This window comes from Motacilla alba, chromosome 4A (genome assembly GCF_015832195.1).
Source record: "Motacilla alba alba isolate MOTALB_02 chromosome 4A, Motacilla_alba_V1.0_pri, whole genome shotgun sequence".
Taxonomy (NCBI): Eukaryota; Metazoa; Chordata; class Aves; order Passeriformes; family Motacillidae; genus Motacilla; species Motacilla alba.
Window position 1 is genome coordinate 19,071,785 of NC_052045.1, and position 288,358 is coordinate 19,360,142.

Here is a 288,358-nt window from a genome sequence, read left to right on the forward strand (position 1 = left end):
AGTACAGAGGAAATGTGTTGTTGCACTCTCACATGAGGTGATAACTGCTACGAGATAATTTCTTAAATGTCTGGGATTCTTCATGTGAAATTGAGGCTCACTTACACTTGACAGAGCAGCTTTTTATGGCACAAAGCTGTTGAAAATTGCACTGTCTAAACCCATGCTAATAAGAATATCAATGGTCATGATAAAGGCTGTAATTCTAATTCTAGGCAGGTAATTCACAGGATTGTTTAAATATTCATTATGCATAAGCTTAAAATGTCAGTACAAAATCTTAAAATTCCACTGCTTGGGCTTTCAAGGTCCTAGTTAAAACAACCAAATAATGATATCTTCTCTTCCTGTATTTAGCATATTCCTACACTATATTTGCAGTAAGTTGTTTCAGGCTCTAAGAAAGGTGAAACACTCTTTTTGTTTCCTGACAGCATTTTGTAAAACCTGTGCTGTTACTGAATGAGGAATATGTAGCAGTGGCAACTTGCTTTTTTCCTTGGGCATGTTATGCATTTCCTTCAGTAATTTGTTATTGTTATTAACTTTTAAAGGCACCTTAACTTGGAAGAGAAGCACTACATTTAACTTTTGCTTGAAAAATTATCAAAGAAGGAAGAGAAAAAAACAATATTTTTTTACTGTTAGCTGTGTATTCTCTCACCATTGATGCAGAATGAGACTGGGATGGCAAAAACAGTACATACACAAATGAAGCATCTTATCCTTGCTAGGCAGGGTTTAGGGCTTTGTAGCATCACAAACGACCGTCACTGTCCCGACAAAAATTTGAAGATTTTCCTCTGGGATGACTGCATTTAAAAATGAACTCAAAGCATTGTAGACTTCAAAAAGAGCCTCAGAGACTCTGTCTATGACAGAGCAAGTCCCATTTGGCAGTCACAAACAACGTTTGTGGGATTTGAGGACCTGCCATGCCATCCTAAAGGAGTAGTAAAGTTTCCAGGGAATGGTGCAGGAAAGGAGGCTGAGGTAACCTGTGAAGGACAGCACTGCCATGCTAAAAATCTATTTCAGAAAAACAAACAAACAAAATTGCCTGAAAATATTCTTTTAAACTTTTTGAAAATATTTGTCTTTTAATTACCTCAGACTTTATTATCTCAGCTAGTCTGTCAGCCAGGCAGCTCCCAGGCTGTTTTGGAGCAGTGTGGCACTGTGCAGCTCTTCCTCCCTTCCTCCCTTGGCTCTGGGGAGCCGCCCCAGGATGGGGCCCCACGTGCAGTCCTGGGCTAATGCAGCTGTGGGGGTCAGGCTGTTCTCCTCATGGGCTGCACCCTGCTGCAATCAGAGCTGGCAGCTTGCTTGGGTGTCTCTGTCTCAGTGGGATTCCCATATCCTCACATGCTGGATGCTTCTGTGGTCCTAGCCAGAGCTGTGAGTCTGTGTGGGGATGAATTAGTATAATCTGTAGTAAACCACAGCCTTTTTCTATCTAGTAAACAAATGCGTATTTCTGGGCTTGGACCTCCAGATACTTTCAAAGAGTAGCCAGATATATTTGGTTTTTTTTTTTTTTTCTTTTTTTAATACTTAGGATGAGAACTGAACTAGGATTTTGAGCCATCTGAAAGCTGTTTAATGCCTATCATCTCAAACCACTACTGCTCCTTGCTGAACCCATACAGCAGAGCATCTGCTGCATTTGCACCCCTCCAGCAGATACAAATTTGGTCCTGAGAAGAAAGAGAGCAGAGGGGTATGATTTCCTACAGAATGTCTACAAGCAGTTACACTGTGGTGGAGTTCTTTGTCTGTGATGATTTTCTGTGATTTTCTGTGCCATGCTTGCGTGCAATTCCCAACCCCTCCTGCTGCATTCCCTCTTTGCTGTACTCCTCACCTAATGGGGGGGCTCCCAGGTCTGTGGGCAGAGGTGACACCTCAGCTTCTGTGATTTGGTTTGTAGAGCACAGCACACATTGCAGCACCTGTTTAATAGTCCATCTATGACTTCAGGCAACAGAAAAAAGTATTTTGTAGCTTAAAAAGGGCAATTCTGGAGCAAGATAAGCATTAGGAATCTAACTCTATGGCTGCTGCAGTACGCTGCAAAGTTCCATCAGGCAGCAGTACTGGTCCCTGGTGCTGGGAGGGTTGTTAATAGAAATGTGCAATTCTTCTAAGAGCTGTTACAACCTGGCAAAAATAATTCTTGCTATTTGAGAGATAAAATACAAATTTAGAGTTCATCATGATGCTTCTGGGGATTTTTTCCCTCACACTTATTTTGCCGTAAGTTCTTCATTGTTATGTCCAACAGTGAACTTTGATACTGTTTAAAGTTTCAGTCAGATAACAGCAATGTAAAGTTGGCTTTTAATGAAAAATACTCATGAAACCTGTGGGAAGCACATTGCTAATAAAGTGACATTTTATACAGCTGATGATTAGCAAAACAACCCCAAACAGCTTGGGAAGGATTAACTGCCCACTCATATCCCCTGGGAAATAATTTCTGAACCTGTAAAGTAACAGCAATTTAACATTTTTGTGCCCTTTTCTTTAACCACCCTCATTTTATTGTCTAGAGGATGCCTTTGTTTTCTGTGCCCCAGCCTCAGCAGTCCCAGTGACTGTAGGTGTGGTTATGCCCTCATAATCTGTCCATTATAAGCATTATTAGATAGAAATCCAGACACACGACAGAGCCTGTGTGATCAGTAGAGCTAATGGCAGAAGTAATGCAGGTCACTGATCAGAGTGTTCTGTGATTTCTTGCTGAAAGATTAATTCAGTTTTAGGAGTCAGCATACACTTCTACCACAACAATTTAGCCATCAGTGGGGGGGTGATTCCACCAGTCTGATTCCACTCCCAGTAAATAATGAGAAAAAAGGGCCAGATGTGAATCTGTGAGGTCAGGACCACACAGCTTCCATATTTAACTGTGGAGAGATCCATCATGCCTCACTTTGGTTGAGGAAAACCAAACACGAGTAATGAGGAGGGATAATTGAAAAGTCAGGAAAAGTCATCATAAATTCTATACCAGTCAGTATTCCCAGAAGTCAGCATGGTCACGAAGAGGAAATGTGCCTTTGAGAAGGTGAATTAGTCTCTGTATCAGTGCTGCTACTTGTCCACCAAGGGAGATGGCAACTGAATGTGAAAGAGGTGAGTAATAAATGTAGTAGTTGTTAATATAAAGATTTGTGTAAGTACATGTTTTAAGAAGCCATTTTGGTTAAAATTATTGCTATTGCCTGTGGTATTCACATTCTCTGAACAGAGAGAGACATTATTCTCTCTCCCAGGATTTTTCCTGGGGAAGGCAGTGAGAAATTCAGAGAAGAAGAGAAAGCAATTCTTACCTCTACTTGCTGCCCCTGTTTGGCACATGTGGAATGTGTTATGGAGATGGTTTACCCAAGAAGATTGTTGTTTGGATTGACTGGCCAATTGGCCAAAGCTGTGTCCTGACTGTCTCAGTCACAGGCTTTTCTTTTGTTAGTGTAGTATCTCTTTAGTCAAGTTATAGCATAGTATTAGTGTAGTATAGAATAGCTTAATAAAGCATTTGTTCAGCCTCTTGAATCATGAAGTCAGAGCACATTATTCAGCGCACAGGGGTCATCCAGCATTCGATAATTGCCAGTTGTCATTTGGATGCTGATGGAAGCCTTCCTGTGAGGGTGAGATTTCCCCCTGCTGCCCAAGGAGTTTTGCTGTCAGAGCAGGCCCTGGGTGCCAGTTTCTGAACAAGTCCCCCTAAAAATGGGCTGAATCAATCCTGCTGTGATGTGAGCAACAGGGCATGAGCTGGAGTGTCTCTTCCCGGGTGAGACCAAAAGAGGAAAGAAACCCTATTTTTCCTCTTTTTTCTGAGGATGGCAGGTGGAGATATTTGTCTGAGTGACAGATGAGCACAAGCCAGGTTCCTCACCTGTCTACTCTCTGAGTAACAGAACTGCTTGACACTTAGTGATGTCTGATTTATTAACTGGGTTTGACCTGCGTTTATTGAGTTAGCACAAGCAAAATAACATCTGCCAGCTTCTGCCACTGTCAATGAAAGTTAATGTTTTAATGTGGTTACCTGAACCATAAACATCCTAAATCTTTCAATTTCAAGACTTGCCCATCCCTGAAAATTAAAATATTCCTTATTATACTTGGACTGTTTTGCCATATTTATTTAAATATATTTATGTATAAATGTGGTATCTAGTTCTATTTATAGTGGCTTTAAATATATATATATATGCAGCCTGGTACAGAATTGCAAAGCTGTTGATAGCAAGCAGTACAAATATTTACAATCCAAATGAGCAGGAAAAACATGTGCTGTTATGCTAACTTACCATTGGAAGCATGTCATGCATGGCTAAACAACTCAGCTTTAAAAGCTGAAAAAATGCTAAATGGTGCTGATTAAAAAAAACCAACAAAAACGCAAAGGTCCCTATAGGCCAAGAACTCAAACAGATTTATTCCATGGAAAATGCAATCTGTTTTGAGACTGTTGTACAACAGCAGCCTTAATCTGTTGATCAGTAAGACTTAAATAATTATTTTTAACAGCAGCCTAAATGTTTTAGCTGTGTTCAGCCATATGGAAGCATAATGATCAGAGCCATCAGTCACTTCATGCACTGCACATGGGAGAAGGACAGGTCACAGAGCACCAGCCAAACACAGGCCAGGGACAGGAGTGGTGGTGTGCACCACACGTGAAGCTAAATCAACAGAGTCAGTTCTGGGAAAGGCACTGGACTGTCAGACAACATTTCTGGCTTTCATTCCCTTCTCCTAGCAATATGACTAAGTTCTTTGATTTTTTGCAGTTTTCTTTCTTCCTAGTCTCTCTCTATTTTGCAAAGAGGGGTTTTTCCTGTAGCAAAGTCTGTTTGACACTGGGTGTGTGTGAACTTTTCCAAGCCAAACTGAAACCAGATTCCCAGCAGGACTGTTGGTGCCACTGCACTTCTGTGTTACAGAAATTATCTTCTGCTGAAATACCACCGTCCTACAGTTCCCAGACCTAATGAAAACTCTGAAAATTGGTGTTCAGTGTGTACTACTTGTAATAAAAATGAAAAATTAGTTTAGTTTGGAGTACCGCTAGTAAAACTAATTATTAATGGCATCCCGTAGGGACACTGAAATGAAGAAAAGTTTTTTGTAAATATTCCCAAATTAAGCTGGCATATCTGCAAATCACAGCTGGTAATAGGTAGCTGAGATTTTCATAGTTGTCCTGGATAAATAGTACAAGTCTTCTCTATGTGTTTATTCTGTATTCCTAAACTGGACTGCAAATCCTTACCCACTGCAGCAGAAAAGGGTGCATCTTAAAAGCCAATAAAATTTCTCTTCATATGATTAGCAAATGAAGGTGAGAAGTAGCTGGGACCATTGCTTATTTCATAGGTTAAAAATATACAAATATACTCAGTAAGAGGTTTTGACCTCTTAAGCAAGGGATGGCATTTGTGGGTCCTTTCCCTCAATAATAAAAATCTTCTCTAGAGCCATGAAACAACACTGAAATAAATTATGTATTCTATTATAATGTCATGTATTGTAATATAGGAACATTTAAAACATCTTTCTTTTGGTTTGGCAGAGTTTGCTAGAGATATAACAAACTGAAAAGCATTTACTTGAAGACCAATCTCCTTTCTGAGCTCTAGATAGGTTGGGTTTTTTTGTGTGCTTGACTGAAAAGAGAACTTGTCATATTTCGGTATTGAAAAATCAAATCCAATTCTCATTCTCTACTCCATAACAGATGATTAATATATTGTTGCATAGTACCATGATGCTCAGCTTTCATGTTAGAACACCATTACTTTTCCTCTATTGCCACATACCAAGAAGTTGTAGTTCTCTCTCTGAATGTAGGTGAGGCTTTCTGGCATCTACTGTCATGTTTTTTGTGTGAGAAATCTACCATTTTTACAGAGAGCCAGAGTAAGGTTTCTATATCTCATTTCAAATGTTTAAATTTTTTATTTAAACTCAAACCTACAAGGTAAAGAGGAAAAATTCAGGGATGGTGTGAGCTGAAGTGCTGCTGAGCTAAATAAAAACCATGAGGAAAGCAGCGCTCGGAAAGGTTAAGGTAAAGGTCAGTAAGACATTACATATGCTTTTCTTGTGTACCATAATTATTCCTTTAACTGGAAAAAAACTATGAGTATGCTCAAAGCAAATCCCTTGGGAAAATGCAGAGTTCAAATCATAAGGGATGGGCATTATCATGAGCTGGCATTCTGTAATAAAAACTAAGGTGATTTTTATTTCATTATTCTTTCTCAACTAAAAAATGTCAGACTCATGAATGTTCCCTGCTCTGACATCAGGAAGTCACCACCCAAGTACTGCAAATGGCCACAGAGAAAAATCAGAACTGGCCAAGATCTCTAAAACCACCTCTGCTTCTTTGAGTGAGCCATGGTGCCAATGCAGTGACAAAAAGTTCTCACAAAGGCCCTTACTTTTCAGAATGTCTCCTTACAGAGAAAGCTATAGTTTCACTTTTTTTTTAATAGTGTAAGGGAAAGTTGTGGGGTTTTTTTCTGTTTTGGTTTTTTGTTAGGTTTTTGTTTGTTTGTGGTTTTTTTGTGGTTTTTTTTTTTTTTTTTTTTTTTTTTTTTTTCCTGTGTCGAACAAATAGGTGTTTTCTGTTTATGTGACTTAAAAGATTTAATTAGTGATGGGCTCCACATTTGGAAGTGTGTTGCATATTCCAGCTAGTGTCACTGAACTCCAAATCTATTGCTATTGTGTTTATGACTACTAATCGGTTATGGTTTAATTAGCAATCACTTGTCATCTGCAGAGTTTATAGGTGTGATGTGCCTGACTTTCTGTGAAAAAGCACTGAGGTCAGTGCTGGATAAAGTAATTTCAAGTTCCATACTTTGGTCGGGGTAGATATGTTGTGTTATCAAGTTGTCAGAACTGCTAGATGGTTTCATTTATTTTCTTTGTTGTATCTGAAAGTCATGCCAGCGTCTGCTGTTATGGCTTCGTTTCTGCATAGCTCTTTAATTTGTAGAGGTCTCATTGACAGGAAGAAAAATTAATACTGGAGCCGGTGGAATACATAATGCCTGCCTGCAAAATGGTGTCTCATCACATCTAAACAAAGTTGGGAAGGTGAGGGGAGGCTTTATGACCCCCCAGGATGACTGGATTGGAGAACACAAATGTTCATGGTTAAAATAAGAGCAGTGGTACCCTCAGTGCTACAATAAGATTTCACATAAACTTTGTGTTAAAACTGTGCTCATAGGAGGAATTTGGATATATTTAGGGCATTATGCATCTGAGGTCTGTTTGATTGAGATTTAAATGTGTATGTGAGAACCTGATTAATGTGAGTCTCATGTGACTGGAGGGAGTGAAGGACAGTGTAAAAAGTAAGAAAGCAAAATAGATAAATACTGAAATGAATAATGCAGTACCTTGAAAAAGCCAAGAAAGTGATAAAAAAATATATGAAATGTCTCTCAAAAGAGAATGGTGTTGTCCTATTTCTTTCAAGGTAGGGAAAAACAGGGTTTGAAATTACAGCAATGGTATTCAGCAAGTGTTTGTTGGAATATTAAAATATTTGTATGAAACTAGATTTGGTTGATTAAAAAGATATTTTCAACAAAGTCTTAAATAAAGCTCTCGATGACCTGTTTGAATGGATGGGGAAACAGTCACAGAGTAGGAAATTTGCCCATGACCCCTGAAAAGATAAGAGAAAGTGCAGAGAGCCCAGGTACCATTGCTTGCCTTGGCCTTTGCCTTTGAGAGTGCACATCCCTGCTTGCTAGGGATCCTGAAGTTCTAGTTGTATCTTTGACAAAATTGGGGTTCTTTTACTTTCTTCTGGGGCATATAGTGATGGCTTCTGTTGCCAGCATACTAGAATAATTGGAAAAAGAAGGTGAACCACTATACTTATTCTCATTTTCCATTGAATAAATATTTCTAAAGCCTGCCCAAGGCATTGCTCCATCTGGTTCCACCTGGCATTTTGAAACACATTTCATTTAATGTGTTAAGTATAGATTTACAAACATAAAGCCAAAAGCAGAAGTGAGGCTAAACAGGTAAATAATTCATACCTCTTTCTGCCATGTAGGCTGTGCCCTTCAGCACAGAATTGATTTCAGTGTGGAGAATCTGAACTGTGCTCGATGTGTGACAGCACACTGGGAAACCCGAAAGTTGCTTGAAAATGCGCACATATCAAAATAATCTGGAAGATAAGTAAACACTGATATATTGAATTATTTTAAATTTTAAATTTGTGCTTATTTATTTATTTATTTTAAAAAGCAATGTAACTCACTGTAGTTTTCCTCAAAGCCTTCATTTGGGAATAATATATTTCTAAATAAAAAAATAGAATGATTTAATTATTTCATGGCTATTCCACTTGGTTTATTTGCTCAAAGAAAAAAAAAATCATTTTCTTCTGAGCTCCAAGAGTTTTAACTGGACTCCATGGCCTATCTCCCTCTAGTACTAAATTACAGCTGCATATATATAATAAAATTATTTATCAGTGTTTGCATAGCACTTCTCATTTAGAAGGATCCAGAAGTACTCAATAACCTTGAAAAATTATAATACGAACTACACCAAGGCATACTTTCCCCATCATTGAAATGCAGGCAGGATGCTGCTCTTGACAGAACAATCTTCTGCTCTGATATGGTGCATCCTGCATTCCTGTGTTATTGTGGGCTGCTCTGGGGAGGGCATGCACAGAATGGCAAATGAAGCATTGTACTTTGTATGTTATTTTTTATTTGGGGTTGTTAAATATAAATATTGCAAAGCTATTTCTGTCATAAGCTTTCTATACTGTGATCATTTCCTCTGCTCGACTGGAATATTAAGTGTTTGGCTGGAAGTACTGTAGGTCATTTGCAGTGGCTGTTCAGTTAGATACAGACCTGACCTTCATCTGGTTAATTCCCTCCTTCAGGCACAAGCAAACACTTGTGGAGATTAATGAGAATTGTCTGTCACCTTCCTCTGAAGTACTAAAAAGTTGGTGTATAAATTGAAATTGTTTGTATCTTGCATTTGGTACCTTTAGATGAAGCATCTTCTAATGTTAGTGATTCCTAGAATTAGGAGTTCAGTATGAACTTGAAATGTTCATATGAGTGGACCAATGAGACAGTGAATGTCATGTGGTAACTCCTGAGCAGGTTCAGTGTGGGAGTTTGTCCATTGTTCTCAGAAGGTAACAATCCAAACAGGCTGGACACTGAGGTAAATAAGTCAGCATTTAGGTAGGTTACATTCAGATAATATTTTTATGCTTATGATGGGTTTATTTTTTTTTATCACTTCCTCCTCCTGTGTTTCCATAATCTCTATGCAATTGCAGAGTGAACTTTTCCTATGCTCACTCCAAGGAAAAGCAATGTAGGACAAATAATACAGGCATCAATGACAGAAAGTGTCAGCTCCTTCTTTCAGACATCAGTCATCCCTTCCAAGTACCTCAGAGACAGCAGGCTTTGGGTGAGCAGTAGCACTTCATTATTTTCTTCACTTTCCATGGAGTTTTCCCTGGTTAAACAAGTCCAAGCAGAAATCACAGAGTCCAAATGGACATTTGCACCCTTCCTTAGGGTTTGACCTGCCTCCTTGGTGAGCAGCCTCTCTTTGGTAAGCTGAGCCCTGAGGGTTTATACATGGAAATACACAAATGTAAAAATGAATGCAAGCTGTGTCTGTGCTCTGAGGCACTTTGCAATTACCTGGGGGCTACAAGACCATGAGAACCATGTTCTATTGCAATTGCTCCCTGTGGGAGTTTTTCAGAAAGGTGCTGTGTATTTGGAATTCTCAGCATGTCCAGGTCTCACCAAACTGTCTGAGGCTTCATTTAGGCAAAGGCATTTCAGAATTCAGTTTTATGTATCTCACTAATGGTGTTGGAAATGCCTTTGGACCACGCCGTGGAAATGGCATGGGACTCACAGTTTTTGATTCAGTTCTTTACTTTGTTGAATCACCCTGTCTGACCCAGAGCAAATCTAAAAACCTTTCTGGTCTGGATTTATCCCACCTAAATTCTGATATTTAATGAGACACAAGGTAGTCATGCTGCTGCCTCAGGCTTCCTGAATAGTTAATGGACAAATGTGTGGCATTGCTATATTGCTGTACATAGCTTTTCCCCTTGAATAAAGAAAAAGCTTCAAGCTTCTGTTTTCTCAGCTAAGGTGTTTCAGTTAGTTTGTCTATGCTGGTGTGGGATGAAACCACTGAATTTTTTGCTTTTGCTCCTATCCAGAAAATGTAGAGTGCTTGCTATTTCTCCTCTTTTCTCATCCTAGTTATTCTCGCAGACAAGTATTGTCTGCAACAATACAGATCTGTTCAAATGCAACCTTGATTTCCATTTTATAAATTCAGTATTCGTGCCCTTTCTTTTCTGTGATAATACAAATAATAACAGAAGCTCTCCCTGTTTCTGCTTTGCATCAGTCTGATTTCATTTCCTCTGCCAAACTATGGGGCTATCCAATTTACATTAACACAGGGGCAGCCGTTAATGATTTTGGAATGAAATGTAGCACCTTATTTCCAGATTAAAATTAATGTATACCCCTGGCAGGACTCTTGAGTGATAGGAATCTGTCCAGGAGGATGATTGGCATGTGCATTCCATGGAAATGGTCCTTTTCTATAGATGTTGCTTCCCTCCCTGTTAAGCAGCCTTCAGTCACTGTTCAAACTAAGCCTCTATTGCTGCTGCATTTTAATTCTTGTTACTGGGTGCTGAGCATTCAGGGCTTGAAGAAATTCCTAAAAGCATATTGCCTGCCTGTATATGCTTTGCTCTCATGGATATACATCAAATGAATGAAGCAGGCTAAGTGTTGAGTTCAGAAGTACACATAACCCCCCTGCCCCCCAATTCTAGCTAGAGTTAATTAGTGCTTTGTTTTTAAGAGTTCTGATTTTGAAACTTCCTGATTTATTTTTTCATTAACTCAGTTTTATTAGATTTTTCTCTATCAATTTAGGTACAAGAGTCTCCACAACTTGCCCACACTCTTATCATGCCTGAAAGCTCAAAAACCCAATAGGAATTTTCTGGTAACACAACGAAAGATTTCCTTTTTAAATGTCACCTTCCCTCAACAAGTTGATCCAAAATATGTGATTCTGAAAGTTTTGTTATTGCCACCTTGTGCTGGTTTTTTCCCCCAGTTTTTACAAGGAGACTGCATTGCCATGGCTCTCTGAGGATGCAGAATGCAGAAAATGACCACGGTACCTGCAGTGTTTGTCTTCAGACCAGGCTGACTTCTAGATAGTGTTGTCAGGAATAAATAATAGAGTGACATTTTTGTAGACTGAGCCAAAAAAGATTCCCTTATTTTAGGACAAAGGAGAATGACAGCTACTGCTCTCAGAAGAAAAGCTTAATCAAAGCTTAATTCCCTCTTATAATTAAGTCTTCAAAATTGATACATGACACATTCAAGCATGACATTTTTAATTTAATTAATTTTCTAAGGAATAAAAAACTAGCTCTGATTAAAAAGTACAGTATGCCAAGCAAAACTTGCAGAACCATACCAAGAATTCTTTGCCTGTGATGCTGCAAGAGCCAAACACGCCCAGGGAGTTACAGCAACACTACAGTAGGAAAAAAATGAGACCTTATGAATACCAGGCTGGTTCCTCTCCCTGCATTTCCTTGAGACCTTGGACACAGGGGTTAAGGTTACACAAAGGAGGACAGGAATGAGACCTGGAATCATTGCATTATCTTTAATTATCTCTATTTAAAAAGAGGTTTCCACTATTGTTTTATTGTATCTTCCTTGTGTAAGATGGACTGGATCTCAGTGAAAATAGCTCCCAGGGACGAATTTTGTTTACTCCTATGTTTCTGATGCTTGTTGCCTTTATCCTTACCATCCTTTCAAACAATATATTGAGTACCAAGTAAAAAAATCGAAGTTACAAATCATACGTTCACATGCCTTGCTCAGATGGGTTATGTCTGGGTGTTTGTCTCCAGAAGTTCTCCACCTGCTCTCAAGGATTTTCCATCCTGTCCCACAGCTTGGTTGGGTATTTTGATGCTTGTCACCTCATGAAGACAGTACAAGGAGTGATGGAGAGAGTGCATTAAACCAGACTGTGATTTTGCATTTCTTCTGAGGAGCTTTATAAAAGCAACTCCTTGTAAGCCAGTCTTTTGAATTGGAGAATGCTGTATGGGGTCACAGTGAAACTGTTCACATCAGGAGGAGTCATTTGGAAGCACCTTTATCTCACTTTTCCTCAGTTTTAGAGTCTTGTGCCTCTCCAGCAGGTGTCTCTGTCTGGTAATTCCCAAAACAGGAAAGGACCAGATGTTGGTGTTGCTGCACTGCATTCAACAGAGCTAATGCAGGCTTGCCATACATGAAGTGTAGGGTCAAACTGTTAGGGGTCTTGTTGTCACCAGTTCTCTTTGTGTTATCGTATGAAATAAATTATTTCATTTAGAAATTTGAGAGAACAGGCAGCAGCTGGGTGAGTGAATTCCTTTGTCCTAGATTCTGGAAAATTTCAAATATAGTTGTCTTTTGAGAATGTTTGCAATATGTGGTGTTTCCTTGAACTGTAAGGTAGCTTTTCTTATATTTTTTAGATGTAGAGATTTTGATTCACATAGTGATGTAATATTTATATATGTTTTCATAATACATTCCAGGAAAGGAATGTACTGTGCCTAGAGCTCACTAAGAATAATCATTCTTTGATGAACAGATATTAAGTGCATATTCTCACTGGAATTGCTTCAGGAGTGTCTTTGGTATATCCTGCACATTGATTTGAAAAGTTTCTGCTGAAGAACTAGCCTATGAAGGTGGGTGACAGTGCTGAAATGAACTGGAATGCTTTCCTGAAGTTTTCTCTAAGTTGATTCCTGCAGCTAGAGGTACAGTTTGTTCTTATATAAAAGGTAAACAAGAGTATTTGGGTCTCAATTTATTGGAAAGAGCAGAAGAATTAGAAATCCAGCACAAGGCATGGATTGTTCTTTAGAAACCCCCACATCTTTGAACACTTGTCTTGCTTTTTTGATGCTTGTACTTCCATTTCTTGAGTTACAGACAATTGAGCATTTCTGCCAGCTGCCTCCAGAAGAGGTAATTTGTGTTTTGGTGCTACACCCTCTGAACAACAGCAGATTCTGTTAAATTGCTGCAAAAACATCTTTTGACTGAGTGATATTTTCCAGTTCTAGTTCTCCCTTTTGATTTAAGCTTTCCTTCATATGTTCAGGATGTCTGTGATGTGATAGCTCCTGAGTAAATCTATGTGTATTTGTGTTCTTGGAAATGTTAGAGTCCATTTCAGATGATAATCAGAGGAGAAAGTTTTGCAGAAAGGAATAAAACCACTCTGTCTTAAATCATATTTGCATGTGACTGCCCTCAGATTGAGGGCAAATGGAGATTTTATGGTTGCAGTGTACAACCCTGTGTGTACCTGGCCTGATTCCTTGGAAGTTGGTATAAACTGATGGGCAGAATTAGACATTTTTGTCATTTCCAGCATGGATGTTGGGTTGTGTTTTAAGGTTCTGCTGTTGATTTGTATGTCAGGGTACCTCTTATTTCTATGCAGGCACCTCTTCCTAATCAATTAGCTCCTTTCACTGTAAGTATCTTAGAAGATTATTTTTTTGAGGTATCTGAGACCAATTTTTAAAAAAATCTGAAGCAGAGACTTACTGTAATTATTTGATATTTAAAAACTGAATGCTAGCTTGGCATCTTTTACTTGGTTTTGTTCAGCTGAATGATGAGTAGCTCATAAGCTGTGTTGATGCTACTGAGAAACACAACTGGAGCAATGCTTAGATTCTGAATCCCTGGTGCTAAACCTGGTCTGTATTTTCAGATCTGCAGTGTCACAACACAAGTGCCAGCAGATTTACTTTCTTTTGTCACACCTGGGCCTGGGATCCTTTATTCACAGGGAAATTGGCAGGTAAATACTTGCTATACAATTTTTTATTCTAATTTTCTCAGAGTTATCAATATTGTTTAAAGTTATCATATTGAATAGAGGTTGCCCCACTCCATCTCCCCAAGTGACATCTCTGCAAAGGGGTATCTTGTACTTTTCCATGCTGAAGTAATTGTGATTCTTGCTGACAGGATGCATTCTCTTCCTCCTGGCCCAGCAGCCCTGGGCCCCATCAGTTCACAGCTGCATGGACCTTGCAGGCTCTGCTGAGAGCCAGGGAACGCTCCACGGAGCAGAAAACAAATCCACTCTGGATCTAATATCCATCCCACCAGTACAGAGCAGCATTCAAGTGTTTTTAAATCATTCTGAGCTCATCATAAAGACGTGGTATAAATGCAGAATGCATTTAAATGCCATTACCTCTCAGTAATAGTAGTTTCATTACATGACACATGGATCCCTCATAATTTGGTTCTGACCTGCACAAAAAAGGTCTTTTGCAGAGGTCCAGAGGAATGATCTCCAAGGGGCTTTTATTTGGAAGCAGCTTGAAAGGAGTGAAGAAAGAAATTCTTTTTTAAATATACTTTTGAAATGTGGCACCTTTCAATAGCTGAAAAAATTACACTAGAACAATTAATAGAGGTTAAAATGAGGTGCTCTAACATGAAAGTAAAGCTCCATCAAAGAGAACATAAAATATTAGCTAATTTGCTGGGATTTGCTATGACAAAATGTATTTGGACAACAAAGATCATGAATGGCTTCTGGCATTTATAGAAATTACAATGAATGAATCGCTGCTAATCCAGAGCTTGAGGCACTCTGGTTGTACAGATGACATTTTGAATAACTGACAGTCATGTTTAAGCCACATGGACTGCAGTGAATTTCCTATGGAACCTTTTTCCAAATATTTTGCTCACCTTGCTGTAATCCACTGTCATTTCAAATATATTTCCATTTCACTGGGTCCCAGACAACTGAAACATTGATAAAACACTTCTAAGTTATTATTTCTAAGCATTTCTGATGACTGTGAGAGTGTGAAATAAAAGCCTCTGAAACTGTATTTATGTACTCCACTGAGTTCTAATAATGCTGGGCAGCTCTGCCTTTTTAAATGTATCACTACTGCTATTTGAAAGACTATTGCACTTGAACATGTAGGAGGTCAAGAGAGGAGAAGATGAAATCATTCCATAACAGAAATATCAATTGAAATAATAGACTTTTTTTTTGGAAGTTTATATAAGTACCAGTTTAACAGTAGCTGCCCTTTCAGTTCATCTCAGATATGACCTGCTAAATAAAATGCTGTCTGAATAGTGTAGAGATGATTTAATTTCTTCCAGTGGGAGTTGGGGATATATATTTTTTTTGAAGAGGAACCTACATAGATCGAGTTCAAATCTCATGAGCAAAAATTTTCATTTCAAATTTCCAAGTTTCTGGCAAATAAATTGAAGTAATTTTTTATGATTTATTTAGGAAAAAATAAAGAGGCAAACAATACCTTTATTGTTAATTAAAATATTTTTCAGAAATAATTTTTGTGTAGAAATTATTTTGTCTGCCAAAAAGGGAACAAATTGAGGGCTTGGCAATTTGTGCCCAGTTTTAATTCTGATATTTACTGTACGTCTCAGAAAGTAAATAATGAGATTTCAGTTATTAATTCATGGGTTTGCCTTTGTACATGATCATAGTGAATTTGGTGGAAAATCTACCAATGAAAACAAGACCTCACCCTGCATTTTGTCCAGGGAGGGAAAGGAGCTGCTGCTGGGAGTGAGCATGTCTGGGTCTTCTGGTCATTTTGGTCATCATTTTGGTCATAGAATGTCTCTGTGGAAGTTCTCTTACTGTCTGATGAGCTTAGATAGTAATATTTTCTGGGAAAATAATCTTGTCATTAATTATTAATAATATTTCACAGTGATAGTATCTCTTTCACACATCTTTTATTAGTATTTTTGGAATTATATTGTTCTTTGCTAAACCCATTTTTTTAAAAACTTTTGGAATCACAGTTAAAAATTAAAAGAATAAAAAAGTTTGCCTGAAATTGTTAGGGTTATATAACAGGTTTCCAATCTTTAGAACTTCTGAAACAGTTCAATGAGAAAACTTTGAAGTAGGCTTGAAATATGTTTTAAATTAAAAGTCTCTAAGTCAAAATGAGGTCAGTTGTGTGCTTATTGAACAGGATTTTTATGGATAAAAGACTAAGAAATCAAGGAAGATGCACACTCTCTTTTGTAAATAATGAATTCTTTCATATTCCTAAATTACTGTGTCTCCATTTTTTATATCTGAAAGACTGCATTTGTTTACATTGACAAAATAAATGTAATACAATCAGATTCTAAAAATTACATGAAATATGGGCTATTTATTAATTTTTAGTGTTACTCGAATGATCTGAATATTTTGTCTGGTTTTAGATTAAACATATTTTGCTTGCTTATCAGTTTTGTTTCATACAAATGCAGATTAAAAATTTAAGTTCTGCACTCCCCCCATAGACTGCAGAACAGACTTTGCTTTTACACTTCCAGTGCTCGGAAAGGCTCATTCCCCATTTATAAAAAAAGCTGCCAGGCTTTTGTGGTTCTAACTTGGCTAAATACTACATCAAACAGCAGAGCTTATAAACAATGCATATGAACAAAGCGCTGTCTGCAAATTCTCTCTTAGCTGGCTGGGCAGGAGCTTTTCATTTCCATCATTCAAAACTTGCTGTAGTGATTCCACCCAGGAGTCTTGAAACAGTCAATGGGAAAGAAAAACTTCCTTTGGGGTTGGGATAGTTTCCCCCCTCTTTTGTCTGTGCAGTGTAAGAACTCAGTTGTTTGTTGTGTGCCTCCGCCTAGAAAACACTGAATTTGCTGGAAATCAGGGACATTTTGGCAGGGGTACAACATTAACCCCACTGACTCTTCCCTGTGTTCTGCTGTGTCCCTCACTTGCTGAACCACAGCACTTTGTATCTCAGCTGTACTGAAAATTCCATTTAGCAGTTTATGGACTGTATTTTAATTTTGGTAATGTAAATAAGTTATGAACGAGCAGCTGGATATCTGTCTTACTGCAGAAAGGATATACAGCATTAGGAATGCCAGGGAACATTATTAATAGAGTTCTTAAAACCCAGATCTATGAAAATACTGTTTACAGTGGTAGTAAAGCAGGATTTTGCTGGATGTAGAGAAATATCAAATTCCTTAAAGTTAGAATTTAAAAGTCAGTGATTCAGAATTTGACCTAAATCACATCAGCATAAAAGTAGAATTATTTCATTGAAGCTGATGGGATTTTCTAGAATTAAAGTACTGTAAATAAATTCAGTATTTCTAGGTAAGCAGTTAACTTGGAGCCATCTTCTTAAAAAGACAAAAAATACCAAAAGGAGTCTGAATCTTAATTTTGTACAGCAGTGCTACCTTTTTTCTTTCCAAAGCCTAGTGTAAAGTGGCACTAACTTTATACTTCAGGACTGGACAGTAAAGCAATCACATATGCCTCACTATCAAAGCTTCCTATTCTGCAGGACAACGTCATCTTTATGGCTCTATTGTTCTGCAATTTTATTAATGTCTGTATCTGCTCATCTCTCAAAAAAAAAATAGAAATAATTCGCACCATTTACAGATGCATTTTGTTAAATCCTGTCTTTGTGTACAGATTTGTTAGGCTTGCCTGTGTGGAACACAGGAAAAGCCAGGCCTAGGGTGCTCAGTCTTTGTGTGCTGCAGAAATTCACCACAATTTAAAAAAAAAGATTGCCATAGAATTTATGAATTTATTTTGGCAAGTTATTTTACAGCAGTTAATTATTTATATAAATGAGGCAAAACTATTGTGAAAAATCCAATAAAAAGTTCAATTAAAACCTAAATTATAAGTTTAATCAGAATCTTCAGCAGCATAAAACCTGATTTGCATATAGTGTCACTGAAAAATGCTTTCTGTAAGATGAATATTGCACTTTTGTGCAGTCTCAGCTCTATTAGTTATTTCTGCTGCATAAATGATCATACATCATTTTATCAATGGCAATTTTCTCTGCAGCTGCAGTTCCTGTAAAAAAAGAAATCAGTAGCTCTCCACCTTTATACTGAGAATTCAGGAGGTTCCTCTTTTTTGTGTATGAGCAGTATGTGAATCAACACAAATTAGAAAATCCAGAGTGTTCCAAGGGAAAGGTGTCCCTATCCATCCATTTCCTGTTTGGTTATACTGAATTCCTTGCCTGCCATCATAAAAATCACATTACTGCAGTAATAGTGAGTTTCAGAAAAGCTTTCTCATTATGAGTAAAAGCCCATAAATCTCAGAGTATCAACCATAAGAGAGTCCAAGAGGGGAGGTTGATGTGCTCAGGGTCACAAGGGAGACCTCAGGGGAGCTGATGCCATTGACTGTGGAGGGAAACTGCACTGGGAAACTCCACCTCACTTGATGCCACTTTGAAAAGAGAAACAAGGTCATGCAAGAGAGAATTCAAACCCCACATCGTGGAATGGCACTGGCTAAGCTCTACAAGAAAACTGCTTTTAGCACCACAGAATAGTGAGGACAGGACGTGAATACAACCTGCTCCTCTGATAGAATATATTCTGCAGAGTCACATCTTCAGATTTTGATGTGGTTTCATTTTTCAGTTCTTTTTAATTTTCCTTCTCATGTAGTACACTCAGGCTTAGTGTTTAGGTCTCAGTTATGTGAGTGTATATTTATTGAGACTGAGAATAGTGAGTCAATGGAGACCTTGTTCCACAGATACCTGTACATGATTCTTTGGTAGTACTTGTGATAGGAAAGTGATCTGTTTAAGAAAAGTATTTGACTAACAATGATTTGTGAAAAAAATAAGCATAATGCAATAAGTGAAAAGTACATCTGTATATTCATACTTATGTGAGAGGTTTCTTACTTCAGGATGAGAAATTGCTGTACAGTGGTTGTGGTTTTCCATAGCAGAACTCCCTGCATTCATTCTCCAAGGAGGAATCAAGGAACAGTGATCACTACCGCCTCCATTTTTTTGTACAGCCCTATGTTCCATCATTTAAATAACTCCACAGCTCCCATAGCTGCTGGGTAGGCGAGGGAGTATCATTCTCATCTCCTTTCATCTGGCAGCAATGCAGCAGGTTTGCTTGATCAACGTCTGTAATGAGGGCTGTAAGAGAGCACAGATATTTGGATCAAAGGGTAATCTCTCTCTTTTATGTAACTGCAGAGCCTCACATATCACTAGATTATTCTCTGCACTTGCTGTAAATAATTCTCCCCATCAGAGCTAAGCACTTTGCAACCATTGCCTCTAAATTATAAAATGATCTACACCACCTCCACCTCTGTGCAGTTCCCTGACCTAAGGTTGCTTATTTTCACTCAGCTCCAGCTGCAAATTTATGATCACAGGATTACATTTTCTCTCAAGGGGACATTTTTCTTATCAAACAGAATTTGTTATTTATTCAACATTTCATCATCACCTATTTTTATTACTATACTTTGGAAAATGTGGTGTAAATATGAATTTATCTCTGTTTATTCAATGAGTAGCTAAGAGCTGTAGCATGGGTGGGAGCAGGTGTACTCCAGAGTACTCCAGAGCAGTTTCCTCTCGAGGGGTTTCAAAGAGACCCATCCTGTCCAGGTTGTCTGTGTGCTCAGTTGCTGCTTTAGGTGACTTCTGGCACATCAGGAGGAGAAAGAACACTCAGCCCCAAAATCTTTCTTTACAGCTGTATCCATAAAGACACCTGAATGCTGTGATATAGAATGTATAGCCATTCAACACCTTGGTATTTAAAATAGTACTGAAGGTTGTGCATTACCATGTGATCCTGACTTAGAGCCCACCCCTGTGGCTGTGCAGCTGTGGGGGCTGAAATGAGCACAGTGCTGTAGCTTTCCATCATGCTGATGCTACCCTGCAATGTCTAGAAAAATGCATAGGACAAAGGAATCTGGTAAAGGAGGATTTGTGAAGGCCAATGGAGTGGTTTCAGAAAATCTGGAATTCTGTTTTAGCCTACTCATATGGCAGGATTACAATCCCTCAGAAAAAGAATGAACTCCATTAGGAAAAATCAGGCACAAAGCAGCTGTAGGTGTATGGGCAGTGCATGGAACAGAAATAACTCTTATCTGTCTGAAAACTGAGACACAGCAGGCCTCCTGGGCTACTGTGCCTATTCCAGGTTCAGCATGCCTCAGGGGTGGATAAGGTACTCTTCATAGCTGAGCTTTCACTTTGCTCATTCCATAGAAGCAGATACCCAGGAGAAGACAGTTTTACAAAGTGCCTTTCCTTGGGAAGGGTTGGAGGGGGAATTACCACAGCAGCAGTGAGTCCTGTGCCTGCCTTTCCTTTGGTTCTATTCTGTTCTGTTCTGTTTGGCTCTGGTTCTGTTCTTTTCACACCTCACACAAGTGGTATCACTCACCCTGGGCTGTCAGCCTCTGCCATGTCCCTGGACATCAGGCCAATTTTCAGCCAGGTTCATTGTAATTTTCACCTGCTACAGTGAATTGTCTCCAAATCCACCTTTGTGTCAGGCTTTGCTGCTCAGTTTCAGATGTTACTACCCCCTTGTGATAGTCACTGTGATAATGAGACAGATAAAGGGCAGAGCAGGAATTCAAAGGCTAATGAAAGGAGTGAAATACAGGGCATACACCTCACAAAAGGAGCAAGGCAGTCAGTTGTGACAGGAGGAATACACTGACAGGCCAAATAGAGATGAACCTCTCAATGCTTCAGCTCTAGTGGAGCTGAGTGATCATGATTGCTAGTGGGCTCTTAACTCTCCTCTTACTGAAAACTGATGCACTTGGTACTCCTACTTGTGTCTATTCACACAAGGGTCAGTGTGCATGAAGAGGAGAATTCTGAAAAAATGCATACCCAGAAAGGGTGCAGAGTCACTTTTACAATTATCTGGGAGACAGAATACAGCAGGGACAAATTTGTCACAAAGATACTGAGGCAAAAATATTTGTGACAAAATTTCGAAAGAGGAATAAACTCAGGAGATGCATAAAGAATTGCAACCTATTTAAATTGAAACCAAAGAAACATTTGCTGAGTTGCAAAGAAACACAGAATTTGCTCAATGAGCAGAAGTTTAGCTGAGGTGAAACTAGAGATGCTCTTCTCATAGAATTGTTTAAGGATGTGGAAGAAATAAACCTTAAAACTTACTCCACAATGTGCTACTTATCACCAATGATGATGGGAGGGAAAAAAAAATCTATGAAGAGAAACATAATGCTTATTTTGGGCATCTCATTGAGTGTTTAAAATCGCACTCCCTGGATGGAATATGAGCTTTTTACTGAGGTCCATGGAATCCTAAATTGTATGTCTCAAGTAGACTAACAAATACCAGGCACACAGATTAAAAAATTTAGCTGGTTAAAACCATAAAGGTCTGGTAAGACAGACATAGCTTTTGAAGTTAAGTAAAGTTGACAACATACATTTACAGAGTTCAAATGGCAAATGAAAAACATCTACAGTGAAGCAAAAGGAAGAGACCCATCTTTCACATATAATTGAAATACCTGAAGGTGCAATGCTCAGACAAGAGGAAATAAAACAAAATGTCAAATGTAAGAGATATTACTTTTGACTTTACACCACCAGATAAAGAACTAATATGAACAGGAGGGAAAACAAAGTCATGAACAAATAGAGTTCAATATTTCCACATGTATAAATAGTGCTGAATTTTGCTGATTGAGGTGTTGATGCCATAATTATTTTTTCATTGTTCCATTTGACATATTGTTGATTGTGACTTTGTGCCACAATGTGTGTCTGTTAAGCTTTGAGCTGGCAGAGCACTCACATGCAGTGGCAGGCAGGCTTCACATCTTACTGAGGAATGACAGCTGTAAGTGACTGCAGAGCAGTACCTTAATTTCTGAGATTGGGGCTTTTTATTCCAGCACCCTTAGCATTTCCCAGCCTGTCCAAACTTTGTAACAAAGCCTGTGAGGTTTCCTTTCTTAAAACTTTTTGTTCTTTCCAGCCAGCAAGGTCTGTTCTGTGGTGTTTGCAGGGTCCCCAGGACGAGGGAAGAGATGAGGAATCTGACTCCAAGTTCTCAGAAGGCTGATTTATTATTATATTATATTATATTATATTAAAAGAAATGCCAAACTAAAGCTATACAAAAGAAATAGAGAAAAGGATGATAATAAAAACCCGTGACTGACTCAGAGTCTGACACATCTGGCTTTGATTGGTCATTAAGTTAAAACAATTCACATGGAACCAATCAAACATGCGCCTGTTGGTAAACAATGTCCAGACCACATTTCAAATCAATAATTATTGTTTTCATTCTTTTCTGAGGCTTCTCAGCTTCTCCAGAGAAAAATCCTGGGCAAAGAGGATTTTTCAGAAAATATCATGGTGACTCTGTTCTTTCAAAAGAATACCCTGTAGTTTTCATGTCCTCATTTTCAAGTGGTTGATTTTGGACCTGCCACAATTGGGGGGCACAGCAGCACAGATTTCTCCTTCTGGGGGGAACTTGGACTAAACCTGCACAATCCAGAGCAGTGGAGGAGAGCAGAAAGGTGCAAATGATCTTCCCCCAGTGCTCTCCAAGTGTGTGCTGGCTGGATCCCTCTGCTGAGTACTGGGGACAATGGGATTTGCACCACCAAGGGCTCTCATGGGCTGAGCAGCATTGCACAAGCTGTTTTGTAAGGGTCTCTCCACATGGCTGTAATTGGGAATTTAGACAGAAAACTCAGCTCCTGTTTCACTGCACATTGCATATCCTGTCAGCTTTTCATGGAAGCATAAAGGGAACTGTTCAGTGTCTGCCTAACAAGTGCATTTCTGGGACTGCTTGTGCTGTTACTGGTGCCCAGTGGATGATGCCACCTGGTTCAAAGCACCTGAAAGGTTTAAATGATACAGCAACTGCAAGAGCAAAATGTTGGACAAGACAGGCTCTCTAATTAAAGTCGTAAATATAATTTTTAAAAATGTTAACAAAGAGTGGAAAGGGAATGGATAAAAGGAGAAAGGAAACATTCAGTCTGGATAAAACTCACCCCAGAACAGGTGAAAAAACACAGTGCCCATGAGCTATTTGAGCTATCAAAACAGGAGAGAGGCCAGCTGCCTCTTGAGATGAGAGTCTTACACGTTGCCAGTTGAAAGGAAAGGAGATTGGTTTTTTTCCACATTCAGAATCCATCCAAACATGATGGTCTAGCTGGTGGAGGGGAGAGGGGTGTGTAAGTTCTGCCTCAATTTCATCATTCTTTTCAGCACAGAATCAGGTTTGACAACTTAAAAGGTTTATCTTCATTTAGCTAACACAATGAAATTTAATGTCATACAAGTTACTCCTTGAGCTTAGACGTACTTTACTTACAAGCAGACTGATTTTATCTGTCAGTCAGAAATCCATTATAATTGGTAGTTTGTTCATATATTTTAGCAAATATCAAGTAGAATCAGAAGTTCTTCCCTTCAGAGATTAGTTCAATATATCTTTGATATTTCTGATTGTAGAACTTGGTGTTGTTAGTTAGTATGCAAATTCACATTTCAGCCCTCTGTATCCTGCCACTGAATTTTAATAGAGTCCAACTAAAGTACTGGAGTAATGGAGTCATGATAAAGTAATAAAAAAATAAAGACACACAAGTAGAGAGAAAAAAATTTCATAAACTTGCCTGGATATTTCTTAGCCTGCATCCTGGTGTGAATTGTACAGGGTGGAGTGGCTGGTTTACTGTCCCTTGTGCCATAGAGTGAGAGGAGGAGACTCCCGTGATTTCACAGGTCAGCAATCAGAGAATACCAGGGCAGCCATGAACTGCAGACTTCCTCCCAGAAAAACACTGTGCCCATCAGCTTGGATGCTGATGTTGCAACCAGCAAAACCAGACACTGCTGGCCTGCCTGAGTGCTTGTTCAAGACTGGATTATTACAAATGCTTGAGGAGCAGCATGGCTCACATGTATGTGGTCTGCCAGAAATATTCAGTAATTTCCATCCTGATGAGAAGGGCAGAGGTTTATCCTTACAGAGGAGATTGAGTAATGTATAAATCTGTCAGGAGGACATGTAGAAATATATTTTATATATTTTGGTTTAATTTTCATGATCTCAAACCAGATTTCAGACACCACAGAACTATTACATGTAGGTGTCCATTTCACAAGCCAAAAGTGATCCATGCTCATATATATTAATTTCTGGAGATTTGGTGGGTAGGGACTGCAAAAATTGCACACTAAACTTTAGGCAAGATAACACTGAGCTTGAAGGTCTTCATAGTATTTTCTAATGGTAAGGGAGAGACTGTGTAAGGAAAATTTCAGTTGATTGCAAATAAAATATGGAAATAATTAAAGGGCTAAATTCAGCCCTAGCTTTTAGAAAACTGACAATAAATGAAGCCCAACCTCGTTTGTGGTGTCTTACAAGGTTATATTTTGTTACAATTGTCAGTAATGAGAAGCAAAATGAAGTTCATCTTACCAAGTGCTTTCTCTCCTTAAGTTCTGTGCAAAAACCTTAACTATTCTTAACTGAGAAGATGCTAAGAATCTTCAGAAATTTTCTCTCATTCTGAGAAGAGGAAGTCTTCAGGCTTCTTCCTCTGGCAGTTCCAGATTTGACAATAAGTTGAACTCAGATTCTTAAGGGTAAAATCATTGTGAGTATATTATTCTACTGTTAACTTCTGTCTCTCACAATTTATGAGAGTTTCAAATGTTGTGTTTTGAACCTGAGTGGATTAGAGGAAAGGTGTTTGAACAGTCAGGATTTAAGTTTTCAAACACTGTCTTACAAGAATTCAGCATTTTTCTCTTAAAAGAAAGTAATTTTTTTTTCCCACAGTCCTTATGAGCCTCAAAAATAAATTTTTTCATGAGGAAAAAACAGCATGTTTTGAAGATTTGCAATAAAATGTTGGCTGTATACTTGTAGTGTTCTGTACAATGGGCTTATGACTGGAACCATGCCATCCTTTTTCTCCCAAAGATATAAAGACAGAATGTTCATGTTTTCCAGATACTGTTTTCCTCTTTTCCTACCTGCCTGTCTCTTTCTATATATGTGTATTTTAAGAACGGACTTTCAAGGGGGAAGGAGTGGAGAAGGGCAAGGAAGAATTATCTGGAAGATATGATCTCCATTTTAGAATTAAGAGTTACAATCACAGCAATGAAAATAAGGAAGAAACAACTGCTAGTGTTTGCTGCTCTTCTGCACTCAACCAGATGTGTTTAAACAAACCCACTGCTTGGGCTTATTTAAACAGGGAGGATAATCTGTCTTGATCAGCAAAAGATCCAGTGCCATTTCAGCATCCCCTGCCTGTGGTGATTTCCAGCTCCTCTCCAGAGCTCCTGGGCTCGGACACGGGGCTGGGCTGACAGGGAGGCATCACCTCCAACATCCATGCAAATTTATTTAACAGCATCTCTTCACATCCTCTCTATAAGCATCTCTATAACAGCAATAGTGTGCTGCACAGGTGTAGAGCCCAGCAGATAATATGTGCTTTTAACGAACCAGCAGACATGGGAAGGGGGAGAAAATCCCTTCTGTCTGCACTGGCTCTAAAAATTCTACTCTGCACTTCTTAAAATACCAAATGACTTCTGAGAGCTCAGGAATTGCTTTATAAAATTGGCTTTTTGGTGTGAAAAATAAGCTAGCAGATAAAAAATCTTTTTGTTGTTGTTGACAAAATCTGTTATAAAGCTGTGGTATACATTGAGAGAAAACAAAACAAAAAAAGGACTCCCTGATTTGTTTTGGTCAGAAGTCTATGTCATTACTATACTCTCAGGGTCATTTGGAGGTGTGAGCAGAAAGTAAATTCCTGTAACATAATAAAAATTCTGATACTACCTTTCCCTGCAGCATTTACTGTCTCCCCTAATGGGAAGTCACAGTTTACATGTATATTAAAAAAAATGTATTTATCTCAACTTATCTCAGAAGTTTCTGCGTAACAAGGAACTACTCTGAAAGCAGTGTTTAAAAATACCTTACTCTGGAACTTTGCAGGAAACTTACAGTATTATAGAATATATTTTATCAATTGGAAGAGTTTTTTCTGCTTCCTTTATATTTTTGTCAGGATCAAGCAGATAAATTGGATTATTTTTGCAGCAATAACCAGCTAATTTGGATTAACCAGATGAACTGATAAAATCCCTTCACATTGCCACAATGCCCAGGGATTTCTTCCTGACATCTCTATTTCTATTAACATCTTCTTCCTCCTCATTGTTTGAGATGCTGAAATGTTTTTCAAATTGTGTTGTGATGTGACAGCATATGGTAATTTGGGTGGTATATGATCAAAAAGCTTGATGACTCTCCCTCTAGGATATGGGAAAAGGTAAGGGTCTGTTTCCTTTGGAACTCAATGTCTCCCACCTACCATAGTCTTCCTTAAAGAATGCCATCCTTAAAGAATGCCAGTCAGCTCCTCCCTCTTTACCCCTCGCTGTCCACCCTCCTCTCACCACACAACAGGACTTTTCCACTTCTGACAGATCCTGGAACCCTAAAATTCCCTCTGCTCAAGATCTGGCAACATGTCCTCTTGCTGTTCTCACTCCTGTTTAAGGAAACTCGTTACAATTCAGCGAGACTGATTCTGTTTTCTCTTGAAGTTTCACATTCCTAGCCAGGGTGAGAAGGTTTCAAACCATTTGATGGTAATATTTAGAGTGTACCAAGTGCCTTGGGAACACACTCAGGTGACAAACCAGAGCTGCACTCTGCTCCCAGGGAGAAGCACCATTAAGTCAGTGGGCAGCTACAGCAGGCACTGAAGTTTTAACACTCTGCTTGTTTAGGCCACCAGTAAGAGCTCCAATACACTCAGTGGTGCACACCTCTCTGAAGTGTCTTTAGGAGCTGTTCCTGGGAAAGGCATGGAAAACAATCCTGTCCTGGGTTTATTTGGTTGTACCTGCAGTGACGTGATTTGAGAGGTAGAAAAGAACTGGGAATGATAGATAGGACTACACAGAAGTATAGTTTTTTCCTGCTTTCATTTGAAATACTGTACAAATCTCAAAGACACTATTTACAGAATATTAGCCCTTTTTGTTCATTGTTTGCTGTCTCAAAGGCATTTCTATTATCCATTCACCTTTGTCTTCACCCTCTATTTCACAGTTTTTTCTGCAAGGATGGGGCTTTTTACAAAAAGACCTTTTTCACAATTCACTCATATAACACAAGGTGAAAACTGATTTTCACAAATTCATATTCAACTCATGCCTGCTTTGAATTAAAACTACAGAAGGACAGTGAATGCATTTTAATGTTTGTCTCCATTCATAGCAGTCTAATGGGATCCATGAAAGTGTTTGAGGTGTGAAACCCGTAACAGGTTATTGAATTAAATATGCATTGCTCCTATGCATTGTCTCAGCTTCATGCTTTGACTTTCGCTTGTTTGGAGACTACAGTTTTTATCTGTGCTCTGTGATGTACTCATTATATTATTATATTATATATAATATATATAATCATTATATTATGTTATTTTTCTTTAATGTTGAGAATTTTAATGTAATTAAAACTTGGTTCACATTTTGAGCTACTTAATCATCTTTGTTACTGAATTCTGGGCTCAGAGTGAGGAACGTTTAATGTTGCCTGTAGCTGACATATAATTTTTTTATACGTCAAACCCTTAAGAAGCAAAAAGCTTTTCTAGCAGAGTTTCAGTGAAAGCTGTTTGGCCAGAGGGATTTTTTCACTGCCACATGTTACGTCCTTCTGTAGAAGTACAATGCTGCCATTTCAATTTGTCCCATGTGTATCTGTGTGTCTCCTGTAAGTGTGCAGGCTTGTCTCTTGAATCTGCTGTCACTAAGTGCTAGTCTGGAACAAAACCTGGTTCCACAAACATGCTGTACAGAGGAAGACTAGGTAATAAGTAGTAGAGGTAGGAAGTGGCACAGGTATTCAGGTTAATTTTCACCAGACTAATCTACCCCCCAGTCTACACAGCCCAGTTTTTATTCAGTTATTGAAGGCCTCTATTGGTTCTCCCTTCCGTATTCTCTTTCCTTTGTTCTTTACACTTTTTTTTATCCTCTTGTTTCTTGTCCTTTGACATCACCTCTTGTCATAGTTTAGTTGGAGACAATACAAAATAACACACTTAATTTTCAGAAGGCTTCAAACCCTATTTTTATTCTAGCAGGCATGCTTTTTATACATTCTTAAAAAACTCAGTATAGTTTACACTTTACTCATTGGTCATGAAAGAAACAAAGTGCTTATTGGAACAGGCAGTTGCAGGTTTCTCTTATTTATCCTTCTTTCTTTCTTGGTTTCTATGTCAATGACCTTAGTAGGAAATTCTTTCTGGGGTAAACATGGATCCTCTTATCAAACTTCTCAATGGCTCACAGTAAAACCTCTTCCACTACCTCTCACTCTGAGGTGCCCACAGATCCCCAGCTCCTCTGTGCCTCTGTGCTTTGAAGTCAGCAATCATTTCTTTAATGTCACTGACACAGAGCTGGAAGGAACCCCAAGTTTGACAAGACTGAATTGGGAGGAGCTGCCAACTCCCTCGAGGGCACAGAGGCCTGAGACCACCAGCTGGGCAAGGTCTGACAAGAGCAAGTGCCGGGTTCTGCAGCTGGGACAGGGCAGCCCTGCTGGTGTTTGTAACTGGGGAAGGCTCTCAGGCACAGGAGGGATTGCTGGGCTTGTCCCAGCAATGATCCTGATGGGTCCCTTCAGGAGGCCCAGCATATTCTATGGTTCTGTGATTTCCTCCCAAGACAGGGCTGGGGGAAGGGGAAAGCACATTTGGCTTTAAGACCAACTTGTAGAAGAATGGGTTGAGAAGCCAAATCTAGACAGATTTGGACAAGACTGGAAAGCTACTGGGTGCTTTCCTTCTACACTGATCCAGTTGAGTAGTTGTTACTAGTTAGAGGCACTTTACCCTTCTAACCTGCCTCTCTTTAAAATCCTAAATTTTAAATTGTTTGTTGAAATGCAAGCTACAAAGTTAGAAATTGGAGGATTCATGTCATTATGCTTAAGTTGCCTTAAAGCTGGGTATTTTGTCTCTGCCAGCTGTCTCCAGCCACTTGTTTTTCTGTGAATATCCCATCCTTAGATTGGTTCCCAGGGAAATGAAAGGGGATGTTCCTGCAACCAAGCTTTGATGTGAACAAAATAAGACTTAAACATACCTGCTAGGATTATATTTCCCATACTCTGAGACATGAGTTAGTGCTTTCCTCCCAAGCTTGCTGACTCAAATCCAGTTTGATATCTATTTCTGTGCATTGCATTGTTTACACTATTTGCTGGCAGGTAATGGGATTATTTAGATAAAACAATCAAATGTTTTTATGCAAGTTTCCTGTCAGTATGGCCATGTACATATAACAGGTACTAGACACATGATTTTCTTTGGTTGAGATGAAAGGAAAAGCTGTGCAAACAGTTTCTCTCACCAAGAAAAAGTGCAAAGCAAAATAGTGAATTGCAGTATTTTAGAAACATGTAGGAAATGTACTCTCAGAATGTTGTGGATTTGTCAATTTTTGCTGGAGATAACTGACTTTGCTTTTGCTGAAACAGCACAGGTGCCAGAGATGAAAATCCAGGTTTTTTTTTTCCATTTGGTCCTGCATGTTTTCATAGACCAAATGTTAGATGGAAGGTCAAGCCTGGGAGGGAACAAGTAGATACCCAGAATTTAAAAAGAGAGAGATCTAGCTGGCAATTTAAGAGATGTTGTTTGAGAAAGCAGTGACAAAGCTATCAGAGGCTGAGAATCCATTGTTGTCTTTACTTGCTAGTAACTTTGTTTCATCTATTGCTTTATTAAGATGGAAATATGGAAGAAAGAAATGGGATAGGGAGTAATATGGGGGTTATACTGCAAGATTTTTGAGAGGAAGGGGACACATAGTGATGGTTTGGTTTACATGAGCTGCTTAAGAAAATATGGGTCTGAAAAATCTGTGATTGGTGAAATGAAGAAGGGGGGTTGAAAGTTTAATTATGCAGGGGGGTTTATGTTCATTTTTTATTACGGAAAAAGTAATCTCAGGAAAATGAATGATTCCATTAAAGAGGGACAAAATAGGGGAAAAGAAATATGATGGCAAAGCAACATGCTTTTGCAGTACCTACTGCAGCTGAATTGCTGTGAGGGAAGCTCAGGCAGGACCTGAAGGCACTGAGAGAGCACAAGCAGAAGAGATACAGGAGAGAAGCAGCTGAGTGTTCAGAGAGGTGGTGCCTAATTCTGATATCATTCACACCATTTAATGGCAGAAACTGCTCCACAGGAGCCAGAGGAATTTCACAGCTTGAAACTGGTGGGGGGTTTAGGACTTTTGACTCCGTGTTGAAAAGACATGTCCTGCCTGAAATCTGAACCCCTGGAATTGAATTTAAAGAGGAATGATGACTCACATTTGGAAATAGTACTATGGATGCCTCAGGACTGACCATACAATATTCTTTTCCTGATTATTGTGATGATGACCTGAAACCTGCACAAAGCCATTATGCAGCATTGGTAATTAATGAGAGGTTATGTTTTAAGAGTTGAGCTGGTTTAACTGAGATTAGTTTGTGATATGTGACAAAGCAGCAGCTGGGTCAGGGAGCCTCTCTGTAGAGCTGGAGCTGCTGTTTTCTGATATTCTTGGGGCTGAAAGGATAGCTGCTAGGGCACTTGGATACAGCAAAAGGGGGAATTATCCCAGACAAATCTGTTGGTTACAGGACAACAGTCCACCTGGGAATCGCAGACATTCATGTTCTCTAATGCCATCATTATTACAGTGCTATCCTAGGTAATTTTTGTTGGAAGAAGTAGTAGCAATTCTCATTCTTAGGCTGCCTGCCACTTCATATTATAGAGGGTTCTTGTAACCTTTATCTGAATGTTTTCAGCACCTCATCTGCTTGCAAAAGGCTTTTGAAATTCAGTGGAGTGGAAGCCTTCAGGGCAATAAATGTTCACAAGTAGAATCACCTGGGAATGTTCTGTAAAAGATGTAGAGGTTTTCTGTTTGAAAATTGCTGAATCCCCTAAACTGAATCTTTCCTGATCCCAGACTTTGGACTGATGTGGAATGGAAGACCTGGTCAAAATGAGCGTTAGAAAAAGACATTCACAAAATGGCCATTATCAACAAAGAAAAGGAGACAGAAAATTGTCTACCTGACAACAGCCAGGCACCCACCACTTATAATACTTAGAATTCCTCATATGGGAGGCTCACATTTTAATTACTGCTCCAGATTAATAGCCTGAACCTGTACTTTTAATGTGCAAGATGAATGCCTGAGCTCTGATGTGTCTGAGCTCTGGGGTTTGTAGTTATTCCTTCCCTCCTTCATTGGAAATGAGAATTTTATCTTTGACACACATGATTTTGTTAACAGCATGGAAACTCCTCGGCATCTGCAGGTCTCTTTGCAGGTACAAAAACACAGGCAGAGCTGAAAGAGGAAGCTGGACCACACCTGCAGAAAAGTGGCCTCACCAAAAATGCACTGGATTACATAGACCTGAGACATGTCATCTCAGCCAAAACAATTTAAAATCAGTGTGATTCTAAAGCTGGAGTTACTGCAGGACTAGATGAGCCACAATTTGTAATGCATGTGGCACACACAGCCCAGACTGGGTGGTCTATTTTCAGCACAGATAGAATAGCTCTTTCTGTGACAAGATGTTTTCAAAACAATTCATCTGAAAGATGAAGCTATTCTGTAACTCAAATTACCAGTGGGGAAAAGTCAGTTCATAAAAGGTATAACTTCTAAACTCCGAATTATATGGCTCTTAAGGTGACTGAGTCTATTCCTTATTGATTCCCAAGTGTCCTCCTCTACAAATACTTGGATATTTACACTTTAGTGGTGTATCTCCAATAAAAAAATGAGATGGACATTTCTGCAATTGCTCTTGCAGCAGGTAAAGTCATTAATCACCTTCAGTACTCTCCCACTGCAGCAGGCCTGGGGATAATAAACACCCATTAGAAACCAACAGCAACAGACTGTTCTCTTCTGAGCTGTATGGTTCCCTGTAATGAAAATGTTATTCTATAGAGGAGATTTTACCCCATTGAAATTCTTTTCTATTTGAGATGTGAATGTAATGGCAATGGAAAATGTTCAGGTGATGGTTCTATAAACTCACATGCTCTGTTATTTCACTGTAGTCACACAAAAGTATTTTTGCTACTTCTACACTGTTGGACTAACTTCATAAGTAAATGTTTCATGCAGCTCCCACATCTTGTCTGTCCTCAGAAAAAAACAAAGGAATATTTCTGTGACGAGAGGGGACTCTTGTCCATGGGGCAGAGAATTCATTCTTTCAAATTATTCACCAACAAGAAAGGAAGCTGAAAACAAACTAACCATGATATTTATTTTTATAATTTAGTTTAATGTGGGAGTTACAGGTTCAAGTAAGTACTCCAGAGTGATGTTGATGTATCCAAGTAATCTTCCCATGTTGTTGGTTTTTTTTTTCTCTCTATAAGATGGGGAAAATGGCATTGCCTTACTTTAAAAAGACTGAAAAAGTAATTATAACAGGGAAACACTTCAGGAACTTGAGGCTGAAGAGGAGCATATTTCTTCCATTATGAAAACTACTTGCCCCAAGTTTATTCAATTTAATCTCACTCTTTGTTTATTAGATTTTATTATTATCATTACAGTTTGCACAAACTTACATGGAAAGCCCCCTTAAATCCTCTCCAAATCAGATCCTGCATCCTCTGAACTGTACTCAGCAAAACAAAGGTCCAAGAGCAAACTAAATGAGGAAAACCTTGGCAAAATGTGACTAAAAACATTTTCAAACCAACTCATATCTGCAATATGATGCTGATGGTTGCAAGGTAAGTGAAACAGATATTCACAGCAATTAAAAAATGTTGGTAATTGACAAAGGGTTTGCATGTTACCAGTGCACATGCCTGTATTTAGCTCACATTCTGTGGCAAAGAAAACTCTTCAGACAAATGTTAACACATTCTGCTTTACACCAGGGCATGGGGAGGCACAGCCAATTACACCTTTAAATTGTAAAGAGTTCCTCGACCGAGTTGTTTTCCCCTGTCTGTAGCCTCCAAGTGTTGCTTGTTTTCTGGAACCCACAAAGCTACGAGGGAGAGTCTCCACATATAAACACTCTTTGTACCAACTGCTAAGTGATTTTCTCATTATCTTCTCAGTAAAGCTTCCTCTTGCTGTTGTTATTTAAATGGTTCGCTGCAGACACATTTTAATGTTTCAAATAATTTTCTTTCCTTCTTTGTTTCTATTAGAGGGCAGTGTTTTCCCTCTTTTCAGACAATAATAACAGTACAGCTTTGTTGACACATCAAGTTGCCTTTCAAAGCCAGAATTTTGATGAAAGTTGGTGAATTCTTTTTTGCAGTAGGAGTAAGTGTAGCTAAAGGAATTATAAAAAAAAAAAGAAAAAAGAGTCATAAAGAAAAAATATTAAAATACAGAAATGAAGCAATACACTTTTCCTGCTGTAGTAATGGGGTAATAAAAGCTAATTCCCTAAGTGAGCTTAGCTAACAAAAACTGGATCTGGGCATCAGGTACCAAAGAAATCTTAGATGTTTGCAATTCTGGTATTTGCCACTTAAACTTGGGGGCACTGAAAATTCCCAGCACCTGTGTTTGATGTGTGCCTATGGATTCACTTTGGGACAGCAGTGTTGATCAGGGACTGCGCAGCACTGGACACTTTCTATGTTTTTTACATGAGAAAAAGGTCTCAGAAACATACTAAATACCTCTTATTTTCTCCTTCCTTCACAGATTTAAGAATATGAATTTGCTCATTAAACTCTCTGTGTTTATAATTTTGTAGCAAAAAATTCTGAGGCCTTAAAAGGCCGTATGTGAAAAGTTTGCTTAGAGAAATTTATCTTTGCAATTTGTTCACCTTTTTGTAGATTCACTGCCATAAATCAAGTGAACTATTTATTTGTAATTGCTGGTTGATTTTAAAAAAATCATAATAATGGTACTTTTGTTAGGAAATTCTGAAGGCCCAGGACTAAATTACAGTTTTCAATGCTCTTTACTTTGAAAAACTGATTCAGAGAATACTTTACAGTGGTCTGTGATTTGCTTTTCCTTTCATCTAATAACTTTTAACATACTTGCTCAGAAAATGGAAAACATTAGACATACAGTATCAAGATTGCATCTCAGGCAGAACTAATAACTTCTAAAAACTTTCATTTTACTATAGATATATTTCCGATGAAAACTATTACATTCTTCTACCAAAATTATGTGTCCAGGTTCTCCCTTCTATTTTCTTTTGGCCTTTCTTTTTCACCCAGGAACAAAATGAGATTCAGATTAAACTTATAGTGGAAAATAATATTTTCTTCTGCTTCGAAATTCACTTAACTATGGTGCAGAATATTAGCAAATTCCTTTCATTGCCTGTGTTTATCAGACCAGATTGTATTGGTTAGAACCTTTATTTTTGTCAGATTTTATTTCCTTTTAAAGATATTCTGTCTCTAGATGAAAAACCTCCAGTATAGCAAAGTACTGAAATTGTTTTGGGAGCTAAAATGTGAACTACAGGCAGATTTCAGCTGCTATAAATCTTTTTTAGCTGCACCAAAAGTGAAAGGTTAGGTTATTTCAATGAGGTAGCAGGCTAGGAATATTTTATATGAGCAAAAGAAAGATGAATTGTTGCCAGCACATAATTCTGTATGTACAAGTTATTTGTCTAGGAGCTGTCCATCCTAACCCATTAGCTCATAAGCAGGTTACTCTGTTAAAGGATCAATAAGGTTTGCTAGCAGTGTAAAGCTGTGCAGGGAATGTTCAGACAGGATCAAAAGGATCAAAGCGCCACTTTTTAAGATCCTGCTTTTTAAGCACCTTTGGGAAGGTGCTGGCAGCTCCTTGAGCTCCTGGCTGCAGGAGCAGCTCCTGTTTTTCATGGAGTACAGACACCTGAGGAGCCCCTGATGTGAGTGCCACGGCACCAGGGTGTGTGTGCATGGAACAGGAACATCTTCCCAGGCAGAAACCATCCTCACCCTCTCCCAAAGGTTCCTGCTAAGATGGAGCTGACACCATTTGCTGGTGCCACCATTCGCTAGTTCAGTGTCAGGACAATACTGGAGGCATAACCAACACCAATAAAGGCTTCAAACATCTGCAGCCCTTTATTGTCCTACCGTACAACCTTTTATACTCTTCATCTTACATGCACTGCACCTGTGTGCCCTCTGTTCCCTCTGCTGGTTCTCAGCACCCCTGGGCACTCCATGGCTCGCTGCTGTCAGTGCTGCTCACCTGCTTTTCACTGCTGTGCCCACGGGGGATGAGGCTGGGCCAGCCCCATCCCAGCAACCCCAAACCGTGTGCCTACAACAGTGCAGGACACTGGACACTGCTCTCTGCAGGAGTGTTTTTCCAGGGCCCTGAGTACATTGCCCTGCTGTCTGGAGCAGCCTCACCTGGGTTCACCAATCACACCCCCTCTGCTTTTCTTATTTTCAGGAGGTGGAGTTGTGCTTCCTACTCCTTCCCTGAGCTACCTGATAGCTAGATAGCTAGCCCTGTTTCCTCCTGTCCCAGCTTGCCAAATGGGGTTTCAGGATTTACCTTGGACTTGTTTAGTTATTGCATCTTGTCAGAGGATCACTGGATGGCCACCTGAGCATCCACAGCCCAGCTCTGCCCAGATGCTGTGGCTCTGCACCTGACAGGTAAGATTGGTTTAGTCAGCCTCAGCTCCTGGTCTGTCCTTCCCTATGGAACAACTGTTTCTGCTGCTCCCTGATATGTCCATTAGCTGTTTCCCAATTGCATTTCCAGTGAGAAAAAGATAAAGTCTCACAACCCTTGTGGAGCATGAAGTGTTATCTTTGAACTGCAAAGTGCATATCAGGTGCAAGTGGGTCTGTCACACTTGTGTTAGGGCACTGGTTGAGTCTCTTTGCTGATTTATTACTCAAAATGAGCTTTCCATTGCTAGAGGATGCTTTGCTACTAAGCTTTAGGTTATTGAGCAGTTTTGTTGCCTCTGGAAAGTACAGGCTGCTCCATTGACTTTGTTTCTGTTTGTTTGGAGTAAAACTAGATTGTTTTCATCCACCCCACGTGAGTGGAAAGAATGGACCTTTGGGGAGTGCAGCAGAGGGTGGTGCTGAGGAATCCATTCTGTGCAGGTGGCTGGGGAGCAGCTGCAGGTGAGCCTGAGACAAGAGGCTGTGAATTGCTGACCCTTTGGGTTACCAAGGGCACCTGTGGCTCAGCCAGGTGAAGGCACTCAGGGACAGGCAGGAGCTGAAACCACAGATTTTCTTGTACTTGGGCTGTGAGGGGATAAAAGCCCAGGATTTGCACTGTTTGGGGTCCTCCTCAGAGGCACCAGGTTGGGCTGTTTCTGTGTTACTGCACCAGAAATAAATTGCTTCACGGAACAAGATAACTGTGAGTCAGCTATGGGAAACCTGGAGTGTACCTGGTAAGGAAACCTGGTGTGAGTGTGGGATTTGGGGCGACACACAGGGAGCTGTCAGGCCCCTAAAGCAGTGACAGTCTGGAGTGGTGTGAGTGTGGCTGCTAGTCTTGTGAATGGTCAGACTGGCAAGTTTCCCTAACAGGAAATTCCAAAATCTAATTACCAGAATAGAGGGGAAAAGAAGGTTTTCTGTGTAAATATATTGAAGTTGGGAGGGACTAAATGAGGGAGAGAGATGGAGAGCAAATCCTACAACTACAGCCCACAAATGTCTGCAAAGAGACGACTGAGCAGCAGGAGGAAAGGGTTGTTGAAATGGCAGTGTTGGAGTGGGAACAAACTGGATTATCATGAGGAGTTGCTGGACAATTGGTTAATGAAATGTGATAATTCTTTGAGCTGGAAACAGAGACTCAAAAAGTGTCCTATTCTAGGAACTGTTGTACAAAATTGGCCATTTAACCTTAGTTTCACTAACTCAGAATCTTACACTAAATTTATATTTTCTCTGCTTCAATAGAAAGGGTGTAAATTCATCTAACTTAGTTTTTGATGTAGGATATCTAGGAGAGTGGGAAATACGGACTTAAAGAAGCTTTAGAAATCATCAAATATCTTTAAAAGGAGCCACAGGCACAAGTGAAAAGCTTAGTGAGTTGAGTCCTGGGTTCTCATGGAACTCTCAAGGAACTTCAGCATTGTGTTCTTGCACACAGATGTTAAACCTGCTGTGTCACTTTGAGCAACTGGACTGATAATCATTGACCTTTGTCGTTAATCTGGCATTTAGAAAACTCAGAATTTTAATACATGCCTCAATATTAAAATGCCTTAATTTACATATTTCATTTCTATGTCTTGGTTGTGAAGCTGTTACATTTAATGAGCTATTGAAAATTAGAAGAAAATTCAGATGCATGCAAATCTGGCCTCAATTGTCAGTGAACCCATGGTTGTTTCTTTTCTTCTTGGAGGATGATATAAACAGTAGGCAAAATTGTTATTGATAGCAGATGTTTGCAAGACTGCAGGATAGGAGTTGGTTGCCTTGTTAGGTCCTGGCTGAGAAAATGTTGCTATTCATAAAATTGTTGGCTTTCAGTAGGAGCTAGAATTGTCGGTGATTGATCTTCAGATTGCTTTCATTATGGGGCTTCCACATAGAAAGAACACTGTGCTGGGTTTCCTTTTTTGCCTTTTTGCCCAGGAAGGACATTTATAATGTTAGCTCATGAATAATGGCCAAAATAGATTGTGAAGCTCTCTGAGCTTCATCCTCAAAGTGTTTTAAGCTCAGGGCACACTGTTACATCAGGTAACTTTGCTATGCAGTTCTTCTAGACTATTTACCTGTCTCTCTTAATTTTACTTTTCCCCAGCATTAAATCTCTCTGTCAGGACCTCTCCCATAAAACAGTATCACGCTCTAGAAGAAAACACATTTATTATCTGGATAAATATTTAGCATATTTCAAAAGAAGGATAATCTTTTCTCTGTGTGCTGGGAAAATGGCCATTTCCCTCTCTTTGATCTCTTTTAACTGAACAATTGCTACATTGTTTCACAATTTCTTAAGTATTAATACTTAGGTTTTTGAGTAGGTTTCATGGTATTTCACTGAATTTTTAATGTTTAGTTGAAATACAGCTTTGTAAATTCTTCCTAGTCCATATATTTTATTACAGTAATTTTTTCTGTTGATTAGAGAGAGTTCAATACAAATTATTGTGGTAGTATCCAGCTGAGTTAATTTCCCAGTGGATTTATCAAGAGGTGTAGATCATATCAAAATTAATTTCAAAGTCTTCTATAGCTTATTTAGCAGAGTCTATGCTTATTTGCAAATAACAATTGAGGTACTACCAATAATAGGAGAACCTGAAGTCATTGAGCCAAACTAATTAAAAATTTGTTTACACTTAGTAACAGCAGTTCAGATCAGAATTGCCTTCCCAAGTGATAATTCACTGTCAGTTTTTTTCATTCATATGTTAGCTAAGGCAGGTAATGAATGATTCAGGCTAATTCAAACTGCTTTTGAAATTCACCAGCAGCTGTAACCAGGGTAACCTGTAATTCTAATCTTAGTTCACTTGAAAGTCTTAAGCTGTTTTTATCAGATCTTGTGGTAAGCTCTTCCTTTATGTATCAAACATTCATTTAATGTGAATCTTCTGTCCAAGGAACTGTCAGGTTACTGCAACACTTTGTGGGTGCTGTCTCTAGATTGTAATTGTTGAAGCTTTTGAAACATGAGTGTTGTTTCTAGTTAGTTTTTCATTATGTGCAAGCAAAGAATTTCAATATATTAGTTTGGTAATTGACTGAAAACATATATTTTCCAATTGTCCAAGTATGAGAAGGTGAATGCCACAAGTTATAATATTAGATGGGAAACTGAAGCACAATAACTGATACATTCAGAAATGCAAATGTTTCCGCTGCTCCTTTTTCCTGGTAGTGTGCTGAGCCCTGTGGGTGGTGGCTCAGGTAAATGGCATGGGCAAAGCCATGTGGGTGATTCCTTGTGCCAGCTGGGCTGGGGGATGGCTGTGGCACAGCAGGAGCACACCTTTGTGTGGGGCAGCACTGAGAGCTGCAGCTGCTGGGCTGATCAGCCGGAAATGTTCCCCTGTGAGCCATCCTGCCCCGACTGCTGCAGGCACAAGTGCTGGTGTGCACAGGCAGGGACAGTACCAGAATGGTACAGCTAACATGGCCAATGGGGTAAGAGTGGAACAGACAGGAGTTATTTCCATCAGGAAAGCTTTCACAGACACAGAGAACCTCTCCAAAAGAGCCCTTCCTACTTGGTCATTTGGAGTAGCAGCAGTCTTCTGCTTCTGTCCTTACTGGGGAGACCTGCCCATGAGCATCTTCATAGTTAGGTGAATGTCAGTATGATTTAAGATGGAAAGAACATTTTTTTTTCCACAGTATAGTTGATTAACTTCTGTTTTCAGTATTTATTTTTAGCTAAACGAAAAAAGCAGTAGTGATTACCCCAAGTTGTTGCATTGCTCATGCATGATGTATATGCAACCTAGAACACAGTTAATTTTCCTTCTAACTGCATATTGCACTTCCTGCAGTGTCAGTTATATTGAATGATAAAGTTAAAACTGCTCTGGGATTTAATCTTTTTTATTAAAATTGTCAGCCATCTGAAACGGGAACCATCAGCATCAATGGAACCTGTACTGGCCCCAGCTGCTTGTTACTTATGTTCTCCTCTGGTGTATCACATATATTGCTGAGCAGGCTCTCCATACAGTCACACATTCCTGAAATACAAAGAGAGACTCCTCCTGCCAGGGATCTAACTGAGTTTTACATGCTAGTCATCTAAACAGAAGAGGAAGAGATCAGCAGTTATTCTAGCATTTACACAGAATGCATACTGTGTTATCTCTCTTTCCTTATTTCTAATCAGCTGTTCTGGTTTGTTTTAACTCATAGTACTCTTTTTTTTTTTTTTTAAATGTAAAACAGAGCACAACTGCTTTCTCTGCTGATGTAGCCTGCAGTATAGGTAAGATTTGGTAAACCAGTTTTAAGTCTGTGCATGTGAAAGATTTCATTGTTGATAGGGCTGAAAAATTGAAGAATGCAGCCCTCTGTGGGCTAATGTGTAAGACTGGGATAACTGAGTTTTTTCTTTTTCTAAGTTCTGGGTTTCTGGGTCTGGAATGTCCAGTTATGACCCTTCTAGGAAGACTGAAATGCTGATTCAAAGTCAGTCTTTTTATTCTGGAGCATAATGGAAACTTTGGAGACCAACACTCATCCAAGAGTGACTCCTCTGCAGGGACAACTAAATATATACACACAGCCAAATGATGGCCTCACTTCTTGGGTGATGATTGCTTAATCTCTTTCTTAGGTGAGGAACTTTCATGCTGTTCACAAACATTTGAATCCCTTCCTGCAGCAGAATCCATCTACCATTGTGCAAATATTCTGTATTAATTCTAGACCACACACAGATCTGAGTGACATCAGAGTAACACTGCAGTAACCCAAATTAATTTTAGGAGGCTTATTCCAGGTTTATCCTACTCAGAGATAAAAATGTGTGTATTTATCTTTGAATTGCATGGTACAGACTATTATAATGAGGTGCATTGAGCTCCATTCTCAGCATAAATTAATTTGGGGCAGTCAGTTGAAAAATATTGTTGCACACCAGATTGACAAGCTAGATGGTCCCTTATCATTTCACTTAAGGAAAATATGAATGTTAATGAATCCATTTTGTTCTATCATACTTCTGAAAAGAAAATTCTAACACCTATGGGGTTTTGGTGGTTTTATGGTGGGCTTTTTTTATTGATTAGTGAGCACTGAGGATACTGGCATTTGTAGGAAAAAAAAATTAAATTCTAACTGGTTGGGCAGCTTTTTTGTTGATAAGAGTTGGATCCTTTCAACCGTACAGTTTGACATTCCTTAAAAGAAGTCTTTTAAAATAATAATTTTATTGGTCTTCATCTATAAATTTTTGGCAAGTAAAGGTCAGTGGTGAAGTCTGGTTCATCCTCCTGCATTCAGATGTGAGGCAGATCTTTCACCTGTGCTCTGTAAGGCTTTACCTCTGCAGAGGCAATGACATCCAGCTGTGGTGGAAGGACACACTTCTCTAGGAAGCCCTGTTGTGATACACATTGACATAACTTCTGAAATAAAAATACATTTCATAGAGGAAATGGTCAGAGTTTAGGTGAAAACACAGTAATTTCCTTTTCTTTGCATCTCTGTGTTCTCATGGCAATTGAAAGGGACCTGGATAATTTCTTTCTCCATGGTGCTCCCCATGCTCTTCTTGTGTCATGGGAACAGCTTGGCAGCCTCACTTGGGTGACAAATCTCATTGCATGGGAAGGATTCACTTCCCATGGAGCACCATGATCCTCCGCAGTGCACTGCTCTGCCTACTGGGTATGTCCTGCTTGGCCCTGTCTTTTCTATTCAGTCAGGAAAACATATTTTATAATGAAGGAAACAACCACAAAAAAAACCCTTGCAGTTTATGAAGGCAAATATCACAGCCTCATTTACTGTGCTGGGAGGCTTTTATATGAATGCTGATAGAACTGTGATTTTGGTCATTCACTTTATTTTTTTTTCCTAATTTTTTTTTTATATTTTCACCTATATTTTATGTTGAATTTCATCATGTTTCATTACTTGAATTTAAGTTGTGGAATGGGTGCCTGTTCTGTTTTAGGCTTGGTAAAGTACTGCACAAAGTTACGAAGCTATTAGAACTGTGTATTGTCTCATTTTAATAATAATATAGCCTTTGGTTCAGGTAATTTTATTATTTCAATAAATGCATTATATGGAGTTGGTGCCTTTTTGTCTGTGGATGCTATTTTATGACCACTGAATAACCATCAGTTTTAGGAAAGGGAATGAAAACTGCAATGCAGTACAGTATTCATCTTCAGCTCTCTTTTTCATCACTTTGCTTATTTAATGATTGTAAATCCAATTGATGGTCAGGTATTTCTTCTAAAACCTTCTTTGTTGTTCAGAGAAATTTAAGAAAGGATAGCATTTGACATTTTAATAAAGAAATTTGGCTTTATGCTGCAGTAAGTATGCTTGTCTAGAAAACAACCAGCCATAAAGGGAAAATAAAGATGATATTTTTAATGTCTTTTACCTTGAATCCAGTAATCAGAAGAATGATGTAGTTCAAAAGACCTAATTTGAATACAAATTTGTAATTATGTTACTGAAAGCTTTAGTAGTTTTCTATTTAAATCCCTAGGGCCCAATCTGCGCTCAAAATGATGTCATTGCTCTACTATGCCTGAGTATTTCCAGTGCTGGAACAAATCTCGACTTACGACCATTGAAGGAGGAAAATACAAAACCCAAAACACCACTTTGTTGCATTTATTGTAGTCTGACCATGTCCATTACTCCAGATATTTTAATTTTTCAATTACAGAAGGAGATAGGCTTTAAAGCCTGGGACATTCAACAAATAGGTTTTTCTCAGTGAATATACTCTGGATCACAATAAGAAAACTCAGTTTTAAGACAAACTCAGTGATATTTAGTAAAGTTGACAAATTATGAAACAAAGCACTTAACATCTGTTCCACCAAAAAGCATATTCCCATACATCAGGATGTCAGTTCTTTCAATTATGTAGATGATTTGCATAGGCTCAAAAAGCTTCATGACAACATAGAAAATTTGCAGTAAGAGAGTCCTTTTAATGTGTTTTCATCTGATTTTTTTTTTTTTAAGAGAAGCTGTTTAGAGAATTTTCACTCAACATCTGTGTGGCTCACACTGGTAATATTTTGGGTGTTGAACACATGTAGGTCCTAAAACTTAGATGATGTAAATCTCAAGGGAGGTGAGAGGGAACCTGCTGCACTCAATATTTGCATGTGTTTTGTAAAACATCATTTTAAAATGTGGGATTATGTTCAGCAAGCTTGAGATTTCATGTGTTTTGTCTGGTACTGCAGAGAGACAGGAGAAAGGGAGAATTGCTGTTTTGTGTCTAAACTAATTGGCCTGATTTAAATAGTTACTTGAATGACCTTAATAGTTAAGTATAGATCTTGTCTTTTGGCCTCAATGAGTTCAATATTTTCATAAGTTCCATGAATTTTCATTAGGGATTTTTGAGTTTGCTTGTTTATTACAAAGAAGCCTAATATTTTATTTGCTACAGATTGGTTTTAATGCCTTTTCTTTGGAGGCAGGGGGAATTACTGTAATTTTCACTGCCAGTCCTTAAAAGCCTTGCTGATGCTTGGTGTGCCTTGACAATCAGCTCTAGCTCTGTGCTAGCAAGAGCCCTTACCTAGATTAGAGCTTGGGAAATTAAAAAAAAAAATTATTGAATTTATGCTTGAAAATGAAACAAAGACTATGCATTCCATGAGTGTCAGACTAATCCAGTTCACAATGGAGTTTTTTTCTGCACCTAGTAGCACACTGTAGTAACCCTGAGGTTATTCTTCATTGCATCTTTGGAAATGTTGCCAGTGAGCATAAGCTTGTGTCAGACTTGTGACAAAGGCAGCAAAACACAGTGAATTACATTTGGCAATTAATTCTTGACTTTGAATGCTCTTCAAGTTGCAGTTTTACTGCGTTTTTGTTGTTTTGGTGAAATATTACAAAAGCACTACTCTTGAGGTTTTGTTGGTTTTTGGTTTGTTTTACAAAACAGAATTTCTAGGTTGGAAGAGACCTTTAAGATCATTGAGTCCAACCCATGTTCTAACACCTCAACTAGATCATGGCACCAAGTGCCACGTCCAGTCTTTTTTTAAACACATCCAGGGATGGTGACTCCACCACCTCCCTGGGCAGATGATTCCAGTATTTGACCACTCTTTCTGTGAAAAACTTCCTCCTTAATTCCAGCCTGGATCTCCCTTGGCGCAGCTTGAGACTGTGTCCTCTTGTTCTGTCTGTTGTTGCCCGGAGAAAGAGACTGACCCCAGCTCACCACAGCCACCCTTCAGGAAGCTGAAGAGAGTGATAAGGTCACCTTTGAGTCTCTTTTTCTCCAGGCTAAACAACCCCAGCTCCCTCAGCCGTTCTTCACACAGCTTGTGTTCCAAGCCCCTCAGCAGCCTCGTTGCTCTCCTTTGGACATGCTGGAGCATCTCAACGTCCCTCCTAAACTGAGGGGCCCAGAACTGGACGCAGCACTCAAGGTGTGGCCTCACCAGCGCTGAGTACAGGGGAAGAATGACCTCCCTGCTCCTGCTGGCCACACCATTCCTGATACTGGCCAGGATGCCCTTGGCCTTCTTGGCCACCTGGGCACACTGCTGGCTCATGTTCAACTGGCTGTCGACCAGCACCCGCAGGTCCCTCTCTGCCTGAACACTGTCCCTAGCCTATGACGTTGCAGGGGGTTATTGTGGCCAAAGTGCAGGACTCGGCACTTGGATTTATTGAACTTCATCCCATTGGATTCTGCCCATCCATCCAACCATTCCAAGTCCCTTTGCAAAGCCCTCCATCCCTCTAACAGATTGACACACGCTCCCCGCTTAGTGTCATCTGCAAATTTACTAATGAAGGACTCTAAACCCTCATCCGTGTCATCAATAAAAATATTAAACAGAACTAGTCCCAGCACAGAGCCCTGAGGGACACCACTGGTGACTGGCCGCCAGCTGGATGCAGCACCGCTCACCACCACTCTCTGGGCCTGGCCATGCAGCCAGTTCCTAACCCAGCACAGAGTGCTCCTGTCCCAGCCACGGGCTGCCAGCTTCTCCAGGAGTATGCTGTGGGAGACAGTGTCAAAGGCCTTGCTGAAATCCAAATAGACAACATCTACAGCCTTCCCTGCATGCACTAGGCGGGTTACCTGGTCATAAAAGGTGACCAGGTTGGTTAAACATGACCTACCCCTCCTAAACCCATGCTGACTGGGTCTGATACCCTGGCCATCCTGTAAATTCTGTGTAATGGCACTTAATGAACTGTTCCATTATTTTGCCTGGTACTGAGGTCAGGCTGACTGGTCTATAATTACCAGGATCCTCCTTTGCACCCTTTTTGTGAATGGGTGTCACAATGGCCAGCTTCCAGTCATCCGGAACCTCTCCAGTGAGCCAGGACTGTTGGTAAATGATGGAGAGTGGCTTTGCAAGCTCATCTGCCAGCTCTCCCATTACCCTGGAGTGGATCCCATCTGGTCCCATAGATTTATGAACATCCAAGCATTTCAGTAGTTCTTTGACTGCCTCCTCTTGGATAATGGGGGGACCATTCTGCTTCCTGACACCATCAACCAGCCCAGGTGGGCGGGTGTCTTGAAGGCAAGTCATCTTCCCACTAAAAACTGAGGCAAAGTAGGCATTAAGCACTTCTGCCTTCTCCTCATCTGTAGATACTAAGTTCCCTCCTTTGTCCAATAAAGAACAAAGGCTGTTCTTACCCTTCCTTCTAGCATTAATGTATTTGTAAAAACATTTTTTATTATCCTTTACAGAAGTTGCCATTCTAAGTTCAAACTGAGCTTTGGCCTCCCTAATTTTTTTACCTGCATTCTCTAGCAGCCCTCTTGAATACTTCCTTAGAGACCTGACCCTACTTCCAAAGCTGATATGTCCTCTTTTTATTCCTGTGTTCCTCTAAAACCTGACTCCTTGCCCAGCCAGGCTGGATGTTTACTCTGCTGACTTATCTTTCAGCACACAGGGACAGTCTGTTCCTGTGCCCTCAAGATCTCTGCTTTGAGGCATGCCCATCTTTCCTGAACTCCTTTGTTTTTAAGGGCTGCTTCCCAAGGGATGCTCTGAATAAGTCTCCTAAACAGGCCAAAGTCTGCCCTCCAGAAGTCCAATACAAGAGTCTTACTGGTGCTCCTCCTGACTTCACCAAATATTGAGAACTCTATTATTTCATGATCGCTTTGCCCCAAGCGACCTCCTGCCGTGCTGTGTCCATGAAATGCTCTACTCCCAGTCCTGGGAGGAGACTTGTGCCAGGTGGGAGCCAACACACAACCCAAGTGGCAGGGAGGAGCACTGCCTGGGTTAGCTTCGGGCAAAGCGACCCTAGGCTCCAAGCAGCACTTTGCAGGAGTCAGGCGACGGCAGAAGGGAAGGCAAGGTGGTGAAAAGAAGATCTTAAGTCGGGGCGCAGTCCAGAGAGTTTATTCCCCAGAGAGACCAACCGAACAAAAGACCAAAGTCACAAAAGGCAGCAGCTTATATCGGGGGTGGAGAAAAGGAAGGTTACATCAAATGAACCAATAAGGGCAAGCTAAAAGGAAGGTGCCATTGTAACAGGCAGCCTGGCTCTCAAATGAATAATAGAGTAGGGAGGGGTATTCTCCTTTGGTCCAATCACCTAGTGAACTTGAAGGAACAATCTAGAACAAGGGGCAGAGTCATCAGGTGATGGACAAAGTCTTAGGGAGGGATTAACAGGATAACTGAGCACAAAACAACAGTAACAGGGGTGGAGGAATATAACTGACAGTTTCGTTTTGAGGAATAGGGAACCAATCAGGAACATGGCAGGAAAACTGGGGCTGAACCATCACTTAGTTATTGGGGAGGAGGCTGGGAGAAACCATTTGAACTGAACTGTTTTAATTGTTGCACCACAACAACCTCCAACCACCACATCTCCCACCAGCCCATCTCTATTTGCAAACAGCAGATCTAACACAGTCCCTCCCCTGGTGGGTTTACCCACCAGCTGCAACAAAAAGTTGTCCTCCATACACTCTAAGAATTTCCTGGACTGCCTCTTTTCTGCTGTATTAAGTTCCCAGCAGATGTCTGGTAGGTTGAAGTCACCCACAAGAACAAGGGCTGATGATCCTGAAACATTACCTAGCTGCTTATAGAATAAGTCATCTACCTCTTCTTCCTGGTTGGGTGGGCGATAACAGACTCCCAGTAGGGTGTCAGCCTTGTTGGCCTTCCCCTTAATTCTTACCCATAGACATTCAACTCCATCTTCCTTAGTTTCAATTTCTATGGCATCAAAAGTCTGCTTAATATAAAGGGCCACCCCTCCACCTCTTCTTCCTTTCCTGTCTCTTCTGAAGAGCTTGTAGCCATCCAGTTCAGTACTCCAGCTATGTGAGTCGTCCCACCATGTTTCCATGATGGCAACTGCATCATAGCTCTGCAGTTGCACCATGGCCTCCAGCTCTTCTTGTTTGTTGCCCAAGCTGCGTGCATTGGTATACACGCACCTCAGCTGGGCTACTGACTTCACCCCTAGCTCAGCCTTGCAACCCTTGGGCCTGCTTCCGGATAGCTCAGCTGCATCCCCTTCCCCCTTCAAACCTAGTTTAAAGCCCTCTCAATGAGGTCTGCCAGTTCATGAGCTAAAAACCTTTTGCCCTTAACAGAGAGATGTATCCCATCTGGTTCCAGCAGAGCAGATGCTGTAGAAGTTTCCCCATGATCAAAGAATCCAAAATTTTGCCGATGACACCAACCCTTAAGCCACTTGTTGATGATGCGGATTCTCCTGTTTCTTTCATCATTTTCCTCCTCCACCAAAGGGACTGAGCAGAACACTACCTGTGCTCCTGCCCTATCAACTACCTGACCCAGTACCCTAAAAAGTCCTTTCTAATTGCCTTGACACTTCTCTTTTCAATCTCATCACTGCCAACCTGGAGTATCAGCAGTGGGTAATAATCAGAGGGCTGAATCAGCCCAGGAAGTCTCTCAGTGATATTTTGTACCCGTGCCCCAGGGAGGCAACAGACCTCTCTGTGGGGTGGGTCTGGTCGACATATGGGGCCCTCAATTCCCTTCAGAAGGGAATCACCTACTATGATTACCCTTCTTTTCTTCTTGATGTTAGAGGTAATGATCCATCTTACAGATGAGTCATAATTGGGGGGCTCACTGGGCAGACAATTTTCTTCTAAATCATCTAGTTGGGTCTCTAGATCCAGGACCTCATACCTATTCTGAAGTGGTACCTGGCTGGATGATGGAGATGGGGAGGAGTTTTTGTTATTACCTCCCCAAATGGGGACCCATTTCCACTCTTCTTCATCTACCAGGTGCCCTCCTATTGCCTGAGAGCAGGAGGCATATAAGTCCTCAGAGTCGGTCAGAGGCCTCCTTTAAAGACGGAAGGACTGAACTCCACCAGTCTATTTCTCTTTCACTTTCCCTGATACTCCTTAACCTTTCAACTTCCTCCCTAAGCTCAGCCACCAGTGAAAGGAGGTCGTTCACCTGTTCACACCGCAGGCAGGTCTCCTCCACAACACTCCCTGAAGCCACCGATAAGCTCAAACACTCTGGGCACAGATGGGCCTCTACAGACACATCCTTTTTTGGAGGGCTCGACTTGGTCACTTACACTTATACCAGCCACGGTTTTTGACCGTGTAGAAACCATTACTAGCAAACACCTCAAACACGACCAGGCAGCGGAAGAACCTCAAATAACACGGAGGACTCCTTACTAGCAAGACAGCTGGTGACCCTGCCTGTTTGCCCTGCCTGCGCGAGCTGCCGCGCAAACTGCCTTGTACACACCCCAAAGACTCACCACACCCCTGTTTGCCTACTCCTGTTCGCTGTGCTCCCTAGAGACCTCTTATAATCAGCCACTCAGCAGCAACACAGGTAGCTCCACCCCTTGCTCCTCACTGAGTCACTGAGTTTGTTTGTTTGGGCTTTTTTTCCCTAGATGAGCAGATCTGTGAGCTTGATATGATACTTTTTTTGAAACAGGAGTTTTGTCACACAGTTTTTTTTGAAGAAGAGAAGGTGATGCTTAAGTCTTTTTCAATAATCTTTCAAATTAATGAGAAAATGTTTCCAATTAAAATCAGCATTTGATTAATTAGTAGTTGACTTATTAGGGAAGAGACAAGAAAGTCAGGAGTGTTAGGATGCATTCAATGCAAATCAGGAGAGGAGAGTGTTACAGGAAAGAAACCATCAGTCCCTCAGAGGACGCTGGTTGTTTTTCTGTAGGACATCCTCCAGCAGCCTTCTCAATTGGATTTGAACAAATAATAAAGAAAACAGCTATAATTTGTCAGCACTTTGAGGCCAATCAGACCACCCATCCTTCAGCCTGAGCATTATGTGTGACTGAGTATAATATTGTGCAATGGCAGATTATCATGCCAAAATAAATGTCAAGGACATGTGCACATCCTCATACAATGTTTGAATAACAAATAATATTTGTTCAGTTTTATTATTTTAAAATATATATTTTCATAATCTGTTTTGGTACAGCAGGGACATCAAACATATCAGGTTTGAAAGTGGCTCAGACAAAGAAGTAGCGCTTAGTTTTAGAAATTCTGTGTCCTGGAGACACTCTTATAAATGCGCACAATATTGCTTTTCTTTTTTGGTCTTCATGTGGAAGTCATAGAATTCAAAAGAGAGTACAATATTCAGCAGGGTGAAATTCATCTTTCACAACATGTAAGTAAAATTGGCCCCACAGTACATTCATTCTTGCAGATGAATTGCATTTTTTGGTACCTTGTTTCTTGATCTAGAATCATAGAATATCCTGAATTGGAAAGGATGCACAGGAGCATTGAAGTTCAGGTCCAGGCCCTGCACAGGACACCCCAAAGTCCCCCCCTGTGCCCGAGAGCACTGTCCAAAGGCTCCGTGGGCTCTGTCAGGCTGCTGCTGTGAGCGCTGCCCTGGGGAGCCTGCTCCAGTGCCCCAGCACCCGCTGGGGGAAGAGCCTGTCCCTAATACACAACTAAACCTCCCCTGGCACAACTGCAGCCGTTCCCTCGGGTCCTGTCACGGGTCAGCACAGAGAGGGATCAGCGTCTGCCCCTCCTCTGCCCCTCATGAGGAAGCTGCAGACCCAATGAGGTCTCCTCTCTGTCTCCTCTTCAGCTGAAGAAGCCAAGTGACCCAAGTGACCCTGCTTCTCATCTGGAGGAGTAAAATGGAGGCTTTCAAATAGCTTTATAGCCTTCTGATACTGTGGTGCCCAAAGCTGTTGGGTAGCAGCAGAACCATTCAAACACCTTCCATGGTTTCATTTCCATGGTATCATTTGCTTGTTTACATTTGCTATATCATCACAGTATAAATGTTATTAATAACATGCATAACACAATGCAGCTTGGTGGTTTCTATTCCATCTGAAATATCAATGCAAAATAGCCTCAGCTGTAAGGGAAGCCAGTGATTGACGGCTTGGTTCCAGTTATTTAAATTAAAAATTTGAAGTAGAAGTAGCAAAGATTGTGATATATTATCCAGAATTCAGAGGAAATCAATACAAGCCTTAATGGCCTTCCCCCACTGCTCTGTAGCTGCATTAGTCACATCTTGAGAGAGCACTTTGGACATCAATCAAAGCAAAAAATAATTTTATTTTCATATTGTGAACTTCATGGCAGCTTGTGTGTGATCTTGGCAAGCTATTTCTGAAATTCTGCAAGAAAAATGCAAGAGGAAAAAGTTTCTGAAAGGATGGTAGGCTTTAAAGCATATCCAAGCAGTAATTCAGACACAAGATAAACTTAAGATAACCATCTTTTACTGTTTTTGATAGTGGAATGATCTGGATAAGTGACTATGCATGCTTTTGTGTTGAACCAGGGCACCAGAGACGAGCTGTGCACTAACAGCCATACAAGATTAAACCAAGTAGCAGCTGCCCAATCTCAGAGATCCCTGTAGGATGCCATATAAATAAAAGACTTCTAACAATAAAGAGGATTGATTTTAAATGAAACCTCTGCTCTAATTCATGCTTTACTATTCTTCTCTCTGGGGTAAAGACTTGGTTGGTTCTGATGGCACTGATGTATCTATCTATGGATTGGACAAGAAATATCTACCAAAACCTTGTTTCATTTCTGAAAATGAGAGGAGCCTGTGCCAGGTAATGAGGTGAGACAGAAAATTCCTGGAGGACCTGTATCTGGCACATGAACTCTTGAACTGTGCTCTCAAGTGGACAGTATTTTCCCTAGTCCAGCAGAGATGGAAAACCAAATAGGCTGTGACCCAGTGAGGGGATCTGACTTTCATATCAGTGTCTTTCCAAAATTACCCAGGAAAGCTTGGCAACATGTGATAACTTTTATTCTAAAGTTATCTGTAAGAAAACCTCACTTAAAAGTTCTACTGATCTGCGCCTGTTTATGTGAGCTAATTGTGGACTTAGGTTTTCAACGAGAAAAGCACCTGAAATAATTATGTCTATTTGCCAAGAATCAAGTTTTTTTCAGAAGGCTGAGGGATTAGGTTTAGGTAGAGAATACTTAGTGATTTAAATGCAGCTTGAAAAGCAGTTCAGTAGAATTAAGCTACTGTATGTACAAAAGTATTTCAGTCTCATGTCCATCAAACAAAAGAGGAAATGACTCGGCCTGAGTGACTCTTTCAAATATGGAACAAGGAGAGAAGTCTTTTTCAATGGCCTCTTAGCAATCCCACCATGTCCAGACAGGTCTAGCAAAGATAACAATTGCTTCAAGAAGTACTTAACCGATTAATGTGAGTCTTGCAGATTGTTCCTCATGCCTACAAGATGGTAGAGATACCACAAAGGTTAAGAGGATACAAACTGTATTTAGACTGTAAATTCCACTTGGAGAATGGATTTCTTTATGTGCAGCTTCTCTGTAATCCTTGGTATAGTGGATAAATCTTGATATTTATCTTGGATATTAATGTAAGAAAAATAAGCATGTATAATAGAAGACAAAGCTGTGTCTCCCATTTTACTTCTCATCCCTCACAGTGGGAAAATGATTGTAAACTGCTTACTCTGGAAATGAGTCTGACCCTCAGAAATTGAGCCCTGTCCTAAATATAACATGAAAAAAAGTGCAGTTGGACAAATACCTTCTAAACACCACCTGGAATATAAATAATTAGGAGTTAATGTGTTAATGATTTGTCCTGCACTTTAACACAGTACTATTTAGTACTTTTTGCACTAAAATCTAAATGTGCAGGAAATAGAGTTGTTAACAAATTAAAGTCAGTGTAATTTAATAATAGTAATACCACATCCCAAAACACAACAAAGCAGTGATTTTTGCAAATTAAGTATCCTCTCAACATTGCATTATGGCAGAGTGATACTAATCTGGCCTGCAATTGGAGAGGAATTAATTTAATTATCTCTTTAAATCCAGCATTTGTTTTGGCCATAAATAGTAAGCTGAGGTTAGTGTCAAAATAACAAAGTTGCATTTATTTGGTTTGCTGTCCAGCCAAATAAACACTGCATAGTTGGGTTCCTCTGCCCCTTTCACTGCAGTGAATAAATTCGTCTTTTTCCTCTCTGATGGAAGGGTGACAAGCCAGCCAGTAACTCTGGGATCAAATTAGAGATCTTATCTGTTCCTGAGGGACAGGTGACATAAGTTTCACTGCATAAAATCTTCAGTTTCTAATAAGAATGATGCTTTACAGTCCAATTTCAGACTTTGGATTTGACTGGGTGACTATTTTTATCTTTTTACCAGTGCAGGTCTCTTCTGCAACTGCAATGATACTTTTCATAGCTGTTTTAACAAAAGAAGAAAAGATATGTTAGAGTAGTATTTTTTTCTCTTTGAGATTTCTCCTGTGTTCTAGTCTGTCTCTGGTGTTTTTTCATCCTTTTTTGTTGTCAAAGCTGTTAGGAATCTGATGGATAAAGCATTGCTTATGGTCAAACCCCAAAAAGTTGTTAGCGACAAATGTCTCACTCTGGTCATCAGTGTTCCAGATCACACAACAATGAGTACCCCAACCTTCCCTGCATCTTTACTGTACTGCTACTAAATGCTTTAGCCTGTTTTACAACACAACTGAACTCTCACAACTGAACTCATGAATTGCTATAATGTCTCTGTACCACAGTAGGTGCCTTTCATAGCATTTAGTGCACTCAGCATAAATTCTTTGGGGTCTTTTTTGTGGTGTCTGAAGAGTATTTCATGCTGTGTTCTCCTGATACTGCTGCAAAAGAAATAAGGTATTATCTATTTTTTCTGGCATAATGAAACTTCATTGGGCTCAGTTTATTATATCCCATATTGCAGTTAAAGATCTATATAATTCATTTTCTCTTCAACTTTGTTCCAGCACAGGCTTTTAAGGTGGTGTAGGGAAGGAAGGTTTCCCTGTCTTATCCAGAGATACAGGTGAAATTCATAGCTTCCAAAGAAATTTTGTACTGGTGCAATGATTAATGGCTACACATTTGCAGTTCCTATTTGCTCCAATGACCTTCACGCATAATCTCTTTAACTTGAAGTGTATAATACCATCATCTCACTTCTCCATTTTTAAAACATGCTAAAATGTTTCCATTTTTGAAATGTATTTTTAAATTCAACAGATGAAAAAAAAATGCAAAATCTGAGCCTCTGCTATTGTTACAATGGGGATGGATGCCACACCAACACTCTAATTGTGTATATTTTCACTGTAGGCTCTAGTTGGATTATTTTGTGGTCGTGGAGTTTAATTCTAAAAGAGCTGAAACGCAGATATTTAGAAGCTTTCCTTTTTTTTCCTTTTTTTTTTTTTTTTTTTGACATTCTTTACCTTGTCATTTCACCTGCAGGAAGACTGCTTTTGAAAGGCAATTATTTCTGTTGTGATTTCTGAAACTCATGAATTGCCTTAAAAAGCACAAAGCAGTTCAATTATACATGTCTTTCATGACTGAGAGTTGTATCCCCTGTATGTGGTTGCTTGGCACAAATAGTCCAAAGAAAACAATCTCATGTGATCTTACCTTCAACTTCAGAAATAATGCCACTTCTCTCCATTCTTTTGCCACTTGTTATAGTTAAACTGTGTACTCCTGAGTGCTGCAAGTAAAAGGTTTATTGATTAGTACCAGTAAAATTTATGTATAAGCAACAAAACCAACGATATTTCATTCCCTTCCCACTCACCCAGCAGAGGCCAGTGAAAGTTTATTTGTTCAATGTTGAGAGATAAGTAAAATCACGTCATGAGACAGATCTCCCTGGGGTTATGATAGACCTAAAAGATGGGTGAACCAGAGAGATTCTGTCTCAAGGCAGCTCAGAGCAGGGACTGAATGAAAGATGATAGCAAATGATGACAAAAATGTTCATGGATTTTTGTCCCAGTGATCTGGCCTATATGATTTCCTCCTTACTCACTCTTCTGGCTTGCTAGGAGCACCTGACAGCTTGTACTCCTGTAAAAGTCTGTGGTGCTGACAAGCTGGGCTCCTTGAGCATGTTACTATGGAGGGTAGATTTCATTTATTTCTGAGAAGTCATGATCAAGTTGATACTTGTAATATACATGGGGGGGAAAGTGTGATCACTCTTTTCTCATCCTTGGTATGACATTTCAAGGAAATGAATATTTCACAAGAATCTGAGTAAAATGTTAGTCATTTTTCTCATTTGCATGATGGTCTATAATTTGGAAGTGGAACCTTTCCAAGCTACATGCTGTATAGGGTTCTGTGAAGTAGGTAGATTTTTTCCAACTAAATTACCTTGATAAATTTGAAATAATTTGGAAGTTAGATCATAAAAGTTGTGTTGACAGAAAGCAGAGCGAGGCTTTTCTGTGTTTGGCCTTGTAAAGCAGAGATGACAGAGGATCCATTTGTGCTCAGCATGTGTGTCATATTTCAGGATTAAGCAAATAATAATGGGAAGCCAAACTTAATTGATTATGATTTAATGTCTGTGGTGTGATGTGATATTCTTACATTCAATTCCTTGCCCTCTGACTCATGAGTCAGATTTGACAGTGTTCTTCTGGAAGTGCTTGCAGTCCTCACTAGCAGCCAGCATGATGGCTCCAAACAGCTGGGGAAGAGGTGAGGTTCCTGGGCCAGAGGAATATTGCTGCATACTACAGAGGGTTTGGTGCTGGTTGCCTCCTCAGGGTTTCTGGTCTTAATGTCCTACTGATGAAGTGAAGCATTTCTGATAGAGAGTTTTCAGCAAGCCTCAGTTTGTGTTTCTGGCCATCTCTTCTGCCTGCTACAGACAATACTTTTTGTTCTTTTGCATGCTATTAAAAGACTGACCTTTTCATGACTCCCATTAAGGGGAGAAAAACCAAAACAATTCAGAAAACAGGTTCAGTCAATTTCTTAACATCTCTGCATCCTGGTGGAACATTCCTCCCTGTTCACAGCTCTACAGAACAGATTTATTTAGCCTGAGTTTAGTGCTTTGACCTGATGGATAACAATTTATAAGTATATTACAAATGAATAGTATTTGCGCTCTCTTTTTAAGCATCATTTGGTATACCAGTATAAGAAACATCTAGAGAAACAGATCATTAAGCTCAGTTTCCCGTGTCCAGACATTGAGTTAACTGAGTGAGGGCCGAAGTAGCATGTGAGCTTCTCAAATGACCTTAATTTGAACTCTAAATGCATGGCAGGTCCAGAACATTTCAGGATAAGCCAGTCGACCAGGACTGTTCTTCTCCAGTGGAAGTGAATAGTCTGCAGATTTTAAAAGTATATCAAGCAGTCCACTACTAATTCAGGAAGTCAAGTTGAGAGCAATTCTACTTTTGAACTGGCTGAGGCAGGAGATAAGCATTTTGTACAGCTGTAATTGAAATACTAAACTTTAAGAGGGCAGTCATTGAGAGCTTCTACCATGAATCAAGATTATTTCACAGACTTAAATCCTTTTTGAGTTTTTACCACAAGTGAATCTTGTGAGTTCATCTTCACATCAAAGCATTCCACTCTTGCTCAGAAGAATCCGTGTCCCTGTAAGTTACAGAGCAAATTCAGGGACCTAAACAAAGTCTCATTAGAAGTGCCCCAGCTCCAGTGGAAGTGTGAGTTTGATTGTTGGTTTCTCTGTGAACTGGCTCAGGCTCTGTCATGTGCTGGTATGACTTTAGTTGTCAGCTTTGACAGCTGTTCTACATAACATGTGCACACCTCCCATGGAGCTATCATGGAAAAAGTGCAAACAGTGGCACTGTGGTTCCTTCCAGAATCACAGCTTTCTATGAATGCTGGAAAATTCGTTGACTTTTCCCATTGACCTCAAATGACTCTGAATTAAATGCAGACAGTTATGCCTCTTATAAAGACATGCAGTGGTCTGCTTATGAGTCCCTGTAGTGATACCTTGATAGTGATTTTCTTCCATTCAGTATTTATATCCTTTCCTTCCCACCTAGCTTAGTCATTCTAGAAGAAAAGAATTTTCTCCTGGATTCTGTAACTGTCTTTCTCCTTTCTCATTGCTCTTTTCTGGGGTGACAAACAGCAAAAATGTAAGTCACCTTTACTATCAAAGAATTAAGTGTCTTTTCATGGTTACCTGGGCCATGTATTTCTGTAATATGAGTGCAGGCATTTGATATTCACACAAAAAAAAGCACATTGATGTACTTAGGGGGGGATCAAGTGTTGTCTCATTAGCATTAAACAGCTATAATGGGAGTAAGATGAAAATAACTGCAGAAACATGAGGAACAACAAAGATGAAAAGGAAGATGTGCGAATGGTATAAAAACATGGTTCCTTATTTGTAGGGTAAACTTGAAAGGTACCCTTCTCGACCTGCCTGCCTTATAATGTGTTCAGAAATGGAAATTAATCAGCAGTTGTTTATAGCTGTGCAAATCTGGCTCAGGGATTGGATGCAATAGTTAGCAAGAAACCTGCAGATTTTAAGAGTAAGCTGCAGCTCTTCCACAGAGCTGCCTTTTCCCATTAATTCTTCTCCATAGCCTCAGTATCTGAACTTTTTTGCCCTTTGATGTATGAACATATTCCTCACTCTGGCTGCTCAGAGTCTAAGATATTATTGCTTTATATTTAGATCCGTTAAAATTTTTTACACTTTATGTGAATTTCTTTATTGCAAAATTTTATTGATAATTTCTGATATTTTCTGAAACATAATAATCTAAGTTTAGAACCAGAAAGATTCAAAGGAAAAATGGTCTAATAAAAGTCCAATTCAGTCAATTAGATATGGTTTATTGCAATTGTTTTTCAGTTAGTTTGTGTGTATCTTTAACTTGTTTCACCTTCAGTTTGGTCGTGTTTTTTCCCAGAAACTTTCTTAATATTGGTACCAGTCAATGTGATCCCATGCTCTCAAACATCCTAACAGCTAGACTAAAACACACAGGCTCTTTACCACTTCCAAAGTCTTGTAGATGGAAATGAATTATGATATCACTTCCAGACTGGAGTTAATCTAAAAGATGTGAAAACAGAAGGATCGGTTATTGTTGTTCCATCCACTTATAGCAATACCATTTGAGTTTTTTCAGTGGAGGCATTTGTCTCTTCAGATTAGCATTAGATTAGATTTTTTTAAATCCTTAATTCTGGAGAGTCAGTGCAAACAGATCTACTGCTCATTCCTTGTGGTTATTAATTTGCAGAATGGTGACAGAGATATAATCCAGTGGGGTTATTTAGAAGTTTCCACTGGAGCTGTTGCCATTTTGCTTTGACTCTGCCTGGCCTCAGCCAAATTCTGAGGTGCAGCTTCACTGAGATGAGAGAAAACACAAGGGATGTAAATCAAGGGGACACTGCCCAGCTGCTGTGCCACTGGGATGTTACACAGCAAAGATATGCTCTCTCTCTCTCTAAAACCAGGCATGTATGGCAGGGTATTTTCTTTATTAGCCTCTGCCACTCTGATCCAACTGTCATTAAGAGCATTGCCAATCCTTCCTCTGACATTCAGAAGCTTTGGGCCAGAACTCAGAGTATCTTCATAATTCCCTGCATTTGAGCACATTATTTTTATGACAACTAATAATTTAAATTGCTAGTTTACATTGGTGCATATGTTATCTTAGGTAAAGATAATTGTGTGCTCCACTGTGAAGAACTCTGTTCAGTTCTAACTCCTTCAGTTTAGTTAATTGGAGGGGACTACCAGAGTGGTAGAAAATGCATTTCTCATTGCTGTATTGAATGGTTCAGTAAATGACATTCTTGGCAGAAGTTTTTAAGCCCTCAACACTTCCATAACTATTGATCTGTTATTGAAGCATGGAAATTCTGCTCTGGTGATGTAATGCACACAAAAACTTGTGTCATGATCTCTAAGCCATTACTTTGTTTTACTTAGTTTGTATAAATGCCATTTTCAGCCATTCATGAAATTTTCCTCAGACAATATTGAGTGATTAAACAAATTTCAGGATTGTAAAGAAACATTGTCAAAGAAAAATAAGATAAATAATCACAGATAAATTTATTTGTACAGTATTACATCTGACTTCTCATGCTCATTTTCTTGAACTCATTTACTGTGATTCTGCCGGAGGTCTTAATCAGTCATGTTTCACCTATGATTTTCCTTTTAATAAAAGAACATTACTGATTTACATGCATGCTTGATATGCAGAGCTGAATGAAGCAGCGTGTTGTTTGCTTGGAGGACACACATCAAACATAGTGCTCTTGATCAGTGTCATGTTCCCTCCCAAGAACACAAGCTTTGGACCCACAAAGCAGGCCTTAGCAAAGGATTTATTTTCCTCCCTGATTGTTCTGTCTCATTACTCTTTCGTTCATTCAGCTAAAAAAAATACTTCAAACACATGTCTGGGTGTATGCAGTAGCTCATGCTGGTCTCACAGACTGTTCAGCTGTAGTATTGTGCACTTGAAGAATAACCGCAATGCCAGGAATTGGGGGTCGTTTAAAATGTGAATGGGTAATGATGAAATGGCTTAGAAAAGCATCTCAAATTCATAATGGTCATTCACATAAATAGTACTTTACCATTTCCTATCTGTCAACCACTGTGAAGATTTGTGGCACCTTTTGATCAGATGATTCGTCCTTGAAGTACAGTTAGAATTCCAGAGTGAAATACCAACTGCTCTGCTGACAGAATGAGTTCAGCCAGCAAGCATCAAACACTCACCATGGGAAACCAGGACAAAAGAGTTTCAGCCCTGGGGCACAGCAACCTGCAGCCTGGGTTGTGTGAGGGTCATGAAAGATTTTAATGTTTAGCAATTGATTCTGGTGGTGCTAATATTAGTTAGGCACTAATATTATTTATTTATGAAGCAATACAATGACCTGTGCTTACCTGATAGTCTTGCCAAAGTTGTCATCTCATTCTTTAGGAAGTTCCTTTATTCCCCCTCCCCACTTAAGTTTTATTGAAGTATTTTTTACAAGTAACTTCTGATGTTGGTTCTAAATGTATTGTTCTTCCCAACTTTACACCTTTATGTAGATAGGCCTATGTTATAAAAGGAAAAGCTGACTAATAATGCTGGCCATTAGTGTGAGAAATGACTTGAAATGAAACAATAATAATGTAACAATTATATCCCAATTGATAGAATATATAAATTAGCCAGGTGGTATGTGTTCAGCTTTTAGAATTATTATTTTTGATGACCTAATAGTTGAAGGGAATTAATATCTATTCCTCAGTCATCAGTCAAGGAATATGCCTATAGAAATTATGTAGCCCTACCATGTGTGTTTAAATTTGTTTGAATTTACTGATTTCATGTTGAATAGTCATCATCCATATTCATGTAGGCCCTGATTATCCTATGGAGCAGTTGAACTCTGCAAACTACTTCATACCTTTCATGCTTTCATCATTCACAAGTTCTCTCTGGCTCAAATACCTGAGTTGCTTTTGTATGAAAATCAAGCTTGATAAAGTACAACAAAATAAACTACACAGTGTACTCCTGATTTTTCCTTTCCCCATGGAAACAAAAGTAGCTTCAGATAACATTTGGATCCAGGAGCCACTTCCTTTACCTACAGTGCAGCCTGATCCTTAAAGCTTGTTCTGTCACTTTAATTTTTCTGAAAGAGAAAGATTTTAGATGTGACAAAGGTGACCAAGGGGCTGACCTTGAAGAAACTCATGCTGCTGCTTGTATGGAACAGGGAATACTTGGAACATAAATAATTTGAGTACTTGAATGCAAAGTAAGGATTACTGTAATTTAAGTAGAGAATGCTCGTCCTGAAATGGAGTCAGAACACTTTTATATATACCCTTTCCATAGTTATTTAAAAATGGAGATTTCTCGACCACATGAAATGGATGAAGATCTGTCAAAGCACAAACACTTCAGCCAGGGCTATGCTTTAGACTGAATGCAAGATTCAGATTTTATTCTTCCATCACTGTTCAATCAAACATAAAATGAGAAACAATCATCACAATACTGAAATAATTATTCTGTTACATGCAGTGCACTTTTGCTTTGATATTAGCTCCAGTTTTGCTTTTGCATGGTGAAGAAATAAAAATTGAGTAATGACTTTATGAATAGGCTCTTATAAATTAAAAGAAGAACAAATGCATGTAGATCAAATATACTCTTCAGTTTATTCATTCAATAAAACTTGTCATGCTGATACAGATACATACTCTACAGGGTCTAAATATCTGAGGATATACTTCTTTTCTGTAAAGTATGACATAGATTTGGGTATTATGAACATGTTAAATCCCTCAATCTTATGTTCAGGTAGTGAATAGGTCATGGATGGGCTTCATGATCTATTTTGCCACAAGCAAACAGATCCCTTTCTTAGAAAAAAGATTTTTTTTCTAAATAATCTGTTTTTATGATGGGGTTATAAACTTCCTTGAACAAAATAACATAGTAATATATTGATTTTATGCATTGTAAGTCTAGTCTTTTCATAGACTGAGGAAAGTGCTCCTGCTCAGAGTGCTGGAGCTCCTCTCCTACACAGATGGATGAGAGAGTTGTTTAGCCTGGAGAAGAGAAAGCTCTAGGGAGACCTTACAGGACCTTCCAGCTCATAAAGGGGTCATGAAAAAAACAGAGGGTGACCTTTTACATAGGCAAGTAGTGACAGGGCAAGGAGGAATGGTTTTAAACCAAAACCAGGAGATTTATATTAGATGTTAGAAATTCTTCCCTGTGAGGGTGGGCAGGCCTTGGCACAGGGTGCCCAGAGCAGCTGGGGCTGCCCCTGGATCCCTGGCAGTGCCCAAGGCCAGGCTGGACAGGGCTTGGAGCAGCCTGGGACAGTGGAAGGCGTCCCTGCCATGGCAGGGGTGGAACAGGATGAGCTTCAAGGTCCTTTCCAACCCAAACCAGATAGAGATCAGACAGTTTCCCACGGGAGTTCAATGCCTGCTTTCATAACAGGTCCTTCCCCAAAGGGATGCACTAACTATGCTCACCCCTGTGATGCTAATCACGGCTATTATCCCCTCTTTGAAAGGAGGGAGCAGGGCTTAAAGCCTGTGTCAATCCTCACTCACGTACAATAGTTGCAAAATTAACAATGGGTAAAAATTATTTTCTTGAATCATAACATTTATTATTCATGTTAGTCTTCAGAGTAACTTGGACTCAAGTGACAATCTCTCAGAATAATTTTCTGTGAGGACAAGATGTAATTTTGGCCACTTTTTACAGGACAATTTATTTCTTTAGTAATCATTGACAGTTGAATTGCTGAAACTTCAGTTTTTAACAGTCTGAAACAGTCCACATTTGGGAAAATTTTCAGGGTAAAAGCAAGACTTCTGTTTGATAGGTAATTTTAAACATGACTGAGGGACAACAAAAGGTTGTTTTTTCTCTCATTTTAGGAGCTAGTTTCATCACATTGATTTGATTATCCTAATGCTGTTAATATTTAATAACTGTTAAGTGTTCTAGGAATTCAGAGCCTGGCGTATATCTTATTTTAGCTAGATTTCATAGACATAGGCCTGTCTTCTTACTACCACAAATGAAATAATATGGGTCTGATTCTGCATTCATGCAGTCAAAGATGCTACTGCCTTAGTGGTATGGGTTCAGACTCTTTGTAGGGTGTCAAACTCTTTGCCTGGTTTTCCAGTCAAAAGCTACATTAAATTCTCCTGATGCAACTCAAGCTCACAAAAGGATGGAAATTCTCAGTATTAAGCTTCTAAGACCTCTGCAAAAGTGTGACTTGAAGTTGGGTTACAGTGGTTCCCTGTTGTGCCTTGATCCTGCTCACAAATGTCCGGTTTTCTGTTGGTGCAGACAAAAGTGAAAGTGAAGTATTTTTAAAAGTTAGGAGGGATAAAAGAATCCCCAAGCACTTCTGGAGATATTAAAGCATAAAGGTCTTCAGTGACTGAAGTTTTGAGAATCAGAAAATTTCCTTTGTGTGTCACTCTGGAAGTGGTAAATGGAGCTGAACAAGGGTAGCTCTGTCTTGAGGACACAAGAGCATTATGAAATATAAGTGTTGTCACCCCATGAAGAGCCACATACCCTGAGTGTCTGTGTTGCTTTTTATAACAGCTCAGAGAGCCTCCATGGTAAAATGATCATTTGATCATTCTACACTATCTCATTATTTTATTAGGCCTAATAATTTACAGAATTCAATTTGACTCTACAGAAGGTTTTCTATTACCTTAAAATTATGCCTTTTCAAACACACTTTTCTTAGGGAGGGTATCGTGGTTTGAAAGGAAGTGAGTTTTTTGGAAGGTGGTGGTCAAACCAATAGGTGCTCAGATGTGAATATTGGCACCTGGTTTGGCCACTGAGGATATGGATATGCCTCTGAGAACACAGGGGTTAAAAGCAAGGAACTCCCAGGAGAACTCTCTCTTGGTTCCGGTGGATGGAGAGGTCAGACCTGCCCTGCCCAGCTGCGGGCTGGGCGGGAGAGGGGAAGCCACGAGGCCGGAGGGAGGTAGGCCGGAGCCTTGAGCAGAGAAGGGAGGTGAAGGCCCCTGGCCCAGGCAGGACAAGAGTGAGTTCCCCACAGAGGTGGAAGGGTGGAAGAACACTGTGAGGCATCGGGCAGCCCCCCTTTCCCAGGAGGGGGAGAGAGAAAGAGAGAGAGAGAGAGAGAGAGAGAGAGAGAGAGAGAGGTGCCAGTGCTACCTTGAAATTTGATAGCACTGATAGCACTGGCCTGGCCGAGAAGGAGAAGGGGGGGCGGCGAGAAGAGTGCCCGGCAGGGCCAGGGTGAGAGTTCTGGACAAGCAGAGACTGTGATTTTAACCCTTCTATGGGATGATGGAAACCTTGCAAATGCTGATCCTCCGAGAGCTGAAGGAGAAGAGAGATAGGGATGAAATAGGAGGAAATGCGCAAGTGTGGTGCAAGTTGTGCAAGTGGAGAAGGACCGAGAGACGTTGAAAAGAATCCTGGTGGGAGGAGATGATGGAGTGGCTTTTGGCCGGACTTTTCTTGTATGGCCATGGACAGAACCATTTTTCCTGTAATACAGAGACTGCATTTTAGGGGGAGGCAATGGCTTGGTGCCAAATGGAGAGGAAGAGTTTTGCTCTTGAGACCTCTCGGCCCCAGGGGGTGAAATTTGGGGGGGACTAGTGTCCCAAAAAGGTGAGAGACTGTCATTTTTCTCCTGGAACTGGGCAAAGCATCCTTGAAAAGAGAACCCTAAAAGTAGCTCTGGTCCATGTGCAGTGGTGAGAGCACTGGACATGGAAGGAAGAAGTCACGAAGGTGGTGCTGAGTGACGTGGAAACACAAGAGGACTCGCTGTGTTTCCAGGGGAAGCCTGTGGCGCAAGAGGGACTCTTCTCTCCTTGATGAAATGAGAGGTGATTGTCGGAAGGGTGGAGAAGGACTGAGAGTTGATTATTTCTGGAGATGGACTGAGAGTTGATTATTTGAAGGGTGATGGACTGGGTAAAGATCTAAGGTTTTGTTTTATGCTGTGGGAAATTGAGTGGGGGGAGGAGAAATGTTTTGAAAGGTTTCCATTTTGCTCTGTGTGTTCATTTTATTATAGTTCTAATATATTAAAGTTTTTTTTTCCTTTGTTCTCAAGTAGAGGCCTGCTTTGCTCTCTGATCGCATCTCACAGCAGATACCAGGGAGTATATGTTTTCATGGGGGCACTGGCATTGCGCCAGCGCTAAACCATGACAGAAGGGTGGAGAGAGAAATATTTATCCTGTAAGGTAATGAGTCAGGGCACTGTGTCAGAGTCTGCTGTGCAAATTAGGAGAGAGATGGATCAAGGCAAGTGAAAATGTAAGAATTCATGTTGCACAGGCTTGGTAGCTACAATATTAGTGTGATGGAAAGAGGAAGTTCCTCCTTTTGCATAAAGCACAACTTGTGTGTATGTGAACTTTGCAATGCTTTGCTTGAAGGCCTCTGTGAAATCCTGGGTAGTAGATCAAGCAGGTGATGCAGATAAATTGCAGGACTCTTCCCCTCAGGGATGGAATAACTTCAGCAGTCACTTAAGCACTGAGGCAGCAGTATGTTGTTCCTAGGGTCATCCTATAAATATTTATAATTTCATAATTAGTTCAGAGGCAGTTGCTGTGGAGCCAATCAGTAGAAACTGATAAAGAGAAGAATTTTTAATACGACCTATTTAAGTGCAGCTCCTCCACCCCTACCACACTGAGGGGGAAGAATTTATAATTTAGATATATTTTAGCAGTTTGAAATAGTTATGCTGCTAAGGCCACATTAGGAGTTCAGTGGGGTATCTAACCTAACAAAAAATGATTCAGTACATGTAGAATATATTAGACTACAGTAGAAAATAATACTGTAAGATACCTCACAGTTGCTGATTCAAAGTCATCCTAACATTCAAAGTTAGAACTTAACTTTATTTTTACCTTTTCTTCCCATTTTTCTTTTGAGAACATATACTGTGAGCTTACAATTGTGTAAATGAAATGCACATTGACAACCCATGAGTCAAACTAAGGGGATGCTTATTACATTGCACATGAAAAAACATTCTTAATAGATTGTTCATCAAGAAAGCAAAGTGACAACTGTGACTCAATCTTAAAAGTAGAAACAGGTAATAAAAGGGAAAAACAACTAATGACAAGTGTAAGATGCTCTTTCATGCTGCTGAAAATTCCATTTACCCCTTTTTACACTGGCCTATCTGTTGAAATAGAATTTTGAGTATTCAGCTCCTTAGCTGATGCTTCTTTTCACATAGAAACAATCCATTGACTGCATTAATTTAAATTAGATTAATTAATTGTTTTGATATAGATTATTTTCACATCCCAAAAGGGATTTCCATTGGCTTCTTTATCTAGAAGAATTTGTTTTAGTGTCATTTCATCCAGTTGACTTAAATTGCCTAGGGTGACTTGATGTATGACCTCCTACAATTATTTTAGTTATCTGATAAAATTATTTTCTAATTTATAGTTGGGAAAAAAATTAGAGAATAGATTATGATATCTGGGAAATGCTTTGGAGTCCCAGTGTGCTCAACCTATTGCATGGAAATTGCAGACAATTACAAGTGACCTTGACTGTGTCTTGCAAACTGCAAAAGGTGACTAATTAGGCCCTATATTTTGTTTTCTTCTTCAATAAAATCCAAGGAATGAATTCATAACTTTGTTGTGCATTAGCTTATTGAATATGACCCTAAAATCACTGTTTGTGTGCAAAGACAACCATAGTGAACCTTCTGTTCTCTTCAGTAAAGCGATGAGGAGCCTGGATTCAGCTCTGGTGCATCAGTAACCTCAACCATCATGAGATCCTTTTATGCACAACACTGCAGAAATCTCTCTAACTGAGCTGGAAAACAGCTGCTGTGGTGTTCATTGTTGCTGCTGTTCAAATCTGATTGAGTCTTCCAAATCCTAAGTGTATAAACCATGTGTATTACTGGAGTAATTAGGGAATCCACCATTTTCCCATGGTTACTCCTAGTATTGAACTACCGCCAAAGTTTGCACTGAGTTAATATATAGTAACAAGTAATGCTGCTTTATATTTTAAACTATACAAATGCATCCAAACCAAACTTAAGAAAATCATACCATGCATTTATTTACCACTGTGATGTTGCAAAATAAAGATGAAAATGTAATATCCTAAAAGATTTAATTGGCCAGTACTTGTCAAATATCAGGATAATGCATCAGTTTTGATGGACCTTTAAAACATATTTTTCCTTTTGCATATTTTTCCTTTGATGGAAACGAAGCCTTCTTGTAGTACATAATGAATTTACTTTGTGTTTGAAGAGAAATACAGTTTTTGAAGGATCTGTCCAAGGTACTTTCCTAATCCACAAGTTTCACTTGAAAAATCCTGAGGACTTAGACATATTAATTGAAGTTCTTCAGAATGAAACAGCATGGTTGAATGCTTTAATAAAAAGATCACTAAGTTATAAGAAAAATACTGTCAGTATATCCTTTTATGAAAGTACTTTTTAGAGTGAGGCAAAGCTCACCTGCTGGCAATGTCTGGAAGTCCTCTACAGGATCAGAAAAGAAGAAATTTGACTTGTCTATTCATTTTTCCACCTTCTTGTGGTTAAGGGACAGATCTTGCTAGTCCTTATGCAAGTAGTTTTCATTCATAGAAAAATTCCTTTGTGAGCCATTTGAGTTACTAATTTTAAGAGAGGCTATTTTGTCTTTAATATCAAAGGTTTTTCATAGCTGAAATATATTTGGAAGTGGGACAGGTTGAAAAATACTTTTCTCTCATAGCAAAAATGGAGAGAAAAAATGAAAGGTTCTGGCCTGGTGGCTGAGTGCAGGAATAATGGCATTAAGAGTTCCAAGCATAAAGTGTCCTACCTGGACATACTCCTGGGAATGATGAAATTGAAAGTCAGAGTCTGCACAGATTAATGTGCATAACCTGTGATTTGGCTACAGAGAACTAGATAAACAAAGTTTGTGAAATTATTTAGGTAATTTATAAATTGATAAGTTAAAAAATGTAAATACCTTGATGACTTTGTAAGCCTTCTGTTTGTTGTGTATTAAGGTTAACTTACATGTATTGGCATCAAGAATGAAAAGAAGATTGGCAAATGTAAATATCACATGCCTAATGAGACCCTCACAAATCTTTCATTGTCTAATAACCAATCCAGAGAGAGATATTTAGGTAGGGATCACAGCAAAAATTGTGGACAGATCTCTTACCTGCTCATTGACAATTCTCTGTAAGAAAATAATTATACTATGTAAGCATGGAATGCAATACAAACACAGCTCAGTGTATTTGTAGCTGTACCTTTATCCTTAACATAAGGAAGAGGAACAGAAATTAACATGTCTGTCTCCAAAGTTCCTGATAAATATCTACAAAACCTGGAATTAAAAGAAATGTATATGGTGGAGGAAGATGGAGGCAAGAGAAGACAGAAAGGAAAAAAGAAAAAATTGGTATGGATGCAAACTTTGCTGTAATAAGGCTCTGTACCATGATATATTGAAAGGTCTTTGGTTTATATTTCTGTAGACACTTCAGAAGTCAAGTTCCACTGCCCTCATTTCAAACAACCTGGATTAAAGACCTGGATTAGAGACAATATTTTGAGATCCAGTTTTGATCAAAGTGTATCATCCTAAATCAGAAAAGACAAAATTGGTTTTTTCCTGTAATTGTAGTTTTTAGCTCTGATGCTTTTCTTGGTCTCCCTAGATAAAACAGAGGGAACTTTTAATTTTTTTTAAAGCAAGCTTGAAAGTTGGCTGCCAATGTCCTTCTTTGTCTGGAAAAACGAGGTGTCCTTGAATGCACTTTTATTGGTGCTTTAATTTCTTTCTCCTTTATGCACTTGAGCCAGCTAACACCTTACCAAGTTCTGCTCCCAGCAGGGATTAGAATGGCTCCCAGATCCCAAATCTTCACTGCAACCCTCCTGCAACTGTAATATTTGCAGCACATTTCCCAGACACACTTCATAATCAGCTGTGAGTGACCCAGGAAAGTGAAGAGTGAGCCAGATTCAGAGAGTTTTACTGCACTCAGCTTCCACCAGATGCCTTCGGAGAGGGTTTTGTGATGTGGTCAGATGCTGGCATTCCTCTTCCCAACTCCTTTAGTCTTTCTGAGCAGCAGTGAGCAAGTGCTCATGGAGAAATGGCATCTTGAAATTTTATTTGGCTTGGCTTTTTAAAAGCCATTCTCCTCATTACTGACTTGATTCATCCATTATTATTATTTCTGAAATGGCACAGTTTGGCACCTAAGTAAAAAATATTTTTCAATATTCATTTGTTCATTAATGAACCAATTAAACAGTTTCCCTCTCCTTAGTGAAACACAGGAGCATTGAGCTATCTCTGTCTTTGTTGGGAACTGCCCCAGATATGTTCATAATGTTTTATCTGTAACTATTTTACAGCTGATAGTGCAATGAGACATTGCTACATTTTGCTTTATTAGCACACTGATCTGGCAGTTCCTAAGCATGATTCACACCATTTCCCCTGGCTGGTTGGTAGATGTGTGTAGCAGCAAGACTTCATTTGCTTTTCTCAAATCTGCCACATCACATATGTACTATGGAGCCAGCTACCCAACTAACTCAGATTTTGTGCCTTATCCCTCTGATTTTTTATTAAATGTTGGAGTTCTCTGGGTTTAACTTTGTGTTTTATAATCTGTCTAGTAAACAGGATTCCACAAACATCCATAAGCATCCTTAGGGCAGTGAAATGCCCCTCAGAAGAGGGATCTCACTGAAGATGGGTTGGGTCTGCCAACCTGCAGCCAGGCCAGCAGCACAAAAACTCATTCAGCTCTGCTAACAAGGATCCTGACCTCCAACTCTTTATTGCTCTTGGGACATATAACCTTTCCAACTCAGTTAATTGAAGACGAGGACGAATTAGGATGAAAACCGGTAGTGGCCAAGGGGTACTGGGTGTCTGGTGATCCTGTCACAAAGGGAGTCACAACATAAGTATTCTTTCTTACTTCTCTGTAATAATGATGATAATAGAGCTGCTCTCTTCTATGATTTTAGGTCTCTTATCTAAGAAATCTATCTGTGAAATAGTCTGTTCTTTACCAGACAGAAATCTCTTTTGATCAATTTATATTTTTATCAAAGATAGTTATTCTGGGGTAGGCTGTCTGTCTTTTAATTAGCTGAAGAAACATCAAAGGTTTTGGATTCCATCCAGCACAGAACGAGGACATTTGGAAATCTCAGAGATTTTAGCAGGGAAACTGCCTCAGTCTGAAGGGAAATTCATGGCCAAGTGAACGTGCTGAGTGAGGAGCTGCATGAGCTCCTCAGGAGACCCGGAGAGGAGAGGAAGACTTCTGAGGAGGAAGGGTGATGTGAGTTAGAGCTCATCCCTCACATAGCAGAAGCCTTGCCCGAGGAGCTGAGCTTCAAAGACTTTCCTGCAGATAACCTTCTACTGCAGGCAGTGGCTGTGGAAAAATCCTGGGAGGAAATTGAAAGAAAAGAAACTTTTCCAGGGGTAGGAGAGTCAATGGCAGCTCTGACTCAACTGAGGTTGTTGGTTTTTTTTGGTTTTTTTTTTTGTCTACTGGCACTTTGAGCAATAAGTCTCCAGACAACAACAAAAATCCCATATATTTTTCCAGGAATTACTAACTAGAGCTGTCTAAGTGATGGTGAGGCTGGATGCTGGTTTGGAACATCTTAATTATACTGAGAAAAATGTCATGGTCATAATTTAAATTATGTGCAAATAAAAAAACCTTTTAAAGGTTCAGGGAATATTGAATTAGTATATCAGTTTAATAATGGACAGAGTGATTTAGATAAAAGTTTGAAAGTTGAGCAGGCACAGCTAATGGAATCAGTAAGCTGTGAGAAGGAAACAAGGATCTTGTGGGAAATGTATAAAATTTCATTTCATTTGTTTTAGATAGTAATTGGCCTAGAAATGTGATACTTGTTGATTTAGTACTAATGATGATCAGAGACTGATGGAAGAAATAAAAAGCAAACAAAAATCTCAGAAAAAAATTGTGAATTTACTTAGGAATGAAAGTCCATCTGCAAGAATTCCTGAAGGAGAACAGTATTTCTGGGATTCATCAGTACCCTTAGAACTGATGAGTTCAGACAGAGGCTTGGGGACATGCCTGTGTAGACAACATTAACAACTCATTTGATAAGGCTGGGGCTTTTTATTTGTTTTAGCGATCTTGTCACACAAAGGGAACCATGAAAAAGATGTAAGATAAAGGGGCTTGTTTTACCAGGGGATAAGACCTCCACAAGTTTCTCTGGTTTAGTCTCTTATTGCAGTCAGACTTGATGTCCCTGTCCTGGCTGGTGTGAGGATTGAAAAGAGATCCAGTCTGATCTGCACTGATTCCTGCCCGCCTGGAAGCAGTTTATGGAATGTGGGCCTACAAAATCTGATCCAAAAGTCAGCAGAACAAACAGGAGCTAATGAGGTGTTTCAGTACATACCCACCCTCCTGCACCCACAGGCACTGTGGAATAAAGCACAGGATTACTGAGTGATTTTACTCTCTAGCATCTATTACTCTAAACAGTCATGAAGGGATATCAATACCATTATCCTAAGGAGGAGAATTCAGAAGTCTTTTATTTGTGCATGGAAGATCTAGCATTTAATGACTTGGAACGTTCACGTTCTTGCTTGAAGCAGAACATACTTTATAACACACCACCACCCCCCAAAGCACTGCAGGCTTGTGGGAAGTGCTGATGCACAGGAACTCACAGGGACCTGCACTGTGGCTATTGTGCTACTTCCAGTTGCTTATTAAAAGTTTGAGAAATGCAGTTTTGGTGTAACTTTTGTGGATTCAAAAAAAATACAATCAGCTATAGCACTGCACAGAGTAGGCTGAAATGAAATGACAAAACAGGCTGTCTTGTTAGGAATTTAAAAGGGATTTGCTCTATCCTCCCTTATTTCACTCTGTTAAATACATATATTTCATTTTAAAGACTTCTTTGATCACTCATGTGTTGTTAAATTGTAGAGGAGCGTGCAATACCATGTTAGGATTGCAAATTGCAACCACAATCAAACATGTACATGGAATATTTGTTGCAGAGCAAATGCCTTTTCTATGCCTCAATCCATTGCTGTGTGTGCTTTTTATTTGTCTTTCATTATACTTTCTTTCTGTCTTCATGAAGAAATGACAGTTAGCTTTGAGAAGCTAAAATGAAGAAAAAAGTTTGACTCAAGTGGGTTTATTTCTATTAGTTAACTAGGGTAAAAGGAAGAAGGTATAAAGCAGCCCTTGATATTTGGAAATTCATGTATCACTCATGTCAGTATGAAGAAAATCTGCCAGGAGAAAGTAAGAATAAAATTTTTATTTTTTTTTTACTATCGCTCTTTGCTACCAGGAGTCACAAGAACCTATGTTTTGTTTGGGCTTTTAGAAAGAATAGTCTCTCTTTGCTGGTACATTTTTTTGCCATAAGCTTGCTGGGTTTCTGTTCTTGTCTCACCATTCTCTTCCAGTACCACTTAAGTACAGCCTCAGGCCTGGAGCTTTATAAAGACATGACTCACATGTTCTTTGAGATTGGCCTTTGCTATTTAGGAGGTGGGGTGGTGGTGCCAAGGAAACAGTGAGATTTGTTCAGCTCATATCCACCAGTCTCTGAGGGAAGCTCCTCTTAAGCCAAGCAATCCAAAACAGTTAACAGTTTTTAGTTAAATAAAATAAACCGTTTTATTTTATTTAACTAATAAATGACAAATTCATTTTTGAAATGAATTTGTCACTTATTAGTTAAATAAAATGTCCTGTGTAGAGCTGCCACTGAGCTTTGTGAAATCCAACATGAGGCTGTGGTGGGGCAGGTTTTGTGTGATTGAGGATGGCGAGAATGTGCACTAAAAGCTGCCTGTGGGCACTCAGTTCCCAGCCAGCAGAGAGGAAGGGGTTTCTGTCCTGCAAACCATCTCAGCTGAAGGTACACACTGGGAAAGGGGGACCCATTCAGGCTGCAGCATTGTCTGTTTTCCTGTGCTGGCTGTGAAGTCTGGATTCCAAGATCAGATGTAGATATTTCCACCATAGGTGTTCAAAACCATTCCTGTCCATGTCTGCAGGAATAACAGGATAAGGAGATCAGGCTTGCCCAGATACCATTTTAATTCTGTGCTTATGGAAATGTTTTAGCTGGTAATTAGAGCTGACCCAGTTCACCTGGGAATGCGGTGAACAAAAAAGCTGTTCATGTACATTATTGTGCTCAATTAGCCAAGCAAAGCCCTGTTGAGAATCAGGCTATTGTTTAAATATTTTTAGAGCCAAAAAGTACAGAAAGGGAGAGTTGACAGCTGAAGAACAGCAGGGGGATTTGTAGCCCTCAGAGTTTTTATTTGTATAGGAAAACACACTCAGAACTTTGCTAGGAGATTAGCTAAGGAATTTACATTGTAGTTGGTTAAGGATGCAAGGGGAGCCCAAATATCTTTCCCAATTATCAATGGAATTCTACCTTCTGTTTCTCTTCTGTCTCCCCTGCTTTAAGTTGTAAAACAATACCTTGTAGAACCTACCCTTGCATTTCTATTTACACACTATAGATGCAAACTGTTTACACCTCTAATTTAGGGTGGTTTTGTGTTTGGTTGTCTTGAGTCTGCAGTTATTTTCTTAGGAGGATGGTTTTTCTAGCTAACCATATTCTCATTTTGTGGGAGGACACAAGGCAAGACTGGATCAGAACTGCTGTACCCAACTAAGACCCCTCTTCCTGGCAGTGCCATATTTTGTTGAATGTAAAACTTTAGAATTGAGGCCTTTATTGATGTAACAGTGGCTCTGTCCATGTTCCAAGGGAAAAAAAAAAACAAAACAAAACAAAACAAAAACACCAGTAAAGAAAGGCCCAGATGCCTTCCAGAACTCAAAATCATAGAACTGTAGAAGAGGTTGGGTTGGAAGGGACCTTAAAGCTCCTCTGATTCCAACCCCCCTGCAATGGGCAGGGCACCTTCCACTGGACCAGGTTGCTCAAGGATGGAACAAATCAGCCAGTTAGACTAGACTTGTATATTTAAATGAGATGTTTGAATCAATTACTGCAATCAACAGCGTAGGGCTGACAGCCTTTGCAAGCAGTAAAAGAATTCAAATCTGAAAGCTGGACACAGCAAATGACAGCATGTTTTCTGCCGTGATTTCAAGAGATTAACAATCTGTGGCTGCAGAACAGGCTGTAGGGTATAGTGGATAACGCTGGCAGATTTAAGAGCTCAGAGTGTGAAGAGATGTGATTCACAGCTGGTCAGGAGTGAGGGGAGTCAGGGCGTAAATCTTATGGCCAGCTGTGGGTCCCTGAGGGCACACATGAAACAGTGTGAGTCATGTAAAAGTTATGGACTGACAGTGGAAAGAGATTGTCTGATCCCATAAAATTCTTTCCTAAGTCTGAGTACAATCTTTCTCCTCTTTGTTCTCATTTAATGGTGAAGCCTATGTATTTGAATGTTACTTTTCCTGTTTCTGATGACTTGTCATTCAGACAAGTCCTATGATTAAAAAACTAAAGGTGTGTGTTGCAGTATAAAAAGTAGCTGATGCCATGTAGGCAATCAGCCGGAGTTTGCTGAGGCAGAATTCAAGGATTCAGCACCTGAGAGGAGGTGAGATGACGTCCTTTGAGAACTCACAAAGTGATGGGAAGGGTGATAGTCAGCAAAATGGACTGTGATGGAAGTGATGGAAGCAGCAAAATAGAAAACAAGACCTCCTGCCCTGTTGGTTTTTTGGGATTTTAAATTAACTGTATTTTTGCCTCTGGCCTACATTTCTGCATTTTTGCTGTGTTTTTACAGAGGTAAAATATATCTGACAGTACTCTGAAGTATTAATTTTTACTTTGTACACTATTTTCTGCATGTTTACATGTGCACATGATGTAATTTACAAATTCTAATCAAGAATGTAAATCCCAGGGAAGTGTTCAAGTCAGATGTCATCTGAATGTTTAGTGTGATTTCTACTTATGGCATTGAATTAATACAGTTGGGAAGAACAATTTTTGTTCTCATAAAGAGTAAAATATTTGTAAGCAGTCATGGTAACATAGAGAAGACTTCACAGTTTTTTGTGCATGCACTTGTGTGTGTATAGGTGTCATTTACATTGAATTCATCTGGAGATACTGCCTCAGAATTAAAGGGTTAAGGTCAGGTCTTGTTCCAATACTTCTCAGATAACACCACTAATAGATTGTTATAATGGAAATACAGTGGATAAGAGTACAAGTGGATAGGAGTGCAATGATTGTTTTTCCTTCTGCATTTATTCCTTCTCTTGTATTTCTGCAGCATCAAGAGAGCACTTGTAGCACAAATCCAGGGGAGAAGAGCTCTGGTAAGGTGATGGTTGTTTCTTCTTTCAGTGTTTCACAGACATGTGTGCCAGTGTTGTGTACACTTATATAACAACCCTAAGTTTATAAATGGAGTTAGAAATTGATTTCTGAATTCATGACAGTAAAAACCCAGTTAAGACAATCTGAGTAGTGTAAATGATAATACGGTGTTACACAGCTGAGTGCTAGTTCATTCTGTTTTTGAATGTCATGCTGAATCTAGTTTTGAAAAAATCCAGAAACCCTTAATGAAGGATGTTCTTTCTACTTCATCTGGTAATATAGTTTACATACTGGAAATGTAACCAATTTGCCACTAAACTATTTTTCCAGTGTTCAGTCTAGAACAGAAATGATTGCTGCAATAAACAGAGCCAAAGTGGTTGTTAAGTTCTCCCTTTCCAGGCCTGGTGAAATATTGTTTCCACATTTGAAACAAAGACATGTTTATGTTCTACAGTACTGTTGGATTCATTTCATGAATAGATAGATTTCAACATGATCCACAATTGTCATAAGGCTCATCAATGCTACAAACGTTTTAGTCTCGATAGTGGAAAATATATTTTAAAAAAGGGTATTAAAAGAATGTCTAGCTATTTCTTACCAAAATATTTGGAAAATATTTGTTTATATTTGTTTATAAGTTGTCATGCCGATGGAAGCTTCAAAAAATAAAATGCATTTGTATATTTTGGAGATATATTTAAAGGAGAGTAATCAAATTTGTTTTGTTTGTTTTATTTAAATTTGATCTTTTATAACTAAGTTGAGAAGTCTTGTTTTGCAACAGCTTTCAGATTTCTGAGTAAAAGAATAGATTTGTGTTTATGTAAATTATTATTTACATAATTACACACATTATTTACATGTATTTTTACAAACTGAGATTGAACTCCATCTTGCTCTTTAAATGGTTGCATCATCAGAACTCTTTTTGGAAGAGTCCTAATTTGGCTGATTTGGTGCCCCTTCAGCCCAATAAGGGAGTCAATTTTTAACTGTGTTCTATTAAGAGACAGAAATAATGAAATTCTAACTTTTTTAAAATATGTGTCAAAGCCAAATCTGGACATCTCTTATCATGGAGAGGCTGAAGACCTCTTGCACAGGAACTTAAGCAAACACAATAAAATAAATCCTTGGAGCAACGCCCTGGGCCTTGCACCGAGTCAAGGGCTTTCAATTCTCTTGGAAATCCCCACTGTGTCCTGTACCAGCCCTGCATCACTGACTGCAGCAGGAGACTTTTGGTGCTGCAGAGAGGTTCTGTGCCTGATGATTCATTTTTAAGCTTTAAACAAATCAATGAAATGTAAAATTCTTAAGACCTGTTCGGTCCCATGGAGAGAAAGGAAATTATGTTTTTGCCCTGACTGCATGACTATATTATCCTCTGATAATTGGCTTTTGGGCTCAGTAATAAAAATTTTTTTCTGCTCTGTGCACAATCTGACTCTTTATAAGGAAGTGACAGCAGTGCAGAACATAAAATGCAATGAAAAAAAAGAGCTGTGGAAGGCAGTGCATTAACTATGGTGTGTTAGCAAAAGTAGCTGGGAAGAAGTAACATGAGAAGCAATGTCAAACCAAGCAGCTGCATGCTTGGTCCTGGTGCTTGTCACATCCCTCCTGTGGGGAGCTTCCCTTGGTTTCAAAGCTGGGTACAACTCCAGGTTTGAGAGTTTCTGGAGAAATGTTTGGTGCTGTCTTCATATCACTGTACACTCTGAGATTTCTGCAGGCAAGTTCTTCAGGACTCACTTAATGAGAAAGCGTTTTCTTACTTCTTATGTGTGTTCCTATTTTCTTATGTTAAGTGCATAATGGTATTTCAACAGCTAAGCAAGAAGTGCTCATCCAGTGAAAAGTTACATTTTGCACATTAATCCCTCTTTAAGAGATACAGCCAGAGAAAGATACCTTCTCTTGCATTTTAGTAACATTTAAAGCACTCTGCCATGGGGTTCCTTGCCCACTGTTTTATACCAATGAAGACAGCTAAGATTATGTTGACTTACATTTGACTCTAAAGGAAAACTCAAGGAAAAAAAGAAGTAGTACTCAGTTCTTTATATATTGGTGTTCAAAAGTAAAGTGCTCACATACAACTCTGAAAATCCAATCATCTGCAGTAACTGTTTTTTTTTCCTTTTTGTCTTTAGAGATGGGTGAGTTACTACAGATTTCTCCTACCTTAGCTGCTTATGCCAATCCCTGTAAAAAATTGTATGTTCTGTTATGCATTTACTATGCTTTTGTGATGGATTTTTTCAGATATATTAAATGCCTTTACATCACACAGATGTCATAAATATTGTGCTTTGTAATCTATTGTACCAGGAAATAACAGATTATTTATCTGTTGAAGAATCAGCTTGCTCTGTATTAATACAAGACTTTTCTTAGGTTCAGAAGGTAACTAACAACAGCTGGGAACCATTTCTGACAAGTTGACAATAATTTAATAATTTTTCCTCTCTCTCCTCCCATGTCCATTGCAGTGCTCATGTAGAATCCAGTGCAGTATGGTGATTCTTTCAATACAACATTGTTAACAAAGGTATATATACAGAAACACAAATTTCAAGTAGTGCAGTCACCACCTAATGTATATTTTATTTCACTCTTGAGTTATTGGTGAAAATGGTTCAGGTATCTTACTGAAACATTCAGCTTTTATTGCTAGTGGCCCTCCACCCTGGTGTGTTACCTGTCAGGGATTTTGGATCTTTCTGTCATGCTTCAGTGCTCTCCTTAGCAAGAAGATCTATATTAGTACAAATGAGTAAAACCCAGGTATTTAGGTGCTTTGGGAATATTCTTTAAACATATTGTAGTATTTAATCCTCTAGTCTTGAGAGTTTAAATCAGTATTTCCAAAGCATGCAGATACATTTTGTTCTTTTATTTTTTCTAGTATAAGAACATTATTTGACAAAAATACTCTGGAAACATTATAGAAAGCACCTGGTGTGATGCTTTTATGCCATATGGCTTTTAGAAATGTGAAGAGAACCTGAAATCAAGGGGCTTATTTTTCAGTTGTCATGTCATTCCTAAAATCACCAGTATGGGAGGTAAGTCAGTGTGATTCTGTGATTGTCTTTGTCTTGTGTGATTTGTAGTAAAAAGGCATAATGAATCTGAAGTGAAGTCACTGTCAACCCCTTCCATCTCTCATGCAGGTTAAGCCCTACATCAGCATGCTTTGATTTTTAAAGCATAAGTGATTTCAGAATATGTGTTTGTACCTGCATCCTATAGTTGCATAAGAATGGATTTACTTCAGTGCCATTTACTAAGACCAAAATACTGTTTATTTTTTTTTCTAAAATTAAATAACACTGCTTATAATTGTTGCTGTAACAGGCAGGTGAGGAATGTTTTAACTTAATAATGTCCTATATTTAAGTCTCATTATTTCATCATAAAGGCTTTGTTTCTTTTCTGACCTTGTCTAACAAATTGATAGGTGACCTTGTTTTCCTGAAAAAAAACCCCTGATCTCTTTAGAGAGAGTTAGCCTAGAAGTATATTATGTTCAAATCCATCAGGAAGACTCAGGTGAACACACACACACAAAAGAGATGCATTTCCAGGACAAAAGTATTTGCTGCTTACCACTGAAGTGTATAAAAAATTAGAAGAAAAACACAGTTGAAAAGCTGCCAGGCTTTGTCATGGTTCTGTGATACTTCTCACTTTGTTTTCTGCGGTCAACAGAGTTCATGAGAATCTTGGCTTTCATTTTCAGTAGAATTGTTTCTGACCATTGTTTGGAGAAAGCCTTAAAATCTGAAGCAAGGACACCTAAGAGCATCAGAAAAATAGGAGGCAGGGAAGAAACTTTACAGCTTATCTTCAAAGTTTCATGGCTTTTAAGGCAGTTACTATGATTTTTGCAGGGCACTGAAGTAGGTCTTTTTTTCAAATCTTTGTGCTTGGCAGTGCTGAAAATAAATTGTTGGGACATGTTTAAACACATTCTGGGAATAAATCACAAGGAGATTTGAAGCTGCAACAATCACTGGGCAACTCTATTTGGACTTTCTTGGTCTCCTGTGAGAACCCCACCTTATAAAAAGCAATGGAAATTTTGTATATCATGCAAAAAACCAGCCATGATTTTAAGAGTAATTGAGTGTGTATACAGAATTCTGCTACTGCTCAATAACAGTGTGTCTGTGACACAGATCCAGGCAATATCAGAGTTAATATTTTCCTATGTAAAAAGTGTGACCTTGATGAACATGACCTGTATGTTGAGATTTAAGTGCCCTGAAGTAATCAAGTTCCAGGAGCCCAACGTTGGCCTTAGGTTGATTGTGTTGTTTTATAGTTTGTAGTCCTAGAAGGAGCTGCTTGTGATGTGTTTGTTTTGGTAATTGTTACAGGGAGTTTTCTTCCCCTTATTGAGGCTATCATGATTTATCTCACTAGAAACTAGCAGACTTTTACTGGCTGCACTACAAATGAATGGAAAACCCAGCATGTTCTTCTTTGTAATTCATTAGAATTTATCTTTCTATGGAATTTTAGTAAATTCACATTGGAACTACCATTAATAAAACACTGATTCCCAGCTGTATGTGAGCCAAGTGGTTATTGCAAGGTAAACACACAGCACAAAGAATATTGGAATAGCTGGAGAAGCCCTTTCAGCTGAGGGATGGTTAACTATAAACACACAATTTTCTGCAGATTTCAAGCATTCCATTCACTGGTGTAAAGAGTTATTTGGTGTCAAATAATATTTTTAAGCATGAGATTGTGGGGAGAAGAAAACAGAGAGGGAAAGAAATTGCGTAGTCTTGCAGTTTGACAGGTATGTGCTTGCAGCATCTCTGTAACTGGGATCAGGTGAGTCTTAGCTATACTTCTAAACAGTTCTTCAGCAACAGAGGGAATAGGCTTGGAATTTTCAAGAGCAGCATGAAATTATTAAGGAGTTGTTGTAATGCCTGACTAGTGAAAGCTTTATCCCAAGGCATTATATAAAATCTCCAGTGTTTCACATTGAAACAGCTTAGAAAATGTATTTTTTAATGACTGAGAAAAGTTATTCATTGTGGATAAGAGCTGGAAAGCTGCACATTGTAATTCTAAAAGAAGCCATATTTGTAGCAGGATAGAGATACTTGAGATTGATTCTAGCTATGTTTTTACCAAGCAGATGAAGGCTGTTACTAAATGGAAAGTCATCTGCTGGCAGGAGGTGTCAGAACAGAATGGAATAATGCTTATATTGGTTCAATGCACTCTAGTAATTTGGGATAAATGAATTTAGAGAAAATAAGCTGAATTCTCTTAGACAACTTCAGTGTTTTGTAAGATCTGTATAAATTTGCAAGGCTATTTTTTTTTTGTGGTATCTGCTGATAAAGAGGAGGTCCTTGATATAAAACTCTTTCAATGCAGAAATTCCAGATCTCTGTTTTGTCCCATTGCTCATTTTGGATGCCTTGCTTATAATCAGCACTCTGATTTCTCCATAGATTATTTTACTGTAATATAGGGAGATTACCAGTACAAATGCATTTAATAGGATTTTGTTTCACAGACTGAATCTTCCTAAGGCCTGAGGCTCTTTAGAATAATGCATTAAGTGCTCCTCACTGTATTAAACCCCAGTAGAGCACACGCAGCACCACTGTGCAGGGCATTAATGAGATACCTTGTTTTCCTTTCCCTCTCTTGGATCATCTAATCCATTATATGGATGTGTTTCATCACGTTTCCTTAGAAGTTCAGAGCTCCTCTGTAAGAGGCAGTTTGCATCAAGGGGTCACTCAGTGTCTCCCAGGGAGCCCTGGGGTGCTGAGGGGAAACAGAGCAGTGCCCAGGGAAGCCAGGGCTCTGTCACTTGTGGTTCCCATAAGCTGCAATGTTGTTGAATTTTATATTTTTATGGAACAACTACTGTTTAAAGTATTGAGACCAAAATCAGTAGTTAGACCAATTGTGGATGTGCTTTAATTTGATTATTAATTAGTAGAAATATGTTTTAGAGCCATATATATATATATTACAGAAAGGTATGGAAACAAGATAGGAATGTTCATTTTACAAACTGTATCCCATTTATTACTCAACAAGAGGTGTGTTTTGTTACTCTAATGAAATATTTACTGCAGCTAGAGCTGCTAAATGCAGTAGCATTTTCATTCTGGATTGCAGCATTTGGTTCTGGTTTGTCAACTACTGCAAGTTGGAGAGGTGTATCTGGGCATATAAATAGCACTTCTAGAGTTTGATAAAATGTTTTTAAATTACAGTAACAAAAAATTACAGTAACAAAATATTTTGAATTAAAGTAACAAAAAAAAATCAATAACAGCTAACTAATTAATTGTCATCTTCGATACTATGAGAATACTTCAATAATGAGGAAAGGGTCAATTAAAATACTCCAAGAAACTTGATCTCTGTTACTACTCTGCTATGTAAGCACAGAGCAGAGTGTGGGTATAGGAAGTTCAAGCAGCCCTAGATCAATGAGATCTCTTCCCCCGATTGTAGCACCCATGCTAGCGCCAAAGGCATGCCTGCTGTCATCTAGGAAATCCCTGCTTTGCCAAGTAATTCTGGAATTGAAATGGTCTTAACTCTGCTGAGCTGCTGAATGCTCTGCTGTGTGCAGAACACACTGAGATAAAGAATGTGGGTGGGTGTGCAGCAAGAGCTGATCTGGAGTTTTGGGGATACCATGACTGTCTGGAGTCAAAGGTTTAGAGTTAAAATCAGCCAGACTCAATCTGACTTAAATGGACTGGTCAAATAATGAAGAGGGATTATGGAGTTTGTTGAAAACACAGCTTTTTAAGGGGAAAAGATGTCGCTCTATTCACATGGAAATTTTGCCGATATTTCCAGGGAGAAGATTTTGAGTCTATGTACTGTTGGCACTGGGAGATGAGGAAAAAACTTGAGAAATGAAGTTAGGAACAAAAATAAATAAAAAAAAATAGTGTTCAGAGGAACTGTGAATCCAGTCCTAAGGAGAAATCAAAAGTAGGGACCCACCTGGCTCTGGAGAATGCAATAATGTTTATATATTGTCTGATTAGATACAGTAAAGGAAAGGAGTGAAAGGGTGGAATTGAGGTCTTCCTGAATTGATGTGTTTCAGTTGCTGACAATAAACATGTTTATTAAATTTCCTGGCAGTGGGAAAGACTAAAAGAGCAGACCATCGAAATACATTTGTGTATTATTGTGTTTCTAGTTTTCTTCCTAGAAGCTGTTTTGCTCTTAGGAACCTCTGGAGGTCAAAACTCACTGTTTACTGCTCCAGCTCATAAGGTTGGCTTAAAACATAATGAGATTTTTAAAAAAACAAAAAGTTTTTACTGCTTTTTATTTGCCTTCTTATTTTTGAGCCTTAGGTCTAACTATATGTAGAGGAACATTCATTAAATAAAAGCTGTGAAAACATCTTGGGCTTGTGATTTCAGGAATTAGAGAAGCAGCTGCATGGTATGGAATGTGACTTTATTTAGCATAATGATTTCCTGAAGTTGATCACTTGTATATACTTATGGGAGTCCCAATGAACTTTGAAGAGCTGTGTCTCTTAGTTTTAATTTATATAATATATATCTTCTGTTCATACAGAACATTTAACAGTTCCTTGAAATGGTACTGCTCTAAGAGGCCTGAATGGTCATTCACAGCTAGCTAGAACCACCAGTTCCCCTAAAAATAGGCCATTTTATTTCAGGAAATGAGGCATTTTTGAAATCTGCTCTTTATCTGAAACCCTAGTTATGATGTGAAGTGCTATGATGAGCTCTCACATTATCCTCTTCTTGCAAGGAGCCTGCACTATTAATTTAGTGAATGATTCTATTTATAGTTCTGATTCCACTAAAATTAAGAAGCATTTCCTTTCAAAGTTTATGAAGTCTTTTGAATATAATTAGATGTGTTCCCTCAGATAAGGACTGGTTGACCAGTTGGTTCACTCCTTTAATCTTGTCCTGTTACCCTTATTTTAACTCCAATTTGTGACATATCTTTGCTGAAGGGCTGGATGACCATTCTAAAGAGTGCCACTACTTCCTTCTCATAGGGAAAAACATGAAGCAGGAATGCAGCACTACAAACACCTTATTGCAGTAACTCTGACAAAATCTTCAATTTAGTCACATCACAATTGTCTTGTGAGTCAGGGCGAGCAGCAAAGAGCTCCGTGTCACTTCCTGTGCTTTAATTCTGTTTGGAGAAATCTGGAATGGGGTTGGTGATGTGGTGTTGGTGTGCACTGATGAACTAAAACATTGGGTGGAAGAGACCCAATGCTGTTGGAACACTTCAGAAAAAATTTACAAAGATTTAACACAAAGTTATCAGATATGTCAATGTAGAAAAGTAACCTGATTTTGGACGTTGTGCCTGAGTGTCCTTTATGTGCTTGGTAGTGCTTGGGCTGTGCTGTCACTAACTGTGGAATGAGCAAGTGGAGGCAGACAGCTGGAGAAATGTTTGAAACTATGGTGCTTGTCACAGGTTAAATCCTGCCTCAAGGTCTACAATATCAGCATAGGACTCATTTATTTTCTTGGCAATCTAATCTTCCATAAATGTTCTGCCTCTTTAGGGTGGGTGCTTTTGGGTTACTAAATATTTATCAATGCTAACATCTTTTTAAAATGGTATCCTTATCTTTATTGTACAAAGATAACATTAACTAGCCTGGGGGAGAGGGACATGAGGGAGCTGATTGTGTTCTTTTATTTCTCCCAAGACTCAAGCAGAAATTGTTTAGAATGTGTTCCTAGCTCTTGCTGTTGCAGTGAGAACTTTTGGCCTCTTAAAAATTATATTTGGATGTGTAATTAAATTTGGTATAGATACAATATTTTCCTGAAGTTTGCAAATTTTTCTTCCAGAACCTTGATGCAGATTACATGATATAGCTATTAAACATGGCTTATCTTTTGAATGGAAAGCAAAGATTAATGACTCAAACTAAAATGATGCATTAGATGTGTGTGATGAGATGCAGTCTTGCAGTGATGTAGAAATTGGGATCAGAGAAGATGAAAATGTTAAAATGAGATTAATAGACCCACATGCTGAAGTGAAACAAAAAACCAAACCAAAACCAAAAAAACACAATAACCAAAAAACTACCCATTCTGTACAAGGGAAAGAAAATAAATGCTTGAAATAAATGTTTGTCTTGTGTATATTAAATACACATATAAATCTTCAGAACTGTCTGTCTCTCAATTGTAGTCTTTGGAGTAAGCCTGCCTGCAATTTTGACAAAACAAAAACCTCCTGGAAAGAGAAGAAACTCTGCAGAGTCTGTTTTGTATATACACTCACTACTAAAAGTTCCAGAGAAATTTTAGAAGTGAGTGTACATACAAATAAATTCTATTGGTAAATTTTGACAGATCTTAATTAGTTGCCAGGTGTTGTGTGTGGAAGGAATTTCTCCCCAGTCAGCTTGGTAATAACCCGTTGGCTTTTATTGTGCTCTCTTATACAGAATATGTTTCAGCCCACTTGCTGGGATCACCTGGGCATTTTGATCAGCAGATTTCTGTCCTTGTGGGTAATGGAGGAAGGATGATCCCAGCTGGGGGCTCTGCCTTGTGCTGTGACAGGAGCACTGGGAGCTGGCTCAGGGGACAGGACCCAGCTCCACTGTGCATGAACAGAACCATGTCCTGGCCCAAACATCACTTGGGAGGTGCTGGGAGAGGCTTTTTTGTACTGACTCCATCTGAGTATAGTCCATTTTGTACTGACAACATCTGAGCAGCTGTTGTTCAAACAGAAATTAATTCTTTAAAGATATGTGATTTCTTCCTCTCCGTGAGCAATGTATTGGTACAAATGTTTGTATAACCCAGCAGTACAGAAGATACTCAGTCTTACACGTGGAGTATTTGGTTATCTAGTTGTGTGCTCTGCTCGGGTGAAAGGGTGCTATGGTTAGTTTGGTTTAAAGAAAATTTACAGGTAAACAAGCAGTTCTTATATCTTTGTTTTCATGTATAATTGACCATTCTAGCAGGCTTATTTGGAATGGAAAAGCTGGATTAATTTCTAAATTGGTTGAAAATGACATAAACTAAATTGGACTAACTAAGTAAATTCATACTGAAGATACAAATAAGGATAATACTCTAGTCCCTAGGTAAATCAGGTCATAGACAGGACTTCTGTCTCCCATGAAGAAGTTACCCTGATCTGTCATCACCTCTCTGTGAGCGCTTGCTGAAGGAGCTGTTCACATGAATATTTTCTAAATCTCCTTAAATGTGAAGGTTTAAGCTGTTGAAATTCTTGGGCTGATTTAGCTCATTAGTTTCTTGCCTGCATTAGGTGAATCTAAGAGCACTTTCACCAGCAGAATCTGCCAGGTTAGTTGAGTATCCTGTCCACTGGAAAATATTGTCAAGTAGATGACTATTACAACTTCCACCAAATTACCTAGATCTGGAAGAGGGTATCTATCTGCAAACTTTCCTTTAGTACTCACTTCTGTTGGTAATTTTGATGTTTTATATTTTACAGTGTATTTCTCTTCAAAAGGGGAGTCTTTTTAATGAGCATTTCCTTAACTTGTCTAGAACATGGTTACCTATTGAGGGCCTAATTCATAAGTAATATATAATGGAATATGATATAAGTGGTATTACTGGGGGAACACAAAAAAAAAAAAGCTGTAACGGTAGTAAAGGTGTTAAGTTTTGAAATATTTTTAAGTTGTTGGCACAGTGGTAAGTGGTGTGGGATAGTACTGGCAAGGTTTAATATTTTTCTTTTTTTTTTACCTGAGGATTTAGACCCATTTTAGGGTTGTGGAGAGATCAGCAATTTGGTTCCATAAGATGTGAGAGTGAGTAAATACTTGCAGACAGTAATTACAGTCTGGTTTTGTTCCCCAGGGAGGAAAAATGAAAGTGGTGATGCCAGAAGAGGAGGACAGCTGGAGGGAATGGAAGGGTGGCAGGAAGACAGATGAGGCAAAAGGGGCTGCATTTCAAAGATGTTTGAAAAACTGTCATAAGTGGTTAGACAAAGTTTAATGTTAGATTGCAGTAGAGGAAAAACCAGCACAGAATAGCTGAGTGATTGATGACTCACTCAAGATTCAGTTCAAAAAAAAAATCATCTTTAAATAAACTGTATAGCACTTGAGATCCTTTGATACAGAGGAAACACTGTGCAGGGTTCTAGTTTGGGATAAAATGGCTCTGAAAACTTGGTCACTGCTGGCAGTTCATTTCTGGTCAAACCTGACTGGCCCAAATCATTATGGTGTTAATGAATTCCTGTTCCAGAAAGTTGGGTGTGGCCTGAAGAGTGCCTTGGCCATCTGCACACTGCTCTGAATGCAGCTTTTGCCTGATGGTTTCTTCTCAACAAGAACTTAATAAAACCTGCAATGGACGAACTGATGACTCACAGCTCAGCCCACGCTGTGCCTGTCTCACAAACAATAGGGTTCCTGGGTCTGGGTTGGGTTTTAGGTCAATAACATTCACTACTCTTAATAAAGAGCCTACAGTGAGATTTCTCCTGGCAGGGTGATGATAGAACACATGTAATACTCTGAAACATTCTTAAAAATACCTGCATACCAAGTGTGAGAGCACTGGACAAAGAATGAGAAAAAAAATCTTTTAGAAAGGATTACAAACATAGCAGAAATGATGGGTAAAAGGTTGAGGGGCGTCTCCATTTTACAAGTGAATTTGCAGAGCTTCTTTAGAAATACACAGAATGCTGAGAGTCCTGTTGAGAACCAAATCAAGCTTGAGATCCAGCTTCTTTATCCCAGACATTGTGGAGCCATGCCTGAATATTTCCAGATTCCTTCAGAAAGCCACACCAAAGCTTTTTTCTGCAGCATGTAACCTGTTTCCTTTCTGGTGTAGTGGTGCTAGCAAGGCTCATTAGAATTCATTGTAAGTTTAAATGCTTCACCACTTAATCCCCGTGAGTGTCACCTCTAGGACATGGGTTTTTGAATGTCATGTTTTCTTGCAGTGACTTTCAGAGACCTGCTCTCAAGGTTTGTCAAAAAGGCTGAAGGATTCCTGTAGTGCATCATGGAATCAATGTGCAGACTGCTAAACTTTGTATGGATGCTTTTTTCAGCTATTCCTCACAAAACCTCACTGAGGTATCCCAGCTTCAGCATTGTTTAGCAGGGAAGGCACAGGCAGCAGTTTGCCATGGCAGTTTTGTGACAGGAGAGATGGGGGACCCAAGTGAGGAGGAGGAGGCTGGCTCATAAGCTGTTGGCATCACTGAAACATGTGAAATTCTGCTGCACAGTTTTGGAGTTTGGGATATCTCTGCCTTTGCTGAATCCTACCAGAGATTGCTGCTGACTCATACCTTTTAGTGGAGAGATGGCTTTTATCTGCCTTGGGGAAAGCAGGAGTTTACTCTTCCTGCATAAATTACATGTGGGTTGTTTGGGGGTTTTGTCAGTGGAAATATTTTCTATATGGTTATCTTTAATACTTAAAAAAACATAAAAATCAAAGAGCCTGTTTGCACTGTGTGCAGTTAATGCAGGTATTTTACAGAATAGGTTGACTTGTAAGTGGATAGTCTCATTTGGACTAGTTTAAACCTAACTTAAGCATCCAGGGTCTACAAATGTTGCTGCCTCTTGTGATTAAATGCTCTAGTACTTTAAGTGATTTGTCCAAGACCAAGTCTGTTGTTCCAGACTGGCATCTCAGGTACATTTCTCATTTCAGGCTTAATAAAGAGTTTTTTTAAACACAGTTTATAAATGGTGGGATAGTTTCACTGTGTAATGTGTTATAATTTGTGCTTTGGCACAGGTAATGAAAAATCCTGGATCTGTTTCTTCCACAGGTTATGTAGAATTCTTGTACATGACAGTTTGTGTAAAGGAGTGATGTGTGACCTAAATCTAAAAAGACCCCCCAAACACCAGAAAACCCCAACAAGAGCTATTTATTTTCAAAGCTGCAGGAAGTAGAGATGGAAACAGTATCTTACTGCTTGTACTCTCCTCCAGTGCCTTTTTAAAATTAATAATGGATTCTAGAATTAAAAGACATCATTTTACTGCACAGTAAAGAACCAAATTACACTTCTTTATATAAACATTCTGAGTGATTTTTTTTTATACTGGCTAAATTTACCAAGAATAACAATAAATATGGTGAAACATATTTCTTTAACAAAATGATTGTTCTGGTTTGTGTTCCAAGACGATTTTTGTTGTGCCCACACCCCCATCTCTGACATCCTGAGGTTGTTATAATTATGAGAGGTGTTGCCAGTATTCTGCAGCCTCTCCACACCATTAATTCAGATAAAGAATTTGTGGATGCTGTAAGATCACACTGACTTCGATGAAAATTTCAGTGTGGGCCCATGCTGTAATTTTGGTTGAGAACAACAATAGTCTATAAAGAAGCTATGGGACAATCCTTAGACCTTTTCAGCTTCTTAATGGCAGAATAACTGCCCATATCTTCAGGTATGCACCTGTCCAAAGAAGCACTTACACTGGTTTTTAACTTCAAGCAATCAAGTGGTCTGGAGAGGTTTTTCATGCTCTTAATTTCATGTGTAATTAAGATGAAATTAGCCTTAGGTTGGGTTCTTTGAAAATGTCCTTTAAGGAGAACAATAACCTGAGTCAACAGTAAAACAACGTTGTTATGACAATAAGTCAGCAGGTACCTGCTGTGAAGCATTGTGGAGTTCTTGCCTCGCATCTGATGTTTTAAAAGCAAGGAACAAATACTTTTAAAATCTCTCACTGTGGATAGAATGCAAGTGAAAGAAAAATCCTTCAGACTTTTCCCCATGATTTTACAGTGTTTGAGAGAAGGAGCAAATGGGGGACAAGGTGGAGGGGGAGTATAATTTGAAGGCATTTGGCTTTGGTTTGTCATTTTCTGCACAGTGTCTTCATGAGACACCTGAGACAGTTCCTCTGCATTCCACCTGCAATCTCAAATGCCCCAAAGGCTTTCTATCCTCACCTTTAAAAGCAAACTTTGTCTTTATGTCTCTCATTCACAAAGACAGTTGAAAATAGCTAAAGGGCAGTGAGCTTGCTTTGGGTGATATACAGGGGAACCTGCTGTCAGTAATTATTACTTCAAATAATAATAGAAAAGGTAAAGCAGTCAACTTTGGATGTGAACAAGTACTGAATATTTACATCTGCTGGCTAAAGATAATTAGAACTGTGGTTCTCTGTCCACAAACTGGGACAATTTGTGCTTGGAATAAATTTAGTACCAAATCTCTCATTGACTTCAATTATGTAGGATGAAAGTCTAAAGTGGCAAGTAGCCATGAACTAGGTTCAAAAAGGGAGATTATATTAGGAGTGTGGTTAAATGGAAATAAAGAAAGTGAGATGGTCTTGTAGTTGTTCCTCAATTTAGATAGTTGTGCAAAACTACAAAAATAAAGGTTCCGATTGAGTCCTTTGGGTGTTTCTTATTCTTTTCCTCTGGTTTTGTAATGAATAGGGGGAAAAACTGTTTGCCTATGAATTGTTTAATGAACAGGTTCTGGTTCATTTGGTACTGAACTCCTCTGAAGTCATAGGGCCCTCTACACATGATAAGCAGCAATTAAATTATCCTGCTATGTGTTTTTAAGATATTTTAGTTCCTATAAAGGGATCTGACCCTGCTCTTGACATCTTGGATTTGGTCAATATATTGTTTTGTTACAAAACCTGAAAGACACTTCCTCTGCCCCTCCAAATATGAGTTTTATCTTCAATTTTTAAATACAATTTTTTTTCCAGAGCTAATTGTACAATCCAAAAAATTTTGGATGGTTTTACAAATAAAATTTGAACATGTTATTTTAAGTATTCTTAAGGCACAAGTTTTTGCTTAGATTAGCAGATGGGTTGGAGTAAGGAATCATTTCAGTCTGAAGATTAAGCTTGATGTCAGGATTTAAAAAACTATGAAAAACTAGTCAATGAAAGAAAAGTAAATTGGTGAGTATAGCAAGGAACCAGTAGTTTTTGTGGATCTGAATACAGACCAATTAAAGTGATATTATGCAAGCTGACTCCATTTTGATCAAGTCCGTCACTGAAATACTCTGAGATGTTATGACTTATTAGTACTTCTCCACCTATATTTTTGATGTATCTAAAGGCAGTGAATTTCAAAATTCTGCTGTGGGGCCAGAAATGAATGTTCTTTGACTAGGGTTCTTTTTTCTCCCCTACTGTTAATTTCCAGCACCATCCAACAGTAACAGACTTTCTCCTAAGAAAAATGTTAATTAAAATCAATGATGTCCTCATTTAAGTTGTCAGATTGCTTGAAGCAAGTATCTCAATGTAGAAGAGAAGATGCTAATTAATACAATAAATAGTTTTAAATTCCGTCTCTTAAGCAGATCACCACACTGTTACCATTGTGACTGAGATGGGAATTACTGGCAAACCGTTGTTTGAACCCTATAAAACCTGCTAAATGAGCTCACTAAGAGACCTTATACTGAACCCAAAACTAAAGATTCATGTTGTACATTACAGCTTTTCCCTGGCAGTGTAAGAAGCCCAGCCTCTTGTGCAGTGTTTCTTATGGGAAATTTTCAATGTTTTCAGCCCAAAATCCCCTCTGCATGTGCAGAAGCTTCATTTGCATCCATTTGGTCATATAAATAACAGAGAAAATGTGCCTGCAGTCCTAAGAACTGTTTGCACTAAAACAAGTTTTGGTGTGCAAATTTTTTTACCTGTGCTGAGGTAGAAATCGTCTTTATTATTCTACTTTTGATTTCCTGCCTGGCTTAACAAACTTCCCTTGGCCAGTCAAAATTTCTGTGATAGGTGAGAACATCCTGGACACTGTATGTAACAGATTTTTGCCTTTTGGGGTGTAACATGACCCTTCCTCTGCCTTTCAGATGGGTTAGGACAGTGCCCTGCTGTAAGTAGGCCAGATGTTGCTACTTAGCAAAGAGATTCTGCCCAAACAGCAGGATTGAGATGGCAAGGCAGTCCCAGTTTCTGCACTGCTGTACTACCACAATTCCATTAAGGAGATGCTGCTCTTCCACCATGGCATGCCAAGTGAAAACATGATTTCAGCTAGGAAAGATAAGGATTTGTGACTTTTGAGCTTGGGGTTTTCCCAGAGGGGACAAGGGGCTGTGAGGTTGTTTATTTTGAACAAGAGGTATGCATGACAATGTGAAAAGAGCCTGATTTTGGACAGCTGCTGGACACACAGCTCAGGATATTACACAATTCAAGAAAATAATATCAACATCAAAACACAGTGCAGAGGTATTTTGGTCCAAATATTACTTGAAAAAATTTATCTTCTTCAGACCTTGTAAATCAGGAAAAGGACATTTATATTAATCATGTGCAATTGAAGAACAACAATAAATTTATGTGCAACTTCTGTTGATTTTAGTGGGATAGCATTTTTCAAACTAAATTAAAGATTTTTTTTTTTTTCCCCAGAGTAAGGCCTCTTCTCTGCCCAGGTAATATATACGGGGTTTGGGCAACACTTCATTCAGGTTCTACTCATGTATGTTAGTCTTAGATGCTGGAAGAGCTTCATTATCCAGGCTCGATGTTAGAAAATCATAAGTAAATGGGTTCTGAAGGTATTTTTTGAGGTACATTGAGGACAACATGACGATAAATTTCTCACAGTCTCTTGATGGTTTAGTGTTGTACCTGAGGGTTTCTTTGTTTGTTTGGGGTTTTTTTTTCCTGTGAGATATATTTACCCAGAAATCGGAAAAAGTATGGATTACTTTTGGTATTTATTTTTGCAATTCTCTAAAGAAAGAGTAAGGATATTTATAGGTTTATACAGTCTTTGAGTAACTATAAGTAGTATAAATGGAATCCCACAGACACATGGGGCTTAAAAAAATCTGTGCAATATCTCTAACCCAGGTAGAGATGTAGATTTTTTATGTGAAAGGTAATTTTATAGAATTTCTCTGCATTAGGAAAGGTGTTGTGCATAGCTGCCCCATCAATACTGCATTTAGGTTCTGCTCTGAGACTCCTTCATTGCCTTTCCCTTACGGATATGAGTTTTGATAATTTAAATTTAAAATGGAATCTGCTAACCCCATCCAAACTGCTGCCTTTGCTTTGGCCAGGAGGAAAGAGAATAGAGCATATTCCTACTTTATTTTCTGATGGGTTAGTTTTTCTTTTCTCTAGTGATTATGAAGCTGGAGCTAGGCAAATTGATGGGGGTTGCTTTTGGACATCTAAAGCAATCAATAAGGGGTGAAATGATGCAGCATTGTCCTTTGTGTCTCACTGTGTATTTCGCCTAAGGCTGGAATACACTGACCTGTGACCACCCTGTTCTGTGCAGTCCAAGGTGGTGGAGAAAACGAAATCTGCCTTCAAAATCTGGAAATGCCAGTGTGAGAGGTGTGTACAACCCATTTCTTACATGAAATTAAAATGTCATGCTTGCATCATTTGAAGTGTAAATTCCATATTACTATATCTTATCTTCCACAGTAAGCAGCTGAGTGCTTGTTAATTACTGGGGGTAATTAGGGATCCAACCAGCTGCCCCAGCACACCCCAGCTATGTGTCAGGGACCATGTCAGCTCATCACGTGCTGCAGTTTGGTTTTGCCTGACTGATGGAACTGTGGACATGATTCAAAGGCAGTTGTTATGGATAATTTTACCATTTGCTTATTTCAGCAGCTTCTCTTTCAGAATCTGCAGCACAACAGTAAACTTTCAGTCATTCTGACTTCAGTGCATGAAAAATACCAATTATGTCATTACTGTGCTGACTAAGCACAGGTATGTGCTTGATGGTTCCCAGCTCTAATCTGGGCTGGGTCTCACACATTTGGTATCCCTGAAATGCTGATTCCACCAAACCACTCTGTCGGTTTCAGGCTTAGGTTTCTGATTTTCTTAGGTAGAAACCTTGCTGGTTAAGTGGACAAAACTTCATGACTAAATGAAGAGGCAGAATTATTCTTGGCATTTCTGGCCACTAATTGAGTAAGAAGATGAGCAGATGGAGTTTTATGCAACTGCCACAAGCCAGAACCTCTGTTACAAATGTCTTAATTCTGCTGGCATATAGAGGCTATATCTTTATTAATGGTTTAATTGGAATACTTAAAGACTCTGCCTTTAAGTACTGGCTGCATGAAATGGAATATTAGAAAGTAAAGTAAATAGAGAGAAAGTGAAATTCTGAAAACAACTTTTGAAATTAGAAGGAACTCAGGGTGTTCGACATGTGTTTACTGCCTTAGCTTTCTGAAAAATGTCATCGAGACTGTGAGGTAACTCAGAGGGAAGCACAATCTTATTTGACCAAATTTAATGTTTCATAACTTTTTTTAAAGTTTGTGGGAAGTTCAACTGGCAGTTTAAGTTTTGGTAATATTTCATGGACTGACATAAGAATAAAAAGTAAAGTGAATGATGAGAAAATGAGTCTCCATTAGCTGTTTCCTCTTGGTGTTTTCATACTAAGCCTAAAAGATGGCATTTTTCTCTCCTGTGTACTAAACATAATACTTTCATAAGACAGGTTTCAATGAGAATAATTGCAGCATTTTTTAATAAAGATTGCTTTTAAGAAAAACAAATTTAAAGATTTGAGTAAAAGAATAAAGGCTTCGGATGCTTTGATCTTCTAAACTGCTAATGCTGCTCAGCTTCTAACTCCAGATGTAAATGTAATCCAGAGCACATATTTGGGCTTATTCAGTCTTTCTATTTTGGGCTGCAGTTTGTGGATGTTGATCACTATAGTCTTACACACATAGACAACCTTCATCTCACAAAATTGCATTGGTTTGGGCAGTCCTTTCTGATACCACCAATGTTCTTCCTGGTGGATTTGTAAAAAAATAGAATTTTCAGTTCTGTGTGCTAAGTGAAAGTTTAAATGTTCAGATTGGTAATTCAGTATGAAATCAAAATATCCAAGAGTACCTGCTTCTGCAATAGCAATGCTATAAGATTTTACTGTCCAAATACCCTATTTTTACTCACTTTTGTTGTAATGAACTTTCATCTGCTTGGTCTAAACTTGCCTTTGTTTTGGAAAGTTCCACAACAAGCATCCAGTAAACTCCATGACTTGCTGCATAAGAATGTGAGGGAAAGTGTATTTTCTGCTCTTCAGAATACGTTGGCAGCTTTTTTTTGTGTTACATAAAACTAAAAGCCTCTCTTAAAGCATCAGGCTCAGCAGGAGGCAGGAGTATGAGTAATCTTCACTTTGCCTTGTTTGAGGCAATTGGTTCTGAAATAACAAAGCCATGCAAACCTGACAATACCTGTTTGTGGGAGTCTGGCAATATGTTCATTTACTTGACATCAGAGAGAGAAGCACAAAAATGCTGTGAATTTTCCTTAAGTGCTGGAGAGAAACTGAAATATTTTTCTTTATGGGATTATTGACCATTTTAACTTATAGAAACTCCGTCCACACTTTCTGCTTAAAATTATGTATGGAAATTTTAATAATTTAATATTTAATAATTTAATTTAGCCTACCTCAGAGCTAGGGCATGATGGGATGGTGTAACAAGCGCTACAGGCAGTGAATTTCTCAGCCTGAGTTTGGGGTGGCTTCACAAGTAGGAGTACTGAAATCATGTAAATGTGGGTAGAAGTTATGTATCTGTTAACCACCTGCATTCATGTAATAATTCTTTCATTGGAAACTGCTGTGAATTCAGTGAAACAAGACCTGATAAGGAGAGGTAATATCTTTCTTGTTCAGTAGGAAGGGAAAGATATCCCTCTAAATATTTCTGAATGTTGCTGGAAAAAACAAGTAGGTCAGTAGGAGCTCTATAGCATCACATCCCATATAATTCCCTTTTACACATTTTGAAAAATCAGCTGAGCCCTGGCATGAACTGCAGGATAAACCCAAAAGATTGGCTCACCATTGTGGACTTGCAGATATTCTTTGCTGAGTCACATTCAGCCATAGAATAACTAGAAAACTTTGCTGAGCATTGACCAGCCATCATCAGGGGATGTTCCTAGCATTCATTACCAAATCTTTAATTATAAAGCATTGAACAACACTCAGCTCTAATATTGTATAAAAGTAGAGCATGTTTTCCTGTTTACTTTCACTTAAAAGTTGTCATCTGGATCTCTCAGGGATGGAGAACTCATGCATTTTGAAGTTCTGATGCGGCACTTGCTGAGGATCTTTACATTATTGGCAGTGTATACCTGAATGCACAGGACAAGGCATCTGCTTACAGAGCTAAAATTATATTTGCCAGACTTCAAGGCAAGAAACAAAACCATTAATGCTGGGAGATAACTGCATAATATTGCTTGACCAATCTTAGTCTTGTTGTGAATCTTTAGCAGGATAAGAATCATGGATTTTAAAGTTTTTGTTGAGCTATTCCTAAAAGTGTTTTTTTACTAAAAAATTTGGCTTCTTAAGACAGATTCTCTAGTGCTATTAATAGCCTCATATTATCTGGCACTGCCTGAATTTCTCTTTCTAGTGCCTTCTAAGGCTTGTATTTCTAGAAGTTCAAACCTGTGGAGCTGGATCAGCAAGAGCAATATGCAAAAAAAAAAAAAAAAAAAAAAAAAAAAAAAAAAAAAAAAAAAAAAAAAAAGTGAACTTCAGTGTCATCAATAGAAAATCATAAAGACCTTCTGCAAATTATTCTATTATTCTGTTTCTGCAGTGAAACAAGAGCAGAAGCTCCTTCTAGTTGCCATAAACCTTGGTTTCCCAGCTTTTTTTTTTTTTTCCTGACTTCCATCTCTCTGAATACAGAGAAATCTGGGTTCTTACTACAGAGACATAAAAATGTCTGCTAGGTTAAATTTAGTGCCACATTCAGCTTTTTATTCTTTTTCAAGCAATGTGCAGAACCAAATGAATTGAAAGTGGGCAGAGGTAGTTGTGCAGAGACTGGCCCAATGTGTTACTCTTTGCTTGGTGTAATATCTTCTCTTGTTTCACAACAAGATTTTGAACAACATAAGTTATTTTTTTAAATGGCAATTGGAAGAAAGGCATAAAAAGAGCTACTGAGAAAGACTAGAATTTACAACAGAGTTTCACAGATTCAGCTTACATCACTCCAATAAGAGTGTAAGGCAACTGTGTTTAATTTCTGCTTCCTGTGCTATGCTTCCATCATGGTGCACAGAAATTGAATTGGGAAACAAGCACTCAAGCAACAACATGTCTGGACTGTGAACAATTGCCCATCTAGGCAAATCTGACTGCAAAGAAAGATGAATGATTCCTGGTAAAATGGGAAACTCAGTAATTCACAGAATAACCCAGTCAGAATAACTAAAAAGCAGAAAACCCTGAGGCAAAGCAAAAACCCGAAAGAACAACAAAGAAGTTTAGAGTAGGAAACATGGAAAGAATGGCTTTAATTTTGATTATTCATCATCAGTACCAGATATGATTTATTAATGCATGCTGCACTAGATGGAGAATAAATCCAATAGGGAAGAAAATACCACACGAGGATTAGTCTCAATCATGTTTTCAAGATAATCTGGATCCAGCAGGTCCTCCAGGTGAAGCATGTGGTGCAAGCAGCTCCAAAGATGAAATCTGTTTGAGTGCCGAGCAAAAGGTAGTCTAACCATTGTTGAGCAGATAATATCTCGTTATAAGATTGCATTATATGATCATTACTTCAAAGACCTGTGGGGATTGTGCTGGTGTGTGTGTGCCGTCTCCTCTGGTCCCAACATATGGAATTATCTTTATCTACTAGTGGTTACCTAACTAGACTTTTGCAGTTGTTTGTGCAGTGGCTGTGCTAGAATGATGCAATAGCCATCAGTTATTTACACAGAATCACAGAACCACACCACCTTTTATTGCTGTCTGCAAATTGCAACAAAGAGCTATAAAGAAAATTATCATAGCTTAATTTTTGGAAGTTTTATTTAAGTGCTATCCTATAGATAGCAATATAGTGTAAAACTTAATTAAAAATCTTACTGCAAGAGATTCAGTGGCTGTTAAAAAGGAGAAATATTTTTCCCTTTTACATGATCTCCTTGTTTACAATATTTGAGCATAGTTGATTATTTGAAATAGGACAGTCTTGATGTATAGTATTAAAATGAGAGATTTTAATATATCAAGACGTATTGTGAAATACAACAATATTTTAAAAAAATGAAATATATTTCTTTCCATGATCTAAAACAAGAAAAATCTTTTTTCCCACTAGACCCATATGCCCTCTAAACAGACACATTCAGGACAAAAATCACACTAAAGCTGGACATATCTGATATCTAGTTCTGATAAAACTGGAGGCCCTGATGACTTCTAAAGTAGATTCCTGATAGAAATCAGTGTGGAAATTATATTTGTTGTGAGTAAAGACAAGCCATTTCTGAGCCGTCTGAAAGCTCAATTTTGGTGTTGAGGGGGTAGGACAGAGGCTCAGGGAATCCATTTGATCCATGCCAAAAGCTTTGTATACACTGCTAGAAGTCTGAATGGCTAAAGAATTTAAAATGGAATATTTATGGAGGGATTTCTTGCTACCTGTTGATTGCAGAAGGCTGAAAGATAGGATAAAAGCTTTCTGAAATATGAATAAAACTCGCTGAAACTTGAATATTTGAGGCTTTTGATTCTGAATTCTTACCTTACAGCATCTGCTCTTTAAGGCACAGTGGGCCTGGAGCAAATGTTCATGAAGCCCTGTAGTACTTGTACTACCTCTGTTTCCTTCTCTAATTATTTTTAAAATTTTTTGTCTGTTCTTTTCATGTTTGGTGAAATAGTAGCCATATTCAGGTTTCATTCTTAACACATCTTAGAATTTAAGTACCTTTCTATAACATTCACCATGAATAACACCAAAGTGTTTTGTCTTGGTATTTGTTAATCCCAGTTTAAAAGAACAAAACCAAACCAAGCCAAGCCAACAAAAACCTCACCAAAACAAAAAACCAACAGCCAAAATCAAACAAAATATTTTGTCTTCTACTTACATAATTTTTTCAGAAGGCATATTATATATCAGGAGAGAACATGTCATTTAAGAAATAGTGAAAGCAAATTCTGAATGTTTGTCTAATTTTATATGATGTTTATATATTTGGAACTAATTTTATCAACTATTGAAATAATTGATGATTCTCTAATATGCTCAGTGTAATTCATATTCTGTCCTGTCACTTTGTTCTTCTACAGACAGGAAAAACTGATTTAAACAGGTGATCTTGAGCACCAAGTGTCTGAAGGGTTAAATGTACTCATTTCCTGTCGTCAAATCACCTGAGGTATAATTGAATTTCAAGTATAAGTTGAGACTTCATTAGGAAAGCTTCCTGGAAAGCTATTTATATGGGCAATATAAAATTAATTATTTTTATGACACAGTCCTCTTTTCCCCGGTGTTTCTGTTGTATATTTAGATGTTCCTTGGCTGGGAGCATAGGCAGCTGTCATGGTTCAAACCCAGGTGACACCTCAGCGCCACCCAGCAGCTCCTGCAACCCCAGGGGCACGGGGAGGAGAATTGGGAAGATAGGTAAAGTCCTTGGGTTGAGACAAGAACAGTTTAATAACTGAAATAAACCAATTAATAATACGGTGATGAAAAGGGAGACAACAAAAAGAGAGAAAATGCTAACCCTAAGAAAGGCAAGGGGTGCACAATTGCTCAGCATCCACTGACCAAAGCCCAGCCTGTCCCTGGCCAGACTGGACATTGTGTGCCATGCCCAGGTCAGCTGTCCTGGCCATGCTCCCTCCTGGTGTCTGGTATACCTGCTCCCTCCCAGAGCAGGAGAACTCAAAAGTCCTTGACTGAGAGCAAGAACTGCTTAGCAACAATTAAACATCAGAGTGTTTTCAACATTTTTCTCATCCTGAATCCACAACACAGCACTGTACCAATTAGGAAGAAAATTAATTCTATCCCAGTTGAAACGAGGACAATATTAAAATTTACCTCACTTTTTTGGTACAAGATACCAGGTATTAGTTATCTAACAACTGTTGGTTTGTCATGGTGAACCACTAGAACTGAACTGGCCAGGCTACCCCCTGCTGCATTTAAAAGCAATTTTCCTTCAGAAGTTCAAAAGTATCTGAACTCAATGTATTCTTTTAGGGAGAAATAAAATTTTTGTGTGAAAGGAGACAATCACAAAGGATGTGAATCTTTTGCAGACTTGCATGAGCAGAAATTTACAGTGCAGGCTGGAGTTTTGGGGGAAAAACAAAAAGGGTAAATTGAGTGACTTTTTTTTTGCCCTGACTGAAATATTCGAGAGAGAAAAGGGCTGTGTTAGGGTTTAGGATTTCCTTCCCCCTTGAGCTAGATGAACAACAGAAAGAACCTGATTTTTCCTTCTCCCCATATGCTCAGCACATATCATCACTCTTTTTCCTTAAGTGATCTTTTTGTTTTCTGGGTATCTGTATGTATGTTTTGTTTCTCCCTTTCTCATAGGTGTCACTGTTTATTAGACAACAAATTCTGTGTAGCTCCCTTTCTCATTTCTTATTTGATTAGCACAGCTATCCTCTGTAATGAAATACTGTGGAAATATCTATATCTGGAATTGCTAAAAATATCTATATCTGGAATTGCTAAAAATACCCGACCAAACAAACCCAAAAATAATTTGTAAAGATGCAATACCACTGCCTTACAATGTTAACCTTGTTAATTAATTGAAAAATATTGAGAAAGGGAAGATATGATAGGAACTGCTCCATTTATTTGTATTGACTTTCAGTCAGGAACTGTTTACCTATAGGTGCATTAAAATATATTGAATATTTCACTTAAAGGTAAGGCAATTATGCAGATGTTTGTCATGGTAAAAAGGCAGCATATGGTTGCACACTGAGATGAAAATACCAAAAGGCGCTAAATACATGTTAAAATCTTCTGAAAACAAGTATTTTCTATCTGAGTGCAGGAATGCTGGAAGGTTTTTTGGTTTTTTTTACAGAGAATATTAATGGCAGCAGAATCAGGACTAAATATGTTCCTTGATATTTTAAGCAACAACCATTCTAGGAATAGACACAAAAGGTCTGGTTTTAATATTGAACTTTATCCATCTTCTTTGATCATCTTTGGTTTTTTCGGGTTTTTTGTTTTTTTTTTTTTTTTTTTTTTCCCTGATACTTTTCAAATGACTCCTCCTTTTTCCTCTGATCCCCTTCATGGTTTCATTCTGGCCCCAGCCCTTTTATCACTTTGTTACACTTCTATGTCTATGAGTTCTGTTTTACTTGTTCAAAGGACCCTCATTTTGATCCAGAGAGGAGGGAGGAGAATAAAGAGAGGCTTCCTTTCAGTTTTAAAAACTTACTGATAAGAGATCTGAGAGCTTCAAACAAGCCTCTTTTGCTGTTCTTTGCAGTTAGTTTTCTTCTGATCTCACATAGCAATGATCTTTGTTTCCCTCCTCCTTTTTTGCTCTCTGTCAAATGGATGAAGAATCTCTGACCCCTTACCTGTTGTTCCTCCATTTTCCAAAACGTTCCTCGTTTATTGTTCAGAGGATGTGGTGTGGTTAGAGCAAGCACTTTGTCTAAAGCAGCCCTTTGCTTTTGTTTACACAAAGTTTCCCAAGGACTGCAGAAAGAAATAAGAATCAGCTCTGTATCCTTTTTACTGTGGAATCCCAGTTTTTCTTCCTCCATCCTGATGATGTGTTTGGTACTTCTCTTTCTGAGGAAACTCTTCTTATTCCTCAGAAAATCTTTCATCCTTGGGGAGAGAGTCTCACACAATACCTGGAAAATTAACAAAGAGATGTGAGATAATGGCAGTGTTGCATTAGATTTTTTCCCCCCTCCTACTCCACAGTCCTGTTGCATTTAGTTCAAGGCAAAGTGGAAGAAAGTTTGTGTGTATAAAAATATGTATCTGTGGATATAAGTTTTTGTGTGCACCGAAAGATCTGTCAAATAAATTTGGTGGGCAGAGCAGCAATCATTAAGCTTAGAAAATTTAAATATAGACAGCTTACAGTTTCATCATTTCAGGAATTCAGATGTCACAAGTGATAAAATGTTCAATATTTTAAGTCTCAAACTGACAACTAATCACCTGTGATTTAACAAATGAGCCAGCAATGTTTGGGATTAGTGCAGTATATCTTTAAGACATAAATACTGAGGAGGGGAAAAAAGGAACCTTTTTTTCCCCTGCACTTGCTTTTCCTTTTCGCTTTAGAAGTCATTACAGCTAATTACCAACAAGGATTAGCTTTTCCAGTAGGTTATTCTTACAATGTGTCATTTTGAGCTAAACTCTGAACAAATCCAATCATCTAAAAGAGAAAACAAAGATTAATCAGCTCATAGTGAAAGAAACTTGATTACATAAAAGTGGCAAAGCATAAAACCCCTTGCATTTGCAATCCATAAAATATTAATTAAAATAATTAAGATTAGGCCATAGTGCCTGTAAAGATCTTTGTTTCCTACTCCACTTTTATTTCAGAAGTCTCTTGATTTGCTTTACTTGAAGAGACACTCAAGCAGTGTCAATCACACACTGAACCAGGCTGAGAGAATCTGAGTTCTGCTCTTCTCAGCTCCTGGGAGTAATGCATTGGAAGATACAATCTGGGACTTGGTTGCTGTCTCTCATTTTTGATTCTGCAGGGATTTTAGTGTTAATACTGTGAGGTGATGAGAACAGTACCAGATGAGAAAAGAGATTTCCTGTGGATGAGGGCAGTGAGACAATTAAATCCAATTATTAAAAAGAACCAGCAAAACCTTCAAAAAGACCCACAAACAAACCAAAACCAACCAAAAACCCCCATCTATCATCCCCATGAAACCCCCGAGACCCTCATCACTCCTGCACTGTGGGTCTCCCCATGGAAGAAAGAAAAGAAGAGCAGAAAGAGAACCCAATCTTATCCTCCTGAGGGAAGAAATAGTTATTACAAAAAATGATATCTGAGAAGCAGAAGGCAGTGAGAAAAGAAAGCCATGGGTAAAGGAGGGAATAGAATCAGGGCAGTGGAATGGAGACAGTTCTTTGGGAAGTTTCCTAGTTTGCAGTTTGAATTGTGTGCCTGGAGGGGAGAACAAGCACCACCTCAGGCAGGGGCCACCAGCTCAGGAGCTCTGGGCAGCTGAGCAGGACAAATCAGTGCAGAATATACCCATGGCAAGGTCAAAGTGGCAAAAAGGAGATTTGAATTCTTTCTTTACACGGATGTTTTCTGAATTAATGTCTCTTTTCTTGGGAAGATTTCTCCTCAGGAGTTTTAAGGATCATTACGGAGAGATTAACACAGATTTCACCTAAATTCACAGCGACAGAAAATGCTGTACTCTACTTAAGAAACAAAAAATGTTTTATTCATTAGCCTCTAATACCTTACTGTAAGTGCATTTTTTTTTTTGTGGTAATTATATAATTAAGATTTTGTTATTTCAGAGGGGGACAACAAACTGTACAATATCCTACAAGTTCTGGAAGAACAAAAACTGAAGGAAAGGATAGTAAATATTCTACAGGTATAGAACAGAGAGGAAGGAAGAGATGAGAAGGCTATTGTGTGCTGTGTACAGGAGTGACGATGCAGAAGCTCCTAATAGATAACATAAATTGATGGAGACGTTTTCTTCAGGAATTTTCTGTCCATTGCTTTTTCTAATCCATTTCATGCAAAAATGTCTTGAAGGCAAATTATTTATGTCTATAAATTATGCTTAGTTCTATGTAGTTAGAAGAAAAATTTTTTAAAAACCAAGACAAAAATTTATCCAGATCCCTATTCTTCCATATTTATTAGCAAGACGATCCTAAAACTCCATTGGTGCTTATTGAAACCCTCCCAATCAATTTTCATCACTTAACTGTTCATGTTGAAAAGCAAAAAATTATTAATTACAGAGTTATGAATAAGTAATTTAATCTTTTTAATTTATAGAGATAAATATTGCACTGTTTCAGTATTAAGATATTTATTTGTTAGAAACAATGATGTGTTGATGAACTTTGCAGTGAATTTGTTCTCATACCCCAGCTAGCCATTACACTTGAAGGCTGATTAAGAGATTAAGAGCTGGTACTTTGTTAAATAGCAGCATTCACAGACAGAAAATTAACCCTTAGGGGAGCAGAACCCTGTTGCATACTTAAGTAACACTTAGATGTGTGCAATTCATTACAGAACAACATCAAGAACAAGACACCAAATGTTTAATTTTCCTGGAAAACAAACACTGAGATAATTGGAACTTAATATATTGTTGGTGTAAGTAGAGGAGTTCATAGTTAAAACTTTTTCTTTTCATACTCAAAAATAGCTTGTTTTAAAATTTTACTTGCATTATAGTTTTACACTTCACTGATACAACATGATATCCAGTAGATGCACTGAACTACAAACAAACAGAGCTGGTAGAATTAACTTTCTCCCCTACCTTTTGTCTCTGTTTTTCTTTTTTTTTTTTTCTTTCTTTTTTTTTTTTTTTAGATGGAACAGCCTTCATTGAAGGCTGCTCTTCATCTGCATTATTTTAATAAGTAAATTTTTAATTTTAGATTACCATGCCCAGAATTTTGGTCTCTCTCTCTCTTCTAACATTATTATTGATGTGTAATGGAAATTTATAGTAGCCCCAAACACTTTAAGTCTAGCTACCCAAGCAGGCACAAGGTGAAATTTTTGGGGGTGTTCTGTGCAGGGCTGATGGTCCCTGTGGTCCCTTTCCAGCTCAGGATATTCTATGAGTCAACCTCATGAAAAAAGAATCATTGCAGGAATAAGCAGGTTTGGGTTTGATTCTCCTCGTACCCGTTTTCTAGAATGTTGATAATGTTGATACCTTTTCTTATTTCTCAATTTATTTGGCAGTTTATACACTTACATTTAACAGTATATTATTGCTTAAGAGGTAACTTTTATACTGGATTTGAACAGTCTGATTCTGATATCACCTGCATAGCATCAGTGCAAAACAGCTTAGAATTCTGCTGTAGGCAAAGGCCACTTTATCCTGTGGAATTAACCAGCTGCATTTTAGATAATAAGTGTGTCCCCCTAAATGGGTTTAGGAACAAATTACTGGCTGTCCCAGATGAGAAGCTCTCATGATGTCTTGCTTGGTATCATGCACATTTTATTATAGAAGCCTGTTCTATTTAGATGAAATGTGTATTCTGTATTTATCAGAACATTTAAGAGAAAATCCTTGTGTCTGATCTGAAAAGTAATTCTTTAAACTTACTATTTTTTTAAACATAAATCATGGGCCAAAGTGGAAGTTTTTTCACCTCTTTTCTGTCTTTTCCCCTGTACACAGAGAGTGACTCTGGCAGGAATCAGTGGTCCCTTTCTGGCTGACTCAGCCACTGATGCTCATCTCAATAGGAGCACATCAACCCATCCTATTAACCCCATGACTGCTGGAGTGCCTTCCCTGACAGGCCTGTGCCCAGGGAAATGAAACCTCACCAAACTCAGGTTTGGTGCAGGAAAGGATTAAGGGTTTGTTCATTGAGGCTACTCTCTGAAGTCTGGTTGTTTAGCCCAAAAATTAGTTTAAAATGAGATGAAAATGGTTCTGAAGAGAGTTACCGCCATGATAACCACACCTAGAAAAGCAGGTTAGCAGAACCTGCAAACTCAGGTTGGCAGAAGTGAGTGGGTGAAAGTGCTTTCAGTGACAAACCAGGTTGCAAGGAAAAATTTGTTTTCCCATTTTGAAGGGTTCTGTAGGGAGGATAAGTTGAGATTTGACTATGTAACTTATGCTATGAGGACAAAAAAGACACAATGTACATCTGTAGACTGTGCCAACTTTGTACTTTTGCACACAGATTTTCCTCTTCATGGAGACTGGTTGTTCACTTAAGGTGCAATGAGCTACAGATAAACAGCTTAGATTAAAGTTCTGTTCAAGTGCTCCTCATGGGATGGACAGGTGGAAAGGGCAAAGCCACCAGGGGAAGGAAAAGCAGGAATGCAGAAACAAGCCCTGATAGTCTCTCCATGGATGTTCAAAACCTAAATCTCTTTAAACTCTCATTATCTTGGCCTGCTGAGGAATTTTGGAGCCTTGGCCTGGGGTGAAGACAGTGCCCATATAGTTGGATAAGCTGAATGATGGTTGATCTATCCTTGGGTCACCCACAGGCCCCTTTCAGTTGATTTTTTTCTAAATATCTGCTGCTGTCAGTCATGAATGCCCTTGGAGAACAGGATTTTTTAACGTTAGTTACACTGATTCTCCCTTCACAAGTTGTCAAAGGGGTGAATCAAGAAGTAAAAAATCTCCAAAATCTCTATAGAAATTCTGTTTATTATCAACAAATACCTTAAAACAAGTTTACTGAAGGTGCTAAAAAAGACAACAAGGACGAGCATTTTATTGATTGCAAAATGAAAAAAACCCCACCTTTGGCAATGCTAAAGAGGAAGTTTTCACTAATGGTTAAAAAACTAATTTGCTGTAGTGCAATGCAATCTCCAAATCCCTATCCTCCTCTGGTGATTGATCATTCTTCATCCCATGGCTGGCTGAACAATTACTGATCTTTCTTATTTGGTCAGCAGGATGCTTCCTTGCTGCATCTGGGGCTGTAGCCGGACACATTACCATGCCTCTGTAAATCAAAGTCTATGTTACCTAGCTCCTCGAACACAAGAGACCCAGGTTTATAAGTGCCTTTAAAGAAAAGGCACTTTAAAGAAAAATCCATGACAGCAAACGTGGGGAGGGCATATGTAATTTATCTGTCACCATTCACCCTCCAATGCACTCCAGTAACAGATTTTTGGCACAACATTTTAGTGGAAATGGATTTTAAAGTTGTACCCAAATCTGTAGCATTTCCCACTTTCAGAAATACTTGATTTTGTCTCTCTCCCTTCTTTCTGTTCATCTTTGGCAGTGAAAAGTGACAAATGGCCAAGGCAGTGACCTGAGAGTCTCACAAAAAACAATGTTAGGTGCAGAAATATGATGTTTATTTTACCCCTACATTGTGCTGCATGGGATTTTGCTTTAATGTTTCATACTCTGTGCATTCATCATGCCCTCTGCAGCAGCTCTGAAGGAATCTCTGCAGATTTGCAAATTCCCAATTTTTTTGGGTTTCCTGCTTGCTACAAACTTGTGACTTTAGTGATTCTCTATTTCAATGAGTGACTGAGATCACTCTGAACCATTGTTCTAAGTTTTGATCTCTTTCCAGATGAGCTGCCCTTGGCTTGGAGGTGTGGTTGTGTTGCTCACTGGGTTGTGCCTACTTTTCCCCTCTGCCCTGACAATCTGTCAGCTCTGGGTTGATATTTCTATTTCTCTATTTAGACCCTCTCTGGTTTCCTTTTTTAGAACTTAATTCAGCTTCTCCTTTCCCTGTTCCATCTCACTTGAAGCCAACTATTATTTTGTTTACTGCAGGGCCTAACAACTCAATAAGATAAAATATATACAGTGATATTTTTTCTGTATCTTACCCAGCTGGGGTTATGCTAATAGCAACATCGAGCATATTATACAATTTGAAATAATTACACAGAGATTAGCTAATTATTCAGCACAGGGGGTAAATTAAGGAAGAATTATCATTTGTTTTTTAAATAGAATGAAAGATGAAGTGACTTGCTGAAGTTCTAGAGTGAGCTGGTGTAACAGTAGGTAGAGGTCTTGCAACTTTTATTTTTTGAGAAGTCAGCTTATAATGCTTTTCAAGACTCGGTGTATTTTACCAGTTTAATATTTCAAGGTAGTCTTCATAAATGTATTTCTCATTACAATATCAGTGCTGTTTTAGCTAAGCACCTATGAAGCATTAATGTATTCTATAATTACACCTGTGAACACCAAATCAAAAATTACTGGATAGACTGGATTCACTTTGATATGAAGGACGTTTAGGTTATGCCAATACAAGCTGATTGTATAATTAACAACATACAAATTGATTGAGTCCAGTTTGTGCTTTGATTAGGTTGAAAATTATCAGCTTTCTGATTCAGTATGACACAATCATTACTTAAAAAAAATACAGTTCGGAAAAATCTAACTACATTTCAGGCTAGGGCACTGCTGAAAGAAACAATGAAGGGAAAGAAACTTATTACAAAGGGTTCTAAAATAAAGCAAGTTGCTTTCCCTCTCTGTTTCTTATGCTGCTATTTCAGGACAGTAAAACATTTAATTAACTTTAAATAAGATTGATTAATTTTACATGAGTGTGTAAGAAAAAATGCAAGGTTTTATGCAGACTTTTGCCTGAAGGCATAAAGCAGTACCTGGAATCCCCAGATCAGCTCTGCATTCTTCAAAGGTTGTGGAAAATTATTTTACACTACTATTTTGCTGCAAAATGATGTTCTGGGCATCTTTCTAAATGTAGTAGTTTGTGAAATTACTAAAACTGATTTTTAAATATTTTTAATCCACTTTGGATTCTATCCACTTAATCCATTACATGTAGTCTCTTGGTTTCTGAGTGAACATTGTATTTGCTCCAGCCTACCACTGAAACTGAAAATATGTGCAGAAATGGGCCAGGACCAACTCATCTAGAACTCTGCTTAAAATGCTTTTCTGGTTGACAACAAACTGCTGGTTACTGCACATATATGGAATTTTGTGCCCATCTTTTATCTTCATCAACCCCAAATTTCCCAGTTTACTCATGAGAGTGTCCTGAGGGATGGCATCAAGTGCAGAGCTGAAGTCAAGACAGATTGTCTCTAATGCCTCCCCCTTATCTGCCAGACCCATTATCCTATCACGAAAGGAAATTGGATCGTTTTGATGAGATTTGTTCTTGACAGATCCATGTTAGCTGCTTTTTATCACATTTACTACCCTGTAGGTGCTTTTAAATTGACTCTTAAATGATTTGTTCTGGTATCTCTCTGAACATTGAAGTTTGACTGGCTGATCTACAATTTTCTTGGCCCTTTACCTCTTTTTGGAAATACCCAAGAAGTTTGCCCTTCACCAGTCCTTTAGAAACTTCCCTTTATATCTTTAACAAATTCTTGAAAAATAAGCTTTAATGACTCAGAGATTGCATTGGCTGGTTTCCTGTATACCCCTGAGTGAACTGAATCTGGTCTTGTCAACTTGGATGCATTTAATTTATCCAAATATTCTTCACAGCTTCCTGTGGCCTATTCATCATCAATTCTGCTCTAATGCATTTTTTTTAAACTAATGGGTGATATACTCCTTTAGAGATTTACATGCATGTATTATAAACATCCCAGTGTACATGTACAACCCCATTTATTCATTCTAATAATGTTCATACCATTTAAACCCTCAAGATGAGCTTTACAAGGCATTTGAATTATTTTCAAATCATACAGTTACACACAGGAACAAGGAAATTGCATTACTGGGGAAATCACAGTTACTGAAATCTGTCTGTGATCTAATAACAGGTGACAATATGTTTTAAGCAGGGGTGCAAGTGAAGAGAGGATAAATCCTCCATCCCCAAAACCTTTCTAGGAGTAACTGAAAAGTAAGTTTAATTCTGTGTTCTACACGTGTTTTTTCCCATCAAAACCCAATTTATTTTCAATGTCTGACTCTGTCAATTTTAAATATGGATTTTTCTTGAAGTTAAGTGAAATGTTGACTGTTTGAATTTAAACTTTAGCTGTATCTTTATTGTGTGTATTTTTGAAAAAAAATCCAAGCATTATTTACAGTGACTTTAAAATTTTGGGACAGTTTTTGCCTTTGAGGAGCAAATACTGGAAAGAATCTTGTAAAAGTGCTGTCTTGTGCAATTTTTTGTCATTTGTTTTCTATATGTAGAAGGGATTTTTTATCTCTGTGTGGGTCTCCAATTCAGATGCATTCTCTATTGCTCAATTTAGACAAAACGTTTTTTACTATGGATTTTCAAAATTGCTCAATTTTCCAGGCTTGTGCAAGGATCTCCCAGTCCTACCCAAGCCAGTTTTTCAGCACTTCTCATTGAGTATGCAATGCATCATTTCTCTTAATAGTAGCAAGGAGAGTGTGCAGCATCCCTAAGAGTCCCAGAGACACTTTATGGTACAACCAAAATCCTCAAGGACAATTTGTGTGTGGCCAATCCTGAATCAGCAGAGTTCAAGGTATCTTTTAAAACTACATGTAATCACTGTTTATTTTGAGCACAATGGTTTCCAAAGACAAAGTAATCTAGGGAGAATGTCTATGGCTTTGTGGTGTTCTCTAAAATTTTCAAGATGGGTACCTAGTCTGGAATGCAGAATTCATGCATGAATTTAAACCTCATGACTCTGGGAATAGATCTAAAACTAAAATTTCATTACTTCTGTGTTCACAGGTGAAAGGTTCTTGCTCTGAATTTCTCTGGAGTATCTCTGTAGTGTAATTTAGTTTTAAAAATATCTGTTTATTGTGGCCCAGAAAAGCCCCTGAGAAAAGAAAGGTGTGGAAACATCTCTTCCCTCACTGCATTTTGTCTTTCACTGGTAAAAAACCCAACAGCAGCACATTGTCTAAGCTGCAGGAAGAATAATGATAATATTGCCAGGTTTAGCAGTAACATTCTAGAAGGAAAATTCTCCCAAGCATTTTGAAGGACTCTTTAGTGATTGGCATTCATTTAGATTAAAATAGAAAGATCAGCCATCCCACTTCAGTATCTTTAACACATTTCTGTATTAAAACACTGTATATTTTTCTGGAATCATACCTGACTGTGAATACTTATTTTGCCACTTGCTCCACATGCTTTGGGTGCTGTAAATTGACTCAGCAAAGGCTTTTGCTTAGCCTGAGCTCTCTGTGCCAGGAAACAACTCTGTTCATCGGGTACATCTATTCAGCTTTTGTATTTCTAGCTGATCTAGCTGATCATCATGATGATGTCATGATGGGGTCTTCCTGAGAAAGCTGGGTTGTTCTGCTTTGCATCATATTCTGGAACTTTGTAGTTTTGTTTTCATTAGATAAAACTAGGAAAAATCCTGAATGTTTTGGTCTGCAAGTGGTGACTGGCTGGAGAAAGCTGTGGGTCCTGAGTGCCTGTGGATGTGAGAGATACAAATTTGTCTTGACCCAGAAAGATCTGGAATGTGATATTCTGGTTGAGATACAGCAGGGTATTTAATCCATGTGACTCTAAATCATCTTAAGTAAGGAACCTGAACTTGGCTTTCACCCACTCTAGGATATGTTTTATCTTTTATACTGCCTTTCACACAGTTTTGCCTGGCAATCAATATGTGCTACTGAAACAGGAATATAGCAGCTCTGGTGAACTGTCCTCATGGTAGAAATAGTTCTGTCAGTATTACTCCTTATTTGTCAACAGTCCTTCTTTCTGTTGGAGATTCCAGCTGCAGCAGCACAGAACAACTGATGAGATACTGCAGCCTGTGTCAGGCTATGACTTTAACCTGTTTTACAAATTCACAAGTCTCACAGTCTTGAATGCTTAAAGAGTGAGATAGAGACCTCCAAAACATTGAGAATCCCAAAAGTTTAGGGATATGTTTGCTAACAGAGGGGGAGAGTGAATATCTGAACACTTGTTGAAATAATAGTATGATAGGCTAAAACATTTTTCATGCAAATGCTGATATTTAATTTTTTTATTTCACATTCCACTTAAAAGGTAAGCTCTACTTGCAAGCTGATGAGTGGTACAGTTGTTTTAAGTGACAAATCACTAAGGGCATTTTAAATTTCATGTGCAGTGGTTTCTTTCCCTTTTCTAGATGGGGAAAGTGACTGGAATGGAAATGGAAAAATATTCTCACATTCCTTTTAATGCCTGTGTACTTCTAAAGACCAATTCACTTATGTTCTGGGTAGTGGGAATGCAGATCCAACCTACAGCATGGAAGATCTAAATACAGGATTTTTTCACCTTGCTTTTGGTTCAATGTGCTTCTGCAAATTATAGCCTTGGCTCTCATTGTGTCATCTGCTTGCAGTTTGTTGAACTTACTCTTCCTGGAGGTAGAGCCCTTCCCATTCACCCACTTACTCTCTGAAGAATGAGCAGAAAGTTTTTTCAATAACTGGTTATGGCTCTGTAGTCCATTAGAGAATTCACTTTTCCCCACCATTGCTGTGCTGTTTATTTCCAGTGTAGTATTGGCCAAAATTACAGGTTTATCTTGCTTTTTATTTTATGCAAAATATAAGTTGTGTATCAAATCCATGTCATGGATCCATGAGTGTTAAGAGGAGTATTCAGGAACCAGAAAATGCGAGGTGATTTGTTAATCAGGATGTAAAGAATACAGTTCTTAGAATGAGGATAGAAGCAGAATTGCCTAAAAATCTTTTTTTTTTTTTTTTTTTGATGGATCTCCTCTGTTTTTATTGCTTTTTTTTTTTCTATCCTTGAAACTTTGAGGAGCCATTTTGTGTTACCATTGGGTCATGTGCAAGGTTGAGACTTTTGTTTAACATTGCATACTTAGAAAAAACAATTATATTCTTGTAGACATAATCTCCTTGTCAGTTCTGCTTTCACCTTTATCTTCTGCAAATCAGATGGAGTGGAAATAAATATTAATATTTATTGATATTAAGAGAGACCAATGGCAGGTACTTGGTGTTTGTACATACAACAAGCCTGTCCATCACATTTAGGAATGTTTTCCCTCAGAAACATAATGAGTGGCTGCTATAAACATGGAGTTTAGGAACACATAGGAAGAGAATATAGAACCCTTCTCATAAGTTCATCCATCAAGATTGACCCTTTCCTTTTTTTTTTAATATTATTTTTTATTAAAACTGGACACCTGCTTTTACTGCAATATGAGAATTTGTGCTATTCGATCAAATTATATATTCCTCTATCTTTCCCTTACTGTTGTCTTTTATAAAATTAGATTGATTTCTTTAAAAAAAAAATGGAAGAGAACAAATAAAGTTCAGTTTATGAAAATTTTGATTAGATAAAGAGACATGTTCAACTTTCTCAACTAATTAAAAGTTTGTTCTTGAATATGGAACATGAGTGACTGTAAGTATTGAACTCATTCTGCCACACTGATTATGTGGAATATTGTTGGATAAGATGTCAGGAGACAGGGCTGCTGTGCCTTTTTGTAAGGGATAATGGAGAGTAAAAAAACTATAATAAGGTAGCTTTATACAGAATATAATTTCAAATTTAGATATTGTGGCTATGTTACATTTTAAAAATGTTTTTTAAAAAATTATTTTTTACTTTACAGGTTGTTTTTAATTGCAATGCCTATATTTAACACTCCTTTTTATTCAAAAAGTATCCAAAAAGGATTAGGGTGTGATAGCCTGGAGGAGGTCTCTTTTTGCACACCTCACTGCATTGCACAATTGTGCTGTTGGGACAGACAGGTCTTAGAATGATCCAGGGGTGTCGCAAAAATGTAGAAATTTAATTTATATATAACTTGTGATAGATGTGAGCCCAGGGTAAAAAAAATATGTTTTCTTATCTTTTAACGCCGCTGGCTGGGCTTTCGGGGTGTACCAGGAGCTGCATCAAAGCCGGATAGCTCAGCCCTGAGGAGAGCCCGTCCCCGGGCTCTAGCAGCGCCTCCAGCCTTAGCAAGCCTTCAGTGATATTCAGCTTTAGTGATTCTCAGCTCATCAGTGATTTCAGCTCGTGGGCTTGCTGGGCTCGGCTGGGGCATGCAGCAGGCGTTCGGAAGACCAGGAAAAGACGAGAGGAGAGAGGCTGTGTGAAATATTCTGCAGCAATGTCATTTATTATCTTCTTTCTGCAAAGGGGTTCAGTGACAGCTCCTCTCTGATGAGCCGGGCAGAAACAGGGTCCAAAGGTAAGGGTTAAAATAAAGTGGCCTATAGCCTTACAGGGAGATAAGCAAGGGTCCGAGAGCGGACCAGTCATCAGGACTCAGCATTTTGCCTGTCCTAGGCCTCTGAACGCCAAGGCAGCTTTGCAGGGCCTGCACCTGCTACACTTATCCATAAGCAACAAACACAAAATTTAATATTATTAATATATCTAATATATCAATTACATGCCACATAATAGATATGTAACAGTTTTAAATTTCCCCTAGAACAAAGTTTCAAGGGCATGTAACTCTGGAAAGCTCCCAGCCGTTCCTAAAAATTAGAAAATTAATTTCATCTTGGCAGAAAGAAAAAGGGAACAGCTTTTGAGGATCCACGGCTTTTCTAAGCCATCTTTCCTATATAAACATCTTGGAAGAGTAAGAATCAGAATTATTGCCCAAACTCCACTGTGAAAGTTCAAGCATTATCAAAGTGATCCAACAGTGTCTTTCTGAGTGAGGGACAGGCTCATATACTTGAAATTGTGTTTCAAAGGAAGTGTGCTCCTCAGTTGTTCCCATCACCTCCATCCATTTACTTGAGTGCTTTCAGAAAGATCCTTAACCAAGAAATTTTCTTTTTGCCAAGCAACAAATTAATAAATAATAATTAAGTGTAATTAACCTCTTTGTCCTTTATTCCCACTCTATATCCTTCAACAGCTTCAAGCTCTTTAAGAAGCAATTTGTATTCTTTTCAATACTGTCACATTTCAAAAGTGACTTAGGAGCCCCAGGGCAAGAATTTTCCTGTTTTGATTTCAAAGAGAGACAAGTCTCTGAGCTTTTTGAAATTCTTGCTATATCTTCAGGTGAAAAAGAACTTGGGAAAAATTAATTTAAGTCTCTTTTTAAAAGTTAATGTAGAGATTCAAAATCACTTGTTACTTTTCTGAAATGAAGCACAACTATCTTCTAATTAGCTCTTTTTGTTAATTAAGTATTTTCTCTTTTTGTATAGAAAATATTTCAACAGAGTGGTAATTGAAGTTCTTTAAAAAACAGACTTTAAATTATGAATGATACTGTTAGGGAAGACAGCTATTTCAAATAGGAGACAGTGAGTGAAATGTTGTTGAAAGTGAGCTGTAAGCTGTGAAGGATTTCACAGAAATAATAATAGGACAAGTTTGTGTCAGGTAACAGAAGCCCAGAGGCAGAAACTGATATATTACAAAAGACAGAATTTATGGCTCGTTAGATAAAGTCACAATACAACCCAGTGTTCAACCACATGATGCTGCTAGGGGAAAAGGCGTGTAATTAATCAGGCAGACAATTAAGAGAAAAGCCAGATCTAAAACTGACTGTGTCAAAGTTTGTCACTGGAAGCAGTGGCTCCTTCCTTTTCCAGCTGGAGAGGAGTGGGCTGTGTGAAAACCAGGGGATTCACCAGCCATTTATTTCAGAACAGTTCCCCATGGCAGTGGCAAGGAAACAGTCTCACAAAGGGTTGATGCTTCTGCATTTTTTCCCCTTTTCTGCATTTTTTCCATTTTCCTGCACTTTCTGCCTCGAGACCCCTACCTTCTGTTGGGCTGGGAATTTTTATTGTTGCATGTTTGTAAAATACCTACAAAAGAACTTCTTGTCTAAACAGATGAAGGTGTTGAAGGGGAAGAAGGGGCCAAGGGATGCAGCAGAGCAAGGGCAGAGTTGTGAACGTGGGGCTGGAGATACTCTCCTGTCAGCTGTGTCACCAAGGGGGATGTGCAGCCTTGTCTGCCTCGTTCCATCCTCCAACACTGGCCTGGCTCCCAGTGCCCACCCAAAACTGATCCCTCCTTTGAATTTTGAGCCTTTGCCTGGGATGTTTAGTGCCTGCTCAGGAAAAGTGAGGAAAAATGGATAGGAATATATTTCCATATAGGAAGTTCTGGGGGGAAAAACTACTTCCTGCCTGTTGCACTTGATATCAAGTATTCATTAAGGCTGCAGCCTTACTCTTTGTCAGGCCTGTCATGTTTGTGCTTATTGCTGAGGTTATTTTTGAACATTAATTGGCAGTTTAAGTAACCTTGTCCAATGCTCTTTTGCTGCTTCTTTTACCTCAGTTGCTTTTCTCTTCTCATTCTCTACACTTCTAATAAATATTTCAAATTCAGTTGTTGCTTTTTATTGCACTTTGGTCGCAGAAGACCAAGAGCTTGGCTTAATCTGCACTCTGGAATGTAGATAAGGCAAAAAAAAAGGAGGGAGCAGAGAATTCCTGGGTCAATGATTTTGGGAATAATGACATAAATACAATACTGCAAAAAGTCTTCTCTAACTAACTTCAGTCAGTCTGCAATGGTGCATTTTGATTTCTTTGGCAATGTATTATTTTTTAAAAAGGCAATGGAATTATCAGAGGAGGAGGGAATTGTGATGTACTGGAAAAAGAATAAAATGAGGATTATTTCCCTTTTTGACATATTTTTAAAGATTCTTTTATTATTTTTAAGTAATTTTGGCCTTTTAATTATTGTTACATTGTTAGAAAATTAAGATGTAAGACTCAAAAATGTATTTGGCATTTTACAAAAGGACAGGAATGTACGCATGGGGGGGATGAGTGAATTTGGTGTGTATTGCTCCAGGATTCAGAAGCAGGTGGTGCAGGGATGCAGGGCTGCCTGCAAAGTGTTGCTGCTGCAGCAGAGCTGCTGGGCTGCCACCAGTGCTGAGCAAAACTGAAATACCTTTATCCCATATTCCCATTAACTTCCTTTTCATCTTACTGAGTAAATATCTCTACATTCTCCAACATAACGACTCTTGTCAGCTAATATAATAAATTACACTATTACATTAGTAGCCTTTTCCTTTACCCCTCTACTCACACTCCGGTTTCCTCAGATACATTTTTACCTGAGGAGCATCAAGCAAACATTACATCTTCACACTCTCTACATGAAGGGTCAATCCTTATTTTTATTTGTTATTGACTTCTGGTTTGTCAGATTTGTTTTTGGAATAGTGAATGTATTTGCAATTTAATAGCTGCATAAATGAAGTGATTTTTAAATTGCAGTCTTTATGCCTGATAACTTTTAGAAAGGCAAAAAGGACTTGGATGTAATTCCTGTAATTGTCAAATTACGTTTTATTTGGAAAGCACAAGACACTGGAAGAAAAATGATGCAGCAAATCACTAAGCAGTAATTCTGGATGTATTCAGTGAGATGATATTCTGATTATCATCTCATTTGTTGCATCTCAGTGTAAAACACACACCAAAGATTCCTGTCCCAGGCAGAAACTGTGAATGGGTTTGGTTCTTGTTTAAGGGAAGGACAGTTCCTCGCATTTGAAAAATTCTGGAATACGCTAATAAGCTAATTAATTAAGTAGTCAGAAATGGTAATGAAATATGTACATATGCAAAATAATAATAATAATAATCAAAAGATAATTTCTGGTTCAGTGTTCAGGAGGTACACAGAGTTTCAATGAGCTTCCAGTGACACAGTGGATTTTTTAAACCTTTTTATGTGTCTTGCTCACTCTGCTACTAGCATTTTAAGGCTTCAAAGAACCAGGTAATTTTAATATGCCATTGAGACAGATACTCCTGATGCTATTGTCATGTGACGCTCTCTTCCATGGATGATTGCAGTGTGTTTGCTTTAATCAGATTGCTTAGGTGAGGCTGGTGTTGGAGAGGTTAGTGATCATTCATGATACAATAATTCAAGCTCCCTTAAATTCACAAAATTTAAAAATTCTCTGTGACCCTGAATCCAAACAGTCCAGAGAGAGTAGATAGGCGAGATGACCCCGAGAAGATTTATAAACCACTTGAGTCGGACTCGAATTTTTACATGTTTTCTATCCTACAAGTGCTGTGCCACAATGGCCTTGATCTGCTAACTCAGGAGCTGGGGTTCTCCTCTTGTCTGTTCCAGTTCAAAATCTTTGCTGCCTGCATTTTCTACACAACCAGCACAGCCCTCTACAGCCAGCGGAGCATTTGATCTCTTCTGATGTGGAAGTGCTGTTCCATTCAGGCTTCCAATTCTCCCAAAAGTAGTTTTGTGAGGCAGCTTTCATCACACTGTTAGAGGAATTGAATGAATAGAGAGAAAAGAGACCCTCAGTGAAGTCAGTGGTCTAGCTGCAGATGTAGGACTCTGATATCCCTGTGTTATAATGCAGGTCATTTCCTGAGGGGTTGTCTGATATTTGTCATACTCACATTCCAGAGGTATCACTTATGAGTCAGCTACAAGCACCTCATGGGTGATAGGTGGCACAGACAGAATTTTCTGTCATGCTTTTATGAGAAGAGGAATCAAGACACTACTTATGTGTGAGGCAGAAACCTTCATATTGCCCTAAATGATCAAAGTAAGCTGCCAAACAAGTTTGGAAATAGAGGGGAAACTCTCTGGATATCATCATTATCAGCTGCATGTGATTGTGCTGAGATCGCTGCTGTAGGATAATGGAAAGCTTTATGTGGTACATTTGTGTGTAAATAAACTCAATATGCTGTGACATGAATGATTGCTCTGTGTCAGAGCTGTAACAGGGGAAATGGGGAGGCTGCTTTGCCACTGTGAACAAAGACTGGCAAAGGACATGAAAACGAAGGCAAAAGCTCCAGGTGTGAAAATAGAAAATAGTTTAAGCATAAGAGTGAAAAATAGCAAGATAGAGTAAAAAACAATTTTACTGCACAGGAGACATTTCAAAAATAATTGCTGCACTTCAGCATGATTAATGAAACCCCAGAATTCTGCAGAACAAGAAGTGATGCTGGAATAATAGGAGCTTATTTGACATACCATCATCTGAGAGTTGAAATAATGCCATGAGTCTAGTTGCATTAATTACAGAACTATGTAGCTCCTATATGGAGATTATATATATATAAATCCTTTAATCCTTTAACCTAGCTTGAAAGAAAATTTTACTTAAAGAGCATTTATAAAATTTTCCAAGAAAAAATACATCATTGTTTTAAGAGAAGGCCTTTTTTATTCTCTAGAATACAAAATCTGTGGAGTTATTTTTGATTTTTTGTTGTTTGGTTGGTTTTTGTGGGGGGTGTTCTGTTTTATTTGGTGGGGGGTTGCTTTTATTTTGTTCTGTTTGGAATTTTTTTGGGGGGAGGGAAGATTTCCTTTGCTTAAAGACCAATTGGAAATTTTTTTTAAAATGGGTTTCTATGCCTTCTGTTTGATAATATATCAACACTGTAAGGAATAAAGATGAGCATCTGTAGAGATGTAACCAAACATGTAAAAAGTTTGGAATGAATTATGAGGTATTTGGGAATTTGTTAGGATGAGTTTCTGATCAGCCTCACACACAGAAAGATGGTTCTACTTCTATCTGTACTGTTCTTCTGATCTTTGTTTAATTGTTAAATTCCAGTATTCTGGTAAATAACTTATTATTCAGACTTGAAATTCTCCTTTGCTGCCTAAGCAACACAACATGTTTTTATACAGAATCACTTAATTTTGCTTAAGATTTATTCCAGTTCATCTTTCAAGAAGGATGTTCATTATTCCAAATGCTCTGAATGTAAAGGATGGTGCTTTCTTCTACGGAATCTGCACCTGAGTGTGCAGCTGCATTGCTAAATCATGTTAATATGGTCAGAGAGCAGGAAGACTTTGTCAAACACTGGACAAATTATTTCTGTTTGCTTGCAATTGCAGCTCTGCCATGTTTTCCTCTTCATTTTCATTCTGATCTAAGTGAATTCTCAGGTTTAATATGTCACTGTCACCTGCACTAGCAAGATTTCCTAGGCAGAGGTGCAAAATATGGTATAGATACTGCTGCAAGCTGTCTTTTGAAAACATTGTGTGCAGGACAACCAAACTATTTTTATTTCACAGTTTCTTTGCTGATAGCTGCAATAATTTAATAACATAATTGAGGAGGAAAGAGTCAGACAGCTTGAAATAATATTAAACTTTTTTAGCTCCTGCTATAAAAGAAAAGAACAGTGGCATGAAAAACAAAAAATCCATTAGTGTAGGGATGTGCTTGTTTGATTAATATGACTATTGTTTGATTTGTAATCTCCTTGTAGCTGCCCTTTGGTTTCCAGCTCTTCTCCCAGAACTTCCTTTACTCCTTCTGGCAGGAAATGTCTTTCTCTCCCTAAGAAAACTGCCTTCTCCAGAAACTTTCTGTCAATTCAGCATTTCTCTCAACTGTCCTTTTCCCTTGGGATTCTTTATTGGAGGAGATTTGAATGCCCGCCTTGTATGTTATCTCTAGTTCTCCTGATCTTTGACCTCTGTGTCCCTCCTCTGTGTCCCTGCCCCGGTATGTAAGCTATTGTCTGCCCCGAGTTCGGGGTCCTGGAGCAGCCAAAAGGGGAGCGGTAACATCAAGTAAAAGTACCCCAGGAGCCGTGACTGCCGCTTCTGTTTTTGCACTGTGCCCTCCCTGGCAGCTGGGAAATCAGCGGAGCAGAGAGGGGCTGTGGCTGCCTGTTCCCACCTAGCCGGGCGAAGCTACACATTAGCAGCATTATGTTTTCCAATAAGAAAAATTCGCTGAAGTTTGAAGGCAGTCTGCTGGTCTCTTCTGCTGAATCCCTGAAGTGAGAGGCCAAGAAGAGCAGAACACTCTGTTCATCCATGTCTGGGAAAGATCCTCTCTATTCTGTGCTCCTTAACTAAAGAGTTTTTGAGTACTGAACAGGTACTTGCAGAAAGCTGGTTTCACATCAGCCTCACACTCTGAGCTTCACAGCATCACTTTTGTAGACATATCCTTTAAAAATGAGGTCAGTGTAATTTCTTGTTTCTTGTCTATCTGTACAGATTGTAAGCTCCTTCTGCTTACATTTAGCCATTCCACATTTGTCTGTGGAACGTTGCTTCTCCCAATGGCAGATGTGGCCCACTAGGACAGTATGTGCTACAGGTATAAATCACTGCTGATAATGATTTGAAATAGTTTATTTAAACTAAGCAACCCAAGTTGCTTTACCAGGCTGCTCTAATGTGAATGTTTTCACAGAGAGTTTGATTTTTTGTTTTCTTACTTGGTCAGACATATTGTGAAGTTAGCAGTTTTCTGACAGCCTTTGTTTCTCAAGCAGTGGGAAAATCTTTCTATAGAAAGCTGCAACAGACTGTTAAATATCATCTTTTAGCTGATGTTTATTCAGTGCTAGAAATGTCTATTATAGGCAGTGATTTTTTTTTTTTTGTCCAACTGTCCTAAATCCTATCTCTCATTTCCCTCTATCATATGGTTCTCTGGTCTCTGAAAAAGACAATGGTCATGAATATCAAAAATTCTCAAGTACATATTATCCCCTTACTTAATTTTTTGATCCAAGCATTAATTGGAAGGGTGCTGAAAATACTTAACTGAGTGAATAAAACCATTAGTTGAATACAATTTTACAGTTATTATGCTCCAATAATTTCTTTCTTAAGCAACAAGGCATGAATTATAAAATAGTAATTTATAGCTAACATGGTTTAAGCATGAGTCCAAAAGCCAAGTGTCATTTGACAGTGCCAGGGATGAATTATTACATCGTCATTCAAACTCTGAAGTTGCTTGTGTGATCATAATCTGATTATTAAAAAGAATGAAAAGCATATTCATCAACATACTTAGTTTCTTTTTAAAGCATAAGCTCATGGAAATATGCATTCCATTACACCATCTTTCAATATGGAAATAAAGGTAATTTTGTTCTGAAGATTAAATTACACAATGCTTGAGTAATTTCTGGAAGTCATCACCTCACATGGTTATTTTCCATTTAGACAAGGTTTGTCCAGCTATTTCTAACAGAATGAATGAGATAGAGAAAGATTCAGAACTTGACCAAAAATTAGAATTTGTGAGATATAATTTTTAAATTTTAGTAGAGTCTCATTAGTAGGAACAAGTAGATAGGCCCAAGGACAATAAAACAAGTTGTTCCTTCTTGCTTCTTTCTGCATCCTGATCTGGATACTTTTCCCCTAGAGATGAATGAAAATTCAATCATCCTCCCTCTGCTTTAAGTAGTAGTGCGTCTACCCTGCATCTGCTTTGTTAAAAGGTTCAAAACAATTTCCAAATGATTCCAAGGAAGCTAAGATTCCTCCTGTTTGAAATAGATGTTAACTCAGTCCTACATCAGGAAGAACCTGGAAAAAAGTATGGGAAATATCTGTGACTTCTTTTTTTCTACTTGGTACAGTAAGTGGCAGGTGTCCACTCCAAGCTGACCGGTGTTAAAATGTGGGTGTGTCCAGCAGAGATACTGAAAGCAGCTAAAGGAAGATTTACTACAGAGTCCGGGAAATGTCAAAGAATAAAAGGTCTCTAGCAAATTCATGGCCTTTTGATGATGGTCACTGGTGCATAGGATTTTGCACTTCTTCAGGAGAGGAATAAAGATCTTAAGTGGAGAGTTTTCTTCTTAAAATTGTATTTGAGTAACAACTATAGAGGTGACAGAGAAAGCACATGGGTATAAATAACAAGTTATTTGTCTTTTCTGCAGCTAGTGAAACGATGTGGTTTTATATTTGGGTTGTAATTAGAAGAGAACATGACAAAATTGACAAAACTAAGAGATTGCTCAGCTGCAGTTACATATATTATCCAGCAGGGAAAACTCTACTCCAGTCTTTCTGATTCAGGTTCTGACTTCAGGTGCTATGGGTTATGTGCAGCATTTGTAGTCAAATTTTAAATAATCAGAAGAAAATCCTTGCCACAGTGGTTTCACTGAAATTGATATCACTTTAAAGAACTTGCCAATAAAGGTGAAGCACGTAGTTAGTATTCCAATATTGGTGTTCAAGGAGCGGGGAGAGAAGAAAGGCATAAAGGATTTCTTATTAATGCTTTTGAAAACTATTTAAAAATATTTAGAAAAGGGTAAGGATCTTTATCCTATCAAGGAACCTTTGATAAAAAAAAAAAAAAAAAAAAAACCAACAACAAAAAAACCAAAAACTATGGTGTGAGGGTAGATTAAAGATTTTGAAGTAGGAGATCTCTCTTTTAGTCAGGAATGCTCATGAAAATAATTCTTGGTGTATGACTGATGAAGTTTTTTTTTTGTGACATGTTTGCTCCTTAACAAGATTTCTCTCCCTTTACTTGAGTGCTTCAAGATAAATACCATGATTCTAGATTATTAATTTTAAGTAAGAATAAAATAGGAAGGAAAAAAAGCCTCCTCTTTTTGACATGTCTGAATCTGCTTGGGATAAAAAAGCATATAAACTGACTCAATGCACTCTAAATTTGATCTGTGGTAATTGTATGACCAGAATAAACAATATCCATCTTTCATTTAATCACTGTATTTCATAAAATATCTCTTTTGGGTGTGGTGGTTTTTTCACAATGAAATGGTGAAACAGCTCCTCCATATTAGGAATATAAAAGTGTTAGGAGTTAAAAAAATGTGCATTTCACATCTTTCCAAAAGCTTGGTTTTGGCTCATATTTCTCCCTATCTTGCTAGCAATACCATCCTGATCTTTCCTAATAATAACAATGTAATCCTTGGTGAATTGCATACCCTAGGCTTGCTCTCATGACTTTAGAATGTGTGAGGAAGGAAAGCCCCAGGTTCAGTGCTGGTTATGCCAGCATCAGATGGATCCCCTACAGATCAGGTGTTAGCTGAGAAGTTTCCAGAGCACAGAGGTTTCTGGATGTGCACACAAAATGCATTTAGCACTGGAAGAAGTTTGTGGAATGTGATAATTAATAAAATGTGGTTTAGCCAGATGCCACAGTAGCCACTCACTGTTGATGTGCTCACAGAGAAGTTATGAGGGAAATCCATAAAGGTTCACAGGAGGCAGGGCAGATATCCTCTAACAGGAAGGAGCCTTCCCATTATGTAAATTAATAAAAACACCTGGTTTTAAGAGCAAAAAGTAGTGTCAGAATGAGGGGGACTGCCAGCTGATGTGAAAAAAAAATTAATATTGCTTTATGGATTTTTTCCCTTTGTATCCTCTTTGGATTTGGCTTTTGGAGATTCATGTCTTAGCTGCCCATGTCTTTACATATATACCTTTTTTAGAAAGCACAGAATTGAAGTAAAATGATGTTTCTCTTCAAGGGTACAACAGCCACAAAGTTTGAGAGGATTAGAACTGCGAGGGTAAATTTGGACTCTTTCACTTTGGTGTTCAAGGTCCCTCTCCCCTGCTCCCCACCACCTGCCCAGCATCTGCACATGCTAAATTCCACATGGATTACAAAGGATCTGTATCAGTGCAAAGTTGTTCAGAGTGTATTGGAAGTAGGGATAACTTGAGACAAAACCCCTCCAAACAAACAAAAGAAAAAGCCCACAAAACCAAACAAAAAAAAGGACACACACAAAAAAAAGAAGAAATTTGAACTAAAATATGTGGTGTAAAGCAAATAAAACCCACTAAGAGCAGCACTTCAGATGGTGCTATCTAATTAGACTATCTTTTTATGCCTTCTCTTATTTTTGACACTGCGGGTGTCAGTAGCTGGAGGTGCAGCTAAACATCCAACACTATATTTTCTGCTTCGTTTTATATGTGGCAATTGGACAGACAGTCCCAAAGGGTTCCTTTTTATTATGGCTTATTCCCAGTGAAAACCCTGGCTGTAAGCACTTTGTGACAGCAAGGTTATTGTAAAATGGCTTTTTTTCCCCGTTTGAAGTAGAACTGTAATACTGAGAATAACTTTTATGAGGCCTTGTGGGAATCTTGTTCTTTATGAAACTCAGTGATTATGTTCAGAGGCTGGAATAAATGTTCCTATTAGATGTAGTTTATCAGATTCCCTGGCCCAGCTCTCACCCTAAAGTAAGGTTAGACATGCCCAGGGACTGCTCTGAAGAGCAGAGAATCCAGAGGGCAGGCACTGTTTTCATCAGTCCTCTCAGGCAAAGTAAAGCAGTTTGAAAGGGCTTGTCCAGTCTGGTGAATCAGCAAATTATGGGACTGATGCCACAGCCAGGGGTTCAGTCACTTGGACCATGGGACCAGGCTTTTATGCTTGTAAAGACAAGAAACGGAAATCCTAAGGAGCTCTGCTTCTTCTGAATCTGGGATGAAGTAGCTTCAAGAAGGTGTGTGGTCCCACGTATTTTGAATGCATGAGGATATCCAAATTCTCAGCTGGGAGCAGTCATGAACTGGGGTTAAACATGGTGCTTCCATGTATTATGCAACCTTTCCCTCAAATCCATCCAGTTCCTCCCAGAACTGAATGCTCATTCACAGTGACATGCACTGAAGTTCTGTTTCCTTCTTGTCTTACACACCTGAGATCTGAACAAAGCCTTTTTGACAATAATGGAGAATTGTCTCTCATGGTAGGTTAAACAAATCTGAATTGGAGTCCTTATTGCCCTCCCATGCCTGTGGTTCACCAGAAGTAGAATCCAAGTAAAATATTTCTGAAAAGAAAGATATGGGTTAGGTAAGAGCAATGCAAGAGGAGCCTTTGAGAGGTGTGCAGGGAGGGTACAGCAATTTCATTGTCATGCAGCCCATCAGCATGTGCCTGAATATAATTTTATCCTTGCAGCCCCTCTCCATTCTGTGTGAATGCATGGCAGCCCTCAGGAAGTGAAGGACAGGGATGAAAAGAAACTAAACATCTCAAACTCAAGTTTCATTTTCCCTAGTGTTCACAAAGATTAACTGAAATACAGCTAAAGAAAAAGCAATGTGAGACCCTGAAAAGTACCTTTAGAAAAATAAATGCAGAAATGTTTATTTACAGGAGAAATTTGTCTTTTGATTGTACAACACGTGTAAAAAAATACAAGGAAAGAGGTGGGAGATAAAAGGCCTCTTGTATTGAAAATATTTGAAACTTATTGTTATGCTCACCTATTTTCTGGCACTGGAGAAAAATAAAATATTTGCTGAACTGAGGAACATCACTGAGTTCAGTGCTGAAAGAATATGCTGACGAGTCACACAGTTTCAGGGCTGCAAAGGCAGGATGGTTAAACACCCAGTGGAGCATATTTTCACAATATACAGTTATACAAAGATTTGCATTTTCATGGGAGATCTTAAAGAGGAGAGAAGGCAGGCAAAGGAGAGAATGTTAACACTATCAACCGGAAAATTTAATGAGTTTTATTTTTTTGTTTAGTTTTCAAGTGAAGAATTTATTTGTTTCTTTTACAATATAACACAAACAGCAGAGTAATATCTATCTGTGCAGGGAGCTGACAGTAGCTGGAGTTGGGCCGGGCCACCAGTAACTCATTTACCTGCTGAGAATCATTCATGAAGCCTCTCAAACCTATTTTTCTCCATGCAGAAATTCTGATTTACAATTTTTTTTCATAAGAAAAGTAACTTCTCCCTCATCTTATTTTAACAAGTCAGAGAACAAAGGAGTCACCAGCTTGAGAGTGCAGATAGAAAAACAGTTTGTGTTGCGCCCATGCTGGTAAATGTTGTCGCACTTCCAGGACTGCTTCTCCCTGCTCACTCCGAGCAGCCTCAGAGCTGGGCTGCAGCCTCGATTATGTCCCATGGAAGTCGATGTATTTTAGTGCAACACTGAAATTTAAGCATCTGCTTAAAAGTCTGGGGATCAATGTATTTCAAGCCATCAATTCAGAGAGAGTGAAACTCTTAAATCAGAGAAAATTCCTTTGTCAGCTTGTTCACTGGATGTAAGACCAAGAATATGGATTTCATGAGTTATTTGCAGCATGTACTGCTGAGCAGCTGGTGTTTGTGCCATGCATTAGCTGTGTAAGAGCAGCTCTCATCTGGAAGTTGCTGTAACATGAGCTTTTGGGAGGGAAAATGTGCTTTGCATTGTAGTGCTTCGCACTGTATTCATTGACACTTAAGAGAGAGAACTTTGGCTATGAAGCTTTGCAAGTGAGACACACACAAGTCTAATCCTGTAGATTTCTTGAGTGCTGGAACAAGGCAAAACTGTTCTTCACATCAGCTGCTGCAGCCTTGAGTGATGCATCACTGGTCACCTCCTGCATCCTCATATTTATGAGCTGATGAGACCCTAATGCATTGAGTCCTCAAGAGAGGGAGCCAGTGGTGAGAAAGTGATTAAATTCTGCTGCTTTCTGACAGCACCAATCTCATTAGTCTCTTCTGTTGTTGGAGGAAGTGAAAAGAAGCAGAGAAACAGTGAAGAAAGACCATAAACTACAAATTATTCTTATGCTAGAAATAAAATGTTGGGTGTTCTAAAATATGTGGCATGTTTTTTGCACTTTTTCTAACAAATGTGGAAGTTTGCAGTGATGTATCTGCTTTCTTATAAGACTTTCACTTTGCAATAATCAATCAGTCATGTGCATGTATTTCCCCAACACCTAAGTCAGTATATAAGACAAATTTTATGTTTATGCTGTTTTAAAGGTAGCCCATGAGACAGATGAGATTCTGGGTATTTCTGTAGCGACTCTGAAGAGAATCTTCCATTATTTTTGTTTGTTGCTCATGTTTTTCTTTCTATTATGCCTGTTTCTTCGTACATTTTTATAAAGCTTATTTTTTAATGTAAATGCTCTTGATATTTTTTTTGTAATAGGGAAGTACCTATACAGAATTCTACACACTGATGTATTTTTGCCATATGTGTCTCCCACTATATTTGGAAATAAAAGTGAGCTTGGTCTTCAAGGACTGAACATGATCTAGGTCTCAATAATAACAACCACATAGCTCTGTTCCACATTGATTAAACCTTTCCTGAAAACTCTTTGTCTCTATTCTCTTTGTTTCTTTCAACATCTTTAGGGCAACAAATATTTGTAGAAACTACCATTCCAATTGAAGCTAATATATAGTGAAATTACCCCCCCCTGCTTAGAGTGGATATGAGATGTACAGCTATAAGTTATGTTGAAATCATATGAAGAGAAATGTTTGGTATTAGTGGGAATGTTGTTGGCCTTTGACCTCAATTTTGGGTTTGGAAATCACTTCCCTGTGAAGCATTGCAATTATTGCTGTACTTTGGGATTTCATTGAAATGTTTTTAACAGCAATAATATTGTCAGAAGGCTAAAATGTGTGCTTCATTAGAAATTCCATCCAGAGATCATGGCAGTTTGCGTTAAAAATGTGTTTTAATAATCTCTTCACCACAACAAGGAGTCTCTTTCACATGCTGTCACTAGCTAAAACTGCCTTTTTTCCACTCAGCTTTTAGCTGCTGTGTGATATAAATTTGTTGCTCATTTCCATTAGGAGCAAAAATAATATTCTAGCAAACTATTCTTAAAATTGAAACAATTTTTTTAAAAAAATCAGTTGGCACATTTGATTTGCCAAAGGTTGTGTGCTTAGAATGGCTTTACATTTTAATTAGAGCTGCAGCAATCTGTTAGCTAACTCTGAACCCTGAATGAACACGAGTCTCTAGGCATGTTTGGGAAAGCTCATGAATTCACCTAATGAGCTGTCGGAAGGGTTCCATAAATAGTGTCAAAAACTTGTTGAAGGACCCTCCAGATGTATTCAAGAAGCTTGAATGAGCAGGGGCTAATACAAAATGAGTGCCAGTGGGCTAAATATTTCTGGAAAGGTCTTTTGCTCCTGATATAGGGAGAATTAAAGGTCATGCTTGAACCTTTGCTTTGGAGGGGGTGTTTTGGAGCATGGCTTGTCAAACATAGCTATTAATAGCTTCAGTGTTGTCTCTGGAAGGACAATGTGATCATCTCCTTCTTTGCCACAGTACAAGGGTAGAAAGGGCCTTTTCTATTCTCCAGTAAGCACAGCACAGGGATTTGAAAAACCCCAGCTTCTTTGGAGGGTTCTTTGAAATAGAAAAAACCCTGCAAGAAATAGAATTGTGATAGATGATAATTTTTTAATGGATCAGCAAATCAGTGGAAACCTAATGCCCTCAGCATTTCCTGGTGTCACACATAGCATTCTGTAAGAGAAGTGTCCTTTTGACAGTTTCTGCTCTAAAGGAACTGAGAGGCACAGGGTGATGATCTGCTCACAGGTCACTGGCCTACAATTCACCTGGGAATTCACAGAGAGCCAATAAATCCTCTGCATGCGCACAGCACCAGGGTTATGGCACAGCATCCTTTTGGAGCTCACAAGGTGTGTGGATGTCACTGTGCAGGGTATTCTCAGGAAGACGTGGCAGAGTAATCTGCTGATGGTTACAGCCCTGTAAATCATTTATAACTAAAACCATTTGACCAAATAATATCTTGAGTTTAAAAAGTAGGCTTCTGTCCTCTAACCACATGTCAGTAGTCCTACTGCTGTCACTGACAGAAATATTCCAAGTTTGTAAGAAGAAACATATGTATAAATATTTAAAAGTGAAGGAGCAAGTACAGGAATACTTACTTCTGATGAGTCAGTGAATAAAATATCAGCTCCTTACAAGGCAAGATACAGGGTCCAACGAGATTCCAAGAAATCCCAAGTCACATTAAAGATACCAGATTCTATGAAAATAATTTTTTTCTGTTTTTATTCTTAACAGTTGAATCTTAGTCTGCAACAGAATGATCAGCCAATTAAATATTTTTGATTTGAGGAATAAAAGATGCTTTGTATAACTACCTCGTTTAGCTCTTGCCTTACTAGCTAGAAATGCAAATTTTCTGAGGCAAAATCTTACTTTTACTTCTCACTTGCAATGTAGGACACTGTCAGAATTCATTTAAAAATAGCCTGCCAGTGTTATAGGCAGTTCTGAAACCAATACTGTACTTAATGCTGAAAGGGAACACTGGGTATTGTGAAATCTTTTGTATTGTATGCATTACCAGCATAGTTTCCCTAAATCAAACACATCCTTTTTCCTTCTAGCTAATATGCTATTTCAAAAAACACCAAAAAACAGAGGAGGCAACAACTGGATGACTCAAGCATTCTGAAAATGAACTAAAACTTCTTGCTGGGAATTACTGGGCTAAGTTCCCCTTTCCTTACAGAACTGATGTAGAGACTGTGGTAACAAGGGTCATCTTCAAATTTTTGGCAAATCTCAGGTAATCTGCATCCAATAAGTAATTGAGTAAGTGATGAATTTATACTATGATCTACATGTATAAAAATTATCTATTTATTTTCCAAATGTAAAGAGCTTAATAATTCTTAATGAGATTTGATTCACAGTAAAAGTGGGCTTTTTTTTCCTTTACTCTTCTTAAATGCAAAGGACAGATTTTTGTCTTAGATTTATCTGGCACAGTTTTCTCAAGTGTTGCTAGGGTGTGTACCAAAAAAAAGACATTTGTTACCTGATTTTTTTTTTTTATCACTAAAAGAAATAAAATTCACCACAAAGTAATGCATGGGGCATTGATGGAACTCGTGTGTCATAGATCAAAATGTTTCATTTTACTGTCTGTGTCTGCTATGTGGGAAGGTTCCTAAAAGGCAGGTTTCAGAAGTGTCAAGAATATAAACTAATTATAAAGGAAAAACAATATTTGTTGGCTGTTATCAGACTAGTTCCATGACCTGCCTATCCATTTTGAAGAGGTGATTAGCACTTCTCCCGGGGAGTACATTGTTAAAATTGGGGGGTTTTTTTCACTTTTAAATGTACCTGAACAATAATATTCTATGCTCTAAAAAGTATGATGAGAGCCTCTAGCCTGTAATTGCAGTCTGTGCATCTGCAGGCCAGAAAAGTTTCCTCTTTAATACAAATGGAAATCTAGACTAGGCAGTCAGGTATATTAGCCTCCCACAAATCATATTGATCAATGCTTCATATATAGAAGTAGTTTCTGTTTTGCTTTGTTGCGATTTCCAGGAAGATGTAAGGATTTCTTTTTTCTTTGATTCATCACTGTCATTTAGATCAATGTGATGAATTACTTTAATTTCAATAAGTGTGTGTATTTGGACTTGTTGCTGAACACCACAATACATAACTGTATTATTTTTGAAAATATCATCTGTACTACTGGAAAATTCTGCTGCCCTGCCTTCCCCATCAGGGAAACCAATCTCAAGAGTTGTCGCTGATTCTCTGTTTACATTACCCACACATGCCTGTGTACAAAATGGTAGGATGAAAATACTGAATTCCAGTACAGAGCCAGGGATTTTGAGTGCAATTCTTTACTAGTAAGTGCAAACTACTGCATGCAGGACAATTGAGTGGCAGTCCCTTGGCCTCTTGGTATCCTTTGGATATTCTGCTGCGCTCCATTTAGAATACATAATGTTTCTAAAGTGTTTGCTGATTTTATTAATGAAGGTTTGTCGGCATTTGCAACATGGCACTGATTAATCTTTGTCTACTTTCATATTTTACTCAGAAAAAATGATCATCCACTGGCTTTAACAGCCTGACCCTCCCCTCAGGAAACCCAAATTAAAGTTCCTTGCATGGGTTACCTGGTACAGCTTCAGTGCTCACAGCAGGTACAGAGACTCTACTCTCAGAGATATCCCTATGCACTGGGATATCCAACGCAGGATTTTAAAGACAGAGGAACAAGAAAGAGGGAACATTACGTTAATAGTAAAAGAAATTAATGGGGTACTTGGTGGTGTTTCAACTATGATGTGGTTTTAAGGAAAATAAAGCCTGTACTTCTCCTTCTCCATTTCTTTATCCTAAGTGGTGAGATATCCTCCTTGCTAAGCAATATCACTAAAAATGTGGGGAAGGGGGGTGGTGGTTTTTTGCTTGTTAATATAAAGACTGTGCATTAAGGTAATATAAAACTGAAAACTGACTGCTCAGTATGGGAGTGCCTGTGCTGCATCACACCAAAGATAGCTGGATTTAGTGTCCTGTCTCTGGGACAGCAGCTGGGACAGAAGGAATATCAAGTGAAAGGAAGGAAAATACTAACCCAAAATTATTTGGGTAGCAGATCTCCATGCCTCAGATTCTGGCATGTCTGCCTATGGCTTTAACAGGCTAAGGATTACGGTTCAAGGAGGTGATGTTTAGATTTCATTGACTGTTTCAGGTGCTCATCTGAGAGGGTTTTGTGATAACCTTCATGGATGGATGAACACATCTGGTAGCCACTCGTAAGGATCCTAATGGCTTAAATGAGTGGGAACTGATAAAACAATCTGTACTTCAAACAGCTTTCTCCAAAATTCCTGACATTCAGCTGTAACCATTGTTTACCCATTTTAGGAAATTAAAGGGTTTAATCTATGCTTCATTATGTTGTTGCTGCAGTTTAAAACCAGAGCAAATTAAGGTAATGAAGGTATCTCACTGAGTTCTACTGAAAGCTTCTTTCAGAAAGAAAACTTTCTTGACAGAGTTGATCATCTTGAAAATAGATACAGAGTTTGTCTGTGACTCAATTGTAATGTCTTTCGTGTATTTTATGTTTTGTTGACATATGTTACATCACAACATCTTCTGGTGTTACTGTGTACATTTTTTACTTAAATTTCTTAGCATTGTATTCCCATCAAGTTGGTAGTTATTGTATTATTTTGCATAACTTTTTAAACTTTATTTCCCAGGTATCATCAAATTCCTGGGCTTTTCTCAGGCTAATGAGAGGCTCAGTCAGAACTGACATTTGAGTTCAATAAGCAGTAGGGTATGTTTTCTTCTGTGAGTATATCTAGCCACTTTTTAAACTTAGGTGAAGTGTTGCTATCTGTACCAATTTGAGGCAATTAACAATAACATTTAACTACAGTAGGTGTGATTAAATTCTGCCATTTATCTACTTTAAACCTTCCATCTAAGATTAGCAATTTCACATTATGACTTATGAAGACACCTATCACACCACTGCAACCATTTCTTTTAGATGCTAGAAATTCCTAATCTGTTTTCCCTTTCCAGCACTTTGATTGCAGGCAGTTTGCTGGTCCATACACAACAATAATAAGCATTTTTGTTTGTTTGTTTGTTTGTTTTTTAAAATCCTTTCCTTAAATTGGGGCTTTGAGCACTACTTGGTAATTTTGGACTTTCAGCTATTTCCTCTTTCATGAGGTTTTCACTACCTTTGTGCAGTAAGGGCTCTCTTGCCTTTCAGTGCATCGCTTTTTTTTCTTTTAATATTAATCACCATGCATGTTTTCCTGCTGTTTTGTCACCTGATTGCTCAGTATTTTGAGGTCCTCTTGCACTGTTTTTTCAGTCAGCTCTCCTTTTTTAGCACTCTGAAATACTTCAGTATCATCAGTGAAAACTCTTACACCTTTATTTACCTGTATTTCTACATTTTTGATGCTTTCTCCGTGTCAAATACATCTTTGTTTAAACAGTAGTAATTTTTAAACTTTAGAAAACAAACATCACCACTTGAGTTTCTGCAACAAAACCAGTCCTGTCAAGGCCAAACCCCTCTCTTGTTCAAGTGTATATATTATGGTTATATAAAGTTGGACAACCTTTTCTGAGGATTGTATCAAGTATTTACCCTCATGTTTTCAAGACTTTCAGCTGTCACTCGGTGCAATAACTACACAATGAAAAAATTTCAAGCATTTATAAATGTAGTGCTAGTTGTGACCAATTTTTAACTGCTGCTGGGCTTGGAGGATAATTACTGCTTGGTGAGAATGGGAACACTGCAGTCTGAGTGCTGGAAGAGGCTGAGCTGTTTGCCTCCAACAAGGCTTTGCTGATTTTACTCCACCTGGATGTTCTTTGTGTCTGTTACTGTGAAGTTAACAGATAACTTCAAAGTTTCTTGATTTCTGCTTGATAAGCAAGCAAATGTAGTTAAATAGCTCCCAGATAAGTGGTGCTAACTACCTAAATGGAATATTTGAACTGCCATCACTGAGGAATTTTATTCCATTCTTCGCTGACAAGTCCAGCAAATGTTATTTGGCAGTATTTACAGTACGTAATATGTGAGCAACGTGTGCTATGCTTATAAGAGATGCACTACATGATATGAAGTATTACCCACCATTAGAGCCTCCATCAGCCACATCTGAGATGGCATAAATCAAATAGAATAAATTCCCATTTTTAGAATAAGAATTGTTTTGGCAAGGGCACCATGACACAAAAATTCTGCTGGAAAATAATTAGAAATAGAGCAAGTATCTGAAATGGCACACATAAAACTGCAAATAAAACTGACAATAAATGCCAATATAACAGTGTGCAGGCTTTGTTCCTGCAGAAACCCTGATGGGACTTACAGTGATGAAAATATAACTTAACAAATATATATAGTGGAATAAAAACAAACCCAGCAAAATTTAGAGCCAATTTGGCTGATGGCTCTAAGTTCATGTTTCTTACGTATTAGTGTGTGGTGCACAAGTATCAATCTTCTCTTGGTAGTGTGGGGATTCGCATGAATAAGTTAAACAACTTTCTGGTTTCTAGACTTATCAGATAGCACCCTGTTGGTTTTAGTTGCACTTCATGTATCAGATTGTAATATTTTTGGGAATTGTTCAGTAGCGTCTCCAGCTAAGAAAGGATAACTATTGCTCATGCAATTCAGAGTAAAATGCTGTGTTCTCAGAGAACTATAAATGTTGAGTCTTGTAGACAATATTATTTGGGGAAAAAAAACCTTGTCAGTGTCTATGAGATACAAATGTCCATATAACTACAAAATTTAGCTACCTAGCTGACTTTTTTTTTTTTCCTTTCATGGATAAAAAGTAATGGCTTTTTTCAGATAGAGAACTTGACCTTTTTTTCTCAGTGCAGGTTGACGTTCTTTATCTATAGACAACAAGTAAAAATATTTCAGAATGAAGTTGTAAATTTTCCTCATCTCTATTTTGTATGGAGCTTGCTGATACTTTACATCCTCATAAATCTTCCTCCATCACCATCTGGATCATGTGAATGCATTTCCATGTGAGTTCTTGGTACTCCTGTACTTTTCCAAAGGCAGAGTCTCACTGTAATATTTGAGCAAAGAGGAAATGACACCATTGTTGAGGAGTTTTCAGCTATTTGAAGACTGAAAACAGAAGTTCAGTACACTACAAATGCAGATTGCAAAACTTCATGAACCAACTTAGTTTTGGTAAGAGTGCTTTTGTATAGAAGGGTTTTGGGCAAGGATTTTTTACAAATGTAAATGGGTACAGCCACCACTGTAATCAGGCTACAAGAATAGTTCTCCCATACAGATGAATAATTTTTTGCATATAATACTTGGATTTAAATTAGATTGGTATGTTTAAGGTAAATTTAAATAATATGGAAGCTATTTTCCATGAGAAACAAAACTCGCCACCCCAGTTTGCTGGTGTCAGTTTGCAGGAGGCGCTATGCACTCCCATATTTTTTGGGCTATTCATTAAAAAGTTGAAAGTGTGGAAGCACTAACAGCTGGCTTTTATTATTGCAGTACATTTATTCACATGGAAATCAAAATCAACAGAAATTTTGGAAATGGGATTTAATGTCATACAAACATTGGTGTAATTTAAAAAGAAGAAAATACGGACTGAAAATGTGCCTTGACGATAACATTAAAACAAACTAAAAACATTTAAAAATCAGTGTTATTTTATGCACTGAAGTATTATTATTACCAATTACAAAAGCCAACTTTTTGACATCTAAATATTAGTGTTAACTAATACAGACTCATTCATGAAAGAGTGTTTTAAAAAACTTGTGTAATTCCAATACCTCAAAAACCAGTGGATGCTTAATTAAAGGAAAACACCCTCCCTCAAAAAAACCCCAGTGCCTGGCATATCAGGTAATTAAGCCCTTGATTTCAGGATTACAAGGAAAGATTCAGTGTGTGGCAGCATGCATTAAAGTACATTATTAACTACAATGTTTTAGAATATCTACTATGCAGAAAATAAAATATTAGTGCATATGTAAGCACCTTAATATGGAGGTTTAGGATATAGGTTGGGTGCAACTAAATCTTTGGAAAGGCCTATATTGGTGTGAAAATTTCAGTCTGGTTTTTGAAAAAACTACTCACTAACAGAGAACATGGAAATCTTGAAGCTTCTTAGAACAGAAAAAGGCAGTTTAATTTTTGGTTTCGGATTTTTTAAGGCTTTTTGTATTCTTGTCTTTTTTATGTAAGCAGACAGTGAAATAAACATGCCAGTCCACAATAACCATATTTGAGTTGGATCTCATCTTGGGTTATATCTTGACTTTTGGAGCAAAATTTTTCCATCAGTCTTTTGAAGTTGATGCAATCCCAAGGTTAATAACTGAAAACCATTAGCAATAACAGTTGTATGAGTGAAAGAAAAAATCATTTGTGATCACAGCATGCTCCTACATAGACTGACAGTCCAAAGAGAAAAAGAGATATTCAGATGCAAAAGAAACATGTAGTACCTTGGGTCTGTTACAAAATCAATTTAGCAATCAGATAATTGAGCCAAAAGAAAGGTACAAGGAAGGAATAAACTTTTTAAAAGCTTGGCTTTCCTGTCTAACTAGTGAAAGGACTTGGGGATATGCCCTTTCTGGGAGATAAATTTAGTTTGGCTGCAGGGAGATCTGTGGCTTCCTAAAATTGTATAGTTCTCTTCCAGTAACTTGCACGAGAGCTCTCTCTATTTTTGGTTTTAGAGAAAAGCAGACTAGTTAGAGCCAAACTGACAAATGCTTTAAAATGTACTCTAATGTCTTGCCTTACATAAAGAGTCACAGGTGCACAAAACAGAGCAACTTTCAGAGAAAAGTTGCTGGGCAGTTTCAAGTAGCTGCATCATTAAAACATCAGATTTGAAAGTGATATCAAAGCCAGCAGGATAAATTGCTGGTTCCACAGGTTCTCTCATGCAATTACTAGAAGGACAAGATGTGAAAGTGGAGGAAGATGTGAAGGAATAAATATAGATGACATTACAGAAGGTAATAGCTGCTGCAACTGGGGGCAGAAGCAGAGAGTAATGATCTAGAATCTTTTGAAGAAATGGTTGCTTGCTACAGGTATGTTCTTTAAATGATTTAACTAAGCAAGTTTTTAGCAAGCATTATGACAAACTGAGCTACAGCCATGTTCACAATTCTTTGTATAAACTGTGATATGTTTCTCGTAGTGCTCCGTAACTATTAAATTACCTATGTGTTACTGTCTGAAAAAGCAACACAAGAAGCAGCTCCAAGATATTTCTTGCTGTCCTCAGGTGAACTGCAGAGCCTGCAGGGAGCCTAAGCCTAGGAAGTTCAGGTGAGGCATCAAAAAGGAGATTGCTTGCAAAATCTGCAGAGGAAACCTCTTCAATTCAGAAAGCTGCAAGAAAGAGGGACCTGGATGTACCTTTACTTCCTTTCATACATCTTCCCATCTCCCCTCTCCTGCCACTGCTCTGGATACCCCAGAGGTCTAAAAAGAGCTCTAAAATGAAAAGTTGTCTGGCCCACAAAGACCTCTGTAACTGCATGCTGTTGACTGTGGTTTAAGTGGTAGAGTCATTGAGTTTCCTCTGCAAACCCAGGCCCATGCTCTAAGTCTGATTCAGGAGTAAGTGCACTCCTGGCCATGGAGTATGGACTATCCATGTGAGGCCCCAAAATAAACTGTACACCACCAGAGTGAGGTTTGCTGGTGTTAAGAAAGAAATAGTTATCCAAGTTATCTTTTTATAGTCCTCATTGAAGGCTACTGTAATAAAGAGAAGTGAAAGAGTTTCTTAGGTTGAAAAACAAGGTTGAACTGATCCTATCTGACAAATATTTCATTAAACCACACCCAGAATCATGTATCCACAATATAAAGAACTGGCATTAATAGCATGTTGAGCACATCTGTGCCCTCTTTGAACTGGACAAACACCCTGAAGCTGAAGTTCCATAGGAAATTTTACAGAGGGAAGGATTTGGCTGAAAGCCTGAATCTAGGTTGTGCCACAAGTTCCATTCAATATAACAAGCATTTTAATTTATTGAGTCCACCTGCACAATAAAGTAAAAGCACTATGTAATAAATTGATCTAAGTTCCCCTTTCACAGGGTTTAAATTCAGCATGACAACACATTTTCTACTGTTTTCTTTATGGTCAAAAAAACCCCCAAAGATTCAGCTATTTAAAAGAGACAATGTAAGAAATTCCTCCTATTTTTCTGTTGGTAGATTTTGCTTCCTTTTTCTCTTAATCTGTAAATTAATTTAGGGTTGAATGATTACTGAATGGGCTGAATGACTACTTCATGTGTAGCAGGCAGGCAAATACTTGACTCCATAATAAAATCCTTGCTAAAATATTCCATACATGTACAATATCAATAGCAGTTTAAAAAAAAAATGAAAAAAAAAAAACCAAAACAACTACCTGTAATCAATTGAAAGATGTTATCAAAAATATTAAGACATTTGTGTTTTTTCCTCACCTGTTGATCTTACTTTTGTTTGTACATCTACTATCAGTTGGTGAATATGTTGGGGATTTAGTGGGACATGGCTTCGTAGCAGAGTTAAGATTGTGTCAAAATTTTAGATTTTCTTCTCTACGTGGCAAAATTGCCTTAATGGATTTTTATGTCTTCAAGCAGCAGAGAGAATAAGAGCTCACGTCCCTTATAATGACAGTATAAAAGAATGCTGAAGTGGCTGCTTTTGATCTCAGACATGATCAGAGTAGCTGATCTTGTGCTATTGCTTCATTTGCAGATTTTTCCAAGATAAAGGGTTTGCCATAAGCCCACTATGCCTCGACCCTGTAAAATCCATACACAGAGCAGTCTTTTCCATCTGAATCATGCCTCTGGCCACATCTGGTGCTTCCGTGTTTTTAAAAAACCTTATCTACATCTGATAACATTCCAGTGTGGAACTCAAAAGCACCTGGAAATGTTGGGATGGATTTGGCTGCTCAGTGATGGGACAACAAAAAGGTGGATTGCCCCCAGGGTTCAGCCACTTTATGGCAAGTTGAGGCAAAGTGATTCAGAGGAAATGAAAGATATCTACCTGCTGCAGAGTTCAGGAAAGCTTTTGACAGTGAGCTAGAGATGAAAGGGTTAATAGGGAATGCAGAGCAGATCCATGCAATTCAGCACTGGCAGCCAGAGAGCAGATGTGAGTTGGTGGTGGTGGCCACAGAAGTGATCCCAGGGTGCTGCACATCAGTCCTAGGGAACACTCCACTCTTGCCTTGCAGCAGGAAGGAAATGTTGCTGCCCAAACCCTGCCAGTTTTAGATCTCAGGTAGCTCTTGCCCTCTTGCCAAGCTCATTGTTAGACCTCATCAAATGTTTCTGCTCATCTAAAACCAAAGAATGCTGCATTTGGTGTAATAGCACATTTTCTTTGCTTGAAGAGACATCAAAATGGAAAAATGACCAAAAATAATTTTGGGTTGTTACAGAAAGGCATGATTACAAAGAGATGTGACAGTATCTCTCCTTTTTGCCTAAAACTGTTGTTCTTGATGAAGACTGTGCTCACCAATTATCTTTCAAATGGGGCTTGCTGAGCAGATTTTGAATTTTCTATGTTACTTTGGCTGATGCTGACTGGCTGTCCTTTGCTTTTAGCAATTCTTGATGTTTAACTTGTTTTTTTAGGAAAGCCTTATTTCCCTAATAGATATTCATTCTCAGCTGAGATACCTTCACACCTCTTTACTCAGTTGTAAGTTTCGGTGTTTTGCTAATTTCATTTCCTAGAAGTCTTGGTGCTGTCGCTAGGAAGTTCAGTGTGAGTAAACTTATCATTTCTCTAGGCACTTTAATTTTATTGATTTTTTTTTTTTAGACAAGATTAAGTAAACATATGATTCTTCCATTCTTCCACTGCTGCTTAATTTTAGGCTGATGAATAATCCTGTTTGTCAATATAGGTAAAATATAGATTAAATGTTGTCCGTATAATGTTTACTTGAAATGGTTGTCAATGCGGCAGATCAGTGAAAAGTGTGGACTAACCGGTCCACAAATTTATTCCTTGAACATACTCTTTATCTGCAAAATAAAATGTAATTCTGTAGGTTTCAATGTCTTAATAGGGTGTACTGGTGGATGAAAATGGAAGTATATATTTTTAATACTGGGGACTGATATCTGTATAATTTATCTTTATAGCTTTTGAATAATCTTTGGTATTATGAAAATTGCTGTCTGTATGTTTGACTCTAACAATTCATAAAAGACTGTCAGATTAGCTTTTGTCATGTCAGAACAAAGATAATTTGCACCATTAAAATGCATTAATGCCCTACACTTGTTTAACCTCAGGACAGTTGATTACTTGACTGAACTGAGAGAAAAAGAGAGAAAAAATGGAGTAGAGTAGGCAGGGAGAAGAAATGCTTCCTAGAATCACGTACAAAAAATACACAGAAAATATGAAACAGGTGATAGGAAGTCACAACATTCTGCAGGAGGAGGTATTCTTAAGGATTTTATCTTGTAGGAAAAATTAATTATTTACTCATAAACCCTGTGTGATGAATTGATCTGTACCTTCATTTCTTGCTATGTGAGGACAAATCCAAGTTCCTTGCAGCACCATATCCATCCTGCCAAAATGTCCATCATTGCTTCACACAGCATTCACCAAGAGTGTGTCCAAGAGTGGTGGTGAGCTGGAGGACAGTGCTTCCTCCGGACTCTGTTCTTACAGTGAAATAAGAGCTGCAGGAAATTGTGTTAGTCAGCTCTGTCAGTGGCTCTGAGTAAACAGATGATCATTCTGTCGGTTCCTAGCAGCAGCTTTGTTGATCTCCCATTTTCTAGTCTTTTGTGCTCTTGTAAAAGAGAGGTCTGAAATGTTCCTTGATTAGGTCACAGCTATGGCAGAGGTTTTTTTTCTCCTTCAGAATTTTTTTTACTCAATTTCAGTTTCCGGGAGCAGAACTTCCTGTAAAGCACTGAAGAGCTCTGATCAGGGAAACAAAGGGAGAACGGTGGGCGTAGAAAATGTGTACCTTGCAGAATATATGATGGAAATCAAGGCAAGTGTTTCATTTCGTTCCTCAGTGATGTCACATTACTTGCAAATGTACAGTGAAAATAGAATAGAATGTTTCAGTTGGAAGAAACTTAAAACAATCATCTTATCCAACTCTTTGACCAGTCCAGGGCTGACTGAATTAGAATAATGTTAGTTTGAATTATCCAAATGCCTCTCAAACAGTGACAGGCTTGGGGCTTTGAACATTTCTCTAGGAACATGTGCCAGCGTAAAGAAATAAAATTATATTCATATAATATCTGAATTGTTTGAAGAAAAGGAAAAGAATAAAAGAGAAAAATCTGTGATACTATGAGCAGGACTAATGTGTACCTAGTGAATGGAGCAGTGGGAAGGGATTCAGGTGGCTCAAATAATGTTTTGAGATTTTTGCACTAAGTCTACCTTGTAAACTCAAAAATTTCTCTTCTTTGTCTGTGTCCTCGGTTGACTGTATGATGCTTTTATCCCCAATCGTCTTGTTCTGTTTATGGTGAATAATAGGTTTTGCACCTTTCAGGCTTGCTCCAGAGAGTGAAGGGGGAGGAAGAAGCGCGCAGTTTGTTTCCAGACACTGCTCTCACTCCTCCACATTCCTGCTCCTGCACTGCGCTGTCTGCGGACGGACAGACAGCGGGACAGAGCTCTCCTTTGTTTCGTTTAGTTTTAGCTAGCTGAGGCAAAGAAGTTCCCCGGAGTGTGGTTCTTTCCCTTTTCTTTGGAGCTGGTTAACCCTGCTCTGGCCCGAACACCCAGCAGAGCAGCGGCAGCTCGCACCTGCGCCGCCGGGCCGGGCCTGGGCCGCGGCATTTCCAGCGCCGGAGGCACTGCCAAGAGACTGAGTGAGCCGAGCTGCAGCCCGGGGAGGGGGCTTTTCTGAGTTTGACAGCTGTTTTGGAGCAGCAAGAGGTTTTACTGTTCAATATTGTTTAGGTTTTATTGTTTAATAACCAGGGGTTTTCCACTTTTCTCTAAGGAGGTATTTTCTCCCGAACCGGTCGGGGGGAGGGGCCAATTGAATCTGCTTTTCCAGAGGAGCCCCTTTGGGGGTTCTCTCCCAAATCTGCCCTGAACCCCCAAAGGTGGGGGGGGTTCATCTGCCCTGAAGGTCAAATACACTCTGTTACTGTCCCAGCCATTTATCTTCTCTAGTTAAAGACATCTTTGTCAAAGGGAGTGGTTTTATATTGTGCGCTTAGGAGGAATAATTATATTAATGTCTGTAGCTATTATTATAATCTAAATAACATCTAGTGGACTTTTTTTAGCCTTTAAATCCTGATATAAGGACTATTTAGAGTAGTTAATGTAAGTCTGGAATATCTGTATCTTGTGGAGATTTTAGGCAACACTTAAACAGCAGCATAGTTTTGAATTGTAACATAATTAATAACATAATTTGGTGCAGAGTAAGTCCCTTGTTGAGTTCTTCTGTGCAGAGCATTCTGTCCATCAAGTTTCTAAGGAACCAGTGGTAGCATGAAGATACTTTTTCAGTAGCTTGTCAAAAAAAGAAAGAATCAAACTGCTTTGAAATATGGAATGAAAATGATTTTTTCCTTTTTGCTTATGCTCCTCTGCCAGCTGCCACAGTTCAGAGGTTCCACTGAAAAGCAGCACTGGGATGTGGTGTTTTACCCAGGACAGCAGGGTGCACTCTGCTTCCCATGCCAAATACATCGTGCAGCAGACAAGAGTTTTAAAGGATAAACCCATGAGGGAGTGATAAATGAACGCAGCTGAAGAGTCAGGTCCAGGAAGGAGCCTTATTCTGAAGATGCAGGGCAGGCTTGAGCAGCTGCTGACATTAAGACAAGCAAGGCATAGCCTGGTTTTGTACAGAATGCACAATACAATGAAAAGGTGAAAGGGATAGTGTCCATCACCAGCAGTGATCAACAAATTACCTATTTCTTCAGCTACAAATATTCTCTGACTTTGAAAAAGCTTCCAGAAGACTGGGAATGAAAAAGAAATAAAGATAATAGAAAAGTTCTGTTCGTCTCAAGGATTTTCAATGAGATCTTTCGGTGTAACTTTGCAAGAAGAGGACCACAAAATGCACCCAGGTGTAGTGGTTGGCTGCACAGAGAATCCCAGATGTTTGCTCTGTGTAACACCTTACCTGGATTTTTAGACTTAGCACACGTTTGACTTGGTAAATACATGTTCAGTGCTGCTATTCTGCCTTTTCTCACTGGATTTGACAAGTACATTTATGTGGGCATTCTTGTGCCTGACTTTACATTAGGTGAGATGAGGCAAAGTTGTGTGAGCTTGTTTGAAATTGAATAAAGGAGCTAATAGCTGAGAGGAATATCAAGGGGAAAAGCTTGGGAAATTTTGGTGAGGATCAATTAGAAGTTTGCAGTTGCTGGAATGAAACCCTCCACGTGGCTGTCTGTGGTGAAGAAAACCACTCTTCACAGGCTTGCAAAGTAGGCAGTCAATTAGCACTCAATTAAGGTGGTATAAAAGCACTGCTGTATATGCAGTAAATAAGATGAAGGAGGTTCTTAGGCTTTTGCATTGTAATAGGTGTAACATTTTCATAATGCAGTGTTCTCCTCTCACATCAGGGATAGCCATAGTCTAAATTTGAAAAGAATCTAGTTACATTTTGATTAGAAAATCATCATTGTAACTTTAGGGTAATTATTTCTAATTGGCCTTGCATTTGTCTAAATTATAAGAAGACTGAATTATGTTATCCTTGTTTATTGTATTCAAATGAAATATTGCACTTTGTCAAATTTATCACGCCTGTTACCTTACTACAACATTGTCCTTAATTGCTGTCAGAGGTTCACAAAGAATTTTGAGTAATTAAAGAAATTTAAATGTCTTTCTGAAACTAAGGCAAGGTGATTTCCTTCATCCATCTTATCAGCAATGGATCTTACCCCACAGAATAAATATGTATGTATATATAAATATGATTTTTTTGAGATGCGAAAATGAGTTGTGTGTGCAGTCATTGGATCCAAATAGAGATAGTAATTCTTTAACTCATTCATTAATAGATATCTGTGCTTTCTAATTAAAATAGTGAGATATTCACTCCAAAACAATATTAACTGCTAAAAAACCATACTCTTGTCTGTACTGATGACAGAAGCCAGTATTTCATACAGAATGGTCAGGAAATAAGTAAGAACTTCAAAATTTCCAGACTATTGAAATGATGCTTTCTGGTGCACTTATTGAGAGTAAATAAAGATAACTAAAGTAGAACAGAATCTTGTGAATTTCATGGCCAAAAAATAATAATTTTTCTTCAAGGAAAATATCTACTGCCAATTTTTGACTCAGTTCTTTAATAAAAAATAATAAAAATATTGAAGTCTCCCTCTGCTGATCTGGGTCCAACTTTGCTTGGAAACAAAGAATAAAAAAGTAAATATGGTCCTTGAAGGAAGACCAAGAAACCAAATTAATTGCAGCAAACATTTTTGTTAGGTATTTGGGAAAGTTTTGTATTCATATGAGTGTAGAGCAGACCACTAGGGTTTTGTAAAAATTATGGACATTTCAATTTATGGTGTGTTTCCTTGAATAATGGACATTTTACTCTGAATAGCATAGAATTTCCTTGCATTATAATACATATATACATCTACATATATAGATAATATATTTGCTGTTATTAGTTTCTCTAGGACCTGCAGTTACCTTTCTAATTCAGTTACTTCTTTGTACCCTATTTCAGCTTATAAACAGAGGGTATTATTTCTATATACTAAGCTTTCTGAATAGAGAGTGAAGACAGATGTGAAGTGAAGGCAGGAATCCTCCCTGTTTTGTTTCTGAAATAATTACTGAATTATTGTCCTCCTATTCATGTGTTCCTGGCTGCCAAGTTTAGGAATTGCTCCTTATGTGAAATATGAGAGAGCAAAACAGGCAAAACTGCAAGCCAAGGAGAACCTGCCAATTCCTGAAATTATATTTTTGCATATCAGATTCTCCAACAGACAGAGGACTACGTGGAACTGCAGTTGGACCGGACCATTGGAGTCGCTGCATCTCCACTGCAGACTGAGATTCCTTTAAAATGCTGGCAGAAGCAGTAGTAGCTTAGGTTATGAAATATTCTGTTGCACTGCTAAAGAAGCTGTGTGTAATATACTTGCTGGGTTTTGGCCTCTGTAAGGAAAATTCTATAAAAACAGTGGCAATCCTATCACCACCCACTCTCCAAGCCAGATCCCCTCTATAGAGAACACTCATTTGACACACTTCTCTTGCATAGTAAGGATGGTAACTAAGGTGCTGGAGATGAAAGTATTTAAACTTTTCTTCTTTTTGCCTCATAACCCAGATAAGGAGTCAGTTTGCAAGAATTTGAGTCAATTCACGACACTTTCCACCCTTACCAAGAGATATCTTTGGCAGGCTCTCCAGCCATGCAGTCGTCAGCACCAGCTGAATGTTTTCTGTTAGCATTTCTCCAGCAGAATATTCTGTGTTTTCCGAGTTGCTGAAGCAAATGGGAACATTCACAGAGCTTTCAGTGGGCTGAATCATGTCCTTACCCATCATCATGCATAGGCCTAATCTTTTCTGACTGCTGCTGAAAACTCTCTCTTGTAAAAGAACCCCCACAAGGGTGTGATGTCACTTGGGCTCATGAATCATGTGTTTGGCTGTTATCACTCTCCTCGGTCTGAAGAAGGCTGGTAATTTTGTAGCTGAGTGCATGGTTTAAGATTTTTAAAGCAATGTTTAATCCTAGTATTTTAAAGTAAATAGGTCATGCAATGAAATGGGACTGTAGGGCTTGATAGAAAGGTCTCGGCATTTCCTTCTAAAGAAATTCAGTTACTGCTCCTGGCACAGCAGCAACACTGAGCTTTCTAGATGTTTAATTTCAGCTTTGACAATATGTTTGAAAAGGGGAGAGATTTTCTAACCGTCATCTAAAACTTATTAAGAGACTTTCAGTCATTTCCATCTCTTGAGACCAAGGTATGTTTATGCAAAGTGCTTATAATGCCAGACTATAAGTTCTGACACAGAAACAAACCAGAAAAGTACTCCAGAAAGTGACTGAATAAGAAAAATTGAATTGCTTTTCATAGGTATTTGTTTCTCTCCCCTGACTAAACGAGGACTGAAGGAAAACTGTACTTTATTTTAGGCATTCTAGAAGATGCAAAAAATTCAGTAGAATTGAAGTGTGTGTAGTTCTTTTGGACTGAAATACTGGAGCAACTCATCATGACCTTGTGCCTCAGGCATCACAGGACACCCACAGAGGAGATTTGCCTGAAAGCCTTAATTGAAGTCCAAGCTTCTTAAAAACCATCCCCTACCCTTCTCACCCAAAGTTTATTAGGGTGATTTGTTTGTTGCTGCTCTTCTGCATGCATTCCACTGCGAGCAGAACTAGATGGGAAAGCTCTAAATTACATTGACTGTTTTTCCTCACTGAGTACTACTTTCAAGCAGTGAACTTTGCAAAGTATTGGTTATCCTTCTGTCAGGCCAATCCATGCCTTAATTAAAAAAATCCATGCCAAAAAACCAAAACAACAAAATCTACTAAAAATAACTACTTTAAAAATTGCAACTTGAATTGTAGTATATTTTGAAAATGTATCTTATTTTTTATGTGAAATGTGCAGGTTTTGCCTTTGTGAGCTTTGATATTTCAGTCATTCATGATTCCTATGGTTCACTACTCTTTTTGAACATGAGAATTCAAGGGATTAATCAAAAGAAACCACTTGAGTATTTTGGTTTGTATTTTAGTTTTCTTTCTTTTCTGCAATCTGCACTTGCAGAAATTTTCTGGGACAAGGTCTGTTTGTGTTGGAAGTGTTATTAATTTTCATTGTATGTCCTAAAATTTTCCTGCATTTTAGAGGATCGAGTTCGTTGCTGGGACTGTTAAGAGTACTTCATGGGATCTCCCAGCCAACCATTAAACAAGACATTATAAAGTTAGTGTTTTCCATCTTTGTTTCGATAAGTTAAAATCAATAACAGTGATGTGTTTACTCTGGTGGAATGGAAATGTTCACATAAATCTCTAAGGCACTGATGTATATCTGTGGAAATGTCAAAGGTTCAGTGCATCTTTCATTGCACAGGGTAGGTTTCTACAGAGCCTGGATAGATGACCTAAATAAAGATGTCTGGAGTTAGATTTGCTTTTGGTCAAGGCTTCAGGAAACACTGACCTGTGTTATAATTTACAAGATCAGGAAAACTTTGCCTTTTTTGAGGAGCTGCTGTGTAAAAATTATTTCATATCAGGAGAGGAGAATAATGAAGGATGACACTTGCTGCTTTGTATTTCCATAGCACACCATAATGAGCATGGAAAGAGAGCTTTTATTTAAAGGAGATCTTTATATAAAAATTTCTACTTAAGAACTCATCAATTCGGAGCTAAATCAGTTGCATATTTACCACAGGGGTTTTCTCTCAGTCTTTGATAGACAATGTGTCTCCTAAAATTGTAGAACAGTTTTATAAACCTTTTGGAAATACAGAAAGGTACCTAGGAACAGAAATGGAAAACAAACAGAATGCCACAAACAAACAAGTAAGCAAAAGCCTGGCAATTTTTGGGTCACTGACTATGAGACATGCAGTGTGTCCAGGAAAGGTTTGGAGGACAGCTCTGATTGAGGAGCAGCTGAGGGACATTGGATTCTTCAGCCTGGAGAAAAGGAGGCTCAAGGGGCATCTTCTTGCTCTCTACAGCTGCCTGAAATGAGGTTGTGGCCAGGTGGGGGTCAGTCTTTTCTCCCTAGGAAAAGCTATAGGACAAGAGGAAAGGGCTTTAAGTAGCGCCAGGAGAGGTTTAGATTTGGTATCAGGAAAACTTCACTGGAGGGTGGTCAAGCACTGTGACAGGCTGCCCAGGGCAGTGGTGGAGTAACCATCCCCAGAGGTATTTAAAAGATGTGTGGATTCATTACATGGTGTGATGGTGGGCTTGACAGTGCTGGGTTAGTGGTTGGACTCAATCTCAGAGGTCTTTCCCAACTGAACTGATTCTATCATTCCATTTGTGAGTGAGAAAAACAAAATGCACTTTTTCTTCCTTGACCTTTCCCTGCTTTTCTTGTAGTAATCTATTAGTGCTTTTTCTGAACTGTAAGTATTGAAAATACATCTGTCCTCTTTTTATTCTCTGGGTCCAATATAGACCAAAGGATGCTTCACCATTTTCCTTATGGGGACATTAAGTCAAAGCTCATTGTTATACTGAATTGTTTCAGGGTATTTTTTTTTTTTTTTGAGAGAGGATGAGGGGGAAATTTGCTGGGGTGTAAAATGTCTGAAACATTTACCTTTTCTAAATTTGATCTAAATTGGGGGATGGAATTGAAAGTCATTAGGGATGTTGCCAGGCAAAAGAGGAGAAGGTGGTAAGCAGAAGCAGTCAGATGTGCTGGGTATGGTTGTATAGATATTTCCTTATTTGAAGAGGACTGTCTGAACACTAATTTGGAGTTACAGGCAAAATTCAGAAGCAGCAGGGCTAATCTCAAATGTCTGTAAAAGAGTCAGTGAAGGAAGCCCACAAATATATTTGGTTCCTTTTTAACACCATTTTCTTAAAATTAGTGTGTAAGCTAGTCAGTTAGAGAAGGATTTGCCTTCACAGGATTTGGTTACTGTGACCCAAATTCAGTGTTTTACAAATGAAAGGAAGTGCACATATTCTCAGGCAGTATTGTAATATCTTTATTCAGAAAATAATATCTTCATTTCTCATGGAATACTTCTTCTGGGATACTGTGTTGCAGGGCAGATCACTAAAGGCCAACATGTTGGTTGATTTTTATGCACAGTATTTAGAACACTCATCAGCCTTTACTTTGAGAAGAGAAGGAAGAAAATTCTTGAGGGGAATTCTATTTTTTTCAGTTTTTAATTCCTGTGTGTTAGAGTGACAAGAAGTCATTGCATATGACCTTGAAAAAGCTATATCAGTGTGTAAGCATGTTGCTCATTAAAAGCAAAAATTGAAGCAAATACATTTTTGTTCCACAAAGTTCAGACCATCTTTCTGTCCTGAAAGTTCTAAATTTGTTGTGCAGCCTGTGTATTTTGCAATTGCCACCCTGAAAATGCGATACTGGATTCCAGCCTTCATTCATTCGTTTAATCAATATTAAGACTGGTTCAAATGTTTTCCTACATTTTGCTTGCAGAAAAACGGTGAGTTGTGTTGGTTCTCAGAATAGGAGAACTGTGATGTAGGTGCTGGAGGGCAAGACTGAGCTTGCTTTAATTAGTAGGCATTTTGCAGCTAGTAAGAAATTGCAGAAAAATCAATCTACATGGTAAAATAAATCATATTCCAGAGAAATATCTCATTAGTTATATTGTGCTCCAAAGGAATTTTTACTAAAGCAAAGTAGTGCACCTTTGTTGGCATTCTTTAATTTGTATGAGTTTTTCAGGATTTTTCTATTTTATGAAAAATGAAAATATAGTCATGTGTAAGTAGTAATAGTGTTACCTCAATTTAAATAGTATCTACCTACATTGAAAGGTCAGATGACAAAACAATTGCACAATAATATAGGAAATTAGGAGGGGAGAGCATCTTAACTGTGTCTCTTGGTAAAATAATCACAGATAAATTGTTTTGTTAGTTAATAGTGAACATCAGATTCTTTAGGGCCACATAGGTCCACAAGCACTGATTTAAGTTTTGCTTAAGGTTTGTGCTACTTTCCATTCCATCTCTGTCCATGTGAGTACTGACCATGGAGATTGCTGAGTTAAATGTGGCCTCTCTTGTCACTGCTCACACCCAGCCCTTGCAGTGAGCTGCCTTTAAAAGCAGGCAAGGTCTTTCACACTGCTCTGCTGAGATACCAGGGTTCTTGGAGCTTTTTGTCACTTCCTTATTGATTCCCAACTGTCATATTTCTTAAGTAACATTAAAAATAATCTTTCTTTTTGCTCCCTTCTGGCTTCTAAAACTGGATAAATCATTAGTCATTTTCTCACTTACAACAGAATAAGTTAATTGCTTAATGATCAAGAAATTTTAATTTAATAAAACCCATCTATCAGAGAAACACAGCAATTTTCAGATTTCCCTTTAATTGTCACATTTTTTCTGTTAAACCTGTAGATGCTTGCAAATATCACACCACACTGATGTCTAGTTTCCATGGCACTTCTTAGCAAATCTAAGAGAAGAAAGAGATATTTATGGAAGGAATTGTCTTTTACTAGCTGATGAGAAACAGATTTTGCTGTCTGAATAAACAATCTTTACTTCTCTTAAACTGTATAAAACAATAGTGTTTAAGAATTGTAAGCAGGTCTGGGTAAGACCTGCCTTTCTAATCGGTATTGCTAATATTACAGAAAACTTTGGGACCAACTTAGGGAGCAGTTTTCCTGTCAGGCTATCAAAACATGTTTCAGAGGAGTGAAGGAGAGGGAGTGGAAGTAAACTCTACCTGAATAATGGCCATGATTGATGAAAAGGCCAGCAACTAACTTAAGGTCAGAATCAGCTCTCAAGATACCACTTTAGGCTACTGTCAAAATTCTTGCTGTATCTCAGTTTTTGTCATGGTTCCACTCTGTGATTATGTGGAAACATCAGTTTTCTTTAAGGATCCTAGCCCATATACCGGGAATAAACCCTAAAGGAATTAATCTTTAGAGGGTAAACCGAATAAATAAAAGTAGCCTCCTTGGTACTGTTTGTTGAAAATGTGATATCTCATATTTTTTGGACACAGTTATAATATTGGTGTTTACAACATCTCATAGTAATCTTATTACTATAGTTACTCTTCCTCAGCAGTGCAACAGAATTTGTTCATTCCTTTTTTTTTCTTTTTTTCCCTTTACTTTTTTTCCCACCTGAGCAGAAAGAAAATGAGCAGAGAAAAGATAAAATAATTTCCATTTCATTTGAGAATGTTTATGTTATTGTAGAAGTAGGCCAAGTTGTGCTAATTGCCCAGGAACAGCAATTTACCAATTAATCTGGAAATGATCCATTCCTAGGAAGGAACGTTTATCTTTATAAATGCAGGTCTACTCACAACAAAGTAGGAATCTACTTTACAGCAACATATTAAAACATATTTACTCAAGTCAGATAGAATTGCCATGCAGGAGAACATACCAGAGTGTCCCTGAAATACCTGTAATCACCTAAACTGCATTTTACAGAGGGCAACTGTTAAACCTGGGTATGTGAAACACAGAACCAAATTCTTCTTAGTGACAGCTGTGTAAATTTGAACAGCCCTGTAGATACCATTGGAGTAACTCTGGGTGTAAATTGGTATAGCTGCAAACAAACTTTGTCCAAAAATATTTTTGAAAGTGTAGTCTCATAACTTTCACTGGCAATAACAGGCAACATTGTTTCTGTAAGAGTTTTCTGTAAGTGATTCTTTTACAGGGTTTGATAGGAAAGGAGAATGAATTGAGGTAATTTCCTTGCAGTATTCAGATATCCTTTACTGGTGTGTTTCAGATAGATACTCTGTATATACTTTTAAATAGACCTGGATGGAACTCGAAAACACCATGTTTCTTTACTATTTTATGCTTTGCAGACCATATATTATTGAGTTTGACTCTAGGGTAATGTGTTAGGGTATTTTTTTCTGTATCCTTGAAGAGATCCCTGGAAGATTATACTCTTGCATAAATTTTCTTTGTGGTGCCATTTCTCTTAAAATGGATTTAGCTGCCAGAGGCTGGAGGACAGTATAGGAAATGTTGTTAACCAGGTGCCAAGTCGGCATCAGAGCCCGGAGTAACACAGGACCTTGACTGCATTTACCTTTTGTCCTCTCTTCAGCACTTAGGCAATTTTGACAGTAAGATAATGGAGTTGTGCCTCTCTCATTATATTTAGTTATACCTGTTACAATGAGGGCTGATTTCAGCTGAGCTCCCTGGGTGTTAATATCATTCAGATTTATAACATGTGCAAACCTGAATTTCCAAAAAATGTTCACAGTCCTGCAGTAAAGGTTTTGCTTCAGTTTATGACAGAAGGTTCATTGATCCCAAAAGTTCCACAAATATCACTCATTAAAAATTCCCTATTTGGACTAAATATAACATTTTTCCTTTTCATAAGGTGGTGTTGTAAAGAATCTAATCAGCCCTGACTGACATGTTGCTGCTGAATTAGAATAATTCATATATCCCTTGCAAGAATATTTATTTACACTTGCACTTACTGTGAGAATTATGTTCTCCAGAAGTTTTTAATAAAACATAGTGTACTTCCTTTAGAGGGAGATTGATCATATCTGGTATTAAAGTACACAGTTGCACACCTATAAATAAAAAAACCCATCTTCTTGTGTTCCTGATGCACTGAACTTTGAGCTGTTCCTTGGTGATGGTGTAGAATGTATAAAAGAAATTGTGGAAATACACCTGAAAAGCAAATGTGCTGTCACCCAGCACAGATGCCCTTGTAGACAAATAATTTTCTTACAGGAAGCAGGAGATGCTAATATATACATGTATCTATATATACAAACACACACTTATAGGAGGCTTTTGAAATGCATGTTGTTATAAGGAACAATGCAAAGGTCCACTATAATAAGTTGATCAAGTCCAGAAACCACTACAGTGTTTTTCAGTCTTCATTTTGCTGTTAATATAAGTCAAAGGTGTCATGAGGAGAGACTTTTGCAAGGCATATGCAATAAAATGGAAATATGAATTTGCAGCTGAACAGGGTGGTGTATGACAACTGCCATAAGAGTGAGTGAGCAAAGAGAAATGAATGGTCTTTTTTTAGGGCTGACACTCTCGGAAAAGCTTTTTATTTGCCTAATGGTTGTTATTGCTTTCTGGCAGGTGTTGAAGATATCCTATACCAGCTGAGAACCTGCCCCAGAGGGAGGAAATTAAGTCAGAGGTGTTACTGCTTAAAAGCCGATCATATTGTGAATTGAATATTTTAAATAAATTTTTATGCATATATTATATGCATATTTTATTGCTGGTATTTTCTTGGGATTATGCATTTTCTTTTAATCAAGATGCTCTAGTTCAGGTATTTTTTTCATAAAAAACTACTTTTTGCTTTGCCTGAAATTAATAATATAGAGCATCAGTTCATCCACAGTGATTTGGGGTTCTGTTTTCAGGTAATGAATGCTAGCATTTAGCATAATTAGGTTTGGTTTAAATAGACCTTTACCTGTAGATTTCTTTAGATAAGGTGGCTTTTGACCCAGGTCTAACAAGAAGAGGCTGCCTACCAGGAAAGAAATACTTATAGAAGCAAAAGGCTCTGGTGACAAGGCCTTTGTTGTTTTTTGGCAAAAGCTGAGGTACTAATTTGCAGGCTACATGCCAGCTTATGAAAATTGGAATGATAATTAAAAAAAAAATGAAACAACAACTGGAACTGACATCTTTCTGCATGATAGCTTTAATCCTAAGGTATTATTACCTGAAAATGCAAAAGAGGAGACATCACCATCAATAAAATGGTTAGAAATATCCAATTCAGATAGGTTTTTAATTCCCCAAAGATTGCCTATATATATCTGCCAGCCCCTTTTTTGAAGTACAAGAGTATTGCTAATATTACAGAAAACTTTGGGACCAACTTAGGGAGCAGTTTTCCTGTCAAGCTATCAAAACATGTTTCAGAGGAGTAAAGGGGAGGGAGTGGAAGTAAACTCTACCTGAATAATGGCCATGATTGATGAAAAGGCCAGCAACTAACTTAAGGTCAGAATCAGCTCTCAAGATACCACTTTAGGCTACTGTCAAAATTCTTGCTGTATCTCAGTTTTTGGCTCTTAGGAGCAGGTATTATTGTTCCCAAAGTATAATTTTCACATCCATCTGTTCCTTCCCCTTCCTGCCTTTTCTTTTTCCATTTTCCCACAAAGGTGGCTTTGCCAATGGCCTATTACACACATAGTAAGACATTGGTGGCAAGCCTTTCCATTTACCTTAAGTAGCTTTTGTTCGGGATCCCAAAGCAAGACAAGGATGTATCTTGAGAGGAATATTTAAGGTGAAATCTGTAATTTTGGATAGAAATTCTGATGCAACCTGCTTTGCACTGTTAAGTTCTGCAATACAAAAAAAAAAAAGTCTTTCTCATTCTCAGCCTGTGTATCTATAGCCTTATGCTAAATTAATTCCATCCAGCATTCCTGTGTGTGCAGTATAAGCTCATAATGAACTCTGAAAATAATTTAAGTAACTCTGTTTCTGAACAGAAATCATATTAATAGGGTGAATGTTGTTTCTGAGTTACAGATTACTGTAGGTATGATATTTTATGAAAATCCCTTTGCTAGGATTTTCTTCTCCCGAGAAGCTGAAGAGCCTCAGCTTCAAGTGCAAACAATTTGTTATCTGCTGCTGTGGGATGCAGCAGGTGCTTCCTTGATTGGTCAGTGTGGGATGTTTCTGCTTGGTGGCCAATCCAGGAGGCAGCAGCTCTCGGACTCTCTGGGAGTCACAGAACTTTATTATTCATTCCTTTCTATCCCTGTCTCACCTTCTGATGAATCTTTCTCTCTGTTCTTTGTAGTATAGTTATAGTGTGGTCTTTTTTTAATGTAATATATGTCATAATATAATAAACCAGCCTTCTGAAATGGAGTCAAGATCTCTCCTTCCCTTCACCAAGTCCTGACTGCCCTGAAGACCCGCGGCAATAGATTACCTTTGCATTTGCTGTCCCACTGACTCATTTTTCTCTAGAATAAACCTTTCTGCTCCAAAATCAGACCCATTTAGAGAATGTTCTTCAATAGCAGCTAGGCTCAGTGTCTGTGTGTTACATCCACTTAGATCTGGAGCACTCACATTGACTCCAGCACATACTTACATGGGAGCTCTTTGTTGTCATTCTAGGAAATTCTTAGTGATGAAAACTTGTTTTAATACTACATTTTTATTATTATATAGCCTGAGGCTTAGTCTAGGAAGTCAGCGTCTTGGATGTAGCTTTACAATTCAAGAGAATTACATGCAGGAATTTAGAGAAATGCATGAAAATCAGCCATCTCTTACAATTTTTCAAGCAGTAGCTGAAAACAAATTAAGATATGAATGTCCTTATTCTGAGTTTCTCTTGCAGAAGCCTCTAAATTTTTCTGCCTCAAACTTGAAGTAAGGTCCCCTTTAGATCTGTTTTTTATAAACACAGATCTATTTTATTGTAATGATTTTAAGTTTAGTGAGAAGTACCTGATTTCTTTGGCTTCTGTGAGTACACCCAAGAATGTTCTAGCAAAGTTAATTTTTGACCTGCCAGTGTTGGTAAAAAAAAAAAAAAAAAAAAAAAAAAAAAGGAAAATCTCTTATTATTTAAAAGGAAACAGATTTTTTTCTTGTTTGACAAAGGCAACACAATTGAACTTCTGCCATAGTATATGATCCTGTAAATGAGTAAGGCATCAGAAAGACAGATTGGAGAAGAAAAGGAATATTTACCCCAAATGCAAAGAGGGAGTCTGGGTCAAATGTGAGGTCTTCCTTTTCTCAGAAAATTGTGCCCTCAGAAGCTCCTGTGAGTTAGGTGTGTTACATCTCAGTGCTCAGAGAGCTGTGCAGATGGGGAAGAGACCTTTGTGCTGCCCTGCAAGGACACTGCAAGCTCGTTAAATATGATGCCTAAGCAAGGGAGGAAGATAATTAATGGAAACAGGTACATTTGTGGCAAAACCAGCAAATACTGGCCAGCTTTTTTACTGAAAGGATTAACCTGACTTTCCCTGTACTCTGTGTTTTTGCTTAGAAATGGAAATGACAGCACTGCAGTGATTTGTCATGCAGAATTTTTTGACTGAACTTTAGCAAAAAGAGAAAATGTATGAGGAGTTTGTATTCTCTATCTCACAGGGAATGCTAGGAAGAAAGGTATTTTAAAGTTGGTTACCCTGATATTTGTAAAATGGAAATGTTTAAAAACAATTGCACATTATTTTAAAGAAATATTTTGTAAACATTTATGGAAGGAACAATTTTCCTCAGATTTTGAACTATGGTTCTTTAGGGAGATGAAGGAAAGAACTGAAAAAAAGGATTAAAAATTTGCTTACAAACTATTTTTAGAGAAGCAATTTCTTATAATTAGGGAAAGTAATTTGATCTCAAACTCAAGTCTCATAAATCAGAAAATCTGAGACTCCCATTATTCATGATGATGTTTCCAGCAGCAGAGCCATTGTTTAAATCCCTAAACAGATACAGGACTGTTAAAGCAGAGTGTGCTGCTTCCTAAACTTTGTTAGAAAGTATCAGAGAAAATCCCATTTCTGTCCTGAAAAACAAAGATGCTCAGCACACTGGGGAGTGACTCATGCTAACAGTGACAGTAGTGCTGTGAACGTTTGGGAAGTGAAAACTGAGGGAAGTTAACTGAATTTGATGCTCTTACATCTTGCAATACAACTGAATCTTATCTGGAGAGTATCATCATCATCATCCCCTGGTAGGGAAGAATGTTGATATTCTTCTGATTTTCCCTTTTCTTTCCTGCAGTCTACGGTCTGAAAAGCTACACAACTTCTTTGATTTATGTCAGCCTGGGTGTTTTGATAACATACTGAAACATGATAGCAAATTCTATATATTAGGTGACATGTTGAGTCGGAGGTTTTATGGCTAAACCCAAACAAACCAAAACATAATTTTCAGACTTTAACCTTGTTTTCCTCATAGATCCTGCAGAATGCGGCATAACTTGTTCTTGACTTCACTATAGAGTTATTTGGGTGTGTAAAGGAAATAAATTTCCTACAAAATTAATTAATTAATTTCACTTCACCAAAATCAGCTGAGTTTGGGCACTGGTCAGAAGACACAGTACACCACTTGTCATGGTGAGTGTGTGAACCTAGAGGAAATGGGGATGGAGGGAAATAAACAGCAGTGATTTCTTCTACATATTGTCAGATGGCACTTCTATTAAAATATTCTAAAATTTAAGGATTTTATTTGTATGAATGACTTTTTAAAAATGTTTCTTGGAGGTCATGCTACCTTATTCTTGTTTCCCTGCCATTTGGGAAGAGTGGGGAATAATAAGCAGAACCATTTCCTGGGATTTGTCCTGGCAATCCCAGAGCCATTCTTACAGAGCAATTTAAAACAAAGATGGCAATGCACAGAGCCAGATTATAACTTGTTAAATTAGCTGGTACTTAGAGCAGTGCAGCCATGGCAACCAGGAGCAGAGTGGACACCCGGCCCCTGAACTTGGGCTGGGTTTGTGGCCTGCACTGCCTCTGGTGCTGCCATGGCAACCCTCCCATCGGCAACAAAGACTGGGGATTTAAAGCCAACAGCAGCAAACCTCCATAAATTATAACTTTGAATTTCATAGTAATTGCACACTCTTAAGGATAGTGGGTGTCCAACAGCCAGGAGAAGGAGGCAGATAGTTCTAGTTGGCTGCAGCATCCAGTAGATGCTTATTGTGATAAAGAAAGGGAACTTAGCTGGTGTAGGTGTGCATGGAGGTGGTTTTGTCCAGACTAAACACATATTCTATTTTTTATTATTAATACTGGTTTTTGCTTGATGAAAAACACTGCTCAGATTGGTTGTTCTCCTTGAACAGATTGTATTGAATATACTGACTTTACTTGGCAGCACTATTTTGTGACGAGGTAAATATACTAGAAACCCTCAGGCTACAGTTCTGCACTTGTAAACATGTGTGTTCATATATAGTTTGAAGAATGATAGGTTAAAATACATTTTAAGGAAAGTAAGAAAGTTTGGTTCTGTAATTAAAAATCCCAAGGCATAAGACTGGCTTATATGTCCTGGAGTTCATGAAGCAACACAATTTTATCTGAAACAGAGCTGGATTTCTCAGTAACCTGCTCAAATTCTCATGACCATTGCAAGAAAAAATTATGTGATTGACGCAGAAAATAGCCACAAATGAAAATATTTAATCATATTTTTAGTTCACAGGTTATAGAAATTGAAACCTGGGATTTTCTTAATCTCACCTGGTATATTGATTTCATTCGTAAGGAGGTGGGGATGAGCCAACAGCAGCTGCCCCTTTCCCCCTCTGTAGCCCTTTGCTCTGGCTGGGAGTGATTCTCGTGGCCTCTCAGCGCTGACAGCTTGTTGGAGTTCAGAGTTTGTCAGGATTTTCTTCTCCAGCCCCACTCCTACATCACAGTACATCTCACCTTCCCTGCTAATGCATTTCTGGGGACATTCCAAAGTATTTAATACTCTGAATACAACACAACATTGAGTACCTCATGCTATTTTTTTCCCACCATACTTACTAAATTGCAAGTGCTTGAAGGTTGACCTTTATCTTGAGAGTTCTAGGACACAAAAATGTTTTATGATTAACGTGTCTTGATTTTTAGTTATTGAAGGAAAGACTAAAATAATAGAACTCAACGAAAGTATATTGAAGTCAAAACTTTTTAAAAAAAGTATATTACTTATTACTGTTAACAACTTAATACCTGAAAGTTGTTCATTATTAATGTATGAATGCGCAGCTAGTAAAGTAGCATTTTGAAAAAAATGTTATTTTCTGAGAAGTTAATTAAAATGCTGTTGAATTTAACTGAAGGAAAAAACTAATATGAAACTCTGTGTTAAGGACTATTATGAAGTCTAGAGCAATGTGTGATCCTGGAGGCCTAAGGGGAAAATTGACAATTAAAAACTAAAAATGAATAATTAGGTTTTTATTATGGCAAATAATATGGCAGAGTTTCAAATTATCATCTGCTACACCATGCTGAGGATACAAATGGTTAACAAAAGTACCAAGGAATTTGAAAGGATTTTTTTTTCTGTCCTATGTAAACATTTTGTTTCCATGATGGTTCTAGTACTGCCCTTCTTATTGTTACTTATTACTCCAGCAGTGTCCTTGTGCTGCTTTTAACCCTGCTCCTCTGTGCTATGCAGTCTTGTCATTTGTACAGAACACAAGGTGTGGAATCTTCTCATTTGTGCTCTTTTAGAAATGTTGTCAGATGTGTTGAGGCTACAAATCATGTATTTAATTTTAAGTGGTGGCAAGAACAGACTATATTGTAGGGACTGAGGGAGAAAAATTAAACCTGCATGTTGTAGATGATCTCTGTTGGTTTGAACAAATATAGTCTTAAAAATGTTTCCACTTCTAGTTTGTATTCAGATATCCCACATTGCCATATAAATACATCTGAATTTCCTCAATACATGGGAAATGAAGGTGCTACAATACAATACAATACAAATATTTTTGCATTTTTACTTTTTTATTACATTTATTTATTTCTACAATACAGTTGGTCTCTCCATCTCATGTCTATTTGTGTCAAACCTCTACAAAATGGTTCCCAGTAACACAACACCATTGTTTTCTGCACAGATCTAGAATTAGGAACTCTGAAAAATATATTTATTTAAATTTTAGATTACTCCCCTCAAGCATATAGTTTTTTAAAAAATTGATTAATGTATAAAATCTCTTTTCACCTCAAGCATACCACTGGGTGATATTCCTAGGATCTTTAGTCCAGGAGAAACAGTTCACATTCAACATGCTCTCCTTTAAATAAGTAGCTGTCAACCAAAAAGGAGACATTTATTTTTTTGCAAGTGATTCAGTTGCAATATTTTCACACTTAATTTTCAGCATAATTACATAGAATTATGGATCTGTGAATCTTTTATAGCTGGAGATAGTCCAAGTTAGCCAAACTAATTAATCTAAGCAGTAGGGTAATATGATTATATAAAATAGATACTGTGAGCATACCAGTGGCCTGTGGTACTTACAAGATGTATGTTGTAATCTGTATAAAAACCAGCAGGGTGATGTTTAAACTGCACACTGAATTTGACTTAGGGACTGTCCAAGGAACTTCTAAAAATAGGTAGTTTGAAACAAGAAATTTATCTATTGACTTTGAGTATTGTTTTCCTTGTTAATGGAATCTGTTATTTGGTGAAATTTCTGAATGGTTCAGTGCTCCCACAGAAACTGAATTCTGCCCTGAACAAGGCAATGAGTTGAGCTATGATTGTGGGGATACTTTTTAACCAAGACTTTGCTGCTATTACAATAAAATGTATTTATCTGTGAAACAGCACCAGAAGTAATAAAAATGAAACCAGAATTTTATGCAAACTTACAAGGCATGGACCAGATGACTCTATGATTTGTTTCCAGATGACTCTATGATTTGTTTCCAGCCTGCATTGATATGAAATACGTAGCTAGCACTTGAGGTTCAAATTTTAGAGCCTTCATTTTAATACAAGATCAAATATTTATTTTTACAACTGTTTGTAATCTCTCTGTGTTTGGTGCCTTTCCAGATGTAATCAGATAAACCGTAAGACAGATGCACAAAATCCATGTTACTTTGTTATGCCTTTGTTGCAAACAATTGCAAGATAATTGTTACAAACAAAAATAAGTTTAGGTTTTTCCTAATGAGATTGCAACCCAGTCTTGTGAATAACATCAATGATTGATATTAAGGTAAACCTATATCTGTGGTAATTATCACACCATTTTTTCCTCCTTTCCTGTAATATTCTCATGTTATTTTTTTTTGATGTGGTTCTGCTCAAGTCAATTCAATTTCTCAGCAGAGAAAATGCATGAAGCAATACTGAGTTACTTTGGATCTACTTAAACATAAACTGGAAAATTCAATTTTCAAGTCAGATTTTTCAATCAGAAACACATGAGAAGGACAATACATGAATTTTAAGACATCTTTATTTACAGAAATGCAATAAAATATGCATTAAAAAATTAAATGCCAAGTGGCTTTTGCTTTTTTTTTTTGTTTTGCCAAGCACGTACAAGCAGGGTATGTTGTGTCTGTGGTTAGAGAGAAGGATTGAAATACAGGTTGAGAAAACAAAAAATTTTAAGGGGCAGATACAGAGAAGCCACATGGGTCTCTCCATGTCTTCTCTTGTACATGGGGTTATGTTCTTTATGATTCTCTCTGAATGCATCCTCTCAATGATATGCTCTTTTTGTACAGTGTTACCTAAAAAAAATTACCTTTACCCAGACTGTAAAATCATGAGAAGATTTGAGACAAGAAGTTCATTGTAGGGATAGGCTAAGCATCTTCCTGCAGGCACTTTAATTTATACTCTACCACACCTGCAAACTCTTTTTCCCTTGCTAGAACTTGCTTTTTCACTGACTGACAAATGGAGCATGGCTGAAAACAAGTAGCAGCCTCTAAAAGGGCTTTGCCCTGCCACTAAAGGGTGCAGGTTACTTTCCCACCCAGGTCCTATATGGATTTCACTGGGCAATATGTGTCACTCTTAAGTTGCAGGAGAGGCAATTCGGGTGTTTTCTTTGTATTAGCTGTACACTGTGATCGTGCTCATCTGCAGAGAAACATGTTCTGAAGATTCACCCTAATTTATTTTTTTCTTTCTGAAATTTTGGGCCATTATCTTGGGAAGGAATAAAGTATTTTTTTTTCTTTATCCTTTATTTTTTTTGAAGAGTGGTTTTTTTTTTTTCTAACTAGGAGTTCTTGTGACTCACCCTGACACCCTGTAAGGAAAAAAAAATTGTATCTGCTCAGTGCAAAACATATAAACAGCCTGTGCTTAGCAAATATTGTCTTCTGCCAGTCTGCCAGCAAATTAACTTCAATTTCTATAGTGGTCTTATTGCTGAAGTCAAGCAGCTTTTAGGAAATAACTTGTACCCCTCCCTTTTACCAGAAAGAGTGGCAGCACACTCTTGATCCTTTCTTAGCTTTTGCAGGTTTTGCACAGTCTGTGAGTTAATTCAGTCTCAAGTTTCAAACTTCCAGAGAAAGTCATGCACATTTCTCATGAAGATGATGGTTGTGCTGAGGAAATAGAGGCAGAATTAGTTACTGTGCCAAGTCAGGGATGTGTGCATTGATCTGTTTGGTCTGTGCAATTTGCCAACTAAATAGGTGATATAAAGTCATGCAATGAAGTGGATTCACTTCCACTGATTTAATACTGTACTTTGTCCAAAATATTTTGTTTCTCAGAGGTTTCATATGAAAGCTTCCTGGGAGGTTAAAAGCTAAAAATGGCAGCAGAAATACCATGCTAAGGCTTAATGGTTTCCCCATCATATTTCTCTACGAAAAAATATAACTGACAACCTTGGAAAGTCTATTGCAAAGCAAAGTGTTTAAGAGATTGTGACCAGCCACAAAGGTTGATGTCCAAGTTAAATAGCTACTGAAAAGAGAAAAGTAGAGCAGCTTAATGGATTGGAAATTGGTTGTAGGGGAGAAAAAAAGTAATCTTGAATGCAGCCTTGGAGAGAACTTGGTATTATGTGTTCAATGAAAACCTTGTTTCAGTAAAGTAGGTATGTGCTTGGAAAGTTCAGTTTAGAACAGATAAGGGTGTACAGAAGGCATTGGAGAACATTTATGTGGTTGAGCTTATAGTTTTATTCGGAAGAGTTGCAAAGTCCAGTTAAATATATTCAGAGGGGAGCTTCCAGAGAAACTGCTTCACAGTTATGAGACTGGGAGCTGTTGTGATTCACAGAGTTCTTGGGGGAGGTATACAGACACATGCAGTTTCATAACATTTAAGCTTGGAATTGATAAGGAAAAATCCTATTAATGTGCAGAGTCAGAGTAATCCTATTAATTATATAAGCTCTAATCCAATTAGTTTCAAAGTCCTCAAGACATTCCACCAACATTTTCACCGACCTCCATAGTACTGGTGGAGTACTCCACCGATGTTCCATTTTTGCTTCCCAAGGGTCAGAAAATTAGTACAGTTAAAATAGTGTTCTAAATGTTATAACAGACAAAACTTAAAATGTTTCTTCTAGTGGGGTCCGTGTGCATTAGTTTATTATCCATCCTGACCTGTTTTATCTTGTTAGTCTGTGTGCTACAGTGTTAATACGCCAGCAGATACCATAACACACCGCAGGTGCTTTTCATTCACCAACTTCTTTTCAAACTTAAATTCCTTCAGACTTAACAAGAATTAGGCAGGACAATAAATTAGTAGGATTGTATGGCACCACTTCTAATTGAGGCTGCCAAGCAAAGACACAGTACTGGCGAAGGGGGTAAAGGTAGGATTGGGCCTTTGACCTGACTCTTATTGCCAGATCTTCCAGCCACATGTTAAGGATAAACAAACCTTACACAAATGACTTTTTTATATTGAAACTTTTGGAGCTTTAGAGTCCAAATGGATGTAATGTTGCTGGGGTGCATCAGTGATTCTTCACAGAGTCATGTAGGTGTTTCCATGTGAGTCAGAACACACATGTTCATCTGTCAGCAGCTGAATTTTCCACTGGTTTCTTTGGCAGACTACACCATGTAGGGGGAACACTTCTTGCTCTCCAGCATGCCAGGAATTTGTGGGTGGCTCTGTGGTTTGATGTGAGTAATGGTATTCTTATCTTCCCTCTATGACATGTCCATATGAATATTTTTTCTGCTTTCTAAAGCTCTGTTTAATTTTGAGATGGTTTGTCTGAAGTCAAGCTTTGAAATTACATTAAGAGGAAGGTGATAATTGCTTTGTTGCATGATAGAGCAGAGCAAATTTTCTCTAATGATTCCTAGCTTTTCTCAGATTCAGGCATGTATTTAAGTAATGATTCACATTCCAAAGTTGCTGTTGCTTGTTTGGCCATTTCTTCTTATATGAGCTGTAACAGCTGAAACTATTATTTATGTGCCTGTCTCAGGATCTGCTTCCTCAGGGTGACTCTTCTATGAGTGACCTGTGATTGTGTCTGAGAACTGTGTCGTTTTTTGACAAGTTGAACATGTCCAGTGAATGTAGCTATTCCTGCCTCTACAAGTGGCTTCACTCTGCTGTTTCCAAACACTGTGATATCTCCCACTGCACCCTCTTTGAGATTATTATTTATGCTTTAATAGTCACAGGTACTCCTGAACCCTGGGAGAAATGTTTTAACTGCTGTGTCTTTAATCTCAATTGCTTTGATACAGGTATCTTTTATAGTGTCAATGACTTAGAGAAGTTTGTAGCTGCCCAGTGTCAATTTAACAGGTACTTTTCCCTTGTCTCTGTCTCCTTGGACAGGCACATAATGTAAAAGCAACTCACAGGGTAAAAATTTTAGTTCTTGGCCTGATGTATCAGTATACAGATGAAGTCAAGCAGATGTTTACATTAACATTTAATTGAATTTTTAACAGGCTACCACATGTTACATACGTTAGTAATAAGCATTAAGCAAAAGAAACGAAAACATTATGCACGTGCTCTAAGTAGCAGCATGACATGAGGAAAAGATCCCTCAGCTCTTGCAATTGTTGCTGTTGAAGGGATGAGGGGCGCAAACCAGCTGAAGCTGCTCTTGCTTTTTTTTCCTTACTGTTCCAAATGGAAAGGGGATCTGGCCTATCAAAGTTAACTTCAAGGCCTTCTTGAGCCTATTGCAGAGAAACTGAAGCCTTGAAAAAGTGAAAAATAATCACAATGAGTCTCAGTGTGTTTTGGAGAACTCTACAGACAGGGCTGCATCTGAAGCTTTCTGAAGTTAACAGAAAATTTTCTGTTGGCATGGCATGGTTGTGGCTGCCAAAAAATATCTTCTGTCATTTATTTAAGAGACATGCAGACTATGCTGAGTGAGGGTCACATGGTGATGACAGCAATCAGTTGGACAGCTGATTTTACTGTTGTCTTTCAGCATACTGGGGGTCGTTTCCAAGCCTGATTTCCATCTTAGCTGTGTTTCCAATATATCCTATCTAAAATTCCTGCCTGTATGGAACAACTCCCTATCTAGTGACTCATTTTTATTTACCACTATACTCAAAATTGCCAGCACATCTCTGTAAGGTCGTGATAAGCTTTTCTTGTTTTCTTTTTCTATGTTGGAATTCTCTCTGTGTACTTATTGACTCTACATATTTATGGCTTAAATACACTTTAGTATTTTCCACTTCTATGTAGGTTCTCAAGGAAAAGACTATTTTCAAATAAGATTGTGAATGACTATAACCAAACCCTGATGTCAGTCCATGAAATACAGGTATAAATGAAAATGTCAGAGCTCTGCAACTTCCTGTCTGTACTTATTAATGTCCTGGATGCTCTCAGGATGATATCTGACTTGTTATTTAAAGTAACAAATGGTATTGTATCAATAACAGCTGTGCTCTTATTTTAGATAATACATTAATTTATCTTTATTATCATGTCCATTTCTATGAGTTGTCAGTAGAAACTTTCATCTCTGTCACTTCTGAAGACTGAAAATGAGTTTTAGTGATTCAGGTAGTGTGAAGGCAAAGAGCATCTGGTAATAAGAAAATTATTAGAATTACTGGGCTTTCCTCAACAGCCATAAGAGCCATTTACCAGAATTATAACTGTTTATGGGGGAACTCTCAGCAATAGTTCATGCATTTGTCAGCTAAGCATTATTTATCTACAGAAAGACGTAAATGCCTCTCATGTTGGTAGCAAACCTTAACAAGAGATTATGTTCACAAATAAGTGGGGTGGTGGTGTTTTATAATGGAGGTAACTGTAGGACCTGTGAATTGCTCTTTTATCTATGTGAATTGTTAAATTTCTTATTTCAATATCACATGCTGAGCACCAAACCTGTAACTCAAGCGTGCTGGAAATGGATAAAAACTTCCCAATCATAATTATTTATATGATTCAGTTTGGTTTTCTCCCTGTATCTTGTTTGAGTTATGTTTATACCCAGACAGCCTAATTCACAAGTATACTGAAGAAATCTTTGCCATAACTATGAATTAACAAGATACATTAGTTAGGATAAATGTAAATAATTCACTACCAGCAATTTTTAAACATGTAACCTTTAACATCAGATACCCTCACCAGTATCTCATAGATACAATGATTTTTGATGTGAGACTGTTCAGTTTCACAACATCTTTTTGGTACTGACAAACTGAAGCGCTCCATGAATATTTTACAGTCTGTCATATATTTTTGCCATTATGAAGAATCCTGTAAAGTAGAACCTCAAAATCAAACATTTTGTTCCATTTCTGATGTTTGATAATAATTTTAAAAATATACTTTTCTGTTTGTTATTTGCCATCGTATTTGCTGTTCCCCAAGTCAAAATATGTAATGTCCACATGAGACCTCTTAATTTCAATGTCATTTATATTTTACAGAGAGGTCTGTGAAACTCAAAGTATTTATTTCTCTGTTTCCCTTTTAAGCTATGTTAAATATATTTTAATTTGTTTGTTTGCAACCTGTGTGAAGAGTCCCTATATTTTATATTACTTGTGCCATCCATATATAATTTTTGTGAGGCTCTTGCACAAAAGTTTGTAAGAGCTCTTAGAAATCTTCATGAAGTTCTGTTGAAAAGCAAATATGTTATTTGTGTATTGCCCAATTTTTTTAAAAAAGCAGGAGAGTTACAGGTTAATTGCAATCCTCTGACATATTGCAAAAAAGCAAGATGTAATGAAAATCTACTAAGTGAGTCTTCATTCTACAAAGCATGAGTGTTGTTAGAAGTGAAAGGGAGTATATTAATAAGTCTGCAGATAAAATTGCAAAGACACTGAAGATGCAACACAGCTAATCTTGTTTATTCAATTAGTAGAAATCTGAATATGAAACATATTCTAAAACTTAGAAAACTAACATTTTATGGTCTTTGAATTGGGCATCTGGAGAAATTATACTGTATAATGATATACTTTGGGTAATTTTCTGGATCTGGATCTTACAGCATACAAGCATTTTCTTGATAATCATACACAGATACAATGCAATCATATTGCTTGTTTTTTCCTAGAGATGTAGTAATTTTTCTGCATTTCTGTGACTTCAAATTATGCCATGATATTGAAATTTAGATATGAGAGCTGATGGCTGGAAAAAGTACCTCTGCCACAGCAGTAGAAAAAAACAGTAGGAAAATTTAAATTACTTACATTTTTCAATCCTGCAGTGCCTACCAAACTTCTTATTTTTAATTAAAAAAGATAAATCAGCGTCATTATATTCCACTATTTGTCTTTTCAAGCAAAACAAATAAAGTAGTTGCAGCTACTATTTATATAATAAATTGAAGGCTGAAAATACCTAGTAGTTTCAAAGAATGAATTAATTTACTAAGCGTCAGAGAGAATAATAAGAATAAGGAAAAAGGTCTGATGCTTGTCTTAGAAAGAAGTGTTCCTGGATGTAACAAGGAGGTGGGGTGAAAGGCGCTCACCACATGTAGCAAGTTCAGTGAATTCGGGAGAGTTCAGGAAATAGAACTGCTGAATCAGTAAAAGCAATTTGTTATAGTTCATTTTATTGAGTCCTCCTAAAGTTTTTTCTTTCTGCTGATGATTTGCTTTGAGGTAATTCCTCCTTACTCCCAGGAAAGGCAGCTTGGGGTTTTAGGAACTCCCTTTTGTGGTGATGCAGATGTCTTGACTCACCACCAAGAGCACAGCAGCTGCCAGCTCCTTCTTGTCATCCTGCCAAATGTGGATTCCTGCATGAGGAGGAAAAGGGAACACTGTTCCTAGAATTCCCTTTTTTTTTTTTTTTTTTTTTTGCTTCTGTGCAGTGAAAAAAGTCATGAAATCTTGATGGAAAGAAGAGGTTTGATCTTCATTCCCAGCTGAGCAATGAGCTGACTGCCTGCACACAGTGTAGCATCTGCCAAAGTAGCTGGGCAAATTTACCTGGGCTAGAACATCTCAGAGCTCTCCCCTGGGAGCTGTCTGAGATGTACAAGAGAGAAGGTTATGTTCTACTCTGTGTTATATTATGTAGGAGACTAAAACAGCAAAACTTCCCTTAGAAATGCAATAAGAGGATGATTCTAGGACATATTACAGAGAGAAACAGGTGTGCACCCAGTGAAAAGAAAAAAGAGAAGCATTTTATTGCAATGGTTGATTTGATTTTCTAGTAAATTGAAATTACCGAAAGAAACCTCAAACCAATGAGAAATAAACCACCCAAAACTAAAATAAAAGCGACCACCAGACTACAGAGAAGCAAATTTTAGGCTCCCTCAAGACCAAGAAACTGTCATGTCAGTCACTGATGTGAAAGGGACGTGTTTGCCTGAAAGATTGATGTCATGTTCCCATTCCTCCTGAATTCCTCTTGCACAAAGCAGCTGTGCTCCTTTACTCAGGAGACTTCCCTGAATTGGTCTTTCCCCTAAAAAAAGCTGCCAAAGTCAATCTTGTCAAGGAAATTACATACATATTTTTAATACCATTTAGAAGCAAGTTTTTTCTGCATATAGACCCATAATATTTCCTTCAAATACTTAACAGGGTTAGTTTACTAAAAGAATCAAAACCAATCTGAACTTTTTCAAGTCTGAATGTCGGAGTTGTGTTTGTCCAGATCATCTGCTTGGGTTAAAATTACTGTGAAGTACTGAATTTCTGTGCCACATACTGCTCTGTGTTGCTTTCAAGGCAAATTTAAATGTCTTATGTTCATTATAAAATGCTGATCTTCCATTTCATTATAGATCCATTAACCCACCCTATTTAGTGATGTAACAATAGAGACGTAACCTATAGCTTTCAGTGCTGAGCCAGTGATTTTTGAGGAGTCTTGAAGGCTTTGCTAAATGACCACTGCATCTACATGTTGTTCACATCTGCATTTGCTGTGCAATTTCACAGTGCATTAGCTGCATTGCTCAGGTATGCCATCCACACACTACTGCTCAATCTGCATTGGCACTGAGGCCTAAACTCGAGACCTGAGGAACTTATCCCCATGTATGGCATCAATGCATTTCAGAAAAAGGGTTTACAATTTCATTTCTGATCATAGGGTTCAATACTAGAAGGGAAAGCAGATCCTGAGGGAGCTCATGTGACTCTGGATTGTCTGTTTTCTGAGAAGGGTGGACAGGCAGAAGCATCAAAAATCCCTTGTTTTAAACTGGATGTGTTTGGGCTTACCCTGTCTGTGGCAGCATTGCACAGCAATAACCTCATTATCACAATGTTATCTGCAATAAAGGTATTTCATAGGTTTTTCTTGGCAGTGCATTGCTCAGTTCAGTCCATTGCACCAGTACCCTGGGTTAGACCTGCCATGACAATAGAAAATAGTTCTGGTGTTGTTGAAATACCAGAAATTTTAATTATCAGGTCAAGTCCAACAACATTTTTTCTTGTATTGGTGAAATCTGACTCAGTGGAGTTTTGTGGTGTGATCAGCTTCAGTGATGGAGAGAAATTTTGTATTATCAATGCATTTGCATCTTGGAAGAGATTAGTAGTCCAGCCCTGCTTTACATTACATTCTCATGTTTATAACACCTGTGACTTTCTGTTTGTGTTATTATATATGTATGGTTCTCAGAATGATGCAAACTATTTTCTTGAGCTTGAAACTGCAGCTTGTAAACAAGCCAGATATTTTAATATGTTACTATAAATGCATAATGAAGCTACCCCAATATACAAAAAAAAAAAAAATTCATATGTCTTTCAAAAATTAAATAGTCATGTTTCATGACATATGGCACAGGAATTTCTTTATTCTAATTTATTTCTGATAGCTGCTTCATTCCTAATACTTTTCTCATAATAAGTGAAATGACCATTTATTTAGAAATTTACTTCCTGCAACTGGAGTGAAGAATTGGTAGACTTTACTACGCAGTTAGTCCAAAATTCTTTTTTTATTAAAATTATTATCTAGATATGCCCATTATTTTCTGGCTTGACAATTATTAACCTTTGTACAGATATAGTGGTGGTCCACAACAATAATTTTTTGCTTTAGAAAAATAGATCTGTTCAGCTGAACAGTAGTTTTGATGGGTTTCTTTCCCTCATGTAAAAACAAAGCCAAAGAAAGCCTGGGATGATGGATTAGGTTATAGTCTCCTTATCTGCAAAAGTAGGATTTTCTAAACCCCTCATAGAGCACTGTTTTATGAGATCTGCTGTCCCAAGCCCAGCACAGGACTTTGGGGACCCAATAGCAGAGTTACTGGGATTGGAGCTGTGTGGCTGCAGATCACTGAGGACCAAGCCCGCAGCAGCCAGGGGAGGCCAGCTCTGCAGAGTTCTGGGCTGGCCTTTGGGTTTTGGGGCTGGGCTGGGGCTGGGTGCACAGAGCCTGAGCTCCATGGTTCTTCTTCCCTCCTTTGGCAGCAGCAGGAGTTGGGGCTGCCTGGGAGATGGCACTGCTGGCTGTGAAAGAGGGATGGAGCTCCAGGAGCTCTGCTGCTGGGAAGGATAATCCCGAGTGTCCCTGACACTGCTGGCAGCACATTCCCAGCAGCATGCCAGGGAAGTGTTGGGAATGGATGTGGGGCTTTACATAAGTCCTTGCCTTTTGCCTAGGCAGCAGGCAGCAGCTTTATTGAGGCCAGCACCTCAATACCCACTCTGTTTCACAGGTTCTTTAATAATGGCTGATTTGGTGTGTTATAGAATGAATTATGTTTTTAATAGGCACAAAACTAACAGACATAAGAGTTAGCACAGACTATATGCTATACAGGGATAAGGAAAAAATAAAGAAAAAAGGACTGCTAGGAGGTTAACCTGCAGTGCATGATAAGGTACCCTTTCAGTTACAGCTAGTGAAGAAGCAGTATAAGCTTAGGATTCAATGTATATTACCATCCAATTGTTTGCGTAGCACACAAGGAAATCCTTTCCCCTAGTCCCCAGGAAAGTAACCACAGGTTTGTGTCCAAACACCAGGCGAAGTTCCTCGTGCCTTCAAGGTGTGTGTGTGTAGAGGCTTCTGCCTTTGTGGTAACTGTATGCTTTCATAGTCTGTAAAACAGTGTCTCTTAGTGAAGAATATTTCCTTTATCTCTTCCCACATCCACTCTCCAGATTAAGATGTTGATTGTTAGCTGAGGCCTGAGCCCTCTTTGTGCCAGAGGTGCCCCCTTGCTGAGCCTTAACCAGGCTGGGTTATCTGTCTGTGCCCCAGCTGTCTGTGCTGCAGGGGAGCTGGGGAAGATGTCCTGCCACAGGGAGCTGAAAGGCAGCGTTGGGACTGTCCTGATGGGGTCACATGCACAAGGTGAGGCAGCCACAGGTGCCCTCCCCAGGACTTTTGGGAGATATGGACACAGGAGTGCAAAAAGCAGGTCAAGATTCTTTTACTGTCCCCCTGCTGAGGGCATGGCTGGGCAAGGCTGTGACTAAGGCAGTTAAAATGCATTTCCCTGAAGTGTAAGACCTTAGGAGGCTCTTATTATACCAGCTCACTGCGAGATTCATCTTCCCCCTGAGGGCAGCCAGCTTCCCCAAGCCCTCTCACTTTCACACAGGGTTTCTGCAGTTCGTGGCCATTAACAAGGACAATGCACATATTTGCAAATTTGCCAGCTTCTCTTTCCTTCTGCTCTCCCTTCTTTTGTCCGAAACAACACTACATCCTGGCACCATTATCTCCCACAAACAGGTTTATTTCACTGTTTCTTCTTGGTCTGATTTTGGCTGAACACCACAGTTCAGTTCACTGTGTTTATTGAGTAATAATGATAACTACTTTGCAAGGGTTTATTTTCCTTCCAAAGAGAAAAGCTGTTCATTTGATCATGACACTCAAACTGGTGAAAATTGCTGGATTCACTACTGTTTGTACCAGCTGAAGCTATGACTCAGTACTTGTACTTTTAAATGCTACTTAGAAATACAGTTTATTTATAGCATTGACACAGAATGTCCATAAAGGATAATTATCAAAATGTAGTCTTCTTTTATCCTTTATCTGTATTACTGATATAAAATGTGTGGAAAATATTATCATATAAAATCATATTTTACATAGAGAGTTATCAGATTTCCACCAAAAGGCTTTGCAGCAGTTTTTAATTTAGTGTTATGTATTTTTAACATGGCAACATGGCAGCTGGAGCACAGCATGCATAGGGCATATTAATAGAGGAGACTTCTAGTCAGTTCTGTCTGTCTGTTCTTGCAAAGAAAAAAACAAGAAATAAGCAAAAATGTTTAAATTGCATGTTCTGGATAAAAGCAACCGGCACTGCCTGGCAAACTGGGGCAGAGTGCAGGAATAATTTCATTATTCCATCTCTGATTTGTTTTTCAGGGGTTAGCTGGCTTTTTGTTTTCAATTAAACTGCTGTTGTGTGCGTTGAGAGATCTATCATTTATCTATCAAACAGAAAGTGGGCTTGAAATGCAGCCTTACTATAAACTCCAATTTCAGTTGCTCCTCACTTTGCAAACAAGAAAGACTTTTGACTTGAAATGCCCTGCATTTGATGTTAACATTTTGGTGCTTGTTTGTTTCTGCAAATCTGGGTCTTGTTCAGCCTTTTTGAAGGTAGTGTTTAAAAACAAGCATGCTCTAACTGATTAAGAACATGAAAATAATTTTTTGTTTTTTATTCTGTTATACTGAAAAAAAGAAAGAATGTAGAGATATTGCTATTTTTAGAGCAAATAAGATCACAAGCTTTAAAATAATATGGATTCAGTTCTCCCACTCACTCATGATACTCTCAGTGGGATTTTTCTGGTAGGCTTCTTTTTCCAAACTGAATTTTGAAATGTATGTTGTTTATAGGTGATCTTGTACACGGAATAAGTTTTTTGGAACTATTTTGATTAATAGAGTGGATCCAAAATGAGTTCTTAAAACTCAACTTCATCAAAGATTATTGAACATTAAAGAAGTGTTAAAGACAATATTAAACTGCTATAAAATGATGGGAAAAAGAACTAGAATTGCTTCTCATCATTCTTCTCTTTTTAAAGAAAAAAAAGGAATCCTAATGGAAAATGCAAACAAAACTCTTGATCAACAAAGAATTTGAATTTGGGGAATGCAGGGTATAGTTTATTAAATCTACTTCAGTTCTGGTCTAAATTTAACATCAATTTTCTTCTTAATTTTTAGCATATCAAATAAAGAAAAGAGTGATTTGCAAAAGTCTTTTATTCAAAAAATGGTTATGGACTTGAGAATCACAAATACTTCCTTGTCTTGTGATTTCCTCACAAATTCACTGCTTTTCTACCATGCTGCAATTCTTCAGTTGTTTGGCCTATATTAGTCTGGTCTTGGGCAGCTGAGTCTGTTTAAGTCCCTACAGGGGACCTGCATTATATTCCTGGATTGACACTAACAAACTGGCCAGCTTGACAAGTTTTTCTTTTTACGAGAAATAATGAACCTAAACTGTTTTTGTAAAGTGCCTTTGAAAATTCACATATGAAAAAAAATGTTGTATAGCATTAGGTATGATTTATTTTGGCTTGTAATAGAGTTCCTCTGCAGGACTGTGGTAAATCAGGGCAAGTCTGATTAAATGGATCTGTAGCACGACGTCCTCTTTTCTTAAGCAAGCCAAGCTCCCAAAATGTAAATGCATTAAATGTCACTCTCATTAAATACACATCCTGGAACTGCTAAGGAGGATTAAGGAAGTGCAGTAATCTTCATCTTACTCTGAATAACTGCTAATGGTCAATGTGACCTGGACTCAAATTTTTATTGAAGAAGGTAGGTAAAGAGCAAATTTTCCCTTTATGAGCTCAAGTTGCCTACCTTAAAGTTAATGACCTCTGAATCAACACTTGATGGTTGAGCACATAAGCAATTGGGGCTGAGATGGAATACTTTAAACACCTATTGACATTCTGAAGCTGTTTACATTCTGACCTTTCATGACAGAATGAGTTCAGCCAGCACACAAGAGAATGTCAGAATCTGCTGCAGAAACTGACTGCAATTATGAGACTAGAAAAGGAAACAAAGGCCTTAGGCAATATTTTTAGATTGCAGAGTGGTGGGCAGATTATGGATACAGTAATAATGGTGAGGTGACATGCAGGTACCCTTTTAAAAGGTCACACCTGCCTCAGCTGGGAGTGCTTTGGTTTGCAGTGGTGGCACAGTCTCTTACTGAAGTGGTTTCCATTTGAGATGGTAAGCATTCCCTGTCTGATGTTCCTGAATGCAGAGATATGAAAAATAATATTTCTGGAAGTTGGATTGCTGTTTGGCAGGATTGATGTGGTGTTAAATAGGGTTCATAAAATTATGGTAATTTCCAATTTGATTTCTGTACTTACTCTGTGTTAAGATTTTAAATTTGATCATCAGCTGGCACCAGTTGTTTGTTATTGTAAATCCATTCAAGCTGAATCACCTTGTTTATATTTTGCAACATGTCATTTTATATAGATATTGCCATGTCTTCTGATGTACTCGTGCTCCTAGTAATGGCAAGAGTTTCTTCAAAAAATGCAATGAGGATATGTTGACAACAACTGCTCACATATGCAGATTCTTTGTTTGCTTTCTCTTCTCCATCCTGGGCCACCTGTAAGTTCTGGAGAAACCCAGTGAATATGAATCAGAGTTTTTCCTTGCCCTGTTTCAAAGAGGGTGATACAACCACTTTGCTTGTCAAGTGTTGTTCTTAGGAAATCAGAAAATCAAGTGAATGTTCTCAAACTTCAGTGCCCCTTTTATTTGATTTGTGATCTGAGAGGAAAAAAAAAAACCTTATAAGAACTGTAAGAAATGTATTAGATGAATGTTGCATCCTTCACAATTTTTCAGGTGCTTTTGATCTTGGTGGGGGTTTAGCAATGTAATAGAAAATGATGGGGCTCTTACAGCAATTATGTTGGAATTTTTGTATCAGGCATTGAGAAATGCATCCTCTTTGATTTACCTGATACTTGCACAGTGAATCTGATTAGAAGCTAAATAGTTTCTTTGCCAAGTCTGGGTATTCTAGGACAGCTGAGATTACTCCTGACAGGGAGCTCCCCTGAAGGACCATTCCATCATGTGTGCAGCTGCAGTGCCACAAAAGTGCAGTTAAGCAGGATTTTTAACTTGGACATACAGAAGGGATCTTGCAAGAACAAGATTCACATGCACAAAATGATCCCTTGTTTCCTTAACTTGCATCAAGTGTATCTTGCACAGTATTCTTGAGTATCCCTCAAGGATGTGAAAGGCGGGCCATGGCACAACATATTCAGTTTCCAGACAGAACTGTCAACTTCAGCACTCATTCCACTCACATGACTGCAAACCTCTTCAAACAGGCTGTAGGCACATGCAGGCTTTTATAGTCTTTTGAATTTTTAAACAACATTGATTTAATATACTCAGCTAAAACAAATCCACAGTGCTACGCTAGTGATATCAATAATACCTGAATTTCAAAAATAGAATAGGTTCAGAATACCTGAAATATTTTATGTTTCTAATGGGCTTTGAATGATGTTATATTTGTAGAACTAATCCCTGAAAAAGTTTGGCTTCTGAATTTTTTTCCTCTTTTTTTCCTTAATAATTTCTGTTTCAGAATAATAAGTCTCTGCAGGCAAGGTGCTTCTGGAGGATTATTTCACTGCTCAGGTGGCTGTATGCACTTGACCTTCAGTCCCACGTGACACACACTTGAAGAATATACTTAATCCTCTAAAAATGCACCATTTGTTGTGTCTAAATCTTTGACTATCTCCTCCCTTCCTGTTTTTCATATCTTAAGAATTGCATTTAACTCTTATTTTGCAGAAGGACAATATAGTCACAATGCCTACTGGAGTTGTTGTTTGATTCAGCAAATAGTGAGGATGGTCATTTTATGGCAAACAGAATGAAGGTAGGATAAGGGCAAGGAACAAAGTTCTCAAGGTCTGAAGAAGAATCTCCTCTTCTGCTGCTTTATGGTGCCAGAGGAACCAAAAACATGTGAAGGCAGCTTCCTTCCCTACCCCACTAATTCTGTGCAGACCAATCTGCCTCCTGGGAAAGAGCTTTGAGTGCATGTTCAGCCACAATGGGAAATCATGGAGTAATGTTTGGGTCGGGAGGCAAATGGCAGTGGAGATTTCCTAACCAGAAAGTTTGCATAGCGGACTATTCACAAAGTCGTTCTGTCTGCCTCTGTGTGACCCAAGTGCTGTATCAAGCCAGCTCAGGGGAGAGTAGATGTCACAGTTAAAGCTGAATTTTGGAGCCTGGAACATTCAGGCAGGGTGTAATATTTGCTGAGGGACACTGGTGCTTTGATTACACATCACAGGAGGGTTATGCACACTGGCAGCCTGGAGGGTTGTGCCACATATCTTCTCCAAATGGGATCTATGAGCAAAGACTCTGTAAAGGGAAGAATGGCTCCCCAGCTGCCTCTGGACATTAGTTGACAGTTTTAAAGCATTCCTCCCCATCCTGAGAGAAGCAGTGCAGAACAACCTACTAAATCCTCCAGCACAGAAGAATCTCTTTCTCTTTGGAGGGAAAGGCGTGTGAAGCCAAGTGAGCAGTGAGAAAAGCTGAATTCTCTGCTCCTGCTTCATATCAAAGTGTGCAGGGTTTTTTCCCTCCCTCCTGTGTGTTTTTCCTGAGAAGAGTATCTCATGCAAAACAGGAGTATATATATATATATATATATATATATATATATATATATATTTAATCAGATGCTGAATTACTGCAGTGAACATCTAACTTGCACCACTTTTTAATGTCTAGCATAAGCCCCAAAGAACTAAAGAACTTTCTGGGATATTCATCGTGCCTGTAGTGCTGTCATCCACCTGCTGGTTTTGTAACTCACGGGCTCCCTATGTCCCATTAGCCTATATAGGACCAAACCCATTGCACTGAGGTATGAAAATGCCAAATGATCATAAGGTAGCAAAAATTAGTAAAAATTAGTGTGTTTTTAAGTTTGAAAGGATAGGTTTTCTCATGAACCACTTAGAAGCAAAGTGGGAAAAGGAATTTTTTTTTGGTTTGTCTTTGGGATGACGTGTTTAGAAGCATGACTGTCTTTGGAGCCAGCTACAAGGAGTTACCAGTCAAAATGCTGCTGGAGATGTTGGCTGTACATCTTTGCACTTAAATTACTGGACCCCAATTTGTCTCACTGTGGTCCAGGTTCTTTCTCACCTCAGCCCACTGATTAAGCATCCTTGCTCACATTTCAAACAGCATCTAACTAAGAGTCAAAATAAAATCTGTGAAGGGTTATAAAAAGGGAGTTTAAACTGCAATTCTAACTTTATAAAAGATTATTTGCATATCCAGAACTTCACAGATAATTGAGTTCAGATTCCTGCCCTTTGGCGCAGGGGAATCCTACAAGAAGATAAGTTTGCTGCTAGTTGCTCTAAATCTTCCCAGAATTTATCTAGCATTATTTGCTGTCTTTACAACTGAAAAATATTGTGTGCAATAGATGGTTTTACAACAAGAAATCTAAAATAAAAACAGCAGAGAGGTACGGTGTTGCAGCATTCTTGCACCTATTATTGCAACTTTATTATTGCCTTTATAAGGAAAAAGATTAAACATTTATTAGATTTATTCTGACTTGGTCTGCTGACATTATTCACACTGTCATGTGATAAGGTTAGAGCAGAAAACACATGTATCTATATACATACTGCTCTCTGAAATTCTAATTTACTCTACCCAATAACTTAATAAATATAATACATGGCATGTGAAAAACTGAAGTAGGAAAATATGGTGATTGAAAAAACAAAAAGCAGCAGTTTCACCACCAAAGCTGTGGGATGATGCTGTAATAGTTCTATTCCTATAGGGGTTGTTACTCACATTTATACCTTCTTGCCATCACCTTTGTGTTTCTACAAAATAAATGATTTTACATATGGTACCTCTTCTTTTTTTTTTCTTTGCTATGCCCTAATGCTAGTTCTAGGAAACTCTCAAGGTAACATTCCTGCAGTAATTGACTGTTTGTATTGAGATACAGAGGCCTTTGGTTTCATCCTTTGCCTTGTGTTTCCAAGGTCTCTGTTACCATCCTGTGCTCATGCCCTGGGGATCGCCCTTGGAAGTGTGGTGAGCATCTCCTCGGTCTGGCTGAAGTGCTGTGGCTCTGTGCAAAGATTCAATGTGCTGCTTTAGAGGGGATGAGACTGATGCTCAGCTGCCGTAAATCAGTGCAGCTGCACTGTCAGGACTCTACTAACCTGAACCAGCTGAATATGTGGTCTCTTTTCAGATATCTCTCCCCCAGCAGTTGTGGAATTTGGTTATTTTTTTCTTCTCTAAATGTTACAGTTTTGCACACTGGTACTCACTGAATTTAGCACTCTTGTTGGAATGAGCAACCTCAATTTCTTTGTAATGGATATCAATACAGAATTGTTACTGATTATCTCCTTTTTCTTCTGGGTTCCTTACTTCACACCAAATGAGAAATTCAGAGTGTTGTGTCTTGCCAGTGGCTTCATCAAAGCCCTGTGGTAATTTTTCATTTTCTGGAAATGATTTCAAATTCTCTTTTGGTGGGTGTGAATAGTGAAAACTAAAAGTGGTGATTTTAGGAGCACTTCTTTGTGTGGACAAATAGTTGGTGCCTGATTGTTTTATGCTACAGAGTACCCAGACAAAATTGCTGTTCTTACCCAAAATAGAAAAATGTAGAGGGTATTACTGATAGCATCTTATCACTGTGACTTTGGAATTGTCAGTTTATGTCTTATTTTGGTCAGAGTCATTGAATTGTACTAGAAATTCAATTCTACAGTTAGTTGATGTCAAACTGTTGACTTTTCTAAATGGTCTAAATTCTGCACATTAATTCTTAAATCCCCCTGTAAATTACTCTGCCAGACAAAGGAGCAGAGTTCAGGTTGGAGGTTATTACAACAAGGGGATCCTTAAACACATTCTTTAAATCAATATTTTTAACATTCTTTCAAACTTATCTGTACATCTCTAGGGATCAAATAATTTTGTCATCCTGTCTTCCACCCAATTCAGTTCTGTTCCTTGGTTTCAGTGCTGTGCTGAAAAAAAAAATATACACATATATATATTCATATATGATATTTTATACATATTATATATATAATATATATTTTAATGTACATGTATAAATAAATAAATATATACACATATGGTTGTTGTCATGATATCCCCTGTCTGAAGCCAGGAAAGCCAGAGCTTTTTTGCATATTGAGTTAGAAGAAGTTAACCTCCATTAGCTTAGCAAGCATTTGTGTTTGAGCAGGGGCTCTGGTGCAGCTGTCCCTGCTGCCTGTTGGTGGCAACTAAATCAGAGCTCCCAGCTCTGCATGGTGCCTCAGGGCTCCTGCAGTGAAATGCAGACGGTGGCAGGCAGTGTACCCAATAAAGTAATCCCTTCCCGTGTGCATTTGAACAGGAAATTATGCCCATCATTCATTTGGAAAGCAAGGCAAGTTTTAAAGTGCGTTTTTCATCTTAGTTGCCATGTGGTTTAAAAACTAATCTACCTCAAACTAGTGCTGTTCTGTAAGTAGGGTCTTCTGGGATTTTCTCCCTGGATTTTAACCTTCCCCCTTTAATATGCTTGTCAGAGATTCAGTTTATTGCAGTTACACAGGCCCTGCCCCAGTGTTTGTCCCATGTCTGCAGGGTAACCCTGAGCACGTCACTTGTGCTCCAGCAACCTGCCTGTCCCCTCTGTTAATGACAGTACCAAAGCTGACATTGCTGTAAGGTCTCCTGGAGAAAACTGGAGTTTTATTCAACAACTGAATGTTTCACATCTCCTCCAATCCATCTGTACTGTATCTTTCCTTCCACACCCTGCTTTTGTTTTTCTGTATGCATGACACTGAATCTGAGTGGATGGCAAGGAGCTCTGAGCAGCTCCTGACAGGCAGCCAACCATCAGTGCTGATCTGGGGTCCTGGCATGACACAAATCTATGGACCTAAGCAATCCTCCAAACCAGGGGATCATATACCAAAGGTGTATTTATTATTACCCTGAGAGCTTCTTACACTGTTTAGCAAGCTGACACCTTCATATAGATTATCTCCAGGAGAACCTGCCGTTTATATAATGCCTGACTGACAAAACTCAGGGCTAAGGATGTGCTCAAATGCTGTGCTGGCTTAATTCCCAAGTCTTCTTGTTAGTCTTGAATGCAAGTAAAGCTCAGTACAGAGGGTTAATATTTGTCCCTCAATACCTTGTTTATCTGTTTGTTCTTGTATTTAATTAGAGTAAATATTCCTAGTAACTCTGCCTTCTGATGAAATAATATTTGCTTTATGATTGTCTGAGAATAGCAAATGTGTTATGTATAATCACATTTGGGAGAACATAATTTGAGTTTAAGCAAGTTATTTTTCTCCCACAGCAGATGTATAATTCAATTAACATTAATGTTAAATCTAGATATCACTTTACCTCTGCTGCACCGCACAGGTAATTACTTTCTGGTTAACTTAAATTTCTTTGTAGCTGCAGTGATAAAATTATTTTTAATTCACCTGGAGTACTAAGTCTCGTTTGCAGAACAAGTAAATCCTGTGTCTGATTCTGTACATTCCAGCATTGAACTGCTCATGAAAATGGCTTGATTACCACTACTATAAATGCTCTGTTTAAAAACAGTGTCATAATGCATGGATTAAAACACTCAGAGTTAAGGAATTGTGACTCAAGACTGGAATCTCTGAACATTTTTACCTGTTCCTAAATGAGATGTGTATAACTGCAAACACAAGGATTCTCACACTGGGCTATGAATTTAGGCGTCTGCATGTCGTAATACGACACGAAAAGACGACACGGACACTGCTGCTCTCCAGGTGAACAAAAAGAGGGACCTTTATTTTCTGACTCCAACATTTATAGTTTTCCAAAAGTGACAGTGGATTGGAGGGTGACAGTGCCACCTCTCCAATGACACTGGACAGACCAAGAGTCCATCAATTCTCTCCTCCTCCATGAAAGAATGCAAAACATAAGTTGTTTACAGAACTGTGTGTAAGAAAGTTTATTACAGGAATGCAAACATCAGAAGGCTTAGCAAAGTCTTAGAAAATCAGGGTGACATCTGCATGTACAGGTTGTTGAGCATCATAACCCCCAGATAGCAGTTAAAATCCAATACTTGATCTTTATGGTATGTGTTGATTTTGGCTGGGATATAGTTCATTTTCTTCATAGTGGCTGGTATGGGGCTGTGGTTTGGATTTTTGTTGAAAATAGTGTTGCTAATACAGATATGTTTGTGACTTCTGAGCAGTTCTCACCCAGAGCCAAGGCCTTTCCTGCTCCTCAAAATATTTATTTACTCCCTTCCTTTCAGAATATTTATTAATATATAGTAACATAAATTATATTCCTACTCAGAATATTTATTTTTTATTTGGATATTTTGGCTGTCTTTACTCCCTGGGGAGGAGGAGGAAGGGGGGACATTTGGAGTGAATGTGTTTGCCTTCCCAATTCCCTGTTACAGGTAATGGAGCCCTGCTGTCCTGGGGATGGCTGAGCACCTGCCTGCCATGGGAAGTGGGCAATGAATTCCTTGTTTGTGTGTTCCATCATCCCTGACAGAGGTAGAAGAGGTTTTGTACCTTTGTTTTTAATGTCCAAACTTTACATGAATTGGCATGTCCTTGTATGTTGGTTTAAGCAAGTTTTTCTTAGGCTCCTTTTTGCTGAAACAACTTGCTAGTCACATCTAATTCTGTTTGTTACTTCAATACAGCTCTTCTCAAAAGTTAGTCTTTTAACTGACAAGATTTACTGGAGTGATACGTTGATAAAAAGTCAGGGGCTCCAGCTGAGTTGTTTTCAATTTTTTTTCTGGTATTCTCAGAAGTGCTTTCAAAATGGAGAGCTTCTTTCAAAATACCAATTGATATGTAAAAGCCACAAAATATACACTTCAAGGTATAAACCCAGTTTATTCTTTGATAAATGGCCCTTTGGGGAAAATCAATTGCACTACCAGGAGATAGAGTTTGATCGTGTCTTTTGAAAGGTCAGATGAAAATGAAAGGTCATACACAAATTTATTCTTTCTCAGAGGATGAATATTTTGTATCTAAATCTGTCTTTGACCATACCTCTCTATATATGTTTGTACCTATACCTATATATATATTTATGTGTATATATGCACACTACCACCCCCACACATGCCCTCTTCAATGCTTTCTCTCAAAGCAATTTCATCTTTAGCTACTCAGATTAATGATTACTGACAAATTGAAGGATACACAGATATGTTCTTGTGGGGACATAACAGGATGACAGATCTGGCAGGAACTCTTTTTGCCTTAAAACTACCGAAAATTCTCTTTGAGAAAGAGAAATAAGAATGAGAAGAGAAAGTAACCTTGGGGCGGCTTTTTCATAGCAATTAAAAATAATGCAAAATAAGTCCATTACCTAAGCCTTAAAAAGCCTAGATTCATCTAAAATTGATTCTGAGAATCCTTATTTGCAACAACTCCCTACTGTATTTTGCTGTGGAATGAAATTTTGATATCTCTGTCCTTTACCTTATGTAATAGAACATAAGGTTGTTCTTAATTGTTGCTCTAGGGGTAGGTTTGCAGACTTCCCTCTCAAATTTAATCTATTCTTACATGGAAAATGAAACCAAATACTGAAAATGAAGAATGTTCACATTTGGTGGTGTAAAAATCTCAACACGAGAGTCTTGGGTTTAGCTTTTAAGGTCTCCAGCTCTATATTGCAGATAATTTTCCTCAGTGCAGGCATGGCTAGGTGCTATTAAATGGTCTATTAAGTGAGAAGTCAAATACTAACAGTAGTTGCCTGTGGCCTTGAGTTTATGATTTCCTTAAAATCTATAGCTCTGTGTAGGCTTTGATGAATACTTACCATACTCACTGCCCCTGGAAGTGAATCCATTGACAAATTTGTGCAGAATGGAAGGGAAGTTGCCCAACTGGTGGCATTCCAGCTGTAGCAGATCTTCAGTCAAAACCCATTTGTTTTTCTCTAGACTGCCAATTTCTTAAATGGGAGCAGCTTCTGAGAGTTTATACACTTCATGCTTAAAATTTGTACTTAATTGATAGGACTGGCCTCTTGTTCACTGGCCTATGTTTGATAGTGGTTATCTCATCTGCCATGGACCTGTGCTAATTAAATTTATGTAAACTTTGCACTCAGTGCCAGTGGGGCTGACACTGGAAGTCTAAAGAGTTTGTGCATGAGTTTCTTTACAGAGTTACTGTTTTCACTCATGAAGAGAGCAAGCATCATTTTGAAAATGGCGTGGGGTCAATAAGCAAGGTGTGCCACTTGTGCACATTGGGTTAACAAGCTCAGGTCTTCTTGTGTGCATCCTTGTTGCTATTCATCTACACTGAGACAGGAATGCAGAATTATTCAGATCCTGTTTTCTGGATCTTTTCTTCCCCACTGAGCTGCATGTCAAATTCCATCCCCAAGGGACGAGGGTACCATGCTGTGATGCACTGGGGATGTGAGAGATTCTGTCCAGTGAAACCTCTGAGCAGAATGCTAAATCTCAGGTCAAATGTTTAAATTCTAATGGCTTCAGTAGCAATTCCACGAGTCTTCTTCTCAAACTTTGGAACAAGAAAGTCCTTCAGCTTTTAGGGGAACCACCAGACTTTGTCTTGTCTCTCTACCCAGACTTTTCAGATGGAAGCAGAGCTGGTGTAGTAGCAAGTAGAGATTCTGAGGGGAATGAAAGGCTGTTCTTTTATTGGTAGATTATTTTATTTAACATAAATATTCCCTGACTAATCAGGAGATGATTAAGGCATCCCAGATCACTGAAAACTTTTGTCATCATTATCATTTGTAGAATCTAACAGGATATAATTTCACATAGATTTTTTTTTCCTTCTCATAAAAAAGAAGGAATAAAGAGTTCATCAACTAATCCAGCTAACACTTCATATTTCACTCTAGACTGTTCTAGTAATCACTTATCATGCCATGCTTCATCATCATGTAACCTTACCCCTGGGCAAAAAGAAATAATACATTTCAGTTTCAAAATCCTCCTGAAAGTAAGTGAACTTGATCCAAAGAATGGTGAAATAATTAAAAATACTTCCCTTAGCCTTGACATGGGTTTTGGATTAGACCCTTTTTGGAGAAATAAAGTAATGATCTGATGAACAGACTGTATTTTTTCTAGTGTTGAACATAAGAACTGAAATAATTTAATAGTGATTCCTAAAGATCACCAAGGGTCAAGGTATTTAGAGGTTTTGCTGGGCCAGATTTTCTCTGGACGATTTTTAACATATTTTCAAATATCCATAAGGGGACTAGGCAGGGTCTTTTTTTTTTTTTCCCCAGGTGGAGCTGCTTACTATCTTTTCTCTTTCAGCAGCAAATGGAGATGCTGAATGAAATGTAAGGGTGGGTATTAAAAGGTTGGTTAGAGGCCAAGCTGAAATAATATAGCACTTTGGGGGAAATACTGGTTGTTGGACACTTTAAATGTGCATTAACCACACAGGAGGAAACAGCTACAGATGTTGAGAGGTTAATTACTGTGAGTGAAACAAAACAGCAAAAGTGGTGTCAAATTAGCCTACCTGACTGTGTCTTATGAGCAACTGAAACATGGATATGGATTGTGGAAAGTAGTTAAGTTTATAATCAGTCTTGATAAATTATATGCTAATTATCTTAATAGTTACATTGAACCCAATGAGATTAATTACATACATTTAAGATTCAGTTTTTTCATTATCATCAAAAGTCACAGTTTTCTGAATAAGACTGTTTGTCTGTTCAAGGTGCACTGCAGTACTTTGGCCAGTATGGGAGCACATATCCTATTCCATGACAGAGGCACTCAGATCCAAGCCAGACCCACCAGATATGGCAGAAACAATCTACTTAATTTCAGAGATATGATCCTGCACTCTGTGACATAACTGACCCTGCAGACATCTTCCCATTAGGTTCTTCACACATCTACAGTCACATCAAGAATTACCTCACATTTCTTGGGGCAATTAGATGCAAATCCAGTCAGTGCCCTGTTTAAACCCCTGGGGAGATTTCCTGGTGGAGACTCTCAGGGTGCACCTAGTAAAGAATCACAGACGAGTTCCAGCTGCTCATTCTTTAATTTGCACCCTAAGGAAGAACTCCTACTCTCCTTCCATATACTAATGTAGTGGCCAGAGGATTTGTGCAAGAAATAGGAGATCTGAATTGGTTTTCTTTGTCTGCCAAAAGTCATGGCTTCTCAGGATAGAGCTATATTAAGTACAATTTGTGTGATATTTTGAAAGAAAAATGCATGCTTCTGTCCATAGGGCAGAAAAGGAAGAGCTTCCAAGGAGAAGATTTAATTTCTCACAGCACTGAGTAAAGGTTTTCCTCTCCTGTCTCTTACCCTCTATGCAATCACTTCTGTCAAAAGCTCTTCTTGATTTGCTAGAATGCAGCAGTATCCAACTCTTGGATTTTGGATGCTGCTCAAGGAGTGTAACTCTCACCTCAGTGCCTAACAGCATTTACCACACCTTAGTCTAAGCCCCTACAATGAAAATAAAACTGCAACTAGCTCAGGTGACTCGAATCTGTTACTAGATCTGCAATTAGTAGATTTGCAGCAATCAGTAAAGGAGGGAGTTCCTCTTCAAAGGTCAGATTTCTGCGTACATAATGAGTGTCCTGATTACAGGAGCTAAGATGACCTGAGCATGCCAGACCTCTGCTGATTCTAGCCCCTGTGGGATTCACATTCTCTGAACCTGAGAGAAGCAGAGAAAAGAATGATCAAAACAATTCTTATCTCATTTGCTGCTCCTGTGTTGTGCCAAAGTAGAATGCGATGTGGAGATTGTTTACCAAAGTGATGGTGTTTTGTTTCCTTGGCCTGTCAGGGCCAAGTGTGTGTGCAGGCTGTCGGTCAGCAGACAGTCACAAGATTCTGGGCAGTTGAGTTGAGTTGGGTGCTTGTGCAGATTCAGTTTAGATGTAATGAAATATAGTGTAATATAATACAGAGTAATGCAGTATAATAAATACAGAGTAATATAGTATAATAAAGTAATTAATTAGCCTTCTGATATCCATGGAGTCAGATGTATCATTTCTCCCAGCCATGGGGGTTGTCTTGTCACTGATAAGCCCCAGCTCCCCACTGGTGATTTTGCATTACGTGTGCTGGAAATGTAGAACAGAGCTCGGCTCCTGCCATGTGTCTGTCCCTTCTGTGAGCCCTCAGAGCCAGCTGATCTTTGCCATGCATGGGTGGCAGGGATCCAGCTGTCCATCTCAAAGGCACAGCTTGTTTTATGTCACAAGGGGGAATGCACAACCAGAGAATCTCAATCTCACAGGACGAGTCTTTACTAACTGTTGTCTCAACAAAAGCTCAGCAAGGCTACAGATTTATGACTGTACTGCACTGCTGACTTCAGCAGGGAAGATGCATGAAGCTCTTGCAAGCTGTAATCTGTGTGCAGTAAAACCAAGGCACCAGGAGTTACTTTGCTTTTTTTCAGAGTACCACAAGCATGGGAGCTCTTTGATTGAAAGATTCAGTGTGCCTGAGACATTCATGAAAAATAAAGTAGATTGGGAAACGACTTTTGGGATTCCAATAGCAAAATGAATGGGTAACAAGAAGTCAGATTTTTCTTTGACTAAACTTCAATTCCCCTGATAAATACTTGGACTTTTACATGCAGGTCCTTAATCTCAGGTCATTGCATTGCTGCTGAGAGGAAACACATACTATCTCAGTGTTGGGTTAATGGAACTATGAGCTTTTTGAAGCATGGAAAGCATTTACTGTTATCTAGCTGAAGTGTACTGTCCAGACAGATTTTTCTTGTGGTTAACCATCCTCCGCTGAATAAAACACCTTTTGATGTATCTATATATTGGTTTATGTTAATAACTCTTTAATCACTTCGTTGAAAATAACTCTGTAACACACCCCTCAAAGATCTGTTTCCTGTCAGCCAGTGAAATCATCTAATTTTCTGATAATTTAAGGTATTCTACCACACATATTTTCCTTTCATCAAGGTTTGATTTTGTTAGGCTCCACTTACATGTACCTAATCTGACTAATTAGACAGGATGTCCTAATAGTCAAACTCCTGCAGAACTCAGGAGGTAATTTAGGTCTGCAAAAAGGCTGTTATATCTCAATTTGTGATTCATTAAAACACAGGAATTTTGAAATCTTGCTTAATATCCCATTTTTTATCTTCACATCACATAGAACAAAATTGTTCAAAGAGATTTTTTTTTTAATATTAGAAATATACTCTCTGTATTTCCTTTTCTGTGTCTTCTTTAAGTCTTGCATCTTATATATCCAATGGCACTGCCAAGATTCTGACACAGAGGTACCTTGGGGTTTTCATGATGAAGTGGAAAGAAATTAAGAACTCCTGGAAATCTGTGAAGGAAAATGCAACACAACTGGAAAGCATTGCAAGGTCAGGGTGCAGAAGTGTGATCCCACATGTGGGAGGCAAGGGAAAGAAGCTGTTAAATTTACTAAATTTACTAAATTATTAAATTTACTATCGCATTTTGACCTGAACCAATAAAAACAGCCTGTCTGTTCAAAGCAAGGTAGTCAGCCCTGCAAAACCTGGTGAAAGATTTTCCCCAAGTGAGGCACTGCAGGATGAATCACTACTGTTTCTGGAGGAAGGTATGGAAAGGTTGAAAGTCATTTCAAAAGTACAGAGATGGCTGCTCTGGTTAACTCCACGGGCACTTGTGCTCAGTGCCCTTTGTGTGCTGTCAGTCCCACATTGCCAGGAGGACTCTTGGGATACCCAGTTGTGTGAGCTGGCCTGCTCAGCCATACAGGTACAGCCCGTATATTGGGGACAATGTGAAAACAGGAGCTGGCACAATAAAAGAACCATGCCGGAAAGGTATTTCACTTGAGCAGATAAGGATATAGCATTGCTGTGCTTCACTGCTCAGCCTGTAAAACAGCTGTTAAATTCCTTTGTTTTCTGTGTCCTTGTTGATATTCACAAAATTCTCAGATAAGCCTGTGCTGGCAAAATATTCCTTTTTGATACTGTATACTGTAATTCAGTGCTTCCATTTGTTTTAGCAGCAGACATAATGGAATAATTTTGTACTGTGATGTCCTCCAGTTGTCCTCTGCAGAAATCTAAGCTATTGTGCTGAGGGGCTGAATATAAAAGGTAATTTTCAGATAGCTACATCCCAGTAAACCTTAGACAAAACTTCTTTGCATGTACAATAGGTGCTTTCCAAACTTGTAACCTCAAAATTTAGTTCTATTTCAAAATGAATCAATTATTGCTACTTTTTTAAATACTGCTGAATGTGACTATCTCTAAGTAAAATGGAGACATTACTTTAACCAGTATGCTGTGCATGTTTATCTGCCTTGGTGTGAGCTTGCATGTACATAAATGCACTCTCTTGGTCTCTCTCCACCCTCATAAACACACACAATGTGCTTGTTCCATCTGTAAAAAAAAAAAAAAAAACCAAAAAAAAGCTGATCTTCCGTTTTGATGTGTTCATTGATTTAATGTAGTTCTAACTTGTCATTTTGTGCTCTGGGGTAATTTTAAAAATTAAAGTGAAAAGTTCATGACATTTTATAATAGAATAAGGGAATTTTAATTATTATTATTATTGTAGGAGCAGGGAAAGATTTCTAAGATTGCTAGTATTCTTATTAAAAAATGAAGGCAAATAAATAAAAGGACATTGAATAGGTAGCTTAGGAAATAGAGAGACTTTTCTAGCCACATGACAGCCATTTTATATTGCTGAACTCTGTTCCTTCACCACAAACCACATCAATAAAACAACTTCTATTTAACAGGATTCCTGAATGGAAGTGATTATTTAACAAAACTACCTTTCTGTTTTCTAATTATTTGCACAGCATATACGTATTTGTGTGTTTGGTTTGGAGTTTTTCACTTTTTGCAGGATCCATGTTGAAAGAGCCATTTCTTTTTGTAGTGAGCAGAATCTGAGCAGAGCAGATATCTTCATGTCTTTGACAAACTGAAATCACTTTGAATACTCAGAATTTAAGTGGCACTGTGACACTGCAAGAGCACATGTAGCTTGTGAAGGTACCAAGATAAAAGATGGCTCTGGTTCACTCCCTAGGGTGAAAAAGAAGGGAACTTCTGAATCTGATGTGCAGAATGTACCTCAAGTACCCAGGCTCAGAGACTGGCCTCCTCGAGCAAAGTCTCAGCCAAAAGTGTATCTTATACAGTACTTTGAATATTCTAATGGCTTTCATGTATATACAGTGGGTGAAAAAGAGGTGAAGAAAGAATGAAAAGACTACTATTTGTTTCTTGTGTAGCGGCTTTCTGCTTTGACTTTGTACCAGGATTAATGCAACCAAACATGATCATTTCACCACTTGGTTCTCCACATGATTTTGTGTATGATCAGCCAAAGCTTTTTTCCTTTCTTTTTATTCTTTAGCTTTGATCTTTTATGATCAAAACCAGAGAAGATAAGTGCATAGAAGATGCCTTGCTCACAGGATCAGAAGTGTATGAAATTGGGAATAATCCTTTAGCCAAGAGTTACTTCAAACAAATTGTGTGTGGCAGGTAAAGCTGAGTCAAAAGAGGTTGCTTGTAAAGGGGACTGCATGTGACCCCATTTTGGGTCCCATCCTTCACAAAAGCATTCTGACAGAAAAGCTGCCAGCCATGGAAATTGATACTCACAGAAGGGGAAAATGCTACATCGTTGGAGGAAAAAGTGTTTCCTGGACACAAATAGGAACACAAAATATAAACTGTAAAAGATGTGTTGAATTAAGCATTCACTGTGGAGTAATTGTCCAGTGCTACTGTGACTGCTGATTGTCTTTGTAACTTCAGATTATTTCTGCTAAGCCTGCAGATAGGTATAGACAATATCTACAGGGTTGGTAAGCTTGCAATTACATAAGATTTTCTCTGATGTAGACTAAATGTCAACAAGATAAGCATATTCAGTTTATTTTCAATTTCAAAGTTTGATAAAGACAACCAAATCAAAAAAGCAACCAACAGAGATGCTGTCAAAAGTTTTTCATCTTAGCTCAAAACATACAAAGTACAAAATTCAAAAGGTAGAAATATTTATGAATGTTCATGAAATGGTGAAGTCATGCTTTCACTTCCTTGTTTTCCCAGTAAGTACTTTGCATGTCTCCATAAATTTTAGAATGCCCTTACAGAACAGATGAGTAGAAGATATTTGCACCAAAAGCTCTAGATTAATGCTTGCCAAACCCAGCAGCACTGAAAGATTTGCTGTTGTAGTTTGACTTGAACGGTTATGTCAGCTCCCATCAGTACAACTGATGTTTGTGCAGCGTGAGCTTCAACACGAACAAGAATGAAGAACATTGTTTATTGGGGCTATCTGAAAGCCATTCTTGTGGAGGAGGAAAGAGAAAACAGCTGTTACCTTTCATGGAGAACTTCTGTTACTTGAATCCATGTAATGGAACAAGGAATTCCTCTGAATTTGCTTCCTGGAGCAGTGGCACAGAGGCAGAGGGGAATACGGCAGGAATGGGGGAAGGAATGGGCAGGCACCTTGGCTCTATCTCTGCCAGAACAGCTGACAATAAGACAATTATTAAAATCACCACTTTCTCAGCTGCTTTTCCCAGGAAAAAGCAGAGGCATTAATCAAGTGGGTGTCAGCTTCATCCTTTGGAAAAAGACACCTGAAAGTGTTGAATGTTTATCTGCTGATGTGAACATCTGCATGAGATCCTTGTTTCCATCCTAGTGCACACAGATCAGATTAAAGCAGAAACCTAACCAGTATGGAATGAGTATGAAACAGAATCAGAGAAAGGCTTGGGTTGGTAGGGACCTCAGAGATCATCCATCCTGCTATGTACAGGGACAACTTCCACTGGACCAGGTTGCTCCAAGCCTCTTCCTGTCCTTGAACACTTCCAGGGATGAAGCAGCCACAACTTCTCAAGGAAACCTGTGCAAGGTCCTCACCACCCTCTCAGGAATTTCTTCCTAATATCTAATCCAAGCCTGCCCTCTGAGGGTTTTAAACCATTCCACCTCTCACTATATGTTCATGTAAATAGTCTCTGTCCATCTTTCCTGCAGGTAGTGAAGGCTGCAGTTAGGAAACCCCTGATCTCCTTCATGGCCTCCTCTGGACTTGCTCCAGCAGCTCCATGTCCTTCCTGTGCTGTGACCCCAGAGCTGGAGGCATCACTGCAGGTGGGGTCTCATGAAACTCTGCAGGTAAGGGCAGAATCCCCTCCCTTACCTGCTGTTTTGCTCCAGCCCAGGACACATTTGGGGCTTTCAGGGCTGTGAGTGCCCAGGCTGGGTCATGTCCATCCTCTCATCCACCAGCATCCCCCAAGCACATTTCTGCAGAGCTGCTCTTGATCTGTTCCTCTCCCAGCCCAGTTTTACTCTGCTAATCTAAGTTTAGTCTACTGCTCTGTCATATTTCCCCAGTCTCTGGCAATTAACATGGTTTAGTTTAGATTTTGGATAATCAGTATCCTTAAAAGCCACACAATAATTTTCTCTAGTCACTTGTTAAGACCAATACAACCAGGATGAATCAGTGGCTCCAGCAAGCTGCCCTTGGACAGTAGCTGAGATGAGACTGATGTACGTCTGTATGTCTGATCACCAGGGCCTAGACCTTGGGAAAGGTTCCTCAATTGCAGTGGGATCAGAGAGTATTTCAGAGCATGAAGGCTTCTGTGAATTCGTATTAAGATATCACTTACCAGTTTGCTATTCACTGCTGAGCAAAATGAAAAGCCTAGCAACAAATTTAGACTGATTTCAAAAAGGCACAGATCCAGTTTTCCTCTGAAGTATTTTACTGACTCTCTACCAGAGTAGACCTACTGATTCTGTGCTGGCATTCACCCAATTAGTATGCAGAAATTAACACTAATTAGAGAGCTACAGGAGCCTGATCTTGCTGTTGTTCACAGAGCAGTCTATTCCATTTAAGCAATGCTACAAGGGGTTCATGTGGAGCTGAAAGTGTCTCCCAGCTGCAGCGATGTGCAAGTCAAAGGTAGCTGCTCTGTGTACAACACCTAGTTTTGTGGAACATGCATATTATTGGACAGGCACATTGATGAGTTCCCAGGAATTGATGCAATATTTGTAATGGACAGTGAATAATGTAACTTTGGGGAAAGAACACTGAATAGGGTGATGGGACAAATCTGGATGTAGGCCAAAGTCCTGTCTCCGATATGCATGGTGAACCCTAGGCAAGAGATCATGTCCCCCATCTGTCTCACTTTACACATGCCAATTTTTGCTTTTGAAGAGCTTAGAGAAACACTTAACTGCATAAGGAGAATATATTTTTTATATTGGAATATGGCGAACACATGATGCTTTATACAATTTGAGGTATGGCCTTTTTTGCTTCATTTCCAGGAAATATGAGTTTGGTTGTTGGCGTTTTTTTTGTTTGTTTATAGTTTTATTTGGGTTTGGGTTTGCTTTGGGGGTTTGTGGATTTTTTCTCTTGTAATTTGTATTATTTTGATTTTTTAAAAAATTCTTATGTCTAACATCTAAAAATGCATTTTTTTTAACTTCAGCTCAGTAATATGATAATGATAATTGATAATGATGATAACATTGATTTTTTTCATTATGTATAGGTCCTATCTTAAGGGTTTTTTTTTATTTTCCCTCTATAAGTTGGAATGACCTAGTTTAATTAGAGACAGAACTTAGAAAGCCTTTCTCAGAGCAAAGTGATTTAATTATTTGGATTCCTCACATGTGTTCTGCCCTTTAGAAAGAGCGTGTACTGTATTAATAAAAGATCAGAATGCCAGGACATGCTATAAGGACCTTTTCTTCCCCACAGACAAAATCCTCCATGAAAAAGTCTGAATCCACTATACAGCCAGGAAGTATGGTTCAGGAGTAATTACTTCAAGCTTTGTTGCTCTGTCAGAAAAAACACATAATGTCCCTTGCCTTTAGTACAAATAGTGCCTTAATGCATTTACAAGTGCTGAAGAACATTCCATGTTCCTCAGTGGTGCCAGTTTGTACCTGCTGCTTCTTCCCAGCTGAGCAACAATAAATCAGCCATCTGAAATGTCACCAGTGGGTGGATTAGTAGGTATTCAAGAGTTCATGTCCTTGCACGTGTGAGAACTGCAAAGGAAAGTTCTTCACTGGGGGAGTGGTTCAGCGTTGGAGCAGCCTGCTCTGGGACAGGGCACTTCAAGTTCTGGTTTAGTGGGTGTGGCTCTTCAGTCAAAGGATGGACTTGAAGATCTTGAAAACTTTTTCCAGCCTTAAGGGTTCCATGGCTTTTATTCCATGTTCTCTTTTCTTGCAGTCTCAGAGAGCTGCTGTAGGAGTGGGGGGTCTGGGCTGGATGGTGCAGTGAGGGTGCTGCTTTCCAGCTGTGAGTGAGGGATGGTTGCAGAGAGCCCTGCGCTGGTGCTGCTCTTTCCCCCTGCTCTGGGAGCCCCCAGCCCCCGTGTGCAGCTGTGACTGTGCCTGAGCTCACAAGCTGTGCTCAGTTCAGTGGGCAGGGAGCCGCTCTGGCTGCTGTGCAGCTTCCAGGCTGAAACTGGGTTGTGATCCACCAGGCTGAGCACTGGCAGAGTAACCTTGGATTGCCTGCGCCCTTTCATCTGCATTGCTTGTCTTTTGGCAGGTTGGGGAAGACACTAATGGATCAACAGTTTGATGTACATTTGGAAGTGCCTTTTTGATTATGATGCATGTGAAATGCTTATTTCTTCCATCTTGTCCCTTTCAAAATTAAAAAAAAATAAAAATAATAAAAAATGAGGCTCTGCATAATCCTGAAAACTCATGTAAATAAATGAAGTAGTTTGCTGTTTATCTATGAGACATCTGATATGCCAGATCTATATAAAGATAATAAGCAACTCTTCTGTTATAATAATTTATGATCTAAGGGAATAAATGGGGTTAAAAATAAAGATACAAATTAAAATGCAATATGGTTGAAAAATGATGGGCATGTTTTGGCCCATAAACCCTTCATCAGTTTGGATAGCTGCTTCTTTTTCAGATTTGGTGATAACTTTTGTGCCTGAAAATGTCTGTGTTTCTGTAGTAGTATCATCTGGTCCAAGATGAAATCACAGTAGAAGAATATTCAAAACCTTTAGTGCAGAATAAGCCTGTCTTCACAGACATCATGACAGCTCGCTTCAACTTGGATACAGCTGGCTGGGCTATTAGACTTCAAGGCTAAGACAAACGAGTATATTTTGGATACTGAGATGGAATTTGTTAATTGACTGCAGAATGAGTTAAGCATAACCCAGAGAAATTTTGCCTCTTTCCCCTATTGTCTGGTGAAAGATAAACCAGTTCCATTCTGATCTGAAGATTATGACATGTTGTGCAGATTTCTGGTGGTATTCCAATTTGCATCAGCTGGGTTCAACTGTGTTCTTACAAATTCTTTTATGTTCAACTTTTATATTCACTGGATTCCTCACAGAAATACTGTGTTTTGTAGAAGTTTTCAATAAAAAAAAAATGAAACACAAGCACCTGCATTTTCACCCACCCTTGATAGAGACAGGGTACATCATTTATGTGAACTCAACCTGTGTACTTCCCTTATTCTGCACCGACTTCTGACAGCACTGCCTGTTACTGTGTGTGGGTGAAAAAGATAGGTGTAATGGAATAGAACTGATAGGGAAATATCCTTCAAATTCCTTCATATCCATTGGATTGGTGTGAATTAATGTGATATCACAAAGCAATACCCTGTAGATTGATCTAAGAGACATCACTGGGGAAGTTCAGCCCTGCTTAACTTCATCAGTTCCTGTGATATCTTCAGCAAATATGGATGTGAAAGGTCCAAGCCACACTTGCTTGTTTCTGGGATTTGGATCGCTGACTGCTCTCATCATGAGGGTTTTTTTCTTAGCTCAGGTATATTAGAAAAGTTTTTCAGTTTTCAAAGTTGTCCTTCTTCAACAGAGAATATATGTGCATGACATAGTTTATGAACACAGATAACCATCTGCTGATAAGCAACAGCCATCCAATGAAGGGATGGAAAAAGTGACTGGTTGTTTATGTATAAGAAATTACTGTGGACAATTTTTCTCATGAAAATTCACCTTTCACATGAAGAATGAATTATTGTGGTCACACTGGCAGGAGTTTGACTTTTACAAAGTTTTCATGAGGACAGTGAAACTATCAAAGAGAGGCACAAAAGGCCTATAATTTTGGTCTTATGTGGAATATCTGGTGACTTCCATGTTGAAGCAGAGTGATTGGACTCATGGTATGGCTATATTGTGGAGAGGATTTTATTGAATCAAAAACATGGTGACATTCACAAGTCTACCAGTAAGGGCTACTATGCAGCTCATGAAATAAACAAATTAGGGAAGAATTGATAAACTGTCTCACAGAAAAGAGCATATGGTGGAATCACCCCAAGGGACCTAAAACCAGTGTTCCACCAGATGGACTACAGTAGAAACCTCATCTGATCAGAACAATGTAGGCTTTTCTGTACAACCATAAATGTGCATTAACTTGTCTGTCCTAAAATTTTTTTACTTATTTCCCAGTATCTTGTTTAGGAAAATCCTTCCTTATACACTGCTGTTTCTGCACTTTGTTTTTCCAAAGCTCACTGCTTTGGAAAGCTTAGGGAGGAATTCATTAATAGAGCACTTGAAGCAGAGGGGCAAAGAAAATTAACCAGTGAAGTAGGCTATAGCCACATTTCTCCTCATGGAGAAAAGCAGGGCACAAGTTTTTCCCAAGAATATTTCTGGGATTCACATTCTCTGAACATCAGAGAAAGAAAACACAATTCTTATCACTTGCTGTGCCTGTGTTGTGCCAAAGTAGAATGGAATGTGGAGATGGTTTAGCCACAGTGAGGATGTTTTGTTCCCCTGGCCTATCAGGGCCAAGAGTGTGTGTGTGGGGACTGTCTGCTGGCAGTCACGGGGCAGTCATGGAAGAGTCAGAGATGATTGCAGTTCTGTGCAGTTCTGAGCAAGAGTGAGTGCATGGCAGATTCAGTTTTAGATGTATAGAATAATGTAGTGAAATAAAGTATTTAATTGGCCTTCTGATAATGGAGTCAGATGCATCTTTTTCTCCCCACACGTCGGAGGAGTCGCCCGTGATTTTACAATAGTAGGCTGGCTCAGTTTTTTTGTTTTGTTTTGTTCTTCCTCTGTGACTAATGTCACTGTCAATTAAAATTGAATTTCTCAGATATAAATGTTGGCATCCTTCAGACTTCATTTTCTCTACCAAAGCTCTCTGGACAAAGAGTAGAGAATGTCTGGAGTCTTCAAGGCAGTCTAAGAGCTTTCCTCATGAGTCAAATCTCTGGCCAAAAGCACACTGTAAAAACTACTCTCACTTCTTCTTGAGGTGGATTTATAACAAAATTGTTTTAATTGAAGTGTTTAAAGTTGCAACTCACTAATCTTCAAATGTATTCAACACTACACAAAACAAGTGCAGAAAACTGCATACCTATTCTAATGATTGAATTTGACAATGTTTAAGTTATTGGACTAAATGAGCTGAATTTAATCTAATCTTTTTAAGTCCCTGGCACTTGTTCTCAAAACATGAGAGTGTTTATCATGCATGATTGTTTTTCCTTTGTAGTGCTCTTCATTACCTCTTGTAGCATTCTGCTTTTTTACATGGTCTAAATTCCTTTATAAGTATCAAAATGCATTTCAACACACCAGAGAGTCAACAGTAAGAAATATGTGCTCGTTTTGTGATATACAAAGGCTTGTACAAGTCTTAATTCTTTATAAAACATCAGTAAATTAAATGGAAGACCTTGATGCACAGAAATTAGGACCCTGAACTTAATTTACCCAGACATTGGTCAGTGATTTACTTCTTCTAGAACGTGATATTCTTGTTGAAATTTGAAATGTTGTGTGGATTTTAATTTCTTCTTGACCTATGTAAAATCCCAATCAGTCACCCAGAGGGGAAAAGTTCCTTTCCTAGTTAGAACTGCATGTTGATATCAGTTAAGCAGGATGAGGACCTTTAATCAGACCACTGTGAAGGTGAATATAATGAATATTCAGTCTAACCTTGAAAGATGTGAGTGGAAGACCCTTATAGAAGTTGCAGTCAGCTGTGTCATCCATAATTTTTCAGATCAACATTGCATGGATTACAGTCAAATTCATTGCTATTTTCTGTCCTATCTCTCAAAGTCTCCAGTTACAGATACCGACAGCTAGATTGCACTCCTCCTGCAATAATTAGTTTTTCTTTTAAGGGCCATGTATTACCCTTCAGGTTTAAATTGCATGAGGATGGCTGCAATCTCTCCAATGATTGATATCAAGCTCCTCACAGTTGCAGTGGATTAATAAAGAGTAACATGAGCAAATATAAGCCATGGTTATAAACAGTGAGTGGATTACAAGCTCACCTTCAAGCAATCAACAGAGCACTAAGGAGGAAATATTCACTAGGCTGTGCCCTGAGCTGATCAAGGCAGCCTTTTCCTTATTTTACAGTTATAATTTATTATGCAAATTATGTCCTTTGGCTAACAAAAAGCAGTGTGAGAGAGGAGGGGAAGTGTCTGCCACGACTCCCTTGTGATCCCTTCTTGGATGTGCTTGTCAGAATGGCAGAGTGCAGACAGAGCACAGGCTCTTCTGCAAACTGGGAGATAAACTGAGCATCTGCAGGATTTGCACTGAGATAGATGTCCCAAGTTGCCTGACAGAATTAAATCTGCTTTATAACAGGTAATTGTAACTATGAGACAATTTATAAGCTTCTGTGATCTCAGATAAGGAAGAGTTAATAGAATGACCACTTTTTCCATGGAATGACCATTTTTTCCCCCCTCTACTTTCATTGCTTCTCTCACTGTGATTGCAAAGCTAATTAGTGGCAGCTTTCCTACAAGGCAGCAGCCCAGCCACTAAGGGACAGCCTGGCACTTGGCCAGAGAAATATTTCAGGCAGGAGAAGAATAGAGCCACGCATTGTCATATTTTCCTGCGAGAGATGATGGGAGGCAGAGAAATTAAGAGCAGCATTTGGCCGCCTGTCCAGATCCCTTAGGCTTGCCCCTTCTGAGAATCCCAGGTTCGGATTCTCTCCTTCTCCCCGCAGGGGTGGAAGCAACAATCCCAACACGACAGAATTAAACAATCACATGGGAAAAAACCTGAAAAGTGTTCAGGGAATTAGAGGTTTCCGTGATGAATTTGTTATTTTTTTAGCCCAGAATTAGGGAGGTGGCGGGGAGAGCGCTGAGGTTTTCGGACGTGCGGGAGCGGCTGCGGACAGCAGGGGGCGGAACGGCTGCGGCTGCGGGATCCGGGATGCGGTTCCACCTTTTCCATGGAACTCCGGCGGAGCGCAGGCATCCCTCCAGATGCCTCTCAAGGAAACGCTCTGTAACAACTGTGGTGCCAACAACGCACTTTAAAAACTTAATTTTTTATAATATAGCTTGAAGTATCCTCTCGCCGCCAGTGTAGGACTAAAAGCCCGGAGTGCTCGTCTGAACATCAGCGAGCTCTCACACTTAAAGTTATTTGGCAGCCTGGCCTCCCTCGTTCTTCATGGCAGAACAGAGCTGAGCAGTGGAACTGTTGGCAGTACTTATGATGATAGAATAAACTGATTTTAAAAGTTTCTTAAATAGATGCTAATAATAAATATCACGGGGTGATTCTCCAGTCTTGTGATATATTTGCTGAAGTGAGAAATCCTTTCACTTTTATTGTCAGCTTTCCATGCAAAATCAATCCTGATGCTAAGACTGGCATTTAGCTGATCTCAAAAGGCTGTTCCATTGTGTTTGTGAAGTCAACCCCTTATTGCTTGTCTGTAGAAATTCATACGCAATATGCTGAAACGTTTGCAGATAAATATCTCAGTGTACATCATTGCATCTCTTATTATAGAAATTGCTGTGATCATTTAGATGAAATAGATTTGGGACTCTCTAGTTAGCATCACAGTTTCTGTGGAATAAATGAAAGAAAAATATTGATAGGTAAATTTGGTTCAGCAAAATGAGAAGAATAGTGTAAAACCTAGTAAAGCAAGGCTGTTCAATTAAAAAGCTAATAGTAAAAGACATAGATGTTTATGGGGAAAAAAACCCACAAAATATATTGAAGAAAATTTCAACAGTAGGTGTTGACATACAAATTAAGTAATAAATGGGTTGAAAAGATCTTTGTTACTTGTCTTGGTCTAAAGAAGGAAGTACATAATTGTAATCGACCACAGTTTAACCCATTTGCAGTTCACTGTTCAGTGAGTATTTTTAAGATAACAATTTGAGTCGTAAAAGCAAAATGAGATTAATGTGATGCTGCTTGCCTTAGTGATATTTGAAGCATAAAATGTCTATCTTCAACCTATAACCTCTTAAAAATAGAGCTAATGTACGTGAACATGGTGCCATTCATTAGCATGTCAATGATGATTCTCTTACATAGTGCCATTAAATTACCGTGGTGATAATTGAGACATTAAAAAAGACAGATGCTAAGGTCTGTTTCTAGGCTCTTATAACCCTTTAGCAATTAAATTTCAGTGAGCTAGCATAACAGAGCTGGAGCAAAAATTAACAATTGGGCATATTTTTCTGTAATACTGCCTATCTCTAACCGAATTATTATTTTTAACGGGCCAAATTTTCACAGCTTGCTTGATGTGATTTCAGGGTGGTGAAATGGGCTGAAGGCCGGCCTGAAGGGGCTGCTCAGGATTCTCATAATGGGGATGAATGGGACGTGGATAGGAGAAGTTGTTAGAGGCTGTATATTCAGTTTGTTTTCTGCCTGCAAAGCGTGGGAAGCTGGAGAGTGTGTCAGGGCCAAACCTGCAGTGTACAGAGAAGGCTGAAGGCAAACAGTAGCAGGGTGAGAAGTAGAGGCAGAGGCATGGGAGAGGCTCTCAGTTTGTGTCATTGTGGAGCAGACTGGTGGAGAGAGCTGAGGTCCTGCTCCTGCCAGCCCTGCTGGCCTCCCTGGTGCCACACCTGTGGCTGCCAGAATAAAGGGGTCCCTGCTTGGGAAAAGCTCCTCCATCACATCCTGCACATGTGGGAAAGGGGCAGGACCCATGAACAAAAATCCCATAGCAAAAGCAAAACAAATAGATGTGAATCCCACTGACCCTCTGGAATCTGAGTATTTTGTTTGAGTAATTTCATAAATTCTTTCTTTCATAATTCATTTTTTCTTTTCTACTTCTAGCCTTCCACATTGTGGCATAATAATAATTTTTTTCAATATTTATTGACATCAAGGACAGGGGCTATGAAGTAGGAACTGAAACACCTTGTTTTCTCAGCCAGTAATTGCCTTGTAATGAAGCAGTTTGATACATTGACACAGAGCCATTGAATGCTGCAGAGCAAATATGGCATCGTTAGGAGCCCTGGCTGCAGCTAAAACCGCCTGCTGGAGATGCTGCTGGCCCCAGGCACCTCTGCTGGCTTTCAAATCCTCTCCCAAATGGAAATCTAAATGCTGGGTATTTTGTTCAGAGCACTGAAAACCAAGCAGCACAGTGTGCAGTGCAGTGCAGCACATCACTGTGTTCCTGAGACAGCTTCTCATGTAAATCTTCCTGTCAAACCTTGCCACTGTCAAACCTTGGGGCAGAAATTGCAGTTTGTAGGAAACTTGCCTGTGTCTGAATGGCAAAGGAAATTATAGTGAATGTCCTGTTTTCTCCTCTGTCCTGTTGGATTCTGGAGCACCAGCTGCACTTACTGAGGTCTAAACTAAACATGGATCAACTTTTTTGCTTCCCTATGACCTTGCAGAATCTTGGGGATGGTAAATTCCAGGAACTTTCCAGGGAAGTGGACAAAGAAGGACTGAAGAAAAAGGCACCAAGTTCTCTTTTCCAATCCCCTTTCATCCCAGGGAATCTAAATGCTGAAGTTAGCTTATTAGAGGCTCCTTATGCTACTGTATGTGGGAGTTACTCCCCATTCATACACTGGGAAAAGTTGTGTTTCTTTCCCTGCACTGGAATGGTTATATTATCTCACAAGGCACACTGAATAAGCTGATATTTGTTGTGGTCTGTTGGATGGCTGTGCAAAGTGTTGTGACATCTTCCTGTGCATCCAGTATTACAAACTGCTCATAGCAAATTTTTTGAAGAGCTTCCTGACAGCTGGGGGCTCTGTCTCTCTTGCAGTCAAATGAAATCTCAGGATATAAGATCAGTCATGTCCACAAGTTAGGAATTTTCAATTCATGAGCAATAAATTTCAGTGTAAAAGATCTACCTGCAGACCATGGTTCATACTAATGCAAATCATCTTTTTCTGTGGGTTTCCTTTGAGGTTATGCCTATTTAGAACCAACCAAATTGAATAGTTGGCCTTATCTACAGAACAGTGACAGCATATGGTTTTTAAAAAATTCATGTTGCTGTATTTTAAATCACAGTGAGCATTAGCATCTCAAAAAGCATCATGGCATGGATTGAATTATCTGTAATAGCTTCAATATGGCAACACCTGGCTCTACAAGTGTCTGAAGTCAGAGCAGGCCATCTGTTAGTGGTCCAGTTGGATGCTTTCTAAGTACATCCTGCAAGGAAACAAGGACACTGGGGAATAAATTTGGAGAGAGTCTGAGCAGCCTGGACTCAGAATGCCCTGTAGGGAAGTAAAGGAGGTATGCATATTGTAAATAAGGGATCTCATTCTGTGTTTCAGTCTGCTCGGAAGGTTGGAGGAACTGTGAAGTTTTTTAATAAAAGCTAGATATAAACTTGGAGACAATCACCAGCTGTTCATTTCTATTCTGGAACATGTGGTGAAACAAAGGCACATTATAGACCAACAAAAGGATTGAAACAGCATAGAGCAGCATCTGTGTGGCATGATTCCCACAACCACAGGGGCCTCTGTCTTTACAGATGAATTTCGTAACACTGATAAGAGACAACTGGGTAATGTTCCTAACCAGTGTTAAAGGTCTGTCCTTGTGCATGTCTTTACTAAGTCATGCTCTGCTCTGAACATATGTGGCTCTGCTCAGAGGAAGTCTGCAGCAGAGCTATGCTGTGAGGAATGAGCCTTTGCTCAGGCAATGCTGGCCGTCAGTTCTCTAACGTTTATAAGCTGCTGCTTGTGGTGTAAAAGCTGGACTCTAATACCTTTGCCACATTCTTCCCAGGGGAAGATGGGTTTTCATGGGGGCACTGGCATTGGGCCAGCGTCAAACCATGACATTGGGGATTTGCAGCATGGCTCCTGGCATGCAATTTTGTGCAGTTGAACTCACTGTGCTGGCAAGAGAAGAGCCCAGACTAGAATACAGAGCACCAAAACCCGCGAGGCCCTGGCTGGCCATTAGCATTGATGCGAGGGGCTCTGGCAGACACCTCCCATTCCCTTTGTTTCTGGCATGAGGGCTCCTGGTGTTTGTTCACTGGCTTTTAACGCAGAAAGGGGCAGGGGAAGGGTTGTCTGTGTGCCCCACCTGGACTGACCAGCACTCTTGTTCACGCTGTGTCTCCAAGGTGATCTCTTCCCCAGCTGTGCATTCTACATGGGAAATACTCTGGTGCTTTAACACAGCTAGTGGGAGACAGATTCACTCAGCACAGAGCCTGAGCAGGAGGGCAAGCCAGGATATTGCTGAGAGAGTCAGAAGCAGACATGCTGTCAGACCCCTGAGTGCAGGAAGGAAAGAGGCTTTTTACAGAGAAGCTGTGATGTCACACAAAGCTGCTTGGTCTAAGAGCAGCCCTGGAGGAGTTTGCCCCGTGAGGATATGAACAGAGGATCTGGTTTCACTGTTTGCTCTTTGAGCTGGCAGGTCGGAGCTTTTGCTATATTGGAAGATTGTGCAATGTATGTTCTAAGAAAATGTTAGAGCAGAGATTCACTCACACCTTTCTTTGTCAGCTTCTACCCCACCCAGCATCAGTAGGTGATTCAGCTCCTGTGTGTCACTTAGTGAGTAGCCTTCCCTTTTCTAGCAAGTTTGGCCCTGGAGAGCACTAATTTCTTTTCACAGAGAGAAGAACAAAAGTGATAACGATCTCCCTGTCTGTAAGAGAGCAGGCTTGGAGGGACAAGGCTGCAGCTCTTCCTGTCTCCTGCTGGTTCCAGTTCCTCAAGCCATGGTACTGTGGCACATTGGCTGGAAAGAGATTCTCTCTTTGTCACTTTTGGCTCCACATAATTTAAGGAAATCAATCACAGCCAGTAAGTTTTAAGGACTTGTTTCTCTGCCATGTAGTGCCAGAGGGATTGCATATTGCTAATTCAGACAAGTTTCTTATTGATGTTCTCAAATGCCCTTAATACTATAGGTAAAGGAAAGGGATCCTGAACATGCTGTTTTCATATGTTCTCCACATTAAATTAATTCAGTAACCAATTTTATTATCATTAGGAAAGGCTAAATTGTAAGTTGTCTACACATTAATGTCTGTATTCTGTATTTAAAAACTCCCCCCTAGCAGTGCCTGAAAGGAGTTTCAATCCTGCTTCTCCATGTGTGATCCCATGCCCAATTTTGTCATGTGGACAGAGGTGACACAGTGAAACAGGAACATAAATGTTCTCAGTATGTGAATCCAATTCTTTTTGCCCAGCTACAATTTGGATAAAAACCAGTAGAAATACTACCTAGTGTATTAAATAATAGAAATAACATTCTCATGCATGAAGTTTCCAGTTGCCTTGTTGAGGGGCACATGGCCGCATCACAGCACAGCATGAACAGCACGATCTGCTCAGGATGCTCTCTCAAAAGTGCAACCAGCCTGGCTTGGTGGAACTGAGAGCCTTTACACTGACAAATTGCCCAGTGTGTGCAATGTTGGGTAATGATGGTTAGCTTAGTGCTTAGCTGAGACATCAAGAGAAAAAGGGGAGGGATAAACATTTACCTTGTAATTAAAGGAGAAGAGAAAAGGCCTCTTTTCCCCCTTGCATTTTTATTGGCATTCATGCTGGTGTAATCCAAGCTTCTGAGCTTTACATTTGCATTTAGTAAAAGCTTCCAGGCCACCTCCTCTCGTCTGAAATATACCAATGAGGAGGTGTGACCTGATGGCATCCTCTCCTCTGGAACACAGGAAATGCTGAAAGGCAGCTGTCCCTGCAGACAGAGCTCATCCTTGTACTGTGGAAGGTGCCAAACACTGATTGCAGAGGTTTGGATTTGGCAGTGCCTCTTCCTGCAATAAGCATCCCTGAACAGGATGTGTTCATGAGTTCACCTGTTGTTCATTTCAGAATTTTCCAGAGATAATAACATTTTACAGAGATCCTAACATCAACATATGTTCATCAAATGTATAAAATTATACTGTTGTGATTCTGCATTGGAAATCAATTGCTCCTGTGAGGAAGAAAATGGAAACTACACAAGAAAGAAGTGGTAGGACAGCTTGAAAATTATCTGTCCTACATTAATAGGGGATTGATCAGCATTTTAATTTTCTTAATTTTTTCTCTAAGATATTTCTTGTGTCAGTCTTGTGATTTGAATGCTAATCTTGCTCACTAGACGATCATGTTATGTTGCCTTGGAGTGGGGTGTAGCAGGCAAGTGCCTATACAGATTTTAATGAATATGAAAAATGCCAGGGCTTCAAAGCTTTCATTTTCACAGCCTTCATTATCTGCTCTCTGTGGAACATGCAGATCTTTTTTTGTGGTCTTTTGGTGTCTTATTGAGAATTTACTGACTTTCAGAATCTAATCTATTTAGGTCATAGTTGATAGATTAATGCTTTTCCTCATGGTAGAGAATTAACAAGAAGGAAATAAGCACTATGGGGAATTTTGAATTTAAGTGAAACTTGTGGATTCAGTTTTGGTCAGGAGTTTGCAACAAATATTTCCATGCAGGCTAGGGTTGATCTGCAAGTCTCCACAAAACACATGAAAGCCATTTTTCGATTCATATGTGCCTGGGGCTTCACATCAGGTGTATATCAGGCCTGAAAGTGCAAGAAAGTACTTATTCCTTGTGCAGGAAAGCCCAGAATCTGATGACAGGTCAAAGCTGTCCATCTACCAGAGATCTGTGCAGTCTGTCTTCCCCAACAATGGCAGCCTCTATATTCAAAGCAGTCACCTTGCTTGCCATGAAAAATTATAAAATGTTCAGTGGGCTGTGAACAAATGGCACACAAGTCTTCCCAGCTGACAAATGTGAAGGAGAACAGTTCCATGGAGAAGGTCTCCTGGGCTGGTACAGCCCAACCATGTCTTTACTCAAGCTTCATTTTTATGGAAAGCTGTCATGGAAGCATGATAACTAAGTCATATTCTGTAAAAACACTGCTGCTTTGGCTTATGTTTGCCAAAGAACTGTTACAGGTGAAAATGAAAAGCACTGGCAGCATGTCAAATGTGTGTATAGTCATCCTGCCAGATCCTGTGTGTGAAAATCACAAGGAAGCAAAAGTGTTTTTCACACCTCTTTCTCCATTTGACCTGCCTCTGGATGGTTTGAGGAAAGAAACTCCTCCTCATTCAAGGTTATAGGTGGTTTTAATGAAGAAAATATGGGTTTGCCCTTCTGATATTTATATTTTGAAATCAAATAAAAAATTTTAGACTCTGTTAAAGGTGATTATCCTTTAAAGCTGTGTTTTGTATTGTCCTGCACTTTATATTCTCATTTATGGTCTATTGAATATGTGAATGCTGTTATCATTCCAGGCTAAGTGCAGTTCCAGATCCTTAATGAAGCATTAATGTAGGAGGCAGTAAAAGATGCCTCCACTACTTGCTTAATTAGCTTTTTCTCTACCACCACTTCCCTGCTACTTCAGGCAGCTGTAACTTAGAAAATAGATCTATTGGCATTTTCATTACAATATTGCTGATAAGCTGGAAAGAGCATCCCAATTTACTGCCAAGATGGACCCATACCCCACAGTGTGGGAGGATTGTCACTGCATCCCAGCACAGACAAAAACTGTGGGAACTTCATTTTATTCCCCTGGAGTGCCAAGATCATTGATTTGGGAGCTGAGCTTGTTGCAATGAATGCCGAAGTGGGAATGAAGTTGGATATCCAAGCTTGTCTCCTTTGATTTCAGAAATTCAGGTGAAAATGAACCCAGCTCCAAAGCACCTTGCTTTCTGGGGAGGAGGGGGGGAGATCCCACTCTGACTGACACGGGTTTGCAGTGAGTACAGATGTACTGATTTCATAGTGCAGAGGAGAAGGCAGCTGCAGCCAGAGGCTGAAAGGAGCAGGAGTAGCAGGTTAATCTGCTGTGCTGAGAAACTGCTGCTGGCCTTGCAAGGGCCAGGAGAGCAGCAGCCAGGCTGCTCTGCCCCCAGATTGCTGCAGTGACAGCAGTCCTGAGCTGCAGAGTGCAGCTGTTTGAGTGACAGCTGGAGATTGGAGACCTGATCTCTGGCTGGGAGGAAGAGTCTGCTCTCTCATAAAACAAGCATAGCATGGCTCTGTTTACAGTCAGAGAAATTTGAAAACACTGAAATAGAAGGTGTTACATGGCTTGGAATCAGATTAAACATGCATTCTATAAAAGGGCAGTATAGAGCAAAGGATCATTTGAAAATTTGGGGTTTAATGAGGTTTGATTAGTGTTCATATTGTGGTAGTTGATGGGTGGTTTCTTCTCCAAATGAATGGGAAAGGGACAGACTGGAAAGAAATTTAGGGAGTGAAATGTGGAGTAAGACATTTCAAGGTCCTCAAATTTTTGTAGGTATTGTGACACAAAAAGTTTCTTTTTCCCCTGTAAGATTGAAGAAGTCCACCATGAGTCTGCTGAAATTTATGCACTCTACAAGTTTTTTCCTTCAGAATGTGTTTTCAAATGAAAGGGCAGAAAGAAAAGAACTGTAAGTAGATTACAATTTCTTGCCCTATCTTTCCCTTTGGTCTATTAAAATTCGTTGTGATCTCTGCAAGGAGAAATGTACTGAGTTGTATTCCAACTGGGAAGAACAGTGGCATAAATATGTGCTGTAATTAATAGCTGTTCATTCAGTATCTGCTGAACAGTGCAAACACCAGGGCCTCAAACCCACCACTGCTGGCTCTGAATGAGCAGCTGCTTTTCTGTCAACCCTGGCATAGATTGTACCTAGCTGGGGGCTTTTCAATCACTGTTAATATCTTACAATGTCCTGAGAGACAAATGTTATCTGTTGCTGGAATATTGTGCAGCCTTTTAATGACAGGCAAGTGACCCCTGCCTAGGAAATATGAATTTTGCTGCATTTGCTCTAGGTAAGGTTGAAATTGGAAGGTAACTTTCATGTTTATTTGTTTTGTGGTTTGTGGTGGGTTTTGTTGTTGTTGGGTTTTTCTGCTTATGGTCCCTGTAGCATTGCTAAGATGTAAGTAAAGGTTCTTCTGTTGGTGCTCAGTCTAAAATAACAATGTAGCTACTGTTTTTTAATAAGAAGCAGGGGATTTATGCATATCCCTGTGTGTGTACTCACCTTGAAGGTTCAGTATTAAATATTTTATGCTTTCTGTTCTTGTCTCTAGTGTATTTGAGTGTATACTAGAGGCATGGTAATTATAGAAAACAGAACAAGGAACATATGCCAACAAGGAAGAGAACTTCAATAGGCTTCTGTAGCTGGTCTGCAGCAACATAAAGGATAATTCTTACATTTTCTGCAGAACAAAGTCAAGGACATTACCAATATTTCATTCTATAGGACCACTAATGGCTACAGTGACAATCAAAGAATATTCTTTATTACAGAATTTCTTCAAGGTTGTTGTACATGCACATGTTCAGTTGAAACAAGTGCTTTCCTAAAATTTAAGTAGGTGCATTTTATTGATCCAGTCTTAGCAATCACACAGTCTCACTCATGCTGACAGTTATTTCATGATGTACACTAATTAGCAGTGTATTCAAATAACCGTAAATCACTGGCTATAAATTAATGTGTGACTTGATAAACATGATTGTCCTTATGTGTTATTTAGTGCTGTCAAGGAACCGGGATTTTTCCCTTTTCCCTCTACTAATTAAAACCAAATGAGGATACTGGCTAAACATGCTGCAGCCCTATGCTACTGTCTATGCAAAGTGTTACCATCATTCCCACTGGAATCTTTTAAGTACAAAATTTGTGGAACATGGATACTTATTAACCTTGCTGGTGAAAGGAGGCTGCTTTTGAGAGTCTTAAAATATAGGGAAAAATAATCCCCACTCTGAGGGGATGATGACAGTGTTCTCATCCACATCTTTCAATGTAAATCTTATACTGAAACAAGGTGAAATCTTCAGGAATCCTAAACTACTGCATAATCCACTCTACTCTGAACAGGAAATCAGGCTGGAGGCAATGCTATTTGTGTTTACCAAAGCCTATTGAAGGCAGTAGGAGATTTCCAGGTGTTACTGTGGGTTTTGGGTTGGACCCAAGCAGCTTTTGAAAACAAAACATGGTGTATCAAGCCAGTTTGTAAAATCACACTGGTCCCAGGCAGTCTCATCACTTTGGCTCTTTTATGCTCACTGGCACATTTGGAGCCCGCATCTCCCCGGCAGGGGTGGAATCACCTGAGTGTTCTGTGCTTCTGGGCCACACATATCAAGGATTTTATCTTGCCTTTCTCTCCTCAGTACAGCAGTACAACAGAAGAGATAAAACCAAGATTACCAACGTGCTTTGGGGCTGCATGATTCATCCCACACACTCATTCTTGCCACAAGAAAGAAATACTTGGCTTAAGGGCCTGAGTGCTTACATCACCTAATTTGATGCTATTACAGTTTGACACTAATAGGCTGCTCTTACAAAGAGCATGTGAAGAACAACTTGAAAAAACCCCACTTTGTTAAGAATTGCAACATATAAATGAATGAATAGCCTGGGTGAAATTTAGGTTCCACTCTTTCCCCTTGTCTTCAAGAAAGGTATTATTCCACCTGCCTTTTTCTTGTAGTTTCCCATCGAGCTTATCAAAGACATGAAATTAGTAATCTGAATAAAGTACCCTTCCATTTTCCACATTTCAGAGAGAGATCTGAGATCAAGAAAACAATAGCAAACTCTTAAGGGAAAAACCATATTTCTCATTTTTTAGTGCAGGTTTCTCAGGCTTTGGTGGTAGAAGAGGAAATGTCTGCTCTTTTGCTCTCATTTGTTTTATTCTCCACCCTGAGGAAAAATAAGGAAAATCTGGAAACCTGGGGAGTTGCAGAGGGACGAAAAATTATGTTTTGGGCAATACTCTGAATAAGTAATGACTGAATCCTCAGTGTTGAAAATTACATTACTGCTGCATTTCAGTTCTTTCAGAGGCAGTCTAAAATTAATTAGGATTTCAAATTCAAAAATGTTATTTTTATTTAATAAATTTATATCCGTATACAGGTTCAATGCCTATATTCTATGTGTTTCTATATCCCCTGGAGCTATGTTTCAATGAATATGTAGAATGTTGCATGCATTTTCCACTTCTTACCTCTACAAAACACACTTTTCCTTTGCATCTGCATTAAAGAGATCTGGTTTTTATAGTGGGTATACCTCAGAAACTGTATGTAAATACCTTTCTGGTAAAAAAAAAAAAAAATCAATAATATTGATGTTATGTACTTTTGCTGTGTTAGTTTTTCCTACTTTAGAAATGTTTACAGGCAAACAGTAAATGTAAATACCTTAACATACAGAACAGCTCTGTCTCAAATATTGCCTATATTAGTCATTATTCTAATATAAACAACGTACAGGTATTTATTACACAGACCTGCCCAGTAGTATTTTCTGTTTCATAAATAAATTATGTATAATACATTTTTCACTCTTGAAAAGGTAATTAAATACTACTTTCAAAGAAGAAAATAACTAATGTAGATAAAATTATAATTATGTTTCCTTTCTCTTAATCAGATAGGACTGGAGATTTTGCATTTTTCTTTGTGGCTTTTCTTTTTTCCTAGACTTGGAATTTCCATTAACTTTACAGATTTACATCTGATTGCATCTATATAAGGAATACCACACCTACATGTAATTAGCAGTAGTAGAAGAATTTCTTAATCAGTTTATTTGAGTGACCTGCTTTTGCTTTGTGGGAACATCTTTCTGTGGGGCTGAGAATTTTGCTGTAGGCTTCAGGACCAACTTTGATATCTTTTCACCTTTACCTTTCTTAATAGTTCATTCTTGGCAAAGCAGCTATTATAGAACTTACTTTTTCACTGCTCCATATTTTATATTCCAATATTCCATATAGGCTGGAGTGAAATAACTGTGTGCTTAATTTACCTCTTTCTGCTTCCCCCCTTTGTTGCCTTATTGTGCCTCTTTTATTGATGCCTTTCATTTTTCCACTGAGTCTCCAAACTTATGAATAAGTCTCCTGAATGTCTCTTTTAAGTCTTCTCCAAGCACAAGAAAAAAAAATCAAGCAAGTCTAAATTCTGTGTTTGCTCTCACCCAATGCTTTTACTTACCAGGGGACTTAAATTGGTGACAGAACCAGTAGAATAGTGATAGAACCTCAATGCCCATCTTAAACATTCAGACTCAAAATCAGCATTTATTTTCTTGCTTTTTAATAATCTCACTTGCCTGAACACAAATCTGCGTCTGGATTTGTCCCCTTATCTTTGTGTCAAATAACTTACTGCCACTAGGAGAAGTTATGGGCTGAGCTAGACATCAGCCAAGAGAAGCAGGATTTTACTGCAGGAGATTGCTGGGCCTCAGTGTGCTTCTGCCTCATGTTTCAACAGTGAGTTAGAGTTGACACAGCCAGTTTTGTGTTGACCTCATCCACATCAAGATTAGTGGAAGCAAAAGTGACCAAAAGGCAAGCAAGGAGAATTATGGTTGGGATCCATGAGAGAAGACTCCAAATTTTATTGATTTCACCCCTTCTCTGCTAAACCCAGCTTGATTGTGGCACACCAATGGCAGGTTTAGGTTAGCCTTAGCCTCCTAAGCAGTATCTGACTATTCAAAGCTGGCCACCAAGCTGCCCCGTGCAGAAGGGGTGGAGATGAAGGAGGCTTGTTTGTTGGCAGATGCCCGTCCTCCAGGTGGGTTTTGATAAATGAGATTAATCTCTTCTGCAAAGAGCAATGTTCTGGAGCTCTGGAGCTCTGATTTTGGCAATGCTGGCAGAGTTAACACCTGTTGGCATTACCATCCTTGGAGTGGAATGGTGAGATGGGTGCTGAATCTCTTTTCACCTGCTAGTATGTTATGGAAACAACCTTCAGCCCTAGTTTAGCTAAATACTTTGGTGATGTAGCACTGACAAACGAGGCATTGTTTTCATGGTAGAAACTTGCCACCATGTCTTAGGGTAGTTACCTTGGATTGTTCAGATTTTGCCTAATCTTACTGCTTAGTTATCTGTAAAGGTCCTTGCACTTTGTGTAGACCATAGAAAATACTGAAATTAATTCCAGATTAAAGCACAGTTCAGTTGGAAATTATGTGAGAAAGGCGCTGAGGCCATTTAAGAATTCATTCATATTTTAAAAATCTTATTGAAAAGAAAAAATAATACAACTGGGACCAATGATGGGCACTTTCCCTTTCTCACTTAAAATGTAGAATAAAAAAAAAATCAGCATTCTTCACTCAGCTGGAGGTTGATTCTTGTTGCAAGTGTGTTTCATCACTGTTGCTAGTGTAGTGGATTTGTACTGAATGAAGCTTAGCTCCACAACAGCAGTGTGGAAAATTCTAAAGGCACATATATTTTTTTAAGGCTACATAAACAGTACTTAAACTAGTATGGGACTGGTTTAATTTTCAGCCCTGTGTTTGTTTTGGAAGAATAAGGGGGAAGTAGAGGAGAGAAATATTTTTCTGTGAGAGGTATTGCCAGAGGAGCAGATAGTGCTTGTTTCATAAGCTGACCTTTTGGACATTACTCAAAGCCTGCAACACTCCTTGGAAATATTCCCATAACCTTCCCTGAGCTGCAGCCTGGATCAGGTCTGAGCTGGCAAGAAGGTGCTCAGAGCTCTGGACTAACCTGGCTCTTCAAAGCCCCCAGTCCTGTGTCTGTAAAGAAACGTAAGGGAGTCCAACAGAGTCACAGGAGGCAGCCTGGGGAGCCAGTGCTTGGCTGCTTTGTACAAGCATTTGCTTTTTAAGGGCTGGCATTCTGGAACCCAGGGAAGGGAACTGGGAGTTTTATTTGTTTGACAGCATTTCCAGAGTGTCCATCTCTATAATTCAACCTGATGTCTCAATCTGAACACGTTTTTTATTCTTGGTGATTGGGAGTAAGCTGTCACCCAAAGTGCCTGCCAGGAATTTCCTAATTAACATGCTAATCAAGATTTGCCTCAAGGTGTTGCTTAGAATCATCAGTAATACAAAGAAATAGCTAAAAGACATGTGTGGCAGGACTTGAAGAAAAGACTGTGTCCAGAGAATACTGTCTACTTATACCACAACCATCAAGGAAGTGCAAATAACAAATCAGCCTAACGGGGTTATAGTGAGTCATGAGGCCACATGAAGTGTCCAGTCTTAATTAGATAATATTGGATTGTGCTTTGGGGCAGGAGAGAGGTAAGGCTCTGGGAGAGATGCCCTGGAGGGATGCCTATAAGAGGGGAGAAGTTTTGGAAACAGCTTTGGGTGGTGGGACTCTGCAAGGCTCTGGTTTGTGCTGCCTGCAGAGACCACCAGCTCTGAGAGTTTTGGCTGAGCTCTCCCTGCTGGCACTGGGAGCCAGATCACCCAACGTTCATGTCTTCATCAGCATCCCTGTAGCACAACGTGGATAAATAAATGAACATTTTCACTTAGCTACAGACTAGTCCTTATTGCAGCTGTGTTTTATTGCTGTTGCCACCACGTCCCTCCAGGCAGGGCTGCACACCAAAGCTTTTCACACTCAGTGTAAATTCTGTGTTCAAACAGCACTGTCAGGTTAGTGTTGGGGGAAGGATTTCCTCTGGAGGAGGCCATAGAGCCCACAGCATAAAATCCAGGATCCTCTACTGTGCCACAGGATATTATGTAAGCAGCAGGGCTCTGGAATGAGCCAGCTCCACAGATGGGAACAGGCAGGCAACCAGAAGCACTGGCACTTCCTTCCATGGAGGTACAAACTGCTTGTAGTGTCTTCCACATGTTAGCATAAAAGGCACCTTAGAAACGTGAGTGATAAATGGCAGCACCACAAATTATTTCAAACATCAGGAAAAGCCTTTGCAGGCAATAATTCTGGCAACTGTATCTATTAGCAACAGATTAGTGGGAAGCTTGAAAACAAGACAGAGTGGCATAATAAGGTTAATGATCTCACCATGCACCTAAATACACTCATCTGGAATTCATATTGCTAATTGGTGAGAAATCTTTGGTTGGTCACTGGGGGCTAATTGGAAAGTTAGCTTTCTTCTTTGTTACCTGGAAAAGAATTTGGGATGAATCTTGAGTTCAGCTTGATCTGAGTTATGACAACAGGATTCAGAAGATGTAGAGAGTCTCTTAGGGGATGCAGTCAGCTGTCACGAAAGTTTAAGGCTAAATTTACTTTCAGTTTTGTATATTGTAAATCTGACAACACTGTAAAATATTTAAGTCTTTCTTGTGGTAATATGCTGGTCTACAAGATTTTGTTATTGAGTACTAGTTTATATTTTAAAAAATGGTTTGGAATGAAAAGCATTTTTAAATGTGAAGAAGACTCTTAAAATAAAGCTCTTTGACGTGTACTATTTAAGTTAAAAAATCTGACTTGCCAGTCAAGCATTATGAGTGTGTAGTTTTCTGAGATGTTGATGCATGTTCAGTGACCAGTAACGTGGACATTAACAGCTGTTTAAATGTTCTCATTGTTAGGGCCTATTGCAGTTTAAGTAGCATATCACAATCTTTTAGAAAAAAACCCTTGCATTAGAGTTGTATTTGTGTGGTTTTCTTTGCTGTGCAGCTTGTTTCTCATATCACCAGGAGGTGACAGGCTGCAGCAATCAGTGCACACAAGGGGACCGTGCACAGCCTTGAAAACACAATTGCTTTGTTCTTGGCCTGTACTTACCTGTTCTTCAGTGTAACAGCAGGGGGTTATATTTTGATGATTAAGAAATGTAAAAAGGAAGTTACAGACTCAATTTCTTTGGAACTGTGTAGATGTTAAAGGTTTCTGGCAAATTATAAGTATTTGTTGGGAAAGAAGCGATACTGACACAAACTCATTTTATTAGCCTGTGTTTGAGTAACAGTGGGTCACCAAGGTCATGGACATTTTGCCATATCGGATCCTTTCTTAGGAAAATAAACAATAATGGCTGTAAACTGCATGTGTGTAGATCAGGAGAGGAGAAGGTGGGCAGCTATGGAAGAAATTGTTACGTATCCTGTGGCCTGTCTTTGCTTGCAGCATTGGCAAGCCTCTAATCAAAGTTTCAACATGTGCAGAAGAACAACAGCTTTAGTACTTTTGATTTAGTTGTCCTTGTTTCACGTGGGAACAAGTCTCAAGCCAGTCTCAAGTCTCAAACCAAGTCTCAAACCAAGTCTCAAGAAATCAGGATCAACTACAGATCTATGGTTGCACAGAACAGTGAATTTGACGTGGTATTTTCCCCCCATCAAAGTGGGATTGCAGAATATGGAAGTCCTGTTTGATTAACAGCATGGATAAGTAGTTTGGAATTTTTTTAATCTTTAATAAATACAAACACAGAAAAATTACTTGCAGCCAGCTAGGTTGTAAAGTAAAAAAATTATCTGTTGGCAGACTACTGGCCTTATAAGCTTACTGACCTAGGTTCATCATTGGGTGGTTTTTCCTGTGTTTGGCTATAAACTCCATTATATATGCCAAAACATGTCAACTGCTTTTTACTGAATTTAAAATGACTTTCAGAATTATCTGGATATTTGGAAGTTCTTTTGTTTCTACCTGTGATATTTGGGATACCTTACAAACCTCAAATAATTTGGATAAATGAGTATTTTCCCTTTAATCTTGCTTTCTGTATGTGTTTTTAAAGCTTTGGGAAACTTTACTAGAGAATGTAATATTTTAATATATTCCCTGACTGTAAAATTATAATTCAGTTTTAATATAGAGTATTTGAATTTGGTTTGTCTTCCATTTAAATGTTGCTATTTGAGTGATCTCATTTTTATTCAAGATCTTTGAAATTTTCCAGACATGATTCCACCAAATATATTTTGTCATATTCTTCCAGTGTCTGCCTAGTTTCATTGCTTTGCAAAGTAGTTATTGCAGAATAGCTTTTCTTTTCAGCAGAAGTAATCTGTGAATTATTTGTGAACAGGAAAGAACTTTCTCAAAAGTACTCCAATATTTAAGATGATATCTCTTGCTGTTCACATAGAAAGAAATATAGTTCCATAAAATCAGGACTATTGCAGGCATCTCCATACTAAGCAGGGAAAGGGAACGTATGGATTATTTGTAGGTGTTATTTCAACTTTAGTGCATCTAACTAAACAGTAATCTTCCCTAAATTATGGCCAGGCAGTTTGTCCAGCACCACTGGGTGAAATTACTTATGTCTTTCACAGTCATTACCTTTCCTTGTTATCTTAGGTGGTGTTGAGAACCATGTGTTAGTTCCTTTCCCTATTTATTGAATTTTTCACCTTGTAAAAAATGTAATGCCAGCGTGTTTGCCCTGACTGGATAAATTTATATGTATGTATTTTTATGCTCCAGGTGACTAGGACTGCTAAAACATTATTTCCCCAGTAAATCCTGAAAACCCAAATTGAAAAGAGTCTATTACTACTTCTGAGACCTCCATCGTTAGGCTTACCTTGTTGACTGAAACTGCTCAGACTTGCATTATTTTGTATCTCTATTTTAACATGACTTGGATTAACAGAGGGTTGGAAGATCACTAGCAGCATTTTTGTTATTTGCTTTCTAAAAGATTGCTGGCCCAGCTGTTTTTCACTTGTATGCTTGGTTACAATATGTCAACTGCAAAAGATTGCCTAATATCTCAAGTGCATAAGTTAAAGCACCAACACATGATACACACAAACTTTATTTGCAATTGCTCAAAATGCATAACTGTTGTATTGTGTGAGCTGTGACATTTTAAGCTCAGTTATCTCCCAGATATGATGCATTGGATGTTATACTTTCTGCAGTTGAGTAAAAGATCCAAAATCACATGCACAGGGTGAGGAAGAGGACTAATATTTCTCATTTTTCAGTCTTGATTGATACCAAAGATTCATTGCACTTTATAAAAATTTTAAAAGCGCATCATACTTCACCTATTTACATTGCTCATTGTCTTGCTTCTTTTTCAATCTGCAGTTCTAGCAAGTGCCAAATAAGGGTATTGCATCTGTAGTTAATATGAATAATTACTGAGCTGCCAAGAGTGATCTTGGAATCTCTATGAATGAGCTACAGGAGTTGATAATCCTCCTCTGTTTTAATTAATTGCAGGAAAATAATCTGCTAGTCTCATCCGTTGTTTTCAAAGTCAAAAAAAAAAACCAAACCAGGCAACAGTGTCTAATTTCAGTTAAATCTGAAAATGTCAAAACTCCCCACCAAACCAAAAAACAACCTGAAAAAAACTTGATAGAAGTATTTCCAGTATTTAATACTTGCCTACAAACCAGAAGCTTAATTTAAATAAAATATGCAACATTAAAACCTAATTTGCAGTTTACTTACTTAGTGCCTGAGTTCCTCTGGGGAATCAAAATGTGTTTTAGGGTGATTGTTAAGAGACATGTGTTGCAAGGTGCTCCTCTCTCCCTCAACCCCCCCCAGGGCCATCAGCCCTTTTTGTTGTTGTTTCCTGCTCAGCTTGGAAATGCTCTGCTGAAGCTGCTGCATTGTTAATGAAAACTCACTCTGTAGTGCCCAAGATACTCTCCTTTGAAAAAGGAAATTAAATTTTAAAAGCTTAATTAAGATAATGCTGAAGATCTGGTTTACCTACAAACAAATGGCATCAGAATTAAAGGAATAAACGTTGCTATGCCAAGGAGATTCCAGGACAGACATCTTTCCCCTGATCTGGTGCTGCTTTATTTGTAGGAAATTGTGTAGCTTTCTTAATTATTCCTCATCACTAGTGAGGTAGCAGATAATTTAATTTGTGATGTTGCTGACAGAGAGGCTTCCTCATTACCATCAAGTTAATTTGTGCTATTAAACGTGTCTGTTACCTTCCCACTCAAATTATGAGCCATTGTGGAATGCGTCCTGTTGCAGAGCTGCTCATTCCATGAACACTTGCTAATTATGGAACTACAGTGCAACTTGTGATTAAAGCATTTGAATTTTGGAGTGTTTTGACGACCTGGTATGAATGAAAACTGCTGAGTGAACTTCATTTATGGGATTTTTGATTATTAGCCACAGTTCCACTAGGACTTGTGCTGGGATATGGTGTGGCATGTACCTACTGATATATCAGTGGTTTGTTAAGTGACGTGAGTCCTACCTGGTGTCATAGCAGGAGACATTTTATTTTAGACTCATGAAAAGAAATTCAGGCCTTGCTCCAGGCATTCATCTTTAACTCCCCAACAGATGAATGTCTCAGTCCGGGAAGTCAATTGAGCTTCGTGACAGTTCCACTGGTCCTTCACTTGTTGATTACAAAAACAGCGCTGTCTGACAGCTACCTGATAATCTCTGTTCTGAGGGACTGAAGAGCACAAACTTCTTTTACTCATTAAAATAACATTGAAAAAATATAGTCATTTTTTTTCTATCACAGTGTTCAAATATAAACTCTATATTTTACCTTTCAAGTAGTGGTTTGTTATAAATGTATTGTTTGCCTGTTCTTAGAGGATAACTGAGTGCTTGTGAATAAAATTAAAAGGTAGGATAGAAGATATTTAGGGTATTTGATACCTCTTACCAAGAACCAAAAACAAAAGTAAGAAGCACATACTTATAATGAAGGGTGCAGCATTTCTGTGAATGGATGTTAAAGTTCTATTAACAGGAGTCATAATTATGAACCCTTCTTTTTCTGTCCAGAAGATTTTCAAGTGTAATTTTATAGAACAGAAGAAAACACAAGTGGATTGGGGGAAACGGAGGATGGCAAGAAGCAGCACTTTTTGCCTTTCATCACTGTACTTTATGTTGAATTTAGGCACAGAAGTGTTTAGGGGTTCATTGTCTGCTTGCCAAGGCTTGTGGTCCTTGTCTTTAAGTCTTACCATCTGATCTCTACTTCAACACCTCCTTGAAGAGGAGTTAGTCATAAAACAGCTCCTTGAAATAGCAGTAGTGGTGGGTGGGGATAGTTGAGCCTACTACAGCAAGAAAGGAAAAACTTCTGCTAAAAATATGAAAGATGCAAGCCATTTTTGTGGCAGCTCTGAGATCTGTGAACAGACCTGTCTTTGTGGAAGCAGATGCAGCACTAGGAAGCTGAGTGGGAAAGCCTCCTGAGCACATTGTTACACATTACACATCTCATCTGTGCTGGTGTCAGTCAGACAGGGAGGTTTCTTGAGGGAATATATCAGAATGACATTCAGTGACAACACCTGGAAATACAGAGTGTTATTAATGGTAGGCAAATCTCACAGGGCTGCTTCCTTTTCCTGCCTTTTCTCAGCCAAGTGATGCAGGAATCCTCTCTGAAAGTGGTCACAAATAGGACTCTAAGTCTCCTTATATTAAGAAATGTTCCATGTCAATGTGTCTTAGCCAGATAAACAGTATCAAGCAGAATTAACTTTAACATGAGGGAATACTGCAGTCTCTTGTAGGAAATCAATGCAGGCTCTGAAGTTTCTACTCACAAAGGCCCCATGTTCACTGAGCACAACTCTGTTCCATTGGATCTCTTCTTTTCTGTGAGGAAAGCCAAGGTTTCAGACCCTTTTAAGCCTTAAGTCTCTAGCGAAATGAGATTTCCCCCCCAAAAAATCAACATATTCCCTTGCTTGTATTTTTTTTCCTTCAGGCTAAATTTAGAGTCACAATTCATTTTTCTGTCTCTCAATCACTCTTCTGAAGTCAAGACAATCTCTCAGTTGTAAATGTTTGGCTCTAGCAGACTACAGCAGATGTGTTTCCTGATTAAAATATTCCCAAATTTGTCCCTTTAGGTGCAGGAGCACACAGAGCAACACGAAGCATCCAACGCTGGCGCTCAAGGGCAAGAAAAGTGCGATGTGAGTCACCATCCATGAGTGCCTAAGCTGTGCATGGATGGCAGTCAGTGGATGTATGTAGAGAACAGTTTGCACATCCCAGCAGTGACTCAGGCAGGAAGCTTTGTCTCCATGCCCATGAGCACTTGCATGCACACACAGAATTTCCTGCAGGCTCTCTAGAGCAACTGGCTTTCAGTGGTGCTCACTTCCAGCACAGCCTTTAACTCAAGGGTGCCTATGATCAGATCTCTCTCAGAGTCTCTGATTCTCCTTCCAGCAGCTGCTCTTCAGGTGTGCCCCTGTCCCTGGACAGCTGAGCATGGCAGGTCCCACCCAGGCACTCGTTCAGCAGCCACTCTTGCTCTTCCCTCGCCGTCCTTTGGCCTGCAGATGCTCTCAGTGATAGTCACCTTCCTTCTTGGGGGATTTAAGCACAAAGGAGTCAGATTTTGCTTTGTGAGTGATGGATCTTGATAACTCCCTGCACCTCCCTGTAGGCAAATCCCTTATGGCAAAGAGGAATGATTTTTTATGGTAATGAAAGAGCACGCTCTCTTGAGCTTGTGCTTACAAAATCCTATTGGTATTTTTCTTTGTTTGCAAGTTTTGGAGGCTAGGGAAGAATTTCTCATGCAAGTTAGACTGACAAGAGGCTCTGTGGACTCTTTCAGTTTAGGTTAATTAATTGGGGACTCTGGGTACAGTTAAAGCATGGAATGCCTGCCTGTGATTTATTTCTCACTCTTGCCTGGTATGACATCAAGCTGAGGGTCAGAAAATGACCACTGCCACAGGTGTAAGTCCTTTATCCTAATTAACATCCTAAAAAAGGAGAAGAAACCTGAGGTTCTCACAGCCACAGCTTCCAAGACACACATATGCTCCTTCCCAAGAACGGTTTCACAGGCTAAGGGCAGCCAGCCTAGACAGTTCAGTACTTGGTAAACATTGTGCAAAACAAAAGAAGCAGGGTTTTAGCCATCTCACTCAAAAAGTTGTACTTTTCATTCTGAAGTGAATCCATTTGTCTAATTCTCTTCAATCCACTCTTCTCTGCTTTATGCATTACTCAATTATTTGTATGCATTCCAATTCAGCTTTAAAAGTCCGTATTTTTCTGCCATTCAAAAATGCTCAATTAAGAATTTTCATTTGAAGAATGCATGTGGCAGCTTTCCTGCCCTCACTTCAAATGACTTACAACCAAAAGCAAAGTGAGCCCCATATTTGAGTATACTATTCCTCATTTCCAATTTGAGCAGACCATATTAAATCTTTGCAAAGACTTGTGCTAGGAAAGCTTTTTCACTGGAGTATTTGGGAAATGCAAACAAAAAGGAATATGAACAAAGCAAATTGATATTCACATGACATTTTAAAATGTATTCTGCAGGCTCTCTGCAGAGGTTCATTTTTTTCTGTTTCATCAGTTGTATACAGAAGAAACTAAAGTAATGCCTGCCACTAGAGCAGATTTTTTTTATGTCTTGCTACTCTTGCAGGTCTTGTGGGAAGATTTTTTCACTTCTGCTGGTTTCAACTAAGTATTCTCTTAGAGTGGAGAAAATCAAGGAGACCAGAAGCAGGAGATATGGTTCTTTATATCTTTTTCCCTGGAGTTTCTAGTACAAGTAATGGCAGAGGAGATGGTGGCTGACACAATTTAGAGCACCCTAATGGACTTCCAGCTTGGCCTGGAATTCAAGGCAAGGAGACAGGGGCTTTTCATTTGTGGGAAGCCTGACTGATCATGGGCAGAAGCAGAACCAGTAATTTAAAATATTAAAGACTTTCTCTCCCTTTGGTTGAGCTGTAGGAGATTCAAGTTGAAATTAAGTTTGGCTCATTTACCTCTTGATCCTGCCTTGTACTTAAGCCCTTTGAGGTGAACATTGAGGGAGACAGTGACAAGACACAGCTCAGCAGATGACTGATGTATATATAGACACAGCCAAGGACCATTATGACACAACTGAACTATTTAGTAGCTTTCTTCTCTTTCACACTCTCTGCAGCCCTGCATCTGATGACAGATGTCTCACAGGTTGAAATTAACTCCCTTGAACCAGGAGGATGTAGGAACATTTTTGATCTCTGGGATTATCAGTTATACAATTATCAGTGTGTTTTACATAAGGAAATCTGTTCCATGAGATGATGTTGCCCATACATGTTTATAATTGGCTGCTGGGAAAAACATGTGACTTTACTGATCATTTGATGAATGTCATCTGCAACACCAGGGAAAAGATTTAATTTCCTTTATCCCTTTCTTAAGTTTAAGATCAAATGTGAAATATCTGTTGATGTTTGCTCTCTGGGCTTGACTTTCCCTGCCTATAGCTCTGCAAATGTCCCCTTCAATCAGGCAGAAACACCACTATGGGGCAGTCCAAGACACCACTCATGACAGCAGCATCGATATGCTTTTAGTTTCTGCTGTCAAGTGAAAACAAATAACCTTGATTTTTTTTAATGGCAATTCCACTTACCCAGAGGTAGGTGAGAGGAGAAATGACATGCTATTTTCACTTGCAAGTTGTTGTTTGTCATTTTAAAATCCATAGTCAGATGACAGCTGAGACCCCACGAGGCAAGCATTTGTAGCATTTTGGTAGTGTTTTTCCACTGCTTTCTTCTTGTGTTTTTTTAATAAAAGATAAATTTAAGGCAAAAAGCCACATGTAAATTTTTAATGCCCTTACCTGAAACAAAAACGTTTCTGTAGAGCCTTAGCAAATCCAGGCTTAAAAGAAGACTCTGAAGGAAGATCTCTAACTCTGTGTTGAGGAAAACAAACTAAAATAAGAATATAAATATATTGATGATGAAGATAATGATTGTTATAGTTGGCCTAGTAAGTAGCAAGACTTAGCTGGGTAGCTTGAGGTGTCTTGGCAGAACTATGTGACTGACATCACTCACATTTAATTTGAGATCTGTTGCCTTGTATTTCACCAGGGGAATATAAGGCACACAAGCAAAACAGTATTTATGCCATTTTATGATCACAACAGTCCTGTGGAGTATATAATCCAAGCCCTGTGATGAGTGAGCAAAGGAGATTCATAAAGGAATTTTTTCTTTTAATCAGCTGGTTTTCAGGACCCTTGTGGAGTTAATGACAGAGTTCAGAGCCCTTTGATCTCTGTGCAAGGAGAGTTAAAGCCTATGAACACAAGTAAGAAAGGCACCATGGAAAGCCTACTTAGCCAGGAGGATGAGGAAAGCAGATGAAGAAAGACCCGGATCATTCAAGGGACTTTAGGAATACCTTGTGAATTCCTTTTCCTGAAGGCAAGCCATCCTTGTCAAGACAAAAAAAGTTAGCAAGCATGACAACATGATAAGACTTTAGGAGAGCCTGGGTAATTTTAAACTAGACCAGCTCTACCCTGTAGACAGAATGCTCAGAGAAAAGGCAGTTTGAGTGCTTGGAATACCTACACATCTGTGTTGAGTCCAATTTGAAGAGGTTTAAAACAAGTAGGGATTTGGCTGCAGGATTTTCTCATTGTAATGTGCTCTGTGACAGCTCAAAAAAAGAAGAAAATCCAGATTATCTTTAGGGGTTATTAAAAGGAAGCTTTGCTGCAAAGAAGGGAGAGACAGAATAGCTTCAGGAGATGTATTACTCTTGTAGGAACTGAAGTTGGCATGGTCAGGGGTTGGTTTTGGTGGTGTCAGCCTTGGCCTCATTACCACTGTTGGTCTTTTGAGTATCGTGGAGCTTGAGTGATCACAATCTCTGAGAGGTCTTTCCCTCAGAGGGAGGTGCTGGAGAAGCCACTGAGGCCCAGGAGAGCTCAAAGAGCCTCACTCAGGACCACTGTTTATAGGGTCACAAGATGCTTGACTTTGGTCATCAGCAAGTTTCCATCTGGCCATAACCTGGGCTGTAGCAGTGGCACTGCTCCACTCGGGCTGTGACTCAGGTAAATGCTTCCCCAGGGCTGCAGAGGATAATTGCTCAAGGCTGGCCTTGTTTGGGCAGCTGTTGCTCCTGGTTGTTCCCATCTGCACCATTCAAGAGCTGCTGGTAAGAGCCAGGAGTGCCTCATGGCTTGACTGGTGTGGCCAAGGGATACTTCACCTCTCAGATGCTTCAGTCAAGATTTAGCAGGAGCTTCTGAGATTGCATCCAGGCCCAAGGATCGGGTAGGGTGAAGGACCACCATGCTCACACAATGTTAGAGTAAAATTACAGTTTCCCTGCTACTTGTATGAGAATTAAGAACAGCTACTCTGCTCTGTTACACTCTGTTGCCTGGAAAACCCAGGAAATTACAGGAGTGCAGGATTATTTATGTAGGAATGGACTGCCAGTGTTGAGGAATATTGAAGACCCTAATCCTAGGAATTAAAATGACAGCTAATGACCTATGAGTGAAAAGAATGTGGCATTATCCCCCAAGATATAAGCTACATTTATGCATTGCTTTATTATTTATGATGCATCTGTCATGTGCACTTGAAAAATTACACATCAGCATCCATAACAGTCTTACAGAATATTTCATAACCTGTGACTGCTAAATTGATAACCTTGGGCACTTTACTGACTCAGCTTCTCTCGTACACCCCATCCCATCATTTTGCTCGCCAAGTCTTTGGAAATAAGGAGAAGTTTGTCTCCTAAAATTACTTTTTTGGAAGACTTGTACTTTGTACTCTCTGATTCATCTAATCAAAGCAAGGCACTTATTCTTCCTCCTGTGCCTCATTTAGGCATTCCTTGTCAAACACCAAATCCAAGCCTAAGTGACTGCTGGCCTGGGAGCACTGCTTCTTTTATGGATTCTGCCAAACTCTGGCATACAGCCCGGAAGGAGCTTAAAGCAAACTTATCTCATTTCCACTGAGGTCTAAGAGGTGTGGGAATTCCCCTGAGGTGGTACAGAAGTAATTTTCTCATCAGCTGTCAATGGTCCCAATCCACATGGCACAGATAATTTAAGCATCTCAAAAGGGTAGCTTAACAGCAGCTCAGGCTGGGTCCATGACCTTGAACAGAAAATTCAGGGGTTTTTCCCTGGTTTGTGAACTCTGCTGTATTTTATTGACTTCCTGTTCATTTTATATTTTCTAATATAAGTAGTCACTCTCACAGGAGATGTGTATGAGGCATTCTGTGAGTTCTTGCAATTATGTTACTGATGGAGGCCAATTTTGCATGATTGTAATAACTCTGTCATTGCACTGAGTTTGGCTGTGAGAATTTGTACCGTCATCTAATTTAAAAAAATAATAATTTTTATCCTATCTTCAGCTTTTCCTGTCAAGTGACGGGAATATTAGAGATGTTAGAGACTGATATCCAGATATTAGAGACTGCTGAGAGAAGAGCTCTCATAGAAAAGGATGTGTATTATGTGTTTGTAGGTGATATCTCTGGGATAATATTTAGGATCAGGTGATATTTTTGCACAGCACTTTGGCCAGGGTTAGCTACAATATTCTGTTTTGTAACTGAACAAAGGAACAGGGAAAGGAAAACCAAAATCAACTAAGTTGGCTGGAAGTGAATTGTTCTTCATTTGTTGGGTTTTGCTTTTCTTGGGAAAGTTCTTTCTTGGGAAGGTAGGGGGAGAATATGGTCTTAAAATGGCTTTTTATTTTGAGACACTTTAAATTATTTTGTAAATGATGCATAGGAAGCAAAATATTTTGAACAGGAACTTTTTTAAAAATGGGAAAATGTGAAAGCAATTTGATAATTTGGGATTGGGATTGAAATGTCCCAAACATCAATGAAAATGACAACAAAAAATAATCAGGGAGCAGTAAGCAAATGCACTTATTGGGACCTGGAATAGCACCACATTCTTACTGAACCAGTTCCTGTGTAAGACCAGGTGGGGCTAGGTGTGTGGAAGGAATATTTTCTAATGATAAAGGGGATCAAGACCTCCCTCTTTCAGCAAAGGAATCATTGGGGAAGTAGCAATTACACACAGAACACTGACAGAGAAGCACAATGTTTCATTAAATCTATTCTCATTCTATGTCCTAAATAGTCCTTATCATATTTTTCCTTCTGTGTTTGACTTGTTAGAGATTTTTGTTTTATAAGAGAAAGGCAAAAAAACCCAGTAGGTCTTTTAAAAACACTCTAAGTTGTTATTTGCTACAAGAGAAAGAATATACAGAACACACAGCAATGTGGAAGGGTGTGAAGGATTTTATGGGAATTTAGTTCTCCTTCCCTGAGTAATGCCACAGTCCCAAAGCTGTAAAAACCTTCCTGACTCTCAGCACTGCCATGAATCTTCCCCTTCTGAGATCATAAATGTTGACTTTCATACCTTTATATTTTGGCAAGTGTGTACCATTAAAGTCACGTGTTTTGTAGGTTCTGCTCTAATTTTTGTATTTTAAGGTTCACAGGCAAATATTTTCAAACAGGAGCACTTGACCATCTTGGGGGATTGAGGAAGAAAATAAAAAATCAAAGTGATTTGAGATCTTGTCTGGTATCTAGTGCTGCCTGTGAGACCAAACATCCAAAGTCTGTTCTGGGCAAGTGGTTGTAGCAACTGGACTGGGTTTGTAGCAACATGGACTCACCACAGAAAAGCCTTATTCTGCTGGAAGATGTAAGCATCCTTGCTTCAATTCAGGCTAGAAGCTCAGGTATAAATAAATCAATAAATCAATAAATCAATCTCAATCAATCTCAAATGTTTCTGGTGTTCAGGAAGTTATGGTTTTGATTGATAAATTCAGATTTTGAAGAAACAAAGGCTTTTCATTAAAAGATTCAGGAAATAAAATTTGCTTTTCTTTACCTAATTCCTACCCCAACAATGTGCATAAACCAGGCTCTGCAGGAGTGAACAAGTTGCCTTCTCTAAAGGATCTTCCAAGAAAGAAAAACCAGCACCTAGAAAGAGAGTTTTGCATTTATTTCAGGACTTTCATTTGTCTTTCCTTAAAATTCTAAATCATGTTGCCTTTGATTTGAAAACATTTTGGTGAGCTTTCAGTTTCTAAAAGCTTTCTCATCTACCTCAATAATTTTTCTCCTGCTTACTTCAGACTGAAGCATTTTTTTCCTAAACTATGACATGTCATACAGGTAAAAGGTAGTCATGCTGATTTCTTGTTTAAGTTTCAAGGGGTTTTTTTGGTTGGTTTTTTGTTTGTTTGTTTGTTTGTTTGATTTTTGTTTGGGTTGGGTTTTTTAAAGTTGTCTTGATGTAGCAAAGCTCAAATGTGAGTATGAGAGGGGATAGGGAGACAAACTGAACAGGATAGGATATTTAAAGGCTCATTTCTAATACTGGCTGCTGTGGTTTGGATTGATTAACGGTTAATAGAAGGAAGTCAGTCCACAACTACAGTAAGAGTGATTACATGACAGAGTAATTCACTGAGATATTTTAAGGCAATTTATTTATAAAGTATTTGCATGTTAAAGGCAATTGTTCTCCTTTAAACTAAGTTTGCATTAAGCAATTAACTAAGTTTCAGGAATGATGTATTGAGTGGGCCAAGCTTCTGTAAGTTCCAGTATTCTGCTTCATGAATAAAACTGTCAGAGTAAAGCAACCAATAACTCTCTGTCTTAACATTATATTCAGTACAACAAATAAATCTTTAGGATCTCAACAGACCTGGCAACTTCATTAAAAGTTACGCCTGAAGCAGAGAATGAAAGGAAATCAATTCATGGAGTCTGATATTTTAGGGTTTGCAGAAGAAAGGGGTTAGTGGACTGCTGATGAACCTTCTGTGTTTGAGCTCAATCTTCCTCCTACAGAGGGGGATGAAAATTGTAAGAGAAAACTTTCATCCAAGAAAGGAACAGTGCTTGAAACAAGGGAAAGGGTTTGAATTAATTATAATTGGAAACAGAAACCAAAGCCTGTGAATCCTAAATAATAAAATCCTAAAAATAATTCCATTTTACAAAAAAATACCTATTTCCTGTAAAGCTTTTTAAGGAAGTTGGCCCCAATCTGCAAAACCTCTTCACCAGCTCAGGATCTGGTATTTGTAGCTGAACAGACTGATTCCACAGAACTTTTTACGTTTGTTTTTTTTTTATTTCAAAGGTATTTCTTAATTCTGCTTCCAGTAAACATGTTACAGTTGACCTCAGATGAAACATAGGCCTGTATTGTAATATTCTGATTTTATTAATTGAAAAGTCAATGTGTCAGATACGACAGAAAGTATCATCTGCAAAACAGTTGTTGAGAAAGTTTCTGTGAATTTTAAAATTATTCCTACTTAAAGAGTCCAGTATGTATGCTTGGGGATATAAAATCAAGAATAATCTTTAGGGATGGGGAACAATCTGAAGCATAACAATTAGGTAAAAGATAAATCTATTGAACATCTACGTTATGCATGTATATGAATAATTCCCCTATTTTAATTCCTCTAAATCATAAGGAATAGAGAAATATGTTGTCTGCCCTATCAAAATAGTAGTTTTGTTATAAATTAACTGAATTAAATCTCACTTGGTTTCCTGTTATGTAGGATGCAATTTACATGATAAAGAAGATCATTTTAGCCCTCTGAATATTGAACCAGATTTATGGTGAGAGAATACTGGAAAATCTTCATATTGTACATCAGTTCTAGGCACTTTTTCTCTTACCTGGACTTCCATGCTGGCTTTATTATGAAATTTATTTCAGGGAAGTTCTTGCAGGCCTACAAGTTTATGCTAATTTTCATGCTGTGAAATTGTACACATTTATACTTAATGATATTTCCAAATTCCAAAAAAACTTATAGACAAAAGGTCAGGCCATAGGAGATGAACAAATTAATAAGAAGGCCAGGATGGCAGAAGGGAAATGTAATGAAAGCAAGTGTCCAATTCATATGCGGTCAGATCATTTTTCTCCATCTGCTTGAAATATTTTACTACATTCTCAGCCTTTTTTTTCCCACTATAGTTCAATGTGGCTTTGCAGCAGACAGATGCATCTGCTCAAAGCAGCTTTCTGAAGAAATCACCCTATGTCATATAATGCTAAAGACTGATGCAGCTCATTAGGCAATTTCCTGCAGCAGCAGATCATTCTCTAATGCCAGACTCTTTGCACATAAAAGATTTGAAGGATCACTTTAAGCCAAGGATCTTTGTCATGTCAGTTGGAACAGTCAAGACAGATTTCACTGGGAATTTAAGCGCACCTAAGGGAGGAGTACAGGCAGAATACAGGGGAGAAGCTCGTTCCTTTCTTTGTTATAGGTCCAGTGGTAACCATCTGAACCCAGCTTTCCCTTGTGCTCTTGGGACACAAGAAAAGTCAAGGCTGTTCCTCTAGAAAAATAACTTGGAAAACATTGATCATATTCCTGGAGTAATTTCTCTCTTAAAGCTAGAAAAGCAGTGTGGAGGAACTAGGAAATTTCTTGATTTCATCAAGTAATCAGTTCTATATTTTCCAACTGATGTGTGTAATCAGGCTAAAGTAGTAGGACAAGTTTTCTAAAGCTGCTTTCCCTACTTCTGACAGGATTAAGAGAAATTTAAATGCAGGTTGCTCTTTCTTCTTGGGCCAGTGCTGCCAGGCTACCTTCTGCCCGGGAGCGTCTCCTCTGAGGAGCTGTCCAGTGTCTCCCACAGCCCACCTTCTGCCCAAGCCCGGATGTTGTAATCCTATGACGTCTCACCAGACAAAGAAGACGAGAGGGCTTTCTGCTTGCTAGATCCAGACAGGTTTATTCAGGGAAAGCTCAGAGGGTGGTAGGAACACAACCTTCTCCAAAGGGGAGCAGTGGCAAAAAAGCCCTGATGCTGGGAGGTGTCCAGGTATATGAACAAGGGGAAAGTAGGAGAGGTTTGGGGAGGAGTCAAGGTGGGGTGACATAACGTGGACCAATGGGGAAAGGAGATAGGAGTGATTTCAAACAAAGGGCCAATGGGGAACCTAGAACCACAGAACTTTCTAGAACAGAGGAGTGGAGAGAGGATGACTGGCATGGATAACTGACACGAGGTATACACAATGGGAGCTTATATCACACGCATGTTGATTCCCAAGGCATTCCCACGTCCGCCTCTCTCAGGTTGTCTCCCACATTTAAACTCTCTTAACTCTCTTTCAATTTTACAGTTTTACTGAAAATTGGTCCCAACCATTCCTTACTAATGTTGAGCACTGTGATCTGCTTGCTTGTTAGTTATCCATATGAAGGATAAAGTGTGGAGCATTTTTATTCCGTAGAATAATTCAGTCCATAGAGAAACAAGTTAATGGCTTCTGAACAACTATAAATTATTACTGTAGAGTTGTTGCTGATAATCATTATTTGTTTAATTGCTGCTTCATGGTAAAACAGAAAAATATTGATTATGGAAGATGGGGTGCTTTGGGAAATGAAACTTTTGAAGTCCAATGTTTTTCTTGATATGCAAGCTTTTTAGTTGGATTCTCTAGGAGCTAATCCTACTGGATCTGATCTAATCCTTTACTTCTATGGCACCTATCCTGTACTTGGTCACTGATATCCATGAAACTTGTGTTAAATTCTCTGAAATAACTATTCAAATTTGGTTAAGATCAACCAGTAGTCTTCTAAGGGAAAATTGAGACACTGAGGAAGTAAACATTTTGGCCAGGAATAACTGTGTGCTCATTTTCTCTGTGGTTTTATAGTGCCAGTTCAGCTGTGATTTTCACTGGTGAGAGTGAACAGCACTGTCAGGTCACCAGTGGTCTCACTGCCTTGTCGTTTTTACTGCTGCCCTTGTGGCTCCACTGCCTGCAATTTCCATTCAAGGCATGGTGATAAAAATTGTGTCCAGCCTCTGGTGAATGATAAAACATTCACTCAGTGCCACAAGTGTGAGTATGTGAATACTTATTCTCCACCAAAACATTCTGCACCATTAAGGTGACAAAAAGGTTGACCTTGCCCTCAGTAGGAGAGATCTGGTCAGTCCATGTTGATTGAAAGTTAAGTGCAACAAGATGCAGGGAGGCAGGCCTAGAGCTGGGCAGGGCACCAGGAGCAAGTGGCAGAGTGTGCTCTTGATGCCTTTGGATTTTAGCTTTTATGTTTTTCATATATCTGTAATCCTGCAATTCTTCAATAACTCTTGTATAACTCTAAACTCCATGTACATTGTTAGCTACTGCTTTCCCATTTTGGTCAGACACAACAATTCCTCTCTAGGCCTGGGAATCAAGGACACCTCTCAGGTGTCTCAGGACCCAAGAGATGTGAAAAAAAAAAGAGAATTGGGGGGGGGGCAAACTTGGAGTAAATGACTTAATTACCTGAAGCTGTAATTGGAAGATTAACCCTGCATATGCAAATGGACCAAACTTATAAAAGTATGAAAACCTGTGACCCCGTTGTCCATTTTTAGGTATAGCCCCTGAGTGGGCTTTGTCTGCCTGAAATGCACCTGAGGGCCCTTCAAAAAATATAACCACTTTTTAAATTCTCTTAATTTTGTTTAGCCTCTGGTTTTTAGTAGCCCAAAAAGGCCTCACCGTGGTTGCAGAGCTCTGGGAGGGGCAATGGCTGGACCCAAGGTCCTGCCCAGCAGGGGCACAGCGAGCCGGGCACTGCCCGCTCCAGCTCTTGCCCCTCCAGCCTGGTTCCCCTCCATTGCCCTCCCTGGCTGGCAGCAATGACACTTCACACTTGGGGCATCCAACTCCAGCTGCTCCCCATCATCCTGAGGGGCTGGAGCCAGCTCTGAGCCCAGAGGAAATGCAATGTGGTATTTTCCTGTGAAGAGTTACTCGCTGCTCTTCACACACTTCTGCTCTCTCCCTCTCTTAACTGCTGCAATCCTTTCAGTTTAAAGTGTCCTTCCTGTATAGATGGCACTTAGGAAATTATTTCTGTCTTCCCCACCTATAAACCACACTGAGATTTCTTTGTCTTGTTGTCACATAAATGAGAAAAAAATTGTATGTACACCAGAAAATAAAAAATACTAATCTATTGTCTCTTTCTTTTTATATGGCTGCGTTTGTCTGAAGATATTAAATCACCTTAGAACTATCAGTTAGCTGAAAACAGATTTTACTGCATCTCTAAAGTTAAAAAGTAGTGGAACAAAAACACTTCAGATTTTAATCCATTTTTTTTTGTCTTTTTTTGTTCCTCTGTGCCCTCCCCCCCTCCAAGAATTCCAGAGCTTAGTGAACTTTCTCTCAGACTGTATGTACAAATACACACACACACACACATGTGTGTGTATATATATATATATATATATATATATATATATATATGTAATTTGATCATCATACTTACAGAGCCTTAACTTCAGGGAGTCACCAAGCTGGGCCACACTGGGAAATACCTTTCTACTTACAATAAAAACACATTCCTGTAAACAAGATGTTTGCATGAAACTGCAAATAATGCATTTTCTGTATTGTAGAGAGCTCAAAAGGTTTCCATGGTTTTTTTTTTTTTTTTTTTTTTTTTTTGTTTTGTTTGGTTTTTTTTTTAATATTCAACTCTTTACATATTCAGGACTGCAGCCAGTCTCAAGATTTTTGGTAGGAGGGGGAAGGGGGATTAAGGTCATTCAATTTAGATCCTGTTGTTGCCATTTAGATAGACTAGGGCAAACCAATACTTTGACCTTGAATGAAAAGTTCTTAAACATGTCTGTGATATTTTGGATCTGACTTTATATATTCCAGACATTTTGCTGTCAAGCAGAAAAGTTAGATTAAAATTATATTAGTATTTGAAGTTCACCTGTAGTGGAATCTGCACAGGCACAGACACAATTGTCCACTGTCTAGCAAATCAAACAGTACGTCCTTGTCCTTAAGAATGTTCTTAAAATCACTGTTCCATGTATTTTCTGTGCTTTGTTGGATTAAGACAAAAAGTACTCAGCACTGCTAAGTGCTCAGTGCTGCTCTAGGGAATTTCTTCATAAAGGATGTCAAATATTTGTATGTCATGAACTAGCTGAAAAATCATCATCATGATGTTGTGGGTGCCTTCCTTATGGGTAGGTTTATCTCAACGAATGTACTGTTATTTTAATACCTTTCTCATTACTATCACTCACTTGTTCAATGCAAAAAAATGACTTTTTTTCTGCTGAGTGACAAGGTTATCTACATTTGAGATTATCTAAATCTAAATATCTCAAATGCTTTGAGGAAAACAATTTGCTTCCTCTTACACCATAAATTATTGCTCTATATTTGTTTCTAGTGGATTTATTTCAGTCAAAAACTTTTTAATGGGAGCTGGGCACTTATTTGTCCTCTGAATATGTGAAAACCTTTCCCTGATGTCAGTTAGTTTGCAAAGCCCTCAGAAGAATAAGGATAAGGTTTCAGCAGCAGTGGAATGACCTTCAATTGCCATTAGTTTCAGTTGTTTTTCTTCTTATTTCTTTGATGCGTTAAAAAAATCATATTTTCATGATTGTTGTGTGAGCAGTATTGACAAATCACCCTGCACCTCCCCCAGCTTTCTTCTCCTGTAGCATTTTTACCTTGAGCTACTTGAGCTCTTTGGAAATGCAGTACTTCAGTGGAAATAATGGCATTCATGAATGCAATTATTCATTATCACAGGAATCCCTTTGCTGCTCTCCTACTGAGTTTGATAGTTACCACCATTACAGAGTGACACAAATATTCAAATTTTTTTTTATTTTCAAAATGGTAACTAATTTTTTAAAATTTGTATTTGACTAGCTGTGAACTGCTATTTATGTTAAATTGGTTTCTTTGAATTTGAATTCAATTTGAATTGAATTCTTATGGTTTCTTTGGTCAATTGTAGAACAAGTATTATGTTGTCACTTACTTGGTTGGCTTTAACAGTAAATTATTCTTTAACCGTAAATTAGATTTCGGTAGGTGAAAAAAGATTATTCTGGGCTCAAAATAAGAATTAACTTATTAGATATATATAGGTGTGTTATTTAGTAACTAGAAAATTTTCAGTGTTCAGTAATTCCATGCTAAATAAAAGAGATGATTTATCAAAATTTACTGCATGATTAATTTATAACAACAAAATAGATTAATTTATTTGCCTGGCTTCAGTACTGTTGAATTATCTATGTGAAATGATGTAACTGTGTAAAATGAACTCTTCATATGAGGCATTTTCTTAAAAACATTAATATTACTCACCACTCTTCCCAGTTCTACATAAAGGTGTCAGTTCAAGAAAGAATATAAATTTTAATGGGAAATTTTAATTATAAATTATGTGGGGACTAACTGAAAGCCTGGAGGTCACTGTAGTATTTTCAAAACTTCAGTCACAACAGGTGAGCTATCCAAAGGTGTTTAGGTGATGAAGGACAGGAGTGTAGAAAGTGTTCACACTGCAGTTCACAGTCTGGAACTTGGGGATGTACAAACACCTGTTGCAAGAGGTGGAAGGGATGTCCCAGAGAAAAATTCCCTGGATTTCTGCTGTGTTTTGTGACCTCTCAAGGGTATGCTACTTAGAGAGAGCTGGCTTTCCTCTGTTCTCTGCTAACAAGTGCTGTGTTTGTATTGAAGTGGAAAAGTAGAAACCTCATAAAACACATAAGTAAATAAATTACAAAAAGAAATGTTGCAAAAAGTTTTTATTTTTAACACATCATAAACTGTATGTTATAATCTTCTGTATTACAGGAGATTAAAGCAGCACATGAAGGATGCATTTTGACTTCACTGATCTGTTGAGAGAGAAATTTACTTTTTCTGACAGGGTAGAGGATGTGGATGTAAAACTTCTCTATCAAAATATTTTCTATCCCATTGACTTAGGATCACATGCAACTGAGCATGATACACATTTATAGGTAATGGATGTACAGAGTTCTCTGAGAAGGTCACTGAAGGTCATGGAAGCTGGATGTTTGTGCCAGGGCTTGGCATTGTAACTCCCAGTAAATGCCTAGATGTGTTGTTAGTATTTATCCCCTCGTATGTCACAGGGGAATAGATGCTCGAATAGACTTAGAATGAGCTCAGGCTGAAACAAAAAAATGATACTGCCACATTAGGTGAGGTAAAAAAAAAACAGCTTTAAGTTCTGATTTTGTACTAGCTTCACTTGTCTGTGTGGTGGTCTAGTATCTAGAAATGCCTAAGTTTGAAGGAGTAATTCTGATAATGCAAGTGGATTATTATCTTCTTTTTTCTGCTTTCACCAAAATAAATGCACACCATAATCATTAGAATGACAAGAAAAGGAGCATAAAATCAGAATCTGGGTAGTTTTGCTGGCAGTGTTTCTTGCCTTTGGTTAGGAGTTGTAGCACATTATATATAAAGATTCTTATATTAAAAGTTTAGCTAAAACTGAAGAAAATTGATTCAGAAGCCCACTCTCATGTGTATCTATTCTGAGAATGGGTTTTACAGTGTATGCTTATAAAAATCTATCTATTCCTTGCCCCAAAGGCAGGAAGTCATTGTAATTCTTCAGTTTACAGATCATGCAGGGAGTGATTAAGGATGTGTATTTTGTGATAGGTGTAAATTAAAAATAAATGTCAAATACACAGAAAGCACTTCTCTGAGTGTTTTTGTAGATATGTGATTGCCTTTTTTCAGCTGACAAAAAAATTATATCCAGAAAAAAATTGTTGTACTTTGAGATATTTACAACTTCTCATATGAGATTCTCCTAACACCTGAAGACAGATAAATAAATACTAACTAATAAAGTTAACAACATTGGTGTGAGTCCCCTGAAATTTGTTACATTCAACCCACATGAAATATCTTGTTTGCCAAGCATGAATACTCACATGATGCACCATTTTTAGAGAGTATCTGGGTGCTATATGAGTACCTGAATTTGAATTGGAATAAAGGCAGTCATGCTCTAACACTCACATCTGCTGTGCAGTGTTTGTTATTTGGTGCTCTCGGTATTCCTGCTGAGGATGTTTCAAGCATCTGTTTGGACAGCAGAAAAAAGAGGAGTTGCTTGGCTTAGATCACAAATCACAGTGAATAACAGCTAGCAGGCAGTCAAAGAGAGCATTTTGGAGCTCCTCAGGAGGGCTGAAATGTATTCACCAAACCTTTGCCTTTATCACTGCATGGAACAGAAATATCTGCTTGCCAGTTACACAATCCCAAGGGTTGCATTCCCTTATTGATCCATTATCAACCTCACCCACCATGATATTATCAACTCCCTACTGCAAGGGTTTAGATTAATGTAAAGCAAGACTCCCAAACTCTTTGCAGTTGAATTGATACATATTTATATTTTTGGGTTTATCTATAACTCAAGTTATTATTTTGACTTAAAACATCAAATCAGGAACAAAACCATAAATATCATCTAAGAATTCTGATTCACTTCTGCAGATTTTAGTAATTTTGGTGTCTATTCTATTATCTGTAAAATAAATTAAGTTGCATTAGGGGGAATATTAAGCTCAAATAACTGCAAGATTGTCATGATATTACAATCTCTTATAAATTACAATTTATATTTAGTCCATAAATATAACTTTTAAAATAAAAAATTCAAAAAGCATTAGTATGCAGTCTTCCATATGTTGACTTACCATTTTCCTTTTTAGTCCTTTGAATCTCTTAAATGTCTAATTAAAAGTTTTTAGTAAGAGACAGCAACTCTGTACTGCCTGGAACATCATTCATGATCTGATTTGACTGCATGGAAAATAGAGATCACAGTAACTGAGCAGATTCCTTGGATGATGAAAAACCAGCAAGTTTAGTATTTATGAAGAGAGTAACAAGTACAATGTGATATTTCCTGGATATCTGGCTCTGAGTAGAGGTTAACATCATATCAGTATTTAATTCTTTCCCAGGTAATAAAATTAGAGGTCCTCAGAGTTTAGTATTCATACTTGCATCTGCTGAAAAAAAACACAAAATAAAAAAAGTGTGTAAATCCTGAGCTGCTGAGCAAAGTGTCAATATATTATATGCAAAAACATCCCACCATACTGTTTTTCATGCAAAGCCTGGACCATTAAAAATGTCCCTAATCTAATTACAACCTTCCTGGAGCTGTTACATATGTGTGCAATGATATAAAGGGTTATCCAGACTCGTTGTTTCTTTTCCGCCTTCCCCTTCATCTGTTGTGCAATCAGATATCCAGATCTTTTCTAGCTACAAATAATTGTGAAAAAATGTGTAGATCACACATTTTGTTTGGGCTTTGTTAAATTATTAAGTCCCAAGAAAAGTAGCTGACCAAGAAATCACATCTGTTCTCCTTAACCTGTGAAATGTTGTAGCCTGGCTGCAAGGAATATGTCAGAATAATTACTGAAGGAGAGAGAAAAACAAATTACTTTCATTGAATTGTCATGAATCCTTCTTAAAATAAGGTGCAATTGACTAAAGCATTATTTATTTTCAAGTCTTGTAATTGTTCTATTGTCATGGAAGCTTATCAGAAGTACCAAAGCTGAGTATTGGTACAAAATGAACCTGGCTTATGTTAAATCCCCAATGAGCCAGTCTGTTTGTGACAGATATCACAACCAGCTAAATGGCCATCCCCAAATCCTGAGTCTCATAAAATAGAAACAAAACAACAAAAAAAGCTTGTTTAGTTTTCAGTCAGAGAACTCAGTTTATATAAGAGCAAGAGATTCTTCCTGCTGGGATTTTCCAGAACTCTTTTTCTAACTTAACTCCATATTGTCAAAGTCAACAGGACTGACTGGAGTAGCAAGCTGAGTAAGGCTTTACCTTTCAGAAAAATTCATCTCATTCTCCCAAGTGAGAAAAAGAGATTTTTTTTTTCCTTGTATTAATTTTGTGGAACGTGTGTCCAGTGCAAGATTCTGTGATTCCTGCTGTCTTCAGCTGAAATTTTCTAGATTATCAGAAACTTCTAGAATTGAGCCAGTGCCCTGTTGTGGCAGTTGGATTTTTTGCTTAAAAATCTCATCCATACTGTGCCCCTAGCAGGCGTGCTAGTGATGATCTAAAATAAGGAGGCTCAAAATACACTAGAAAAATAGAGTTTAGCCCAAAAGTTTACATTAAAAAGGGGAAGCACTTGTTTCATAGTTAACTTTGAATACCTTTTGGCTAAAGTTTTGGAGAGGCTACAGACAAGACTGAGACATATTGGCTGTACAGCTGCTGTTTTTCAAACAGCCTCCCCCCAGCACTTCCCCTGCCAGCCCCATCAGTGGAAGATTTTGTAATTGGATGTTTTTAATGCCACTGTAATGCAATGCTGTGTCCTCTTTTTTTTTTCTTTTTTTTTTCAGCTATGGTTGCCAACTGCAGCAAGCTGTTTGTTGCTTTCAACATGTGAAATAAATAGGCCTTACAGATGAGGATGATGGTATCAAATTCTTTTATATGGTATCATATGCTCAATTTGAACCATGGTCTTCGGGGCTGAAATGCTGGGTGAGGACTTTGCAGTTGCAGCAGTGCATTAGGGCCTGGTCACTTTTCTTACAACAGGGAAATGATTGTTAATGACTGTAAATTTGGTGGTGAGAGCAAAAGTTGTCTAATGCAAAGATATTGTAATACTGGTGTCTTTGTCCTGTGCTTTTTCTCCTGTTGATCCTACAGAAGGTCTCTGCAGGAAGGAGCACAGCTGTTCCTCTGGCTTTGGATCTCTGCAGAGGGTCACTCTGTTCACCTCTTTTACACCATGGAATTTTACACCTTTGGAATGTTGAGGTTTGAGGAAGGGAAGACAGTCTTATTTCTCATGATGTTCATAAAAAATGATAACGAAGATGAGACTTTGACACAGCATTGAGACAGTGACAGCCCAGGAAAATATCCTTAATCCCTATAGTCTTTAATTATGGGGGGTGGCAGATTTTGCTGAAAAATGCTCTGCATCTAATTTATACCTGCAGTTTCATTTTACCACCCGTGTTAGGACCAACTTATTCACATTCCAGGCTAACCCCTTGCTTGTTTCCACAGATGGAAACATAGCAAATCATGCACAAACACCCATGCATATAAGACAGACTCGACTGTGCTCAGTTTTCCTAGGAGCTAAGAGCCCACAGCCAGGAGAAAGGGTCAGCCCATGTGTCCAGCAGCACAAAGGCAGAGAGAGGCACTGCCATGTGTTCACTCAAACAGGGAGGAATCAGACATAACCTCACAAGAATTCCTTCCTCTGTACACTGCCCGAAGAGCCCCAGAAGTTACAAAACCATCTGGCTCTAAGCCTGCTCCAAAATCCTTTGATATTTAACTCAGAAGATCATTGCTCTGCTTAGGTCACCTCACTCTCATTGAGATTTGCAGAGGTACAGCCAGCTCAGAGATGTGCAGAAGAGCACCAAGGTCCATCACAAATAAACCTATCTTACCAGCAGCTTTACTAAAAGAGAATTTTTGAAGTGTCCTTCTGAAGGGCCCTTCAAGGATGATGATGTTGCTGGAGAACAGATGACTGAGGAAGATGTGACCATTTCTGCTCTGCTCAGCAGTCATTTGACTGCATTTCTTTGTAGGCACTGACCTGTTCTCCTTCCTTTTGTCTAAGATTCAACGTGGAACTGTGAAAAATCAGCCAGGGAAAGAAAGTGGCTGCAGTGTGTTGTTATTTAAAGCAGGAGTGTTTTGTAATGACAGACAATTAGATGGATGGTACTTGCTGAACATGGCACATGCCTGATAATGTCACTGCACATGATGGAGGCAGTGCTCTGGGAGACATGTGATGGCTTCTGATCTGCCAGGAGGCAATGCAGGCAGAAATTAACTCGTGTCTAATCTGATCAGTGGGCTTTTCCAGGTGAGTCAGTCAATGCAAGAGTGGACCAAAGGGTGCTTTTTTTTGCAGGCAGGTGAGGGAAGGTAACTAATTTACAATTTTCAAGCCAGAGATAGCAAATTTGTTGTCCACTCTTGAAACTGCTCTCAAGTAGGATTTATAATTGCTGAACTTTGCCTTGAGGGGCTGAAAAATAGAACAGGATAAAGTACTTGAACAGTTGCATACACCCAAATATTGCATTAGGGACATTAAGGCCATATCTTAAATAACAAAAAATCAGCTCAGCTGTGCAACTTTTACTGCAGTTTCATTGCTCTGAGTGCTTAAATTCCAGGCTCTTATATATACATATATATATACTTCAAAATCACTTTGACAGACTATAATGTTTCAGTCTTCAAATTTATTTATAAGACAGATTTTATCTAGAAAAACAAAGGGAAATACAACCATATGTTTAGTTGCTACTTTTTATAAAGAAAATATGATATATCAATAAAGATGTTTCCATGTATCCTTTCTGTCCCAGGCTGCTTGATGTATTTCAGTCTTTTAGGTGTTTTGTTTGTTTGCTTGTTACCCTTTCAAATTTATTATTTAAAACCTGCTCAAATGGATCTAGAAATGGTTTTTTTTCAATTTTAAAGGTGGAACCACTAATTTTAGTTCAGTCTGTAGATACATATTTTGTAAAAATAATGTTTTAATGAACCATAGAATTTATTCATCTGTTCTTTGTGGCCTTCTATAATTCCAAAGAAATATGTTGGTAATTTGGAATTTAACATGTTGCATGTTAACATGTTACTTTTAGTCTAGTCATGCAACATTTTGTGGTTATTAATACCTTGACATCCCAATATATAAGTGGCTACATATATGTTGAAAGTCACTGAAAATTTTTTCCATTGCCAACTGAGAAGTGGAAACAAAAATAAGTTGAATGGGTAAATATCTAGAAAAGACAAACTGAGAATATAATTAGATTTTTTAAAAGCAGCCGTTTCAAGTTTTCATACATAAAATAAACATGCATTTTAAGAGTGTCTGAGTTTTATTTTGGCATTATTGCTAACATTGACTTGACAGTATTTTACAGGAAAATCTGATGGTCTGGATACTTCAGATCAAGTGCATGTTGTGTAGGATTGTTGAAATAATTTAGTTTAGCGTTTAAGACTCTCAACTAATATTTGGATAGAATACTATCTTGTTTCAGAAGTGGCCTTATGTAATTCACTAGTACCATTACTGGAGCAAGATGTTCCCATAGCTGAAGGGTGATCACACAATTATCAGTTCCTTCCTCTAAAATTAAGATCTAATTATATATTTCCTTTATTTGAATGGTCTTCTTTACAGGCTTCAGTTCCTGATTTTTAGCATGCAAAAGGGAAAGAGGTTGGGATTTTATATGGGACTGAATAAATGTCTTTTGGTAAGAAAAACTTCCATAAAAAGTTTTATAAAAATAAAAAATACCTTTTCAGAGCCTAGAGCTTAATGTGCGTTGAGAAACTTGCCTGCCTTTGCACCTGCAAATTATCATTGAGTGTGTCTGGCACAATCAGAATAAGAGCCAATTACTGTTTATTCCTGAAGTGGAAAAATGTTTCTTGTTATGTCTAGGAGAAGAGACAGACCACCCTGCTTCTCTAGAACCCTGAAGGTTAATAGTGGCTGGTGGCTTTCAATACCCACTGTGATCATTAACACTGTCAAATATCTGTCAGCTGCAGGAGGCACAGAAGCTTCAAAAAAAGGATTCTGATCGTTTTGGAGAAATGATTGCAGAGAGCTGGATGGTCTCAGGACCACTTAGGTTTGTGGAGATCTCAAACAATTCTGAGATTGCAAAATTTGCTGCTTATATATTTGAAATCTAATATTTTCTTGTTGTGCCCTTGTGAAAGAAATGCTCCCTCCTTTAATGGCAGTCCACACTAAACCTAAGCACATATTATAAATAGGTAAGGTTTAGAATTTTCTTCATACTGTCTTGTTGCCAGGTTTCCTTTAAGTTTCTGAATTTTAGAAGCAGACGTCTATTTTCTGCTAGTGCAATTTTGCTAAGCTGTTCTCTGAAAGGAAGCACAGTAGGCAGTGCTTGTCATCTGTAAATGCTGTGAACTTTATGGAAGTATAATAATACATTTTTAGTTGATTAAAATTGTTTGGCAAAGAAACAGAAATGGTAAATATACAAAGAAAGAGGGAAGTCAGAAAAATGGGGCACAATATATGAATTAAATAACTATTGCATTGAAAATCACATAAATACATCTTAGAGTTGTTTTCAGAGCTTCTTTACACAATTATATTTTCATCAAATCATTCTTAGCTGAGATTTTTCTTTTGTCCCCTGCCAGGGCTTTACATCTGGCTTATGTGGAGTTCTTGAACTCTTTATAGCTGTCATCATGTAATGATGTATGTCCATTTGATTCAGAACAAGCCTGAAGTAAGATGCAGGTTGTATGTATGAGATTAACAACAGCCTTTTTCAAAGTCAAGAAATCTTTTATGCCATCTAAGTACACTTACGCTCTCCTACTTTACTGTTCCTCTGTGACCATCAGCAAAAGGAAAAGGCTGTTTTGTTTTTCCTCTGGTACATTTGTCATGATCTTGTCCCCAGATCTATCCAAAAAGGTTTTCACTTCTTCCCCTTCCCTCCATTCAGTTCATAATTCCATTCATTTGGCATTAATTTGCCATTAGAATTTTTTTTCTGGCCCTGTCGGATTTTTCACCCTTCCGTGAATAGAATGCAAGCCCCAAAAACCTTTTTCGTTGGGGCAGGAGTAGAGTTGGGAAACTGTTTAAATATGTATTAGGTCATGCATTTCAACAGATTTGTTTTAAGCATTATTATTGGATTATTGAACACCTTTTAAAATGTAGAATCTGGCTGTACTGCAACAATTTAAAGGCAGACAGTCCTACATGCAGTGCCCCAAATGCTGTTAAAATCTCCGTGCTGGTGTGGTTTAAGCACATGCAGTGCAGTTCCTCCAGCCTTTTGCAGGCAGCAATAAGGTGCTGTGGGACATCTGCCGCAGCTAGGATCCACATTGCCAGGGTTAATGAGGCACTCAGCCCAGGATAGTAAGCTCAGCTGGGAAGCAGGAGATTAACTGGGGTTCAGAGCCTGGCTCCAAGACTGCTGCTGCTGGTCAGCTGAAAGGATGGGAGAGCACATCTGCTCAGTGCGCACTGAGAATACGCTCAGGGTTGGATGAAAGCATATTTAATATTTTTGGGAAACTTGCAGACATGGTAGCAAGGACTTTAATTCTTGGGTTTTTTTTTAAATAGTTTGAAATATGCTAAGCACATTCATGTGTCTATTAACATAGCAGTGAAGTCTGTTATGCTTGTCATCGAGGAGGAGCTGTTTTCTGTCTTGGCATTCCTCTCCTCTTGCAATGGATTTTGGTTGCATGCCAGTGCAAAGCCATGTATTGTAGTTGTTAGGCGTGACATCTCCCCATCAGTCAGGGATGCTGAGTGAGTAGTGAACCATGTTCTGTTTGGTTTCTCCCCACTAAAGGCAGTGTAGCTCTCCTGGTGTTAATCATGTTACTTTTTGATGTGTATGTGGGTGAATACAGGCAAAGCTGAGGATAATTGAATTATTCCATTTAACTCAATTCCAAAATCACATATTTACTTTCAACATTTGTTTCTGGGTTTTTGGTTTTTTTTTGGTATTCATAACCTTTGGGAAAAAAACAAACTGAAAAAACAAACAAAAAAACCCAAACAAACAAAAACAAAAACAAAAACAAAAAACCACAGCCACACAACAATTAAATTTGGAAGCTTAACAGCTTTGGAAGGTGTTTATTTCAATACTAAAAAGCCATGCTATGATCTTTACTGTTAGTGAAACTGTAATAAATCTCTCCAATCAATAGGTGCAAGTGCTGCACTATGTAAATTGCTTTGAGAACAAAAAGGGAGGACTGATTGAAAGGCCACAGTTCCTTTCATCAGGCTACTCAGTCCACGGACTGTAGAACTTAAAACCCCTGTGGGACACGCATCTGAGAAGACATAGTTCTTTAAGAAGATGTACAGGTTGGAAAAAGCAAAATTCATATAGTCATCAATGAGTATTCTTTTAAGGAGTTCTAGGAAAGGGGGTAATCCTAAAATAGATCCTTCTCTTGTGGACATCCCAAATTAGAATCTCCAAATCACAGAATCCTCTAGGTTGGGAAAGATCTTTAAGATTCCAAAATACAATTGAAAATGTGACTCTTCCAAGTCTCTGTTAAGCTGTGTCCCTAAGAGCCCCATCTACATGTCTTTTAAATACCTACAGGGATGGTGATTTACTTCCCTGGGCATCCTGTTCCCATGCTTGATAACAATTTCCATGAAGAAATATTCCTGATACCCACTCTGGTGCAACTTTGGGTCATTGAATCTCATTCTGTTGCTTGTGACTTGGGAGAAGAGACTGACTCCCCACCTGGCTGCACCCTCCTGTCAGAGAGTTGTGGAGAACTCCCTGAGCCCGTTTCTCCAGGCCAGCCCATGCCCAGCTCCCTCAGCTGCTCCTGGTGTTCCAGACCCTTTCCCAGCTCCGTTCCCTTCTCTGGACATGCTCTAGCCCCTCAGTGTCTTTCTTGTTGTGAGGGGCCCAGAGCTGGACACAGGATTTGAGGAGTGGCCTCAGCAGTGCCCAGTCAGGGGACAGTCACTGTGCTGGTCCTGCTGGCCACACCACAGCTGGGACAGGCCAGGTGCCACTGGCCTCTTGCCCACCTGGGCACACCTGGCTCCTGTTGAGCTGCTGTTGGGCAGCACCCCCAGGGCCTTTCCCACCAGGCACCTTCCAGCCCCTCTGCCCAACCTGGAGCTGCAGGGGGTTGTGCCAAGGACAGGACCTGGCTGACCCTCACACAATTGGCCTCAGCCCATGGACCCAGCCTGGCCAGATCCCTTGCAGGGCCTTCCTGCCCTGCGTCAGATCAGCTTCGTATTGACTGCAAACTTACTGAGGGTACACTTGATCCCCTCTTCCAGACCATCTTCCAAGACATTAAGCAGAGCCGCCCTGCAGCACATCACTTGTGATCAGGACCAGCTGGATGTAACTCCATTCCCCACCATCCTTTGGGCCTGGACATCCAGAAGCAGAATAGCTGTGCTGTCAAACATCAAATACCTGTGAGAGTCCATGTGGTCTCTTTGCTGCTTCACAAGTGCTCAGGCTATTAGCAAACTTTCATCATCCTGCTGGACTTGTAAGCTGAACTGGATGAGACACAGCCCTCTGTCAGTCACTCCTCAGATGTTAAGAATTCTTACTGCATTTTTGTATTTACTGTATTTTGTCTCTCCGGAGGTAACCTGTGTTGTGCTGATTGTTCTTTATCATCCAGTTTGTTTCTGTCCACCACATGATGATTTGTCCAGAGAAGTTTTTCTCTCCTGTTGTCTTTTAATTCATTCCCCAAAATAATTTTGCTTTAATTTTACATTCTCTGGTTCTTGCTCTATTACAACATGAGGCTGTAATTCTCCCTTCTACAAATTCTGTAGGAGTAGCTCTGCTGAGTTCCTTTTGATTGGTGAGACAAAATCATTTACACATCTGTATTTCTTAAAAAATTCCTTGTGTCTTTTGAACAAGGATGAGTGTGTTCTTGGCCAAGAATATGGCCAGTAAAGTCATGTTCTATTTTGCAAATCACTAAATTCCTGCTCCTTAAGATGTATCTTGGCTTGCAAATCCACTGCAAATTCACCTACATATTATCATTTGATTATATCTGGAATAGGTAGCGATTTCCTGCTGCTGCTTGTCAAGGTGTAGACATTCCAGGTTGTATTTAATAACACAGCTTCCTAGGGTGACCTCTTTTCTGCGTGAATGTTGGCTTTGACCTTCATTTTGTTGAGCTCAGTTCATTACATATTCTCTCTGCCTGCCTCTGCACTCTCTAGGGAGCACTCTCACTTCAGTGCACAAGGGGTTTCATTGCTGATGAAAATCCCTAAGCATCACAATTAAGATTTACTCTGCTGTGCTCAGTCTATGGAGAACAATGTATACTGTAGCTAGTAATTTAGATCTCATTAAAACAAACTTGAATTATTTATTTCCACATCAAGTTAAAGTCATTTACATCCATATATTAAACATATCTAAAGGGTTAAGCAAAATGAGTCATATTCTGCCATTGGTCTATCTGGAGCCATGGACACCTGATTCAATACAACTTAGCAAAGATATTGCTTCAAAGTAAAGAAAATTTTGTGTTTCTTTCTTCAGATTGCCAGAATGAGCTTTTTCACTTTTACAGAAAAGGAAGACTGTTTCCATTGCTGAATATCTCATTTTCCTTATGCTGTTTGGCCACTTCCTATATTCAAACTATGTTTTAGAGTCTTTCCTTAGAAAATCTATTATGGCTGTTTCTTGCATTGTTCTGATGAGAACTGAATAAATTTTTAAAACAAGTTTAATTAGAATGAGTAAATAAATGTTCTACCTGTGATGCTGAGAAATGATACAGAGGCATTATCTGTGTTTATTTGGGTAACCCTGAACAATCATTTGTGATGGAGTTGTCTCTAATGTAAATACTTCTGTATTACTGCAAATACTTCTGTATCTCTCTGTGGTTCACTCCTCCTCTCAGCTGAAAACCATTCTCTGAACTAAGGGCAGGTCAGAAATGGTAGAGGTGCAATCCCACTTATCTCACTTATCTCTCATCAGCTGAGAGCGCTGAAGCCGCAGTGAGAGCAGCTGTCCCTGCCCTCTGAGTCACTTCTGTGGAGCACCTGCACCAGGCCTCTTGATGCTGGGAAGGAAGGCAAAATGTGCCTTTAAAATAATACTCCCAATTCCTTTCCTGGCCCAGAAAAGAAGCCTGAACTTGTCCCCACTCAGTGAATCTCTGACAAGGGTCTACCCCACTGACATTTCCTGAGGTGTCCCACTGGGCATTGCTACAGCAGCAAGGATGTGATGTTCAATCCAGCATTCAGCCCTCCCTTGGGAGGGATTTATCTCTCCCTCCCATGAGTCAAATCCCCATCTCTGCCTCACAATAATTCTCGGCATTGGTGCTGATCCCTCGTCCATTTGGCTTCAAGCCTCTCTGTGGGCAGCAGCCACAATACCTGTAGCTTTTATCAGCTGTGTCTCACCACCATCTCTGTTATAGATACTCTGTAGTTTTGACTGGAAAACTGAGCAAATTCAATGTATTTGAAAAGCATTTATCGCAATGAATGAAGGTATTCTGCATATTTTTGTTGAACATAAGTAAAACAATAAATTAGATTTAGAATAGAATTAGAATGGGAATTGAATTCTTCAAGTTGAGCCTTAAATAAAATTACTAGTAATGGTAAACTGCAATGAAAGTGAGATGTGTGTCTTGAGAGTCTTAATTCAGTGCAATATTAACTAATTTTCCTTCTTATTATAACTTCAGTTCTTTATTATAATGTAACATTTAAATGGAATTTTTTCCTTACAGACATCCAAAAGATATTATGTTTGTGAAATGTACACAAAAAGTGTGCTTAGTTTCTGAGCATTTGATACCCTTTGACTGAATCAATAAATATCCTCCCTTAGGTGGACTTTCAGAAGCCTCTGAATCAGACTTAAAGCCAGGATTCTAAAACTCTCATGATATCCAAAGTTAATGAGGCTCAATGTTCAGAGAAGTACCAAGAAGAAAAGCATTGGACTTCCCATGTTACAGTTAGAGTTTTCATTCTGGACCAATGAAAATATTAGAAGACTTCAAGATAAATATATCCAGTGAATAAATTTCAAAGTGTGACCTTGACCAGATACAGTTTTTTGAAATCTTAACAGAACATGATGAAATCACAAAGACAAATCTCTAGTTTCTTAAGTTCAGTAAGCAGGGGGTATCCCTGAAATATCAAGTGCAGGCAATTTATTTTCAAATTTATTACATAATTTGAAATTTAAAATATATTCAATTTATTTATGTTCAACCATCAGCAACTCTTTTTTTTGATTTTTGATCTTTTCCTTTGATGTTAAAAACATACTAGAGTGTAAATCACAGTGTTATAAATTTTTAAAATACAGAAAGACACAAAATTTTTAAGAGGCAGAGTATATTACTGTTATTGTAGTAAGGAATTTTGTAATACTGCTGATTCTTTCCTACTTCTAGGCTCCAAATTGAAAACTCTGAAACTAGTATAGCGGCATTGAATTATGTCAAGTGGCTTTCTGTAAAAGAGTCATTGTGTGACTAAGAATGGCATTTTTGGCATATAATTATTATGTATGGCAGTATCTTACAAGGCAGAGAAGTTCTGCAGATAAAGGAGCAAAAGATGAAATATCATTTGTTAAACAAGCGGTGTCCTGCAGGTTACTCATATATGGAGAAACCAGGCAAAGATGTACATATTAAGAGGGTCATTTTTCATACAAGAAAGGAAGAAAAAGTATTCTGTGTGTACAAGCCAAAAAGAGCAATTTGTTGGTTAAATAATGACCATAGGTTTGGGTGTGTGGATGCAGCAGAATGCAGCATTCATATGTGGATGATTAATAAAATAACCCTCTGAAGATTTTGCTTTGGTTTAGGCAGACATTCTTAGGCCCATTTCTAAGAATGGACACCTGCCTTTAAGAGTGGATCAATTTTTGATCATCAAAAGTTAAAGCGATGGCGTCAAAGACATTTACAGCATGAAACATGTTCCCAGGGTATGTAGTACCCTTCTCATAGAAAGAAGCAAACAATTCAGAATAAAATTAAGAAATAGGATGTGTATGGTAATTAGTCAGAAATAAGGGAGACAGGAAATTTCTACATTTCCACGCAGATCTGAATGAATTCACAGTGGAATCTCTTCTGGTCAGCTTTTCTCATTGGGCTCTTCAGTGAAAAGGATCTAAGGCATGCTGAGTTCAGGCAGAATCTTTTGTGTGTGCATTTGTGATTTATAACAACCTTGGACACCTTGGGAAGTGTTACAGAGAAGGAAAATTGGATAGAAAATAAAGTCTAAATGATTGTAAAGTAATGCTCTTTTTAAAATCTCACTGTGAGGATAAGTGACTAAAAGGACCATGATGCTCAATTATGAATATTTTATTCCCGTGTAGTGTAAGATCTTTCAGATCAAATGCATCACGTTAGTGAAAAACCCAAACACCTAGTTCATTAAATGATAACTGCATCATGACAGACAGGAAACATCCTCTTGAAAGTGCTTGGCAATGCACATAAAGCACTTCTGCTTAACTCAATTTGAAACTCAAGCATTGTAAAATCACCCAGCTACATTTTCCTTATCGGCATAATTTATGAAGCAGAATTTCTGGAACTGCAGTTGTTTGCTTAGTTTCCATTTTCTCCCCTATTCTCAGGAAAATAATCATGTTTGTCTCAAGAAGCAGGGAAGAAAAAAAGAACTCTTCTTCCACAGCAGCTTACAAGGTGTATTCACCTCTGATTTCCTACACATTAATACCCCTTAGGTACTCCAAATGTTTTCTGTTTGTGCATGAAAGAGTTCATACTGGAATTTTCTCTCTTTTGAGTAATTGAATGCAATATCTTCTAATGACATTAGAACCACAATGCAATAAAATATAAAAGGATGCTGTCACTAGCCGATTCAGTTACATTTTTCACATCAAATTTTAACACCAGAGACTGTGAAATGTGTAATATTATGGTCTCCAATTCTTATAAATTGGCGAGCATGGATCAGGCCTAGCAGGAGCCTCAGAGCCATCTGGTGAGATCTCTCTCCAGAGAGCAAACCAAGTGTCAGGGTGCATCCTTCTGTTAGTTGGAGTGAAGTGACTATAACTTACAGTTTCAAGGCTTGTGGTTTGGAAATAATCACAGTGAACCTGCAAAGAATGCCATGATTTGAAAATCAGGGTTAACTCCCCCTGTAACTGTACTGACATGGAAGGGATCTGTGGGCAAAACCAAGCCCGTCACTCTGAGATACGTAGCCATCACCAGCTGCATTTTTGAAGAGCTTCACTGGGGTGTGCTAGGAAGCTGTGTGGAGTGGTAAGAGGATCATCACAGAAATGAGGAGTCATTGTGAATGTCTGTAGCAAAACCTCAAATTTTGCAGTAACCTTTACCCATGGAAAGTCTCTTTGTAATTAGTGGAAGATCTTTTGTCAGTGGGAAGCTGGGTAATGGATACTGAACCTTTCTTGGCTGAAGAGATAATAAAATACCTTTGAGGATACAGGGTTGGATCTGAGCATCAGAAAAGTATAATTAATAGAGGAAATTTCATTCTTTGTAGCACAAAGATTGTCATCTTTGAAGAGGATATTACAGACCTTGCTTATTCTGGTATTCCCAAAATAGCCTGAGCTTCTGTGGTAAAATTCCTACTGTGGAAAAGGCAACATGAGATTTGTGCTTTACCATTTCTATAAAAGCACAGTATATCTAACCACTAAGGTAACAACCAGACTAACATGAGACAGAGGAATGTCACTGATGTGTAAGACCAGAGCACTGGTAAGTCCGGTATAATACTCACAATCCAGTTCTCAGTCTAAGAATTCATTAATAATAGCAGTAGTCAATGAAGGGATAGTAGAATCTCTTTAAAGAGAAGGCTGCTGAAGCCTTTTGCAGCTGAGTGGTGAGCTGGTTTCCAGGCCAGATGGATCAATCAGATTCTGGCAGAAGGGTCTTTCCGCACTCTATTGGCTTTGGAGTGGTGTCCATGGCAGAATCTCATACATTTCTTTTAGAAATGGTAGCAAAGGAATTTAGTGAGTGGTTGTGTTTGACTGCCCATCCTTACCAGCTGGAGTTTTTATAGAGGATGTCTCGGAGGATCCCCCATTAACCATGGTCTGAATTCCTTGTCATCATCACATGGTGGACTTGTCATCACACCAGGGACTGATGCTTCATTTCTGGGATTCCCTGAGCAGAGGAAGGAATTTCTGTGAAGATGGGGTGAAATACTGACCACACAGGTTGTAGGAGAGAGGTCAATTCTTCTGTCATTTCTTTTAGCCTTCAAAGTAAATTAAAATGCACAAACAGCTGGTGCACACCTGCTGCTGGATTTAGGTCCTACTTGCCTCATATCTTCAGCTCAGACAACTTTCACAAGTCTATATTCTTTAACTGAAAATACTTTTCAGTATTTTCTAAATCAATTTGGCTTTCATCCTTTTGGTGTGATACATGGGATATATATGCTTTTAAAAAAAATTGTTTGTTTACCAGAAAAAAGGAAAAAAGAGGCTGAAGGGGGAAAGGATAAGCAATTCAAAATATTCTGTATGCCTTATTTATACAAATTGGAAGTGTATGGATATTATATGTATGAAATCTAGAGCTGCTGAGAAAGTAAATTTCTGTCCCAAGAGAAATTTCAACATTTTCATGCTGGTTTTATCTTTGAGTAAAATGATAATCAAAATATTGTTATGGCTTTCAGAGCAAAACCTTAAAAAATTCTAACTAAAAAGCATTTATAGGAAAATAGTTATAAAAATTATATGGAGTATCAGCATACTGGTTTTATATAAAATATTGTTTAAATTGCACATGAAATTAAACATAGTGGATTTCAGTCTGCAATGATTTTTATTATTGCCTTTTAGATCAAACTTCATTCCTGTTCTTTAAATAAAACATTAGTAAATTATAAACATCTGGGATGGTTGTGCTCTTCTGGAAGGAATCTGAGATTTGATATATTAACTCATTTATGGTATAAGTTGTGGGTTTCTCATATAGTTTGTATAAAATGATTTAATGGCTTGAATTAGCCTTGGTAGACCATCAGTGTAAAATCACATTGTTTTGTGACTCATGACAGTAAAACACTTCATATAATCTTTGTTGTTTTCAGTAAAATATAAGGGAAGAACATAAAAGGGGAAGGCACGAGAAGAAAAGCCCATAGGTGTACGTGCTGAGATGGAATAAAATGGAATATACACTGCACAAGCTCTTCATTACATTCCAAATGTGAACAAAAGGATCAGTGGCTACATGGAATATCAAATGTTGGCATTTTGTACAACATCCTGAGAGAGAATGCCACAAACAACCAGCTATCAGCTGTAAAACACCCCTGTGGGTAGATTTGCTTTTTAGGGATGAGGAATAAGACTTACAGCTCAACAGACCCAAGATACTGCTGTAGGCATTTTGGACTTTCTTGTACATTATGAGCCATGAAAAATGAATAAAATAATAGAGATCAATTACAGCAGAAAGGAATGTAAGCACAAATGCCAAAAATAGTGTACTTGTCTGTTCAAACTGAGACTCATTCATCTACAGTCTGGCATATTCTATGACTGATTTTCAGATGTTAAGAGCATTCTCCTTGAATAGAGGAGGCAAAGATCCACATTTTTCTTCTGGAGAACAGGTTTGTGCTCAGGCCTGAAGACTCATAAAATATACACTTTAAATTACATCTGTCCAATAGTGTGTGTAAACATATCCTTAATATTGACAGAGAAAATATTTACCTTGAGATATTCTTACTTAGATGTGGTCTTCGTGTTTTAGTTTCAGGCAGTATGTTTATTCTTAATTAACTGAAATTGTCTTAAACAGATTAAACATAAACCAGTTAGATAATTTATTATGTGTGAAGATAGCAGGATGATGAAAAGAGCCCCGAATATGATAAACTAGGAGGATATGATGTGCTAGGAGGATCTGCCTTTTACAGCAGAAGAGAACTTTTCTCCTCTTTTTTTTAAATTTTTCTCTGAGTAGTCTCCAGTTGCATTATTTGTTTCAGGCTGTTTTTATTACAGAGGACTGCTATAGATTAGTACCAGACACCCGAGAATTCACTGGGAGGTGTGTTTTCATTTTTTTTCTTTTTAAATAGAAAATGTCAACACTTATTGATATGTTTGGGTCTGGGTTTTTTGTTTTTTGGGTTTTATTTTTTTTTGTTTGCTTGTTTTAAATTTGACAACTTTTCTGAATTAGAAGATTATTTTCTGTCTGCAAAACCAACAATAAAATACTGCAGGTAATTTTACTGCAGGTATTTTACTGCAATAAAATATAATATAAAACTGCAATAAAATGGTGCAGGTGTCAAGAGGCCTCTTTTTTGGAGCTGTTTGTCTTGTGTGCTCTGTGCTGAAGTTCAGAATCTCAGTGCATGTGTAAATTTAGCAGGAGTTAGGGGTTCAGTCATCTTCTATGTCATTGCTTTCTCCCTCCATGGGAAGCCAACGTCTCAGGCTCTGAACATCTGCTGCTGTGCGGCAGAGTGACAGTGCTGGTGTCAGAGTGTAGCACTGCTGCTGGAACTGGGGACAGCTCTATCCTCCTTTAGCATATGGCAACATGTGTTCTCATCAGTCATTTATCTGCTAATCTGTGCCCACTCTGAATGGTAATGAGGGGCGGAGAGTGGGGAGTGAAAACTGCCCTTGGATACAGAGAGCTCCTTGGAACCATCACTCACAAGGTTAAACACAGATCAGCTGAAAGGAGTTGCTCCCAAAAGTCCACATTGCACACTTAGTACTAATTTCTGCAGGTAATTGGAAACCTTCTAACATTTCTGTCACTTTCTGTAGACATTTGTGGTTCTGCCACTGTGAGGGGCATGTTTAAGTAACTGGTAGCAACCAGGATTATGTCCATGAAACATTGAATAGAAGGTGTCAATTGAATTAACTCTGTATTGGAAAGACCCACTAGATTTTACTTTAATAATGGAAAAGGAACAGTGTTGTCTCTCTGGTAAATACTGAGACCTGTATAGAAACAGATTAAATATACTGATAATTGTTCCCAATTGATGAGAGATAAGATGATGGGTAAAACCCAAACATCGTCTTCAAATACTTTATCAGAGCACTTATGACTGTAAATAAGTGTAATATACTCACAAAGTGAAATTGTTTCAAGGTTATATGGCAACACTAATGGCTCCTCACATTGCTTTGTTTTTTCCTTTCAAGACTGAACAGTGTGTACACTTTTATGTATTTCTATAAATTGATGTGGTTGAAATTATGTAAACATTTGCTATAATATAATTGACTGTATCTCACTGGAGCTCATTTGAGTACTGTGCTAGATGTTAAATTGGAAGAAATGTGAAACTGGTCCAGAACATGAAAAGAAAGAGCTCTAATCTCTACTCCATTACATTTTCTTTTTTCTTTCTTTTTTTTTTTAATAATCAAGGCATAGGTTTGAATAAATGTCAACAGACCTGATACAAGATTTCTACCAGGTGTGCATTAAGGTCTTGTCCTAAGAGAACAATCCAGCTCCTGTTAGAATGGATAGCAAGCATTCCATCGCCATTAATTATTTCTGGATTGGACTCTCAACTTTTTCCGAGTGTGCTCATCTAAAGTTCTACATAGAACCCTTTTACTAGAAAAATCCATACTTGGACAGGTGATATCAACCTTTATGTGAAAGATCAACTCAGGGGGGATAAAAAATAAATATAAAACTTGTTGCAATATTGGATTTTCTTCTGCTGTTGCTTGAGTGGCGAACACACTCAGATTATCTGCTTTCCTTTTGATTATGGACACTGTTCCTGCATTAAATAAATTACTATTACTTTGTACATACTCCATGACATTGATGTTTGCTCCTCAAACTATTCTAATGTTTAATGCTTAAATTAGTCTGCTCTGTTTAAATGCTTTTGGCTTTCTGTGTTTGGCTTTGTACTAAAGAAATGTTTTTGCAGTAAAAATGAATGACAGCAGAACAACTAAAGTCTCTCAACTCCAGAAGAATCCTGATACAATCCTGACTTTTAATATTATATTAGTATTTTTATACAATTATATCAATAATTTTTTGATATTTCTAATGGTAATTCTGGTATTTCAGAAGATGATTTCCCAAGGAAGAATAAGTTTTACAGTATTATATAAAATTTGAGTAATCAGTTTGAATAGAATTAGGGCAGCAAAGATCTGTAAAGAAAAGTTCAAGAAAGGTGATGCCTTAGGGAATGAAGTTCCCACACATGTTTTCTTGGTGGCAGCTCTGGTTAAAAATGTCCTCTGGCTTCAGCACCTTTCCAGTGATCCCTCAGCTGGGATAACATATGGAACTTGTAGCTGAATAGGAATTAGACCTGAGTTTGTAATGACCCACCTTTTTAAATTTTTTAATTTCTTTTGTCCCCAGGACAAACAAGCAAGAGGTAGAATAGAGGTAAGAATTGGTATTTCAAGATGTAGGGAAGGGGAACTATATGTATTGAAACAAAAGAACTCAGGATAAATGACCACATTGAATTTTGCTTTTTTTCCCCCCGTTTGTTTATTACATTCGTATCAATTTTCCATTTTGAAGGATTTTTGAGCAAATCAGGCTTTCTTGTGCCAACTTCACAGGATACAGAGTAGCTGCACATATTACAAGTGAAGGTGCCTGCTGGAGTCCAGAATGCCTTGGTCTCATTTTACGCAGCTGTGCTCTGGGAAAGGGTAAATTGAAGCTGCATAAGAAGCAGGTTCTGGAAACTGTCTTTAACATAGAACAGCAGTTTTAGTTAGTCAAGTCTTTCAATGCTGCCTGAGGAGGAAATCCCATCCCCACTTGCTCATTTCAGCCACCACTTTTTGTGTGATCCATGTAATAATTTAAAAACCCCAAAGACTGGAAACCAATGTGTATTTATTTTGCCAGGTGAGTTGTAACTGGGATCAGCTCCCTGAGCAGCTATCTGAACACTTCTTCTGGCTGAAGGGATGGTTTTGTGAGTATATGGGGGGCTTCGAGCAGCACCATTGGCTTACAACAGCTTTCAGTGCTCAGGGAACTGTGAATGCACTTCTCAAGGAAAGACTGGCAGCTTGCTTTAGCACTAGGAAGAAAATGGAGAAAAGTTTACCTTAGCCTGAAATTTGGTCTCACTATATCTCTAGCATTTGTAAATCAGTGCTACACAGATTAGTGCATGTATCACCAAACCCACAAAGAAGATATAGGAGTGTGTTCTCTCTGCCAAGCACTGAGTTTTGTGCTACTTCCAGTAACTGAGTTAAAAATACAGCCCAAAGCATGAATCCAGGATAAATACCAGATGCAGAGAGTAAAAGATGTGCTTCAGTCTATCTTTCATCTGGACATCTGCAGTTTCCTGTCTCTTTCCCAGCTTGTTCATGTTGACCTGTCTTTATATCACACACAGCTTTTTTTTTTTTTTTTTGTGCTTTATCCACTGATGCTCCCTCTGGGGCAGCCTGTCCCTGCCTGTGATGAGAGAACAGTCTATGTGTTGGGATATGTCTGCAGCTCCTGCATCTCCCTGGGACTATTTCCTCTGTTCACTCCCTGAAATTAAGGATACATTTAAAGGGATGGGAACTATTTGGAATCATGTCTTCAGTTTCCATCCTTGTGTCACATGCAATGAAGACAGTGAATAGGTGAACCTGTTCTCCTGGTTCTCACATTTATTAGTCATCTACAATTAAAAAATTCTAATCTGATGGGGCAAGTGGTCAGCTCCAGTGGCACGTTTCCAATTTCTCTCACCTCATTATATTACTGCAAGGGGAAAGCAGTCCAGTCCTTTTCAAACTATTATATATTTCGAAGAATACATTCTTGCCTGGGCTGGGACTTTGTCTGACAAGTTTCAGTGCCACTCAAGTTCTTTATGCTTGAGCTATAAACCAAGGAAGGGAATAAAGGATTTTTATCATAGAAATGCCTCACACCACATTAATTGTATCAAGCATGAACTGTGGCACTACAATCAAGGTTGTTTTAATTTGACTAAAAATGAATAGATTACTGTGAATCAATTGCAATCTAGTAAGAGTCTTATTGTAAAACCCACTGATAAGATGGAGTGGACTTGTTCTGAACTGTGCTCCCAGGAGTGAGATTTCAAAAGAATTAAATGCTGCCTTCTCTAAATCTTTGATCAGTGATTCTAATGGAAATATAGGCACACCTATCTCCCAGTATTTCCACTTTTCATTAAACTGTTGCCAGATTATTACTAAAAGAGAATGCTCTTCCTTAAAGCTTTAGTCTGAGAGGAATTGAGCTGCTCCTGGGCAGAGTTGTGTTCTCTAAAGTCCTAGTGTCTGCACAGGAAGCTGAAAGTGCTTAGCAATTCACAGAATTTGACTCATGAGCAGAGAAGAGGAAGGTAGATTAAGATGTCTAAAAGAGGAGTGGTTCATCCCAGTCTTAAGCAGTTGTTTTCAGGTGGACTCAAAAACCAGCCCATCTCTGCATTGTCCTAAAGTGTTGTCTAAATAACTGTGTTTTGACTAAATTCCTCATTTTTTCATTACTGAAGGGACTAAGAATCAAAGTTCATTTTAGTGAAAATACCTTTACTCAGATTAATGGTAACCTGAGCCCCAGATTGTTGCACTATTTCCTTGGTAAAAGACCACATGCTGAATGTTCAGTTACAAGTAATCAAACCTTGTCTGTGTGTTTGATCTTCCCAGAAGGAATCCAATACAAACTTTATAAACTCACATCCGATCATAAAAAATATAAAACACCTTTTAATTTTCGGGGATTATTCTGTTATTCCACAGACTTTTTATTAATGCTGCTAGTTAAGAGTTCAAAATTTCTATTTAATGACTAGAAATATGAAGGCTGTTTTCCTAGTTCTTTAGACACAGATTTTGACAGTTTTTCCATGTTGCTGAATGTATTGATTATGAAAGTTTTGTAAGTGGCTGTTTTACTAAGCGTTTGTGCCATGAAAGCTGTATTTGTCATTTGCTATTTTGAACCAAAAAAATTCAGATGGAAAGAAAATTGGCATGTATAAAAGTATCAGGGATATTCATAGATAGAATTAATAATGATGACAGAATTTGAAAGCATTTTGACTTCTACTTGCAGATGTTAACCAACTTTAAACTGTCAGAGTTCAGGCAAAGAACTGTGTGAGTTGTCTTGATTAGTTTCCCTTTGCTATTAGAGATTTTTTTCTGTCTTCTTTTGAAGGACCCAGTACTGAAAACTGTCAGATGCAAAGTATTGGACTATGTGCAAGATAGTTTATACCAAGATGGCAGGTCCTGTGATCCTAGAGGATTTTTCTAATTTGCAATTCTCACATATTTCTTTTTTTCTTTTTTCCCAAGCCTCAGTCACACTGTCAAGGAGGAGAAATAACTCCCTGTGATTTAGCCGACCAAATATGTCAGAAATTGTGAAAAATGAGTGGTACTATAGTCAGTGATCAAAGAAAAGGAAAGAGAAGGAAAATTATATACCCAGACTATCTGGCAAACACTTATTGATAGGAAATGCATTTGTTGAACTTAGGAACATTTTATGAATTATTCATAAACTGGATCGTGGTAGATTTTGCAGCAAGTAGAATCAGTAGCAAATAAGTTTAAAAACCTTGAAAAACCAATGTTTAACTGAGGCTCTAGGGTTCAAATTAGTAATCACCAAATTCAGACAATCATACTCATCTGAATTGCTTTGAACTAATTGTTGATTTATTATCTACACAGTCAGGCAGGATGCCAAGGAACAGGATTTTCTTCTCTTCACCTCTGATTTAGAAATATTCAGTTATGTTCTGGTCAGGTATTTTGTAATTTCTGACTTCTGACCCTAATCAGAGCCAAAGGAATAAAAGGTACAAGAAAGTGCAATCAAACTTAAATTGAGTTGCAACTTAGCCAACTAAAGACAGGAATATGTTTTATTTTAAATTAACTTGCTTGCTTATTTCCAATCTATAGCTTCCTTTGATGACAGATTTTGGTGTCATTTGCTACAAGTGTTGTTCCTGTTTTAGCTTAACCCTATTTCAAGCTGAGCATATGCATTAGTGGCCACTGAGCTGCAGTCAGTGCCATTCCTCCCAGCAGCTCTGGAGGTATTCCACTTTTCCCAGCTGCCCTGGGAATACTGCACGTAATGCTGCCAACCTCCCTTGCTCTGGGAAAAGCTTGTCATTCCAGATCTCTGCTGATTATTGCAGAGTACCAAGTTGTTTAAGAAGATAATCATGAAATGTTGGGTTTTTCTTCATAATAAATTGATTTATTCTTAATCTATAATAGCTGCTCATTTGAAACACTTCTTATTCATTGAGAAAGCTTCATCACTTACAGATGCTGTATAGATTTTCAATTTTCTGCTGTAAATGTTATATGATGCCTGTCAATTACCATTTTGGTCTAAGGCTTTAGGAATTAGATTAGCCTCATTAAAGTAGAACAAAGTAATTTCAAAGTAAACTGAATATTTTGTGCTGAGCAACTGAAAAAAAGATACACTAATCTAAAATTGCCATTTTCATGTTGATCAGCCAGGTTTTCTTTCCTTGAAATGCTCTATAATGAATTTCCACTCAAATTAGGCATGGACATAACAACTACTTGTAGCTGTTAATGGCCAACAGAGTGTTTCATGTGAGAGCTTGACCTTGACACTTGCATCTAGCTTTGTGTTCCAACTCCCCAGCAATCTTACATTTTAGGATATTTAAACTTTGGTCCCTCCTAGAGGCCTCTTTCACATTAATGATACAAGTTTAAATGCATTACTGAACATATGTGAACGTCCATGGGAGCAGAGCAAGTTCTGTTTTAAATGTAGACATTATTAAAGTTAACCACATATTAACATTTTATTGAAAAAAGATCGATTTAACTCTTGCTTAGATATTTCCCTGATTCAATGATTTGTGTTAGTCCATTACCATGCAAGGCCATCTGTGAGTTTTAGATGTAAATCTGAAGCCTGTGAATCTTTGGGACAGAGCAGATAGGTGTTGTGGGCTTTAAGATTCAATGTGAAAGCTTTAGAATAATGTTGTTAAGATTGTTTGCAAAATAACTGCAGCAGCTATATATTCTGTCTAGTCCAGATGGGTAAAATCCCTAAGGGACATTTGTTTTTATGGCCTCTAATTTATTATTTTAACGCCTAACTTTTATGGGGCAAAGTCGTTATTTTTAGCAGTTGTTTACTATCTCTTAAACACAGTGAAAGGCAAAAGAGGACTACAAATTTGTTACATTTAAAGCTACTGAACCAGATTTCAATAATTACCACAGACCTTGTGCATTTCTTTAATAAAAATAAGGGTAACTGTCTCTTGACCAAGGCTTTTACCCTCTGAATAAAACTCAGACACTATATTGAAGGCTTCGTCTCTTTTTGACTCAGTGATGGTTGGTGATAGTGTGTCCATCAGGCTGTGTTTGATCACAAATCAGTGTGATTTGCTCTGAGTTCAGCCCAATACATGCAGTGTAGTCTGTGTTTTGGAGCTGTTAAAAAAATCTGAAGACAGACACAGAACCTTAAGAATAGGATTGATGTGATCTCAGGAAATCACTGGTTTCCTTTACCAATCCCAGACAGATTCAGCTTTATCTGAATAATATTTGACAGCCACTTGTCCAACCTGTTTTTAAAATAGCCTGGTGATGCAGAATCCCCATCTTCTCTTCACAGGAGTGTTTTAGCTCTTGATTCTCTTGCCATTCAGCTTGTAATAGGATAAACCTCCTTTGTGGTAACTTAAATCCATTACTCATTGTCCTGGAGAACACATTGGTGCTTTCCTCTCTTTGCCAACCTCTTGGTGACATCAGCTGTCATTTGAAATACTCATTTTCCCCCTTGGTCTTCACTTTCCAGCTTTCTTCATAGGTTTTATTGGAAATGTCTCAGGTTTTGCCTTTTTTTTTTTTTTTTTTAACTTTCTTCACTTGCCAAACTTTCCAGCCCTAATGTTGTGCCCAAATCTGATGTAGTACTCCAGCTGAGCCCTGCCGGTGTTGCAAACTTCAGGTATCATACATACAGCATTCCTACACATCTCCTGATAAGTTATGGCCCTGTGGACACTGTTCCATTTTTGGGCCATTAATTCTCAGATCACCTTCTGTAAAACCATTTCTATCTTGTAGGTGGGTGTCACATTGTGGCACACATTGAATTACTTATTACTTTACTGATTCTACTACATCCTTTCACATTCCATTCTTATTCCTGTCCTCTAAAGTGCTGGCCATCCTTCTCTAATTGCTATCACCTTCATATTAAAGTGCTTTCTATTCTGCCCTATAAATCATCAATAATGAACCTTGGTGTCTAGAGTACAGGATGGATTTAGGTCGGCAGAGCTCTTCTAATGGGAAACTTGAACAAGTTTGCGGGATCCAGTTTGCTTCTAAAATAGTTAATTTGTTCCACTTTTATTATTTATTTGTGGGGGAGAAGTGTTCAGTGTTCTGAGAACTGGCCTGTCCTGCTAAGTCTCATGGTATAATGCAGACAAGAGGAAGGAGACGTTTTGAGCTGACTAAAATGGAAATATTCCTATTCCTTATGAATGTGGAACAGACCTTGGAGGTTTGGCAGGGTCAATATTGACCAAAAACCAGGAGGGCCTGAACATGAACAATTGGGTTTCTCAGATCTGTTAATATTAGAACATATTGATCATTTGTGAACCAGTTCTCTTGTGGAACCAATCCACAGCTCCACTGTCTGCTTGCATGTGCACCACAGGCATTAATATGTCTTTTCAATACTTTAAAAGTGTATCTGTAATCCTTTCAAATTTTCCCTTTCACATTTTCATACAGGATTTCTTGGAAAATCCATATTATGTCACCAAGATGCAGTTTGAAAAAGATTCATAGCACTTTACACTGAATAATATGAAGGAGGGGCTTCTCTATTAATTACCAGAACCTTGTCCCAAAAGAATTTAATTTTCATTTTGCTAAAAACTGAAAACATGTTTGGGGTGATTTTAATCTTTCTGGCCAAATCAAATTTCTCATGTTTGCCTCCTATAGAATGTTCTAATAAGTGAACATTCTTTACTTTTTAAACAATATTTAAGCAGATTTTATTTGCTGTAGAGAAAGATAATATTAAATTTTTAAAAAATATTTTATTAATCTTTATTCCAAAATATTGAAAGTCTAAAAATATTTTTATATTCTCATGTAAATCATGCAAACCAGGGCATTTACATTCTTTTAAATAATTAAACCATGATAATATGAATGAAGAGCACTGCAAGTAATTATGAATATATATTTCTGGAAAGTTGTACCAGAGTGATGTTTCAGAGAAATTTTTATTAAAACTGAAAAAAGCCACTTAGACATTTCCTCACAAATGTTTGGTACTGAGCACTGCTTAAGCTGTATCAGCAATTTGTTGGGAAACAGCAATAAATTTGAAAGCAAACCAATATGAACCAAAGGAATCCTCTTAGGGAAATTTCTGTTTGGGTGGCAAAAAAGGGTTTGATAAATTTACCTTATCATTCCAAAGAAATTACCTAGTTCAACATCATTGCAATCCAACATAATTAGATCTTGAGTAATGTGTAACTGATTGTATTTGTAATGCAAAAAAACCCCCCAAAAAACCCAGCAGTGGCTGTGTAGATCAGAATATTGATGATTTCATATGGAAAAATAGATTAGAGACACAGATGGCTTAGGAGACCACACTAACATAACAGCTTTCTAAAATTTTACAACTGCTAGGAGTATAATCTTGCACTTTTGCAGCTATTGAGAGGTGGCCAATATGGGACAGTGGATTTCTGCTAATTTTAGGAAGGTGCAAAGGCATCTATAAACCAGAGAGCCTGTAGCTTATGTAAATACCAGAAAAAGAGCAAAAGGGTCAGCTTTTTTGTTCCTTGACGTCAGCACTGTGCTCACTTTGCTGAGGACAGCACTGTGCAAAACGTTACTATTTATTCCATACCAGCTCTGAGCTGTTTAATCCTTAATCTCTGGGTTGATTATTTTTTGTCATAAATTCTCAAAACCAGGAATAAATGTCAGAATATTTTTACATTTGCATTCCAGTGAAAATGTTTTCTCTGCATAGTCATCTGAGATTTTGACATTAAATGTGCCTCCAGCACTCAGAGATATGTCCATATGTGTCCCTATGTCCAGAGATATGAGTTCATAAATTAAAGACAACGTTGATGTTTAGCATCGTAAACACCTCGATGGGCATCAGCTGATTACTATCAGCTTAATTCAGTGTACCAAGACACCTTTCTGTACTGTGCTGTGTAAATCCTTTAATAAAAAGGGAAAAGAAGGACTATTTTAGACCACATTTAAAGGTTCAGGTTCAACTATTACTGAAAGAAATGTAACCAATCAATACATGAATGTATTAAAGAACATCTGGGATCCTACCTGCTTAAGTATTTATCACTCACTGGCATGATGCATGGGGATTCATAAGGCTGTTAATAAGAGGTCAAATGTGTGATGAATTTTTATTTCAGGAAGGGATAGAGGAAACAAATACAGCGGAAATTTAATTAGCTGAATGGAATTATGCAAGTGGTTTTGGCAAAGTACAGAGGAATAGGAAATGAACCGACTTATGTAAGCACAAAACTGATGGACCTGCTCTGAGTTTATACTAGGAAAGTTTCCTTTGGGGGCATGTTTAGTTCTTTAGGAAATAAAAAAATGCCAGTTAAAAAGTGTTGGAAACTGCAGAGTGGGGTAGCCCTGGTGATCATTTGGACTCAGGGAAAAATCTCAAGATTGACCTTTGTGTAAATTAGAAAAGATAAGCCTTCATCAATAGTTATTTAAATGTAAGATTGGAAGGCTTTAGAAGAGATGAAATGCTTCACAGAACTAAGTAAAATGTGAGTTGGTTTGAAAAAAGCAGCTTTTTGGTAAATAATGAATCTATCTTATTTAAATGATTAATATTTTCACAAACAGATCATTCTTTAATCTATTTAATATAAGCATAGAGGAAACTAATGTCTGGGACTTAGAGCTAGCAAAATCAAAATAAAGAAATTGAAATAAAGAGAACTTGTATAAGTGTATGCAATTAATTATTATTGCCATTTGAATTTTTAGTTGACTCTGTCACACATTGTCTTCCATCAGCTCTACCTGACATTCTATAGGAAGGCTCTCATTCATAAACTAATGTGAGGGTCCAAAGATTCTTTTCACAACAGGAGAAAAAGAAATTATTCTGATCTTTAATCTTGGTCCTGCTGTCTTCAAAAGCTAGGACCTGCACCGTGTATTTTGAAAAATCATCTGTGCTCACACAATAAATCTGACACAAGAAACACCTTGAATTCCCCTTGGCTCTTCAAATACCTGGTATTGGATGTTCAGAGCTGCCAGATTCTGGAAATTCTGAACACAAATAAAAAAGTTTCTCAATCAAAATATCTATCTTTAGTTTTAAGGTAAACGTCTATAAAACAGCTTCTAAAAAGATCATCTATTTACTGTTCTGTTATGTAAACCAGATTGATTTCCAGACCGTGAGGTTCAAAGGATGTTGCTGGCATGGTAATAAGGCCCAGTTCAGTCAGCTGAGGCTTGCTGGTTGATATGTTGACTGACCAAGCACTTATTAAGTGGTGTGTTTTGTTGAGATTCTCATCTGTTTTTGTTGTTGTTGTCCAGACTTCAGTTTGTGCTCATAACGCCATGGAAATGTTTTGAATTCTGAGAGTGTGAAATGCAGCCATCCCTGTGTTGTGTTTTGGTGCAGTCACACTTCTATAATAATGGGCACTGCCCAAAGAGGTCATTTCAAACAGAACCAAATCAGCTGCCTGCCTCATCCTTTTATTTCCAGACAAATTCCTTAATTCCCTGTAATTTTCTGTCAGTGTGGTGATACCTGCCCTCTGGGTAAGAACTGCAGGAAATCAATGTTCAGTCAGGTCAGGTCAATCAGGTCAGTTTACGGTCACCTCTGCTGCTGCTCCAGGCTCTGTCCCAGCATCATAACACAATTGTTCTTCCATTAGAGCAGCCTCCTGAAAAAGGAGGCTTTCCTTTCTTCACTGCTCTGTCTCCTTTCCTCTTCCTGACAGATCACTTGCCCTAGCACTATGTTTGATATGTCTTGCTTAACATTTTCCAGCTGAAATGTTCAAAACTCCCAGATTTCACAGGCTCCAGTTTTAAAGTATTTTATGATTTTTTGCTAAATGAATGAATCGTGAATATGAACTACCTCTGCTGACATTCCCAAGGTATGGCATTTGATTTTAAGACACTTGTAAGTAAAGGATTTTGATAAAAACTATTGCAATGCTATTTCTCAACTTTTGAATTCAGCTTTATCCACATGTACTGGCTTTGGCTGGCATTGAGTTCATTTACTTCACAGTAGCTTGAATGATGTTTCAATGTAGTTTCAGTGTTGGAGTTTCAGTGTGACTAAAGCAACCTTGGTTTTAGCTGTCACTGGGCAGAGCTTACCCAGAGCTAAGGCCTTTCCTGCTGCTCACCCACCCCACCAGAGAGAGGCTGGGGGTGTCCAAGGAGCTGGGAGGGGACACAGCCAGGACAGCTGACCCCAGCTGATCTAGGGATATCCCAGACCATTCTGAGCATTTAAATCTGGGGAAAAGGAAGGAGAGACATTTATAGTGATGGTGTTTGTCTTCCCAAGTCACTGTTCTGTGTGATGGAGCCCTGCTGTCCCAAAAATGCCTAAATACCCATTTGCCCATGGGAAGTAATGAACGAGCTCCTCTTTTGCCTCACTGACACACACAGCTTTTGCTTTACCTATTAAACTGTCTTTATCTCAACCCACCAGTTTTCTCACTTTTGTAGCTTTGATTTGCTTCCCCATCCCACTGTGGGGGAGTGAGTGGCTGAGAGGGGCTCAGCTGCCTCCAGGGTAATCTGCAATAGCATGTCCTTAGGTGTCTCTGAAAACCAGTTATTTTCTATATCTTCTTCTGTTAAAAAGCATGAAGACAGCTAGTAGTCTAGTCATTTATCTTTTGGTTGTCTGTAGAGTTATAACATTATAGATGGCATAATTCAGTGTCAAAAAATCTATAAGCATTTGACCTTAAATTATATCCTGTTAAAACAAACAAACAAACAAAACCCAAACATGCTTAATTGAATAGTATTTCATTCTGTTGCCTTTCCAACCAATATCCCTTAAAAAGCTGGCTCATGCACACAGATGCTTAAAGGTGCATTTCTAGTCTCCAGGGTATTTTAGAATGACACTGTATATTCTTCTGATCCAAAAATATTTCTCTGGTGAAGCTCTTTCCCATTTTTTTGAATAAGGTAAAACCATATTCAACATAAAAGTTAAAAATATTTTTCATTTATCTTTCCTTTTGAAGTTGTCCAAAGTGTCCAAAAAGATTCAGAGGAAAAAAAAAATCTTGGTAAAAGGTTTGTATAAAATACCAACAGGATGGGGTCATGTGTATGCTAATATTTGCTGTGAAGGGCAGGGGGGAGGGAAGGATAATATATGACAATTACTGGGAGTAAAACAAGCCACAAGATGAATGCAAATGAAGAAAAGAATAAAGCTTGATCTACTTAGTCTGGTGAACTTTAATGTTTTAATATATTACGTGTCTATGGATTATGCCTGGCAATTATCTGTCCATTAGCTGGTCTTGAGCAAGTGGTATATATATTATTTATTAACTTTCACTTTCTTTTATGTTTCTAGGAATTCAGATCTTCAGAAGAAAAAAAAAATGCTCGTCATCTTCATAGCAAAGTGATAAGGAATCAGTAAGTACTTGGGAATGGAAATTTTTTTGGCAACTTAATTGAAGCAAATTTCATCCTTAAACCTTTAGATTCTTTCTACAAGAAAGAACAATGCTGAAATATATAAAAGGCCATTCTGGAAAAGTGAGAAACAGTGTGCAAAAAATAACTACACCCAGATGAATACATAAAGCATAGGAGAAGCACAAACAATATATTAGTACATTGCTTCTGTTTTTTTTTTTTTTAAGGAAATAAAATCCCAGTGAAATTAAATTTTTATTTGGGTGTTGTCTTTTGCTTTTCTGTTTTCTTTCATTTAAATAGTCCTTTTAATCAAAATACTTGTATTTATTCAGGTGTAAAGCCCAGGTGTATACCATTGTTCATGTTAAACTTGGAGAATCTAGTGGTTGTGTCTGTCCTTAATATTTGCCAGTGCAGGAAAGGCAACTCTCTCTCTCTTTTGCAGTTCTGGGAGAGAAGGCTGGATTTCTGTACCTCAGGGGCTGGCTGCTGAAAAATTGAAAGGCTGTTGTAGCTTAATATGGATAAAGAGGCGCCAAAATGAGATATTTATTCTCTGGTTTTATTTTCTTGGCATCCAGGTCTTATCTAGAAACACACTCTGTAGGAGAAAATGATAGTAGTGTTACTGGCCTGCTCTGCTAAGGAGTGTGCTGACACCTGCAAGCACCACGGAGAGCTCCACTCCCAGCACCAGGGTCAGCCTTGGCAGCACACGGGCTCAGAAGGGCCTGGGAGAGGCTCAGAGGGCAAACAGCTCATCAGCTGCACAGCTGTTTGCAAGGTCCTCCCAAACACAGGGGAAACACAGGAAAAAACATTGGGGTGCTTCTCTGACCATTTTATCATGGGCAGTGGGTGCTGATGTTGGGATGGAAGCAGCACAGAGGCAGGAGGTGCCATGTCAGAAACATCTCAGACAGCGCAGCCTTTTCACTGCTGCTGGGGAGGGACCACACAGCAGCTGCTCCAAGGGTCCAAACTCTCTGCACTGCACTATTCTAGTTTTTTAGGATGAAGCCTACTGTAGTGAAGCAGGTTTTGCCTCCTGTTCTTCATGTTCCCAAACATTCATACTACAGAGGAAGAGAGAAAAATTGCAGATGACCCTGCTTTGCAGACAAAAAATCTGCATTTAGTGACAGGGGTTGGTTTGCAAAGCCACAGAAGGTCATACAGAACATATCGGTAATGTTCACACAGGCTGCTGCTTGTATCTAACAACCAGCAGCACAGCAATGAGAGGTATTTTATTAAAAATGATTAATTGGAAACTTGGGACCACCTGTATGGTGAGAACTGTGCCTACAGTTACTGTACACAAGAACTTAAAATACATATTCTTGCTTAAAAAGCATTTTATCCTTCAGGCTAGACAGCTTAATGAACCAAACAATAAACCAAAGTCAAACCTATAGTAATAATTCAAAACATATTATACCAAACCAAATATAATAAACCAAAGTCAAACCTAAGTACAGGAAGTTTATTCACATGTAGAGATATTTTTGGTGCAGAAAATTTCTTCAATCCATAATTTTGGTAATATTCTTATTCAAATTACTTTCCAAAAATTTTTTTTGGTCAGTGCTGTAATTCCTTGTAGCCTTTTAAGCTGTGGATGTAGCAGAGAACTTTTAAAACTTAGACAACCTCAGAGCAGATTGGTGGAAGACAGTTCAAAGACCAGCATGTAGGGTGACATTCCCTGTGTTACATCTCACTTAATGAAGCTTGCAAATGCAGTCAGAAAGACCTTTTAAATTAGATTTCATATTTTGGTTTAGAACCTGAAATCAACTTACCTCTACAGAAATCAACAATCCTGTAACCACAGTAGTGCAGAGCCTGGGAGTGGATGAAAATGTGTAGGCGGAAACAGAACAGAATTTTATTCTGTTTTTCTTGGTGCTGGCAATGTCATAAACATCCTGCCATCCTGATATTATTGTGTTAATGTTAAAATATTTGGTTGATGCAAATAGGAGTCGAGATGTAATATTCTTTATATGGCATTGCCCAGAGCAAAGTAAGAACACCATGACAACAAGTAGCCTGCAAGCTGTCATGTTATTTGTGTTCAGCTTGCAGAACAGCTTATAAAAAGCCATCAGCTGACAGTCATCCTGAACATCAATAGTAATTGAGAGAGAAAGAATAGAAGAATAACAAATGGTGAACATGAAAAAAAGCCAAAAAAGGTACAATAAAATCCCCTAGGAACAATACTTTTCTATACTCTTTGAGTTTTCTTAAATGAGTCTTTGGTTAAAAAATACAGCTTCTTGAGTAAAACTCTTGAATGCAACCACTTCAACCTTCAGACATCACCATTATCCCTGCAGAGAACTTTACTAATAAGAGGTGACAGCACAAAAGAAACCTTTCCAACATTTTACTGAAGAAAACTATCAAGCATTTATTAAATTGACAAAGATGACTACAGGGATATGAGGAAATTTCTTCTGAAAGTACATTGATTATATAGAAAAAATATCTGAAGAACAACGGACTCTGTGAACAGTAACACAACATTTAAGAATATTGCCCACAGTGCTGTCACTATCATTGCAGATGTACTTCTGTGATTAAGCCTCATAGTAGTAATTAATCTATTTTTCTTTATTGTAAAATCATCTTTCATTGTTCAGGTTTTAGACTAGTTTATTGTTGTTTTGCCATGTACACAAGTAGTGACTATGAAGCAATGAATTTTTTTGTACTGGTGAACAGGATCATAGAGGTCACTGCCCTGGGGAAATTCAGTTCCAGGAAACAAGCAAGGAGCAAGAGTGCACATTTTACAGGGCTGGTTTAGTTTCAGTGGGACTGTTTGTGAGAGCAAAGTGAGTGGGAATTGATCCTTTAACTGTCACTGTTTCATTTGAAATGTAAAGTATGTGAAATTGTAGCCAGGTGTTTTGAAATCTGAATTTTTACTCACAACACACAATTAGTCTTTTCTAGGTGAAGCAAAAATAAAAATGGTGATACAAAGCTAAAAAGACCTACAACTGGCACTTCTGGCTGTCCCAGGTTTTTCTGTATCCTTTGACACCCAACATATCAGGGAATGCAAAAATAAGCTACTGCTAGTGTAGATGCAAAGCAATAATTTAACACTTACCTGTGGAAAAATCAAATTTGTCAGAGAGAATGCAGGGCACCAGTAACATGCATTGCTGATTCCCTTGAATGACACATGGGATCCAATAAACTACTTTTGCAGTGTGCTGCACCACTTTCCAAATACCAGGCAGCTGAAAACCTGAGCTCGTAGTTGGCTTCATTAATGAGGTACCCCAGTAAAAGTATGAGCAGCTCTGCTGACAGGCCATCTGTCTGCTGTCAGCCAGGAATCAATAGCCTGGCCCTCAACTGCATCAGCTGCACAGAAACTTCTTGAAGAATTCACTGAGCAATCCCTAGAAAGTAAACTGCTTAATTGTGCCTGTCTCAGCTGCCACTGTAAGAAATTAACATCTCAATTTTCTCGAGGTGCTAAGAGAAGAAATGAAAAAAAAATCACCCTAAAACAAAACAACCTAACCAAAAAAGCATCAATACATTATTCATGCCAGGGAAAGAGAGAGGCAGTGATGGAAAAGTAAACAAACATCAAGGGGAAATTTCCTGGGTTTGGACCTAAACCTCAGCTTCTGAAGTTCATATCATTCCCTCTAAAGACTTTTCCAAAACCTAAATTGTAGATCATCTTGGGAAACACTGCTTCAAATGCACAGTGTCGTTGATATAATTATGATTCAGTGAGGAAAAGCAAAATGTTATTACTTCAGTACATAATTTTTGTCATATATGAGTTTAGATGAGGGTTAACAGGAATTAATGACCCAATTTGTTCTGATATTAAGGGATTTCAAAAGAATGAAACCTGAGTATATTCAAACAGAGGAAGAAACTGAACCTACACTGCATGGTTTTGGATAAGAGCTCTAAACTGAAGGTTACCACGTAAGGGGATTGTCCTCCTGACAGGAGGTTTGTGCCACATTTTAGAAAGGAGACAAGGCCTTTTCTTCCAGGAGGACATTCCAGCTGTGCAGCCCTGCAGGTGATGACTTCCTGAGACTCATATTAACTTCTCTCACCAGAGAAGAGTAGCAGCAATTCCTACTTATCTAGGTAAGCCAGCCTACTTCTGTTAAATGCCTTTAGAATTAGATTTCACAGCAAGGCCCAGACAGCTCAAGTCAGCAGTGAGAGCATCCCTATACCTATTTGGATTCAGCACTGATGAGCTGCACTGTGCAGGACAGGGACCAGAAACTGGGATTTCATTTACACTGCAGTGCTAATGTTTGTGCCACAGCCATGAGCAGGACCTGCCAGTCCCTGTCTGGCCACCTCACAACACAACAGAGGGAAAATCCTTAAGGGCCACCAGCATTGGGATCTCTAACAGCTGCAAAGAACAGTCTGGCCTTTGTTTGTCTCATCTCCCAAAAATCTCACCTGAATAAAATCAGTTCCATAGAATATAATTTATCTGCTACAGAACTATAAACAGCTGAGTCAAACCTGCTGGCATTTGCAATATGAACGTTGATCCAATTATTGAGACTGACAGCTGCTAGTGCCTTCCTGTAATAATAAAATAATTACTTACCTGTAATAATAAAATAATTACTTACCCAGGGCTTTTTGAGAGCACCTTTCATTCCAGGCCATCCTCAAGTGTGCTGTGAACCCATACACAAGCTATGTATGGAAAGCACTTCACCTACCTGTGACAGGCAGCCACCTACGGATGAATCACGGAGCCTCTCACAGCTCCCATCACTGGGACTCAGCAGAGCAGCACTCACAGGAAACAGGGATGGCAGAATGCTGATCCTCAGCTCCCTCATGCCTGCTTTTCTGTGCACTTATTCAGGCCCTACAATAAAGGAAAGTTTGCAATTTCTCTTTTTTGCTTTCATTATGCAACAGCCAGGCTAATATTTATTCATTTATTATTAACAAACAAAAACCAAAGCCACCCAGGAGAATATCTCCTGATCACATTTGCTCAGGTCATAAAGTTTCATCAACACTAGTTAGTTTATGTATATAACCTCATCATTAATATAGCTCATTGCTATTAATAATTTATCATAAGAATTTGATAAGAAATGTTTTATAACACAGACAAAGAAAAAAGCCACCTCTCTGTCACCAGTGCCATCTCCAGAAGTGTTGCTTTGACTTCTGCCGCCTCCCTCCACTTAGCCTGTGAAATATTAATCCTGTTGTGCAGTGGCATTTGTCAGCCTAGAGAGGGTACTTCGCCACTGCAATTACATTTGTGTCCCAAGGAAATCCCATCAGCTCTGAAAGTGAAGGAGAGCCCTGCCTGTGCTGTGCTGACAATGGCTGGAGTGATGCTCCTGACTCTGCTCAGCCCCAGCACATCCCCAGCACCTTCACTCAGCTGGGGCCAGAGACACACAACTTGTCATCCTGCAGGGAACATCAAGGAATCCTACTGAAAGCCAGAGTCATCACTAGCAAGAGATTTATATTTTTTTTTAAACCTGAAACAAGATTATATTCCACGTGGGAGCTGCAAAAAACCTTGTGGAAGCAGCCTAGCCTTAACTTTAAAAATCAAATGCTTTACTAAAATGATCTTTTAAACCTAGCAGAATTTTTAGAAGCTACTGCATTTTTTTCAGTTTTTTAGCACAGAAAAAAGAGGCTCTTACATTTTTAATAGAAAAGGAAGCCAAGAACAGGTTGAAAGTATATGCTGAGCACTGGGAACAGCTGCAATTCAACCCCTTTTTTGGCATATGCTAGCTCAAAGAGAGCTCATAATTTTCAGAGTGTTTTTTCAGAAGAAACTGTTGCTGTTGGAGTCAAAAGACTGTTATTTAGACATGTTTGGGGATTTTTCCCTAGTTCTGAAATTCAGCTTAATTTTCTATGATTAAAAATGCAAAATTTGGAAAAAGAAAAATACATGATCAGCTGCTGAACACTTTCTACTGCTTTAATCTAGCACTGCCCCATCTTGAAAACTATTCTTACTATTCTTATGCCATTATTTGCATTCAATTAGGATTTAGAGTGAGTCAAGGAAGCAAACTGAGCTCAGTGTCTGCTGGGTTAGCAACTTAGACTTGGTTAAGAATTGAGTTTAGAGACTCAGAATTTATTCTCCAGTTCACAGTGCTGAATTTTTTATGTCAAAACTCCCTTACAGAAATGAATCTTCATGAAGAGTTTTCAGGAATGTGCACATAGAGAATCTGATAGATCTTTTGATCAAAAGAAGCAGGATATAGATATTTCCTACCAACTCCTAAAATTTAGGAAATAAATTTGCATGCACCCATCCACCATCCATACCTCCATGATGCACTTTAGTCATAAGTCCACTTCACTGGTGACTTTGTTGTATGAATTGTTGTTCCAAGGAAATGGCACAAATTATTTCAGATTGAGATTCATTAAGTTGGTGTGTAGTGATGGAAATTCCCCTATTTAATGAGTCCTGTGCCAAACCTTTCTTACAGTAAAATCTAGGAGATGGCAGACACACACACACACACACACACACACACACATATACACTGACAGCTGATATTGAGTAGGATGCCTCAGTTGGAAATTGTGCCAAAATTGAAGATTTAACACAATGAGGTGTAAAATCACAGGCCTTGACTTTATGCCTCACTCTCCTCACAGCTTTTTTTTTTTGTTCTAATTTAATTTCTTCCACAGCTTGCAGTAAAATATTGTATTTATTTCAGGTATGATCATTCCTAAGCTGGCAATCACTGCTGTGATCACATAAGACAGTATAAATTCTTGTAACAATAGCCATAATGATTTAGAATAAGGTAGAGGTTTTCCACATTTGCATGATTGCTTAAATACTTTTATGATGCTGTGCAGTAATTTAATTCCATTTTATTTCTATTCTGTTTTGGCAAAATTAAAGTATATGCATTTTCAAATTGCTATTAAACACAAAGGAACAGGAGATTCATTTTGAGTTTATGTTCTATCAATAGCCATATTTATATCTGATAAGACTTCTGACTTTAACTTAATGTTTATTCACTACCTTTATTTTAATAGCTCCCATGGGGTTCTGCTAGGGAGATAGAGAAACCTATGTGTGTTCCATATCATAGATCTTTAATGCAGTATAAATTGTTCATAGAGTTATATAAAGTTAGAAAAAGTCATAGTGAGTTTCCTAGAAAAATATATTTCACAGTAAACCACGTCTTTAAATTTTACAGATCTCAGCTATACTATTGTTATTATTTTTATTAAAATTATTATTTATTTGTAAAGTTTTGAAAATGTGTGCTGCAATTTTGTATTTTAAACCAAAGAAAATCAATGGAGATGATTCCTTTTGATGATAAACACTGACTGTTCAGCATTGACAGCATCTACGAATTTTCTGCCGAGAGAGTTAAGCTGCTGGCTTAATTGTAGCTTTTCTTTTGAGCCTTTGGACAGAAAAACACATAGTCTTGGACCCATGAAAGATCTGAGTAGCTAAAACTAAAATATTGACTTTCAAACCTACAACTTCTCATCTTGCTCTGGATTAATATAATTCCTCCAGGCACGAGAGACTCCCAAACATCTGAGTTACTTGGTTACAAAGTCATTGGCTCTCCTAGGCCCTGTGAGCAAATAATTATTTTGGTGAAGAGAATGGAACAGTTTTGGAAGTGAGAAAGGGGAATCTCATTTGAATACTGCCAGGCACATTTGGTCAGGCCTTCTTTCTGGAATTTTCTAGTAGAAGATACAAAGCAAGGTGAGTTTCCTGGCCTGAAAGAAGAACTTTACTGTGACTCCTGATTGGATGGAGGCACCACCCTCAAGTCCAAATTGCAGGTCCATACAACACATTTCTTCTCAACTACTTTGGCTTTACTTCCTGGTTGCTCTCAGTTGCAGACTTTCCAAGGTTAAGTTATGCAAAGATGAGCTCTTGGCATTGTCTTCTGTCTCTCTTTGTACTCATTTTCAAAATGAGAAGACTATTTTTTTTTCATTTTATAGGGCATATTGAATGCCAAATAAACATGGAACTGGAAGGAGATGCTCTCAGGAGGTCTCAGTGGACTCAGAATATCCAACCTCCTCCTCATGAAGCAAAAATCCATCAAAGCTCTGGCAAACCTGGCTTCTCAACTCACTATTTCTAATTCATGGCTATGTCTTCTGACACCCTGGAAGTTCTGAAAATCTGGTAATTATGTCATATTGATTAATTTTCATTTTAGGAAGGTCTGCTTAAATTCATACTATTTCTCAAAAAATATTAATCTTAAACTATAATTAAAAAAAATTGCTTCCATGGGAAACTGAAAGCACTACTTTTATCCTGAAATAAAAACTTCTTCAAAATATCCTCAATTCCCATGAAACAAAATTGAATTTCAGCCAGTTTTGATCTAAACAGTAAAGCCTTTCCCAGCATCAGAGTCTAATTTTAAGGCGCTATTAAAATACTGAAGTATTGTTGTGATAAATATCAGCCTGTAGAAGGAATTCAGTGGCAAAATTTTAATCTGTTTTACAGAAATGCTCATAGTAATTCTACTATAAATAGAAACATGAACAGTCTACCTCAGTTTTTATTCAACCTCAAGGTCCTTAAGGGTGCTTGTGCCAAACAGCCTCATAGCACTAACAGTTGATTTTGTGAAATTGCTTCAAAATCAACACACAATGAAATAACCCCAAACATCCATGAACTGATTTAAAGCCCAGTGTATCTCCACATTCTGCAGTTATCTCCTGAATTAAAATGCCTCATTTAAAATTTTAATGAAAAAGAACACTGAAGGTGAATTAATTAAAAGGAAAATATTTCTGTTTACACCCTTGATCATTGATTTTGATTTGGTCATTCAAAATAATTCCCTTTTCCTTCCTGCTTAGCCATATGATTAGAGTTACTTTGATTATCTATTCATTTAGGATAAAATATTGAATAGTACTTAGGCATCTAGATTGTCACCTATGCAGTCAGGATGAGTAAAATGAGTCAAAATATTCTGCTTAGACTGACAAGATGAAAAGTTCCCCAGACTCTCAGACTAATGCTGCTGTGCATGTCCAGAAGTGCTGCCTCAGTATTTGCCTTTCACACAAAGCTTCTCAAGGTTTCCAGCTGAGGCATCAATCTTTCAGCTTCAAGTCATTGCCCCTTGTCCTATCACTCGATGCCCTCATGAACTGTCCCTCTCCAGATCTGTAGCCCCTTTAGGTACTGAAAAGCTCCTCTGAGGTTTCCCCAGAGCCATCTTGTTGGATTTGCAGGGGTTTTGGGATGAGGGAAGAGACGAAAATCTTGACTCCATGTTTCAGAAGGTTGATTTATTATATTATGATATATATTATATTTAAAATTTTATATTAAAACTATACTAAAAGAATAGGGAGGAAGGATTCATCAGAAGGTGAGACAGGAATAGAAAGGAATGAATAACAAAGGCTTATGATTGACCAGAGTCTGATGTAGTTGCATCTTTGATTGGTTATTAAGTAGAAACACCTAACATGGACTAATCAAAGAAGCATCTGTTGCATTCCACAGCAGCAGATAATTATTGTTTACATTTTTTCCCTGAGATTCCTCAGCTTCTCAGGAGACGAAAATCCTGGTAAAAGGATTTTCATAAAAATGTCGTAGTGACACCCTCTCATCTCCAGGCTGAACAACCCATCTCCCTCAGCCTCTTCACAGGAGAGGTGCTCCAGTCCTCTGAGCATCTTCATTCATGGGTCTCCTTTGGACTTGCTCCAACAGGTCCATGTCCTTCCTGCGTTGGAGGCCCCAGAACTTCTAAGGCTCTGGATGTACAAGATCAGTCTTAGAAGGAGGGTGCTTTGTCAAGGACTTATGTGTAACAAATTGTTTGGGTGTGCATGTTGGCAGTATAAACATAGCATTGAGCTGATATTTTTGGGACAATTGAACATATTGCTAAGAACCTCAGTAAGATATTCTTCCTTTCCCACTTGGAGAATGGGTGGACTCTGAAACTTAAAAGACCATGGAAAAAAAGTTTTGTGGTTGTTCTAAGCTATAGCTAATGTTCAAAATAATGTCCTGGAGGATATGCAGAAGAGGATTTACATTTACATTGTGTGTGCTGAACACAAATGTGTATTTGTGTTGTCTTAGGTTACAATGTAAGATGTAACCAAAAGTATGTATTCTATCACCATCTCCATAAGCTGTTAAAAGAGTGGGGCAGTGTTCTTTATCTCTTCCATGACACATCCCTGATAACTCTCTCTGGGGACAATCTTCTGCTAATGGGCCCTCAGGTCTCACTTTGTGACTGATAAAATTACATCACCCCATTGTGAGATGCTCTGCCCAGGGGGAGGAACCAAGCATTCCTACCTGGATCTGGATCCTATATGGATCCAACCTCTACCAATCTGAGGTTTGGAACATGACAAGCAGCACTGCCCACTGGATTCCCAGAGGAGGAGAGCTCCATAATCTGGACCTCCAGAAAAGGATCAGACTTTCCTACAGGATCACCACTTTGACAGAATCACATCCATCACTCCAAAAGGACTGCAACCACCATTTGAGTGTTCTGCTACCACCACCCTGACCCACAGGGTGTCAGTTCATATCCTGTCAGTTTAAGCCAGTGATTCTGTATTATTGCCTTTATCTTAATTTTCCTACTTAATTGTAGTTCTGACTTGGGATCTCCCACAGGTTTGCTTTAAAACTGGTCCATATTTATACACACTTTTCCTACTGTTGGGATGTACTGCAAACTCCGTGTAGCCTTTGACATTCTCTGTGTTTTAATTGTCCTACATAGACTTCTGTGCCAGTTGTCATTGTTTTTGGTGGCATAAATGCATGCATTCCAGCATATTTGACTTCTGATATTTATCCCAATAATTTCTTCATTCTTATTTATTTACATTGGACAAGAATGTGTATATAAATAGTTATCCATTTAATTATGGCAGCTTTGTAAGGCACCACGTATTAAACAGTTGCTCACTCAAGAGGCAAGGGAGTGAATCTGGGTTTGCATTGTGTGTGGAGCCTTCTGGCCCTGAGTATTAAATTCCAGTGTAATGAGGACCTTGTGGTGATTGTATACCAGACAGGGATTCAGCTCATTCTGCCAGAGATCTGTTAGCAATGTAAGACTGAGCAGCAGCTGCCAAAAATTACTTGATATTGTGTAAGCCCTTGTCCTGTACAGTTTGAGAGTTGAAAGAGTTCATGTGCAAGAGCAGCATCTGCAAATGAAAGTAGAGCCACATATGTAATAACCATCTGCTGTGTATCCCCTCCTCTCCCTTTGTACTGAATGGAATAAAACATGGGGAGTCCATATGAGCACTTTGGGATTAATGATATGGTGAAAAGCTTTTTTTGTTCACGATATGATATTTTTGTCTGTGGAGAGGAAGTAGTAGTAATTTGACCCCCAAGAAAGTAGAAGCTGAGGTTTGGCCCTGCAAAGGTTGGAGGTTTCCACTCAAACTCCTCATTTTGTTTTGTTTTTTTTTTTTTTTTTTTACTGCAAAATGGATCTGAAAGTGTTGAAAGTGAAAATCATTTTGGGGAAGCTAAGTGGAAAGAGTGGTTTGAATGGATTTCACTTTAATTTCTGATTAACAGCAATGAAAGGACTTTTCAAAATTACACCAAAGATAATTTCAATATTCTTTAACTGAAGAAAAAGTTTCATTTATTTTCAAGCCTTTTCCTATGTAATTCCTGTTATCTTTGAATAGAAGTGGATCTAATTAGCTGCTCCTAGAGAAGTACTTGAAAAAACGATTGCTTATGTACCATGTTCACTTATTCAACCTTTCTCCAGAATACAAGGCATAGGCCATTTTAACAAAGTTCTATAATATTATGAGTTTAACCTCTTTGCAGTGTATGCTATGAGTTTCAGGAATTTTGTGAACATGAAAGCACAAGCTTGATTAATTCTGTATTTACTCTTAAAGATGGTTAGTCTGATTAGAAGACAGCCTAAGAAACCAAGACAGTATTTTAAAATGAAATTTGAATAATTTTTTTGCCCTGACAATTCTTTTCCCCTTGAAGGATCTCAAGAGGATAAAATGGAGGGTGACAGCACTGAGGGAAATTAAACAGATGAAGACTATTTGTAGACAAATTGCAGACATGCTCATCTTGTTAATTCACAGTAAAACCTAACACTTATCCAGACCTCTGCCATGACAAAAAGCAACAAAAGGGAGGCATTTCTAATTTCTCAAGTGCACTTCAGATTAAATTATGTTCTGCTACATTCACTGAGGAATCCTATTAATGCCTATTTGCAATTGCAGTCCTTGGGTCAAATTTGGCTCTGTGTTTTTTCTGCTGAGATTAGATCATTGTGTTAGTTTATTTGCTTGTGATTCTTCCCATCCTCTGTCAATTGCTCTTGCTCTCCCAAATGTTTCCAGCACCATAATCATCATCATTATACAAATTATGCAGAAGGACCCTGTGCATGCATATTCTTACCATCTTCTGCTGCATTAGAGTGAAACAATGTCACAACAAATTTCACTCATTGCTTTCTGACAAGTACACACAATCTAAACTAGTCCTTGCAAGCCACACTGGCAGCAGGAATTTGTAGGCAAGAGGTATAGATACATATTACCAAATTTCAGCTATCCAAAATGAAATATCTTGTTCCAGCTTCCCATCTGGATTCACTTGAAAGTCGACAGAGAGTCTAGCACCTCCAGAGTGTGATTCTTCTCCATGATGTTAGACATCTGTCTTGGGCTGAGTTGCACGATACACCCCATTCCAAAGTCTCATCATTCCAAAGGCATCTGGTCACAGATGAAACCTCACTCCAGGATTCCAGGCTGGTGAGAGCTGTGCAAAACAAGTGTCTGGGTCTGGTATCCTTCCTACCTGGAGTCACAATGATGCATGGCTTTGTGCCATTTTAAAGGTGTTTTTGTCATCACACACATATGAATAAACTAATCAGCCTTTTCAAAGGTTACAGAAAACTGTCTGGAGTCTGACAGACTCCTCACACTAACAGGGGTTCAGTCCTGATAGGATCCAAACACACGACTCCAGGGAACATCCACCAGCATGGTGTCATATTCCACTCTATTTTAAAATCATCAGTAGGCAAACCATGCAACACAGGTTAGTACAAAGACAACTTACACATCCTGGCTGAGGGGCTCCATGTGTTCCACAGGATTCTGTTTCCTAAAGATGACAGACGGTCATTTTACGCCTTGAGCAGAAGCAGAAAAATGACATACTCTCTGAGCTTCTCCAATACAAAACAAGAGTCAAACCAAGAAAAAATATTTCCCATTTGTTTTAGTAGGTAACACACAGCTGCAGTTAAGTCTTTGGCATTGGTAATTCTCAGACATTTACCATCATATACTGTCCAAGGGGAAAAAAATGTCATTTTCTTTTAATGAGCACTCAGAATTTTTGCTAGCTGCCAACAGTATTATTTTAACAGGCTATTGGAACAGAGGGTGAGAATGGACTGCACTTATGTAGGAAGTCATTAATTGTTCAGACCGTGTCTTGTTGTGGATTTCTCTATGTAACATGAAAGTAATTTTGAGCAGTGACTTAGAATAATTACCACTGTGAAGGACTCTTTTGCACAATTTATTTCTGAAGCACAGATTTAGTATTGGAGAAGAATGACAAATGAATAAACATGTAGTTGAAGTACTATGAATTGGTGAAGTGGATTAGCATTAAATAAATTTGAAATCAAGACTAACAAATATAAACCTCCTAAGAGCCAGAATAGAAATGTAATATAGCCATTCTCAAGTAAGGCTGAGGATTAAATAATGAAATATTTGACAGAAGCTAATGAGCCATCATCATAAGCAATAGGGTGTTAAAATGAAAAAAAGGGAATTGCTATGAAACACATTTTTTGTGATTAATTTTTAGAGTTTTCTGAGTACATTTTTTCCCACATGCATATGAGTCCTGAACTACTACTTTCTTGCCAATTTGGAGCTGCAACTAATGGCTTGTGACCACATAATGAGTTGTAATATTTAACTTGGATTCTGTGATCCCAAATGTACTTAAAAGTTTTGATATTTTCATTCTACATGTGGCAGTGCAAAGAAAATGTCCTCCTAGTCACACAAAGCTACAAAAATATTCATTATTTTGAGACACAAAATTCATACCACCACTCTTTCTCTTTTCCTGCTCTGTGGGAAGAAAAACTGAGATTGCACTCACAGACGTCTCATAAGCCCTGCACACTTAGTTCTCAGCAGGGGAATGAGCACCTGAAAACGTCTCTACAAAGGCAGTGCAGTGTGGTGGTTGGAAGGGTGACCCAGGTGACCTGCCAGCTTCTGATTATGTCTTTTTGCCAAGCTGGCTGAAGTCACTGAGGAAAAGCTGTTTCAAAGGCCATCATCATTGATTTCTCTCTGCTGCTGCTGCTGAGGTCAATGAGTTAGTGTTATCATGATTCTTACCTATAAATATCGACGTGAAAACTCTCATTGACTCCAGCATAAGTGAGGACAGGGCAGTACTCTTGGAAATCCCATCTGCTGCATTGCAGTTTGCTGCTCCAGAAAAAAAAGGCAATGACTATGCAGGATGTATTATGAAGGCTGAAATACTGGTACTTCAAAGAGTGCTTAATTAGTTCAGATAGGTCATAGGCCCTCAGAAAGTACCAATTGTTTCTAAGATTTTATTCCCTACTGATGCCATTTTTTTCCCCAACTGACAGATAGAAAATGTGCTTGCAGTGACCTTGTCTGGATATTTTTTTTATCATTTGCAGAGGAGTCAGAAACTTGAGTAACAAATTCCTTCAGTAATTTGAACAACGTACATCCTTCTGCTAGGCAATCTATGCCATCACCTGGTTTTGAAATACGTTCCTATTAATAAGCTATTCCATCTACAAATAATTATCATCAGGAAATCAGTTTTGAGATTGCTACAGTGCAAAAGATTAAACATTCTATCACATGCTTTTATTTTTCCTGTGGTTGTAAACTTTTTTCAGTAGTGTCCTGAATTCAGGACACAACTAGAAAGAATCATTATTGTTACTTCTATGTGAAAGGGAACACTATTTATTTTTCTGATTTGTTCTCAGTTCAAGACAATTTTTCTTGACTCTGTTAGTTTTTAACTACCACTGTTTTTCTTGTACTGTGAGCAGCTGAACAAGACACATCTACCCATACCTGTCAATCCAGCAAAACTGAGAACTCCATTCTTTATTAAAAGAATCAACAATCAATAACATATTAAAGAACACAGCTATAAATTATTCATGACAGTAAATCTCAATAAGTGCAGTATGCCACATGATGCAGAACATTAAAAATTTGCATTGCTTGCCCTATCCAGATCAATATTAAAGAGATTGTTAAATTGAGACCAGGGAAAACAACAAACAGGGAGAAAACCCAAAAGTGAACCACAAACTAAAATCCATAAATCAGTCAATCACAAATAATTAAGGTGAACAACCTCTCCTTTTGTAGACTATACAACACATTCAAAGAGCAGCATTTATTTGGATAAAATTTCAAAACTTACAGTATGCAACTCTCTTGGTTTGAAGTTTTATTTGTTAGCAGCATTAGTTGTTCAGTACATTCCAATCAAATGAAAGCTCAGAACCACACTTTTAGCTGATGTAAACCTGTTTAACTCCATTAAAGCTGTTGGTGATGCAGTATGTTAATCCCTCTAAATTTGGCCACTACATTTGATCAGAAATGAAACAAAAACTTGAACAATACTTTGGCCTCCCCAGCACTCTGCTGAAGTTGATGGAAATTCTCCTACCTGCTTTGAACCAGCCTCCTGTTGTGATTTTATTCTCAGATCTAGGACATAGCTTTACAAGTAAATACAGAAAAAAATCTGGAATTAACTTTCCTCAACCTACCCCAAAAACAACAGGCTGGTTGAATGATTGCTGGACTTGTTTCACTAGGTGGGAGTTTATGAGGTTCTACATCCCAAAAGAATGACAACCAATTGCTCCTAAATGCTGACTTCATACCTTCAAGCATGGATATTCTGAATATACAGTGACAGAACAGATTCTGATTCCTCCAGAAAGGCAAGGAGAATGAAATTATAGTTGCAGCAATGCAGATCTCTCATGTCATAGCCTCTCATGTGGCATCTGATGAGGTGCTGAGTCCCAGCACAGGCAGAGGCAGTGCTGATGAGCTCTGGCTGACATATGCACCACATAATTCCATGGGTCTGCTGCACATCTCTGGGTGATCCCAAACAGGCAAACAGCCAAGACACTGCACACTATCTCCCTGGGAAAAATCTGTTGTCTTGTCAGCACAATAAATGTGTTAAGTGTCATTAGCAAGATTCTTAATTACCTATTTTGAATTAATTAGTGGCACATGTTATTTACTGCTGCAGAAGAAAAAAGTGATAATTTCTGTACAGACAAAGAACTATGCCTATGCAATTACTCCAGCACTGGAGCCATGGTAAAAGTAGATGTAAATATATTATAAATTGGATTTGAATTCTGCAATTGATGATATTTTCTAACTTGGGGAGTAATGAAAGTTCATGTTGAATTTTCTGCAACAACTATTTGAACTGAAGGAAAGAGACATCCAAGTCCTTCTGAAATGAATGGGAATGCTGTTTGCAGTGGCCAGAAGCAGATTTTGAGAACTTTATCCTTGATCTTTTTTTGATGCAATGGGTTCTGTTCTAGTCAAAGGCAATAATGAAAAGCTGTGTTTCCCTTGTTTTCTGACAACAATGCCTAAACTGCTTCTGTAAATGCAGAGTGACCAAACACACATGTTTTGTCCAGTACATGCAGGTCCCCCTTCCTCTTAACAGTTTTGTCCAACCTGGTCTATTTTCTGCTTAAATACACAATTTAGTAACAGGTTGTATTATACTGAAAAAGCCACTCAGGCATGTAACATACTAGTACTGTTTCTTAGCATGGTGCAGACCTCAGATGTGTCATTAACAATCATCTCCATATTACTGAATACAGAAAGCTATTTCTTCATTTCAGTTTCAGGACAGAATAAGTCAATTTTTGGCAATAAAGATACACTAGCTTCTAAGGAAAGCATTTTGCTCTGTTAAAACTACAAATACACTGGATTAATGTGAGACTATTTCCACTTTTTATTTGGGGTTTCTGCTTAGATGGGGTATTTCCTGTTTGCTCTATTTCATCTGTTCCATATATGCAAATTCGAGAGACCATAAAAATTAAAACCAGACTATGGCCAAGCTTATGCTTTACAGTAGACTTTCTAAGCGAACAATTTCCAGCTTTGTTCTCATAAACATAAAATGCATTGACTTAAACAAAGTGGTATCATCATCATATCAACATGTTTTTGCACCAGCACCCAACGTGCTCAGTTTAACACTCACTGTCATCCTCAAAGACTTGTCTGGTCATGCCAGGTAGAAGTGAGAGATACCTCTCAAATTCTTCTATTTTCTGTTCAAATCCTCACCGCGCACCCATTTCTGCTGCAATGGAATTAATGTTCTCAAAGCAATGGCAATAAAGATCCCTGACTTGGGACCAAATATCATCTCACCCATAAAGAGCAAATAAGTATTTCAGAGGGAATGTGGTCTTTGCTAGGAAGTTATGATCTAACAGCAATTTCTCCACTAACCAGTAAGAAGGAAAGCTCTCTTAGATTTTTTTGGGGTTTTGGAGAAGGAACATTCCAAACTACAGTCTGACTGTACACCCTTATATCTATTATCATCATCATCATCTTCCAGTTATTAAACTGTTCTTATTTCAACCCATGAGTTTTATTTTGCTTTCCAGCTCTCCTCCCCATCCAGCCAGGGTGGGGATGGAGGTGCGTGTATGAGACAGCAGCTGTGTTTTAGTTGCCTGCTGGGGTTAAACTATGTCAGCCAAGACAACCTTAGATGCTACTTCTATTATATGTGTTTAGTTGAGTGGGGTTTCAGTACACTCAAGAAGTGCTCAGAACCAGAATGAGTCCATTTTCATCAAGGATCTGCAGAAAACAGACTGCAGGTTCAAGCTAAAAAAAAAAAAAAAAAAAAGGTCTTCAGAAAATATAGTGTTCAAGGAATTTTACAAAATATTAAAGTTTAAGTATGAAATATTAGGGCAGGTTATATTATGCTGTGCTCAGGAAAATTTCCTCCAGAAATGGGAAAATATTGAACAGGTTGGGGACATTTATATAAGCATCATCATCAAAATTACCATCAGATCTGCAGAGGGTTTTTTGCCAGCAACATCTCCCTCTGTTCTTCCAGTTGGCAGGACCAATAACTTTCAAATATTTTTTGAAATAACTTTCAAATTATTGCATAATCCTAAACAGATGACTTCAGATAAGGCCTTTCAGACAGTGATGGTGACACAGAGCTCACCATGAGGTCAGGATTCATCAGGAAATTTAAATGTAGCTCTTGAAGATGGATGGATAATGACAAGCAGCAGTAACAGAAGCACAAAGAAAAAAAAGTCCCAGATTGCCAGATGATTCTGAAAGATATTCCATTTGTGACGAAGACAGGAGGAGCTATGTGTTCTCCCAGCCAAACAACATCTTTCACCAGCAGGTGCTGGATTGTCAAATGCATGAGCCACTTCAGCTGGCAGAGTACCCTGATGAGATCAACTTATTCCTAGCTCTGGATCTCTAATGAACTGTTCTCCTAATTCCATAGGAATGATCAGTGTGCCATAGAAATTTTGTCAAAAGCACTCCTAGAGAGCAACACAGCAGCATTGCTGTGCTTTATGAGATCCTGGATGCCATTGTCCTTAAGAGTAGGCCCTAAGAAGGGTAAGTTCGGAGAAGGTGATTAATTAATAACCCTCTCTGTTATTTTTGACTCTGTCAGACTTCTCAGTATTTCCATTCAGCAACGGGTCAAGGATGCTTCAGGTTTTGACTTTTATTTTGTTTTCTCCCATATATATAAAGTAAAATGGTGCTTGAGTGGCAGAGACTGCATGAGGTTTTACAGCATAGCATGTGGCTTGAGCTAGCCCAGGTGAAGCAAAGGCAAGGGCAGCTGGGTCTGGTGGCTACAGCTGTAGAAACAGTCAGGTTTGTGCATTTGTAATAATTTAAATTGGGGTAGGGGCCACCTGCCTGTGGCAGTTTCTCTCTGCTGTGCTGTGATTTATTGTGACAGAAGGCAGGGTTAGTGTTATCTCACCCTGCTGCTGGAAGGATGATTTTGTGCTTTACCTTGACATTACTTGATGCAGTGCTCTCTCTCCCTCCATGAGGGTCAATGTTTGCAGGGTTTCTGGGTTTCTGTAGGAACTTTGCCAGCATCTGCAACATGTACCTACCTCTGCATCACGAAACACCCAACCATAAAACTACCATGGGACAACAGGAAGGTCAGAGGAGCACTGGTCCTCCTTTTCCTGGCTGAAATACCACATCTGCTCACAGAACCAGTAATAAAATACCCTCCAATCAATCAGGAAAGAAAATACAACAACAAAAAACCACCCTGTGCTGTTTCAGAATTACCCCAGGAGGAGACAAAACCAGTCTTAGAACTACCCTTTGCCTTGCTTCTGCTTTGCTGCTGCAGGGTATTAAAGTTCTGGCAAATAAAAATTCTGTGCCCTCTTGTCCAGGCAGGAGAAGGAAGTTCCAGCCCTGGGAGAAAGGCACAGACCAAAGGCATGGAGAATTCAAGGGAGCAGCCCCCACTGCTGGGCCTCCCACAGCTCATCTGGGGGTGGGGGATAAATCCTTCCCATCTTTACTCACTCTTGAAGGCTTGGCAATCACAGCCTCACTATCAGTGACCAACCACATTGTGATCATAGCTAGATACATAAAACCTGGATGGAAGGGGCGCTGTGTTTTCCTTTTGTTTTGTTTGTAAATGCAGACATTTATTACTTTACTAAATTTGACCTTATCAGGAAACACATCTCAGTCCTCTTGCACCTTTTGTTCAAAGAGAATTCATTATGCCACTTCTACTGGTTCACTGTTTCTGGAGATTTACTGACAAGTTGAAAACAAAGCAGGAGTGGTCCTAATGATGTGACAGGAACAATAAAACTGAGCAAACAAACATGAAGAATGCCAGGTTTTGGTAAAATCAAGAGACAGGGAAGGAAATTTTAACAGCAAATACATTCTAAAGCTGTTTTGTTTCTTTTTCTGTTTTTTTTTTTTTATCACTGTCAATTAAATTATCTGATAGGATTTCCTGAAAAGTCCAATTTAAATTGTTGTTCTGATTTATTTATAAATATGTCATGGCACAAAGACTTATGAGTTCATTTTTAAAAATAAATTAGACTCCAAAGGTTACATGATGGAGGGAAGCAATGAACATCTGTGATATAATGGTGCCACATAAAAACCTTCTTTGGGGGATTTGCTGCATACAGACACCTGTTTAACAATGATGCCAAAGCCCACCTGTTTCCTTAACTTTGAAATAGGACCAGAATCACCCAATAGCCTTGATTCCAAATTACAGCTCATTTATTCATTGTATATTATATATACATTTGTACATATGTATATTATATATACATTCTGTCTAACTAGTTGATAAAACATAAATATAAAATAAAATTTGAAACAGGCTTTTGCATACTGAAACTTTAATCCATCTATTTGTTGAGTTTAGCATGGAACAATGATCAAAATTTGGATTTGCAGAAAATAAATCCTTGGACTTTCCTGTTCTTTAGGCATCATCAAACGTTCTTCGGCATACATAGTTAGTGACCAAAGTAATTACCTGCCAGGTATTTGTTATTACCTCAGTGCTGGAAGAAAACCAACAAAGCCAACCAAAAAAACCCCTCTGTTTATTTAAGAGAGTCCTGTTATCTTTGCCTACCCTGGAGGTGACTTTGGTCTAATTTAGGTGGCTTAGAGGAGAAAGCAGTGAGCACTGCAGACACAGTCCTGTTGGGTATTTCAAGTGTGGAACCATAATTGCTGGCCAAAGAAGGTGCAGCTGGAGGTGACTTTCAATGCCTTTATAGCTACATCCAAAGGAGAATGCCTGGCTTCAATCACATAAATGTGTTATCCAAAGGGATCCAAATATATTCTCATATTTATGCATAACCTGTTTGGAGTTGCCTGATTTTGTCTGTCAGTAGTTTTTTGGTTTCCTTCTTATAAATATGAAGCACATATATCTAGAAGTAACTATGTTTAATTTTACTTTTCTTCACATTAAAGGGTTATACTTAAAATATATTATTCAAGAACATTTATAATTTTTTCTGCTAGCGTTGAATATTATGCAATTCCCCAACAATAAAAATGTAATGGAACTATGAATTATAATTAATTGTGCTTGAACTGTTCTTTTATTTATCAGAAATATTTTTAAAAACATTTCTGCAGTAGCCTATATATTTTATTTACCGTTGTGAATTCTGTTTTGCTGATGCATTTCCATATTTTGCTTCATGTTTAATGATTAACTATTGGGGGTTTTTTTCACTTTAAGAGTATAACTGAAGTTTGTTCAGTGTTTTATTTTACAATTCACTGCTGTAGGTCCCTAATTATACTGGTATTAAATTTAAAGTTGTAATGCTATGATTCCTCACTTTTATGACTATTGATAGAAATAGAAGAAGCATCAGATGATACAAAAATAAAATATTTTGTGGGAAAACCTTTTTTAATGAAGATTAAGCTTGTCTTGGAATGATTGCTTTTCAGCAATGATTGATATTACAAAAGTAGAGTAAGAAAAGTAAGAAAATACAATTTAAATTTCACCCAATCCATGGATTACAGTCCATATCAAGTTCTAAGAGCTTATTTCTAATATCACTTTAAACTTTATATTCAATTTGCAATGCCTGTTCCTCCACTGGCAAAGAGTCAGGCGAGCCACAACGTGAGCTGCAGTAAATCAGCACAGGTTCACTGAAATATATAAATACAACAGTTTCCACTAGCTAATGAGCAACACAACTTTTGCAGAGAACATTGTGTTGTACCAATATCTATTTTATCTACCCTGGGTAAGATCTTGTCACAGAAATAGACAAAACCCAGGACTTTTTTGTAACACTGAAAACCTCTGACAATCCTGTTGTAGTTACAAGCACCAAATGTTCCTGCCCAGCTGATGGACTCCACCAGCAATGCTGAAGGGAAGATTTTCAGACTCAGACTTTCTTGCCTCCCAGGTTTTATTTTGAAGCTGGCCCCAGCTGGTTTAGAAGATGTGGTCATCCAAAAGCTGTTTCATTTGGAAGGAGGTGCTGGCTGCATGATTGTAACCTCTGACCATCTCCCATCTCTCCATTTCATGGAGGCACCTTCCTAAGCCTTACCTAATGGACAGGCCTAGGGTTAGGCCTAGGTCTACAGCACAGCTCTAGCAGTCTTTCATTCCAAACCACTGTTTCTACAAATTGAGGGTATAGCAAACCCCATTAGACACCTGCTAAATAAAGAACCAGGCCCATGGATTTCAGGGGTCTCTCCTCACATGTCAAGGCAGGCCGACACTCCAGGTTTTGCCACAGTAGGAACAGAGAGCTCCTGACACAGCTGTACCAACACTGCTGCTAACAAAGCACTTTTCCAATGAATAAATTGAATATTCTCCTCTTTGGGAAGGTTAATCTAGCACCTTTCATGAGCACAGTACTCATTAATATGTATCTTTTAAAAATCTTGTTTCCAGCTAAAAAAAGCCCCTCTTACACATTGATTACAGCTATAGCTATTCATATTTCCTTTTCATCTTCCCCATCTCCTGGGGTCTTAAACATGAAGAAAATTACTGCATTGCATTTGTACATCCATAAGTGGCAATAAACTTTTTAAAATATAAACACCACTGTGGATTTGCATGTCTTTTGAGAGAAAAAATGATGGGAGAACTTTGGAACCAAGCAAATTTTTTGCTAGTTTTTTTAAACATATAATTTAGTTTTATTCTCTGTTTATGTCATAATTTTTGTCAGTCCAACAAGGCACTGAAGCTCAGGCCCAACTTTAAATTTGTGCCTATTCTTGTTGCCTTCACTGAGACCAAGGCAGAGAACAGAATGGGACTCTATGGGATGTGGGAGGTTTAGGAACCACATAAAAGGAGCTTGTGGTGGCACCTGTCCTCAATATCCTACCAGAAGGTCACCATAAATCAACTTACTACAGAAACTGATTTCAGACAGAAAGGAAATGAAATTGCACTGAGTACAGTGGGTATTTCAAAGTAGTCTCTAAGGATGGAAGTTTGCCTGTTGGCAATGCTGCAGTTGTGGCTATTACAAATGAAATATTCTGAATGCAAAGGCTTTGGTACTCTTGGTATCCTTGATACCAGGTAGAGGAGCAATAAAAGGAGGGAACCATCCCACTATCATCTTGTTAACATTCCTGACAAGTGCACTAAGGACATTGGAAAAGCACTATACTGCTAATGCTGCTATGTGAACAATAAGACATGCCAAATTCTGAAAAACACCTCCCTCAGGGGAGCAAGTGAAAGCTGTTTACAATAGATCAGAAACTCCTGTCTGAGATTTATCAGCGACTGTCACAGGTGAGAAGTGTTTACTAATAAAGCCAGAACAAGTGACAGAGAAGGTGATGACTCCTTCAGGATGCTCAGCCTTTGGAATAATTCATCTTGTAGCAGCAGCCGTGGCAAGTCCCAGACTGGAGCTTTCGGCAGGCAGCTTGGGCACAGCAAAAGCATTCCCTACTCTGGGCAGATCTAATCTAACCCAAGTGTATTGCAGCTGCCCTGAGGCAGTAAGGGAAATGGAAAATTAATCAAAGTGGATCTGATTCTGACTTCCATGAGAGCACTGCAGAGATTCATTTCCCTGCTTTTGATTTGACTAGATTAGATTAGGAGAAGTTCTTTACTGTGAGGATGGTGAGGCCATGGCACAGCTTACCCAGAGAAATGTGGATACCCTTGGAAGAGTCCAAGGCCAGGCTGGATGCGGCGTGGAGCAGCCTGGTCCAGTGAAGGCGTCCCTGCCCTTGGCAGAGGGGGTGGAACAAGGTGATCTTTAAGGTCTCTTCCAAACCAATCCGTTTTGGAATGAAACTCTGGGAAACAACTTTCTTCAATTGCATGAGGGAACCAGAAGCTTTCTTTGCCTATCTAAGTCTCTGTATCAGCTGTACCATACAAGCAACAGAAATACCATTTTTCTATTCTGCTCTCACAGTTCATAAATTTTACTCTAAGAATTGAATGGAAACTGCCGTTGGTAACTAATAAAGGAGAACTGAGAAGTCCCTAAAAGAAACCAGGAATTTTTTTATAGATATCTCATTATGTTATATTTTGACAGCTCAACCAGCTGTTATTTTTTTAAATAAACCCTTCATTCCAGGTTTGCTGCAGTACATCACCATTTTTTCGAGATTCCAGAGAGTGTTTCCTTCTACTTTTGGAAGCCTCTTTCAGGCCCTGACAAGTATTTTCCAGGAAAGCTGACTGCAAATGCACTTGTCTTCTTAAATTAAACATCTAGTGCCATTTGCAAGCAGATTTCTGTAGAGACAATCAAAAGCTTGCAGACCTCAGCACCTCCTTTCTTTAGGCCTCTAGCAGCCAGACACTTGTCCCGTTTTTATAGGCTCTATCACATATTTGCATCAATCTCCATACAATAAAACTTGTCTCCTCAGCACACCAACACACACTGCTCATTACAAAAATTAACATGTTAATGAGCAGGAGGGGGAATCATTATCAGTTCTGATGGATAGGTAAAAGTTCTTGTCTGCTTATACCCTTTGCCAGGAATGACATCATAAAGATCCACTTAGTTTCTTTTCTGTGGCCACATATTAAGTTTTCCAGCTAAAGTCTGTTATAACAGAAATATTAATCAAAAGCAGGCAAAAGGAAGACAGGGTAAGAATAGCATGTGACTACATCAAAAGGTATTTCCAAAGAAACTGTTTTTTTCATATATATATATTTCAGTTAATGAGATCAATATAGGTCTTTTCTTGTGGCTAGATCATAGGGCCTTAGCAAATGCAGATAATAACCCTCCTTTTTCTGACTCCCTGTTCTGACTGCAAGCTCTTTGGGAAATAGATGACCTTTACTGAACAGCTTTAGAAAGAACCAAAGTTGCTCTCTAATCTCCATCACTGTTTATGTGTTCTGGTCTAAGTAGTGCTAGATAAAAAACCTACCTGTCTATTCACACCTGTATCTTTACAGTAGAGTCATTAAGAAGTTTCTCAGCAACACCTACATTTAAAGGTTTAAAACACAATTCCATTGAAACTCCTCTAGGTATCTTGAGGTTACAATAGACTGTGATAACCAGCAGTTTGCAAATGGTAGCCTGCAGCCATAACAAAAGGCTTGCTTGATTTCTCTGTTTGAGAGGTGGGACAGTAAAGCAATAAATATGCAATGTGCTTTCCTCTGTGGAAAAGAAAGTGCAAAACCACAACAAACAGGAACAGACAAAAACATTTGGAGATAACACCACTAAAATAGAGACAAGTTGTAGCCTGAGGGCATTAAACCTGCCTTCCCTTAAACTTCTGCTGTGTACAATC

General features: G+C 38.5%; 1 long non-coding RNA gene across 1 annotated transcript; it reads left to right on the forward strand.

Moving 5' to 3' along the window:
- The first annotated feature begins 262,698 nt into the window (after positions 1–262,698).
- LOC119695019 lies at positions 262,699–272,765 on the forward strand. The gene is made up of 3 exons (XR_005255034.1): positions 262,699–262,765; positions 270,806–270,995; positions 272,562–272,765. It is a non-coding gene; the product is annotated as an uncharacterized LOC119695019 (long non-coding RNA).
- Positions 272,766–288,358: the final 15,593 nt, after the last annotated feature.